Source organism: Scylla paramamosain, chromosome 9, assembly GCF_035594125.1.
Source record: "Scylla paramamosain isolate STU-SP2022 chromosome 9, ASM3559412v1, whole genome shotgun sequence".
NCBI lineage: Eukaryota > Metazoa > Arthropoda > Malacostraca > Decapoda > Portunidae > Scylla > Scylla paramamosain.
The window spans coordinates 17,025,815-17,314,172 of NC_087159.1; the positions used below are offsets into that span (position 1 = coordinate 17,025,815).

At 40.2% G+C, this 288,358-nt stretch overlaps 4 protein-coding genes and 2 long non-coding RNA genes across 22 annotated transcripts in view; 3 read left to right on the top strand and 3 right to left on the bottom strand.

Annotated features, from left to right (window-relative positions):
- The window catches only part of LOC135103699 (uncharacterized), a 114,108-nt gene extending 74,954 nt beyond the window's left edge, over positions 1–39,154 (top strand). For 14 of the 17 annotated variants that reach the window (XM_064010283.1, XM_064010289.1, XM_064010288.1 and 11 more), the window contains 2 exons: positions 3,472–3,588; positions 38,625–39,154. In XM_064010283.1, coding sequence (XP_063866353.1) covers positions 3,472–3,588; positions 38,625–38,855 — 348 coding nt within the window. In that variant the 3' untranslated portion in view covers positions 38,856–39,154. Of the gene's footprint in view, positions 1–3,471; positions 3,589–6,942; positions 7,048–20,072; positions 20,163–30,383; positions 30,676–38,624 lie in introns of those variants that run through there. The other 3 variants (XR_010270167.1, XR_010270168.1, XM_064010292.1) reach the window with 3 other exon arrangements.
- A 22,364-nt stretch (positions 39,155–61,518) lies between these two features.
- LOC135103702 (uncharacterized) lies at positions 61,519–64,512 on the top strand. Its single transcript, XR_010270170.1, has 2 exons — positions 61,519–63,461; positions 63,730–64,512. It is a non-coding gene; the product is annotated as an uncharacterized LOC135103702 (long non-coding RNA).
- A 19,802-nt stretch (positions 64,513–84,314) lies between these two features.
- LOC135103255 (uncharacterized) lies at positions 84,315–93,153 on the bottom strand. The gene is made up of 4 exons (XM_064009300.1): positions 93,058–93,153; positions 92,698–92,898; positions 90,783–90,852; positions 84,315–85,733 (listed from the first exon to the last, which is right to left on the bottom strand). The coding sequence occupies exons 1-4, from the start codon at positions 93,151–93,153 to the stop codon at positions 85,387–85,389; spliced, it is 714 nt and encodes a 237-aa protein (XP_063865370.1). The 3' UTR covers positions 84,315–85,386.
- A 10,603-nt stretch (positions 93,154–103,756) lies between these two features.
- On the bottom strand, positions 103,757–185,571 carry LOC135103703 (uncharacterized). Its single transcript, XM_064010301.1, has 5 exons — positions 185,351–185,571; positions 184,892–185,053; positions 176,834–176,940; positions 157,975–158,138; positions 103,757–104,080 (listed from the first exon to the last, which is right to left on the bottom strand). The coding sequence occupies exons 1-5, from the start codon at positions 185,510–185,512 to the stop codon at positions 104,010–104,012; spliced, it is 666 nt and encodes a 221-aa protein (XP_063866371.1). The 5' UTR covers positions 185,513–185,571; the 3' UTR covers positions 103,757–104,009.
- A 560-nt stretch (positions 185,572–186,131) lies between these two features.
- Positions 186,132–214,032, bottom strand: LOC135103256 (glutamate receptor ionotropic, kainate glr-3-like). The gene is made up of 7 exons (XM_064009301.1): positions 213,566–214,032; positions 212,929–213,032; positions 187,869–187,959; positions 187,137–187,295; positions 186,682–186,770; positions 186,285–186,376; positions 186,132–186,145 (listed from the first exon to the last, which is right to left on the bottom strand). Exons 1-7 carry the CDS (start codon positions 213,608–213,610, stop codon positions 186,132–186,134), a joined length of 594 nt encoding a protein of 197 aa, XP_063865371.1. The 5' UTR covers positions 213,611–214,032.
- A 55,675-nt stretch (positions 214,033–269,707) lies between these two features.
- Positions 269,708–272,026, top strand: LOC135103300 (uncharacterized). The gene is made up of 3 exons (XR_010269984.1): positions 269,708–270,148; positions 271,140–271,275; positions 271,899–272,026. It is a non-coding gene; the product is annotated as an uncharacterized LOC135103300 (long non-coding RNA).
- Positions 272,027–288,358: the final 16,332 nt, after the last annotated feature.

Below are 288,358 nucleotides of genomic sequence, written 5' to 3' on the forward strand. Positions count from 1 at the left end.
GGCATGAAGGAGGATACGAAAAGTGGAAAGAATAGGAAGAGTAAGGGGGTGAGAAAAGAAAGAAAAATAGGAGATAGGGATGATATTGGAGAGTGATGCTATGTGCTTAGGAAAAGAAAATAAGAATGCACAGGAAAAAAGCAACAAAGAAGAAGAAATGAGGGAAGAATGGAAGGTATAATGGAAGGAAGAATGAGAACATCAGAGATGGAAGCTAGGTAGAGGATCAACAGTGGGAGAAAAGGAAAGAAGTGAACACTGAATGACAGACAGAAAATCAGTGAAAGAGGAAGAAGGGAAAGGAGATGGAAGAAATAAGGAACCTTGTGTTTATGTGAAGAAAAAATATTGTTTGTATATTAGTGTTGGTTTTCCCATTTTATTTTCAAGAAATGTGGCTTAAGAATACTAGTCTCTCTGTGCTTTTCATGTTAAAGGGTGTGTTAATGAGGAAGATAAAGGGCTGGGAACTCTTTCTTTGGAATTTTTTATTTACTTATTTATCTGTTTATTTTATATACTTATTTATTTTCATATATATATATATATATATATATATATATATATATATATATATATATATATATATATATATATATATATATATATATATATATATATATATATATATATATATATATATATATATATATATATATATATATATTTTTTTTTTTTTATTATCTTTTTTTTTTTATGTTGCCAGCTGTGCTAAGCCTAAGCTCCTTGGGTATAGTATGGTGATCCACAAGACTATCCCTTTCTAGCAGCGGGTGACAAAGCTAAAAGTGTGAATGATGTGTTTGTGTGTGTGTGTGTGTGTGTGTGTGTGTGTGTGTGTGTGTGTGTGTTGCTTTGTCTGGGCCACCCAGTGAGATTGCCAGCCTGGTATATAGGTAGATATTTAGATAGATTTTATTCTTGTTTTCAATTAATTTTGTTACATTAGGAAACATTTTTGTCTATTGTCTCAATGTACAGTATTTCTAAAGTTATCTGTGTGATATTTTGAGGATAAAGTTAAATTAAACACTGGAGGATTTTCATGTGTCTATTGTACAATTATTGCTACAATGTATACACAATCAACAACACACAGTCAGCAAGGCATGTCAGTGTCTGACTACTTGCTGCCCTTTAGAATTATGATAATGAGAAAAGAACAAGTGGAACCCTACCAGCAAAGTGAAAGGCAGCTGCATTCACAATGGCGGCAATGAGTTTACCGCTCACTGCCCACACTCACCACACCAATCTGTCTGCCTCCACTGCTTCATGGTTGGGTAGAGTGGTCATCAAGCTGACATCTAACTAGAATAACATTGCTTGAAAGATATTTTTGTAGTTGAAGAGTTGATAATAATGTTACAGGTGTGTGAAAATTATAAGAGGCTTACTCTCAACCATCATTTTAAATACTACTCTTCATTCTAAGGAAATACTTAATACTAGAATAAGCTAACTAATGTCCCTCTTTGTTGGTACCAGCAAACATAAATACACAACAGATACCCAACATCTAACCTGCTTTTTGGAAGCAATGTTTTCATAAATTAAGTTATATATATGTACATTTTTTGTCTCAGATTTTATTTCTTAGTGTTTGATGGTGAATTACAAACAGAAAAATACCAGTGCACAACCACATCACTGCCATGCTATCACTACCACACTCTTCATCCTTTGTGTCACTTAACTATGCTCTAGTACAGAACCTACATTAGTTTCAAAAGCATTTACTTACTGTTCTCATTCTGTCTACAGGGTCTCCTGAAAAAAAAAAAAAAAAAGAATAATGGAGTACTTGTTTATCAAGCCAATTTGTAGCTCCTGCAGAATTATGCACCTTTCCATTGTCTTCCTTTACATTTTTTGGGGAACAATCTTGAAAATTCTGCAGTCAGAACTAGGCTCAGTTATATATTATGTGTCTTTCACACTTTACTGGAATTACTATACTACTTTTGACAGACCAGATACTTAGTACCCACAAAAAAAAGTATGCAGAAAAGAAAAAAAATAAAAAATAAAATAAATAAATAAATGAATAAATAAAAAAAATAAATAAATAAAAATTTCTTTTACTTCAATACTTTGTATGGCCACCACGAGCCATAAGAGTTGCTTTAATACATCTTCGGATAGGATTCAACAGTCTTTAGCAATATTCCACTTTGATATCATGCACCCAGATGTCTCTGAGTGTCTCAACCAGGTGAGGGAATGTTGAAGTGTTCCTTTCCTGGAGTTTCTGCTTCATGTTTACCCAGAATTCTTCAATAGGATTAAGGTCTGGTGAATTGCCAGACCATTCGAGGACATCCATCTTCTAATCCTCAAGTCACTTCATGACTTTCTTAGCCTTGTGGCAGGGTCTTGGATAAACAAATTGCAATCACCAATTTCATAAAAATTCAGTATGTGGCTTTGAAGGACTTCAATGTAGCAGTCTCCATTTATGATGGCATTCTTGAAAAGGGAGTAAATTCCTCCTTGCCCCATTTCATTACTAAAAGAACCCCAAATCATGATTGATGGTGGGTGTTTGACAGTCAAATACAGGTAACAGGGGTTGAGGGGACTTATGCTAAGGGCATGCCTTAGCTTGCCACACCTCACTGCATCACAATGAAATGGGGACTTGTTGCATGTATTTCTTTGCAAACTTGAGACAAGCAACACACATAAGTACAGGTTTGGAGGTTGGAGAGTGGAGATGCAGCCTCAGGTCTTTCTGATAGTGGTGTTGGATGGTACATTCCAGCCATATTATCAAGGATGGAATGGTAGGCTTGTTTGAGTTGTCTTGTTGTTATCTTGAGATTTTTCAGTACAACTCTAATGAACTTGTCTATAGTAGGTGAGGTCTTCCTGGGGCACTGTAATTGAATGATGAGGTGAAACTTCATTTCAAGGAAGTTTTTTGGCTCATGAAATGATGCTGTAGATAGCTGTTTTCCCTTCCTTTGTTCTCCTTCATTTTTTTTTTCACTGGCATATTTTCTTTGTGAAAGGCTAGAATATGTGCCTTTTCTTGATCAGTGAGCTTCTTGGGACCTATCTTAGGTGTGTGCATAGAAAAAAATCAGGGGAGAAGAAAAGGCAGGGGTTTCTTCTTTTGATAAACTTCAATCATCACCCTGTTGTAACAGTCTTATACCACACTGGCAGGAAACAGGACTGGGAGGGTTGCCAGACACTGGCTGTAGTTGTCTAGTACTATTGTAATGAGATTTAAATCTGCTACCTGCTTGGGCAAACTCTTATCTTGGAGGGTCACTTATAGGTCACAACCCATGCATTTTTCACATTCTTTTTGGGGATACTGTGATGTTAGTCATATTAAGTATCCATATGCTCAGTAATGAAGTGTTGTAGGAAATTATACCTCATAAAGGTGACAGTATATGTCTCCACTTCATCTTTACCATTGACTAAGCAGCACACATACGACACAGTGTTTTTTTCCAGATTCGAGGCATGCTGATGGCTCTTCTGGGGAGCAGCATGGAGAAGAGGCAGAATGGAAGCCAAAGTCGCCTCCTCTTTCTTAAGGATTCTGTTGTGCCCAAGCTTTTCAGACTAAAGGTAGGTTTGTATTTACCTAGTTGTAACATACAAGAGAGGAGCTAAGCTTGTAGTGTCCCATCTCCATAACTATTTTTATTCAACTTTTCCTTGAAATCATGAATATTCCTTGCAGAGACCACATCTCCCTCCAGGCCAGTCCATGCATCTATGCTTCTATGAGGGAAATTAAACTTCTTTATGTCCTGTCTGCAGGTAGTTGCTGCTTTTAGTTTTCTTCCATGTCCTCTTGTTTTTCTTTCATTCATTACAAATAGATCTTCCCTCTCCAATTTTTTTTATCACACTTCAGCATTCTCTATAGTGGGATGATGTTACCTCTCTCATTTCTTTTCCAAGGTTGGGAGTTGCATTCGAGTTAGTCTTTCTTCATAGGGTAAATCTCTCGATTCTGATATCATCTTGGTTGCTGCTTTCTGCGTGCTCTTTCCAACTTCCTTATGTATTTTTTTTTTCATATGACCAAACTACCACTGTATACTTTAGTCTTGGATGTATCATTGTGATAAGTATTTTCTCATCATTTCTTCATCCTGATACTCAAAGACCACTCTTAATAGGTTGAGAGTTTAACCTATTACCTTACTGATATGCTTTTCTGGTGATAGTTTCTCTGAAGATATCACTCTCAGGTCTTTTTTGCTGTTGTTTTGTCAATTGTTTTATTTCCCATCTTATTATATCTACACTTCCTATTACTTTTTCCAAGTTCAATCTTTTTACACTTCCCAGAGTTAAATTCCATTTGCCTTATGTTTTTCCACTCACACACTTTTTCTAAATCTCTTTGGTGTTCTTCATTCTTCTCAATAGTTTTGTGTCATCTGTGAAGAGAATTGCATAGGTGGTTACATTTTCTACCACATCATTTATATACATCACAAACATTACAGGTGTCGATACTGACCCTTTGGGAACCCCACTTAATACTGGGCACTACTTTGATGTCTGGTCCCTTATTACTATTCTCATCTCTATGTTCTTTAAGAAATCCTCCATCCACTTTAACAGCCCTTCATTTAAATTACCTATCTTTTCCAATTTCCATATAAGCCTTTTGTGTGGTACCTCGTCAAATGCCTTCCTTAAGATCGGATAAATGCAATCTGCTCAACTATCTCTCTTGTATTATATCAATTGCTTTTGAGTAATAACATGAGTTTGTAAAACAAGCTCTTAACTTTCTGAATCAAAATTGGCATTTTATAACGATCCTCTTCCCCAAATTTGGTCTATTTATGTTTTTATTCTTTCACATTTGCCACCACACTCGTCATTGAAACTGATCTGTAACTGAGTGGGTCTTGTTCGTCTCCTCCCTTGAATATGGGTACGATGTTTGCTTTCTTCCAATCCTGTGGAACTATTCCTTCAATAATTTTGAGGCAATGATGGTATATATAATTTATCCATTAGCTGTTTACTTCATTCTCTTAGTATCCATCCTGACACTCTGTCTGGTCCTGCTGCTTTCCTCACTCTAGGTTCTTCATGATCTCTCCAACTTCCTGTACTGTTAACTGAATTTCCATCATTATTCTATTTTCCTGTATGTCTGGTGGCCTGATGAATTCCTTTTACTATGGAAGAACTTTCTTGAAGCTCTTACTCATAATTTCCACCATCTCTATTGGATCTTCATATACAACTCCATCCACTCAGTTTCTCTATGCCCTATTTACTTTTCAGTTTGCCATTCACGTGCCTGTAGGAGAGTTTGGGCTCATGTTTATACCTGTCTATTACATCTTTTTAATATTGCCTTTGTTCTTCCCTTAAAATTTATATGTAGTTGTTTCTTGTCTGTTTGTATTTACATTGTTACCCCGCTATTTGTGGGGGTTACATTCCAAGGCCTCCTGTCAATAGTGAAAATCCACAGATCTGGGAAACCACCTCTACAAGACTCAGAAATATCTATGTTTATAGTTTAAACCAGAAAATATATGTCTCACTTGTTATATGCATTTAAAATTCACTTTAACACAATAAGAAACAATTATACGCATTGTACATAACATTTTAATGAAAAAAGGACAGTACACTATAAATTGAAAGGGGATATGTATAGTAAACCCTTGATATAACAAACCTCTGTTTACAGAATTTTGGGTATAATGACCCCTTTAAGGCTTTCAAACATTCGTTTTATTTTACATACTAACTGTTCGCAAATTATAGCATATTTCAAAATTATTGAATGCTTGCTATATTTTATGAACATCCCAGGTCTTAAAATGGGGGAAAGTTGACTGACGTGCAGTCAACAGCATATTTTTCAAAAGTGGTAAGGTTTTTCTCCTGTGGAGGCTAGCAGTACTCTCAGCAGTCACATCATGTGCATCTAACTCCTGATTGGCTGCTGCCTGCCTCCTCCCTTCTGAGTCCCACTCTCTCTCTCTCTCTCTCTCTCTCTCTCTCTCTCTCTCTCTCTCTCTCTCTCTCTCTCTCTCTCTCTCTCTCTCTCTCTCTCTCTCTCTCTCTCTCTCTCTCTCTCTCTCTCTCTCTCTCTCTCTCTCTCTCTCTCTCTCTCTCTCTCTCTCTCTCTCTCTCTCCCCAAATAAACTGTTATGATCATATGATCAAATGCAGCAACTGCCATAATCTATGATGCAAAAAGAGACTTTGTAAATACAGTAAACTCTTGATATAACAAACACATATAGGGGAAGGGTGGGTTGTTAAAGCAAAAAATTCGCTATATTTGAAGGTCATTAAGATACATCTAATGAACACTGTTATTTATGGCAAGTCATTTGGTCATATGCATCCTCTTATCTCTCCTGACTTCTGGTTGCATGTTATATTCATAGAAGTTAATAGCAGTTATTTATTTTGTGCAGTACAGTACTGTCCTCATTTAAATGTAAAGGAAAGGATGTGTACACTTCAAATTTCTCATGTGTGTATGTGTGTGTGTGTGTGTGTGTGTATTTACCTAGTTGTGAGATGCAGAAAAAGAGCCATACTTAGGCTCATGCTGTCCTGTCTGTGTTTCTTAGCATCTAACTTTGCCTTAAATTATGAATTGTTTTTGCACACACAATCTCTTCATTGAGTCCATTCCAAGCTGTTATACATCTGTGTGGAAACCTATATTTCTTGAGGTCTCTTCTGTATGTGCTTTTTTTTTCAGTTTCTTGCTGTGTCCTGTTCTATTGCTCACATCCCTGATCAGTAAATCTTCTCTATTAATCTTCTCCATTCCCTTTTGGATTCTGTATATTGCTATTAGGTCTCCTCTCTGCCTTCTTTCTTCCAATGTTGTTAGCCCTAATTCTTTTAGTCTTTTTTTGTATGGAGATTGTTCAGTCTTGCTGGTATTTTTGTTGCAGCTCTCTTTATTCTTTTCAGCTTTCTGATTGTTTTCTTAAGTCTTGGTGATCACACCAGTACTGCATATTCCAATCATGGTTGCATCATTGATGCTATCAGTTTCTTGATCATATCTTCATTCAGGTATGTAAAGGCTGTCCTTATATTTCTGATCAGGTTATACACTTCTCTAGTTATTTTATTTATGTGCTTCTCAGGTGATAACTAATCTGTCATAATTACTCCCAAGTCTTTTTCTTCTGTTGTTTTACTTGTTCTTTCATCAGCTAATGAATTATTCCCTTTAATTCTTCTACTACTTCTGAATTCTGTCAAGCTGCACTTCTTAATATTTAATTCCATTTGCCACTTATAAGCTCATTCATTTATCATATCAAGATCTTGTTGTAGGACAGCACAGTCTTCTTGATTTGTCACTTTCATTATCTTGGTGTCATATGCAAACATAGTTATGTAGCCCATTGCACCTTCTACTATATAATTTATGTACACTGCGAACATAATTGGTACTAGTACACATCCTTGTGGGACCCTGCTTATCACTTCCTTTCAGCTTGATATGGTATTTCAAATTACTGTCCTTATTTCTCTATTGAGTAAAAAACCTTCCATCATTTTAGTACTGATCCTCCAATTCCTGCTTCATGTTTCAGTTTCTATATATCCATTTGTGTGACACCTTATTAAATGCCTTTTCCAAGTCTAGGTATATACAGTCTATCCATCTTTCCCTTTCATCCACTATATCAATTACCCCGGAGTAGAAGCTCATTAAATTTGTGGTACATGACTGGTTTCCTCTGTATCCAAATTGTCTTTCTGTTAAGATGTTATTAGTCTCTAGGTGTTCCATCCATTTCTTTTTTACTATCCTTTCACATATCTTTGCTATTACACTTGTTAGCAAGATGGGTCTGTACTTCAGAGGGTCTTCTCTATTCCCATTTTTATATATTGGAACTGTGTCTGCCTGTTTCCAGTCCTTTGGCACTTTTCAGTGATCCATTGAGATGTTAATTAAGTTGCAAATCTTCTCAGACAATTGGTGACTACACTCCTGCAGAACCCAATTTGAAACATTATCTGGTCCTGTCACTTTCATCCTAACAAGTACATCCATCATTTTCTTGACTTCATGTGTTTTTGTCCTTATCTTTGTTAGTTTGTCTTGTCTTTCTGTTCTGATTATTTCATTGAAGACACTTTCTGTATTGAAAACGTACTTTTTTTGTAGGAGAGACACCGACCAAGGACAACAAATTCCACTAAAAAAAAAAAAAAAAAAAGGCCCACTGAGATGCTGGTCCTCAAATAGGGTCCAAAGCGGTAGTCAAAAATTGAAGGATAAATGTCTTGAAACCTCCCTTTTGAAAGAATTCAAGTCATAGGAAGGTGGAATACAGAAACAGGCAGGGAGTTCCAGAGTTTACCAGAGAAAGGGATGAATGATTGAGAGTATTAGTTAACTCTTGCATTAGAGAGGTATACAGAATAGGGGTGAGAGAAAGAAGAAAGTCTTGTGCAGCAAGGCTGTGGGAGGAGGGGAGGCATGCGGCCAGCAAGATTAGAAGAGTAGTTAGCATGAAAATAACGGTAGAAGTTAGCAAAAGATGCAACATTGTAGCAATGAGAAAGAAGCTGAAGACAGTCAATTAGAGGAGAGGAGCTGATGAGACAAAAAAGCTTTTGGTTCCACCCTGTCTAGAAGAGCAGTATGAGTGGAACCCCCCCAGACATGTGAAGCATAATCCATACATAGATAGATAAGGCCACTGTATAGAATCAGCAGCTGCAAGGATGAGAAAAACTGGTGGATATGTCTCAGATTGCCTAACTTCATAGAAGCTGTTTTAGCTAGATTTGAGATGTGAAGTTTCCAGTTTAGATTATAAGTAAAGGACAGACCGAGGATGTTCAGTGTAGAAGAGGGGGACAGTTGAGAGTCACTGAAGGAGAGGGGATAGTTGTATGGAAGGTTGTGTTGAGTTGATAAATGGAGGAATTGAGTTTTGAGGCATTTAACAGTACTAAGTTTGCTCTTCCCAATCAGAAATTTTAGAGAAATCAGAAGTCAGACATTCTGTGTTTTCCCTGTGTGAAATGTTTACTTCCTGAAGGGTTGGACATCTATGAAAAGACATGGAAAAGTGCAGGGTGGTATTATCAGGGTAGGAGTGGATAAGGCAAGAAGTTTGGTTTAGATCATTGATGAATAATAGGAAGAGAGTGGGTGACAGGACAGAACCCTGAGGAACACCACTGTTAATAGATTTAGGAGAAGAACATTGACCATCTACCACAGCAGCGATAGAACAGTCAGAAAGGAAAGTTGAGGTGAAGTTACAGAGAGAAGGATAGAAGCTGTAGGAGGATAGTTTGGAAATCAAAGCTTTGTGCCAGACTATATTAAAAGCTTTTGATATGTCCAAGGCAAAAGCAAAAGTTTCACCAAAATCCCTAAAAGAGAAAGCTAGATCACTAGTAGATCAGTCTTGACAGAACCCATACTGGTGATCAGATAGAAGGTTGTGAAGTAATAGATGTTTAAGAATCTTCCTGTTGAGGATAGATTCAAAACTTTAGATAGGCAGGAAATTAAAGCAATTGGACGGTAGTTTGAAGGATTAGAATGGTCACCTTTTTAGGAGCAAGCTGAATGTAGGCAAACTTCCAGCAAGAAGGAAAGGTAGATATTGACAGATAGAGTTGAAATAGTTTGACTAGGCAAGATGCAGGCATGAAGGTGCAGTTTTGGAGAACAGTAGGAGGGACCCCATCAGGTTCATAAGCCTTCTGAGGGTTTAGGTCAGTGAGGGCATGGAAAACATCATTGCGAAGAATTTTAATAGGTAGCATGAAGTAATCAGAGGTTGGGAGAGGCAGGAACATACCCTGAATCATCCAAGGTAGAGTTTTTAGCAAAGATTAGAATGAAGAGTTCAGCTTTAGAGATAGATGTGATAACAATGGTGCCATCTGGTTGAAATAAAGAAGGGGAAGAAGAAGCAAAGTTATTGGAGATGTTTTTGGTGCAGTGCCAGAAGTCATGAGGGGAGTTAGATTTTGAAAGATTTTGACATCTGTTAATGAAGGAGTTTTTGACTAGTTGGAAAACAGACTTGGCATGATTCCAGGTAGAAATATAAAACGCATAAGATTCTGGTGATGGAAGGCTCAAGTACCTTTTGTGGGCCACCTCTCTACCATGTATAGCATGAGAACAAGCTGTGTTAAACCAAGGTTTGGAAAGTTTAGGTTGAGAAAAAGAGTGAGTAACGTACACCTCCATACCAGACACTATCACCTCCATTATGCACTCGGTACACAGAAAGAGGTCTGTGACACGGAAGCAGTAGTCATCTCAAGGAAAATCAGTAAAATACCTCCTCAGGTATTTTACCCAATTAGCAGAGGCAAAATGCCAGAGGCACCTCTGCTTAGGGGATCCTAAGGAGGGATTGGAGTGTTAGGACAAGATACAGATGAGATTGTGATTGGAGGAGTCCAATGGAGAAGATAGGGCATAAGCAGGATTAGGGGCATAAGCAGAATTAGAGATTAGGAAAAGGTCAAGAATGTTGGGCATATCTCTAAGACTGTCAGGAATACGAGTAGGGTGTTGCACCAATTGCTCTAGGTCGTGGAGGATAGCAAAGTTAAAGGCTAGTTCACCAGGATGGTCAGTGAAGGGAGAGGAAAGCCAAAGCTGGTGGTGAACATTGAAGTCTCCAAGAATGGAGATCTCTGCAAAAGGGAAGAGAGTCAGAATGTGCTCCACTTTGGAAGTTAAATAGTCAAAGAATTTCTTATAGTCAGAGGAGTTAGTTGAGAGGTATACAGTACAGATAAATTTAGTTTGAGAGTAACTCTGTAGTCGTAGCCAGATGGTGGAAAACTTGGAAGATTCAAGAGAGGGAGGATGAGAGCAGGTTAAAATGTTGCGCACATAAACACAACATCCAGCTTTGGATTGAAAATGAGGATAGAGAAAGTAGGAGGGAACAGAAAAGGGGCTACTGTCAATTGCTTCAGACACCTGTGTTTCAGTGAGGAAAAGAAGATGAGGTTTAGTAGAGGAGAGGTGGAGTTGTACAGATTGAAAATTAGATCTAAGACTGTGAATGTTGTGGAAGTTAATGAAGAAGTTGAGGGGGGCGTCAAGACATTTAGGGTCAATACCAGAAGAGCAGTCTGACCTGGGGACATTTGTGGTCCACTCCCCAGATAGAGACTCTGAGGCTGGTGTAGGAGTTGCCATGATAATTCTGAATTTTGATGAAGAGACTCTGAGGCTGGTGTAGGAGTTGCCATGATAATTCTGAATTTTGATGAAGAGACTCTGAGGCTGGTGTAGGAGTTGCCATGATAATTCTGAATTTTGAGTGAATGGTGTGTGTGTGTGTGTGTGTGTGTGTGTGTGTGTGTGTGTGTGTGTGTGTGTGTGTGTGTGTAATTAGGTGCTTGTAGTTTTGTGTGAAGGAAGAGAGTTGTCTTTAGAGGGCAGGCTGTGACTGTTCCCTTTTGTTGTGAGACACAAAGGGAAACGTTCAGGGAGGTCACAGCTGGGTTTAATGATAGGTTCACAGCATCACCTGATCCAGCGCTTTAGACCTCACTGGGAGTAATTATCGTTTTGGCAGGTCATCACATCTACCAGTTCATTGATATATTCTATCATTTCATTACTGACTGTGAGTTTCTTAATATCATCTGTATTTTTCTAATTTGCCATTGATATATCTGTAGAATAATTTTGGTTCATGCTTGCACTTGTTAATAATATTCTTTTCATAATTCTTCTGTTCATTTCTTCTTGTTTTAACATATTGGTTTCATTTCCTTTTGTAAGCAGTTGACTTGTCTTGCCGCATGTTTTTTCTCCACTTGTTCCATGCTTTTTCTTTTTGTTGTCTGGCTTGTATACATTTCCAACGAAACCACTCTTCCCGTTTTTGTTGATCAGTTTTCTTTTTTGATATTTTTTTCTAGGAAGATGGCTCAATTCTTGTCAGTCATTTGTGTTGAAGAATAGGTTTCATTGTGCATCCTCAAAGTACGTCTTTAGTTGCTGGAAAGTCTTTTTTTGTGGTCTTCATTTTTTATTTTAATATCGCCTTCATTTAGCTGGGACTCTATTAGTGCACAGTCACTCTTACCAGTTGGGTTCTTCTACGTTATATTCTCTATTATGTTCACTTTCTTCGTAAAAATCAGATTGTGTTATGCAGAATTTTGTGTTTTTCTCAACCTACTGCGTGAGAAGGTTTTCCATGGGTAACTCAAAAACTTTATTTCCCCATGACACTTCACCACCTGCCGTTGACTAGTTTTCCCATGACACTTCCTCACAAGTAAAGTCTCCCATTATGAGTATGTCATCATTATCTTTGAGTAGACACTGAGTGATTCTTTGTGTCATTTAATTTTTTCTTGTAGTCTTGTTCTGTACAAGAATTTGTTTTTGGTGGAACATAAACAGTTATTAAATTCACATACTGGGCATGTAGAAGAGTGTTTGTATGTCTGTGAAAAAGTGTGTGTTTACGTGAAAGTGGGTCTGTTTGTTTGTGTGTACAGTACAGTATTCAGTCAGTACAGTACAACAGTAAAATTTTAAGCTAATTGATCAATAATTTAATATATGCAATAAATAAATAAATAAATAAGTGTATATATATATATATATATATATATATATATATATATATATATATATATATATATATATATATATATATATATATATATATATATATATATATATATATATATATATATATATATATTAGTTTTATTTACATTAGTATTAAATGTACTTACCTATATATGTTGGTTGTTATGCTGCTTGCCATGTGTACAGTACTTGGGTAACACGTTTATGGATCTTATTGGTATCTTCCTTGTATTTCTATTATTTTAACTCCCCCTGAAACAGTTAACATCAAGACAATTCATGTCAGCCAACAACCTCTCCCCTAAATTAGTCCATTAATGATATATATATATATATATATATATATATATATATATATATATATATATATATATATATATATATATATATATATATATATATATGACCCTAGCAACACAAAACAACATCATTGCAATCTACAATGTACATTGACTTATGGTGGCATCATATATACTGTGTGCAACAAGGGATTCCTAAGCATTTTAGGAATAGGTAGAGGAAGACTGAATTCAGCAAGAAGGCCCACAACCATGACAGGTACTACCCCACAAGACTGTAGAGGACATCAAGTGTCAGGAAACAAGATTCCTGATGGCACTCTGGCACTGGTGCATCAACACATTGACAGCTTCCCAACAGTGACGAGCCACTACACATGTGCAAAGTCACCAAATCTCTGTTACCTAGATACATATCTGAATATTGGTAAAATGTATCACCTTTATGTTCTGTGGATGAAGGACAACCATCATAATCAATAATGAGCAGGTTGTGAAGGAAAGTCTTTACAGGAAAGTCTTCCACACAAAAAAGTCTTTCCTTTAAGCCACCAAAGAGTGATACTTGCTCCAAATGTGACTCCCTTAAGACTGCAATCCAGCTTGCAAAGCACCAAAACACAGAGGATGACAAAGAATTACAGGTATGTACATCTTTGGCGAGATGGAATCAGCAGCTACTGAAGGACATAGGTATGAATGCTGATGACGACACTCATGTCATATGCCTTAACCTTCAACAAACACTGCCCATTCCACACCTGTCAACGAATGTTGCTTACTACAAACACAAGATCTGCATGTATAGTGTATATAAGCAACATGAAGATGGGCAAAAACACCCATGTGTGGGATGAGGTGAAAAGGAAATATGTGGTTCTATTGAGGCTGTGTCATGTCAGAAAAACTGGATCTCTGATGAATGTGAGAGGGCAGACTCTGGAAACCTTCTAGTCTTCAGTGATAATTGTGGCTGCTGAAACAAAAACACAAACATCATGTTGTCATGCTTTGAAGAACTTCACTGTAAGAGGCTGCATGAGGTGACCCGCTACTACCACATCCCTGGGCACAGCTACATGCCATGCGATAGAGCATTTGGTCACATTGAAAAAAATATTAGGAAATCAGCAGACATTTATGACTTTGAAGGGTACTGCAAGCTGATTGAGACTGCTGTACGTGCTGGTAACCTGGTTATTTGTGTGTAAAGGTCGGATTTCCTCATTTACAACATTCTGCAAGGCCACATAATACATCAGAAGCCCTGTAAGCTACCCTCATTTTCCAACTGCAGAAAGTTATGCTTCAAGATGCAGTTCAGAGAAGGTTACCAGTTATCTCAGGGATATGATGACCCCTTACAGTCAGTGAGACTGTTGCCAGGCTGTGCCAATTACAAGCACTCTTCTTTCAATCTTTCTAAGGTCATACTGACTCCTAAGTACCAGGTACCTATCATGCTCAACCTGAAGAAGGTCAGGGACATTGACTTTCTCCTCCAGTACATGCCCCCAAGCAATAAGGACTACTATGAAAAGATTTTTCCAAGTAGATGCCATGGAAAAATCTGGAGAAATGGAAGAGGAAGATGCAGACAATGACTTCCTGGATTAAGATGAGGTGTAACTTCTACTCCCTACACCTACATAATTTTGTGTAAGTACATCGTATTGCAGTTTCATGAAAGTAGAAAATTATGGAATATTTCCACCATTATTGTGCAATTCATACTGTACATCTATATTCTGTTATCATTCTATTAGTTTCTAATGTTTTATTCTTTTTATGTGTTTGCCATATCCAACAATGTTCTTTAGCATTATGTATGAATTTCATTGCATTACATAAAGTATTTGGTTTATTATTGATTTTTTAATGTGGTATGATAGTGAATGCAATCATACTCAAACTGGAGAAGGCCACATTTATTGTTTCATCATTTGAAATACTGATAAAATGTAGAATTTGTAGTAGGTCCACTCATGCATAATTCATCAAAATCATGTGGTTGGTTTCAAAGATATACCATTTTGAACACTAAAACTTTGAATGGCATTTTCTCAGTTTTTTATAGGTGACACTTATTGACTTCCTGAACTAAGTGCCTCATTTTTTAACTTTTAATTTTTGTATACATTTTTTTCGTCTGGTTTCTATTCTGCAGATGTATCTTTTCTTTACTTGCATTCCTGGGACTTTGCATAAAAAAAGTGTTTGCTTCTTTCTCTAACTTTTCAAATTTTTTTTCTTAGCCACAGTTACCAATTTTTCATGTTTACCCTGTCTTTCTTTATTAAGAATCTGCTTATATTTATATTTTTACATTCCCCATTTTCTTTTTAGTTTCCTAGTGTTTTTCAAAACTGTTTCCACCATGTTGGTGCTTTGCAGTACAACCTTGAACGGTTGGTCTATTTTTGGATCATACTTCCCAAGCCTTGAAAATTCCTCGACTGCCAATTCTTCTTCTCCAGTCACAGCATTTAAAATTTTAGATACCTTTACAGGCTCATGTTTATCTCTTTCAATCCTGTTTATAATTACTTCTTTTTGCCAAAGAACACAACAGATTTATTAATATCTACTGTGTCTGATACATTTGGGGCTATTTCCTATAAGATTTTTTTATTTCCTTCTTTATCTCTATTTTTCCTGCTTGTGTCTGCTTGATCTCTTTTTCTTTTAAAATCTTAGCATAGGTTTGAATTATGCCATCAATACATGCTGACACAATTTCACTAGCTTGTTCTATTTTCTTTGTCAAGATTTTTTTCTATGATATCACCTACGTTCTTCATCTCAACTTCCTGTTTTATTTTTCTTATATCCTGCTGATTTTGAAACACATGATCAATATCCCTGGAATTTGATTTTATATCATTCAACTCCAATGAAATCTTGTTAACTTCTTCCTCTTTTTTATTTATTTCACTCTAATTTTTCATTTCTTCTCAATATTTTCTCTAGCAAATCTTTTACTCCTGATAATTCGTTTTCCAGATGTTTGACTCTGGATACCAGTCTCATAAATTCATTATCTACTAAATCAAAGTAGATAACTTTTTTTTTTCTTAGATTCTCTTTTTGAAGCCATGGTGATGGTTTGTACTCTTGTTAGTCTGAGTCAATCATTCCTTCATTACCAAGCCTGTGAAACCAGCAGCTCCCAACACCATACCCAGCATTGAAGCACACTGCCAGATGTATGATTTGATTACTTTTTTTTATTTTTTTATCCTGTTTTCACTTTGTAATCACTTCACAATGTTGCTTAGACCTTTATTAATTTGGGACTTCTGACTCAATTCTAAGTATTACTACATAATTGGTACTTTCATGGAGAGCAGTAAAGAACATCCTCCCTCTCTGCACGTGTGTTGTGTGTTGTTGGGGAGCTGGGTGTGGTTTCCTGGTTTTCTTGGGCACCATGTATTTTATTGTATTTGAGTTATTGCTGTTTTGTGCCGTTAAATGTTGCTGGGATTTAGAGCTGTTTTGAGAGCTCTGGAGTCAAAGGATATAGAGATTCTCTGTTGAGCAGTGATTGTTTTCTTTCTTTCTGGGTTTTACAGTGTTTAGATGGTACCTTCCTGTCCTCTGGGAGACTGTAAATATACTACTGGCCAACAGGAGGATATAATAGTCTGTGGGTGTGGGTGGTCTGTCTAGTGGGAGGTAGCTCACAGATTATTATAAACATCTGTCATAGCTGTGCCTCCCCTAGCACATGGTATGCAACTCTTTCTTAGCAAGTAGAAGTTAGATGGCAGTTGTAATACTCCCTTACCTGTAGGTGGGTAAAACAGGTTGGTGATTTTATATATTTAATTGTTACAGGAGACCAGTGGAACTGTAAACTCATATGTGGGCCCCATGCTAAACTATGCAAGAGGTAGTTTAGGGAAGGTTACCTGAGTTAGTGGCAGATGTGAGAGGGGCTGAGTCTGGAGTTGCAACAATATATATATATATATATATATATATATATATATATATATATATATATATATATATATATATATATATATATATATATATATATATATATATATATATATATATATATATATATATATATATATATATATATACACACACACACACACACACACACACACACACACACACACTTTATACACTTTATTATGTTTGTCTGTAATACATATATAAGCTTAAGGTACAATTAATTGAAAGACAAACAGCCCATTATGAAGCACAAGCTTTTTGGGCACACTTAATATCTACTTAATACTGAAATGTAAAACAACACTAAACTAAAAATCTAATTGAAGAAAATGTAAAAAAAAAAAATTAATAGCAATAACAAAAGATTTAGGGATAAATGGCTTTGCAAGAACAGGAAGGAAAGGAGAAAAATCATAATTATACATGAGAAATAGAGAAAATTGAAGTGGAATCTGATTATAAACAAGCAAATATTAGTTTTGAGAATAATTAAACAAACAGAAATAAATATGTATATATACTAGAGGTTATAAACTATTTTAGTTACAGAGGATATGAACTATTTGGTTACAATACCAAGAAACAAAATAATTGATATTGATAAAAATTGATTGAAGTACAAGATGTGTCAGTATTGAGACAAATATTCTTTTAGTTTTCTCTTAAAGATATTTACGCTTAATGAATTTTTTATGTGTGACAGGGTGCTATTCCATATTTTGGGACCTTTATACATTTATACCTTTATACACACACACATACACACACACACACATACATACATACATACAGCAGAACCTCGGTTTTTTAACTTAATTTGTTCCTGAATGCTGTTCAAAATCCCAAACATTCAAAAACCAAAACTATTTTCACCGTAGGAATCAATGTAAAATAGATTAATTTGTTCTCAGATACCCATCCACTATTTCTTAGTGGATAATGATCGACATTGCTAAGATGGCTGCTCTGCACCATCTTCAGCTTGGAAATTTTTTATCCAGAAAAGATGTATTGAATGAACTTAGTAACACAAAACTCATCAAAAGATATTCTTTAGACAATTCAAGCATTCTCTTTGTCGTCAGTCAAGTGAGGAAAGCCTTACAGAGTGACACAGAGAGGACCCACCCACTCACCACCAAAATGAAGGACGAAAAATAAGGATACTGTAGGTCCATTAAAGGCAGCAGATGGGGAGCTGGTTAGTTCTGGGGAGGAGATTAGTAAACTTCTGAATGATTATTTTTTAACTGTCTTCACTCAGGAAAACATGCAGGATATGCCAGATAGTGAACAGGTGTTTAGAGCAGATGAGTATGAGAAGCTGACGGATATTTCCATAACTAGGGAGATAGTGGAGCAGGAGATAGATAGGCTAAAAAAGTTCAAGTCACCAGGACCTGATGAAATATATCCCAGAGTACTGAAGGAATGTAAAAAGATTATTAGTGAGCCGTTAGTTTCTGTCTTTAGGAAATCACTGGAGTCGGGTGAGGTACCAGAAATGTGGAGGCAGGCTAATGTAGTACCCATCTTTAAGAAAGGGGATAAAACTTTAGCGTCTAATTATAGACCGGTCAGCTTAACTTCAGTTGTAGGTAAAATGTTAGAGTCAATAATAGCCAGGAACATTAGGGAACATTTAGACAAACATAACTTGATAAATCAGTCACAGCATGGCTTCACGAAGGGGAAGTCTTGCCTGACAAACTTGTTAAGTTTTTACAGTAAGGTGTACGAGGCAGTAGATAATGGAGATAGTTATGATATCTTATATCTGGACTTTAGTAAAGCATTCGACAAGGTGCCCCATCAAAGGCTCCTGAGAAAGGTTAGGGCGCACGGGATAGATGGGAAGGTGTTAGGTTGGATAGGGTCATGGCTTGGTAACAGGCGACAGAGAGTGCTAATAAACGGCTCGAAATCCGAGTGGGGTCATGTCATTAGTGGGGTGCCACAGGGATCAGTATTAGGGCCATTATTATTTCTAATATATATCAATGACTTGGATAGTGGAATTAATAGCGATGTTAGTAAATTTGCGGATGACACAAAGATAGGTAGATTAATTAGGTCAGAAGCGGATGCCATCGCCTTGCAGACAGACTTAGATAGAATGAATGAATGGACGGATAGATGGCAAATGCAATTTAATATCAATAAATGCAAAGTGCTTAGCGTAGGTAGAGGAAACCCACACAATAGGTACACATTAAACACCCAAACTTTGGTAGGTACAGGGTACGAGAAAGATTTAGGAGTTATAGTTAGCTCTGAACTCCGTCTAGGGAAACAATGCATAGAAGCCAGAAACAAGGCAAATAGGGTACTAGGATTCATTTTTAGGAGTGTTAAAAGTAGAAGGCCGGAGGTAATATTAAAGTTATACTTGGCGCTGGTCAGACCTCATCTAGACTACGCTGTGCAGTTCTGGTCCCCACATTACAGGAAAGATATAGGTCTATTAGAATCAGTACAGAGGAGAATGACTAAAAGGATACAGGGGATGAGGAGTATTCCTTACGAAGCGAGGTTGAAGCGGTTAAATTTACATTCTCTAGAGAGACGTAGGTTAAGAGGGGACCTGATAGAGGTCTTTAAGTGGTATAAGGGTTATAACAAGGGAGATGTAAGCAAAATTCTTAGGATCAGCAACCAGGGTAGAACAAGAAATAACGGGTTCAAGCTTGAAAAATTTAGGTTTAGGAAGGAGATAGGAAAAAATTGGTTCTCGAATAGAGTGGTAGATGAGTGGAACGGACTCAGTAATCATGTAGTTAGTGCTAGGACACTAGAGAGCTTTAAGAGAAGATTAGACAAGTTTATGGATGGGGATGATAGGTGGAAATAGGTAGGAGTGTTTCATACAGGGACTGCCACGTGTAAGCCTGGTCGCTTCTTGCAGCTTCCCTTATTTCTTATGTTCTTATGTTCTTATAACACTTAAGACATCTTGCTGCTGAGAAAAACTACTGGGAAAATGCAGGTGTTCTGTGGTGATGGCATTGTGGGTCATGAGAGAGCCACATGAAGTTTGGGATTACTCCTGAGCACTGAACCGTGTTTGTTTACATTGAGGTTCTTCATCAGGATTGTATTTAACTTATTTCAAAGATTGAACTACTGTCTTATCCTCTGTATCTCCTCCAAATATACAAAAACAAAAATATTTATAGAAACTATAAATTAGTAATAATTACTTACAGAGTGACACAGAAAGGACCCACCTACTCACCACCAAAATGAAGGTGATTATAACACTTAAAACATTTTGCTGCTGAGAAAAACTACTGGGAAAATGCAGGTGTTCTGTGGTGATGGCATTGTGGGTCATAGAGAGAGCCACATGAAGTTTGGGATTACTCCTGAGCACTGAACCGTGTTTGTTTACATTGAGGTTCTTCATCAGGATTGCATTTAACTTATTTCAAAGATTGAATTACTGTGTTATCCTCTGTATCTCCTCCAAATATACAAAAAACAAAAATATTTATAGAAACTATAAATTAGTAATAATTGGTAGCTTTTGTTATGTCTTGTAGTATTTGAAATCAAGAAACTTTCTTTGAAAACTGAATTATGGTATGCCAACTGAAGCAATTGTGAGTTAAATTTTTTATTTGAAAACCAACTAATTCAGAAAGGGAGACATTTGGTAACTGAGGCTCCACTGATATATATATATATATATATATATATATATATATATATATATATATATATATATATATATATATATATATATATATATATATATATATATTTATTTATTTATTTATTTATTTATTTATTTTATATAGATAGATAGATAGATATAATAAGAAGAGACTAAATGAAGGAAAGATATTGGAACAATGATTCAAAGCATTGAAAGCAATTTTGAGTGACAGGCATGGACACATGGTAGATAAGGTGAATGTGTATGTATGTCTACACACACACTCACTCTCTCTCTCTCTCTCTCTCTCTCTCTCTCTCTCTCTCTCTCTCTCTCTCTCTCTCTCTCTCTCTCTCTCTCTCTCTCTCTCTCTCAGTACATTATTAGTGAATTGGTTTCTTACTGTCCCTTTCTGTTAGTGTACAGTAAGTAATACTGTAGTACATAATAAGATTAGAGTACAGTGCAATAATGAAATTTTGTTCTCACCTTGGAAAAAAATGTTTTTAATAGTGTGGTGTACATAGCAAAAGGAAGGAAGATGAAGCAATCACACTTTACACCGTACATCAGAGCGCACCGAATACACATCCTCATCACCATACTTGATGTAGCAACTTTTCATGCTATTTTTACAAACTGTCGATGTGTAAACACATAACAATACATAATATGCTGAGAGTTTAGACACGGTTCACATTGCGTGATGAATCGAGAAACTGACATGACAAGCAGACTGGGTGTTTTTTTTTTGAAAGGTGGTGCAATGTTTTCTCTCACAGAGGCTCTGCAATGACATCATGCAGGGCTGACCCATGATTGCCTGTTTTCTTGGAGGAGGCAGGCAGCAGCCAATCAGGAGTTAGTTGTGCATGACATCACTGCAGAGGGTGTGGCTAGCCTCTGTGGGAGAAAAACATTGCACCATCTTTTGAAAATATGCAGCTGACTGTGTGTCACCCAACTTTCTCACATTTTATAACCTAGTATGTTTGTAATATAAAGCAAGTGTTTGATAATTTTGAAAATGCCATAATTTGTGAAGTCTGCAAAATAAAATGAGGATTTGATAGCCTTAAAGGGGTTGTTGTATCCAAAATTCGTTATATCGAGGTTTGTTATATTGAGGGTTTATTGTACTATAATGCATAGGAAAGTGGCAATGAAGTCCAAGCTGATAATCTACCTCATTCATTTAAAATGGACTTTATCAAAATAAAACATATTAATGCTCAATCACTCCAAGGTAATTTTGATGAAGTGAAGTGCCTATTAAGTGAAAGAAAACCTGATGTGATATGTATAAGTGAAACTTGGTTATCTCCCCATACACCTGACTCTTATGTAGACATACCTAACTACACGATATATAGACGCGACAACGGGTACAGCTCAGGTGTTGGTATTTATGTTAAGGACTCTATAAACTCTGTTAGAATTGAAAATGACATAACATAACAGGCAGTTGTAGAAGATGAATGGTTAAAAATTCAGCTCAGAAAACTACAATTCTATCATGATTGGTTGCATGTACAGACATCCCAAGGCATACTGTGAATCATTCAGTTATACTGCAGACCTTTTGAAATATGTGCTTGCAAAAGAGAGCAATTTTTGTTGTTGGTGACCTAAATGATGATCTCCTCCTGAATAATGGCAAATTGTCTCGCATCATCAACAATAACAAATTAACTCGGATCATAAATAAACCCACAAGAACTACCCCTACTTATGCCACCCTTCTCGATGTAATTATCACTAACAATCCTCATCTAGTGCTCAAGTTGGATGTTATGCCTCATTCAGTGGTGGACCATGACCTCATAATCACCACATTAAATGTTACCAAACCCAAATTATCAGCCTTCACTAGAACTTTTTAGGATTTGTCACAATGACAAGAACACTTTCTGTTTTCAACTACTAAGCGAAATGAATAACTTAGATAAAGTATATATCATCAATAATGTAAATAAACAAGCCAACACGCTAACATCAGCCATCACTACAAGCACAGAATCCTGCATTTCAATAATCACTAAAGAATAATGCTGACCTCTTGCCCTGTGGATGACCAATGAAATCCATGAAGCCATGACGGATAAAAAAAAAAAAAAAAAAAAAAAAAAACAGGTTATCCTTAAAGCAGAAATGTTAAATATAACACTATATAACCATTACAAAGAATGGAAGAAACATGTCTAGAAACTACTGTGTAAATCAAGGAAAGAATATTACCATAATCAACTTAGAACCTCTAAAAATGACATCAATGCAATGTGGAAAATTGTAAAAGATGTAATTTCCTCCCGAAAAAGTAAGTCCAACATACACATCACAGAAAATGAACAAAGTAGATTAGATCTCAATACATTTTTTTGCTTAAGTGGGAAAAACACATTTGACAACACTCCGTGCTCTGTGCAAGCCAGTCAAAAGCTCAATGAAAGTGAAAATGACAGTGACAGGTACACTCAGTGGCTCTTCACTCTTTTGTTCCCAACCTGTTGACACAACAGGTTTCAATGATCAAACACCTCAAGGAATCAAAATCCTTCAGCTCAGATAACATTTCCCTCCATTTTATTAATGATTTTCTACCCATTATTGCAAACTACCTAACAGTAATTATAAACAAGTCAGTCATCACTGGCGTCAGTCCTACACCCTGGAAACATGCCATAGTCCTCCCTTTCATAGTCATCCATTTCAATTTTACATCTTTTACTACTGTTTTCATTTTTTTTCCCTTTAAGTAACTTTCCATCCATTTTTGTATTTTTCCACTTAATCCTCCTATATTTTCTAACTTCCATAGTAGCCTGTTGTGGGGAACTTTGTCAAAAGCTTTTTTTTAGATCTAAATACACAGTCTACCCATCCATCCCTCTCTTGTGGTATGTCAGTCACTCTTGAATAGAAGCTCATCAGATTTATTACTCATGATTGCTTTTGTCTAAAGCCATACTGTTTTCTGTCATATCATGTTTTCATAGAAATTTTGTCCACTGCTTCTTTATCACTTTTTCACAGATCTTACATATTATGCTGGTCTATAGTTTATTTGTTCTTCTTTCTTTCCACTTTTATAAATTGTGTGTGTGTGTGTGTGTGTGTGTGTGTGTGTGTGTGTGTGTGTGTGTGTGTGTGTGTGTGTGTGTGTGTATTTACCTAGTTGTATTGTACAGGGCATGAGCCAAAGCTCATTTTGTCCTGTCTCCATAACGATATTTATCCAGTTTCTCTTTAAAGATGTGTACACTGTTTGGCATAACAACCTCTTCCTTTAAATAATTCCAGATTTCAGTAGTTCGATACATGAAGCTTTATTTCTTGGTGTCGCTCAAAGATCCACTCTTCTTTATTTTCTTCCCATGCCCCCTCGTCCGTCTCTCTCCCTCCTCCATCCGTGGTACCAAGTCATTTCTGTCTCTTCTTTCTATATTGTTTACTAATTTGTATATTGTTATCAGGTTTCGTCTTTCTCTTCTCTCTTGTAGCGTTGGTAATACCATCTCTTCAAGTCTTTCTTCGTAGCTTACCTAAGTCTTTCAATTCTGGTACCATCTTTGTCACTATCTTCTGTATTCTTTCAAGTTTCCGTATATCTTTTTTTTCTGTGTGGAGCCCAAAGTACTGCTGTGTATTCCAATTTAGGTTGTATCATGCTTGTTATAATTTTCTTCATAATTTCTTTATCTAAATAGTTAAACATCACTCTAATGTTTGTTAACAAGCTGTATGTAGAGCTGAATATTCCGTTTATGTGCCTTTCAGGTGATAGTGTGTCTTGAATCATTACTTTTCTTTTTCTTCATTACTTTTCATTATTATTTCTCCTCCCATTTTTATACTTCCACGAAGGTCTCTTTTTACTTTTTCTTACTTCCAACACGTGGCATTTTCTGGTATTAAATTCTAGTTTCCATCCTTGGCTCCATGCATGTATCTTGTCAATATCCTATTGTAACTCCTTGCAGCCATTTTCATTCTTTTCTTATTTTCCTTATTTTTGCATCATCAGCAAAAAGATTTTTATAACTATTTAGATCCTCTGTCATATCATTTACATATATTTGAAACATAATAGGTGACAAAAAAATTCCTTTTGGTACCCCACTTGTCACTTCACATAAACTTGAATTATTGTCTCTGATTACTGTTCTCATTTCCCTCTCTTATAAATAATCTTTCATTCATCTCAATGTTGCTCCCTTTAGTCCTCCTTCATTTTCTAACTTCTACTTAAGACTTTTGTGGAAAACTTTATCAAATGCTTTCTTGAGATCCAGATATATTGCATCAACCCATCCTTCCATCTCTTGCACTTAATCTTTTACTCTTGTATAAAAGCTCTCTTTTCTGAATCCATATTGCCTTTATGTAATTATCTTTTCACCTTCTAAATATTGCACCCATCTGTCTTTAATTGCTATTTCACATAGCTTGCTTACAATACTTGTTAGCGATACTGGTCTGTAATTCAATGGTTCCATTTTATTTCCCCCTTTGTTTATTGGGACTACATTTGCTCTTTTTCATTTCCTTGGTACTTTTCCTTCTCTCAACAAGCTGTTAATTATATCCCATATGGGTTCCTCCATTTGTTCCCCACATTCTTTTAATATCTATCCATTTACTTGATCTGGTCCTATAGCTTTTCTAACATCCAGCTCTTCCAGCAGTTTCTTGATTTCTTGTGTCTTTACTTGTATCTCCTGTATTCCCTCATTCTGTGATACTACTTTTGGTGCCACAAAATTGGCTTTCTTTGTAAACACATTGAAAACTTTCATTCATTAGTTTGCTCATCTCCTCAGTAGTTTCATAAATTCTTCCTTCTCTTTTTAATTTGTTTATGTCATCCTTATGTTTCATTTTTCATTTACATATCTACCTTGCATTTTCTTACTTATGTCACATTCAAAATCTCTTTCTTCTCTTCCTCTTATTCTATATTCATTCCTTGCCTTTCTGTATTCTTCCTTAGTATTTGTGTTCAGTTTTCTCATAATTTTTCTCCATGCCCTGTCCTTTTTTTTTTTTTTTGCTTCTACACAACTGGCATTATATCATTCATGTTTCCCAGTTTTTATTTTTATAACTTGACAAACTGTTGCACCCCCTCTCTATACTTGCTCAAAAATATCTCATATTTTCTTGTACTACTTTACCTTCAAATAGCTCTTTCCAGTTAATTTTGCCATAAAATTTATTAAGCTCTGCAAAGTTTGTCTTAGTATAGTTCTGTCTCCCATTTCTAAATTGTTCATTCCTGTGCAACACTGTTTCCTCCTGTTGTATTATTTCTATTGTCACATGATCACTTCTTCCCTTTGGACTCAGACAATGTATACTTGGTCTACTTTCTGGGGTTTTTATAAACACTTAGTCCAACTGCATCTTGTAGGCTCATTCACCCATTGTCTCATTGTATTCACCATCATGGTATGCATAAGTTCTTTACTCCATGACCCGACATTTTTTTTCACTCCCATCTCCCAGTTAATTCCTTTAGTGCTGAAGTCACCTACTAAGAGCACATTGTTACTTATCCTTATCATTTCCTCTATGCTATTTCTTGTTTCTTGTTGTATAGTTTTATTTGGTCTCCCATGCATTAGTTTTTGGTGGTATGTACATCACAATAACTTTCCTTTTTTTTTTACTTCCTTTGATCTTAATCACTACACAGAAAGTTTTTGCCATTCCATCACCATATCCCACTTCCTCAACAACAATATCCTCTTTTACCAATATCATCACTCCTCTTCCCTTTCCTTTTCTGTCTCTACTCCATGTGCTATAACCTTCCTTTGCAAATCCCATCTTTATTTCCTCTTTTAGTTTGGTTTCTGTTAAACATACCGTCTGGTTTATTGTTCTTTAGGTAGTCTTAAGTTCCAATGGGCTCAACACCAAACCATCTATATTGGTATACATAATTTTTAAGCTTCTGCTTGGTGATCTTTCCTTGCATCTTTGTGCCACCATTTCCTCACTTTCATGTCCACAACTTTCCAAATGAATCTCTTCGGTTGTTCCCGTGCTCTCTCCTCATTTTTTGATTGGATCTCTACTCTCAACTCTCAGTTTATTTCTCTCTTCTTCGTTCATGTCTCTTTTTATCCATATTCCCCTCATTCCTTCCACTTTTGCCAATTTTCTTGTTCTTTGTAACACATGTTCCACTGCTGTTTGACTTGAATCTTATTTTTCATCGGTCTTCTTCCAATTTTTGTCATACTTTCCAATCCTCTAAATCTCTTCAATTTATTCAACTATCTTCTCTCCTTCCTCTTCCACTTGTGCTATAATTTCCTTAGCCCTTTTCACTTCTTTCTCTCTAGCTATTTTCATGGGTAGGTTCTTCTCCTTGATCCCAAATACCACCACACACATCTTTCTCTTTACTGTGTCTCTCACAAGATTACTTTTTTCCTTTATTATTTTAATCACTTGCTTTTCCATGTCTTTATTGTGTTCCTGTTGCTGTTGCCTTATTATCTCCTCCATATCCACCTTTTGTTGTAGTTCTCTCTCTCCTTTCCAACTTTTGACTTCCTCTGTCACTAATTCTTTTACTTTTCCAACCTTAATCTCTCCCTCTTGTAAAGCTTTCTTTAACTCCTAGTTCTCTTCCTCGAGTTTCTTGATTTCTTCACAGTACTTCTTGTTTAAGTCCACTATTTTTGTCATCTCTTCTCTGAATTCTTTGTATTCTTTTTCCATTTCCCTCTTCTTCATCCCTATAATATCACTCAATATCTTTTTTACATTGTCACCACACACCTCTCTTTCTCTTCCTTCCACGTCTTTATTTTTGATGCAAAGTTACGTATTTCTTCTTTTATTTTCCTACTTTCCTCATCAATTTTCCACATTAGTTTATTTGTATGAACTACACTGAAGTCCTCATCCTTGAATCCTTCAAAAACATTTGGGAAGGCCTGCACACAGGAAAGTCCCCACACACTTTGCACATGTACAAGCCAGTCTTGCCGTATGATTGATGTGAGAAGTCTCGCCTTGTGAATTACTGCCACCTTCTCATCAACTAACTTAACATAACCTAATCTAACCTAACCTTACCTAACCTATCTAACCTAACCAAATCAAACCTAACTAAACCTAACCTGACTAACCTTAACCTAACCTTACCTAACCTGGCCGAAATAATGTGTTATAATAAAATAAGAGACCATTATCCAGTAATTTGGTACAAGGTTGCTAGGTTAAGGTTAAAGTTAGGTTAGGTTACATTAGATTAATTAGGTTAGGGTTAGGTTAGCTGATTAGATGGTGGCCAATCACCTGGCGAGACTGCTCCCGCATGCACAGTGTGTGAGGACTCCTGAGTGCAGGCCCTCCTAAACATTTACTGTGCCGGCTGCCATCTTCCCTGTTGATATCACTGGCAATGTTTACCATTCAATATTCTCCTATTTCATCCTTTTGGCCACTTCCTGATTTACCTTTCACTTCCCCTGCACTCACACATCACACAATTCCCTATTATGGAGACAGGAGTCAAGCTTGCCCCCCTCCCCCCCCCAGTACAACCAAAACCTAGGTAGATCATTGGAGCTGCTGTGAATGCGTCTGATCAGCTGGGTGGTGTGCCCGTGGCCCCGCACGCGTGTGTGTGTTTGGTATCCGGACATTTCGCCACACTATGGAGTCATTTTGCCTACAGGTCATTTCACCCACACTGTGGAGTCATTTCGCCCACACCAAAATTTAATATTGTTATTGTTTCTTCTTGATTTAAGATGAGGAGGCTATGGTAGTGGTGATAATAAACATAAAGGTGTTGGTGTTCGAAAAAAAAAGAAAAAAAAAAAAATATATATATATATATATATATATATATATATATATATATATATATATATATATATATATATATATATATATATATATATATATATATATATATATATATATAGGCGTACTGTCTGTCTGGGTGTGTGTAGCCACGTTCTTCGCCCCAAGGCAATCAACCTTGGCAAATGAGGTACCAAACCGAAGCTCATAACCCGATGAATGTCTGTCATATTTTTTTTTTTTTTATCCGCAGAGAGAGAGAGAGAGAGAGAGAGTGTCGGGTGCGAATTTCGGTCACCACCGCCGAAAGAGGGAAAGAGTCTACCACTAGCCCCTCAGAGAGAGAGAGAGAGAGAGAGTGTGTGTGTGTTCATGGTTCATTGGTTCGGTTAATTTACCTGACTGGTTTGGTGGTTCATCACCTATGTTTTGTTATTGGCCATGATCATAGAATTAAAACAGTTCTTGGCAAGATGGTAGACTGCACAGACGAGTGTATTCAGTGCCTCGTACCTGTAAGGGCAAGGCAAGAAGGTCTACAGTGCCACATGTGTGGGAAGTAGTAACACAGGAAATATAATACTGGCATATCTCGTGCTGATTACTGGACAGCTGTGAAATCCGGTATTTCCACTGATTGGAATTGTAATACTTGCACTTACACTGACGAACCAATGTCCCATCCAGTGGACGACCCAGCCACCCCCTGCAGTGGAACACGAACCACACATCCGTGCAGTTGAACAAGAGTCTTCAATTGATGACTCACCTGACTTGCCAATGGAACTAGAGTAATCACTTGACGACCCAGCTATACAAAATAATGAACTGCAGCCAGAAAGTGAAATTACATTCCAGACATTTGAGAAGGGCACACAGCGTGGTAGAAACAAGCTCATTGACAGTCATGGGTACATTTACAACAAAAAAATGCAGCGATTGAATGTAACTTACGGGCAGTGTACAGTCTGTCCTAAAAGAAACCCATGCAAGGCGCTAGTAACAAAGAGAAATGGAAAATTTGTAAAGAACAACTTGTTGCACAACCATTCACCATCAACTGGCTCTGATATCGCCACCAAAGTAACATTACAGGTAAAGAAACTGGCAGCACAAGATCTATTTAAGCCAGCGTCTGCTATAGTGGATGATGTTCTGCTAAAAGAGATGAGAAATGCACCATGTCCTAGTTTGCCTAAGCCAGAGCACTTGGCAAGAATAGCAAACAAAGACAAATTTTAAGACCGACAGAGCCAAAGTAACATTACAGGTAAAGAAACAGGCAGCACAAGATCTATTTAAGCCAGCCTCTGCTATAGTGGATGATGTTATGCTAAAAGAGATGAGAAATGCACCATGTCCTAGTTTGCCTAAGCCAGAGCACTTGGCAAGAATAGCAAACAAAGACAAATTTTAAGACCGACAGAGCCAAAAAACCTGAAATTTGAACTAGATGTAAAATCACATTCCTGACAACTTTCTTATAGGTGACGTATCAGTTCGTGAAGGCCGCCATTTGACCTTCACAACAAGAAAACAAATAGAACATCTAACAAAGGCAAAGTCATGGTATATTGGTAGCACGTTTAAGCTATGCAGGCACCCTTTTACACAATTGACAGTCAACACTTTTGTGAGGACAGAGGACCATGCAAAACAAGTCCCCTTACTATTTGTCATTATGTCTGGGAGAAAATATAGTGACTACCGAAAAGTTTTCCACGAAGTTTTAACTAGACTATCAAATGAGCCTTCTGTTCAACACATAACAGTCGACTGTGAGAAAGCAATGTGGAAAGTCTTGCCTGAGGTTTTGCCTAATGCCAAGATCGAGGAATGCATATACCATTGGATGCAAGCTATATGGAGAAAGGTTAGTCAATTTAGCTAATAACCTACAGATTTTTTTTTTTTATATATATTCCAGTTGAATAGTAGTTTTTAAACAAATTGTATCACCATAATGTGACCAGATTTTTTTTCTTTTGTACACTACAATGTCTAATTTCTTTGTTTTAAAATACATATATAGGTTCAAGAGGTTGGTCTCCAGCATGCCCATACACATGATGACGGGACGTACAAATACTTGCGGAAAGCGATGGCCCTTCCATTTCTGCTTGAGGCAGATATAGATCCCATGTTTGAACGTCTCTCTCGCCAAGCTACCACAGCCCAGTTATGAACGATAATGCAGTATATTTCAAGAACATGGATCTACAACTCCTTATGGCCAACTTCTAGCTGGAGCATTTTCAATCAGTCTGTCCGTACCAATAATGACATTGAAGGCTGGCTTAATCGACTCAACAAATGTGCTGCAGGTAGATGTTACCTCCAGTTTTACCTCCTCGTAAGCCTTCTCCACAAAGAGGCTGAATTGACATCTATCTACATAAGGCTAGTATCCGAAAAAAAAAAAAGCTACGAAAGATACTACAGAAAAAATATAAAGACTTACTGGGTAAAATATTCACTCTTTGGGATGAGCACGTGAGGGGTGAGAGATCTGCATATCAGTTGCCGAAAGCGTGTGCTCATCTCAATGGCCCAATCCGCAGCTAAATCTTGCATGTACGTAGCTGTTTATTAAATCAAAGTTTTTTTTTTTTTTTTTTTTTAGATCTTTGTCAGTACTTTTTTAATCTTGCATATATGTAGCATATATGTTGCTGTTTTTTAATAATTATTATTTTTTTTTAATCATAGGTGGGCAAATTGACTCTTATATGTGGCGAATTGACTTGTGGTCGAATTGGTATGTGGGCAAATTGACTTGTGGGCGAATTGTTATGTGGGCGCGAAATGGCTGTAATTCTCCTTAACAACACAAACATACATGCAGACACCACCATCACAAGTTTTAAATTTTGCCACCGCAACACCAGTACCAGTCATTGTAGTGCTTCCATGTCAGAGACCTGTCTTTGTGTGCTGAGCGCATAACAGAGATGATAGTGTCTGGCATGAAGGCATACATTCCTCACTCATTTTCTCAACCTAAACCTTCCAAACCTTGGTTTAACACAGCTTGTTCTCGTGCTATACATGATAGAAAGGTGACCCACAAAAGGTACTTGAGTCTTCCATCGCCAGAATCTCATGCATTTTATATTTCTGCCTAGAACCATGCCAAGTCTGTTCTCCAACTAGCCAAAAACTCCTTCATTAACAGAAAGTGTCAAAACCTTTCAAGATCTAACTCTCCTCGTATCTTCTGGCATCTAGCCAAAAATATCTCCAATAACTTTGCTTCTTCTTTCCCTCCTTTATTTCAACCAGATGGCACCACTGCTATCATATCTATTTCTAAAGCTGAACTCTTCGCTCAAACCTTTGCTAAAAACTCTACCTTGGACGATTCTGGGCTTTTTCCTCCCTCTCCTCCACTCTTTGACTACTTCATGCTACCTAATAAAATTCTTTGCAATGATGTTTTCCATGCCCTTGCTGGCCTAAACCCTTGGAGGGCTTATGAATCTGATGGGGTCCCTCTTATTTTTCTCCAAAACTGCATCCATGCTTGCACCTTGCCTAGTCAAACTCTTTCAGCTCTGTCTGTCAACATTCACCTTTCCTTCTTGCTGGAAGTTTGCCTACATTCAACCTGTTTCTAAAAAGGGTTACCATTCTAATCCCTCAAACTACCGTCCTATTGCTTTAATTTCCTGCCTTTCTAAAGTTTTTGAATCTATCCTCAACAGGAAGATTCTTAAACATCTATCACTTCACAACCTTCTATCTGATCGCCAGTATGGGTTCTGTCAAAGCCACTCTACTGGTGATCTTCTGGCTTTCCTTACTGAGTCTTGGTCATCCTCTTTTAGAGATTTTGGTGAAACTTTTGCTATTGCCTTGGACATATCAAAAGCTTTTGATAGAGTCTGGCACAAAGCTTTGATTTCCAAACTGCCCTCCTATGGCTTCTATCCTTCTCTCTATAACCATCTCAAGTTTCCTTTCTGACCGTTCTATTGCTGCTGTGGTAGATGGTCACTGTTCTCCTAAATCTATTAACAGTGGTGTTCCACAGGGTTCTGTCCTGTCACCCACTCAATTCTTATTATTCATTAATGATCTTCTAAACCAAACTTCTTGTCCTATCCACTCCTATGCTGATGTTGCCACCCTGCACTTTTCCACATCTTTTCATAGACGTCCAACCCTTCAGGAGGTAAACATTTCATGCAGGGAAGCCACAGAATGCTTGACTTCTGATCTTTCTAAAATTTCTGATTGGGGCAGAGCAAACTTGGTATTGTTCAATGCCTCAAAAACTCAATTCCTCCATCTATCAACTCGACACAACCTTCCAGACAACTATCCCCTCTTCTTCAATGACACTCAACTTTCCCACTCTTTTACACTGAACATCCTTGGTCTGTTCTTTACTTATAATCTGAACTGGAAACTTCGCATCTCATCTCTAGCTAAAACAGCTTCTATGAAGTTAGGCGTTCTGAGACGTCTCCGCCAGTTTTTCTCACCCCCCCAGCTGCTAACTCTGTACAAGAGCCTTATCCGTCCATGTATGGAGTATGCTTCACATGTCTGGGGGTTCCACTCATACTGCTCTTCTAGCCAGGGTGGAATCAACAGCTTTTCGTCTCATCAACTCCTCTCCTCTTACTGACTGTCTTCAGCCTCTCTCTCACCGCTGCAATGTTGCATCTCTAGCTATCTTCTACCGCTATTTTCATGCTAACTGCTCTTCTGATCCTGTTAACTGCATGCCTCCCCTCCTCCCATGGCCTCGCTGCACAAGACTTTCTTCTTTCTCTCACTCCTATTCTGTCCACCACTCTAATGCAAGAGTTAACCAGTATTCTCAATCATTCATTCCTTTCTCTGGTAAACTCTGGAACTCCCTGCCTGCTTCTGTATTCCCACCTTCCTATGACTTGAATTCCTTCAATAGGGAGGTTTCAAGACACTTATCCATCAATTTTTGACTACTGCTTTGACCCTTTTATGGGATTGGCATTTCAGTGGGCATTTTTTTTTTATTGAATTTTTTTGCCCTTAGCCAGTGTCCCTCCTACATATAAAAAAAAAAGTGAGTTGTAGGTTTGCAATTATTAGGAGAAGGCAGTAGGCACCTACCGAAACGATAATTACTCCCAGTGAGGTCTAAAGCACTGGATCAGGGGTGCTGTGAACTTCTCATTAACCTCTTCCGTATGACAAGTCAAAACGCACGCCACACATCGTATCCGGGATTTCCATGCCCACGCCAAACTTTAAAACCCCACCACTGTCATTCACAAAACTAACCATAATCATAACATGCTATGTATCAGAATATCTGGAATGATTCCATTGTGCCTTGCACACAAATATTCAGTCTAAAATAAATTGCAATTTATATTTTACTCTCTAGTCTTCATCAGAGGGTCGTGGCAATGGAAGGTTGTAGTCTTCCTCCTCTGATTGATAAAGTATGTAACCATGTGTGAGAAATTACTGTACCAGCTGAGAGAGAGAGAGAGAGAGAGAGAGAGAGAGAGAGAGAGAGAGAGAGAGAGAGAGAGAGAGAGAGAGAGAGAGAGAGAGAGAGAGAGAGAGATGATGGCCACCTCGCATGTGTGTAGATATGGTCATCTGCTAAATTATACTATAATATTTTGGCAATAAGTGAAATAATAACAAGCAGAAATATGTACCAGTACTATAATAATAGAACAAAAGCAAAACAAGACTGCTGCCAAACATTTTGCTTTGTCACAGTTTTTTCCTCTATCCATCCCACCACTTTTCTTGTGAATGTTTGTGAGGAGGAAGGGAGCGAAAAGAGCAAGATATTGGATGACAGAGGATGAAGGGGAGATAACTGAGATATAGGGATGGACTGGTTGAGAAAGAGGTTTATAAATAATGTTCATCATAGCAAAACAGTTTCGTACAATGAAACATGTTTCAACATTTTCACAGATGATAGTTTCACATGAAACACACACACACACACTCTCTCTCTCTCTCTCTCTCTCTCTCTCTCTCTCTCTCTCTCTCTCTCTCTCTCTCTCTCTCTCTCTCTCTCTCTCTCTCTCTCTCTCTCTCTCTCTCTCTCTCTCTCTCTCTCTCTCTCTCTCTCTCTCTCTCTCTCTCTCTCTCTCATTTCAAGATAACAGAGAGAAGGAAAAATAAAAGCAGAAAGAGATGAGAGGAGTGGGGAAGGGAGGGGTGGGACGACATGATACATGAGCAAAGGTGCGAGTAAGTATGTACTGGCAACTTGATGGGTGAGAGGTTTCTACACTCACAAGTATTATATTTTCCCTCACTTTATTTGTGTTATTTCATGGTAGAAACCAAGGATATTTGACTAACAGTGATAGAAACTGTCTGCTAAGATCCACTATGAGTGTGTGAAATTCCCTCATATTCTGACATTAGAATGACATTGGGAGGAACGTGAAACACCATATCATCATTCATTCACTATATCATATTCATATTCATATCATAGAATTCTTAAACATCTATCACTTCACAACCTTCCATCTGATTGCCAGTATGGGTTCCTTCAAGGCTGCTCTACTGGTGATCTGGCTTTCCTTACTAAGTCTTGGTCATCCTCTTTTAGAGATTTTGGTGAAACTTTTGCTGTTGCCTTAGATTTATCAAAAGCTTTTGATAGAGTCTGGCACAAAGCTTTGATTTCCAAACTACCCACCTATGGCTTCCATCATTCTCTCTGTAACTTCAACTCAAGTTTCCTTTCTGACCATTCTATTGCTGCTGTGGTAGATAGTCACTGTTCTTCTCCTAAATCTATTAACATTGGTGTTCCTCAGTGTTCTGTCCTGTCACCCACTCTCTTCCTATTGTTCATCAATGATATTCTAAACTAAATCTATTAACATTGGTGTTCCTCAAGGTTCTGTCCTGTCACCCACTCTTCCTATTATTCATCAGTGATATTCTAAACCAAACTTCTTGTCCTATCCTCTCCTACGCTGATGATACCACCCTGCACTTTTCCACATCTTTTCATTGATGTCCAACCCTTCAGGAAGTAAGCAGTTCATGCAGGGAAGCCACAGAATGCTTGACTTCTGATCTCTCTCTCTAAAATTTCTGATTGGGGCAGAGCAAACTTGGCATTGTTCAATGCCTTAAAAACTCAATTCCTCCATCTATCAACTCAACATAACCTTCCAGACAACTATCCCTTCTTCTTCAATGACACTCAACTGTCCCCCTCTTTTGCACTGAACATCCTTGGTCAGTCCTTATCTTACAATCTAAACTGGAAACTTCGCTTCTCATCTCTAGCTAAAACAACTTCTATGAAGTTAGGCATTCTGAGACGTCTCCACCAGTTTTTCTCACTCTCACAGCTGCTAACTCTGTACAAGGGCCTTGTCTGTCCATTTACAGAGTATGCTTCATATGTCTGGGGGGATTCCACTCATACAGTTCTTTTAGACAGGTTGGAATCAAAAGCTTTTCGTTTCATCAACTCTCCTCTAACTGACTGTCCTCAGCCTCTTTTTCATCACCGCAATGTTGCATCTCTAGCTATCTTCTACCACTATTTTCATGCTAACTGCTCTTCTGATCTTGCTAACTGCATGCTTCCCCTCCTCCCATGGCCTCACTGCACAAGACTTTATTTTTTCTCTCACCTTTCTCTCTCTCTTTCCACCTTCCTATGACTTGAACTCCTTCAAGAGGGAGGTTTCAAGACACTTATCCATCAATTTTTGACTACCACTTTGGATCCTATTTGGGGACTGGCATCTCAGTGGGCTTTTTTTTTGTAATTAGATTTTTGTTGCCCTTGGCTGGTGTCCCTTCTGCATAAAAAAAAATAAATTAATAAAAAAAAAAAAAAAAAAATATATATATATATATATATATATATATATATATATATATATATATATATATATATATATATATATATATATATATATATATATATATATATATATATATATATATATATATATATATATATATATATATATATATATGTGTGTGTGTGTGTCTGTGTGTGTGTGTGTGTGTGTGTGTGTGTGTGTATTCAACTTGGTCTGAAAATCATTTTGTTGCATTTCTCACTCTTTCTCTCACCCTGAACCTTCTAAACCTTGGTTTACCTTAGCCTGTTCTTGCACTATACCTGATAGGGAGATGGCCTACAAAAATTACCTGAGCCTTTCATCTCTTTTAAACTCATCTGCCTTACATTTGTGGCCAGAATCATGCCAATACTATTCTTTTGCTAGCCAAAAACTCCATGATTAGAAAAGTCAAAACACACACTTACCCTTTTTTGTCAAGTTTTCCTTAACTTTAAGTACAGGTTGGAGCAGAAAAACTTGCTTATTTAGAAATTCAATTGAAACAAAAGTAATGCAGATATATATTTAATTCTTTGAATAGCATCAAGTAGAACATTTAAATTTTATGTTTTCCGAGTTTTAAAGATGATATCAGGCAGATGGCTTCCATTATTCTCAATACGCTGCGTTAATCGAATTTGGAAGTTTTGTTCAACTCTTTCCAGCATATCAACATGTATGTTGGTGATAGCTTGACGAATGTTGTTCTTCAGATGAACCAGGGTCCTAGGACGATCGTTGTAAACGAGTTATTTTAGATAGCCCCATAAAAAATATTCACAGGGTGCTAAATCAGATGACCGTGCTGGCCACTGCAGATCGCCCCTCAAGGAGATGAGGCGTCCTGGGAAGTGTTGTCGCAAAACAGTCATTGACACACGCGCTGTGTGCCGTGGCACTGTCCTGCTAGAACCATACATCTCCCACATCCATCTGTTTTGTGTGCACTATTGCGAGTTGGAATAATTGGTCCATGGTTTTTTTAAGAAAACGAACGGGGAGTTTCGGTGACTTCTGACTGTTATGTCCACATGATTCAGGAGTTTTTCCTGCCAACACTCAACCAGATGGATGTGGGAGATGTATGGTTGTTTACAATGATCGTCCTAGGACCCTGGCTCACCTGAAGAACAACATTTATCAAGCTGTCGCCAACATATGCATCGATATGCTGGAAAGTGTTGAACGAAACTTCCAAGTTCAATTAATGTAACGTAATGTATTGGGAATAATGGATGCCATCTGCCTGATATCATCTTTAAAACTCAGAAAACATAAAATTTAAATGTTGTACTTGATGCTGTTCAAAGAATTAAATACATATCTGCATTACTTTTGTTTTAATTGAATTTCTAAATAAGCAAGTTGCTCTGCCCCACCCTATACATTATTCACATTTATCTCATTTTCTTGATTTTCTTTCTCCTTCTCCATTAGTATTTCCTTGAAACTAGTCTTGTGCTTCTTTTCTTACCAAGTTGTGTTTGCTGTGGGAGACCAATACTTATTCATAGTTCAAGTCAACTGAAACTCCCCACATCAAACTGGACTTTGCCTATGGTGAATTGACATGAATGACTTGCTTTTCTAGTACTGTTTTCTTGTTACTGAAAAAGCAAACTCAATAATTTTCTTATGTAGTTTCTTATAAGTAAATGTTTTGGTAAGATTATAGAGTTAATATGTCACACATTTTAAAACAATATAGGAAAATGTTGACCAATCAGCAAGTGAGACCATTACCCAATGACATTGTTCATTTGGCCTCATATGAGATTGCTGCACCAGAGTCTGTGTTACTGAGTCTAGTTATGAATTTTCATTAATGAACCATGAAAAAATAACTCCAAGATGAACAGCGCAAACAAGAACATGCCTCAGTGAAAATTAGATTTGTTATAAATGTTTATTACTATATTACACTAAATGCACTGCTCACCCAGTAAACAACATTAAGAAATGTTGGATCTGGATAGTATTTGAATGGGTATCCACTAGTGAGCACCAGATGTTAACAGCTGTGTTTCTCCCTGTGGTAGGATGTACACTGCCAGGCCACACACTCCACATCTAGGTTGAAACAATAATTCCACTGTATTCCTTTTATATTGTAAAAAAAAAAAAAAAAATCTAAGGGAAAGCATTAAGGTTACTCTCCTGGTTACTCCTATCAAGGAAGATCTCAACCTGCAATACAGATAATAAATTTTCTCAAATAAGCCTGAACAAATCCATGATTAACTACAAAAGCAAGAACAGGCTGTAGATTAGACCAATGAACGATTTTCCTGAATTGACTTTGACAAGTTTAGGTAATCTCAGTGAGATCATTTAACTTTTGTATTGATTAATTTAGTACATGGAATATTGTGTATATAAATAATCCAGCAGTGTAAGGGTTAATACCAGAAACTTGATAACAGATGGGTGGTGACCGTCTGTCTGGACTGGGTGTGGCAGACCAGCTGATAGACGGGCAGCAGGTGGTGGAGTGGCTGTCACCTGTCATCCTTGAGCCAGAGGTATATAAGGTTTACTTTAGTGAGGCAGCAGCTGATCGACGGTACATGGCGGCTGCAGTGTTGGTGGCTGTGGCCTTCCGTGAGGTGGTGCTTAGTAAGAATAGTGCTGCACTGAGGATGCTGAGCCAGTAAATATATGAATTAGTGTTCATGTCTCATTTTTTTACTTCTACTAGTTGCTTCTCTTTTATCATCATTGTAATTTTTATTATCATTGTTATCATCATCATTTTTTGTCATTGTTATTGTTACTTTCTTCATTTTCTTTATTCATTCATCATGCCTATTCTTTTCTTCTGTCATCATCATCATTGTTCTTATCCACTTTATCTTTTATAGGTTATTACTTGTATTTTTCTTTCTCCTCTTTATCATCATTAACATTATCATCGCAATGTACAGTTGTGTAATAAAGTAATCATGGATCAGAACCTGTACTAGAGTTGTCATTAACCAAAAAAGAATGCTTGTGGAGGAACACATAATTGAGGTGCCTGGTAGAGCCATTTCAAGTTAGAGGCAGCAACTTGTTGTTCTGAGGTTTAAGTTTTGTGGCAATGTTGGCCAAGGGAAATATGAACCTCCTGGGTGTTTTACAAAGGTCTGAAGTTGTTTGTTTTGGTACGTGGAGTGGGTCAGACTAATCTGAGTCCTAGTGTAGCAAGGGGCTAAGTAGTGGCCAATAAGAACGGAGGATTTCGCCACGCCTCCCTGCTCGATCATTGAGAGTGCGTAATGGGTGTCGTTTTCCTGTTTTCACACACCACGTGAATCAGTCTCCCACGTGTACTTTAAACTGCAAGTGCGCGTTGATTTCCTCGGCATTTTTACCAGGATTTACCTTGGATTTATCATTGCCATGAGTACGAGTGACAGAGACATTGATGAACCAAGTGGACAGAGTAGTGGTGACGAGTTTAGGCCCAAAAAGCAGCTGTTGAAATGAAAGTAGGACCCCTCAGAGTGGAAACGTCATGGCAAAATCGAGTCGTGATAGTGGCCATGCATATGTGAGCTTTAAAATAAGGTGAGAAGTGGTGGCCGAAATCTGCGGGCCCCCCTGTGAATGTCCAAAGAGATGCTATGGTGTAGTTGGTGAAGAAAATACTCAGTTAAATTTTAATAACTACTTGAAATTAGGTAGTCATAATGCTCAAACCAGTTACATTATCCCTCTGGTGAAAAAGGATGTTAAGAGGCAGTCTATTGCTGAGCATGAGAGTAAGAGACAGTGTACATGTGAGTACTCTGTGTTAGTGAATGATAGGGCTATCACAGTGTGTTTCATGGCCTTTTGTAATATTTATGCGATATCTTGGAAACATGTGAGTAATGCTGTGAATAAAGCCCAGGGTGAGTGTTGTGGTAACCCTCCTCTTTACCTTTAAGGGGAGGCAGAGGCTACACAGGAACTGCACTAATTCTTCACATAACAAACACTACAAGGTTTAAATCCAGGTAACCGAGAGTTAAGGCCGGGGTCCTCACAGTGGGATAAGCCACAAACACAGTTCAGAAATGTTAACACTATTTATTAACCAGTAATCAACACATTCCAATGATACTCACAGGCAATGAAAGACCAGAATTCCACCACATATTAAAACATAGAATGACCTTTCAGTAAATCTTGATGTCACTATTCACTTTACTTTAGCAGGATTTTATCGACCAACTCAGATCATTCAGTAACATATAACACATTAACATGTAAGGACACACATAACATAATCACATAAAAGAATAATTAAATGTAACATTAAAATATTAGCACTACATGCGAAGTGCCACAAAAGATATTAAAATCACTCATCAAGATTCAGCATTATATCAACACATGGAAAATGACATACAGTAAAATCCCTCTTATCCGGCATCAACGGGACCGCCGACATGCTGGATACTTGAATAGAAGTGAAATTATGTCCACAATCACCACCCTACACTCACGCATCTTACCATAACAAAGATCAGCTGATCTTAATCAGCAGCTGATCTGATCAGCTGCTTAAGTGTAAGCACAACACGCTTCCTCTTTTCTACAACTTTAGGCATGATGAAGGCATCAGGCGATAAACAGTGCACATGCGGGACTGAGTCACTGAGTAAACACAGTGCAGTGGGCCATGGGTGGCGCGAAGCAGTGCGCTCTGGTGGTGAGGGGACAAAGTATGCCTTGCGCGGGAATTTTAATTGATTTTATGAGTACACATTGATTTTTTATTGACTTTAAGGCTCGGGGAAAAATGTGCCGGATACTCGAATGCCGGATGAGAGGGATTTTACTGTAAAATATATGGGGACCACAGTATACTGAAACAACATTTTAAATCGAGACACACAAGGCACTTAGGAAAAATCTTCTAAGTATTATTTATGACCAAGACGAGGCAGAGAACAACTAGGAGCTTCATGGTGCTGTCGAGTGGGAGCACCTTCCAAGAACTTGTAACACTCCACTCTTGGAGTCTAGTTAGGTCTGAGAGAATCGTTCGCTACTTCGCCTTATATTCCATTTTGACGACAGCAACGTTGACGTACGTACATTGCTATCTACTACTACATAAGGAGTTATCCTTAAGGTTCAAAATCTAACTAGTTAGTACACTCATCTCTTCCTTCACTCCACACGATCACCAGGATGCTTATACTTCACTGTAGGTGTGTAAGAAACATGTCTCGTAGGGAGTCTATGGTTAACCACCTTTAAACGCGAACATATGTTTTTTCTGTCCTTCTAGCTTGTGCATTACTGAAGTTAACAGTGGGTCATTGTTTTGTGTTTTGTGAGGTCAGTGACTGTAAGATAACTTGATCACAAGATTGATTGCGAATAGGCTAGGTCCATTAACTACACAGCCTTAGTCATCTTTACTTGGTGCTCGGGTGCCTCGGCATCAGGGCAGGCACTGTCCTGTTTGTGTGACCAGGGGTGCTGTAAGCCTCATGAGGGGTCATGGCGGTGACCAGTGACCTCTGGGGCAATGGGTGGCCAAGGCCTGGGTGCCTTGGTGACAACACACTCTCAGCTTGGCTACGACAGTGTTAATGTTCATAATGTATAATTTTATACATTATACATTATTATTATACATTATAATAACAATCAGTATTGCATTTTTTTTCCAGTCTCAAAAACAACCTATTTATTTTTTTCTATTTAAAAATTTCATAGTAAATCCAGAATTAGGCACAGCAGCATATTCTTTTTTACATTATACCTCTTTTTCCATACATTCTTTAAAGATGAACCTAAATTCATGACCTGGGAAAAAAATGGGGTAGGAGGAGGAGGAGGGATAAACAAAAAAAAATTTCTCTAAATAAAAAAAATAAATAAATAAAAAACCCAATGACATGAAAGATCTAGCCTAGACATTTAATTTGATGTATAATAGTAATACATTGTACCACTTTATTCATTAGTTATCACTAATTAACCTTAACTGTTAATTACTCAAAGGGTGGATGTGTTAGCTCCCTGCCGTACCAGGCGCCTCAGTTGTAGTGCCAATGTAACATTTTTAAGGGTGATAGGGTGGTGGCGATTTTCTGAAATCTTGGTTTTCGTCTCTGTGGTGGTGAAAGTAGCATTTGAAATTCTATATGGGGAATGGTTGGGGGACTGGTGTCATGGAACAAAATTGCAAATAGGATGGAATAAGAAAAAAAAAAAAAAAGATAACACCATCCAAATAATAATACTCCATGAAATAATTTTCTATAGCCTAAGGGGATGGTCATGAATATAAGAATATACTTTCTTCTTGGTTGTGTAAATTAAATTTTGTATATACTTTTGTAGTCAGTAAAACTTTAGAAAAAAAAAAAAATAAATAAATAAATAAATAAATAAAATAAAATTGTAAGTTAAAAGTGGTTAAATTAGATGTTAGTATTTGGAGATGAGGAAGGCATGCGGAGTAATATCCTTTGGTCTAGAAGGCAACTGTAAAACAACCACATTCCCGGTTTCTGCTGGGCTAGTCACATGAAAAGTCCCAATCACAAACATTGTAGATGAAGAGAAAATATGCCAGAACTGATAATATTATCTATTTTGTGAGAAATTCTTTGTTAATATTTAGATCCCAAAATTATTAATAGACAGTGTGAGAATCAGGGAGTATGTGGGACTATTAGCAAAAATGTTCCAGAAGAATATCTGAATGTGGAAGGGTGATAAACTATTAAAGATATTGCAAAATAAAGACGTATAGTTATGCAGAGGGCTAGTTCATGGGATGTATGCTGGCCACTATTTAAAACTGGGCACGAGATTTCGGCATCAAAGACTGATTGACATCGTTGTCCACCCTGGATTGTTTAAAGGCTTTGTTCATATGAAAATAACCATTTTTGCATATATATATATATATATATATATATATATATATATATATATATATATATATATATATATATATATATATATATATATATATATATATTGTTACGAGAGTTCGAGTTACGATCTTCGAGTGCCTACCCGACCTATCCGAAATCGCCAGAATTACACCCTCTCACTGTACCCTTTACCTTGATGCAGCACACCAGGAATCATCTCTAACACCAGATCAATGTTGGGGGGAGTAGAAAACATGATTATTCTATGTTACAACCATATATATTAATACTAATGATAATTCACAAACAACATGAGGTAGTACATGTTAATATATGACGTTCTCGTCACTTCACACAACACCAGAATCCATTTACATCTCCACCAGCCACCAAAATATTTCCCTCAGCTACAGGAATTTACTCAGATGCCATTACCACGTCCCCAAACAATAATTTCCATGTTTCCTCTCCTCACACCTCACAAGACATCATCATAATCACCAAAGATCATTTACAACATAACATCACCCCCAAAATCACCAATACACCACAACACCACAGCCTCCACTCACAAGGTGGCTGTCAGTTTGACCTTTGACCTCCTCAAACCAGCATTGCTGGCACAATTCACCAGCTGAATTTCAGCAGACAAGAGCTCTTGGTATCACAAAAGACTCACTAACCTGATCCTGGATATCAAGGTTATACCGCTAAATCACTACCTCCACACACTCACTCCATCACCAATCCACACCGAGATTCTTCCCTGAGAGACATCTTCCCTCCGTTCTACCTCACGACCTAAGGTGCTCTGCCTTCCCCTCCTAGGAAAGTTGGAATGTGTTTGTTGCCCACTCAAGCTCCCCTTGTTTCAACATATTTTCATCTCAATTATACTTCCTCCCTTATACATACAAAGATACAGAGAACTTAAATTATGAAGAGAATAATACTGCATAATATAAAATGAGTAAATAAGCCTTATACTAACTTATGACCAATAATAAGAATAATGTCCGAAAGGCAGGTCAACGGAACATGCGGGACACCAAGAAAACGTGTTCCTTTTCAAGGTAAACTCAGCCAATAATATGACTAAAAAAAATTATATATATATATATATATATATATATATATATATATATATATATATATATATATATATATATATATATATATATATATATATATATATATATATATATATATATATATTTGAGAGACTGACATTGTCATCCACAGAGAGAAGATTGTAAAATTCCCTTTGCCAGTTAGTTATTAATTTAGGATGTAAACAAATTAGGGGAAATTGTCTTTGATAAGGTAGTAGTCAAACACCAGTGATACACACACAATTGAATATAACACCTACATAATTAGGATGTTTTCTACCTAAAATTAAGGTAAACCCCTGAGGCACTAATTAATTGTTATAACTTATTCATTTGAATTTTATTATCATGAACTGATTAATTATCATTGTTTCCAGTATAGGAAGTCCCACAACTCCAAGGTAACAGAACTAATTTCTAGAAATATCTTTGTGAATAAGGAGAAAGAAAAATTATTTGGAAACTTTATTTGTTATCTAGAAGCTAACATCACTAAAATCAGTCTGGCTTCATGGAGTTTTACCAGTGCCTTATAGACCTCCAGCTGAAACACTACCATATAAAACAAGGTCAAAATTATTTGGCAGAAACCATGACTGGTGGCAGCTAGTTATATATATATATATATATATATATATATATATATATATATATATATATATATATATATATATATATATATATATATATATATATATATATATATATATATATATATATCAACAGCAACTTTCAATACCAACAATGAATTGAATACCCCAAAATTTGATTAAACTTTTAAATTAAAAACAGAAAAAAACCTTGTCCTCCCTACCCTGACACTGGTGGCTTAGCAGTGGGATAAATCTGTTATTCGGAGTGAGGCACCCTTAGCAGAGAGATGGAAAGAGTTAATTTTGTGGGTCAGTCAGTTGCCCCATGATTCAGATGTGCCAGTGGCTGAAGTAAGGATTTGTAGAGCACCAAGAGCCTCTCTCTTTATTCATGATAATAGGCTGTATGAGGTACTAAATTGGACCCAGGAATATGTGCATCACTGGTATTGTTAGAACCATTTGTCATCTGATGGTGTACATTTTACAGAAAAAGGGAAAAATATTAATTTGTGACAAAACTGTTTAATGCATGAGTGAATATTTTTTTGTCAATGAATCATAGTAAAAGAACAGTAGTGATGGCTATGTTATCTGACAACTTACTGCTGACAACATCACATTAATTAAAAGGAACTGAATCCTTGCTGGGAACTCACCCCTGACTATAGTCAATACCTAATTAAAACTAATCCCACAGTCAAAATTTAAAACTAAAGAAAACACCTCATCAAATGACTGCTTCAGGAGGATTGGGACAAAATAATAGGATTGTGTAGCATCATTATTCGCCAGAACATGGCAAATTATGTAACAAACTTTAGGAGCCCTAGAGCAGTAGGAAATAATAATGGTAAGGGAATTTACATCAGAAGATCAAGGAGTCTGCAGAAGGCAACAGACGGAGGTTCATTATACCACCCGCTAAGGGAATGCTATAGGGGAACAACAGCACAGAAACTGAACCAGAAGTTGAAGGACCAGAAAGAAGACTTCCAAGAAGATATATACAAGAAAAAGACCTCCAAGAGAAAAATATAAAAGTGCCACGTTTTGGACATGGAAAGTTAGGGTGAATCTCAGCAGACCAGTCTCTGTGAGAGAGAGAGAAATGACAAAAAGGAAGGAAAAGAAATTATTGTACTACGACAACAAAACGAAAGGGTCCTCCTATGGAGAAAAGTTTAGAGATCCTGTCTTTTACTGAGTAAAGCCAAAGGTGCAGGAGTGAGTGCATCTTCAGGAGGGGTGAACCACTTGGGCAAAATTCTGAGAGATTGCCTGTTTGGATTGATAGCTGAAAGGAAGAAGAGTGAATGGTTAACATTCACTCTTCAATGATTGATTTGTATTTATTTTTGTGTATGTCTGAATTTACTCATTATTTTATTTTTGGGATGTTAGGTTAGGGTTCTTACAGTCACATGTTCACTCTGAGAGAGCCAGTTTTCTTTCGATTGAGAGTTCCACGCTGCCTGTACTTGATGTAAAAAGAGGGATGATGAAAGACAGGTCACTGGATCTTGGGGAACATTTTCCAGCTGAACACAAGGCCCTCAGTTGAAGTATAAAATGAAGAGTATTTAAAAGAGAGAAAAGAAAATTTAAGAGTAAAAAAAAGGATGAGAGAGTAGATTGGATCACCAGACACCACAACATCCACTCTGAATTATATTTCCTATGTTTTTTTGACGTGTGTGATAACTGATTTGGGTGATATTTTTATATAGTTGTTATTTCTTTTGTACAATTTATATTTTGATACAGTAAAATCCCTCTCATCCGGCATTTGAGTATCCGGCAGCTTCAAGTATCCGGCACATTTTTCCCCGAGCCTTAAAATCAATAAAAAATCAATGTGTACTCATAAAATCGATTAAAATTACTGCACGAGGCATACTTTGTCCCCTCGCCACCAGAGCGCACTGCTTCACGCCACCCACGGCCCACTGCACTGTGTTTACTCAGTGACTCAGTCCCGCGTGTGCACTGTTTATTGCCTGATGCCTTCATCATGCCTAAAGTTGTAGAAAAGAGGAAGCGTGTTGTGCTTACACTTAAGCAGCTGATCAGATCAGCTGCTGATTAAGATCAGCTGATCTTTGTTATGGCAAGATGCATGAGTGTAGGGTGGTGATTGTGGACATAATTTCACTTTTATTCAAGTATCTGGCAATATTCAAGTATCTGGCATGTTGGCGGTCCCGTTGATGCTGGATAAGAGGGATTTTACTGTATGTATGTCATGTGATATGTTTAGATTAGGGTATATTTTGTGATTGTGATTTTTCAAAACCCCAAGGGTACAGCTGTGTCATGGGACAAAATTGCAAATAGAAAGGAATGAAAAAAAAAAAGGAAGATAACACCATCCAAATAATAATAATCCCATGAAATAATTTTTATAGCCTAAAGGAATGGCCATGAATACAAAAATCTACTTTCTCATTGGCTATGTAAATACATTTTTTTATATACTTTTGCAGTCAGTAAAACTTGAGAACAAAAAAAAAAGATAAATGAAATTGTAAGCTAAAACTGGATAAATTAGATGCTGATGTTTGGAGATGAGGAAGATGCATGGAGTAATATCCTTTGGTTTGTAAGGCAACTGGAAAATAACCACATTCCCGGTTTCTGCTGGGCCAGTCACATGAAAAGTCCCAATCACAAAACACTGTAGATGAAGAGGAAATATGCCAGAACTGATAATCGAGTCTCAGGTCAGGGTTCCTAGTAAGCGGACGTGTTTAGTGAGCAGTGACCTGATGCTAATATAGCTGGCTAGTGTAGACATGGCGCCTTGTGTTGCTGAGTCGTCTGGTTGTGTTAGTTCTCCTGTTCTCGAGGCCTTCGTTGCGAAGGTGTCAGAGGTGGAGGCTGAGTTCCATCGAAGGATCTCGGAGGTGCAGGCTGAGTTTCGTGAGAGGATCTCAGACCTGCAGGCTGAGTTCTATGAGAGGAGCTCAGCACCTGTGGGAGGGTCGTGCCCCACCGTCTCCTTACCTAGTAAGGCGACGGAGGATAAGTGGTCGGTTGTGTGCAGGGGAGCCAAGAGGGTGAAGGTCCTCAGGGCACCTTGTGTGGAGACGAAGAATCCCTTCAATATGCTGGAGGAAGGGAAGGAGAAGGAGGTGGACAGGGCGGGAGGAGGCAAGAAGGAGGGGGCAGATGCAGTTACCCTGCCCCAAGGTAGAGTGCTTGTGTTTGGTGATAGTCAGGTTAGGTACTTAGATAGTGCGTTCTGTGCTAGGGATAGGAAGTGTAGGTCGAGGGTGTGTTTGCCGGGGGCCAGGATAGGGAAGGTAGCGGATAGGCTAGACACGTGCTTGGAAAAAGATGGGACCAAGCCCATTGTTTTTCTCAGTGCGGGAGGGAATGACCTTGGTAAGGTCAGGAGTGAGGAGCTTATCAGGAGGTTTTGACAGGCTTTGGACAGGATTAGGGACAAGGGTGGGATCCCCGTGGTATGTGGTGTCTTGCCGAGGAGGGGAGTTGGTGCTGAGTGGCTGTCCAGGGCTATTACAGTGAATCACAGGCTCGTGAATCATTGTAGGAGTAATGGATGGACGTTCATCGACAACTGGGACCTTTTCTATGGCAGGGACACCTTGTACGCCAGGGATGGAGTGCATTTGTCACGCCAGGGTGTTCGTGTTTTGGCCGAAACACTCGAGCGGGAGGTAACTGCACTTTTTTCGTTAGTCGGGAGGGAAGAAGGGGTTGTGAGGAGAAGGCGAGGGGCAAATTAGTTAAATCTAGAAAGGTAGCTAGCTCAGGGAAGATGAGAAATAGCTTAAGTGTTTACTATACAAACTGTAGAAGTATTCTGAATAAAATAGACTTGCTTAGAGGAATAGCGAGTGTAGAGAAATTTGATATCATTGCTTTAACTGAAACTTGGTTAGATATGTCAGGAAAAGTATTTAATCCAGAGGTTAAGATAGATGGGTATACAATGTTCTATAAAGATAGGGAAAACAGGAGAGGAGGAGGCGTCGTGTTATACGTTAGGGACACATTGCAGTGTTGTATCAACAGTAGAATTAAAACAGATAACAAAGCAGAGTCGATATGGGTAGATATTAAAGAAGGATCGCAGCCAGTAGTACTAGGGGTAGTTTACAGACCACCGACCAGTACAGAGGAAATTAACACCTCACTGTGGCAAGAATTAAATAGAGCAGGCAGGTACAGTCAGGTATGTGTGGTAGGAGATTTTAATTTTAGGAATATCGACTGGAGTCTGATGGTGGGTAACAAGGAAGCAGAGGAATTTCTTAAGGTAATTCAGGATAATTTTTTAAAACAGGTAGTCGTAGAACCCACAAGGGGGAATAATATTCTAGATTTAATTCTTACTAGCAGGGAGGAAACAGTCACGCAGGTAGAGGTTGGAGGACAGCTAGGTAACAGTGACCATAGGGAAATTAGGTACAATTTAGAATGGGAAGAAACTGTTAGAAACAAAAACACTAGTAAAATACCTGACTTTAGGAGAGCAAATTTTGAAGAATTAAAAAGGTACCTCCAAGGAGTGGACTGGCAAAGGATGCAGGGTGAGGTCAGGTCAGGGACGGAGTTCAGAGAGATAAGGCAGGATGAGAGAGGTGAGGCGAGGCGTGAGGGTGTAGGACAAGAGGAGGGAAGATGTGTCCGGAAGGGAGGAGGAAAGAGGAAGGGGGGAGCTAGGTGTGAGTATGTTGGAATGTCAGGTCATGCTGAAATGAGAGAGGTGAGGTCGAGGCGAGTAGATGAGGGAGTGGAGAGGATGGTAGGGGACGAGATGAGGGGACTAGGTGAAGTAAATGTAGATGAATTGTATAAATATTTCGTAGATAAAGTTTATACAGGTCAGTTAGCAAATATCCCGTATAGAACAATAAGATCACAAAAAAATGACCCTAAATGGATGACTGCTAGGTTAAAGCATTATATAGGGCGTACGAGAAGTATATATAGGAGATTAAGGGCAGGTGAAGAAGTTTTAAGGACACAATATAATGAATTAGTTAGAACAGTCAGGAAGTTAACGAGGAAAGCTAAGGACAATTATGAATCAAAGGTAGCCAGCCAGGCGAAGACGGACCCCAAGGGATTTTATCAGGTATACAGGACGAAGAATAAGGATACTGTAGGTCCATTAAAGGCAGCAGATGGGGAGCTGGTTAGTTCTGGGGAGGAGATTAGTAAACTTCTGAATGATTATTTTTCAACTGTCTTCACCCAGGAAAACATGCAGGATATGCCAGATAGTGAACAGGTGTTTAGAGCAGATGAGAATGAGAAGCTGACAGTTATTTCCATAACTAGGGAGATAGTGGAACAAGAGATAGATAGGCTAAAAATGTTCAAGTCACCAGGACCTGATGAAATATACCCCAGAGTACTTAAGGAATGTAAAGAGATTATTAGTGAGCCGTTAGTTTCTGTCTTTAGGAAATCACTGGAGTCGGGTGAGGTACCAGTAATGTGGAGGCAGGCTAATGTAGTACCCATCTTTAAGAAAGGAGATAAAACTTTAGCGTCTAATTATAGACCTGTCAGCTTAACTTCAGTTGTAGGTAAAATGTTAGAGTCAATAATAGCGAGGAACATTAGGGAACATTTAGACAAACATAACTTGATAAATCAGTCACAGCATGGCTTCACGAAGGGGAAGTCTTGCCTGACAAACTTGTTAAGTTTTTACAGTAAGGTGTACGAGGCAGTAGATAATGGTGATAGTTATGATATCTTATATCTGGACTTTAGTAAGGCATTTGACAAGGTACCCCATCAAAGGCTCCTGAGAAAGGTTAGGGCACACGGGATAGATGGGAAGGTGTTAGGCTGGATAGGGTCATGGCTTAGTGACAGGCGACAGAGAGTGGTAATAAACAGCTCGAAATCCGAGTGGGGTCATGTAATTAGTGGGGTGCCACAGGGACCAGTATTAGGGCCATTGTTATTTCTAATGTATATCAATGACTTGGATAGTGGAATTAGTAGTGATGTTAGTAAATTTGCGGATGACACAAAGATAGGTAGATTAATTAGGTCAGAATCGGATGCCATCGCCTTGCAGGCAGACTTAGATAGAATGAATGAATGGACGGATAGATGGCAAATGCAATTCAATATCAATAAATGCAAAGTGCTTAGCGTAGGTAGAGGAAACCCACACAATAGGTACACATTAGACAACCAAACTCTGGTAGGTACAGGGTACGAGAAAGATTTAGGAGTTATAGTTAGCTCTGAACTCCGTCTAGGGAAACAATGCATAGAAGCCAGAAACAAGGCAAGTAGGGTACTAGGATTCATTTTTAGGAGTGTTAAAAGTAGAAGGCCGGGAGTAATATTAAAGTTATACTTGGCGCTGGTCAGACCTCATCTAGACTACGCGGTGCAGTTCTGGTCCCCACATTACAGGAAAGATATAGGTCTATTAGAATCAGTACAGAGGAGAAAGACTAAAAGGATACAGGGGATGAAGAGTATCCCTTACGAGGCGAGGTTGAAGCTGTTAAATTTACATTCATTAGAGAGACGTAGGTTAAGAGGGGACCTGATAGAAGTCTTTAAGTGGTATAAGGGTTATAACAAGGGAGATGTAAGCAAAATTCTTAGGATCAGCAACCAGGGTAGAACAAGAAATAATGGGTTCAAGCTTGAAAAATTTAGGTTTAGGAAGGAGATAGGAAAAAATTGGTTCTCAAATAGAGTGGTAGATGAGTGGAATGGACTCAGTAATCATGTAGTTAGTGCTAGGACACTAGAGAGCTTTAAGAGAAGATTAGACAAGTTTATGGATGGGGATAGCAGATGGAAATAGGTAGGTGTGTTTCATACAGGGACTGCCACGTGTAAGCCTGGTCGCTTCTTGCAGCTTCCCTTATTTCTTATGTTCTTATGTTCTTATGTATTTTGAGAGAAATTCTTTCTTAATATTTAGATCCAAAAATTGTTAATAGACAGTGTTAGAATCCAGAAGTATGTGGGACCATTAACAAAAATGTTCCAGAAGAATATGTGAATATGGAAGGGTGATGAACTATTAAGAATATTGCAAAATAATGTCTTATAATTAGGTAGAGGACTAATTTATGGGATGTATGCTGGCCACTATATAAGACTGGGCACAAGATTTTGACATCAGAGACTGATTGACATCATTGTCCACAGGTATGCTCATCAGGTCCTGGATTGCTTAAAGGCTTTGTTCATATGAAAATAACTATTTTTGTGCCTATATTTATTCATTATTTGAAAGTCTGGTTGACATCGTTGTCCACAGAGAGAAGAAGGATGTAAAATTTCCTTTTCCAGTTAGTTATTAATTTTTTTCTTAATGGAGTAGGAAACAAAATTTAGGGTGTAAACAGATTAGGGAAAATTATCTTTAATAAGGTAGTCACAATACACACACAATTGAATGTAACACCTACACAATTAGGATGTTTTCTACCAAAAATTAAGGTAAATCCCTGAGGCACTAATTAATTGTTATAACTTATTCATTTAAATCTTATTATCATGAACTGACTAGTTATCATTGTTTCCATTATAGGAGGTCCCACAACTCCAAGGTAATAAAACTAATTTCTAGAAATATCTTTGTGAATAAAAAGAAAAAAATAATTTGAAAACTTTATGTTATTTAGAAGCTAACATCAATAAAACTTAATCTGGTTGTCATGGAGTTTTTTTTCTAGTGTCTTATAGACCTTTGGCTATAATGCTACCATATAAAACAAGGTAAAAAATTATCATGCAGAAAACCATGGCTGGTTGCAGCTACTATATTAATTACTTTAATCTCAGCAACTAACAAGTAAACAAAACATAAATTACCATCCAACTTAATCAATCAAAATCAAAACTAAATTCAACTTTAATAAACTTAATCAAACCAAAAAAACTTTCAATAACAACTTTAAATCAATACCCCAAAATTTAACTAAACCGTTTAATTAAAACCGAAAAAAAAAAAAAACTTGCCCCCTATGACATTGGAAGTGTTCTTGATTTTCAGATGTTTGTAGATTTGTTCTATTTTATTAAATTAAATTAAATTAATTAATTAATTAATTATTTAATTAATGAATTAATTTATTTTTTAAACACTGACAATATTATAACAGTTAAGTGTAGTACCACATTCTATATCACCAATTCTTTGTAGTTTTAATGGACATGCAAACTTAATAGCATTGTCACCAACTCATGCTGTCACTAGCTAGTTAGCTTGCATATATCTATCTTGTTTTGAAGAATGCAGCAAACTAATGTATTCTATCATAACTTATAATTATTGGATTATCTAAACAAAAACAATGCAGTATTCTACTATTAAATTATGGTTTTAGTAGAAATACAATGCTGGTTTGCCACATCTTTTAGAACAAGATGGGAATATTTAGAATAGAGAGCAAATGAAAGCACCAGTCCATGTTGCCATGTTTGTGTCCTCAGCTGGCAAAATAGTGAAACAGAACATGATTCTGCATGATATTACTGCATTGTTTTTTGTAAGTATCTACATGAAAATATGAATAAATTATAGATAAACTCACCACTTCAAATAAAAACTTAAGGATTTTAGCATCCTAGATGAAAGATATTCTACTGTTACAGTAGTTTCCACTATGTAATCTACTCTATTGTTCTCTTTCTGTATTAGTTTTCAAAAATGCACTAGTAGATAGAAGTAAGATGGGTACTTATCATCAATTTTCTCAAAACTCTTCAGCTCATCCTATCAACTCAGAAGATACATTTTTTTTTTTCATGATGAATTTGAATCTTTATCTCAACTTTTTTTCTGTGCTGAATGTAAGTAACCTCCCCAAATTTTGCTTTGATGAATATGAATACTTTTCCAAATATATGTTTTGCTTTATATAAATACCATCCTCAACTTTTATTTTTCAGCTGAATGTGAATTTTTTTTTTTTTTGTGCTGAACATGAGTACATATGTTATCCCCAATTTTTACTCTGCTGAATATGAAAAAAACATCCCCAGTTTTTGTTGTGCTGGATATGAGTAACTGTATGAAAGGCTTAGTTTGAAGAAAACTATGAAAGATAAAAGTGGGAAGACTACCATATACAGCATAGTAAAAATTGTGGTAATTGTTCATATTCAGCTGAGCAAAAATTGTTAAGACTATTATGTATGCACAGCATTGCAAAAATCTATGAGACTATGCATTCAGCATTGCAAAAATTAAGATAATTTTTCATATTTAGTGAAAACAAAAACTGAGAGAATTATTCATATATAAGCTAGCAAAAATTTGTAGAATTATTCATATTTAGAGTGAAAATTGGGAAAATTTTTCATATGTATTAGAACAAATGTTGAGGGAATTTTTCATATCATGCAGAGTAAAAAATGTGAATATTCTTTTGATTTTTTTTTCCTGTGCTGAACATGAGTACATATGTTTGGAGAACTATTCATATTCCAGAGAGCAAAAATTGGGAGAAATACTTACAATTATTAGAGCATAAATTTGAAAAATTATCCATATTCAGCATAGCAAAAATTGAAAGATTTACTCATTCAACATGGCAAAAATTTATGGTGCTATTAATATCCTTCCTTTTTTTTTTTTTTGATTGTATATGGTAATCTTCCTAATTTTACTTCAGCAATCCACCGGTATTGCTGGAGAGGCTCCACATGAGATACACAAAGATCAAGGTACCGACAGTGACGCTTTGTTCTCGGTACAGGCAAGACGCGTTTGTCTTACTGCGGCGGTTTGCCATTTTGGCATTAGTTACCCGTTATCTGAATTTCAGAGCGGGTTGGCACTTATTTTACACCTTACTCACTTTGTTTTACCTTACTTTATTACCCCGTGATCCTGTTGAAGCGGGAAGAGTGCCTGGTGTTCCTTTCCTGTTATCCATGAGGAGCGGGAGGACACGGTGTTGAACAAGGTGAGGTTATGCACACGTGTTACCTGTTATTCAAACTTGGAGCAGGTTCTCATTTATTCATTGTCTATTGTTTTTTTATTAGTGTGTTGTGGGTGTTATACTGTGCCTTTGTCTCGGTGTTTTTCCCCATTATCTACATTTGGGAGCGGGTGAATGTAAACAAGCAGCCATGGCGCGATTATTTCTTTGTGATTGCTGGCCCGTGGTGCAGGTTTTAAGGTTCGATTTGATTATATCCCGTTATCTGTATTAAGAGCGGGCTGAACTAAGATTATTTTGTCTGTGTTTTTTCCCGTTATCTCTCAGGAGCGGGACAGGTGACAGAGTGTACTGTTGTGAAGGAGTTTGGTTCATCAATATGTCTTCCTCGGGGGATTCTACACCTCCAAGAAGCGGTTCTTCACATTCTTGTGGAAGCCGACTCTATTCGTCCGCTAGGCATAAAAAGAGGAAGAATATCCAACGGTCTGGGGCCTCTGCTATGGAGGATGAAGTTGCAAGTGATCGTGTGTCTAAGATGGACGCCCGACCACCAGCTAGCCAGTCTGGAGATGTTAACAATACTACGTTATCCAAGCTTTTGGAGGCTTGGGCTGCACTTCAGGAGGATGTGAATAAACTTAAGAGTGACAGAGGTGCCAGGGCAAGTGTTGGTTCTGAGCCTGGCACATCAGGCATCAGATCTGGGCCAGCACAGGACTTAGGGGGTACTCATGAGATTTCTGCCTCCCCTCCCCCTTCTTCCTCTGGTGCATTTTCTGGCTTTAGGTCACAAGAAATGAGTGCTGAAGAAGGTGAGATCGAAGATGAAGCTCCTTCGGGCAGTATTCTGTTACAAGCAGCTAAGGCCTATGTGCCTATGGATGACTGTTCTGAAGCTATTGAAGAACCGATTGCTGCAATGGTGAATCACTGGTTTTCTCATGGTCATCACTTTCCACATTTTTTCTGCTTGCTACACCCGCTTATTATCCAAGAACCATTACGGGCTGCTCCGGGTATGTCTCCGCCATAAGATCCATACAAGAACCAGTACATAGAAGGATGTGAAGGAAGAATAAGCCAGCAAAACAAGTCCCCTGCCTCCGCCGCTGGACTGTTCCAACAATATTTGCCAAACGTAAACAAACCCCGGCTCGTCGCAGATTCGCCCCTGTACCTGTTTACTCCATTATACCTGCACGTAGTCTACTACTTGGATTCTTGCAAGCTAAATGGTGCAGACAAGGAGTGCGGCAGGGTCTGACGTAGCAGCTGTGGTATCTACTCCAGTTGGACAGAAGCAGGGGACAGCTATAGCCGAGATGGTCAAGACACCAACTCAAGCCATGGGACAAGCACCCACAACAAACATCCTTGACTTCATCTCCAGTGACATTGCTCGTCTGTCCGAAGAAGGTAAAGTGATAGTGAACACAATAGTGAAAGCTCTGTCTATTCTTTCCAAGGAAAAAGATGAAAAAATTGAAAAGTTGCAGGACAAAGTGACCTCACTTGAGGATACAGTCAGCAAACTTGAAAATCAACTAGATGATGTAGAACAATATGAAAGAAGAGATACTATAATAATTAGTGGTCCTGCATTGCCCAGAGAACAAAACCATGAAAACTCAACTGACCTTGTTGTGAATTCAGTTAAAGATAATCTGCACATCAATTTAAGTCATGCTGACATCAATGTTGCTCACAGGTTAGGTTCAAAAAGTCAAAACAAAGAGAGACCAATAATTGTAAAGCTGCTAAATAGATCAAAGAAGGCAGAAATAATGGATGCCTGTGTAAAAGTTAAACCTAGCCTCTATATTAATGAAAGTCTCACTCCAAAACGACGCAATATCTTCAATACAGTTTGGGGTATCAGGAAAAAAAACAAGGAGCTTTTCCAACAGTGCTACACAAGGGATGGAAAGATCTTTGTTAAATTAAAAACATCTAGTCAAAAACACATGATAACCACTGAACAGTCTTTGAACATTTTCCTAGATAAATATCCTGTTCTGACCCAGTCTTAAATGTGCTCTCAACTCAACATGATGCAATATTTCCTACCAAACATTCTAGAAATCTTTATGTCTATTTAATTTATATATATAATGTATTCATTATCCTTTCCTGTGTATGTATTTTATATGTCATATCCTATGCATGTCTCCAACTTATTATTATTCATCTTAATTTTTTCTAGATTTCATCATATGAAACTTTCTTTTATCATCTACTACTTTGCCTATTTATCTATTACTTTGCCAATATCTTGGGTATGAAGCTTTATTCTATCATCTTTACTTTGCCAATATCTTGAACATTTATAGTTTTATCAACTTAATCCTTTTGATCACCAAATTCTGCAAACATTTTGCAATCTACCTTCCACCCTTCTTATGACATACCTGGTAAGCCTTCCAATTTCTTTTTATTTAATTTTTATTTTAATTTTTTATTATGTATTTCCTTATTCTTTGATTATTCTTCTCTATCTCTACTTATCATATCCTTCCTTTCCTCTCCCTTAAACTTTTCCAAATCCCTTCCACTCCCTCCTCCCTCTCTGCTACCCATACTTGCCCCCTTTTCTACTAGCCTTTCTTTAATTCCCCTTTCTATATCATGAACTTTACTAGTGAGAATCTCCTCAATACACTTTTCAACGACTTAGAAGACAACAATGAATCTGATAGCATCGGCATAGAAATAATAAATTCCATGTACTTATCTCTTGAGTTAGATGATATCTGTAATTATCATGACCTTACCTCATACATGAATGTTATACCAAGAAGTAGCGCTGACTATATCAATATTCTCCATATAAATGCCCGCTCACTAAACAAAAATTATGACCAAGTAATCTCTTTTATCAAATCTCTTCCCAAACTCCCTGATATCTTATGTATAAGTGAAACCTGGCTCAATGCAAATAATGTTCACCTTCACGAAATTGATGGCTATAAGTCATATCATGTTCACAGGCCTTTATACTCTCCAGGTGGGGGTGTTGCAATTTATGTAAATATTGACCTACAAAGTGAAATTATTAAGGATTTTTGCATGTGTGATGAAAATGCTGAACTATGTAGTGTGAAAATTATTCTACCTACTACCTCCTACTCTGTTTCTTGTATTTACAGACCAAATAGTAAACATGCTAAAGTAAATGAATTTAATGCATATATTGATAATCTTCTTTCAAATAACTTTTTCACAAACAACAGGAATATACTCATAGGTGACTTCAATATAAACCTTCTTGAACATGTGTCACACCCTCCTACTAACTCTTTCATTACAACTATGCAATCAAACAATTACTTCCCACATATATCTCGACCAACAAGATTTTCAGACATAAATACAACTGCAGCCCCATCTTTATTGGATCACGTCTGGACAAACTTCAATGAACCAGTCTCTTCTGGAATTTTCCACTTTCCTATCAGTGACCACCTTCCAGTGTTTATCAATATTCCAGTCTCTGATAAAGTGTGCAATATTCACCACAAAGTTGATTTTAGGCTACAAAATAGAGTAAATCAGTTGAAATTCACACAGACCCTATCAAATACAGACTGGAATCTTTACCTCACTAGCAGTGACACAAACACAAACTGCGACATATTTCTGGATAAATTATATAAAATATACTATTCCTGCTTCCCCAAAATAACCAAAACTATCACATCCAAAAGACTAAGTAAGCCTTGGTTAACACAGGGGTTAATAAATTCAACAAAACATAAATATCAGCTGTACAAACTATACAAACTAGGGTCAATTACAATGGACCACTACAAACATTACAGAAATTATCTAAATAACTTAATAAAATGCAAAAAATCTGAATATTACCTACAAAGGTTTGAAAATTTTAGACTTAACACAAAAAAAGTTTGGGAACTAATTACCGAAATAGAAAACATTAATAATAATAACAAGACGGTCTCCCACACACTACACTATAATGACACAGTCCTACACACTCCACATGAAATTTCAAATGCATTCAACACCTATTTTTCACAAATTGCACCTCAACTTAGCTCCCAGCTTCCTAGAGCTCAAAACTCACACATTTCTTATCTCAGAGGTAATTTCCTAAATTCCATGAATATTCCCATAGTGACAGGAAATGACATAGTCAGAGCTATTTCTGCCTTAAAAAATAAAAAATGCCCTACGGATGAAATACCTGTGAAAATAATCAAAGAGAACAAAAATCTTCTAGCAGAGCCACTCTCAAAATTATTCAATGATTCAATAAAAGATGGAGTTTTCCCTAATAGATTCAAGCTGGCAAAAATTATCCCTATCCATAAATCGGGAAGTAAAACTAATATCTCAAACTACCGACCAATCTCTATTTTACCAGTGTTCTCTAAAATATTTGAAATCATTATGAAGAACTTCCTCATGAACTACCTCAATTCACAAAAATTCTTAAATAATAGGCAATTTGGTTTCCGCCCCGGACTAAATACTTTTGACGCTATAAATGTGTTTACCTCTGACCTACATGATGCCTTGAATAAACATAAGTCTATAATATCCATTTTCATTGATTTCAGCAAAGCTTTTGACACAGTTGACCCAAACATTCTAATAGACAAATTACGTCACTATGGTATTCGCGGTTGTGTGGAAAATTGGTTCAAATCATATTTAACTGGCCGATCTCATTTTACATCCTACAATAACTCTAAATCAACCATCAAACCTATACATCTTGGCATGCCACAAGGTAGCATCTTAGGCCCTATTCTTTTCCTGATATATATCAACGATATCAGCAATGCCTCTACTGCTTTCAACACTATACAGTTTGCTGATGACTCCACCTTGTACATGATTGGTGATAATCCCACCGACCTAATCTACAGAGCCTTTTCTGAATGGTGTCTTGCAAATCGCCTAACAATTAACACAGCTAAAACTTTCTACATGTTATTTACAAATACCACCACCAAATACCAACCCTTACCTAGACTTACCATATTAGATAAAGATATCACGCAAGTTTCTAAGACAAAATTTCTTGGAGTCACATTTGACAATAATCTTACCTTTAAATATCACATATCAAACCTTTGCCTAAAATTATCTAGATCAATAGCTCTATTGCTGAAAATAAAAAACTTTGTTCCAGTGGAAATTATGAAAATCATGTATTATGCCCATATATACCCACACTTAACCTACTGTAATCCAATTTGGTCCACTACCTACCCATGTCATCTACAAAATCTAAACATCCTCCACAAGAAAATTATTAGAATCATGACTAATAGTGACTTCCTCCAACACACACCTCCACTCTTTAAATCTATGAAAATCCTTCAACTCTCTGACTTATCAAACTTATCTATTGCATCATACATGTTCAAATTGATAAATTCCAACAACAACAATACCCTGACCCTAACTCATAACCACTCCACACGCTACAGGCATTCTCTACAGATTCCCCATCATACCTTAACTCTCTACCAACACTCTCTAATGTATAAAGGTCCCAAAATATGGAATAGCACCCTGTCACACATAAAAAATTCATTAAGCGTAAATATCTTTAAGAGAAAACTAAAAGAATATTTATTGTCTCAATACTGACACATCTTGTACTTCAATCAATTTTTATCAATATCAATTATTTTGTTTCTTGGTATTGTAACCAAATAGTTCATATCCTCTGTAACTAAAATAGTTTATAACCTCTAGTATATATACATATTTATTTCTGTTTGTTTAATTATTCTCAAAACTAATATTTGCTTGTTTATAATCAGATTCCACTTCAATTTTCTCTATTTCTCATGTATAATTATGATTTTTCTCCTTTCCTTCCTGTTCTTGCAAAGCCATTTATCCCTAAATCTTTTGTTATTGCTATTAATTTTTTTTTTTTTTTTTTTTTTTTTTTTTTTTTTTTTTACATTTTCTTCAATTAGATTTTTAGTTTAGTGTTGTTTTACATTTCAGTATTAAGTAGATATTAAGTGTGCCCAAAAAGCTTGTGCTTCATAAGGGGCTGTTTGTCTTTCAATTAATTGTACCTTAAGCTTATATATGTATTACAGACAAACATAATAAAGTGTATAAAGTGTATAAAGTGTATAAAGAGGAAGACCATAAGGAGATTTTGGCAGATGAGGCTTCTAAACGTCCTAGAAACTGTAAGGCACTTATCCCAGTCGAGTGCAACTCACAAATGCTGGATGCCCTACCCACTGAGGCAAAGAAAGCTGATTTCCGACTGAAGGAAATTGGTAAGGATATAACTAAGGCTGCTACTATTATGGTTAAATTACTTACTGTTGTGGACAAGTTTGCCAATGAGGAGCAGAATCAGGTTATTGGTCATGAGGTGGCTATGCTTAATGGTGCCTTGGGGTTGTTAGGGCATGCAAACTTTAAACTGAATATGAATAGACGATTTTTCCTCAAACGAGAGATAAACCAAAAGTATGCGCACTTATGCACTGATAAGACTCCTGCGACTGGCTTACTGTTTGGGGATGATCTTACTCAAGCTACCAAACAGATTGAGGAGGCCGAAAGGCTGAAGAACAAGTTTACCCACAAGAAGACTTCCCATTTTGGAGCTCCAGGTCTTGGGAAGTTAAGTGGTGGTAAGCAACGTGGTTTCTTTGGGAAGCCAGCTTTCCGGAGTATGTCTACCCGGTTTAAACCTTACGGCTTACACAAACCTGCCACCAGAGGGGACGGCCGCCCTTCTTATCACAGAGGGAACTCCTCTTCAAAAAACCCAAGGGGCCGGGGACACTACAATCCCCGGCAGTAATTCAGGTAAGGAATGACTTTGAAGCGGGTCAGCTTCATAAGTTTATTGGTGAATGGTGCAAACTTACTAGTGATCCTTTCATTTTGGACATTGTTAAACATTGCCATCTTGAGATTGATGAACAGAACATTATTCATTTATTTTCTGAGGAAGTGGAATACAAATTTAGTGATGAGGAGAAAGTTATTATGACTAATGAAATAGATAAATTGTTGAGCCAGAAGGTTATCAAAGAGACTCACAGACAGGTGGGCCAGATTATTTCACCAGTTTTCTTGAGAGAGAAAAAAGAGGGTGGCTACAGGTTGGTGCTTAATTTGAAGAAACTCAACAAATTCATGAATTACATCCATTTCAAAATGGAAAATTTTGAGCAGGCAATTAGGCTAATCAGTTCAGGCGCTTTCATGGCTTCGGTGGATCTGAAGCATGCTTATTATTCAGTCAAAATTGCAGAGGAGCAGCAAAAATACCTTTGTTTTAAATGGGCAGGGAAGATATACCAATTCACTTGCCTTCCTAATGGTGCTTCTGCAGGTCCTCGTCTTTTCACTAAACTTTTGAAGCCGATTTTTTCTTTTTTGAGATTGAAAGGCTACACCATTACTTCCTTTATAGATGATACTCTTATGTGTAGCAAGTCAGTTGAGGATTGTGTTGCTTGTTTAAAGGATACTGTGGAAATTTTGCAAAATGTGGGGTTTTGTATTAATGTGGACAAGTCAGTTTTGGTGCCTACAAAACGCATAGAATATCTTGGCAACATCATCGATTCTGAAGCCATGACTGTCACACTCCCTGCTCGTAGAGTGAAGAAGATTGTGGAAAGTTGTTCATCCTTGGCCAGTAGAAATAAGGCAAAGATCAGAGAGGTAGCTCGGGTAGTTGGCATGTTGGTAGCTGCCATTCCGGCCGTTGAATTAGGTAAGCTCCATTACAGAATTTTAGAAAAGGCCAAAATTGTTGCATTAAAGGTAGGAAAGGGCAACTTTGACAAATTTATGACTATCTCAAAGGAAATGAAAATGGAGCTGAGTTGGTGGATCTCTGAAGTAGGTACGCAAGTTCGGAAAATTATTCGGACTGCTCCTTCTGTTGAAGTTTTTACTGATGCCTCAGATTTAGGTTGGGGTGGTTGTGTATTAAAGCATTCCACCAATGGTAAATGGACAACAGAAGAAAGTTGCCTACACATTAATGCAAGGGAACTCAAGGCCATCTTGTTTACCCTTCAATCTTTTGCTTACTTGCTTAAAGGCTGCCATGTTAAAGTTATGTGTGATAATACCACAGCCATTGCTTATGTTAATGAGATGGGTGGAACTAAATCACTAGTGTGTAACTCTATCTGCATTGATATCTGGAATTGGTGTATTTCCAATGACATCTGGATTACTTGTGCACACATACCAGGAAAGAAGAATGTGTTGGCGGATGAAGCCTCTCGTAATTTTAATGACAAACATGAATGGAAACTTAATCCAAAGATTTTTAAAGAGTTGTGTGTAGTTTCTGGAACTCCCTCCATTGACTTATTTGCTTCTCGCTTAAACAAGCAAATAGATTGTTTTTGCTCGTGGAGACCTGATCCTGAAGCAAAGCATGTGGATGCGTTCACATTAAATTGGGCCAGTTTCGATCTGATTTACCTTTTCCCACCATTTTCTCTCATTACTAGGTGTCTACAGAAAATGAGGGAGGAGAGAGCCAAGGGGTGGATGGTTGTTCCAATGTGGAATTCCCAACCTTGGATGGGCCCTCTTCTGCAAATGTTGATCAAGGCCCCCAGGCTCATCACTCAGAAAACAAATGTACTACGACATCCCTCATCAGCGGAAGAACACCCGATTATGACCCACACCCAATTGATGGCATGTCTTTTGTCAGGCAACAACTTAGAGGGAGAGGTGTATCGTCAGAAGGTACAGAGATTATCATGGCATCGTGGAGACCAGGTACGATGCGGCAATATAGACCACACATTAAAAGATGGTCATCATTTTGTGATAGATGGAATATCAATCCTTCTACTCCGTCTGTAATTAGTGTTTTGAATTTCCTTTCGGAGACATTTCATAGAGGGGTGGGGTATGAGTCTGTTAACACAGCAAGAGGTGCTCTCTCTGCTTTAGGCATTATGTTGGAAGGATGTAGAGCTGGGAATCATCCACTTATCAATAGGTTTATGCGTGGTGTGTTTAACTTGAGACCCTCTTGCCCTAGGTATGCTGAAACCTGGGATGTGCAGCCAGTATTGCAGAAGCTGAGGTCCATGAGCCCATTACAAGACCTATCTTTGAAATCTTTAACTTTGAAATTGGTGATGCTTATGGCATTGACTCAAGCTGCAAGAGTACAGACCTTACATTTATTATTGTATTCCAATGCTATTGTTGATAACAATTCTGTATCTCTTTTGTTAGGGGGCAACATTAAGCAGTGTCGTCCGAAGTTTAATGTGAGAATGCTTAAGTTTCATGCTTATTTACCTGATTCTAGAATGTGTGTTGTAAATACCTTGAAGGAATATATTAACAGAACGGAGAATCTGAGAAAGGAATTTGGGAAGGATAATGGGAAACTCCTCATCAGTGTGGTGAAGCCACATAAAAGTGTTTCCAAAGATACAGTGGCAAGGTGGATTAAAACTGTTCTTGTCGACTGTGGTATCAATACTAAGAAATTCACGGCTGGCAGTGTTCGACCAGCCTCTGCTTCCAAGGCCAAAGCCATGGATGTCCCAGTTAACATTATCTTATCTAAGGCAGGTTGGACTCAGGAGACAACCTTTGCTAAACACTATAATAAGGAGATCACTCAGGTTTCAGATTTTTTTCAAGAGGCCATACTGGATTCTGTATTGTAATGTTAACAGGTTTCTCTATTCATTTGCGTTGGATCTCAATTGACATATTTTGTTTGTTTTATACATGTACTATATGTTTTTGTAAGGGACATATCTGTTTAAGGAGGAGGATTTTTCATACAATGAAGTTGGGATACATATTTAGTTTGTTTAAATTTCAATCACTCACTTGGAGAACGTTAAGGATTGTGTAGTTTTGAGAGTACACCCACATGGCTTTAAAATCTCATGTGGAGCCTCTCCAGCAATAGCGGTGGATTGCTGAAGTAAAATTATAGAAGTACATGAGACTTACCATGGGTCAGTTGAAATGTGCTTCGGATTTTGCGAAGCAAGCCACCGCTGCTGGAGAGAGCTTTCACATGCCCACCACTCCCACCCTTCGGAAAGATGGGCTTTTGACTTTGTGTTTCTCTTTCCGACGGGCATTTTTCGGGAACTTGTGGCATGTGGGTGGCTCTCAGCTCTTTAAAGTCTGTCGGTACCTTGATCTTTGTGTATCTCATGTGAAAGCTCCCTCCAGCAGCGGTGGCTTGCTTCGCAAAATCCGAAGCACATTTCAACTGACCCATGGTAAGTCTCATGTACTTCTATAATTTTTCCTGATCATACATTTCTTCAAATTATTTTTAATCTTTTGTACTTGTTTTCTTGATTCTAACCCTGTGTAATTTACTTGTGAATAGTAGTAAGCATATTGTTAGTAATACACAATATTTAGCATTTAAGTACACATCTTACATGTGAATGTAAAACTTGAGTGAACAAATGAAGATACCATACTGTATGAGATGGAATTAAATGATTACTTAAGGGAGAGTAAACTGGATGTGACGGGAATCACAGAATAAAAAGCTAAGTGATAGCGCTGACATCAGCACTGGGGGAAGAAAGATACAATGTCTGGAAAACTAATTGGAAAGAAAAACAAGGTGGAGAAGTTATAATACTAGTGAAAAAAGACTTAGTTGCAGATGAGATGACCATTGAAGGAGGATTAGCAAAAGTGATAATAGTGAAGGTGGAGCAGAAAGGAGGCAATAGGGATTTTGCTGTGGTGTACATTCAACCAAAGACAAATTCTTGGAAGACAGAACACAATGAAAAGGTAGAGGATACAAAAAAAGCAGTGGAGTGTTTGATGAGTACCAGTTGTTAAGGATGGCTATGGATAACTTAATGACACAGTGGGTTGATGAAAATATTAGGTTAAGAGAAGATGACCCCTCACAGTTTGACCTAATATTTACAAAGAAATCAGAAGTGATGGTGAAAGTGGACTACAAGACTACAAGAGCCCAATAAGTAAAAGTGACCATATAGTGGTAGAGTATACAATGAAAGTGAAAGGAGTAAAAAAGATGATCATAGAGTCAGAATATATAGAAGGACAAATTTTGAGGTTTAAGAAACTACTTTGAATGTATGGACTGGTGTAAGTTTGATAGAGATGTGGGAGTGGAAGAAAAGTGGAGAGATTTGATAGGCATATGAACAATATGCATATGAGGGTATCAGAACAATAGGGGCTCAAGTGCCACCTCCCCAAATATGGAGTTACATGTATCAGAAGAATTGGCAACTCTTCCTCTGTCTAGCCATGATGTTTACAGCATTGTTTTCCAGCTTCCATATGGCTGAAGGTCCTGTAGTAACAAGTGGAGTCATGACTTACTGACTTGGGATCTATGTGTTGTGTGCGATGTTTGAGCCAAGGGGTGTGTTTCATTCAGGACCAGCTGGGTTCAAGTCCAGTGAGAGGGAGCCAGCCAGTGGGAGCATGTGATGCACAGCATATAACCATCTCTCGCCCAATCAATATTTTTCTCCATAAGGAATGCGTCACCCAGGGCCAATCAATGCACTGCTTACTAGCCTTCCTCATGCTTCCTCCCCCAGTCCTGCCCAAACCTCGTTTATACCCAATCTTTTCCTTTGACTAACCAGTGCCACCTGTTAATCCTTTGTCTTACCATCATTACTAACTCATTATTTTAATGACTTCCTCTAACATACCACTCATTCATCCTTCAATTTGTTGCTTTCTTTTAAGTAACTAATGTACTGTAGTACCAATACTAGTATTTTCTCCTATTTTTTTTCAATACTCTTGAGCCTATGATACTTTTCCTTCATGTAGTTTATTGTATTATTATTATTATTATTATTATTATTATTATCATTATTATTATTATTATTATTATTATTATTATTAGTAGTAGTAGTAGTAGTAGTAGTAGTAGTAGTAGTAGTAGTAGTAGTACTATGTTCTTTTTGCTGTTGTGATACCAGGAAGATGTTAAAAACTTAATTATTTACTTCAGGTAAAACATTTTATTGAGGTTGAAATCCCAGGTCATGTAAAAAAATGTACACAAACTTAAAGGAGGGTTACATTTTATGTGCTAGCATGCATATGCACCCTATGATTTTCTTTATTTTTAGTAAAAAATTCTGAAGAGCAGGGCTTTCGTCTGAAACTTAGTTGAAATCAATATCTTTTTTAGAAGTAGTGTTATTGTTGATAAACTTTGGATGCAGTTTTCTCAGTTTAAAAAAAATGGTGCTTGAGCCCCTATGGTCCTGATGCTCTCATATGAAAAAGGTGTGAGGAGATTTGTGCCAAAGAAAAAAGAAAGAGATGTTAGAAAGCAGGAGTGATTTAATAGATGTGAGGAGGCAAGAAAAGAAGAGAAATGAAATAAATGGGGAAAAAGAAAGATGCAAGAAAATTGGGAGATATACAAGGTGAGAAATTGATACTCAAGAGTACAGAGAAAAGAAATATGTAACCACAAAAGAGATATTATTAATAAGTGCAAAGATGATCCAAGGCTTTTCTATAGATATGCAAACAGAAAAATTTAAACTGGAGAACGAATGAGTATGGATGTGGAGGGAGAAGCAGAAATGGTTGAAGTGATGAATGAATGCTTCCAAAGTGTCTTCACCAGGGAAATTGTGTTTGTCAGACCAGAAGTAGCAAGCGAGAATGCAGATGGAATGAGTGAGATTGAGGTGACTGTGAGTGAGGTGAGGAAGATGATAGAAAACCTGGATGTAAGGAAAGCCCATGGGCCAGATGAAGTGTTGAGTTGGGTGATGAGGGAATGTAGCACCCAGTTAGCTAGCAAAGTGCCTGATGTCATTGTGTATTTGCTGAAATAAGGAGTAGTACCAAAGGACTGGAAAAGGGCTGACATTGCTCACTTATAAGACTGGCAAAAAGGAGCAGTCTTCTGACAATAGATCAGTGTCACTAACAAATGAGGTAGCAGAAATATGTGAAAAGTTGGTTAAAAAAGATGGACTCAGTATTTAGAAGAAAATAGGTTACTGACAGATAGACAGTTTGGTTTCAGAGAGGGGAAAAATGTTACTATTCTAGTGTTATAAATGTTGTCCAGAAGAGAGAGGGATGGGTTGATGATGTGCATTTGAATTTAAAGAAGGCATTTGATAAGTTGCCCCACAAGAGACTCTTGTGGAAACTGGAAAATATTAGAGGTTTAAAAGGAATGCCCTTGAAGTGGATAACCAGTTTAGTGATGGATAGAAAAATGAGAATAGTGGTTAAAGGCAGAAAGTCCTCTTGGAGAAAGGTAATTAGTGGAGTCCTGCAAAGATCACCTCTCTCTCTTCTCTCTTCTACAGTGAGGAGATTTAATTTCTTCAATCTCTCCTCATATTACATACTTGGCACTAGTGATGTTTGCAATCTATGTGAATGACATGATGGAGGGAGTGACCAGTTACATAAACCTGTTTGCTGATGATACAAAGTTAATGAGAAAGTTAGATAGGAAGAAGGATTGTGCCACTTTGCAAGAAGATCTGGATGTAATTTGGGAGTGGAGTCAAAGATGGGAAATGAAATTTAACACAAAATATGGAATACTAAAGTTTGGACAAAGTAGTAAAAGACCCGAGTATTGGTACACAATAGGAAAAGATTTTATTGGAGTGTGGAATGAGGAGAAAGATCTTGGAGTCACCATTACTGACAAACTGTCACTGGAGAAACATGTCAGCAGGATAACATGATGAAGAGATTGTGACTGTGCTAAGAGTACAATTGGAATATGCTGCAATATTCTGGTCTCCAAGTACTAAGAAATACAAGGGTAAGTTGGAACAAATACATAGAGCTCCAACCCCATATAGTATGTAATATGAGGAGAGATTGAAGAAATTAAATCTCCTCACTTTAGAAGAGAGAAGAGAGAGAGGTGATCTGATTGCTATGTACTTACAAGATCATGTCTAGAATAAAAAATTGGAGCACAGGGTGAGAGATTACAGAAGTGTAAGAGGACATGATCTGAAGGGGGAGTGTGCAGAAGGGATATGAAAAGATAAGCTTTTCACAATCAATTGTTGAAGTTTGGAGTGAGTTGGAAAGAAATGTAATACATGCTAGGACAATATATGATTTTAAAAAGAGATGGGATAATAGTAAATATCGAGACAGGACAGCATGGGTGTAGACTTCTCCTTCCATAAACCACAACTAGGTAATCTAACTAGGTAAATACACAAACACCCACACACACACACACACACACACACACACACACACACACAAAGCGTGATGGCGGCCGCCGCCGCGTCGCTGTCGCCCAGAGGCACACCAAAATTTGAAGGATTTAGTGAAAAAGATATACAGGTAGGCAGGTTAAATGCAAGATTATGGAAATTAGAAGAGAATGAAAAGATAAGAGAGGAAATAAGAGGATTAGTGACATTAGTCAGAGGATGGAAAGGAGATAAGGAGAGGGGACTTAAAGACACAAATGACATTGTTGAAGAGCTGGAAGAGTTGAAAGGGAGTTAAAAAGAGAAAGGGAAAACAAGAAACTGAGAGAGGAAGTGGAAAAGATAGTGGATTTAAATGTAAAGTACAGTGAAGAAATATAAGAACTCAAAAAAAGAAAATGGAAAGCTAAAGAGCATGGTGGAGAAGAAAGAAGTTAGGATAGATGAAGGCAAAATCCAGAGTGAAGTAAAAGGCTTAGTTGAAAAGGAAGTGAAAAGTTGGAAAGAAGAGAGAGAACAAGAGAAGATAGATATGACAGAAATAATAAGAAAACAGCAAGAAGAACATAAAGAGATGGCGAAAAAAAGTAGTGAAAATCATTAAGGAAAAAGATAACGTAGTAAGGGATACGGTACAAAAAAAGATGTGCCTGATGGTGTTTGGGGATAAAGAGAAGACCATATCAAATAAAGTTATAAGAGAAAGAGAAGAATTACAAAGAGCAAAAGAAATCATTGGGAAAATTGTAGAAGAAGGAGATGAAACGGATATACAAATAGAGGAAGTGTACAGGATTGGGAAATATTCAGAAGGGGGGAAACGTCCCATGAAAATAAGACTTAATATCCAAGCGGCAACCGAATACATCTTGAGAAGAACGAGTTTGTTAAGAAAGATAGAGGGTATGAAGGATATATATATAAGAAGAGAAATGAATGAGGAGGAAAGAAACAAGGTGAAAGAGTTAAAAGAGGAGGCCAAGACAAAAAACGAAGAGAGGACACAGGAACAGGCAGAAAGGTACATATGGAGGGTGATAGACATGAAAATGAGGAAATGGTGGTTAAAGAATGCGGGGCAAGAAGTAAGACAACAAAGAGAGAACACAAAAGAAATGGGTCCACAATAAATAAAATTAAAGTTATGTATACAAACATAGATGGATTAGTGTCCAGCCTAAGGGAACTAAGAGATTATTTACATGAAAAGAAACCAGAAGTGGCATGCATTACGGAAACAAAACTAACAAGGGAGATTAATGTTGAATTTGAAGAAGATGGAGAAGAGACAAAAAGAACAAGGGAGGAGGAGGAGTGATGATTCTAGTAAGAAAAAACATCTTGATAGAAACAGTGGAATATGGTGAAGGGAGGTCAGAAACATTGAGTGTGGAGATCAAGATTCAAGGACAAGAAAGCAGAAAAATTATTGTTGCGTACATGCCTCCAAAGACCAACACTTGGGGGTCTGATGATTATAAGCACATGCAAAGCGAGTTCATGAAAAGTATAGATGACATGCTAAAGATAAGAAACAAGGTGTTACTAGTAGGAGAGTTTAATAGCAAGGAGATAAACTGGGGGGAGATGGAGGTGACAGGGATTGCCAGTACATGGAGTGAAAAATTTTTACAGACTATGATGGTAAACACAATGGATCAATGGGTGAAAGAAAATACTAGGTACAGAGGGGAAGATGAACCATCACTACTAGACTTGTTTTTTACAAAAAAGCCAGAAAATGAACCAAGTATAGAATATTTGTGTCCAGTGGGAAAAAGTGATCATGTGAAGATGGAGATAGAGATCAAAGAAGAAGTGCCAAAATTCAATGAGGAATATAAAAATGAGAGAAAAAATTATGCTAAGGCAGACTTTACAGGGTTAAAGAAATTCTACGGAGAGCTTGATTGGAGTAATTTATTAAGAGATATGGAGGTGCAGAAAAAATATGAAGTGTTTTTAAGCAAGTTTAGAGAAGGTGTTGAAAGATATGTGCCAAGATATAAGGTAAAAGAAAATAAGAAAGTGTGGTTTAATGCAAAGTGTGCAGAGACAAAAAAGAAGAAGGAGAGGGCATGGAAAAAAATGAGGAAACAATGGAATGAGATAAATAGAGAAGAATACAGGACAGCTAGAAATGATTATGTTAAAATAAGAAGAGAAGAAGAAAGAAATTTTGAAAGAGATGTAGTTGGAAAGTGTAAAGAAGAACCCAAACTTTTCTATAGATATGTAAATGGAAAAATAAAACATAGAGATACCATTACAAAGCTGAAGAAAAATGGAGAAATTTATGAAACCACACAAGAGATGGCTGAGATACTGAATAAAAGCTTTAAGTCTGTATTTACAAGAGAAACTGTCTTTGCATCACTGGGAGATGAGGAACAACAGAAAGGAATAGAAAACATACAAGTGGAAAGAAAAGACATTAAAAGACTACTGGAAGAGCTAGATACTAGGAAGGCGATGGGACCAGACGAAGTAAATGGATGGATATTGAAAGAATGTAGAGAGGAATTGGAAGAACCAATATGGGAGATAATTAACAGTTCTTTGAAGGAGGGAAAAGTACCAAAGGAATGGAAGAGAGCAAATATAGTACTGTTATACAAAGGAGGTAATAAAATGGAACCACTGAATTAAAGACCAGTCTCACTCACAAGTATTGTAAGTAAACTCTGTGAAATAGTCATCAAAAACAGATGGGTGCAATATCTTGAACAAGAAAATATAATAACAGAAAAAACAATTAGGTTTCAGGAAAGAGAGATCTTGTGTAACAAACTTACTGAGCTTTTATACAAGAGTAATAGATAAACTACAAGAGAGAGATGGTTGGGTTGATGCCGTCTATTTAGATCTGAAAAAAGCTTTTGATACAGTTCCACATAAAAGTCTCATATGGAAACTGGAACATCGAGGATGGCTAAAAGGAAAAATACTTAAGTGGATGAAGGATTATCTCCAAGGTAGGGAAATGAGTACAGTAATCAGAGATGATAAATCAAGTTGGTGCAAAGTAACAAGCGGAGTACCACAAGGGTCTGTGTTGGCACCTATAATGTTTCAGGTCTATATAAATGATATGACGGTGGGTTTAAATAGCTACATTAACATGTTTACAGATGATGCAAAATTGATGAAAGTAATAAAGAACCAAGAGGATTGTGAGGAACTACAGAGGGATATTGTTAGAATTTATGAATGGAGTAAACGATGGAAATTAGAATTTAATATAAAGAAGTGCCATGTAATGGAGATGGGAAGAAGTAAAAGGAGACCTCCATGGGAGTATAAGATGGGAGGAATCACAATACCAAAGAGCAAAGAAGAAAAAGACTTGGGAGTAATAATTCAAGACACGCTATCACCAGAAAAACACATCAATGGAATATTTGGCTCTACATATAATTTGCTAGCAAATATCAGGGTGGCATTTAATTACCTAGACAAAGAAGTGATGAAGAAAATTATAACACACATGATACACCCCAAACTGGAATACGCAGCAGTGGTATGGTCTCCACACAAGAAGAAAGATATAAGGAAATTGGAAAGGATACAAAGAACAGCTATGAAAATGATACCTGAATTGGAAGACCTAAGTTACGAGGAAAGACTGGAAGAAATTGGATTACCAACACTGCATGAAAGAAGGGAAAGAGGAGACCTGATAACAATGTTCAAATTAATAAACAACATGGTGAAGATAGACAGAGATGACCTAGTTGTAAAAGTGAAGGAAGGAGATAGACGTACAAGGGGACATATGAAGAAATTAAAGAAGAGTCATTGTTTGGGAGATATTAAAAAATACAGCTTTCCGCATCGAACGGTTGAAATATGGAATAACTTAAAAGAAGAAGTGGTTGCGGCAAAGAGTGTGCACATGTTTAAAGAGAGATTAGATAAATTCGGGTATGGAGACAGGACTAATTGAGCTTTGGCTCGGACCCTGTACTATACAACTAGGTAACTAGGTAAATACATACAGGTTGATGAAAGTAGATACTGAGATGGGACACCACAGGCTTAGACTCATCCTCCCGTAAACCACAATTAGGTAAGTACAACTAGGTAAATATACACACACACACAAGCAATAAGTTGAAATGGAAACCAGTAATAAGTGGAGTTCTGCAAGGATTGGTACAAGCACCAGTTATGTTTGCAATATATATAAACAACATGACAAGCTACATGAGTCTCTTTGCTGATGATGCTAAAATTATGAGAAAAGTAACAAATAAAGAAGACTGCAAAGCTCTGAATCAAGATCTAATTAAGATAAATAAAGGGTCAATGAGGTGGAACATGGAGTTTAATGCCAAGAAATGTAGTACGGTGAAGTTTGGAAAAAGTGCAAAAACAAAAGGCACCTACTATTTGTGAAGAATCTGGGAGTAACCATTTCTAATAAACTGTTGTTTGCGAAGCATGTAAACAAGATCACTGGAGAAACGCATAATCGCTGAGAAATATCAAGATGGCGTTCTCCTACATTGATGAAGATATGATAAAAAAAAAACTGATAACAACAATGACTGAAGTATGCAGCATTACTGTGGTCACCAAGTTTGAAGGATATCAGAAAGCTAGAAAGAATTCAGAGCTGCAACTAAAATCCCTACAAGCCTAAGAGGATATAGTTATGAAGAGAGGTTGATGAGATTGGGCTTGGCTACACTGGAAAAAAGGAGGGAAAGAGGTGGATTGATAGCACTATAAAGAATATTGGAAGGGATGGAAAAGGTGGATAGCAATGATGTGATACCAAATATGAGAGGTATCAGAGGACATGGAAGGAAATTGATGAGGAGTGTTTGCAGAAGAGACAGCAAGAAACATAGCTTTCCTCACAGGAGCATAACAGTGTAGAATGAACTTAATAATGAGGCTGTGTGTGCCAAGACAGTCCATAAATTTAAAGAAAAATTTGGATAAAAGTTGATATGGAGACAGGACAGCACAAACCTTGTCCTGTATTTCACAACTAGGTAAATACAACTAGGTAAACACACACCAAAGGCAAGAGAGATCAGATATAATAGAAATAACAGACAACATGAACAACATTAAGTAATACTGATCTAGTTCTGTTTGGATAATGCAAATTGACTAAGGAAAGGAATGATCATTTTGTAAAAAGACCACAGGTGAGGTCATATTTGCAAAATGCCCTGATACTTTATAGTAATTTCAAAAGACCATATTTTTGGTCACTTTGCAAAATTACAATAGTTTTGGTCATTTTGTAAAATGACTGGGCATATATATATATATATATATATATATATATATATATATATATATATATATATATATATATATATATATATATATATATATATATATATATATATTGTTATGACCACAATTCCCAGCCCCTTCACCAAGCTGCCACACTTGGACTAACTTCACTGAGCCACCTCTTACATGGACTCAGTGCAGGGCTCACAGGGCACTAGAAAAAGGGTGTACAGGGTCCCTTGTGACTCCTGCACTCTATTCACAACAGTTGTACCTCCAGGTCACACTAAGTTGAGCTCGCCAGACTGTTTTACCGACTCACAGACAAGGGAAATACTCCAAGCAACACTTCATTCCCACAGCTGCAGAAGAACTGACAACCATGTCTAGGAAGAAACAGTTAACATATGGTAATATGTGTATGATCAAGGTATAATACCACATTGGGCTTCCATCCAACATGACAGTCCTCCCACTGCCCAACAGAGTGTTATAGCTTCAAGCCAAGTAGTGTCATTTACTGCCTCCTGGGAGACAGGCCTTGTCAGGACCTGAGGAGGGAGTAAAGTTTACTATGCAGCTAATTACTTAGGTCTTCTGTGACTGAACTACATCAGCCCACAGTAACATTTAAGACAAACAGGATCACTAACAAGAGACACCAGAAACTACAGCAAAAAGAGTGCCCACAAACATAGAGGGTCAATCACCACTCACTGCACCTGTACTGTCACACAGGTGAGGAGTCACTTCCCTGGGTATAGTGTGTAATTCACAACTACCCTTACTGGCACACTACTATGGAGACTCCTAGTCTATACAAGTAGGCTGGGGCATATGGCCAGTAATGACTTAATTATCCCCTTAAGGCAACTAACCTGGCTAACTAGTATCCCGTCTTAGTCTCCTTGAAATATTGGAGCACGTCTTAGTATGTCTGCTCCTTCCAACTGCTGGGTAGTGACTGTCTGAGAAAGCACTTCAACCACTTTCCTCCACTACTGCTAAAGAGAGGGGGTACAAGGAAATAGTGGGGGGGGGGAGATACACACACATACAGACACATGCCCACACCTGCTCCCTGTGCGGTCTTTAGTTGAATAAAACATTTTATTTTCAAAAACTCTACTGATTAAACAAAGGGGGTTAGATAAATACTGATTGTTTCTCTGTTAAGGGCAACTCTTCTGCTGTAAACTATGTGAGACTCAAACTGACTAAACAAAGAGAATAAGGTAAATTAATCAGGGAAGAAGAGTCTCTGGGTGCGGAAATCCTTATGGTAAGTTAATGGCAGCGAGCAGCCACTCTTAATTGTACATCTGGTGTATGTACCGTAATTTTCTCTCTCTCTCTCTCTCTCTCTCTCTCTCTCTCTCTCTCTCTCTCTCTCTCTCTCTCTCTCTCTCTCTCTCTCTCTCTCTCTCTCTCTCTCTCTCTCTCTCTCTCATCATTCTTTTCTCATGCATTCTTACTTTCTTCATTTTGCTTTATTTCTTCATGTTGTTTTATCTTGCTGTACATTACATATCACCTCATAAACAAAAAAATTTGGATGATATATAAAATCTTACAAAAATTTTAGAAATACACAAATTTACAATCAATATACAAATAATAGGGTGCAACATCAAACTCAAAGTGCATATACAAACTACAAAGTATCAAGCATGGCTACAGCACTGATATAATTGAATACTATGACAACAGAAAACAACAGGGCTCCCACTTGGCCCTCCAACTTGGACTGCTGCTTCTTCTTTCTCCTCCTCCTACTCCTCCTCCTAGACAACATCTCCTGTGACTCTTCTGTCTCCGTCATCTTATCTGTTCTCTGCCTTTTCTATTTCTCCACTGACTCACCTCTCCTCTCTTCACTACACTAGTCCATCTGTATCCTCTCCACATTGTACAAGCTTCAGGGTCACTCTGCAGACATACCTGCATCCTTTCACTACACAATGCACCCACCAGGGACTGTAGTCTCCTGTTGCAACATCACGGTGGGGCCAGGCAAAATACTTCCTGGCCAGACACTACTCTCACTTGGGCCTTTACTGCCCTCACCATTACTCCCACTTGCCTGCTCCTGGCTCTGTGGAGCCTCCATGCCGCACTCATAAAATTGATAAAACAAAAATGCCTCTTCCCTGCCAAAACTAAGAGGTGCCCTTGGGCCACTCTCAATAAAACAAAATACCTCTTCTCGGGTGTGACACCATCAAATCTGCTTCTGACTGTCAGGTACAGTGATACTATTACGCCTCATTCCTCCTGCCAGCCCCTCAATGACACAGGCATCACCACAGCGAGCTAACTGTTGTTCCTTTCCAGGACACAGCACATCCATCTCTGCACATGGAGCCAAACAAACACACGTGGCCATCACAAAACAAACCCTGGCTCCAACATGAACCCGGCCAGCATGCCATTGGGCCAACCCCACTGGTCCCAGCAACTGTTTCCATGTGCAAACCTCTCTCATCATCCACATTACCTTGTTGCTTCGAGGAAGCCAACATTCATCAACACACCAGGGAAAACAACACCGGCCATAACACAGCAGAGAGGGGCCCCAGACAAGAAGTCATCAGGCTTGCCAGCCTGATTTGCGCAGTTACAGCCAACCAAAACTGCAACAAATGCTCCTGAGCCAAGCCGACTCCAGAATGACTAAGCACCAGGCTTCATCAGAATGGAGCTCCAAACCTCTGTCTCCCTCTCTCTGCCGGCTATTCACAATAGTGTTGTTCTCAACACATGCTGCCCAACCCTCTGGTTCCTCACCATCCACTCCAGCCTTGGCAAGTAGTGGGGCAGCACACACATGAGGGACAGAACTCTCCTTAACTATACTGACAGCTGTTGCAGCAGTTGTATGCACAGGTGGCTCACCATGTGAGTAAACACCCACTGTGTCTGGTCCCAGCAGGGGAGCAGCTGGCTCCCTGCCTCCACAGGGGAGGAAACTCCCACCTCCCCAGCAGAGTCAGGAGTCTCTCTGCCCTCGGTAGTGACCCTCTGACACACCAGACACAACTAACTGTGTCACAGACTGAGTACCAATGCCCACAGCCTCAACACCAAGTGACAACTCTGCCTGAGTGCCACTTCCAAGAGGCTCTGCAGGGTGAGGCAAACCATCAAACCCAAACTATCAACCCAAACTCATCACTCCAACCTTGGCAACACTCTCCACAAAGTAAGGTGCTTTCTGTGGTGGTTCTGTGCTTCTGCAGTCAGCCCCAGCACAGTGACTTGAAGATGAGTCTGACTTTGGCTCATCAAAACCCTTGCCAGCAGTAGGACAGACCTCTGGACACTTTGCCCCCATTGCGGCATCAAGGCAAACACTGCGCTCCTTTTTTGGTGGCCCTGCCTTATTGCAATTGATCCCTGGAGTCACAGATCCTGCGGACACCCAACAGTGGGGTGCTTGCCTCACCTTAGGGTGAGCAACAACTGAGTCAGTACTTTTAGCAGCCTCCACTTCTGGATTGGCATCCACGGATGGGAGCTACATCAAGACTCTTCCACCTGCCAGGTCATTCCCCAGAAGGAAATCAACACCCAACACTAACAGGTCCTCTGCTAGTGCCTTCTTCACCTTTGCAGTCACTACTGGGTATGTCAGTCTAATCTCCACTGTGGCAAGGCTCTCTGAGGCACCAATTCTCTAGCACCACACAGGCTGACTGGAAACAACTTGCCTCCCAGTCACATTCCTGCACAGTGACTGCTGTGCCTCTCTCAAAACTATAACAGGGTACATAACCCCATCAATTTCAACAGTGCCCTCACATAAGAATGGATAGCACCAGTCCAACTCATACCTCACAGGGGATGGTGAGGTAAGAAGAGATGAGGGCATGGCCACACTGGCCATTCCACCTTTTAACTACAAGAGCAGTAGGGCAATTATACTTAAAATGCCCAGTGTTCTTGCGATAATGACACATGGGCTGCATACTGTACCTGGGAGTGCTGTATTGCATGCTCCCAGACTGTCTCTGGGCATGAGCTGGATGGAGACTTATTACCAACAAGACTAACATACCCAGACTTATTTCCAAAGCCGCTTCTGTAACATGGGCTTCCAGACAAACTGGTACCTTAGTCTCCTTCGAATATTAGAGCACGTCTCAATATGTCTGCTCCTTCCAACTGTTGGATAGTGACGGTGTGAGAAAGTGCTCCAACCACTTTCCCATGCTGCTGCTAAGGGGAGGGGGTACAAGGAAAAGGCAGGGGTTGTGACACACACACATACAGACATGCACCCACACCCACTCCCCGTGTGGTCTCTACTTGAATAAAAGATTTTACTTTCAAAAACTCTACTGACTAAACAAAGGGGGTTAGATGAATATTGATTGTTTATTTGTCAAGGGCAACTCTTCTGCTGTAAACTATGTGAGACTCAAACTGACTGAACAAAGGGAAATAAGGGAAATTAATCAGGGAAGGAGAGTTTCTGTGCATGGAAATTCTTATGGCAAGTTAATGGCAGCAAGTGGCCACTCTTAATCGTACATCTGGCATTCATATCCTAGTTCTCTCTCTCTCTTTCTCTCTGGTCTATTCTCTTGTATTCTTTCATATATATATATATATATATATATATATATATATATATATATATATATATATATATATATATATATATATATATATATATCTTTAGATACACCTAAAATGTAAATATAAGGTCAGGAAGAAGTGCCCCTGCCCTCCAGGGTCCCCACAGTTAGTTTAGTTAAGTAATGTCAGCACAAGATTCTGGCTGTGTTTTGCTTTGGGAAATTAAAAATAAAATTTAGTGCTATCTTTATATTCAGTCACTTAATTAAATTTTTTCTTTGTGTTAGGTGCCTGACAGATTTTCAGCCCTGTGCTCCGATTATTAATAAGTTTTTTTTTTATTATATGTATACTGTATGCATATCCAGTGTAGGGGTGGTATACATACTTGTTTGCTTGTTGGCAAGTATCTAGATTCACAATGCATAACAGTGCATAAATATTTGTAAGCCCCATGTTATATATGATAATAATACCATCCACTGCCAGACCACTTATCACAGTGACCACATACACCTAACTCCCCATGTATGCATCATATTAGTTGTATTATTGTTTTCCTTTATTTCATTATGTTACATATTAATTTGCTTCCCATTGTCATCAGAAGAAAACTTCGGCACAATACCATTTCATGAGTGCATTACTGAATCATAAACATTCTGAATTGGGATCATAATATTTCAGGCAATAGTGAGTCTCATGATCCGAGTGAGCTATTCCACAACCCCAACCTCTCGGCCCCTAACAAAAGTCAATAAAACATACATTTATTTCCAGCTACCACTGCTTTGCCTCAGTGTCCATGTGTGGACCCTGAACCTGCAGTGCAGCAGATAGCTCAACACATTTCAGGCAGAATTGTTCTGTAAGAAATCATCCAAAACTTCTACCAGCAATGAAAAGAGAAAGACAGGTATCACTTACATGTAATCACTTACATGTAATGAGTGAAATAATGGTTTTACATGTACCAATGCATACTAAATTAGAGAGATCACTGCACAGTTTTATTTAATCTATAAATGAAATAGCTTGCTGGTATTAGGTATGAATAATACAAAAATTATAGAAAAAAAGCAATAGTAGATTTTCATTTATCAAATAAAATAATCAGCAAGTACCAAAGCCTTTGGTAGCACATGTGAAAAAAGAAACATATATCCACATAAGCAAGTATAGCTGAGGAACTGTAAAGCTCAACTAAGTAAATAAACATATGCACAAAAATTCCCACCAGGTCACCACAAAAAAACTTCAAGCTTACTTACACAGATGGCAGTTACTTTGTACTTTTAAGTAATACTAAGGCATTGCAGATATCACAGTTAACTAACACTAACATGAATCACAACACGAAGGAATGGTGAAATGCTTTGGTATGATAATGGATTAATGTAAACAAGGTAAAGTAAAAAAAAATAAATAGCACTATATATTTTTGAATATTTTCAGCAATGTGTTAATGTTTAGTATTGGCCTTACAGCACTCAGTGGAATGAACCATAAACTGCCTGAATAAATCTACAAATTATCATTGCATTTGGGCAGATTGCTGCTGAGACTATAACACCTCCTTTTGTGCCTGACACCACCTTCCGTTGTGCCTACCACCATCTCCTGTTGTGTCTGCCACCAACTCTTGTTGCACCTACCACCAGCTCCCGTTGTGCCTGCCACCACCTCCTGTTGTGCCTACCACCACTTCCTGTTGTGCCTGCCACCACTTCCTGTTGTGCCTGCCACCATCTCCCACTGTACCTGCCACCACCTCCCACTGTGCCTGCCACCAGCTCTCGTTGTGCCTGCCACCACCTTCCATTGTGCCTGCCACCACCTCCCGTTATGCCAGCCACCATCTCCCATTGTGCATGCCACAAACTCTTGTTGTGCCCACCACTAGCTCCTGTTGTGCCTTCACTAGCCCATGCAGGAGGTCTCAGATCTCCTTTAGATTCACTATAAATTGTTGCACTTGCTCAAGTTCTGCCTGCAATAAATTTAAGATGAAAACATGACTTTTATTAACATATTTAAATAGCATATTAATGATAAGTAATAAAAACATACTGTTGAAAAATACAGCGGTGTTCACAGGTATATACTGGAAAACAAAATTTAATGCGTCAACATGAAACAAATGGCATAGTTATTCACTATTGTGGGACATCATCTGTATGATGAATAATTTAGAAAGTCAGGTCTTCATCCACTGTCAGTAGTGAGGGTGACTCTCCCATAGCAACACCCAGCAGACCCAGCAACACCAGCAGGTGAGGATCTGATGACTCCATCACCACTGCTAGTGGATTGCTGTGGTTCAGCAGAGGGCTGAACCACAGCCCTCTGCAAAGTTCTTAAATTACTAAAGGGAGGGAATAACTTGGTACTTTGTGATGGCTATTTTTATTGACATTTATTTTTAATGAGCAGTCAGCTTATTCATGTCTATTACATAGTTTTGCTGGTTTGATATTCAGGTTTGCATGTATCTAAATTGGGACACTAAGTGGTGGATCTGTTGCCTTGCAGCTGAAGTCCCCAACCTGTGTGGATATTAAAATTGCAATATATATATATATATATATATATATATATATATATATATATATATATATATATATATATATATATATATATATATATATATATATATATCATCAGCCAGTTAGAAACTCCTATGTTAACCTAAATCTACCTGGTGTAATACTTGAATGTATTAGAGCTTATCTTGAAAAGTTATTAAGCACTGCAGTGGTCACTGTCTTAGACATGACTGCCACAGGTACTGTACACAATCCTACTTGTAATCCAGTGCTTAGCAGGTTCTTAGTTATGGTTAACAACTAGCTTAGGGACCATCCCATACCCACAGTCATTAATCATGCACTCAAATTATGACACTAAGATTTATCCTTGATATATTCCTAATGTTGTTGTGATCATAACTTTGTAAACTGTGGCATGCAGTTATTTCACTATCTTAATTACATTAGATATTGGTAAACTTTACAACAGCACCACCGTCAGATTACCATATGTACACAAGAGCAAACTTTTGTTATATAACTGGATGGGTTTTAAGCATTGCCAACACCAGCCTAACTTAACCCAATATGGCTAACCTAACTTAATCTAACCTAAGCCTTTCACAATGTAAAACAAACATTTAAGAAATAAACCTGCTCCAGCAGTTTGGTCAAGGAATAAAATAATATCCATATCAAAACTACATGTAAGTCACTAATGTATGTTGCAAAGGGTGAGCAGAAAGAAATAATTTTTAATTTACTCAAAGCAATGTCCAAAACATTAACTAAATTCCATACAGAATTTGGTTAAGATGAAACAAAAGGGAAATACGTTACTGTATGCCCGGAACCATAAGCCATAACTTCACTACCTGCCACATCCTCCCAAGCTTTCTTCTTTTGTGGCATGCCTTTTGCTGTCCACCGCACACTGACTTTATACCTCCTCCACCAAGGTTAAGGTCTCGGTGTCGGTGAATTGTCTCCTTGTTTTCTTAGGAGGTTTACTAGCCATAATAAAAGCATTGTGAGAACAGTTAATTGTGATGAGTGGTGGCTGTGGATGCGTGATGCTGTATCAAAGTTTGTAAACAATGCCATATGACTTCCTCAGAGATAACACAAAGCCTTTTTGTGATTGGCTGCCTTTTGTGTGACGTCAAGTCAGTGACACCACCTCTGGCAGCCAATGAGCACTCTCAGGTGGGCTAGCAACCTCCACCCACCAACCACTGTTTCTTGGAGGTTGCTACACAGTTGCTGTGAGAGTGGGAGGTTGCTATTTGTGCCATTTGCAGGTTGTTAAGTAGCAACTTGCTTCGTGGATCTGGGCCCAGATAAGTTATGGCTGCTCTCTGGCACTGGTAACACCATGGATCTCACTTACAATCTCTGGCTCTAGCTGCTAACATGGATGAGTTATGAAGGTGAATACTAATTTTTTACAATCTCTGTTTTTGCAAAGGTCAGTAAAAAAAAGGCAGGAGACCTTGTAAAGGACTTAGATCAGTGGCTCATTGTGTGAGTGGCTGGCTGTGGTGTTGTGCCGTCATTTTTTGCCCTACTTTGAGGTGTTTTAAAATTATGTAGGTAGGAAAATCAATGTATGGGTTCGGTATTGAGTACACATGACAAACATGAATGACGTGTGTACATACAGTGTACTGAAGACAACAGGGAAGCAACAGTCACAGCTTATCAGTGCTGTCTGCATTATTACTTTCCTTGAGGCTTTTGTTGTTATTAATTCTCCTTATTACATTGATCCCAGACTTACAAGAAGAAAGTAACACTTAAATAGCCAGCAGGTGTGTGTGTGTGTGTGTGTGTGTGTGTTGGTGGGGCATGATGATACGAGGAACAAGCTGCAAGGTATAGTGGGAGGCAGGGGATATATGTATTTTTTGGGAAAACTGCACTCAGCTTAATTAATTAAAAGAAAAAAAATCTTGAATTAACCTTGACTTGTCAAGTCAAGGCAGGTAGGTGAGCAAGTGCCAGGAAGATGGAGGCAGGGTGATGGTAGTATGGTGGGGGACAGGAAGTGTGATAGTGTATGTGTTGTGTTGTTCATTATTTATTTAGAAATCTTTATAGGAGTAAGTGTTGTGGTAATGGTGAAGGTGTGTAGTGGGGGAGTAGGCTAGGTACTATGGCAGGTGTGGTGATGGTGTGTGGTGGGGGCAGCAAGTGCCAGAAATTTGTGTTTGGTGGTGGTGGTGGTGGCATGTGATTGCCACAAAAGAATTTTGTAATGATGTGGTAGGAGCATCAAGGGCTAGGCAGGTGAGGTAGTTGTAGTTAACTTGTATGAAGCCAGTGATTGAAAAGGAATAATTATAAGTTGAATACACTGATGGTTATGGACTGATTTAAGTTAAAAATGGTTTAATGACCAATATTACTAAAGGAGGGTTACTCCTGGTGAATACTATAGTTTTTTTACAACTTAATAAAGTTTTTACATCAAACACTGCATTTAATTTGCCATTAAGCATCATATATAACCTTTGAGCTTATTCCTTATAAACTTTACCATCAGCTGAAGCAAAAATGGAATAAGAATATTCTTGGTAATAAAACTTTTTAGCCTGGATGGAATTCCTGTAGGCCATAGAACACAACGGAATGTGCAGGGAAAGGGTCTTCAGAGATTGATTTGATTCACTGGATGCCTGTGCTACTATCATCTACCTCACCATGAAATCCTGCACCTTGTGACTCCTTGGTGAGTAAGCTTTCATTTGTTTCTGTGTTTTCATTTTCAGGTGAAATTTCAAAACTATTGTTTTTTAATCATCAAATTATATTACTAGTTTATTGTTAGTTGCAATACATTACATTATCTCACCTCAAAATTTAGTGCTAAAATTCTTTGGCAAGATTTTTAATAGTAACTGTCAACTTATCAGTCACCTATGAAGTACTTTTTTTTTTTTTTTTAATCATGTTTTTATGTTTGTATCCTGTAAATATATAAAAAAAAAAATATTAAGTAAGTGGACTTGAAAAGCTAAACTGTTTCTGTGTAGTATTAAGATTTTTCTTAGGAGGGGAAAGATCAATCTGTAAAAAAGATCAAAGTAAAATGAAGGTTAATTTCATGAACAAGAAATAATATTAGAATAATGTGATCATTAATTATTTATGAATAAGATTTTTTAAATTATTTTTTTGCCTGGACTAATCCTTTACTTGTGCTTCTATTATTGTAGGTGATCCTGGTTATCCTCTAGAGCCCTTTTTAAAGACTCCTGTGAGCTGGCTAAAAACTGCTAGTAAGCACGCCTACCACAGCCATACAAAGACACAGTAGACATATCGGATACTGGAATCCAGATTATGTTGTCTGTGTGAGTCAGGCCACAGTACCAGTACCACCCAGTTAAAATTGCTCATATAGTAGCTGCACGTATGCAGTTGCATAACATGTACATCCAAAAAAGAATCCCCCTGAATGAGTCACTACTTGATGAGGATGACCCTGAAGCTTAAAAATATAGAGGCATCCAAGCTGGACTGGCTTCCTGAAGTGCTCTCAATGAAAATTTGTTTTCATAGGCTCTCTCTGTCTCTGTCACTGTCTCTTGAACTCTCTTTTGATGTTTTATGCCTATTGAGGACAGCATCTAAGGAGGTGGCCTTGGCAGAAGAGGCTCCATGTCTTCTAATTCAGGTCTTCCTTCCTCACTTGTTCAAAGCCCTACACTAGCACCTCTTGTCTCACATGTACTACCTCAACCTATCTTGACATCTAAGTACTCTTCCAGTCTTTCACTATGCTCATGTACACTTAATTATTGTCAAAATAAAAGAAAGTTTAGTATACAGATTTACTTTTGCCCCAAAAAACTGAGCTTGATGTACTACATAATAAACAAAACTTGTAAAACAAATAAAATTATGAAAGTTTTAAAATCAACTGGTTAATAGCTTATTATCATATCTAAAACTAAACCAATAACATACATTATATACAAATAAAATGGTCTTGTAATACAGTAATCTTTCTTGCCGGCAATTTCTGCCAGGGAATTGGCTATGACTTCCAACATTGTAGTCATGACCTCCAAGCAGGTGCTGAAAGTAGAGTTCATTACTTCCAGTTGGTCACCCAACATATTCACTGAACCCCTTATGTTCCCTGTCTTCGTGAAGAACACATGTTAGATCTCCAACATCTGAGGAACTACTAGACCTTCTGCCATGCTTATGTGTCACCTGCTGGAACCAGCAGTAGGTGAGAAGGAGATGGTGATGGCAATGATGTTGAAGGCTGGACAGGGTGAGTACACAGTGATGTGGGCTGCACTGCTGACTGGGAATATTGACAGTGGCTTTGCTGGCTTGGTCCAGGCTGAGGTGAGGACAGGAGGGATGACTCAGCCACAGCAGCAAGTGCGGCTGAATGATGGGGCAAAACATACTGTTCCATGCTGCCCTCTTCACCTGCAGGACTGAAAGTAATTAACAATCAATATAATAATTATACATATTAATGGAAACAAGGAAGAATCCAACTAACACCCAATAAAATTCCAAACATTATTCATTTAAAAAACTTAAACTAAAGGTGACTATGAAGATGGTGACCATGAAGAATAAGTGTCATTTAGGTATACTTTGAGTTCTTGAAATTAGCTGTAGGGGAACTGCTAGATTATTTAGTGAATGATGAATAATGTTGATGCAATTGGGATAAAATTATATAAAATAAGGAAAGTAGTAAGAACGCATGAGAAAAGGATAATAAATGAGAAGAGGGAGAGAGCTAGAGTACAAGTGCCAGATGTGCGATTAAGAGTGGCTGCTCGCTGCCAGGCTGAGCTCTTGCACAGTGAGCAGTGACTGATCCTCCTGTGCGCTCATAGGCACTCTTTCATAGTAGTTTCTTGTGTCTCTTGTTAGTGACCATGTTATCTCTTAAATGCTACTGCGGGCTGATTCAGTTCAGCCGCAGAGGACCTAAGTACCATATTTGATGGCTCATAAGATGCACCTTTTCTAAAAAAAAAAAAAAAAAAAAAAAAAGTCGGGAAATGAGCCTGCATCCCATGAGGCCAAGGTTCAGCATTGAGGCAGTGTTTGGTGGTAAGTCTATGACAACAGAGACTCTAAAATCAAACTCCAGACATCTTCACACATGTAAACAAAGTGATGATTGGTACTACACCACAAAACAACTCTTCTTTCGAGATAATATATAATAGGTCATACTGGTAATTCATATAGAATGACACCAGTCAGGAAGAATTTTTTTTTTATGTAGGGGGACACTGGCCAAGGGCAACAAAAATCCAATAACAAAAAAAAAACCCCACTGAGATGCCAATCCCAGAAAAGGGTCTAAAGTGATAGTTAAAAATTGAAGGATGTCTTGAAACCCCTCCTGAAGGAATTTAAGTCATAGAAAGGTGGAAATATAGAAGCAGGCAGGGAGTTCCAGAGTTTACCAGAGAAAGAGATGAATGATTGAGAATATTGGTTAACTCTTGCATTAGAGAGGTGGACAGAATAGGGGTGAGAGAAAGAAGAAAGTCTTGTGCAGCGAGGCTGCGGGAGGAGGGGAGGCATCCAGTTAGCAAGATCAGAAGAGCAGTTAGCATGGAAATAGCAGAAGACAGCTAGAGATTCAACATTGCGGCGATGAGAGAGAGGCTGAAGACAGTCAGTTAGAGGAGTTGATGAAACGAAAAGCTTTTGATTCCACCCTGTCTAAAAGAGTGGTATGAGTGGAATCCCCCCCAGACATGTGAAGCATACTCCATACATGAACGGATAAGGCCCTTGTACAGAGTTAGCAGCTGGAGGGGGGGTGGGTGAGAAAAACTGGCGGAAACGTCTCAGAATGCCTAACTTCATAAACTGTTTTAGCTAGAGATGAGATGTGAAGTTTCCAGTTCAGATTATAAGTAAAGGTCAGACCCAGGATGTTCAGTGTAGAAGAGGGGGGCAGTTAAGTGTCATTGAAGAAGAGGGGATAGTTGTCTGGATGGTAGTGTCGAGTTGATAGATGGAAGAATTGAGTTTTTGAGGTAATGAACAATCTACCCCAATCAGAAATTTAGAAAGATCAGAAGTCAGGCGTTCTGTGGCTTCCTTGCGTGAAATGTCTACTTTCTGAAGGGTTGGACGTCTATGAAAATGTAGTGCCGGGACGTACTATTAAGCTAATATAAGTAATATTAGGTTAATATAAGTAGAATTAAGTTAGTATAAGAATTATTGGTAAAATTTAGTCGTTATTACATCATGCATACATCCCCGAGACATACAGACAGACAGACAACATGTTGGCGTCCGCGGGAAATGGTGACCGATTTTCTTTATGAATAAAGGCATTATTTTCATTCAAGGTATTAGCTTGTGGCTAAAATTTTTCACCTTGTTACTCAGAGGAACAAATACACCAGGTCATGATATGATTAAATTAACGTAAATGTTTATTATACTGTTGAACAAATCAATTGCGAATTACCTTAAGGAAGAATCTGAAAACTACGGAGGTTCGTAGCGTGGGGACGCTAGTCAGATTTCCCGCTTAAAGAGATCTTGGCTTGCTGAAACTACAGGCACCTTGCTCTAAGTTTGAAGTAATTGATATTCATATTTGTAAATATATTTTCGGTAAAACTGCAGGGTTGGACCTCCTCTCTATTCAATAAAAACACATTGCAACGTGATAGAGTACTCTAGAACATGTCTGTGATGTTTTCAATGTGGGGAAGGCTTTTGTAAGGCCGTAGTAATTAAATTAATAGCGCGCCGCCTCCAGAAACTAAGTCCACAATCATCCCAAGGATATGTTAGGTTAGGTTAGTAACCTTAGGGGGGTCCAGGTGGGGGCGCAGCCCCCCGGGTTAGGTTAGTAACCTAACAACCTTAACCTAACCTAACGGGGGGGCTGCGCCCCCCTGGACACCCCCCCTAAGGTTACTAACCTAACCTAACCTTAACCTAACCTAACCGGGGGGGGGGGCTGCGCCTCCCCTGGACCCCCCCTAAGGTTACTAACCTAACCTAACTTATATCCTTGGGATGATTGTGGACTTAGTTTCTGGAGGCGGCGCGCTATTAATTTAATTACTACGGCCTTACAAAAGCCTTCCCCACATTGAAAACATCACAGACATGTTCTATAGTAAGTACTCTATCACGTTGCAATGTGTTTTTAACGAGTAGAGAGGAGGTCCAACCCTGCAGTTTTACCATATTTTCTTATCAGTACATCACTCAGAGAGATCTTGGCTTGCTTACACTACAGGGAAGCCAGTGGAAGTAAAGGAAAAGTCTGTCTGTGTGTCCCTCGTGTGTGTGTTTGGTTAGGTATACTTAATAGTGTGAGAACGGAGTGTTTAATTCACAAATTATTAAGGTTGGGCAGTATTTCTCGTTATCATACGGGGGCGTAACCACCTGGCTCGGTCCTTGGAATGCTGATTAGGCTGTTATACCAGGGTTATAGGAAAATGTAATGAGATTACTTATTATGTAAGCACCAGTGAATTATTTTTCGAGTCACGTGCGTGAATAATACTACCCTCGCCAGATGAATGAGACTGTACACTCATGTAATATCCAAATACTAATGCCCATTATTGTTATTGGTGAATGTGTGAAGTATATCAAGTGTGAAGTATATCAAGTGAAGTATATCAAGTGTAATGAAATCTTCAGCGCTACTAAAAGGGTACTTTACGCTACCTGATGTGATATGAATGACGTGTGAATTAGTATTAACGCTACCACAAATGAAGGAAAAATAAAGACCATAAATCAGCGAGTGTAGATATTTCCTTACCAACTAGTTAGAAAAAAAAAAATAACCCCTGGCTTTCGAGGGAGGGGAGGGGCATTAAAAAAAAAAAGAAAAAAAAAAAAAGGAAAAGTGCAGGATGGTAACAGCGTAGTAGTGGATAGGACAAGAAGTTTGGTTTAGGTCATTGATGAATAATAAGAGAGTGGGTGACAGGACAGAACCCTGAGGAACACCACTGTTAATAGATTTAGGAGAACAGTGACCGTCTACCACAACAACAATAGAACGGTCAGAAAGGAAACTTCAGAGAAGGATAGAAGCCATAGGAGGGTAGTTTGAAAATCAAAGCTTTGTGCCAGACTGTATCAAAAGCTTTTGATATGTCCAAGGCAACGGCAAAAGTCTCACCAAAATCTCTAAAAGAGGATGACCAAGACTCAGTATGGAAAGCCATATCACCTTAGTGACCATGCACCACGCATTGCATGCACCAAAACAAACTGGTCGTTTACGCGCGGAACCTGGCGACACAGGCAAGCTTCACTGCGTTCTTTACAATGTGATGCTGTTACTCCTTGAAGTAAGACACACTTCCATACAATTAAAATTGCACCCATCTTTTAACATTCTTATGAACAAACTTTATTACCCCTGTAGTCTCTCACAGTCACTGCTGACGCCATATGCCAGGTACATGTTTACATTTCACAACAGGATTAGTAGGTAGGCAACTAGCAAATATTAAAGGTTTTAAATGCAAAATATTGGGATCCAATAATGATCTAAATGCATGTGAGAGTCTTCAAATGTCAGGCGAAATCCTTCACTTCATATTCAGAGCTTAAATCCGCTCACATATTTTTTTTTTTTCAACGTCTGTCAAAACTGGGTGCTTCTTATGAGTCTATGCGTCTTATGAGCTATCAAATACGGTAATTAGCTGTGTAGTGAACTTTACTTCCTCCTCAGGTCCTGACATGGCCTGCCGTCCAGGAGGCAGTAAACGATACTACTCGGCTTGAGGCTATAACATACTGCTGGGCAGTGGGAGGACTGTTGGGGAAGGCGGAAGTCCAACAGGGTATTATACCTCGACCATATACGTGTTATTGTATGTTAACTGTTTTTCCTAGATGTGGTTGTCTATTCTTCCGCAGCTGTAGGTGTTAAGTGTTATTTGAGTATTTCCCTTGTCTGTGGGTTGGTAAACAGGCTGGTGACCTCAAATTAATGTGACCTGGAGTTACGATTGTTGTGAAATGGGTGCGAGAGTCACAAGGGGCCCTGTACACCCGTTTTTGAGTTCTGCACTGAGTCTACACAAGAGGTGGCTCAGGGAAGCTAGTCCAGGTGTGTTAGCTTTATGAAGGGGCAGGGATTTGTGGTCGTACCACAAGGTACTACACCATTGATTCACAGCTGTGCCTTTACAGACTATATTATTTGGAAGAAGACAAAGGGATGCAGAACTTAAATAAGAAAGGCTATACAAAGCACATTATATTGGTAAGAATCAATTAACTTTGCTGGCTGATATACTAAACCACAAAACATTTGTGGGAGGGACAGCATTCTGATTTATTTAAAAATCAGAAAAAAAAAAAACTAGCTAAGTGTGCATATATCTAATTCAATACAGAGCCTGTTATTGCACAGGATATGTATAGAAGATATATTGACATAAGGTAAGATGCATCAATCATTTTTCTGTTACCACCTTTGCTTCTTAACTGCTTGACATGCTTACACCTTCTGTATCCTGCTGCCATGTCACTGCCTCCTCTGCACCTGTCAGCTTTGGCAGTGTGCTCGGCCTTCTACCTATGGGAAATTCAGAAAATTGTGAATAGAAAACATAAAACTTAAATTAATTAGCTAACAATACCTAAACAAAAATGTGCAGCCTCATCAAACATCTTCATATATTTGGTGGGGCATATATACATATATATATATATATATATATATATATATATATATATATATATATATATATATATATATATATATATATATATATATATATATATATATATATATATGCACGCCCCTTTTCCCGGCCTTCAGGCGCCTTCAGGTATGCACTTGCCACTGCAGCAGCCCTAGACGGTCAGCGCACACAACAGGAATCCACCACCGTTGTCGTGGTTGGGCCCGTTTGGCTAGTGGAGGCGAGGCACGTACACGCGGCACCTGTCTGGACTCAACAGACTGCTGAGAAGGGGGGAAGGGGCAAGAAAACACAGGCTCACTAACACTCCTGTCTTTATTGCTCACACAGAGCAGTACCACATGGCACAAGGCACATTACCACACTACAGCACAAGTCAGGGTCGCACCATCGGCTCTCACTCTGCAAAGCGTCTCTGTCGCTGGGTAGCGCGTCTCACCTCATAAAACAGATGCAGACGTACAGCACGCCCCGAGATCATAACTCGTACACAGCGTCGCTCAGCTTGCGTCAAGTACTCTTAGTCTGCCGGGGAACACTGGCGTCGATGTCTCTTTCTTGAGCATGTTTATGGAAACGGACACTGTTCTCCCCACAGCTTGAAGTTAGCCAAGTATTCAGTACAATATGATCGGTCGCTACCTGAATCTAAGACTATATTAATCAACCCTGTCTGACCCCTTGAGGGTTTTCTTACATTAACCTTCACTATAGGTAAGGCGCCTTTCTTGTGGCTTGATTGTCAGGCGGAACTGTTGTTCCCACTCCATTGATCATTGCTGGTGTGGCTCGTCTCTGCTTCTCTCGTCCACCTATATGGGTTTCCCTGTGCTATCATCGTCACAGTCCGTTAGTCACTTGCTTCCCCTTCCTTCACTCCTCTCCCATTTGACCGTGTGATGGTTACAATCGGGCTGACACTGCTTCTTTGTCGTTTGTTGCCATGCGGTTTGCTCTCTTGGCGATAATCTGGTTGGTCACTGGCCCTTTTTAACCCCCTTTCGTTGTTCCCCGAGGCGTTTGATAATGCTTCATCTTCCGTTGGCCTATTGGGGCCTAATGGGTTCCTCATAGGGAAATGTAGAAGGTCTGAGTGATAGCAAGTACATCCCACAACTCCACAGAGCTTGTGGCGTCTGCATTCCGTCATCTGGTGTCTTTTACCCAGGCATGCATAACATCGTTTCTCATCTCTCACTAGTAGTGTTCTAGCCTGTACAGACATGTCACTGAAAACATGGTAACTCTGGAAAGAGTGACTTCCCTGGCACACTGTACATAGTTGATCTCTTCTACCATGGTTTTCCTCCAATGACATCACCAGCCCCACTGATCTCTTCCATGATGGGGAAGCTCCTACAGATCTACTTTGCCATATGCTCGAATGTTGTTGGGCCCTAGCTAGTCATGCCTATTTTGCTTGCTCTAACGTTTCTTTGAGGAATACTTGAAGCCACTTGATGTGTGGGAACTCACCATCATGGCTTTTCCGCTATTCAAAGAGGCTAGTTTCATAACACTCTTGCAATCTTCTTCTAAATCGCTCAGCTGTCAGTCTCACCGATCCTTGTGTGTCTATTTCCCTCAGGTATCCCAGGTCTCGTATGCTCGTTACACAATTTATAAGGTTACGTACTAAGTCTTTCAGGCCTTGTATGTCATTCCAACTTATAGTTGCTCCATGCCAAACTTTGTTGACTAGTTTACTAACATATGTCTCTTTGTCTCCATACTCCTTGTCCAAGGTGGTGAATACTTGTTCATATTCCAATTTTGGGTCTTTAATTCGTATACTTCCTTGCAATGCCGCCATTATGGATCCAGTATAAGCTGATGAGAGCATTTTGTTAAGCTTCGTTCTGTACAGGATGTTCGTTGCCTCCACGTGGTCCTTGAAGGCCTGCCGAAATTCCTAATAGGCCCCACAAGAACCACTAAATGTAGGTAGCGGCATGTGAGCGAGTCTCATGGTGTCCATCATTTCTTTCATGCCTGGAGCCAACTGTCTTCCGTCTTCTCCCTTTAATACTTCCACTGCTGGGCCACCCCCTTGCTGGGCATCGTATCCTACCTTCTCTCTCTGTATCACATCCACGGATTGGCCACCTTCTTGTTGGGTGTCACACTCCGCCGTTGGTTGCGTCAGGAAAGGGGCGTCGTGTGTCATGTTGGTTTTCTTCCCTGCATTCTTCCCTTTCCCTGTCTGATCAGAGTGAACTTCCTTCCCCTGGTAACATATCTGGGCACATTCCTCGCTGGCACTAGGCAAGTAAGTCTCTTTCTCCCTCTGCTCTCTTTTCCCCTAATCGAGACGATCTTCCTCCCCCTGGTTTCGTACTGGGGTCTGTTCTTGGATGGCTTCACGAGAACGAGGCTCAGATGTAGCACAAATCAGTTGATCTTCCTCAGCTGTTGGCAATGCGGCGCCCTGTTGCTCTTGCGAATTTCTTCAGTTCTTCTTGCATTGTCTCCATCACTTCCTTCCTCTGGGTATGTTCTTCCATGACTACTTGCGTCAGTTACTGTATCATCTCTTTCATCTCCTTTATTTGTGTGGATGTTTGTGGATACTTCTTCGCTTCAAGAGTATTGTCATCCAGGTGAGCTTCATTCACTGACTCTTCATTTCGCGGTGTGCTTGGCCTTCCATCCATCGTGACTGGGAACTGGGAGTAGATATTTCATTAAAGGGGTGTTAGCTGAGGGGTTGGTAATTGAGTCCGCAGGACTGGTGTTACAGAAGGACTGCAGAAAGGGTGATATCACTGAAGGACTAACTGAAGGACAGACTGAAGGACTGGTGTCCCTTAAGGACTGACTGAAGGACTGACTGAAGGACTGGTGTCCCTTAAGGACTCGCTGAAGGACTGACTGAAGGACTGGTGTCCCTTAAGGACTCAATGAAGGACTGATATCACTGCTTCTGACGTCATGACAGATTCCTTGATCGTTGTCCACCATCTGATGTACACTCGTCACACTGCTTGTGGTGTTCACTATACTTACACACACACACACACACACACACACACACACACACACACACACACACACACACCCATATTCAAATTACCTCTCTCCCTTCCCGGCTGAGCCACATGTGCTGGACACCCCCAACCACCTGGAATGAGGGCACCGCGCCAGTCTCCGGGTAACACACACACAAACACACACTCACTGCCTGCCCTCGAGGCAGGACAGAGGTGCCCTATGCGCTGCTCACCCGCCCTCGGCAACACACACACACGAACGCACACTTGCTGCCTGCCCTTGAGGCAGGATGGATGGGCCTCGCCTGCTGCTCGCCCGTCCTCGGCACACAAACACACACACACACACACACACACTCGGTGATCTGACCCGGGGAGGATGCCCGCCCTGTGCGTCACTTGTGCTCCGTCCTCTGGGAGGACGAGGATGCCCGCCCCACATGTCACTTCTCTGTTCAGTCCTCTGGGAGGACGGACTGTGTTGGTCCCTTCTGGAGGCTTGCTGGCGTCTCCCCTCGGGTGGTGTTGCTTGCTGGACGTTCACAGAAGACCACACGTTTGACTGTAGCTGCCCAGAGGCAGCTAAAGGATTTTAAACTCACATGGTGATGCGAATCATTTATTGCATTCGGTCAAACCTGAAGACATACATAATAAACATAAGACGTGCGTAGCACTGCTAACCATTACATACTGTATCAACATAATGCATCACTAATCATGGATTATGCTAATTAGGCCAATCAACTCCTCATAATATAGATGTGTTTGGGGGTCTTAAGGAGGCCTGTCACCAAGCAACACCTGCGTCTGTATTGTAGTGGTCTGATCTCTCCTGGAGTAGTCATACCCTAACTTGGTGGCTGTACAAAGGTATCTGTCCCTCCGAGCTTCGTTCCTGCTGGCCCTCAGCACCCCATGCCTGCCCATCTTACCCTTAGGTCAGCAATACTTCCCAGGTGACTCATTCCTCTACGGAGATCCCTCCGTGTCTTATCTACCGTACGCGCCATGTCATCAAATTTACCACATAAACACGACCCTCACTACCTCTCTGCAGCTAAGCTTTCCACAGCTAGTTCCTCTCACACATCTTCACTACAGCAATTAACTACTATAATGAATTCAGTTTCCTTAATCTCTACTCTTAATTTAGTTTCCTTAGTGTTACCCATGCTTCATTTACTAGTTCACTTTAACTCTCATAACACAGATGATGTTATTTAGCATACGCTTGCTCAACAACTTCTTTCACCCGGTCGGCAGTAACAATATCAGTAACACGGTATAACCTGTACTATATCAGTTTTGTGTTTTGACTTCCTCTGCGATGTCTTGTTCGGATTGATTATGTATATGTTCATCCAGATTGAAGAACAATACTGTTCTCTTGGCTCTTAGCTCAGGTGGAAGTATGGGATTGAAAATTTTGGCCCTGAGCGCTTCTAAGCAGCCATTGTTGAATACTGGGACTACTTGATCGTCTTTTGTAATAACAACGAATCCATCTGGGGTTATTACTATTTTAGTTGCATATATATATAATATGCTCTGACAATATTTTCATTATAATATACTTATTTTCTCCTCCTGGATCTGGGTGTTTTATTTTTACTCTTGCCATCTTGTTGCTGATGACACAGAAACTGAATTTTGTGTGTGAAATTGTATGTGTGTGGGAGATGCTTAGTCTAAATGGTATGTGTGTGTTTGTTTATAATGGTTTGTACAGCAAAAGTGTAGGTATTCTAAATGTTTATTTGAGATTTACTCTCAGGGTAGGACTGGGGGATATTGGCTTTTGTAAGTCTGTAAAGCCGTGAGCATGTAGTGGTAGTTTGTGTAAAAAATGTGTTGAGTGTCAGTTTCTATGTTTGGGTCCAGGTTAGCACGCAGCCAAAGCTGCCCCTGACAAAGGTCGGTCGCCAGTTGACCTCCTGATGTATGGGGCAGCCGAACTGCATTACTATGCTGGTTCCCTTGTGGCCTAAGGACAAGACTGCTCAAAGAGCAGAACCACAGCTAAAAACCTAACAACCTAGGGAAGAGCTGCCTACAACTCCGCCTTCCCAAGGCTCCCGCCCACTAGTAGGCATCGGAGAGCAGGGCAAAGTTGCCCCCAAAAAAAGACTCTCCTATCCCTATTACCCCAGACTGGCTGCTTCCTATAACCACCCCTCTAGAGGGGCCCCCCTGAAGCAAGCCCAGGGGGTTCGGCTTTGTACCACGGCTGCTCCAGCTAGTGGGCGAGAGAAGTAAAAATGGAACCGAGTAGTGAAAGAAAGCCCTGCGAATATCCAGTGAGTGGAATGTATTACCAAGGGGACTCAGCTCGGAGGGCAGCTCCCACAAACGCTGTACAGGCCCCTGGTAAACAGGAGGAAGCCTATAACTATAGGCTATATTATCTAGAAATATATGCCTGTAAAACAGAACCCAGTGGTGGACACAAGCAGGAGTCCAATAATCTGCCACTCACGCATATTATTGGACGAGTGTTTGAATCAAGATGGAACTTCCCGAACTGTCTGGGCGCGGTTGAAGGCAAACATATATGGATCACACCACCACCAGATTCCAGATCATATTTTTGGAACTACAAAGGGTACAACAGCCTTGCTTTATTGGCAGCTGTTAATGTGAACTATGAATTCACCATGGCTGGCATAAGGATGAATGGCCATGTACCAGATGGAGGGGTTGTTGAAAATACAGAATTTGGAATACGGCTCTCAAATGGGACACTTAATCTTCCAGATGATGCTGCCCCCTGTTAATTCTGATTGTAATTTGCCTTATGTTTTTTGTAGGAGATGAAGCATTTGCACTAAGACCATATTCTATGAAACCATTTCCTCAAAAAGGATTTGAATGCAGAGAAAAGAATTTTTAACTATAGACTATCTAGAGCACGGAGAGTTGTTGAAAATGTTCTTGGAATAATGGCTTTAGATTTAGAATTTTTTATACATCATTAAATCTGAAATTATCAAGTATTGAAAAGATTGTCATGGCATGTGTTGTACTTCACAACACGACTTGCCTTTCAAAATATTCTGAGGAATGCTTCCATAGGGATGATATTTCAATAACAATAATTTTACCAGGGTTATCACTTGATCCTAATTCTGTTGCAGGTTTAGAAAATGGTCAAAGAACACGAAACTATTCCCAAGTTGCTAAAGAAGTAAGAGTTAAATTTAAGGAATACTTTGCTAATGAAGGTGCAGTACCATGGCAAAAAGACTGTAAATAAGGTAAGTGTACTGCTTTATGTTAAGAAATTTTACTACTTTGTGAAAATAAAGGTATTTTACTACTTTGTGAAGGTAAAGTAATTGTACTTCTTTGTGTAAATAAATTAATTGAACTACTTCGTGTAAATAAAGTATTATAAAATATGAGGTCATTATTACTTACCTCAACATCCAAGTTATTTATAATGTTCAGATTAGAGCGGCTCTCTTGTAGTAAGTCTTGATCTAAAACAAACATCATCTCATCAAAATACCAGAGAAGGCGTATATATTTCATCCAGTGAAGTCCTAGACTTCTTTGAGTTTTCAGTTTTCTTGTACTCTCTGCTGAAAGCAGTCCGGAGGCAGCTGATTTTTTTTTTTTTTTCATGGCATCCCGCGTGCAGTTTGACTCAAGTTCCTTCAATATGTCTCGAAGAGCAGATATTCCCTTGCTTCTAGCTATTTTATTAGAATATTCCTTTGATTTCACTTTCCATAAGGCTGGATGATCTCTGTAGGCATGTATGAATTTCAATAACACATCCCTCTTGTGCCTCCTTCCATTTGTGTCCTCCATATTTCATCTGTAAGGTATGATCCATCCACTCCTTGGTTTGAAGCGCTACTGAGGTTTGATGTTGCATGTTTTCACATGCTAATGGTTTGTGGATGAGTTAAACCCTGCCAACTAAAGTTAGGCTTGATCAGACTTTATTCAAATCGTTTGACCAACATGTTTGGCAACCAAATACCCTATTCACACATTCAAACATCACTTCAAACACATGTTTGTCAAGCTGGGTGTGACTGTGTAAAGGGGCCATCACTGAATTCAGTACTGCCAATGCCCATCTTCACTACCCGCGACACAGTGCTACCAGTGTCATTTCCCCATCGCAACAATATATATATATATATATATATATATATATATATATATATATATATATATATATATATATATATATATATATATATATATATATATATATATATATATATATATATATATATATATATATATATATATATATATATATATATATCAACATCTACCTTTCCTTCTTGCTGGAAGTTTGCCTACATTCAACCTGTTCCTAAAAAGGGTGACCGCTCTAATCCCTCAATCTACCGTCCTATTGCTTTAATTTCCTGCTTATCTAAAGTTTTTGAATCTATCCTCAACAGGAAGATTCTTAAACATCTATTACTTCACAACCTATCTGATCGCCAGTATGGGTTCTGTCAAGGCCGCTCTACTGGTGATCTTCTGGCTTTCCTTACTGAGTCTTGGTCATCCTCTTTTAGAGACTTTGGTGAAACTTTTGCTGTTGCCTTGGACATATCAAAAGCCTTTGATAGAGTCTGGCACAAAGCTTTGATTTCCAAACTACCCTCCTACGGTTTCTATCCTTCTCTCTGTAACTTCATCTCAAGTTTCCTTTCTGACCGTTCTATTGCTGCTGTGGTAGACGGTCACTGTTCTTCTCCTAAATCTATTAACAGTGGTGTTTCTCAGGGTTCTGTCCTGTCACCCACTCTGTTCTTATTATTCATTAATGATCTTCTAAACCAAACTTCTTGTCCTATCCACTCCTATGCTGATGATACCACCCTGCACTTTTCCACGTCTTTTCATAGACGTCCAACCCTTCAGGAGGTAAACATATCATGCAGGGAAGCCACAGAACGCCTGCCTTCTGATCTTTCTAAAATTTCTGATTGGGGCAGAGCAAACTTGGTATCGTTCAGTGCCTCAAAAACTCAATTCCTCCATCTATCAACTCGACACAACCTTCCAGACAACTATCCCCTCTTCTTCAATGACACTCAACTGTCCCCCTCTTCTACACTGAACATCCTCGGTCTGTCCTTTACTTATAATCTGAACTGGAAACTTCACATCTCATCTCTATCTAAAACAGCTTCTATGAAGTTAGGTGTTCTGAGACGTCTCCGCCAGTTTTTCTCACCCCCCCAGCTGCTAACTCTGTACAAGGGCCTTATCCGTCCATGTATGGAGTATGCTTCACATGTCTGGGGGGGTTCCACTCATACTGCTCTTCTAGACAGGGTGGAATCAAAAGCTTTTCGTCTCATCAACTCCTCTCCTCTAACTGACTGTCTTCAGCCCCTCTCTCACCGCCGCAATGTTGCATATCTAGCTGTCTTCTACCGCTATTTTCATGCCAACTGCTCTTCTGACCTTGCTAACTGCATGCCTCCCCTCCTTCCGCGGCCTCGCTGCACAAGACTTTTTTCTTTCTCTCACCCCTATTCTGTCCACCTCTCTAACGCAAGAGTTAACCAGTATTCTAAATCATTCATCCCTTTCTCTGGTAAACTCTGGAACTCCCTGCCTGCTTCTGTATTTCCACCTTCCTATGACTTGAATTCCTTTAAGAGGGAGGTTTCAAGACACTTATCCACCAATTTTTGACCACTGCTTTGACCCTTTTATGGGACTGGCATTTCAGTGGGCATTTTTTTTTATTAGATTTTTGTTGCCCTCGGCCAGTATCCTTCCTACATAAAAAAAAAAAAAAAAAAAAAAAAAAAAAAAAATATATATATATATATATATATATATATATATATATATATATATATATATATATATATATATATATATATATATATATATATATATATATATATATATATATATTTATGAGTAGTGAGAAGAATGTTAAGAGAGAGAGAGAGAGAGAGAGAGAGAGAGAGAGAGAGAGAGAGAGAGAGAGAGAGAGAGAGAGAGAGAGTCATGGTGACTCATTCTCTGCTCTTCGTGCTTAAAGTTATGTATAAGATGCCTCCTTCCCAGCCTGCCTTAGTCTCCTTAAATTTTCTCATGCTTCCTCTCATATCTGAGAGCTAAGCCTAATAAGTAATATAGTAGAAGAGTTGCTCTTCCCTATTAAAGAATGAAATTCACCCAGTCCCCTTTATAAGCACATGCTACTTTTTGTAATCTGTTCATTTTAGAGTGAAGTAATCGAGTGAGGTAAGAGATTGGGGCAAATGTCTTATCCCCCCTTTCTCCCCACTCCCCAGTCACATGAGCAAGTGCCTTGAGATGGGGTGGGCTGGGGCATTCCAGCGTTCAGTCAGTTGGAACCAAGATATCCTACGAGATGCACGTACTTGGAGAGCCAGACGGGTTAAGGGGATAATAGAAAGGCTTGTATAAGTGATTCCTGCAGGAGTTTTACTGGTGGTATGCCACCACTATAATAGTTTGTGTAGTCTCAGGAGGGGACTGTAGGTGTTTTGTCATTCTTATTAGCAGAGGCAATAAAATTCCTCGTTTTTACTCCACCCTTTATTGTGCGTCTCCTTAAATTTTGTGCCTGGAGAAGGTGAGAGGGCACAGGCCCATCCCTTTTCCAGTCTGTGTAGTCCTTTGTGTCTTAAATGTTTTGTATTCATCAAATGCAACTAGTCATGGCTAGCTGATAGCCTTGTTTGTTGAGGACCAGATTAAATAGAGTGATATAATATCCTGCTGAGCAATGGGTGGTGGTTTTTGTGGGAGGTAGCCCTCATGGTATTATATCTTCTTTATGTTATCTGTTCTGTCTGTCTCACCCTAAAACGTGGCTTGGCAAGTCCTTTCTCAACTGTTGTGAGAAGCTGGGATTGTATTTTGTATCAGGATGGCAACCCTTGGGGCTTGATAGCCACTTGTGACTAGCCAACTGCCTGGATCAGTATTGTATGCACTCTGCACTAGGAAGTAGCCTAAGGAGCTGACCCAAAGGAGTGGCTGCTGTTAGAGGGGTCTGGAACTGGTTGTAGCAATATATATATATATATATATATATATATATATATATATATATATATATATATATATATATATATATATATATATATATATATATATATTGTTGTGAATCAGGTACTGCCCCTTTCACAGCTGCCACTATCTCAGGTCGGCTTCCCTAACCTACCTTCTGCATAGTTTAGTGCAGGGCTGAAGTATATGTTTACAGGGTCCTTCTGGTCTCCTGTAACGATTAACGAAGATGAGGTCGCCTCCCCGTTTTTACATGAACGTGGAGAAAGGAATAAACAAACGCTCAACAGACGTGCTAGGGGGAGGGGCACGACTAAAACAAAGGACATATAAGTATGAAGTTTATAATATTCTGTGAGCTACCTCCAACTAGAAACGGAGCCATCCATGCTCACAAAATATTATATTCTCCTGTTGGCCAGCAGTACATTTACAGTCTCCTAGAGGAGAGGCCAGTAGCACCTAAACAAGGTAAAACCTCAGGAGAGAGGAAACTACCACTGCTCAACAGAAAATCTCTATATCTTCTCTACACAAATCGTCACTAGCTCGCTCTAGAAAGACGATTCTCTTGTGAAAATTATTGCAGGCCAGCTACAAGGGCTGGGTGAGATCTGATCATGTTATAGGCAAGGTCAATTCTTTTATTATAAAATATATCGGACTCGCCATGAGGGAGTAGGGGAAGGTGTTAAAATTCTTTGTGAAAAACACTTTAAATACTTTAAACACTTTATTATAGCCTTAGTTATAAAAATACGATTTCTGTACAAAAATATGTGCTAGCCTTTATAATAAGCAAAGCTTTTCAGGCAAGGATAGGATGTGAAGAAGACTAAGCAGACGTGTGAGATTTTTAAAGTAAACTGAGCGAGAGCAGGCATGCACTTATTGCACCTCAGGTATCTTCTATCTTTCTTTCACTCTCTTTATTAATTTCTTTCTCCTGCTTCTTTCTACTTCTTGCTATCATTATAATTCTATGGGCTGTATCCCTGATGCTGCCTGACAACTCTTAACTGCTCTGCCGCCAACCTTGGCTGTTCCACTGCCATTTCACACCCTCTCACACACAGACACACTCATACACCCAGGGGCACATTCGTATTATATGCATAAATAAATAAATAAACAAATAAATAAATAAATAACTAAATAAATTATATATATATGTATATATATATATATATATATATATATATATATATATATATATATATATATATATATATATATATATATATATATATATATATATATATATATATATATATATATATATTGTGCGCAGCGATGTAGAAAAAAGAATGAAGAATGAAGAATAGGAAGAAAAAAAAAAAAAAAAAAAAGGGTAGACAGGTTGGGGACGAGAATTTGACCTCTCTGATGCGTAGCCTATTTGCAGCACCTAATATAACACTTACACGCATAGAGTCACTCGTATTCCCCATGTAATTTTCCTTACTTCTCATTGTTTATTCAATTTGTATGTCACCCAGCATTTATTAGAAGAGCTGCCCTTGACGATAAAGTAATCGGTATTCATCCAGCCCCCACAATTAGCAGCCTACTGTGAGTGTGAGGCGAGGCGGCAGCGCGGGGTGAGGTGTGTCCCAGTTCCTCCTACTCCCCTCGAGCACGAGTCACTACCTGAGATGCAGCATCAAAAGCAGTCACTAGACAACGGTCTAGTGACTCTAGTCATAGTCCTGCTATGACGCGAGATAGGAGTACTGTTAGAAGGCAGACGCATGGAAGAGACTGGGTGAGGGTTTTACAGTTAGACAGGTCAGTTGCTTTAAGGGGATAAATGAGTTATTATGCGACGGACTATATGGGTAGTGTAGGAGTCTCCATAACAGCCCGCCTGAGAGTGTAGTTAAGTGGAGAGTGCTTGGCTGCAGAGGATTGTAAGTATATTGCTGGGTAGTGAAACTTTCCTCCCTCTGCAGATCCTGTCAAGAGCTGTCCTTGTTGTCTAGGAGGCAGTAAACAACAGCGAGATATATAACACTTTGTTGTACAGTGGGTGGATTTGTTACCGAGGGAGATTGTACAACGGGGGTTTTATACCTTGACCTTATATGTGGCTGTCACTTGTTGTAATTGTCTCTGTCTAGAACATGGCTGTCAATTCTTTTCCATCTGTTGAAATTAGTAGTTGATGGACTATTTCCTTTCCCTGTAAATGGGTAAAAACAAGCTGGCGACCTCATGTGTGAGTAATCTGGTGTTATGATCGTTTGGTAAGGGGTGAAAGAGTAAAAAAAAGGAACCTTGTAGCCCATATTAAGCCTTGCACCCTGTCACATTTTGGGGTGACGTGGTGGGAGCAAGTCCAGTTGAGGCAGCTGTTGGAAAGGCAGGGATTTGTGTTCATATATATATATATATATATATATATATATATATATATATATATATATATATATATATATATATATATATATATATATATATATATATATTATGCACACACACACACACACACTGTTTATTTGTTGATGTATCTTTGCATGTATGAGTGAATACTTCCTGGAATTAAGTGGCTTTAGGAAATATATCCATAAAGTCATATATTCAGTAGTTTTCACTGCATTTGTTCATAAGGAGTTCAAGTTTTCTTTTTTTTTTTTTTTTACTTATTTGCTTACTTATCTATTAACTTAAAAAAAAAATTATTATTATTATTTATTTATTTTTTTTTAAGGAGCTCCTTTAAGGGGAAGGAAAACGTAAGGATTAATCAGTATTAGGCTTTATCTCAGACATCCATTTCCAGCATAAATAATATAGAGGTATTTAGGTTAGCTCTATAACCAAATATCAGCGGAACCTGAACAATGTAATATATTCGTATCTTGTCATGCTTGAGTATTAATTTTTCCATTAGCCTCTTCGACTATCCAAAGGCGAAGTAAGACATCACTTTTCAGGTAGCAGTATAGATGAATGAACAAATGTGTGCCAGAGTCAACTTGCCAATGGCACGGTCTCATTCCTCCATATTACGCCGATGGCCGACCGTAACCTCCGCCAGGAAAACGAAGGCTGCCACGAAGATGCCTGCTGGTGCGAAGCACATGAAAAATATTAGCTTACTTGAATCTTTGCGAGAAAATTAGTGTCATGTGGAGAGTAAGTTTGTATTTGCTTGAATAATACTAGCCAATCAAGAAACAAAGCAAAAATTGATTTGCATATTACCCTCTTTTTCCTAGATTTTGAAAGCAAATCAAAACTGAAGACATTATATATATATATATATATATATATATATATATATATATATATATATATATATATATATATATATATATATATATATATATATATATATATATATATATATATATATATATATATATATATATATATATACAACATGCACTATATACAACATGCACAACATGCACTGAAGAAATAACTGATTTAGGGTAATATGTAGAATGGCAACATACTAACAAAAGAAAGCAGGACACAAAGGAAATGAGATTGCCAAATAAGAGAGATATTTCTACTGAAATAATTTAGAATAGATAAATAATAATTGTGAAGGCTTGAAGAAAAGTAGGGGATAACAAGAAACACATAAGGATGGTGGTGGATAGAGAAGGAGGTTATTACCTCATCTGACCTCAACAGAAATAGGATGCTGTATCAAGGTGGCGCCAAACTTGTTGGGTTCGCGGTATCACCAACGAAAACGGCCAACTTGTTGGGAGAAATTTCTGTGTGATGCTACCTTCAGGTGCAGCTGGATTGGTCCTCCACAACAACTGCAGATGGTGTCGTCATACTGACACATTGTGGTGATACATGGCAACAACAACAGACCCCACCACAGAGAAGAGAGTTTCAGAGAGAGAAGAGTTTTTCAGGTGTTCGGCCCCACGCTGTAAAGCCTTGCAGAGCTAGGGGAGACGATCTCTCGTCCACAAGCCATGGTAGGGACACAGCTTGCAACGTGGGGTTTAAGACTCCTCCAAAAGACCCTCCATCTCGCTTATGGTTCTATCTGATCGGCTGCTTGGTGTGGCATGACAGTATCTGTTAACACTTGGACATTATCTCCTTTTACACTCTTGATACCCCCAAAGGCATCAGAGATACGGGGTTTGCACCAGATACATACATTGTCTATAGCTGTGTTGTTTTCTCCAGGAAAGAGTCCTGTCATAGGGTCTTGCTAATCTGTTGTGACTGCCCTGCGATGTTCCCAGTTCTGCATTTACAATCTATATTTCATGCAAATTTATTTCTATCAGAGATCTATACTTGCCTATGAATCATTAGAATTAAAAAAAAAAATCTCGTCTGTCAGTCTGTCAAACTGCTCTCTCTCTCTCTCTCTCTCTCTCTCTCTCTCTCTCTCTCTTCTAGCTGTTGCCTTGCTCACGTTGGTGGCTTTTGCTGTTTGGGCAAAAGCTCTTGAGGGGTCAAGTAATGGCCTCCTATAAGCCTTTTCTTCCAAAAATTCTTATTTACAGAGTAAATAATTATTGGCTGTGGAGGTGACGAGAATGGGAGAGGTAGCTTCCATCCCGGCTGGCAGTGCGCGAGGAAGTCACATATGGATTAACATGGTCTGACCATGTGACCGCACTCGGTCACCCATGGAAAAGTGACGACGCTTGGAGGAAACGTTGTCAAGTATTGTGGTGTTTGCAAAAAAAAAAAAAAAAAAAAAAAAAAAAAAACAATGCAAGTATCATAAAAAAAAAAAAAAAAACATATATTACACTAACTTGCCTTTTTAGAGCATCACAATGTATTTATATTACAACACCATTTAATTTTGAGGTAGGGAGCACATGACATGAGGTGTGTTTTGGTGTAAAAGTGGCAGCGCTGTAGGCGGGTGAACCCCCAGAAAAAAACAACGCCCAAACGCCCAATTCAAAATGGTCAGACCATAGATGGGTAGCTTTTGTCCTGGCACAGGTGAATAAACACACACACACACACACACACACATATATATATATATATATATATATATATATATATATATATATATATATATATATATATATATATATATATATATATATATATATATATATATATATATACCTTTTGGATGTCACCCTCACCTGTTATTATCAAAGTGCCCTGTGCAATCTACACCCATGACTTCGAAGGGTCTACCTTACTCTTTCTTGAGGTAGATTTGGGGGTATCTTGCCTCATAACTTTGGTATATGTTGCATTCCTTCAGGGAGCTTTTTACCACTTGACGCCCTTGAAATATCCTGTAATTTTTCCTAACTTGAGCTAGAGTGTCCTCCATTCTCCCATGTAAAGTTATTTTATGGGCCTCCATTATGATTAGTTTGGGGAGGTGACTCCCTTTTGGTAGTAGGATAGGGTGCTTTGTCTCATATGGTAGTTCAGCATATTTTATTCTACCCTGGCACCTTATGATTCGTTGTTTGTTCAAGATTTTTTATTAGTTTTATTTTGCTTTTGGATCCTTCACCTAGTACCTTATGGTTGTCTACATAGAATTCATGTTGTTGTTTGATCCAAAATTTTAAGGCATCTGCCATTACTTTACCTGACTTCTGAGTGATGAATTGAATTACTCTTTTGGTTACATTAATTTATTTACTGAATGATGAGTATTTCTTTAGGTCAATTGCCTGATTAGGCTGATGGTTGGCCTGAGGTTGAGCTTTTACTACGTTAAATGCTACCTCATTATATGATTTTTGTATGGGCCAATTTTGTTTCTGGGTTAATCAGTTAGGCATGTGGAACCATCTGGTCTCCTTTAATAATTTGGGGAATGTTATACTCTGGGTTATGAGGTCTGCTGGGCTTACTTTAGTATTAATGTGGTGGTACTTAAAGTCCCCTTTTGTTGACTGTATTTTTTTTCCACCCTATTTTTCACATATTGAAAATATTTTATTAATCCAGTGAAGGCAGATTTCACTGTTAGTCCACTTTATAACTTGCCTAAAGAGTGGGTTTATCCTTTTTACTCCAAGGCTGATCCTTTGTGGTTGTTTCCACTAAATACTTTGGTAACCGAGTACTCATTTCTGTTGCTATTAATTCTAAATGGGGCAAAGTTCAGGTTTTCATTAGTGGATTTTGACATTATCAGCTCATTATGATTATTATCTGTGACTGAGAAGGCTGCTACACCACATGCCTTTGAAGATGCATCACAGAAGATGCAAAGTTGTGCAATGCCATTATGATTTAGATCAACTTGTCTGGCGATGGAAACCTCAGTATCTGTAGTGCAATCCTCCTTTATTCTATCCCATTCAGATGAATAATATTCCGGGAGGGAGGACAGAATTCCAACTAATTTTTTCCTTTCAAGTCTCTTGTATTAACATTTTTCCTCTTATTGTTCTGGGGTTTACTATACCCTGAGGATCAAATAAAAGAGATTTTGCTTAGTAAAGATCTTTCAGTTAGATTTTGTTCAGGGTATTGAGGCTGGTGTAGATTTATTCTATCACTTTTCACATCCCACTCCATACCCAATAAGTTTTGTCTTTTTGTCTCGCGGATAATTCTGAATTAAGTTGTTCCTTTAAAAAGTTTTACAAGATTATTGAGTTGCTATTCCAACTATGCAGAGGCATGTTAGTGGCTAAACATTCGTTTGTTGCCTTTTCATATAACGTAACCTCTTCTTTCTCTGTGTTCACTGTTATTTGTAAGTTATCCATATAAAGTCCACATAAAATTCACAACCTATTTCAGGACAACCAGCTTTGTCAAAATAATTATTTAAGGTAGAACATAAAAATGGACTGGAGCATGAGGCAAAGAGGACCGATTTAAATTTGTACACATCCAAAGGGCTATTTTCATTGTTTGGATCTCTTGGCTATAAGAATTTTGTAAAGTCTGTCTTACTCCTTTAAGCCTATCCTTAGGAATGCTTTTGAGATGTCAGCTACTAGGGCGTTGGGTTGGGATTTCACCAACATATCAAACAGGTTTTCAGTTAGGTTTAGTCCTTTATACAAATAGTCGTTCAGACTACTTGCTCCCTTGTTGCTCGTGAGCTGCAATTGAAAACCACTCTTATTGGGGTGGTGACAGTCTTTCTTTACCGTATGATGAGGGAGGTAATGGGCAATGTTATGATTTACTGGTTCCTCTACTCTCAGTATGAAGTTATTTGCTGTTGGATTTCTTAAAATATGATCATATTGTTCTATTATTGCCTTATTTTTCTTTAGTTTAGTCTACAAGTTATTTAATTAGCCTTTGGCATTGATATAATTGGTTGGTAAGGATGCTGAATTTATTTTCCAAGATAATCTGACCCAAAATTGGTTGTCATTGGTTGATAAGGATGGTGAATTTATTTTCCAAGGTAATTTATGTCCGGTAGTTATGTCATATAGCTCATTAGGGATACTTTGGACTACAATTCGGCCCACTAGTAGGGACTGGGTTGGTGTCACAAAGATGGGGTCGGCTCTGTGATTTGGTAGCACACCTTTAGCTGCTAGCAGTGGTCCTACCATAAGATTACCACCCAATGTTGTAAGCATTTGAACTCCATATTTCTTAAATGTTTTCCCTACAAATTTACCATAATAGTCTGAACCTATTATTAGCCGAATTGGACTCACTTCATCTGATATTATGTTTTGATCCGCTAATTTTATAGGTTTTGTTTTTAGAAAGTCAGCGGTCACCTTATTACCTTTGATGGTTAAATTGGTGTTCGTGTCTGGGATCACTAACGCTGTTATCTTTGTTTTAAATTTGCCTAATTTTGTGATGGGTTTTTACTAAGTCATAAGTTTGGGTATTATTATTAGTTAAGAAAACAGAGAATTTTAGTTGAGCTTGTCCTGTTATAGGTAGGTTTAAAGCTATTACGGTTTCCTTGCTTCTAAAGTTTTTCTGTGCTTCTATATCGAACAGAACCTTGGCCTTCGTTAGTCATCTTTGATTACTAATGTCTACTTCTGCTACTGGAACTGCTGCAGGAGAGATGAGCTGGTTATTATTGGTCATATCATGTGAGGGGGTTATTTTAGTTTCATATCCTATTACCTCACATAGAGCAACATGATGTACTACACCTTTGTTACATATAAGGCACATATGCAAGTTAGTTTTACAGTCCTTTATTTGGTGTGTTTCACTTGAACATAAAGTGCACCTTCCTAACTCTTCAAGCTTATTTATCCTCCTTTCTACCCCTTGATAATTTCCACAGTGTACTGAGTTATGTTCAGAGCAAAACGCACATTTCTTTATTGTTGGAGTTTTAGGTCTTGCTCCTGTCTTGTTATAGTTAGTACGGTGTAGTACCTCTCCTTTCTTATTTATTGTGGTGGAAAAGGTACCTATTGTTTGAATCTCCATAACTTGGTTTATTTTTACTTACTGGGCAATAGTTGGGTTTAGATTCACTTCTTTTCACCGTGTAAGGTTGAGTCTTATTCACTCATTCCTGGTAAATTTTATTAGAATCTGATTTATTTGATTTGGATGTCTCATCAATGCTCATATTTTTGCAAATTTCCAACAATGATTCATCTATTTCCTTACATGTAAAATGGCTCTTTCAGTTGTAAATCCTTATAATTATGGTTAGGGAATGGTAAATCTAGAAGCTTGTAGATCAGTTTAGTGGTTATTTGTTCCTTATCGTCATAATTCTCCCTGAGCAATTTGATAGCAATGTCATACTTGTAGTTTTCTTCAGTAATGGCTAATTCATAAATTATTAGGTAGGTAGTACCCTTCAATTGGCTTAACAGATAGAATTTGTTTAATTTGACAATATCTTGCCTTTGATGGATTAATCCCCTGTTCACTATATTATTTTTTGTTCATAGTCTGACATAAGTTGTTCATAGCCTTCATCATCTTCCTCAGTTGTTAACTTAGGTTCTATTTGATTAAAAGTAGCCTGGTAGCTGCTCCATTTTTCCTTTTATTAATTCTGTTACCGTTTGTAATGTAGCTAAAATTAATTGGTCACTGCCCATTAGCTCATTACCTTCTTTGGTAGTTCTTGTTAACCAACCTTGTTTTGTTGCCAAAAATTTCTTTAGGAATTCTGATAGACATATTTGTGAATCTAAATTTAAGTTGTTATTAGCTGGCTGTTTGAACAGTTGCCTGCTTGCCCACCTGTTTTTTTTTTTTTTTTTTTTTTTTTTATTGTAAACCCTGTTTCTGCTGAACTCAACAGGCTATTGACTGTTCCCAGGTTGGGCTTTGTCTCTTTAATAATTTGTGTAATATGCCTACATTGTCTCATCACCCATCTTCTGGCATATGAATTGTCTGAGATGGCAGCAAATGTGTCCCCTACCTATGAAATTCCAGTGTACCCCATCTCTTGCCAGATGTTTTTTATTTATTTATTTATTTATTTTTATTTATAATGGGGGGCACCGAAACTCAGAAACTGTTTTTTGAGGTCCCTTTTTAGTTCTCTGTTTATGGACAAGCTAATCTGGTTTTATACTATTTGGTTTACTTACCTGGCCTCGGTTCTGTTATGTTTCTTGGTTCTACCTGAACAACGACCACCTCTGTTTCACAACGGATTTCTGTTTTCCTTGCTAAAGGCTTTTCTGTCACATCCCTAGGATGTATCTCCTGGTTTTTATGTCATTACTTCCTAGGAAAAGGATGGTCAGTTGGTGAGGCCACTGTCACTTGATTCAGCTGGTGGTCTTGGTCAAAAGACCCAGGACTGTGGAACACCCTTATCTCACATCCTAATATTGGTGGGATTTCCCTGGAGGTATTACTGTGGCCCACTAATGCCATGTGAAATATTGGTTTGGAAGCTTCTAGGATCTGGTCAACAACAAAGCCTGTCTTCCTCACTTGGGGCATGAAAATGATAATGTGGGGACTTTTTGACCCTCACACTCACCCAATGATCTCCCAGCTAACACACAACTTAACACATTTCTTGCGGCTGGCAGCGCGGCAAACCCTCCCTCACTGCGGTTCACAGAAACCTTCGGCACGTCAGTGTGGCTCATGCCAGCGAAGTGAGAGGAGGTGAGTGAAGTCTGGCAGCATACCTAAACGCTCCCGCACCCTCAAAATGTTTGCCCACCGGTGGGTCGCATCGCATACTGTGAAAAATATATGATATTACTGCGATACGACCCACCGGTGGACAAACTTTTTTTTGTCAATTTTCACTGCATCTCTATATGTATTACAATATGCCTTCCATTCCTAACAATTTTCTATATATTTTTGTGCGTTTTGCAGATTTAGAAAATGCAGCCTGTACAATTTTATGGTGGACCTGGTTCCGCAGAAGAAAGGGAAGATAGCCCACAGGAAGAGTCTGATGATGAACTTTATGAAACAGAGTCATCTTGCTCATCTGATAGCCTATCAACTGATGCAATTTCTGAAAATGAAAACGTAACTGAAGAGGAAGAAGAGGAAGAAGATTCTGTAAATGATGTAGTTGCATCGTCTGTCTGTAGCTGGAAAGCTGTGGCTTCCACACAGCGTTCATTCCCATTTACAGTAAAGGAAGAACTCTGTGTGAGACCTTCATCATCAGTGGATGGGAAGATTTGGCCAGTTGATGCTTATTTACTGTTTTTGACTGATGACTTAGTAGATTTGATGGTTACTGAAACTAATCGCTATGCAGATCAGTTGATTGCTTCTAGAGTACTGACAAGGAAATCTAGGTTGAGAGCATGGGTTCCTACCACAAGTGCAGAAATAAAAAAGTTTTTAGGACTGATTCTCCATATGGGTGTAAATGTCTTGCCAGAAACTTCCCTTTATTGGTCAAAGAGTGTTCTTTATGAAAATAACTTAGTTCCATTGACTATGGAGAGAGACAGGTTCCAGCTTTTGCTTAGGATGTTCCACTTTGCAGATAACAGTCTGCCTCACACAGGAAGGTTTTACAAAGTGAAACCTCTCTTTGACAAGATAGTGCAAAGATTTCAGGAGGTCTATAAACCAGGTGAGGAGGTAGTTATAGATGAAAGCATGGTTCCATTTAGAGGAAGAATATTCTTCCGACAGTACATTCCTGGAAAAAGGCATAAATATGGATTGAAACTATATAAACTATGTACTACAGAGGCATACATTTTGAATTTAGAACTATATTGTGGTGTATCTGAAAAATATCAGTCCTTAGGAAAAACTGAATCAGTCGTTGCAAGATTGATGTTACCTTTGCTTGAGAAAGGAGTTACATTATACACAGACAATTTTTATACATCTAAACCACTTGCTGATTACCTTCTCTCACATAAAACATATCTGTGTGGCACAGTGCGTGCCTTCCGTAAAGGCCTTCCAAAGGAAGTGACTAAGGCCAAAATCAAGAAAGGTGAAGTAGCTTCTCTTGAAAATGATGAAGGCATCAAGGTCTTCAATTGGAAAGATAAGAGAAATGTATTTATTTTATCAACAGTTCCTGAGCATGATGACAAACTAATTGCAACAGGTAAACTTTCAAGAAATGGAGAAGAAATAAAAAAACCTAAGTGTGTAATGGATTACAATAAAGCAAAAAAAGGAGTTGATCTTTCAGATCAATTGTCATCATATTATACAGCACTGAGAAAAAACAGAAAATGGTATAAAAAAGTTGCACTTGAGTTAGTCACAGGATCTTGTGTAGTGAATGCTTTCATTATTTTCAACAAATATCTTTCAGACAAAAAATGGACCTTATTGCAATTCAAGGAGTCAATCATTCTTTCACTTCTAACTGATAGTCCATTTGAAAAAATAAGACCAGGCAGGAAACTATCATACAAAGTCAGTCCCTCAGGCCCACAGCATTTTCTGTCAGAAGCTGAAGGATCAAAGAGAGAGTCTCGAAAGAGATGTGTAGGGTGTTATGAAATGATATCCACAAACGAAGGAAGTAAAGTAGCATCAAAAAGAGCAAAGAAAATATCTACATTTTGCAGCTCATGTGATGGCAAGCCTTATCTCTGTCTGTCATGCTTTGAAACTAAGCATTCAAAGTGAAAAGATCAATAAAGAAGATAATTGAAGCTTCATAAGGAAAGTCCAATCTGTTTCAATTATTAATTTTGTCATATAAAGGATTTATGTTCTAAAGGGATTTCTTGCATTTATTAGAAGAACAATATGAAAAAAATATTATTTTCATTTAACAGAGAGAATTCATGCTCATCTGAAGGAGAAAAATGCATTTTATTCCATGTATTAGGAAAAAAAATACAAAAAAAAAATCATTTTTCGTTTACTTTTTTCATAACTGTAAAATTGAAATAAACTTCATATTACTTATCAATAAGTGTTTACTGTGCCATCCTACACATACTGTTTATTGCAGTTTTACTATATAATCCAATTTCTGTGATTAGTAAGATGGAAACATGACAACTATAAAAACTGCTGTACGACCCACCGGTGGGTCATATTGCAACAGTGGCCGAACGCTGGTGACCCACCGGTGGGTCGTATAGCAAGAATCGTGTCTATTTTGAATTGAGCGTTTAGGCGTTGTCCTTTCCGGGGATTCCCTGGCCTGTGGTTCTGCCACACTTACACCAAGACACACCTCATGTCTGGTACTTCCTACCTCAAAATGATATTGTAGTAAATATACACTGTGATGCTCTAAAAAGGCAAGTTAGTGTAATATATGTTTTTTTTTAATGATACTTGTATTGTTTTTTACAAACACCTGAATACTTGGCAACATTTCCTCCAGGTGGTCATGTCTCTATGGGTGACTGTGTTAATTCACGGTCACTTCCTCTCGTGCTGTAAGCCAGGATAGAAGTTACCTCTCCTGCTCGCTCTCGTCACCTCCACAGTCGTTAAAAAGACCTTTGCATGAAATGTAGATTGTTAATGCTGAGAGAGGGAGGTGTGTGGGGAGTGAGGTTATCAGCAACACAAGGGCTCTAATCTGATAATTGGCACAGTACAAGGTTTGGCGACACCGTAGATTGGGGAATCCCTAGAAAGGACAACGCCTAAATGCTCAATTCAAAATCGTCAGACCCTAGCTGTGGTTCCAGCCAACTGAGGTCGGTGGCAGTTGGTGTCACTGGGCGTTCCAAGCCAATGGCTGGCCGTATTTTCAGAACCAAGGCAGACTATTTGTTGCTGCACAGTTTTCTGAGCTTCTAAGTTCTTAGCAACTTAGTGAATATTGCAAGTGTGGACTGTAATGTGGCGGAGACACTGCTTCGTGAGTCAGGCAGTTCGCTTCTAATAGGTCCCTTGCCACATCAAAACAATAGCTACCCACAATCCGCATATCTCTAATTCCCAAATGGCCAAATACTCTGGATAAAATGGTCAGACCATAATACATAGTTTGTACTATATTAACCTTAATTACCCCTCAATTTAATTTTACAACTTATATACAAATCACACCATAAACCAAAAGTACTTTGATAAATACATGATACAAATGGAAATTTACACAATCATGTTCAACAAGAGTCATCCTCCCTGGGACACTAGTGAAGACCGAGGGGTATTTTCCCAAATGGTCTAACATCTCATACTGGCACTCTGGATCCACGTGACTCAGTTTTTTCTTCTATGAGGTGGACACTATTCTGCTCCCAATACTCTATGAGCAGAATAAGCTCGAGCCCAAAATTATCAGGTTCTTCTCCATCATTTCCCAAAAATAAAATTAAAGGCGCCTCTTCCACTGTTGAAACAAAAGGGATGGTTCGCTATTCTTACAGAAATAAGGCTTCAACATATCAATATGGCAGAGCTGAGTCTGCTTCCGCCGATCAAGAGTAGGAACCACATAATCCACTTTGCCCACTCGCCTCTCCACTCAGTAGGGACTGCTGTAGTGTGCAGCCAGTGGCTGTCTTTATACTGGCAGCAACACCAGCACCTCATCCACAGGAGCGAAATTCCGATACTTGGCCTTCCGGTCATAGTACACCTTCATGTTCCTCTGAGCCTGGTCCAGGTGCAACTGAGCCAACTCGAGGGCTTTCAGCAGATGCTCCTGGGTACATATCACCATTCCCAACAAGGATTCCATTGGGCCCGAACTGGCGCAACACCAGGTGTCCCAAACCACATCTAAGGGACCACACACATGGTGTCCGAAAACGAGCTGATTTGGCGAGAATCCCAATGACTTGGTAGGTGCCTTGCACAGCAAATATCACACATGGGATCGCCTCATCCCAAACCTTATTATGGTCTAAACAGAAGGCCCTCAACATGAGTTTCAAGGTTTGGTGATGCCTCTCCAAGGGCCGTTGTGACTGAGGGTGGTAAGCACTGGAGAGAACATGCCCAATTCCCCACTCAGTCATTGTTTGAGCAAATAATTTCGAGGTAAAATTGGCCCATCCGTCTGACAGTACCCCGGAGGGCAGTCCAAAATGGGTGAGAAAAAAAAAAAAAAAAAAAAAAAATTAACAAGGCTTTAAGCAACACTTTAAAATAGTTGTTTCTGAGAGGTGTGGCTCCAAGATGTCATGTCATGATATGCATCACAGTCAGAAGGTACTCATATCCTGCCCTAGAAGATGGAAGGGGACTCATTGTATCAATGAGAACCCTGAAGGGAGGGGCAACAGCCGGGATGGGGCAGAGAGGTGCCCCCAGTGGTATTTGATTCGGTTTGCCCACCACTTGACAGGTGTAGCGGCACCTAAGTACAGTAGCAACACTACCAGCCATGCTAGGCCACCAGAAATTTCTCTGCAGTCTCTCTACCGTCTTTCTAATTCCGAGGTGCTCTTCCATCGGGCACTCATGTGCCAATAGCACCAGTGTTTCTCCAAACTTAGAAGGCACTATAACTTTGTGTAACTCTCCTCTGTACTCCTCTCTCAACTGATGACACAAAATTCTATTCAACAATACAAACTCCTCCTTCCACCTCTTCACTATGTTCACCCACCTTGGCAAATATGGGGCCAATTCCCTGTCCCTCAGCTGCTCCTCAGTCAATTCATCAGGTTCGACCTCATTAAGGTCCTTTGGAACTACAGGGTCAGACGGCAGTGGCAAAGCCGATACCCTTGTCCCCATCCGGCGCCTACGGTGCAAACTGGAGCCACTCGCTTGTCTGGGGGAAACACTCTTCTCCCCACATATCTGACTAGCCGCCGATTCAGATGCTAACAAGGGTGGTCCATTGTATGGGCCATCGCTCATCGGGTCTAAACCCAGCAAGAGAACAGCCTCTGGTACACTCCGCAGGGGAGTAAACTCCCATCTCCCCCGTAGAGTTGGGAGCCTCCTGGCCCTCGGCAGTGACCCCCAACATACCTGACACACCAGGCTGGGGCTTGGACTAAATAATGGCACTCACAGCCTCCAAGCCAGTTGATCACTCTGCCTGAGTGCCACCTCCAGGGTGCTCTGCAGGATGAGGTAAACCAGCTAATAAACCATCCAAACCCAATTTTCCAGCCTCACCCTCAGTAACACCCCCAACTGAGTCTTGTGCTTTCTGTAGAGGCTCTGCTCTGTTACAGTCAGCCACAGCACTATGACTCAAGGAAAAGCCCAGCTCTTGCTTGGCCAAACCCTTGCCAGCAGGACAGGCCTCTGGGCACTCTGGCCCCACTGTGGCATCAACGCCAACTCTGCACTCCTTCTTTGATAGCCCTGCCTTCTTGCAATCGACCCCAGGAGTTACAGAGGGCTTTACCCGCTTTTGTCATGGAGCAGGTGATAACATTATCTGAGGTGGGCACCCCAGCAGCCTTCACATCTGGAACAGTGTCTGTGGATGGGGGTTGTACCCAAAATTCTCCCATCTGCCAGGTCATTCCCTAAGAAGAAATCTACATTTTTTTTTTTTTTTTTTTTTTATGTAGGAAGGATACTGGCCAAGGGCAACAAAAATCTAATAAAAAAAAAATGCCCACTGAAATGCCAGTCCCTTAAAAGGGTCAAAGCAGTGGTCAAAAATTGGTGGATAAGTGTCTTGAAACCTCCCTCTTGAAGGAATTCAAGTCATAGGAAGGTGGAAATACAGAAGAAGGCAAGGAGTTCCAGAGTTTACCAGAGAAAGGGATGAATGATTGAGAATACTGGTTAACTCTTGCGTTAGAGAGGTGGACAGAATAGGAGTGAGAGAAAGAAGAAAGTCTTGTGCAGCGAGGCCGCGGAAAGAGGGGAGGCATGCAGTTAGCAAGATCAGAAGAGCAGTTAGCATGAAAATAGCAGTAGAAGACAGCTAGAGATGCAACATTGCGGCGGTGAGAGAGAGGCTGAAGACAATCAGTTAGAGGAGAGGAGTTGATGAGACGAAAAGCTTTTGATTCCACCCTGTCTAGAACAGCAGTATGAGTGGAACCCCCCCAGACATGTGAAGCATACTCCATACATGGACGGATAAGGCCCTTGTACAGAGTTAGCAGCTGGGGGGGTGAGAAAAACTGGCGGAGACGTCTCAGAACACCTAACTTCATAGAAGCTGTTTTAGCTAGAGATGAGATGTGAAGTTTCCAGTTCAGATTATAAGTAAAGGACAGACCGAGGATGTTCAGTGTAGAAGAGGGGGACAGTTGAGTGTCATTGAAGAAGAGGGGATAGTTGTCTGGAAGATTGTGTCGAGTTGATAGATGGAGGAATTGAGTTTTTGAGGCATTGAACAATACCAAGTTTGCTCTGCCCCAATCAGAAATTTTAGAAAGATCAGAAGTCAGGCGTTCTGTGGCTTCCCTGCGTGATATGTTTACCTCCTGAAGGGTTGGACGTCTATGAAAAGACGTGGAAAAGTGCAGGGTGGTATCATCAGCATAAGAGTGGATAGGACAAGAAGTTTGGTTTAGAAGATCATTAATGAATAGTAAGAAGAGAGTGGGTGACAGGACAGAACCCTGAGGAACACCACTGTTAATAGACACTGGCAGGTCCTCCGTTAGTGTCACTTGAGCCTCTGTGGTCACTAATGGATAAATTAGCCTCACCTTAGTTGTGGCAAACTTGACAGCATTGGTGCACCTACACAACACTGCCTTCCCGGAGGCTACCTTCCTCCCAGTAGTATTCCTGCACAAGGATTGTTGAGCTGCTGTATCATGCAGCACAGTGACAGGGTACTCCACCTCAGCAATCTCCACAGTGCCCTGGCACAAAAAATCCAAACAAGATCTCATATAACCAGGTGGGGTGCTCATAGTGGAATCTCACCGCTCATCTACCCGGCTGGCCTATAGTCAGATCTGAAAGCTTCCTCTTTAGCCTGGTCAGGCCAGAACAGCAAAGTCACTGGTTTCTGGGGAGGCTTAGGGGCTGAAGCCATAACCAACTTTGGACAATTAAATTGGAAGTGTCCTGCTGCCCTGCAATGGTAACAGATGGGCTGGTAATTTAACCTAGGGGTAAAGTCACTCGCAAAAATGATGGACCCAGGGCATGTCTTTTTCCACTCAACCTTCCACCCCTTCTAATCTTTGGTGGATTAACCTATCGACAAGTAAAAGCTTCCATATGAAGGGAGGCAGTTGACTTTAAGGAATAAGATCAAGTAAAACAATTCACACCTGTCTTTGTGCTTTCCCCCTCCTTCATCTCTCTCTCTCTCTCTCTCTCTCTCTCTCTCTCTCTCTCTCCTTACTAGGCTGTTTGGGTAACTATTTCACTTTAACTATTAGTGGAAGAGACAGGATTAGACAGAAGAGAAGAGAAGCATGTTGTCAGGTGACACACACACACACACACACACACACACACACACACACACACACACACACACACACACACGGAAACCTTAGCTAATTATTTTACACACCCTCATTCGCTTAATGGGTGGTTCTCTCACCTGGACGGCTTCCCGGTACCAGGGATTGACAACTCAGGTGCCCAGCGGAAGCCGCATTCTGTTGAAGCACCAACCCGTCGATATCATATATGTGTTATGTTTTTTACGAATCTTTCACAATTAGCTGGATACTGCATCATGTGCAGCAGTAAAAAAAGAAAAAAGAAAAATAAATAAATAAATAAATAAATAAAAATAAATAAATAAAAAAGACGGTCGCCAAGATGTGCAGAAAGGGATGCCTTGAAACCAGATACTGTTTTGGCTGAAACAGCATTCTAGAGAAGAGTTCCAAAGTGTAATTCCTCGGACACTGAAGAACTGTTTGTGTATATCTAATTGTGTTCTCACTTGAGCAATCTTGTACTGATGACCTCTTGTGGTATTGTTTGGTTACAGAACGTCCTCGGGAACAATAGTGCAATGACCGTGAAATATTTGCCAATACTTTACCATGTCGTGGCGTAACAGTCGACCGTGAACCGAGTATAAATCCAAAGCTTTCAATCTTTGGAAGTAATCCAGGACTCCAGGTGTTCCATGTCTTGAATGTTCTTTGTCCATCGTCTTTGAACGGACTCCAGCAGCCTTAGATCTGTAATATATCCGAAATTCCACAGAGATGAGCAGTATTCCAGTAGGGGCCACAAGTGTGCTATATAAATAGAAATAAGAAAAGATGCCTCTTGATTAATAGTAGATTTAAGTCAGTTTTGAGCCATGCCATCTGCTTTCTGAACGATATTCGCTATATGCTGATGAAATTTAAGAGATGAGTCTATAGTTACTCCAAGGTCAATTGCTGAATTCTTAACTGGAATTTGGGTGTCATTCATATAGTATAAGCTAGAGACTGGTAAAACTGACCAATCCACAGGCCGTCTACTGAATCGTAATACTACACATTGTTATTCATGGACAATCCCCATGAGGATGCGACTTTATGAAGAAGAGTAATATCTGTTTGACATGTAGTCATATCTTGCACGAGAGAATGTGGTTTCTCTTAACTGTGATATGTAATTTAAGGTCATTAGCAAAAAAAATTGTACTTGATTTGATATCATTAGTGAAAAAAATTAATGTATGAAAGAAAAAGCAACGTACCAAGAACAAAGCGCTGTGGCACCCCACTCACTACATCACAAGGGTGACTCAATTTATGATCCACTACCACATTCCTGATTCTGTTGGTAAAAATTCCTCTGAACCAACCCAATACCCGGATTACTAAGTTTGTCTTGTGGCATACCGTGTTTAAAGCCTTGGAAAAGTCAAAGAATTATATCAACATTGCCACCTTGATCTAATGTGTAGGAGATATCATTGTACATTAATAAGAGTTGTTCCTCAGTAGATCTTCTTGGGCAAAAGCCAAACTGGTCATTACATATTGTCACTACTAGTATAATCATAAATAGTTTTGCACAAAATACGTTCAAGTGACTTTCCGCTGACTGACGTCAAAGATACAGGTCTGTGATTTAAAGGGTCGTGCCTACTCCCTATTTATAAATTGAACATAAGAACATAAGAACATAAGAAATAAGGGAAGCTGCAAGAAGCGACCAGGCTTACACGTGGCAGTCACTGTATGAAATATACCTACCTATTTCCACCTATCATCCCCATCCATCAACCCATCTAAACTTCTCTTAAAGCTCCCTAATGTCTTAGCACTAACAACATGATTACTGGGTTCGTTCCACTCATCTACCAGTCTATTTGAGAACCACTTTCTTCCTATCTCTTTCTTAAACCTAAATTTTTCAAGCCTGAACCTGTTCTTGTTCTATCCTGGTTGGTGATCCTAAGAATTTTGCTTACATCCCCCTTGTTATAACCCTTATACCACTTAAAGACTTCTATCAGGTCCCCTCTTAACCTACGTGTCTCTAAAGAATGTAAATTTAAGTTTCAATCTCGCCTCGTAAGGAATACTCTTCATCCTCCGTATCCTTTTAGTCATTCTCCTCTGTACTGATTCTAATAGACATATCTTTCCTGTAATGTGGGCCAAGTATAACTTTAATATTACTTCAGGCCTTCTACTTTTAACACTCCTAAAAATTAATCCCTATTTGCCCTGTTTCTGGCATCTATGCATTGTTTTCCTAGACGGAGTTCAGAGCTAAATATAATTCCTAAATCTTTGTCATACCCTGTACCTACCAGAGTTTCGTTGTTTATTGTGTATCTACTGTGTGGGTTTCCTCTACCTACGCGTACTTTACATTTGTTGATATTAAACTGCATCTGCCATCTATCCGTCCATTCATTCATCCTGTCTAAATCTGCCTGCAAACGATGGCATCCGATTCTGACCTAATCAATCTAGCTATCTTTGTCATCCGCAAATTTGCTAACATCACTACTAATTCCACTATCCAAGTCATTGATATATATTAAAAACAAACTGGCCCTAATACTGATCCCTGTGGCACCCAACTGATTACATGACCCCACTCGGATTTGGAGCCGTTCATTACAACTCTGTCGCCTGTCGCTTAACCATGACCTTATCCAGCCTAACACCTTCCCATCTATAACGTGTGCCCTAACCTTTCTCAGGAGCCACTGTTGGGGTACCTTGTCAAAAGCTTTACTAAAGTCCAGATATAAGATGTCATAACTATCACCATTATCTACTGCCTCGTACACTTTACTGTAAAAACTTAACAAGTTCGTTAGTCAAGACTTCCCCTTCGTGAAGCCATGCTGTGAGTGATTTATCAAGTTATGTTTGTCTAAATGCTCCCTAATGTTCCTCGCTATTATTGACTCCAATATTTTACCAACAACTGAAGTTAAGCTGAGAGGCCTATAATTAGACGCTAAAGTTTTATCACCTTTCTTAAAGATGGGTACTACATTAGCCTGCCTCCACATTACTGGTACCTCACCTGACTCAAGTGATTTCCTAAAGACAGAAACTAATGGCTCACTAATAACCTCTTGGCATTCCTTAAGTACTTTGGGATATATTTCATCTGGTCCTGATATCTTGAACTTTTTTTTAGCCTATCTATCTCCTGTTCCACTATCTCCTTAGTTATGGAAATAAGTCAGCTTCTCATTCTCATCTGCTCGAAACATCTGTTCACTATTTGGCATATCCTACATGTTTTCCTGGGTGAAGATAGTTAAAAAATATTCATTCAGAATTTTACTAATCTCCTCCCCAGAACTAACCAGCTCCCCATTTGCTACCTTTAATGGACCTATAGTATCCTTATTATTCATCCTGTATACCTGATAAAATCCTTTGTGGTCCGTATTCGCCTGGCTGGCTACCTTTAATTCATAATTGCCCTTAGTTTTCCTCGTTAACCTCCTGACTGTTCTAATTCATTATATTGTAGCCTTAAAACTTCACCTGCCCTTAATCTCTCATATATACTCTTCTGCCCTATATAATGTTTTAACCTAGCAGTCATCCATTTGGGGTAATTTTTGTGATCTTATTGCTCTATACGGGATGTTTGCTAACTGACCTGTATGCAATTTACGAAATATTTATACAACTCATCTACATTTACTTCACCTAATCCCCTCATCTCGGCCCCTTCTATCCTCTCCACTCCCTCATCAACTCGCCTCGACCTCACCTCTCCCATTTCAACATGACCTGACTCTCCAACATACTCACACCTATCTCCCCCCCTCTCTCTCCTCCACCCCTTCCGGACACATCTTCCCTCCTCTTGTCCTACACCTTCACACCTCACCTCACCTCTCTCATCCTCTCTCAACTCCGTCCTGGACCTGCCCTCACCCTGCATCCGTTGTCAGTCAACTCCTTGGAGGTACCTTTTTAATTCCTCAAAATCTGCTCTCCTAAAGTCAGGTATTTTACTAGTGTTCTAGTTTCTTCTCATTTTAATTTGTACCCACCTAATTTCCCAATGGTCACTGTTACCTAGTTGTCCTCCAACCTCTACCTGCGTGACTGCTTCCTCCCCGTTAGTAAGAATTAAATCTAGAATATTGTTCACCCTTGTGGGTTCTACGACAACCTGTTTAAAAAAAAATTATCCTGAATTACCTTAAGAAATTCCTCTGCTTCCTTGTTACCCACCATCAGGCTCCAGTCGATATTCCTAAAATTAAAATCTCCTACCACACATACATAACTGTACCTTCCTGCTCTATTTATTTCCTGCAACAGTGAGGTGTTAATTTACTTTGTACTGTTCGGTGGCCTGTACACTACTCCTAGTACTACTGACTGTGATCCTTCCTTAATATCTACCCATATAGACTCTGTTTTGCTATCTGTTTTAATTCTACTGTTAATACAAAACTGTAATGTGTCCTTAACATATAACGTGACGCCTCCTCCTCTCCTGTTTTCCCTGTCTTTATAGAACAGTATGTAACCATCTATCTATCTTAACCATTAATAGGAGGAGGCAGTAGACACCTGCCGAAACGATAATTACTCCCAGTGAGGTCTAAAGCACTGTTCAGGGGGTGCTGTGAACTTATCATTAAACCCAGCTGTGACCTCACTGAACGTTTCCCTTTGTGTCTCACAACACAGGGGGCAGTCACAGCCTGCCCTCTAAAGACAACTCTCTTCCTCCACACAAAACTACAAGCACCTAATAAAACACACACCCTTCACTCAAAAATTTTTTAAAATCATCATGGCGACTCCTACACCAGCCTCGGAGTCCCCATCTAGGGAGGGGACCATAAATGTCCCCAGGTCGGACTGCCTTTCTGTCGACGACCCTAAGTGTCTTGAAACCCCCCTCAACTTTTTCTTCATTAACTTCTGCAACATTCGCGGTCTAAGATCTAATTTTTAATCTGTAGAACACCACCTCTCCTCTTCTAAGCCTCATCTTCTTTTCCTCACTGAAACTCAGGTGTCTGAGGCAACTGACAGTAGCCCCTTTTCTGTTCCCTCCTACTTTCTCTATCCTCATTTTCGATCCAAAGCTGGATGCTGCGTTTATGTGCGCAATGACTTAACCTGCTCTCGTGCCCACGCTCTTGAATCTTCCGAGTTTTCCACCATCTGGCTACGACTACAGAGTCACTCTCATAATAAATTTATCTGTGCTGTATACCTCTCACCTAACTCCTCTGACTATAAGAAATTCTTTGACTACTTAACTTCCAAAGTGGAGCACATTCTGACCCTCTTCCCTTTTGCAGAGATCTCCATTCTTGGAGACTTCAATGTTCACCACCAGCTTTGGCTTTCCTCTCCCTTCACTGACCATCCTGGTGAACTAGCCTACAACTTTGCTATCCTCCATGACCTAGAGCAATTGGTGCAACACCCTACTCGTATTCCTGACCGTCTTGGAGATAAGCCCAACATTCTTGACCTTTTCCTGACCTCTAATCCTTCTGCTTATGCTGTCACCCTTTCTTCTCCGTTGGGCTCCTCCGATCACAATCTCATATCTTTATCTTGTCCTATCACTCCAATCCCTCCTCAGGATCCCCCTAAGCGAAGGTGCCTCTGGCGTTTTGCCTCTGCTAGTTGGGGGGACCTGAGGAGGTATTTTGCTGATTTTCCTTGGAATGACTACTGCTTCCGTGTCAGAGACCCGTCTTTGTGTGCTGAGCGCATAACAGAGGTGATAGTGTCTGGCATGGAGGCATACATTCCTCACTCTTTTTCTCGTCCTAAACCTTCTAAACCTTGGTTTAACACAGCTTGTTCTCGTGCTATACATGATAGAGAGGTGGCCCACAAAAGGTACTTAAGCCTTCCATCACCAGAATCTCATGCACTTTATATTTCTGGTCGGAACCATGCCAAGTCTGTTCTCCAACTAGCCAAAAACTCCTTCATTAACAGAAAATGTCAAGACCTTTTAAGATCTAACTCCCCTCGTGAATTCTGGCATCTAGCCAAAAATATCTCCAATAACTTTGCTTCTTCTTCTTTTCCTCCTCTATTTCAACCAGATGGCACCACTGCTATCACATCTATTTCTAAAGCTGAACTCTTTGCTCAAACCTTTTCTAAAAACTCTACGTTGGACGATTCTGGGCTTGTTCCTCCCTCTCCTCCACCCTCTGACTACTTCATGCCACCTATTAAAATTCTTCGCAATGATGTTTTCCATGCCTCGCTGGCCTAAACCCTCGGAAGGCTTATGGACCTGGTGGGGTCCCTCCTATTGTTCTCCGAAACTGTGCCTCCGTGCTTGCACCTTGCCTAGTCAAACTCTTTCAGCTCTGTCTGTCAACATCTACCTTTCCTTCTTGCTGGAAGTTTGCCTACATTCAACCTGTTCCTAAAAAGGGTGACCGTTCTAATCCCTCAAACTACCGTCCTATTGCTTTAATTTCCTGCCTATCTAAAGTTTTTGAATCTATCCTCAACAGGAAGATTCTTAAACATCTATCACTTCACAACCTTGTATCTGATCGCCAGTATGGGTTCCGTCAAGGCCGCTCTACTGGTGATCTTCTGGCTTTCCTTACTGAGTCTTGGTCATCCTCTTTTAGAGATTTTGATTAAACTTTTGCTGTTGCCTTGGACATATCAAAAGCTTTTGATAGAGTCTGGCACAAAGCTTTGATTTCCAAACTACCCTCCTACGGTTTCTATCCTTCTCTCTGTAACTTCATCTCAAGTTTCCTTTCTACCGTTCTATTGCTGCTGTGGTAGACGGTCACTGTTCTTCTCCTAAATCTATAAATAGTGTTGTTTCTCAGGGTTCTGTCCAGTCACCCACTCTCTTCTTATTATTCATTAATGATCTTCTAAACCAAACTTCTTGTCCTATCCACTCCTACGCTGATGATACCACCCTGCACTTTTCCACGTCTTTTCATAGAAGTCCAACCCTTCAGGGGGTAAACATCTCACGCAGGGAAGCCACAGAACGCTTGACTTCTGATCTTTCTAAAATTTCTGATTGGGGCAGAGCAAACTTGGTATTATTCAATGCCTCAAAAACTTAATTCCTCCATCTATCAACTCGACGCAACCTTCCAGACAACTATCCCCTCTTCTTCAATGACACTCAACTGTCCACCTCTTCTACACTGAACATCTTCGGTCTGTCCTTTACTTATAATTTGAACTGGAAACTTCATATCTCATCTCTAGCTAAAACAGCTTTTATGAAGTTAGGTGTTCTGAGACGTCTCCGCCTGTTTTTCTCACCCCGCCAGCTGCTAACTCTGTACAAGGGCCTTATCCGTCCATGTATGGAGTATGCTTCACATGTCTGGGGGGGTTCCACTCATACTGCTCTTCTTAAAGGTGAAATCAAAAGCTTTTCGTCTCATCAACTCCTCTCCTCTGACTGACTGTTTTCAGCCTCTCTCTCACTGCCGCAATGTTGCATCTCTAGCTGTCTTCTACCGCTATTTTCATGCTAACTGCTCTTCTGATCTTGCTAACTGCATGCCTGCCCTCCTCCCGCGGCCTTGCTGCACAAGAATTTCTTCTTTCACCCCTATTCTGTCCACCTCTCTAACGCAAGAGTTAACCAGTATTCTCAATCATTCATCTCTTTCTCTGGTAAACTCTGGAACTCCCTGCCTGCTTCTGTATTTCCACCTTCCTATGACTTGAATTCCTTCAAGAGAGAGGTGTCAAGACACTTATCCTTCAATTTTTGACTACCGCTTTGGACCCTTTTATGGGACTGGCATTTCAGTGGGCATTTTTTTTTTTATTGGATTTTTGTTGCCCTTGACCAGTGTCCCTCCTACATAAAAAAAAAAAAAAACCTACCTTCTTATGGCGTATAAATATGGATGGAATATTTTTGTTTTGAGTGAGACTATCAACTAGGGAAGCTTTATATTCTGCCTGTTTCTTAGTGACAAAATTTTTAACTGATGATTAATATCTAGATTGTCTCAATGCAACAGTAGCCTCATTAGAGATTTTTCCTAATTGAGAACGGGTTAACTTATATTGTGTCCATATAACTCTCGCCTCCCCCTCAGTGACCGTGGGGGTCGGACACTCCATTTAGAGGGTTTTGTATCTACTTTTATTTCAGTGCAGGGGACATATTTATCAATCAAAAGCAACAGGATATTATAAGACGAGAGAACATGTCAACCACGTTGAGGTGAAAAAAAAAAAAATCATAATCCCAGTCAACAGTAGACATGACTACTAATCTTATTGTACTTACCCTTATGCCAAAGTCTGTGCCTGGCGGATTCCCTAGAACCTAAAATTACCTGAGAGATGTAACAGCATAAAATTGGGCTATGTCCACAGTTAGGGAAATAGGGAAGTACCTGAACCTCCCCTACTCTATCACCTTCACTAGTCAATATAAGATCTAGTATATTGCCCGATGCCAGAAATGTTGGTTCAGTATCCCAATGTGTAAGTCCAAGAGTGCTAAAACAATCATAGAACTGACGGTCCCTAAGTGTTAACCTGTAAAGAGGCAAATCCCCACCCCAATGAATTGACGGTAAATTATAATCGCCCAGCAAAATAACATCCCAAACAAAAATTATAGAGAAAATTAATAAGTTGATCATCATTAAAATTAGAATTAGAAGGTGGACGGTATATTGTGACAATGTATGAGGGAGATGAGTTGCTACCACATTATGTAATTGTACACTTACCTCAGCATAACTGAGGTCTGATCTCGGGTACATGCACACCCTATGTTTAGGTACATTATCTAGGACATCATTCCTTAACATTACATAATTAGAAACATTCACAAATTAACTAGTAGAGGGAAACGACCAATATTCACTAATACCCAAGACTGAAATACTATAATCCTGTACAAAAGAATGCACATGATTAGTTTTATTAACAAGTGAATTAACATTAATATGAGCAATACAAAGAAGAAAAAACCACCAGTATCATCACCGCTGAGGGGCTTAACTGTTAAGTTAAGAAAAAAAATCAGTGCCAGACCGGGACACTCCTGTGGCTGATGTTACCTCAGTATTCTGGGAATCGCTTGGTCCCTCTCTCCTTTGGCAGCCTCCCGCCGTTCGCATAAATCTAGCCGTTGCCTGTATGTGAAGTCTCTGTGTAGGAAGACTGAAGTGAACCTGCCCGATTTCTTCAGTTTGGAGGATGAAGCCAAGGGGGCTTTTCTGTCACCATCATTAACTACCTTGCCCTATAAGTATCTTTCTTCCTACTAATGCAGACAGGTTCATTCAGACTTACCTCTTTGTTGATCAAATATTTGGAAGCTTTTTTGAAAACTGTCCAAACGGTATCAACATCAGAATTAGAAAGTCCACGAATAATGACTGAATTTCGTCTAATCTTGAGCTCCCTCACCTCACGAACCTTTTCACGTATCCTGATGTTCATCTGGTCATCAGTAGCAGTAAAACCAACTGGCTTTATCTGAGACTGAGCCTGGGACAAATTGCTCATCATAGTTCTAACTGCAGTACAAAGTGAAGTCACCATTTCATGTAATTGCTTTATAGCTGCCAATTGGTCAAAATCAGTGTCAGAGGAACGCTTGGAACTTGTGGGGGAAGAACGGTTGGTCCTGCATGACGAACAAATGAAAAGTATCCCTTTCCCTTCAAGGTCAACGATATCTTTAATATCCTTGTCCGGTAGTCTCATACACATGGTATACGGGTGAAACCACCCGTCACACCGATCATAACCTATGGCATCATCACCGACATTCAACTTGTATGTACCACAAGGGATCTGAGCACACGCTGCACCAGTCCCAACTGTTGTCTTAAACACATTACTCGAATAAGATGGGCAGGCATGATCAGCAGCTGTCGCGGCAAACGAGGATAAGCGCCGACGATCTACCAAAACGGAAGACCGAAGGGCGTCCCTTCCATGCACCTCAGGCTTACCACTTATCATCCCTAAGCCACGGTACTAACCACTAGATGATATCAAGCGTAGCAGAGTACAAGGAGTAATCCCGTGGCAATGTAAACAAGGGGCCCCGGCCCGGGGCGGCTGGTCCATAAGGGCTGTTAGGCTGCAGACCTCTCTGTCTCGGCTTTGCCACACAGATGAGTGATTCATTCATATAATTCATTTTATACAAATAAATAATATTATACTTTTCTGTTTCATTCAGTATTTTTTTTTTTTTCCATCATTTTCTAACATAAAATACTAGCAGATTTGATAAATTAATTACAGAGTAAAACACTTCTTCCAGGGTTGGCGCAGCGCCAGCCGGACTGTAGCAAGGCTGGAGCGCTGGAGTCAGTTCAACCCTGCGCGGCACCTTGAGTAGTGATTGTAATGTACCCTCTGTGCTAGTTAAACAAATAGTGCATTACGTCCGTGATTCGTGAATATTAGCCAGTTTTAGCACCCTACGTGATAACTGAAGCTTCGTTTCAGTCCCCTATTTACTTCAGTACTACATATTCTACTTAATAACTTGATAAATGTACCTCAGCTTTGGCAACGCATACATTTTAAATTATAAGCCTATGAGGTACAAAACGTAACGTTTCTGATTCAAATGAAACTACCGGTTAATCTGGATATCACGTCCGTGTTACCTACAAGCACGAAACTCACATGTCATGGAGAAGGGTTCGATGACCTTGCCGTAAATGTAAAAAAAATTGGGGGCATGTGTCTAGTATGGTTGTAATAGTACTCGCGAGTGTGGAGAAATTCGATATTTTCAAAGTCCAGCAAGCTCCGCAGCAGTCAAGAGTAAACATTGAAGGGATTTTCTTTTGTTTATAACCAATGGCGGCTCGTGACTGTTACTGATGGGGGGGCTGTCTCACATTCAGACAAATAAAATCTTAAATGGTTTTATTGTTACTGTTTAACATACCATTGATTAATAGATTATAAAGATAGATAGATAATTATTTAATTCTTTAGGTCTTATCCTAACAGTAAATGCTTGACTTCCTTAGTGCTGCCTTAGGCTATTTGAAAAGGAAGTCCATTCTCCTGTTCCTGTTTTGTGCAAACAGATCAATAACTTTTTCATTTAAACCTGGCATATTATTCATAGAAATCTTCTCTATTGAAATCATGCCAAGTGCATTTAGCCTCTCCTGCTTCATAGTGCTCCTTAAGAAAGTTTTGACCCTCTTCAGGGTTGAAAAAAAAAACGTTCAGGCTCTGCTGTAGTCATTGGAATTGTCAAAAGAATTTTTATAAGTTTTGCGACTGCGAATTGTTGTGGCTTACTCCTTCTTGCACAATTTTAATGTCCGGTAATGGGCGACCTGCTTGTTTAATTGCTACCTTCTCTTGAAGTGCTAACTGTGAAAAATTGAGTTATTACAATGCAGAAACCGTCTTTGCTTCTTGTGCCATTTTGCAAAATACTGCTAGGCCTACCTGGGAAAAGAAAAAAAATACTATTTTATACGATGTTTCTGTGATTTTACACCATCTATGATAATCAAGATTGAGCACAAGCCATCACTGATCAATAATATTTTAAAATCAACCCTGACAAATTGAAAAAAAAAAAAAAAACACGATCGAAAATAAGACCGACGCAAGAACACTCACCTAGCCATAACAACGGCCGAAACAAGACTGCGCTGGACGCAGTCCACACTCGCCATTCCACCCGGGAAGGCTCCCCCCCATTTCTCCCCGCTTTCGTATCATTAAATAGTAAATAATTTCCGTACTTCCTCATTGTTTTGCAGTATTTTTTTTTTTCATATAAACATATGAGAATTGGTGTTTTCATGTGAATGATAGTCAAACATAAATAAATTATCATTATTTTCGTGAATCCTAGAAATCCACCGGGGAGGGGGGCTGCAGTCTCGCAGTCCCTATTGATGAGCCGCCACTGTTTATAACAGGGATTTGTGGGTAGCGGCATATTAGGATTTCATGGTATAATATACAGCTGATCCCTCCAATCACGCGCTGCCACTCGTGAGGCCATTCCTGAGGCCACCAATTACGACTTTCCACGGTAGGTTCAGTTACACTTTTCATTGTTTTAGAGACGTGTCAGGCGTTCTGATAGTGGCTCACTGTCATTTGTTAATATGGAGGAAGGTAAAGAGAGTGTTTAGCAAGAAAAGTCACTATGCGAGATATTTAGCAATAGCAGTGGTTAAGATGCGATATACAGACATAAGGAAGAGGTTCCATGTGTTTAGTAAGGAAGCCACCAAACTTCATCACCTCCATCGCCCTGAGAATTTCCACACCACACCGATAAGGCATAACCGTATAATTTTTGAGATCCCTCGTTAGGTTAGGTTATACCAGGTTAGGTTAGGTTATGGTAGATGACACAACACCTTTCTCTCTCTCTCTCTCTCTCTGTTAGGAGGAATGGGAGTCACACCCATATTTTCAGTGTGGAGGATAAGGAGGAGGAGTGAGGAGGAGGAATGCAAAGTAATACAAAGGTATGCGCAATAGACACTGAGTTCAACATGAAGTGACAATTTTTAGAGAAGGCCAATAGAGGTTCTATCACTGCACCCTCCAGAGCATTAGCTCGGACATCCAAAACCACTAATGTGAGTTAGACGACAGTGCAACGAATCTGCTGTCCCCAATCGAGATAACGCGACACAATTACCATGAATAAATAGATCATAGAAAAATTATTCACACTATCATGCAATAATAACACACACACACACACACAGAGAGAGAGAGAGAGAGAGAGAGAGAGAGAGAGAGAGAGAGAGAGAGAGAGAGAGAGAGAGAGAGATTAAGTTTATCGCTTCAAATAGTAAAATTTCACAAAAGGTAGAAATAAATAATAATGGTGATATTTTATCACAAAACGGGAAAAATGTTTAAAATTTATCAATGAGTAGCAGGGAAGTGTGGGAATGGAGACAAAGCCGCATTTTCATAGGGAGAAAGAGGAGGAGTTATACAAAGTGAGGATTGCATCCTTAGATTTATATTAAAAGATATGTCGATGAAGCCAATTATTTTATTTGCTTTCTTTACGACTTCCGAACATTGCTGGCTAGATTTTAGGCTACTAGATATTGTTACTCCTAAATCAATTTCGCTGTCAACACTTTCAAGTTGGGGACCATTTAAAATATTGCTGTGAACGCTCCTTCCGGCGCCTTCAGGTACACACTTACCACTGCAGCAGCCCAAGGTGGTCACAGCACACACAACAGGAATCCACCACTGCTTTCGAGGTCGGGTTCGTTTGCCTAATGGGAGCGAAGCACGCACACACGGCGCCTGTCTGGACTCAACAGACAGAGGGGGGAAGGGCAACAAAATAGTCTCACTAGCACTTCTGTCTTTATTGCCCGCACAGAGCAGACGAGGCACACTAACACGCTACTTTACAAGTAAGGATCGCACCACCAGCCTCACTCAGCAAAGTGTCTATATCGCTGGGTAGCGCGTCCCACCTCACAGAACAGCAGCACTGTTTATAATAGCACACTACAGTCACAGCGTAGCACAGCTGTCTCCTCCGGTGGTCCATGTCGTAACAGAGCACGCAGGTGTCACACACACACACACACACACACACACACACACACACACACACACACACACCAGTGTCAAGTACTCACTGCCTTAGACTGCCAGGGCACACGATCCTCACAGCATGCCCTAGGGCCCAGTCACGTAGTGGCAGCGGCGGGCGACTAACGCTGTAGTGTAAGACATAGGTGGAATAGGTTGATACTCCGTTGAGCCTGATTAAACTCCTCTTGGCTTCACTTCTATCTGGCGTCGCAGTATGGCGTAGACGGGAAATAGGTGCTCTCTCTCCCCTGGGGGCCGACACAGCTCCTTATAGTTTGTCAATTCCTCCGTGATTGGCCAGCACGCTGCTGCTCTCTCGACCATTCACCTTCCATGCCACTTCCGGTCCCTCCAAGCTGTCTCCGCTAGCAGCTCATGCATCACAGCCAACGCCTATCTTCACTACCCGGTGGCAGTGCTATCAAAGTCACCCCCCGTCGCAACAATATACTTCGCTTTCTCGTTTCTATTCCCTATGTGTAGCACTTTGCACTTATCTGCATTAAAAATCATTTACTAGGTTTTCCCCCACTCTGACAATTTGTTTAGATTTTTTTGCATTTCTATTACTTGTTCGTTAGAGAATACAGAATTCGCTATTTTGGTGTCATCAGCAAACTTCGATATTATACTGGTAACACCCTAATCTATGTCGTCTATATAAATGAGGATGAGAACAAGTCCTAAGACTGATCCCTGAGGCACCCCGCTGGTTACATTAGTCGACTTGGATGCTTTTCCATTTATTATTACTCTTTGTTTACGGTTGTTTAGCCAGAGAGAGGAGTTGGGAGTATCGGAAGTGATAGGTTGATGTCCGAAAGGCGTGAAATATTTATTTAATCCCCATCCTTCCAGCACCACTTCCACTACCACAATGTTTGCAATTATTACCACTATTATTGTCAGTTTATTGCTTAAAGTTGTAAAACTTCACAAAACGTGTAAAAAAAAACAACAACAACGAAAAACAAACATTCACTGCCTTAAAAATTATTAGATTTTAACAATAAGTGGCAGGATAATGTGGGAGGAGTCACACCCATATTTTCAGTGTGGAGAAAGAGGAGGAGGAGGAAGAGGAGTAAGATCAATGCGGAGCAGAAATGAGCTAACTACTCACCTGCTCTCTGAACTCACCAAACTCCTCCCATCTACTGAGGGTTATTGTCATTTCACACACACACACACACACACACACACAGAGAGAGAGAGAGAGAGAGAGAGAGAGAGAGAGAGAGAGAGAGAGAGAGAGAGAGAGAGAGAGAGAGAGAGAGGGGGGGAGGAGAAGACGAAGACGACGAAAAAGTAGGAGGATGAAAAGAAAAATAAGGAGAGAGAGAGAGAGAGAGAGAGAGAGAGAGAGAGAGAGAGAGAGAGAGAGAGAGAGAGAGAGAGAGAGAGAGAGAGAGAGAGAGAGAGAGAGAGAAGAGGAGGAGGAGGTGGTGGAGACGAACTAGACGAAAAAGTAGATGGAGGAGGAAAAGAAAAAAAAAAAAAGAGAGATCCCATTCCTTTAAGTCAACCGCCGCCCTTCATATGGAAGCTTTTACCTGTCGATAAGTTAATCCACCAAAGATAAGAAGGTGTGGAAGGTTGAGTGGAGAAAAGACATGTCCTGGGTCCATCATTTTTGTGAGTGACTTTACTGTGCATCATATTCCCCATTGTCCTTCTTTTTGAATCTAGAGGAGGCCTGATGTTATATGAATTGCCTGACAGAGACTTGTTCCCAAACCCTATAATGTGACAGGGATTTCCGGTATTACCAACACTACTACTGCCTACTGACTATCTTCACCTCCTCCTCTCCACCTCCAGCTTAACTTAATACATGGTCATCAGCCCACGTAGCTGCATCCTTTAGGCTTTTGAATCTTTTATCTCGGAGCAGCGGTACCAGCTCCTTCTCGGCTACATTAACAAATTGCTCCATTACCATGAGGTCCTTTAACTCACGATAGGAAGTGGCCTGCTCGGAAGCAATCCATTTCTCAAAAGTCTCCTCGAGACAGTGAGCACACTCAAGGTAAAAGTCACTCGGCCTTTTCTTCCCTCCATGAAACTGTAGCTCGTAGGTTCTCAGAATGTCGGCCTTAAACTCCTCATGATCGTCTAGATCCTCCACTGACATTCTATCATAAACTTCAAGGCCCGTGCCTTTCAACATTATAGCAACAAGGCCAACCCATCTCTGTCTGAGGCCACTCAACTTCTGAAGCTTTCTTCTAAGATCTGAACCATTCCGTTACCTTCTTTTCTTCAAACTCAGGTATCGGTTTCACACTTCTCACCATCTGGCTCTCTACTGTATCTTCTTTCACTCTCCTTTCCTCAAGCCATGAAGTGACCTCTATTCGAGTCTTCTCCAACTCAAATATTCTATTCTTTTCAGCCTCCTCCCTCTCATATATTTTCGCCTCCTCTGCCTTAAGTAACCTCACCTTCTCCCTTTCGGCCTCAAGCTTCCTGGCTTCCCTCTCGGTCTCAAGTCTCCTGGCTTTCCTAGCCTCCTGAGCCTTCAATGTTCTTTCCTCTGCTTCAGCTTTCAACTCCATTTTCCTTATATCCAGCTTAAATCTCAACCTCTGAGACGTTCCTTCTGTCTGGGAAAACCCCCAATACTGTGGGTAGGACTTACACGTCCTTGGGCACTATTTGTGGGACCATGTGTCCTGACACCAAACTGTTAAATCTACACTGCCACTTAGCAGAGGCAGGGGAGTTCTGCTACCAGCCTTTTCTTCCATGGCATAAGCTGAGTATGGGCACACCAAACCACACCAAACAAGCGACAAGCAACTGTCTCCCCCATGTGGCTATGAAGCTTCTAGCAATCCTTGTGAGTCTGTTATGACACCAAGTTCAGCCCCTCTAACAGCTGCCACTAACTTGGGTCAGCTTCCCTAAGCTACCTCCTATGTAGCTCGGTTAAGGGCTCGAATACACATGTACAGGTTCTTCTGGTCTCCTGGGCCCATATAAATAAAAACCCCTACAAGACTTAAATTTACTTCCAGCTAAAAGTAAATGCTAAGAGTGTATACAAGAAACTATAGAAGCTTCCTTAAGTCACTTTTTAGCTAGGAGTAAACGTAAAATCTAAACTCGCTATACGTGCTGTGTTGAACGCTTAAGAAAGACCCTAATCATTGTTTTTGCACTTGAATGTCAAAGCAGTACTTAAAAGTATTTAATGTTAGTTTATACTTCCCTTTTTATAAAAAAAGAACCGGAGTATTGACCTATTTTATTACTTTAATTATATACATGAGGCGAGTTCCAACACTAACCTGCCCTGGGAATATCTACATAACAATGGTGGGGGGCAGCCTGGCCAAGCCAAGGAAAGAGAGGAGCAGGTCTGTCAGGCTAATTGGATGACATACTTGGTGCAAAATGATTTTCAAAATTCTGCTTTTCCCTGCAATTGTGGGGATGGTTGAGTTAGACTGAAGACAATTAGCTTTATTAAATTCCACTAACTCTCTACAAGCAGCTGAGAGATAACTTGGTTAGTTAAGTTGGGTTGAATTCAGAAGGATTTGTTAAATTGCACTTACTCACAGCAACGGACTATGGGGTATTTGGGTGAGGTTATTAAGTTGAATGCAGAAAGATAAGTTAAATTCCAATTACTTGGACAATGTGGTGACGGGTTAAGTTATTTTGACACACACACACACACACACACACACACACACACACACACACACACACTTGCCAAAACAATTTAAAATGGATTTTTGTTTCATGAGCTACAATTGCATTCCACAGTTAGCTTTATTTCATGTTTATTTACATATTCTGCCTCCTAATCTCTGGATGCAGTAATTCTTATGTATGAGTCTATATAACGTGTTTATCTCATAATATCCAATCAGAGAGAGAGAGAGAGAGAGAGAGAGAGAGAGAGAGAGAGAGAGAGAGAGAGAGAGAGAGAATAAATCTGAAGATGTCATGTAGTGCGTGAGCCAGAGGGGTTTTGGCTGTTGGTTGGTTGTTCTTTATCTAATCTTACTCCTTACCTCCTTACAGTGCGACTCCCTAGTGCATTCTTCACAAGTTCTATCACAAACAGAATGTCACAAAGGGCAGGCAGAACTCTCGATTTCTCAAAATCCAGACTAATTGTAATGTCACTGAACTTTTTCAGGCAGTATGTGAATTGCCTGGCTCACCCAGTCAATTTAGATAAGCTAAAAAATGCAGATAATTTACAGACTAAAATTCTGATAGATTTTCTTGGTTTATTGACTGAAATGAATCTTGGTATGGGTAATTGGCCAGTTTGCCTATTGGCAGTTTGCATGATGATGATGATGATGATGATGATGATAATGATGTGTGTGTGTGTGTGTGTGTGTGTGTGACAGGTACAGACGTATGGGGTCTGGGTAGCTAGCCAGTGCAGTTGTTGTGTGTTGGCCTTGTCCCTGGCATTGTCCTGTGAGATGTACTTCGTTTGTAGAATATATGGCGTGTTCTGAGGAAGCACTTTTTTTTTACGAGAAAGAGATGTTAAAAAAAACTCGGATTCAAAGTCATTACTTCTTCTTCTGCAGCTGCTCCCATGTTCATATGGGGTCGTTGTTCCTCACTAGTCTCCACAAGGCTCTGTTCCCAACCTCCTCTCTCTCTCAGGTCCTCTCCAATGCGATCATTCCACCTTTTCTTTGGTCTGCCACGTCGTCTTCTTCCCTCCACTTCCATATCCAATATCCTTCTGCCGACATACCCTTCTTCTCGCCTTTTGATATGACCGAACCATCGCATTCTCCTTTCTTGTACTTTCTTTGTCACCTCCGTTACTTTGGCTGTTCCTCTTATAAAATTGCTTCTCATCCCAAGCATCCACCTTAACATTCTCATCTCAGCAACCTCCAACTTATTATCCTGTGCTTTCTTTATTGGCCACGTCTCCGCACCATATAACAACGGGGGTCTAATCACCGATTTGAACACTTTCCTTTACTCTGGCACTAATTTTTCGGTCACAGAGCACTCCAGTTGTTCTTTTCCAATTCTTCCAACCCGATTGGATACGGTGAATGATCTCTCCATCCAGGCTGCCGTCCGCTGATATATGAGAGCACAAGTATCTGAACTCCTTGACACCCTTTAACTTCATATCTTGCATCCATACTTCGCTCTCCTGTCGACAATTAAAATTCAGATACTCCGTCTTCTCCCTGCTAATTCTCAAACCTCTCCCTTCCAATGCTCCTCGCCATCTCTTCAACTTTCTCTCTGCCCCATCTCTACTTTCATCCACCAAGACGATGTCATCCGCGAACATGTTCCACGGTGCCTCCTCCTTTATATTTTGAACACTATCATCCATGAGTAGGTTGAACAGATATGGGCTCAGAGAAGATCCCTGGTGCAGACCCACTCTCACACAGAACTCATCTGTTGTTCCCACACTGCTCCTTACCCTCGTCCTTGAGCCTTCGTACATGTCCTGGATCACTCTCACATACCTCTCTGATGCTCCTTTCCTTCTCATATTAGCCCAAACTCCCTGGCGTGGTGCTCTATCATAAACTTTTTCCAAATCAATAAAAATAAGGTGTAACTCTCTTTGCTTCTCCCCATACCTCTCCAGTAGTTGTTTTAGCGCAAAGATTGCATCGGTAGTACTTCTCCCCGGCATAAATCCAAATTGTTCGTCTCCCACCTGTGTTTCTCCCTTACTTTTCTCAATTATCCTTTCGTACAGTTTCATTGTATGCGACATTAATTTAATTCCTCTGTAATTTTTACAGTCCTGTATTTTTACAGTCCTTCCCATCGTTTATCCTCGGTGCTTGTTTGACTTCCTCCCTTGAAATTGCTGTTGTTCTCCTGTCATTTAGTTCCCCATCCTCCAACACTCCTCTTGGGTTTTCCTCATTCAAAAGTGCCTTGAAATATTCTTTCCATCGGTCTCTTATTTCATTGTCATCAATTAGAACTCTTCCTTCCTTATTTTTAACCTGCTTGATATGCGTAAAATCCTTTGTTGACTTCTCTCTCTCTGTCTTGCTAGTGCATATATCCTCTTCTCACCTTCCCTGGTTTCCAGTTTATCGTACATGTCTTCCCTTGCTCTAGCTTTCGCTTGTGTTACTGATCTCTTCGTTTCTTTATTTGCTTCTCTGTAGGCTCTTTCTGCTACATAAAATGGCGAAACATACACTATTCTGTAAGACCTACTCTGGCCTCAACACCGAAGAGTGCTTTGAAAAAAAGGTATGGGGATTGTTTGATTCCAGAATGGTAACTGGTGTTCTTTTCAAACTGCACAAACTTAAGACCTATGGGCCAGTCATTTGTATCATTATCACATAACCATGAAATTAGCGTGTCATTACTAATGACTAAGATTGAGCACTACAATCTGATAGAGGTATCCGTAAAAAAATAAATCAAATCGGCAGTATTACATCCTTGGTCTTTATGAAGTTCTTCAGTGTGGTGATGCTGAAAAGTTGATAAAAAAACGGAATGATAGAACTCAAGAACCTGTTTATTTCGTGCACATTGAAGATATGTTTGACACAATAAAACGTGCTCACATTGGTACGGGGCATGGCGGCAGAGACAAAATGGTCAAAACTTTGTCAAGATATGGAAACGTTACTAGAGGTACTGCAGAACTGTTCAAATCTTTGTGGTCACTGTCAAGAGAAACAGAAAAGATGAACGACCAAGGGTATTATTGTTAACTTAACCAAGGTCACCAAACGAAGTATTGCATATTGCGTCCATTAACTTCAAAAAGAGTTGCTGAGGTTGCATTCCAACTAATGGACATATCTTTAATGTTTGGAGCACCTCAAATTCTTCAAAATGATAATGGTAGTGAATTTACAGCATTAGTCATTTCATAACTCAAACTTCTTTGGCCAGACTTATTGATCGTTCATGGTAAACCAAAGCATCCGCAGAGTAAGGGATCAGTTGAATGCCTTAACTGTGAAAGAAAAGACATGCTAATTTCATGGTTATATGATAATGATACAAGTGACTGGCCCATGGGTCTTAAGTTTGTGCAGTTTGAAAAGAACACCAGTTACCATTCTGGAATCAAACAATCCCCATACCTTTTTCAAAGTACTCTTCGGTGTTGAGGCCAGAGTAGGTCTTACAGAATAGTGTATGTTTCGCCATTTTATGTAAGAGGCGGCGGCACGCGCATGTGCATGTATAGAGCCGTTGTTGGGAACTCGCCGTTTTTTTCGCACAGCCTCTACCTTATTGTGTGTGCCTGCTAGCTTGCGGAGAGGAAGCAAGTCACCTCTCACAGCCTTGCTCCTGTATCTCTTCTTTGTAATCTAAGGACCTACATTACGTTGTGCCCTTCCCCCACGCTGCAATACTTCTGGAGACAGGACATCCCACACACATGGCTCCGTGAGTCCAGCACATGGTGCAGTGAGTAATTATACAAGAGAGAAGGGGAGCCGGCAGTGCATTGTACAGTGTAGTGCGTCTACAGTGTCGTGTGCGGTGTCCAGTGAAGTATATGGCATTGCCCATTTTTCCCCTTTACATTACGGGCAAGGCCTCCGGGAGCGAGTGTGTCACATACCAACCCTCCTCGGAGTCTGGTTGGACATTGAGTGTTGCCACTTTTGTAAAAGTTAAATCCCACATATAAGTGATTTTTTTCTCACAGAATCCCACAAAGTATAAGGAAAATCCTATTAAAATTCCCATGAATTTTGAACAGCAAAGTATTTATTTTTTTGCAAAGTTCTACAAAAAAAAAAAAAAAAAAAAACTCAGAAGAGCGAAAATGCAGAGTGTGCACTTTATATTTATTAGCATAAGAAAACAAAGAATAATCTATATTCCATAATTTTCTTTCCCCCACAAAAGATTATATAAAAATAACAGCTCCTTCCTTTAGGACGGTGCATCAACTACAAATACCTTCTGTCCCTTTCATTTAAAACAACTAAAAAAACAATTATTTGATCTTCTTCCTCTACCCCTGAACTCTGCATTGAAATTTTTAAGCATGTCATCAGTAGGTTCAAAACTGACACATGACTGAAAGCAATGAGACAGTCCCCATCTAATTTGCAGTAATGCCTCAACTGATCTCACAAAGGTGATTTCTCAGTTTTGAGTGAACAACATTCATCTGTGAAAAGATTCTCTCCACTAAGACATATGAAAAAGAGAGAGATAATAATGCCAGTGCAAGGCCTGAAACATTTGGGAAACTTTTCTCTCCTGCAGTTTTTCCTTTCACTCACTTCGGCCCAAAAATCTATTGCATTATCCAGGCAACTTTTGGGCCATTGATGAAGTCCAAGGTTACTCCATTCATTTTCAAGATCATCCACATCCTCAAATGCAGACCTAAACCTAGCACCAATAGGGCAAGAGACTTCTTTGTCTGAGATATGGCAATAGATGAGTGAAAACATTTCAGCATGAGAAGAATGTCTACTGTCACACACGTGACTACTCTACCACGGAACCAGGTGCCTGCCTCTCAACTCGTGGCGCTGCCACGTGTATAGCTTGAGGCATACTGGATACGTGACCTCTAGCAGGCTACCAAGCCGATAACGAGGGGTGGAGTTCCATCGAGCTTCAGTCTCCTCCAAGGGTCGCTACAGCTCTGAGGTCGCCTTGGCATACGCTGGGAGCCTCATATACACTCGAGAGCGGTGGTAAGAGTTACACCAGTGTTACACACCCACATACACACACACACACACACACACACAAACACATTTATATTTATTTTCTATTATGTATATGTAAAGGTGTTTATTTTTGTAATTTGTATCTATATGCATTTACTAACTTGGCTTAAGTTATTAACTGAACCAGTCTTTTAAGTTATTCAGTCCAGTTCAGATTGCCACTCCTTGTTACTTACTTTTACTTACTTAAATAATCTTCAATTTTGTATTGTTACTTAATTTAAGGGTTAACTTTAAGATATTAAATAGCAGTTAAAATGTCTCCTTTTCTCTTTTCTTTTAACCCTTCCATTGTTAGTGTGAGCGACACCCCTTCATGGTCCATCCCCTAGAGTTCAGTGTATGCTCACACGTAACAATTGGGGGCCTGTCCGGGATATTACACATGTTTACACATACATATAACTACACTAGTTCCTTTCCTGCTCTCGAGTGTATATGAAGTTGTGCTTATTTCTTTGTTGGTGAATTTTTGCGTTTTTCCGCTTTAAAAGTACGCGAGGTACCGGCGTCTAGTCATAAAAGCGTTAAAAACCTAACAATTGATTTCCTCAGTGTTGCTTTAGTGTCGGTTCGATTCCCCTAGTAGTGACCTTCACCCCGAACTCCGAGACTCCTTAAAACTTGGGAACTTGCGTTCCACTCTTTGCTTGAAAGCAGCGAATACGGCAAGCCATTACAAGTGCTTAAGTGTTAGTTCTATGGTAGTCATTTTGGGGCAGTGATTATCGCTACACTTCTTCGATTCGTTGCCTCTTCAGAAGCACAGTTAAGGCGTTGCTAACCTTGACTCAACTAGACTCAAAAACGAGTCTCTGTCGATGCACGCGGGTCAACTCATTTCCCTCCGACTCGTGGTTTCGAACCTGTCGTTCACGCGGGTCCTTCCGACTCGTGGTGGCGAACCTAGGTCTTGGATCAGGTTTCAGTGTAGGGCTCAGACACACTTGATTTGGTTCAATTGACCTCACGCTCATTAATCATGTCGCATGAGTTAAACTTGGACGCATTTTGCAGTAATCCTTCTGTGGCGGAGCTACAAACTGCCAAAGTGACAAAGGATGATTTAAAGTACATCGCCCGACAGTTTGATCTCTCATATCCGTCTGACATTCGGAAGGAAGAACTCCGAACTCAAATCCTAGTTCACCTTGGAGGTGAAGCCACTAGTGCTGCTTCACAGCACGACGCCAGTTTAATGCTCGAACTCGAAAAGCTGAAACTAATGGCAGCAAGAGAAGAGAGAGAGGCAGCAAGAGAAAGAGAGAAAGAAGAGAGAGAGGCAGCAAGAGAAAGAGAGAAAGAAGAGAGAGAGGCAGCAAGAGAAAGAGAGAGGGAAGAGAGAGAGGGAGCAAGAGAGAGAGAAGAGAGAGAGGCAGCAAGAGAGAGAGAAGAGAGAGAGGCAGCAAGAGAGAGAGAAGAGAGAGAGGCAGCAAGAGAAAGAGAGAGAGAAGAGAGAGAACTAAGGCGAGAAGAACTAGCTTTTCAAAAAGAAAAAGCGGAAAGAGATCTGGCATATGTAAAAGAAAAGGAGGAAAAAGAAAGAGAGGAGAGAGAAAAAGAAAGAGAGGAGAGAGAAAAAGAAAGAATCCACGAGACCCAACTCACACAATTAAAATCTCGATCAACCACCACAGCTGACCTCAAACAAAAGTTAACTAAATATCTCTCACTACTCCCTCAGTTCTCTGACAAAGACCCCGAAACTTTCTTTGGACAGTTCGAGGACACAGCAGTACATTTTGAACTGCCCCGAGAAGACTGGCCTTGGCTTCTTAAACCCAAACTCAGCCAAAAGGCTTTAACTATTTTGAACGGCCTCGAAAACAACACGGATTACGACTGTGTAAAACAGGGCATCCTAGCGGCGTACTCCATTACCACAGAAGGATACCGTCAGTCTTTTAGAAAAATGTTCAAAACTCCGCAACAAACCTCAAAACTCCGCAACAAACCTATCTAGAGTTTGCCTCAGAGAAACTGAGGGCTCTCAAGCGTTGGCTTAAGTCAGCCGCGATAACCACGTACGACGAATTAGTAAATCTCTTAGCCTTAGAAGAGTTCATGCGTAAGCTCCCTTACTCAGTAATGTTACACATCACCAACAAAGAAGAAACAGATCTTCTCAAAGCCGCTCAGTTAGCGGACCTTTTCTCCCTGGTGAATCGCAAGGCAACCTCAGACAAGCTGACCGAGACTCCTAGTGGTAAGATAAACTCAGGTAACTCAGGGGTTGGTAAAATGACCGGCAGTAGTACTGGACCACCTCTATTTTGTGCTTTTTGTAAACAGCCGGGGCACCTCATAAAGAACTGTCCTAATCCCAAGTGCAAGGTAGCTCAAACATATCCTGCCAAGCCAGTTGCTTCCATACAAGCTCTTCCCTCCTTCCCTGTACCTAAAGACTTATTTGAGCCTTTCAGGTCTGTAGGCACCATCAGCATTGATAACAAGGATCACCCAGTTAAGATTGTCAGAGACACCTGTTCAGCTCAGTCCCTAGTGCTGAAGTCAGCAGTCCCTGGTATTGAACAGTGTTACACAGGTGAAAAGGTATATTTAAAAGACTTCCATGACCCCTTCCCCATTGCATTAGCTAAAGTACATCTTGATAGCCCACTAGTAAGAGGTGAAGTGATAATAGGAGTTAGTGAAGAACCAGCCTTACCCATCCCTAATGCTCAACTACTCCTCGCTAATGACCTAGCTGGCAGTAAGGTGACTCCCCCTTTGGTAATTAGTGACACAATGCTGATGGATAACCCCACTGTACAGTTAGAAGAGCAACAACCAGGCTTATTCCCTGTTTGTGTCACTACTCGTGCACAAGCAAGGAAATCTGATCAGTCTCTCACTTCCAAAGAAGAGCCCATCCCCACTTGAACTCAATCAAATATTTTCTGAAAAACTTCTCACTGAGGCTCAACAGGAAGACACTACTTTGACTCAATTTCATGACAAGGTTATCCCTCCAGATCAAATTACTCATTACCCTGCCTTTTACAAACAGGATGGAGTTCTCATGAGAGTGTTCCGGCCCTCTAAGGTCCCAGATGATGATGAGGTAGTGGAAAAGGTAGGAGATAACAACTACATCATAAACACTCCAGACCGCCGAAAGGCAACACAGTTAATACACGTTAATCTCCTAAAAATGTATAAATGTAGAACCCCTGTGACTGGCGCCCAACCAACCCCTAGAGTAGCTTCCTGTGGTATCATTGAACCCCAGGAGGCTGACTCAGAGTTAAAACCTGCCTCTGTGTGTTCATTGATGTATGATAAATGTATTACCACTGAGATTGACACAAACACCATACATCCCAAGGACACGCAAAACAACACCTACATTATCCAACACTTAGATGATCAGCTCCGTCATCTTTCATCCTCTCGAGCACTGGATATCTCAAGATTGATCTCTCAGTATGACGTGTTCGGTGACCATCCTAAAATCTGTAATGTCCTCCGCCATGATGTGAAGGTGCTTCCAGGGACCTTCCCTATCAAGCAGTCTCCCTACAGAGTCAACCCCCGGAAACGAGAACAGATGCAGAAGGAGGTCCAGTACTTATTAGAGCAGGGCTTGGCTATACCCAGCAGCTCCCCATGGGCATCACCCTGCCTCCTAGTACCCAAGGAGGACGGACAACTGCGATTCTGCACGGATTACCGACGGGTCAACGCCGTCACCATTCCTGACGCCTATCCTCTGCCTCGGGTAGACGACCTGATAGATGAAGTGGGTCAAGCCAAATTTGTTACTAAGCTGGACCTGTTAAAAGGGTATTATCAAATAGCCCTTACTGAAAGAGCTCAGATAGTCTCTGCCTTCATCACCCCTTTTGGGCTTTTCCAGTATGTAGTAGCCCCATTTGGCATGAGGAATTGCCCTGCTACTTTCCAGAGGGCAATGAACAAGGTAATGCAGGGATTAAAAGGAGTGCTGGTTTACTTAGATGATATTCTTATTTTTTCACATGACTGGGATGACCACCTGTACCAGATCCAGAATGTGCTCAGCCGTCTGCAGGAAGCGAACCTCACCGTGAAGCTGGCGAAGTCTACGTTCGGAGCTGCCACCGTCTCCTACCTAGGACATCAGATTGGACAAGGCTCCGTCCGGCCCAAGACCGCTAACGTCGACGCAGTACTGAAGTACCCAACTCCCACTACTCGACGCGAGCTCCGCCGTTTCCTGGGTATGGCGGGGTTCTACCGGCGTTTCTGTCCAAACTTCGCAGACGCAGCTGGGCCACTTACTAGACTAACTAGTGGGAATGTGGCGTACGAATGGACCCCTGTCTGCCAACATGCCTTCAATCAACTTAAGAACTTGCTTGCTCGGGAACCGGTTTTGCGTGCGGCCGACTTCAGTAAACCCTTCATCATACATACTGACGCCAGTGATCACGCTTCGGGTGCCGCCCTCCTGCAAGAATCTGACGGAATCTTTCACCCAGTCGCCTACCACTCCGAGAAGTTCAACATCCATCAGAAGAATTACAGCACTATCGAGAAAGAACTTTTAGCCATTATCTCTGCCATCAAGAAGTTTGAGTACTATCTTCAGTCCAACACCCAGCCACTCCAAATCTACACTGACCACAACCCTTTGACTTTTCTCAACAGGAACCGCTTCACTAACCAACGTCTGCAACGGTGGTCTCTACAGCTCCAGCCTTACCACATTGAAATGCACCATATTAAGGGACTGGACAACTGCCTTGCTGACACTTTGTCTCGCCTTCCCACTACGCCTCGCATCACTACCCGTCGCGACCCTGAGGACCCTAGGATCCTGTTGCCGGGGATGCAGTCGTGCCTTGTGAACCGGTCGATGGAGGCAGCCGAGGGCCGAGCACTGCCAGAAGAACCATCTACCGGGCCCCAGACTACACACGTTCTGGTGGAATCAACCTTCACGGGACAGGAACCACCTCACTTCTCTAATGACGCAGAGTCATTCCTTCTGCGTCATCCTAAGAAGGGGGGAATGTCACACACGTGACTACTCTACCACGGAACCAGGTGCCTGCCTCTCAACTCGTGGCGCTGCCACGTGTATAGCTTGAGGCATACTGGATACGTGACCTCTAGCAGGCTACCAAGCCGATAACGAGGGGTGGAGTTCCATCGAGCTTCAGTCTCCTCCAAGGGTCGCTACAGCTCTGAGGTCGCCTTGGCATACGCTGGGAGCCTCATATACACTCGAGAGCGGTGGTAAGAGTTACACCAGTGTTACACACCCACATACACACACACACACACACACACACACAAACACATTTATATTTATTTTCTATTATGTATATGTAAAGGTGTTTATTTTTGTAATTTGTATCTATATGCATTTACTAACTTGGCTTAAGTTATTAACTGAACCAGTCTTTTAAGTTATTCAGTCCAGTTCAGATTGCCACTCCTTGTTACTTACTTTTACTTACTTAAATAATCTTCAATTTTGTATTGTTACTTAATTTAAGGGTTAACTTTAAGATATTAAATAGCAGTTAAAATGTCTCCTTTTCTCTTTTCTTTTAACCCTTCCATTGTTAGTGTGAGCGACACCCCTTCATGGTCCATCCCCTAGAGTTCAGTGTATGCTCACACGTAACACTACATTTTCTGGTAACCTCATTTGAACTTGGTTTATGATTTCAAATACAGAAGTTTTGCACCCCTCTTTTATATACTTGATTTGATCTTCATCCACAGAACAAGCAGCTGTAAAGTTTGTGAACTCATAACCAAAGTTTATTGCATCACAAGGCAAAACATGGTCCAAAAATCTTAGTTTAGGCAGGTTTTCATTAGAATATTTTGACAAATGCTTTGGATTGACTACAATATCCATCAGCATCAGACTCCGATACATTGCAACAAGATCTGTACCTGTCCGAAGGCAGCTAAAGGATTTTAGACCTACATGGTGACGCGAATCGTTTATTGCATTCGGTCAAGCTTGAAGACATACATAATAAACATAAGACGTGCGTAGCACTACTAACCATCAAGTACTGTATCAACATTACGCATCGCTTATCATAGATACAGGTGTGGAACTCACGTGTTTGGGGTCTTAAGGAGGCCTGTGACCAGGCAACACCCGCGTCAATATTGTAGTGGTCCGATCTTTCCTGAAGTAGTCACACCCGGACGCGGTGGCGGTACAGAGGGATCAGTCCCTTCGGGCTTCGTCCCTGCTAGCATTCGGCGTCTCACGCCTGTCCATCTTACCCTTAGGTCATCAATGGTTTACCACTCCCATATGTCACTGTCCCTTCTTATCTCGCTTTACTGCTGTGTCCACGCTTTTCCCAGCAAACACGAGCCTCACTACCACAATGTAGCTACACCTTACATCTTCACCACTCATTCTCAGTTTCATTATATCCCTCATTTACTTAACTTTCATAGCACCAGAACTTAATATACTAGTTCACTTTACCTCTCATAACACAGAACATGTTATTTAGCATACATATTTGTTTTGACTTAACACCTATTTCTTTGATCGTTACTTCCATAACCGCCAGCACTGTTGGCGATAACAAGATCTTTTGTGATATCTGCATTTTGTGACTGTAAAATCCTATTGACTCCAAAAACTTCTTTAAGAATTTTTCTTACAAACAAAAGATACAGATTATTTCTCTCATCATGGAAGGCATCACTTCGAGTCCTAGTTGTGTGACAGCGTTCTTTGGAAGCAGTCATTCTGAAATGAAGCTTTAGAGCATCCTACTGATCACTGATAACACTTACTGCTTCCAACTTCGACAACCAACGTGTTGTGGCCAATGCAGGCACCTTTGGTACACCGTCTTCTAACACCCTGTTCATAGATTGATAAGCATTGATTCTTTTAGGGCTGTTAGAGAACCAAGAGTGAGTTTCTTTAACCAGAAAGTCTACAACTGTGGGAAGGCATTCACAAGCTTTACTAGCAGCAAGATGAAGAGAGTGACAGACACATCTAAATAGAATCAGTTCAGGATTGTTAGTTTTCAAAAATGTTGTGAGTGAATGAGTTCGACCAACCATCGAACTTAGCTCACTCAATTCCTATACCCACCATCTTCTTAATATCAAGCCCATCTTCTTCCAAGCAACTTTTAACTGTCTTATAGAGAGTGTCAGGTGATGCATTGTCTAACGCTACCAAACGATAAAATGCATTCACTACAGACCTTTTGCTAATACTATAAAAACGAATAGAGTGAGCTAAACATGACACATTTGCTTAATTGGTGCTCTCGTCCACAATCGAGCTGAAAAAAAAAAAAAACTTCACCAATTTCACTTTTTAACTTCGTAGCAAAGGATGGGGCAATGGCATACTTCTGCAGACTAGCACATTTTGTAACGTGCATTCTGAAATCCTTTGGAGTATGTGATTTGTTATCCAACTTTGGCAAAATTTCATCTAAATGGTCTACTGATAATGTTGAAGCATGATCAGCTATATAAGTTACCATTTTGAGTTCAACTACTTTGACAGGATCTTGGATAGACTGCTGGGCTTTATTCTCAGAAGATTTAGTGTGGTCCACATGCTTCCTGCTCAGAGAGTGACCAATGCATTTCTGCAAATCTTGCATCAAGCTTTACTTCCATCACCTGGGGCTGACTGCAACCAGCCTGGAGGAAAACCATAAATAAATACCACAAACATATGAAACCCACAAGCACCTAACTGACCCTCCTCCATAATAGCTGTAATCTACCTAAAATCCACAGGTCATCAGTATGACCGTTGGGTGGACCTGAAAAAAAAAGAAAAAAAAAAAAAAACACGCACACCAGCTGCGAGTCCGTATACGAGAGCTGAGTGGGGTAGCGTAACCCGTGGCCTCATGATAATCACAAAGAAAATAACAGGCAAAACAACGGCTTTCGCACATTACTACGCTGGTCATCACCATTACTACTGCGATTACCCCCACTCATACCATCACCACCACCACCACCACCACAACAACAACAACAACAACAAAAAAGCTACTACCAAAAATAAACAAATAAAAATAAATAAATAAAAATAAATAAATGAATATATAAAAAAAGATAAAATTCATAAAAAAAAAGATAATCACCGCTTCCACCAGCACCAACAAGACAATTATCATCACTATCACCTAAAACAACAATAGTAACAACACGATCACCATGAGTCCATGACACAAACACTCATTAGCATCACCACCATCATCAAAAAACAATACTAACAACACGATCACCATGAGTACGACACCAACACTCATTAGCATCACCACCACCACCATTACCATCATTTAAAACAACAGTAACAATACGGTTACCATGAATCAATGGCACAATCACCACCACTTCCATCACTCACTAACAGCATCGTCACCATCACCACCACCAAAAACAACAATAATCTTACCATCACCATCACCAACACCAACAACGAATGTAAAGTGTCTTACCTCTAAATCGTGGGTCATTTTCCCACACTGAACGATATCTTTGACTATATTTCTTCACTTTATCACTCATTTTTCCGCTCTCTGGTAAGGACAGTGGCAGTCTGGCTATTCAGGCTCCAATCATCCAATCGACTAATCACATAAATCACTGTTGATGGCAGGCCCCCGGCCTAGTGTGGCCTCCTCCATTTCCCCATTAGTTTAAATTCAGCCGATCTGTCTTTGTTGTGCAAGGGTATTACCTTTGCAACGGCATCCCTTATTTCGGTTCTTCTGGCTCCAGCCGCCGAGTCCGTTGGCAGCAGTGGCGCCAGCAGTTAGTTTCTCACAAATTTTGTAGATTCCACAGAATTTCCCACAAACTTTACGAATTCCCGCAAAAAAATTCCACAGATTAAGGCCGAATTTTCCCTCCCCATAAACAGTCCACATTAGACCGTTTGTCCCACAGATTTGGGGGAATTTCCAACAAAGTGCAAACACTGCACTTTGCAGTGTTTGCATTTGCAAACAAAGTGCATTCCAACACTGGAATGCAGGTACAATAGATTCAAGTGACCAGCTAGTTTCGAGTGACCAAGTGCGCGCGCAGCCCAAATTTTACTGCCAGACGTACGACGCATTCACTCCCACCCATGACAACGCACTGATGTCTTCAGTCGACACTGTTCGACAGCAGCAGTAGTAGGCATGTCGTGTAGGTTAGGTAATGTTAGGTTAGGTTAGGTATTGCTACACATTATTTAGGTTAGGTAATGCTAGGTTAGATTAGTATCCTATTATCTTAAAAACCGAAACATTCGTAGTACTGAATGGTTTGATAAGCTAAATAATTCATACCTAATACTTGAATTCCAACAAAAAGTATAAAAAAAAAAAAAAAACTGATATATTGAAGAGAAATTGTGTAATATGGCATAGCAGCTAACGGATATTGACCAACTCCCAAATGTTCTTCCGTGAAAAAAAAAAAAAAAGTCCTTGAGGGGGTATAGGGAGGTCTGTGCATTACCATGGCTGGGAGTAACTAGGCCATACGTCTGGCAGTGAAAGTAGGGCTGCGCGCGCACTTGGTCACTTGAAACTAGCTGGTCACTAAAACCTACGACACAGGCAGGTGCCCGTTGTCCATCCCTTCCGGTGCCAGACCGTGCTGCCATACTGCCCCACCGTCCACACCCACACACAACGCCTTCTGTACATTGTACTCTACTCTGTTGCACGCTAAGTACGACCTGTTGAGGGGCTGAGTATTTTGTAACACTTCGAGTATTGTACTGCTGTGAAGAAGGGCGGCAGGAAGACGCTGTCGTACCTGCATGCGGTGGCCGATGGTGGTCACAGTGTCACTCATCGCCTTCAACGTCGCCACACCCTCACAGCGATGTGCAGCCGCCCGCAGCTCCGATGGAAGTTAGTCCATCGGGGCCAAGTGTCCCATTCCCGGCACCCGCCACCAGCGCCGTTCCCAGCTGTAAGAAGCAATGACCGGACTACCAACTACTTCATGACAGTAGATGCTCTGAGTGGATACTGGCAGATTTGTCTGGCTGAAGAGGACCAGCAGTTAACAATATTTATCACTCTGTATGGCCGATTCCGTTACCTAAGAGGCCCCGTGGGCTTTGCTGCCACAGGAGATGCTTTTTGTTGACGAGGCGATGTGGCGCTCAAGGGAGTGATGCATTGCGTGAAGGTGGTGGACGACCTCCTTTGTACAACGTGGACTACTTTATGCACCTCTGCCTCGTCCTGGCAAGATGCAGAGCCCATGGCATCAATCTGAACGCTGAGAAGTTCGTTCTGGCTACACTAACAATCTTCTATGTCTACCAGCTCTCTCATGACGCCATTGCAGCAGATTTAGAAAAAGTACGTGCCATCACGGACCTTGTCACACCAGTCAACCCTGGCAGGCCTGCGGTTACTCATGGGCATTGTGAATCAATTTGCCGACTTTTCGCCTGACATCTGCCGCTGCTGGCTCACTTCGCTCGTTGATAAACCCGAAGAGAGCATTCTTGTGGACTCCAGACTACTATCAGGCTTTCAAACTTGATCGATCGAGTCTGATTCGAGCTTTCATTCCACCTGTTCTTGCAGCCTTCGATCCTGCCTTCCCGACTGTCCTACAGACAGATGCGTCACGCTTGTATAGCCTGGGGTACGCCCTCCTACAAGACAGTTCCGTCTCGTTCAGTACGGTTTCTGCTTCTTGATTGACACCGAGACCTGCTACTCCACAATTGAGCTAGAATTGTTGGTATTAGTGTGGGCAGTGAAGAAGTGCAAGTTTTATCTCACAAGCCTGCAGCACTTCGACCACGTCACCGACCATTATTCGCTAGTTCCCATCTTCAACATCTATTCACTGGACGCTATCGACATCTCATGCCTTCAGCGTTTGTAAGAGAAGATCGCAGCTTTAGCCTTCACAGCGATGTGGCTCCCAGGCAAGTTGTGCATCCCCGATGGCCTCACACTTTCCAGTGAGCAACCCGACTAGCGACGATGACGCCCTTAATGCTGAGAGCAGCTTTTCTGTCAGGAACATCGTCATCCTACGAGCTATTGAGTCCCTTGCTACCACAGATACCACCGGCGATCCAGAGATAGAACTCCGGCGTGCAGCCCGAGATGCTTCTGCCTGCGCTGAGCTCCTTCATTATGTCAGGTTCCCGAGCTACTCCCTGCCCAACATTCTACACCTGTATTGGAAGTATGCGACGGCCTCTGCTGTGAGGAGGACCTAGTCCTTTACAGGGCTAGAGTAGTCATTCCAGCTACTCTTTGCTACGCGTCCTCGCCCACCTGCACGACAACCATCGCATTGCCGCGGCCACGAAATGCCGTCCGCGACAGGCAGTGTACTGGTCTGGCATCGACGCAGATATCGTGAACACCGTCCGTGCCTGCGAGCCGTGTCAGACGATACAGCCGAGCCAGCAGCAAGAGCTCTGCCTTTACGACGACAACCCCACCAGGCCTTTCAAGTCAGTGTTGGCTGACTTCTCTACTGCGGGGAAGTCCTTCTTCATAGTCGCCGACTAAATGTCTGGCTGTGGTGCGGACACGACTTCTTACACGACCATCTGGGACTTCCGGCATCTTTTCCGTGACCTGGGTGTCCCGGTTCTCACTAATGGCGGCCCGCAAGTCGCCACCTTCCTTGAATTGAACGTTGCGGAGTCCGCCACAACAGTGGCGGACTCCCCGAAGTCAAACGACCACGCGGAGGCTGCTGTGAAATCAGTCAAGCAGCTCATCCAGAAACTTGTCCCCTCTGGCAATCTCGACTGCGAGGCGTTTGACAGGGGTCTCCTCGAGCTTCGCAACACCCTGAATCACACGAGCTATTCCGCAGCCCAGATTCTCTACAGCCGTCCTCTTCGCTCCTGTGTCCCTGCTCATGCCAAGCTTTCAAGGAGCAGTGGCAGGACAGAGGAGAGAGTTGTGATCGTCGGGCTGCTGCTTGCCTGAGACGATATGGCCTGGTACGATGCACACGCCCAACCTGTTACAACCGTTCAAGGTTGATGCCGTAGTCCGCATCCAGAACCCGAATACGAAGCGCTGGGACAAAGTCGGTACGGTCATGGGCCTTGGTAAGTCCCGTGACTACCTTGTTAAGATGCCTAGTGGGTGTGTCTGGTGGAAGAACCGCTGATTCCTCGGCCCTTCTACGTCTTCGTTAGAGGACCCGCCAACCAGGTGAAGAACCTCTCTGATCATTAAGCCTTGTCGCTCAGCAGGTCTCATGGACAGGAGTCCCGCTCATGACACGGCGTGTTATGAGCGTGAAGGGGAAGGTAAATGTGGGATAGTGTATGTTACGCTATTTTATGTAAGAGGCAGCGGCACGCGCATGTGCATGTATAGCCCTCGTTGGCAACTCTCATTTTTCTTACGTAGCCGTAGCCGGTACTTCAGTGTATGTGCCCGTTAGCTTGTGAAGAGGAAGAAAGTCACACCTCTCAGAGCCTGGTCCCTGTATCTCTTCTTGGCAATATAAGGACCTACGTTACGTTGTGTTCCTGCCTTCCCCCACACTACAATAATCCGTGAATGCAGCACAGGTCTATGCTCAACTTTACTTCCAGAGGAAGTTTTGAAGACAGTGGTCACTGAAGATGATTGAATTATCATTTTATCATTTTACTAGGAGCTTACACTTTCCCCCTCGGATTCTACTCGTCCAGACCATTCACCTGAGTGTTCTACTCGTCCAGAGGATTCACGTGAGTGCTCTGCTCGTTCAGGCGATTCACCTGAGTGCTCTAGCCATCCAGACGACTCACCTGAGTGCTTTACTCGTCTAGATGACTCACCTGAGGGTTCTACTCACCATGAAGACTTCGTTCAGTAGTAACTGAGGTAGGTAGTAACAAACGGAAAAAAAAAAAAAAACTATTAAAAAAGACAACTGATAACTGATGTAAGCTCATAATCACATACCAAGTCAGTCACCATTAATTAAATGCTTATTTATGTTATAAAACTAAAAATTTAGTTTTTTATTTTTAGTTCATGTTCTTTTAGATGGTTTATCCGATGGTTCTGCCTATCCAGACAGTCCACCCTCTGACAGAAGACTTCATATGCTCAAAGAAAATATAGCACTTCAACGGACCAACAGCTGTTGGTCAGTTAGCCCAAGCTGAAATCATGGCAAAGCGTAGTCGTTTAGATCATGTCCCAGGTAATCCCGCAGATAACGCGACAATTCCCATCCCGTTAGTTGATCGAGGTAAAGGTGATCCCCGAAATTTTATAGGTGTTATCTTAAATGGTAATGAAAATGACATGTATCGAAAAGCCTTGAAAGAAAGAATACTCAATGGACGCTACAATAGAGGTCAGTTTGATATTTGTACCCAGCAGTTGTATAGCCTTGGTGACGTGCGTGCAGACAAGAAAAAAGGACTTCGTGAGGCAGTACAACAGTCATCTAGGTTTGGTGGTCAAGGTTATGATTAAGTACAATTGTGAGTAAGAAACAAATGTCAAACAAATCGCTGTAAATGTTATAAAGAAGGTTACAAGTGTAACAGCAGGTGTCACTCTAGTTTGACATGCAAGAATGAAAACTGATTTAATGTTTTACTTTAATATCATATTTTATTTTTTTCATAGTTTTATTATCACTTTCTATCATCACGTATGTTTTAGGAAAGAAAATTTTACTTAAGAATACTATTTGTTTTCTGTCAGTACATTACTCCATATTAATCATTATGCCACAAAAATCTGGTAGAATTTTAGTCACCTTGTAAATTAACTGCAATTTTTAGCTGATTTCTAAACTGACTAGGTGAACCAGACATTTTGCATGAAAAGTTCAGTCACTTTACAAATTGTCTGGATTTAGATATTGACGTGTGTGTGTGTGTGTGTGTGTGTGTGTGTGTGTGTGTGTGTGTGTGTGTGTGTGTGTGTATATATATATATATATATATATATATATATATATATATATATATATATATATATATATATATATATATATATATATATATATATGTATATATGTATATATACTCGTATGTATATATGTATATATGTATATATATATATATATATATATATATATATATATATATATATATATATATATATATATATATATATATATATATATAAATCACGGTGTATCAAGACAGAAACAGTAATCTGGCTAACATTAGTAACAATGGATAGTAAATTAGTTGTAGGCTACTTTTGTACATATTTTACTACAAGTACATTCAAGGTTTATCAATACTCATAGTAACTAAATAAGATATATTTTAAACACCTGTAAAAAAATAATGATCGTGAACAAAAGCGGCCTCTTTCAACAAAATTATGTATATTACACTGAACATTCTGTATTTTGATATATTCTACTACTACTACTATTGAGTTCACTACAGTGGTATTAATGTTATGTATAAAGGCTAAAATAGTCTAATTTGTTGTTATTTCTTAGCAAAGAGGGTGACAAAATATCCACGACAAGCTGTTTAGCTCGAAGCCGATGAATACCAAGTCCCATTCTTGCCGATTTTCTGCTATTGCCATCCCTATAAAGAGTCACGACTTAAAAAGATGTAGCTATACTGGAGAGAGAGAGAGAGAGAGAGAGAGAGAGAGAGAGAGAGAGAGAGAGAGAGAGAGAGAGAGAGAGAGAGAGAGAAAAAAAAAAATATATATATATATATATATATATATATATATATATATATATATATATATATATATATATATATATATATATATATATAACGTAAAAGACTTACCGGTGTTTTGTTCATAGCTGTTCCCTTGTTTGTAGCTGTCCACTCTTTGTTTACAAACGAAGGTTTGACTGCTGTGAACACTTATAGGGTCTATTTCATCCCTATATTTGACTGATCTTTTAACAAGTCTTCTGCCATGTTGTGTTCTAGATGTCCTCTTGTATACGGGGACAGTTACGAAGTTACGAACACGATACCGGGTTAAGCGTCTTCTATTTACAACACTGATCAGCTCCAGATCATTGATTTGGATCTGGATCTGATCTGGATTCACTCGGGGTAAAATGAACGCTCGCGGCCATTACTGATCAAAACAGTAACAAGATAAGCATGTCGCTGCCCAACCGTCACAAGCGGCAGACTGTTGATGCTCTCCACTGTACTTTAAGGAAGTGTCAATGAGGACTACAGCCTATTGTACATTTCCTAAGGAAGTTGAGCCGAGATGGCCATCAGTGAGTCCCAGCCACATACTTACCTAGGCAGCACGTGTCTGGGTTCCGTGCTGTGATTGTTGTATAATAAAGTTTCACACAAAGCTCTCTTCACGCACAACACGCTGTGTTCCGTTCTATGAACGTTGTATAATATAGTTTCACACAAAGCTCTCTTCACGCACAACATGCTGAAAGTACTCGCTGTGGTGAAGTACAGAATGGTAAGATGAGAAAATATTTGGACCTAAGGTGATGGTAACCTGGTCTACGTGCTGACACTATTGACACAATTACTGAGGCACTTCCATAGTAGATGTATTATTTTCGACTGAACAAGTATCATCTTCCTTTGCCTCATCATGTAGACGTTGGTAGAGGCGGTAATAGCAACGTAATTATAATCAGAAGCCACCAAACCAAGGCTTGGTGTTGCTTGTAATATCTCCTTTGTTTCTGGCATCTGTTACCATCACTATTCACATTCTGTGCCCACAGCAACATTCTGCAACGATTCATTGCCACTCAATTTGTTCCTCAGGCATATGAGCCGTTTTCTTGTGTATTTCCCTAAATAAGCCCCCAGTAGAGGCTGCTCATCCGCTAATATGGCCGCCAACAGCAGCTTCAGAGAGTGTCGTCTGCTATAACCCACTTCCGGACCCAGATCACCCAGATCATGATTCAGATCAGTCAGATCAGGGTAGATCCATCAATATGTAAATAGAAAACGGCCGAGCTGCCATATCAGTGATATGAAATGGATCACGGTAAATAGAAGACGCCTCTAATACACAAATAACCTACTTCCCACAGTACACCTTCATTTTGGTAAGTTGTACGCTTATTTATCATTCACGAACCCACATTCTTGGCATAGCGTTAAGAACATAATTATATTCTTGTCCTAAACATATCCAGAATTCCACTTAACCAGGTCCAGTACCCATACACATGAATGGGATCAACTGTTCATTATAGTCATGACGCTAAATTAGGAACTTCTAACTTATTGTATTGAGCATTAGTAAAATTATAACCAATATTCCAAACAATACCATATATTGACCATATAAAAACTACGGTATAAGAAAGGTAATCAACAAAGATCACACAATCCTGCCGCAGCTGCTTTCCTCTCACGCGTGGCAGACGATCTCACTTATCATTACTTGACAGCAAAATACAAACGTTCAGACTATAATTTTGACTTCGGATTATAATTAAACAAGAACCATGCTATGTGTGTGGTAATCCTATATTAGATAGATATTAGTAGATGTCCGTTATCTTACAATTTTGGATTATTCTTGAGTAAAAATGTTTTTTAACAGTACTTAATGTTTTTTTTTAGTTAATCAGAGGTAGGGGCACCGGCCTGAAATTGAGGGTGGGAGTGGCATCTGGGGGACACAACCCGCCCGTGACCCCCCCCCAGGCCCGTCACTGCCTGTAGGTCTTTGCAGTGTGATGGCGAAAGACTCTACCGCCGGGTTCCTTGGCGGCGGGGTCTATTATGCTCATCTGTCACCACGGTGTGTCAGCGAGACGATACCATGTGCAGTTGCTGTTGTTGTGGAACAATATCCCAGCTGCACTTGATACAGCAGACTCACGATAGAGTGACTGATATTTTTAAGCATTACCTTTTTCCTTTTATCTTCTTCCTCAAGCCTTCTCAGTGATGATGATATTGAAGATAATGATGATAATGATGATGATGGTGATGATGTCATGAGAGAGAGAGAGAGAGAGAGAGAGAGAGAGAGAGAGAGAGAGAGAGAGAGAGAGAGAGAGAGAGAGAAAGAGAGAGAGAGAGAGAGTGTGTCAATTATATTACTTCATTTTATTCACAAATAAAAAAAAATAAGTAGACCATCACCAGCTGCTAAGAGGAAGAAGACTCCGAAGAGGTCTTCGAGGTGCAGTGGCCGGGTCTTGGAGGTGGTGATTGTGGCGTGGAAGGGTTTGAAGCAGTCAGTAGCGTTGGTCAGGGCATCCCCAAACTCCTTCTTGATAATCCCAAACTCCCGAAACCTAACGATACTAAAAAAAAAAAAAAAAAAAAAAAAAAAAAAAAAAAAAAAAAAAAAAAACTTTATGCTATACTTTATGCTATAATGAATGAGAACTTGAATTACAAATATTTTTTACCTACCTAATACTCGAATGGTTTCGAATGTTTTATTTACGAATGTGAATTAAAGTTGCTAGATCTGTCCATTCAAGGACAATTTAATCTATCTATCTATCTATCTATCTATCTATCTATCTATACAGAGAAAGGGCTACTGCCAGTTGCCTAAGACAGCTGTGTTTCGGTGAGATGATCAGATTTAAAAGAAGAGAGGCGGTGTTCTACACACGAGTATAGAGTCAGCAGTTGTGGAAGTGACATGAAACTGGCGGAGATGCCTCAGTAGTAGAAAGAGAGTGGGTGATGGGACAGGACCCTACCTTAGGAGAACAGTGACCATCTACTACAGTAGTAATAGAACGATCCTGAAAGGAAGATTGAGATGAAGTTACAAAGAGAGGATACATAGAGTTATAATATATCCACTGACATCTCATCATCATAGATTCAATTTGACCTCTTTTCGTCTTGAATAGTCAGATACTAAAGTGATACACACACACACACACACACAATAATATATATATATATATATATATATATATATATATATATATATATATATATATATATATATATATAGAACACCGCCTCTCTTCTTTTAAATCTGATCATCTCACCGAAACACAGCTGTCTTAGGCAACTGGCAGTAGCCCTTTCTCTGTTCCCTTCTACTTTCTCCGTCCTCATTTTCAGTTAAAAGCTGAATGTTGCGTCTATGTGCGCAATGAATTAACTTGCTCTCATGCCCACGCTTTTAAATCTTACGAATTATCCACAATCTAGCTACGACTACAGTCACTTTCAAACTAAATTTATCTGTACTACATACCTCTCACCTAATTCCTCTGCCTAAAAAAAAATGTTTTCACTACTTAAATTCTGAAGTGGAACACATCCTGACTTTCTTCCCTTTCGCAAAGATCTCCATTCCTGGAGACTTCAATGTTCACCACCAGCTTTGGCTTTACTCTCTATTCACTGACCATCTTGGTGAACTAGCCTTTGAATTTGCTATCTTCCACGACCTAGAGCAATTAATGCAACAGCCTACCCGTTTTCGTGACCGTCTGGGAGATAAGCTCAACATTTTTTACCTTTTCCCCACCTCTAATCCTTCTGCTTATGCTAACCTATCTTCTCTGTTGGGATCCTTCGATCACAACCTCATATCTGTATCTTGTCCTATCGCTCCAATCTCTCCTTAGGATCTCCCAAAGCGGAGGTAACTCCGGCGTCTTGCCTATGATAATTGGAGGGACTTGAGTTATTATGCAGGTTTTCCATGGAATGACTATTGCTTCCATGTCAGAGACCCATCTTTTTATGCTGCGCGCATAACAGAGATGATAGTGTTTGGAGGCGTACATTCCTCACTCTCTTTCGCCCTAAATCTTAAAAATCTTAGTTCTCGTGCTATACATGATAGAGAGGTGACCCACAAAAGGTACTTGAGCCTTCCAGTCTCATACACTTTATTCTTCTGGTTGGAATCATACCAAGTCTGTTCCCCAACTAGTCAAAAATTCCTTCATAAATAGAAAATGTCAAAATCTTTTAAGATTTAACTCCTCTCGCGATTTCTGGCACCTAGCCAAAAATATCTCCAGTAACTTTGCTTCTTTATCTTTTCCTCCTTTTTTTCAACATGATGGCACCATTGCCATCTCATCTATTTTTAAAGCTGAAATCTTTGCTCAGATCTTTGCTAAAAACTCTACCGTGGATGATTCGGGGCTTGTTCCTCCTCCTTCACCCTCCGACTACTTCATGCTACTTACTAAGATCCTTCAGAGATGTTTTCAATGCCCTTGTTGGCTATAACTCTTGGAGAGCTTATGGACCTGATGGGGTCCCTCCTATTGTTCTCCGATACTGTGCCGTGGATGATTCGGGGCTTGTTCCTCCTCCTTCACCCTCCGACTACTTCATGCTACTTACTATGATCTTTCAAAGATGTTTTCAATGCCCTCGTTGGCTATAACTCTTGGAGAGCTTATGGACCTGATGGGGTCCCTCCTATTGTTCTCCGATACTGTGCCTCCGTGCTTGCACCTTGCCTAGTAAAACTCTTCCAACTCTGTTTATCAACATCTACCTTTCCTTCTTGCTAGAAGTTTGCGTACATTCGGACTGTTCCTAAAAAGGGTGACCGCTCTAATCCCTCAAACTACCGTTTCATTGCTTTAATTTCCTGCCTCTACAAAGTTTTTGAATCGCTCATCAATAAGAAAATTCTTAAACATCTATCACTTCACAAGCTTCTATTTGATCGCCAGTTGAGGCTGCTTTTCTGGAAATCTTCTGGTCTTACTTAGACATGGTCATCCTCCTTTAGGGATTTTCGTGAAACTTTCGCTGTTGCTTTAGTTATATCAAAAGCTTTAGATAGAGTCTGACACAAAGCTTAGATTTCCAAACTACCCTCCAACATCTATACTTCTTGTAACTTTATCTCAAGTTTCCTCTCTGACTGTTTTATTGCTTCTGTGGTAGATGGTCACTGTTCTTCTAAGTCTATTAACAGTGGTATTCCTCAGGGTTCTGTCCTGTCACCCACTCTCTTCCTATTATTCATCAATGATCTTCTAAACCAAACTTCTTGTCCTATCCATTCCTATGCTGATGATACCACCCTGCACTTTTCCACGTCTTTTCGTAGACGATCAACCCTTCGGAAAGAATACAGCTCACGCAGGGAAGCCACAAAACCCCTGATTTCTGATTTGTCAAAAATTTCTAACTGGGACAGAAACAGCTTAGTAATATTCAATGCCGCAAAAACTCAATTCCTCCACTTATCATCTAAACACAACCTTCCAAATAACTATCCCCTATTTTTCAATGACACAACTGTCTCCCTCTCCTACACTGAACATCCTCGATCTGTCCTTTACTTATAATCTAAACTGGAAACTTCCCACCTAATCTCCAGCAAAAAAAAAAGCTTGTATGAGTTTAGGCGTTCTGAGTCGTCTTCACCGACTTTTCCCACTCCCCCAGCTGGTAACTGTATATGGGCCTTATCCGTCCACATGTAGAGTATGCTTTACAATGTAAAGCATACATACATAGTGGAACCCCAACCCCATTCATGTAAAGTTTACATGAATGGGGTTGGGGTTCCACTCATACCGCTATTTTAGGCAACGTGGAATAAAAAGCTTTTCGTCTTTTCAAGTCCTCTGCTCTAGCAGACTGTTTTCAGCCGCTTTCTCATCGCCGCAATGTTGCATCTCTTGCTATTTTTTTTTTATTTTTTATGGTGGAGAAGCACCAGTCATGGACAACCAAATTATATAAGAAAAAGACGACTGATGTGCCGGTCTTCCAACAGGGTAAAAAGCGGGTGTCAAATAAAAAAGAATAACTGCGTTGAAACCTCCTTCTTAAAAGAGCTCAAGTCGCAGGACGGAGGAAATATAGAAGCAGGCAGGGAGTTCCAGAGTTTACCAGAGAAAGGAATGAATCATTGAGAACATTGGTTTACTCTTACATTTGAGAGGAAGACAGAATAGGGGTGAGAGAAAGAATTAAGTCTTGTGCAGTAAGGCCGTAGGAGGAGGGGAGGCATGCAGGTAGCAAGATCAGAATAGCAGTTAGCATGAAAATAACGGTAGAGGATAGCAAGAGATGCAACGTTGCAGCGAGGAGAAAGATGCTGAAGACAGTCAGTCAGAATATAGGAGTTGGTAAGACGAAAAGCTTTTGATTCCACTCTGTCTAAAAGATCGCTATGATGTGCTAGGGCAAGGTAGTCCAACTTCTTTGACATCTTGGGCCACTTCGGGTCTAAACGGTTACATGGAGGGCCAAATATATATATATATATATATATATATATATATATATATATATATATATATATATATATATATATATATATATATATATATATATATATATATATATATATATATTGTGTGTGTGTGTGTGTGTGTGTGTGTGTGTGTGTATGTAATTTATTTTTAAGAATTGAGACCTTCGCACAAAAAAAAAAAAAAAAAAACCGATCTTAAGGTGCTAATTTCTATGCAGGGCCAGCACACACACACACACACACAAAAAAAAAAAAAATAAATAAATAAAAAAAATAAATGAATAAATAAAAAAATAAATAAATAATGGCTCTGCACAAATACAAAAGTGGTAGTTCTTACATGCTAATGAGAAGTTTGATTACGCTGCTTGTCTTTTATTAGGGCCTCCATATCAATTTCAATATTGGTAGTGGCAAGCCTAAGACAGGCATCCAGTGTTTCATTTTAGATTTTAGTTGCTTCATGGTTGAAAACGTGCATATATATGATGTTTTAAAGATGCACTCCAAACATGGAGTACATCTTTAAAGCAGTCTTTCAGCTTGGGGAATTTATCCTTGCAAACCAACTTCCAGAATCTCTCCTGATTTTCACTCTTTTTTTGCAAACAACACTGTGTCAGATTGTAGTCCACACAACTCAAGCTGAAGTTCTGGTGATTGTGCCTCCACATTAGCTTCCATTGGATTGTTAAATAACAGAAGACAGGGCTTCAGTTTTTCAGTCTCTGAATCTGTTTTCAAAATTCAAGAGATAAGCTTTCAATTTTGTTGACAAAACTTGAAAAGTCTGACTTTATATCATCTGCCATGAGTTCACGGCATGAAGGAAAGTGTGCAAGATCATTCTTTCTTAAACAAGCACTGAATAGCAACAACTTCTTGCGGAAAGCTTCAATGTACCCAAGCAGTTGAGAAATATTTTGTTGTTTGCCTCAGATTAAGCACATTCAAGTGGGCTGACATGTCTGTTTGAAATGCTAGGGAACAAATGAAGTCTCTATCTTGTAGCTAAGTTTGGTACAACTCTGTATTGCTCAGCCGTTCATTTTGAAGAAAGGAAAGGATATCTTTCCGTAGAGCAGAAGAATGCTGGAGCGTTTTACCAGCACCTTAGTAAGCCACCTGATACTAGAGTGCAGTGGTACGTCACTAAGTTCTGCATTCAGTTCTTTAAGAAAAGATATAAATTTTCTGTGTCGCTGTGACTTATTACCACCTCTGATTAAATTCAAAATCCTGACCACACTCTGCATGACATCACTCATCTGTAATACTTTGCCACATAATGCTTCTTCGTGGATAATGCAGTGTAGTGTGATGCAGTCAACTCCATTTTCCTTCATTCCCACATAACTACCAGTCATAGCTCTTGCACCATCTGTTACAATGCAAGAGCATTTTTCAGATCCTCCATATTCATTGGCTACTGACTCGAGTGCAGCATAAATATCTGAGCCTCTTGTGCCACCACTCAAGGACATCATCTTCACCAGCTCTTCATGTACCACGAATTCCTCGTCTACAGTGCGTGTGAATATGAGTTACTGGTTGGTGTCACTTATATTTGTAATCTCATCTAAAACCAATGAAAATTATTTGCAGTGCTTCATTATATCCTTCAGTTTCAAAGAAATATGCTCATTAAGATCAGTTACTCTTGCAACTGTTTGGTGGGATAATGACACACTTCAAATTTCCTGGCTACTTTTTCCTCCCCAACGGCTTGTATTATTTTCACTGCACACTGTTTTATCGGTTCTCCATCCCTAAATGATTTCCTGTTTTTCATAAGCATCATTGCAATCTCATATGATGCTGTAAGACTCGCTGTCTGAGTCTTTCCAAAGTTATAATAGCACCTTCTGTTTCTCATACTTGCTCTTTAGGTCTGTGAAAATATTGCTGCGGGATTTTTCCACATACTTGGCACACTGTGTGCTGTGCAGTGTTTCATAATTTCGCCTGATATTATATTCTTTCATCACAGCAACTGTTTGTTGACACACAAGACACAATGGTTTTCCATTATTTTGTATGAAAAAATATGCTTCCTCTCATTCCTCATTAAATAATCTGTTCACATAAAAAAAAAAAAAAACTTAATTTTCTTGGCCGTGTTCATTGTCATGGGTTGTCTGTGTTAAGGACGCAGTGTTACTCAACTTGTAGCCAGAGGCAGACTAATGTATGTGTCCTGCGGGGGCACGGTGGGGCTGGCCATAAGAGCGGAGAGACACGACGCGTATTGTACACGTCGCTACTCTATATTAATCATGGTTACGGAGCGGTGGGATGCTCACTGTACTGAAACACTGACTCATTCTGGTACTAGTTACTATAGTAACTATACTATTTCATATACAGACACAGGAACTCTGTGTTTTTTCGTGTGCAGTCACGGGCCACAGAAAATCAACCGGCGGCCCACTTGTGGCCCACGCGCCAGTAGTTGGACCACCCTGTGCTAGGGGATTGAGCTAGCACGTGGTAATGTCCAAATCCAGGGAAAACAGCAAACACTGCGTAAAATATCTCCCATCCTCTTTCGTCTTGTCACAAACCTCCCTTCCTGTTACCTCCCCTTCCCCTTATCTTTCAGAGAGAGAGAGAGAGAGAGAGAGAGAGAGAGAGAGAGAGAGAGAGGATGGATGGTGTGCTAGGGGATTGAGCTAGCACATTTGGTAATGTCCAAATCCATGGATAACAGCAAACACTGCGTAAAATATCTCCCAGTATAATAATAAACTGCCAAGGACAGAGTAAACCTAAACGGCCCAGAGGCCAACCGCTGAGTGCGGGGGCGCGCGTGACGCCACCTATGGAGTGATCAAAAACAAAAAGGGAACGAGAGACGTTGTACATGCAAATTATATATATATATATATATATATATATATATATATATATATATATATATATATATATATATATATATGATAAATAGTAGCAATAATGATAATAACGGCATAAAGAAAATGAACTAATAAACGTGGACATCCTATCATATAGCTCGGCCACACCTATGCTGCGACCCCTCAGCGAAAAAAAAAAAAAAAAGTCGCACAAGCACATCAAATAGAAAAAAAAAAAAAAAAGGATATATGAACATGGAGTGTGCTTATGTGTAAGGCACACAAAGTAATAAATGAAGGCAAGACAAATATGGAAATGCACACACACACAAAAAAAAAAAAAAAAAAAAATGCATAGAAAATAACATAAGGCACAAGAATAATAATAGGAAAATATGAAATATGTGTACATATACAGGGACAAATGTGTAAGAATAGAAGAAGACACACAAAAACAAAGACAATGACACAATAGCAAGAAAGTAGAACAAACGAAATTTCAGAGAATAACACTAAATGAAATAATAACAATGAAAAATACATGGATATGGATGTATAGTGGACTTATCTTTGCAAGACACACGAGTTGACACAATAAAAGGACATAATAATGATATAAACAAACAAAAATGTTATGAAAATATCCCTCCTACAGGATAAAAAGAAATATCACTGCAGGACAGCACAAAAACAGTAATCAATGTAATCCTAACAAAAGACATAAAAATAATAATCCCTCCCAGGAGCACAACAAAACAGAGAAACCCATGGGACAGCAAAAAGAGACGAAAAACAAAACAAAAACAAAGTACATGATAAATATAAAATGGGGTAAAAAAAAAAAAAAATACCGAGCCCTACTACGAAGATGAAAGGAATGTGTAGGGACAGGATGAACAAAAGTATGAGAGACAGGTGAAGATTGAGGCATTGGAGAAGCAGAAGAGGAGGTAGGGACCCGACCTTCTTCAACCTGTCAACATTGACAACTTCTGAAATGCTAAGATTTGGATAAAAAAAAAAACAAAAAAAAACAGAAAGGCTATCTGTAATGAGAAAAGGGGCTGAAAATTTAGGTTCTAATTTAGACTGACGCAGAGGTGAGACCTCAAGGACAGTATCACCAACACCAATACACAGACGTGGCTGTACTGTGCTGCCGACATATCTCCGTGCGTGAAGCTTGTAGTCTTTCTCGCACAGATGCATGGACAGTCTGAAAGGTGCAGATATGAGACTGAGCATAGTCATCAGCAGAATACAAAAGCACACGTGGGGTTACTAGTATGTCGTAAGGGAGACGCTTCTCTTCGCTGAACACAATATAGTGAGGAGTCTTTCCCTTAGACAAATTCACAGATCCATTAATCCAATCTTCTTATGACTCATGGAGTTTACCTACAACATGCCGAAGGATCTCCAAAATTTTTCTATTAGTCCTTTCCACAAATCCAATAGAAACTGGATGGTGCGCAGTAATAAAGCATTGAGAAATTCTGTACTGCTGGCAAATTGTATTAAGTACCTCATTCTTGAACTTTGACCCATTATCAGAAAGCAAAACTGAATGTGTAGTGAATGGACAAAAAAGGTGGAACACTAAAGCATGGGCCAGAGCTATAGCAGATTTGTTGGGCAAAGGTAAGAGAATAACAAAGCGACTGAAATGATCAACGCAGACTAGAACATAAGAAGATCCTTCGTGACTGCGAGGTAATTGCAGAACGTCCATAGCAACAGTATCAAAAGGACCAGCAGGAGTCGGATATTAAAGCATAGGAACTCTGTGAGTGATACCTTTAGTTTGTGCACAAGAAAGACTTTGTGCTACATGATTTGTGATGTCAAGGTTCATTGTAGGCCAGTAATAATGCTTACGAGCCATTGTTAAAGATTTGTCACGGCTTCGATGACCAGACTGGGGAGCGTCATGAATGAGCTGAAGCACAGATGAAACTAAAGAAGTGGGGATGACAAGTTGCGTCACTGTTTGCTCATAAACTGACACAGTACGGCATAATATAGCAAAAAGAAAACTGAGACAAAGGTACATGCAACTTGGGTAAAACAAACGCATCATCCGATTCTAAGGCATATACCACAGCAGACCATAAAGGGTCTTGACGCTGGGCAGCAAAAAGTTCTCGTGAGAAATTAGTAATTTCTGACACAGCAGCAACAGCAACATTTCGAGATGGAGCATGTGCAGTTACATTTGCTTTACCAGGCAAATATTTGATCGTCGGTTTAAATTGATCGACTATGACAAACTATCTAGGGAGACGACCTGATAATTTTATAACCTTGAAAAGGTGAAGCAAGGCAGTATGATCAGTATAAACAGTCAATTAGTACCCATAGATGATGTCATGAAAATGATGTAAAGCCCATACCAGTGCCAGAGCCTCTAGATGAGTAATTGAATAGTGAGACTCAGCACCATTCAGGGTACAGCTGGCATACGCAATCACCTGAGGTCAAGAATTCTCAGTCTGCTGCATAAGAACAGTGCCTACTCCTAAAGCACTTGCATCGGTGAAGAGTGTAAAAGGCAGACTATAATATGGAAAGGCAAGGACTGGAGCATGAGTGAATGCATGTTTGAGTCAGTCAAAGCTAGTTTGCTGGGCATCGTGCCATATGAAAGAGACATCCATTTTGAGAAGACGCGTAAGAGGCGACGCAATGGATGCAGTCTCTGATGAATGCATGGTAATAGCGCGCAAGACCGAGGAAAGAACGCACATGGTTTATTGACTTTGGGATAGGAAAATCATGAACTGCTCGAACTTTAGCATGAGTAATATGAATGTCATCCTTGTTAACTACATGACCTAAAAACTCAATGCGTGAGCGAAGGAATTTACGTTTAAGATCTGCATCTTGAAATTTTTGCAAAACAAGTTCGAGTTTGTCAAAGTGAGACTCAAGATCACGAGACACCAAGATCAAATCGTCAATCGCCAATGAGACCTTGAAAAAGACTATTAACAAGTTGCTGGCAAGTCAGGGGAGAGTTACGTAAATCCATTGGAGCACGGAGCCACTCATAATGACCTGATGGCATAGAAAAGGCAGTAATCTCACGGATACTAGAATCTAATGGAATTTGCCAAAAACCTGATTTGAGGTCAAGAGTAGTGAATACAGTTTTATCTTACCTGATGGACTTCAAAAGGTCACTTAAAATAGGAAGAGGATAATGATCAGGGATGGTCACAGAGTTAACTTTCCGAAAATCGACTCCAACACGAAAAGAACCGTCTTTTTTTGGAACAAAAAAACAGTGGTGACTTCCACGGAGAGTGTGATTCTTGGATGATACTGTCTTTCAGCATTCCGTCAACTAAATTCTGAACAACAGCACGCTGACTGTGAGGCAAACGACAGGAAGGCACAAAAGAAGGACGTGTATCAGGTTTTAACCAAATGCGATGCGCAATACGGTCTGTGACACCAAGAGGTTCGTTAGGCAAAGCAACAGCCGGTTTATGTTTGACTAGCATGCGAGGAGACGAGACTTTGCTATTGGGATATCCAACACCTTAACATGAGCTGAAAGCTGATAAATGAGATCAGCAGTATCATGAGAAATATCTGTATTAGGAGAAACAGAAGCAATAAGGTGTGGAGAGTCATCAAAGGACTTACTGTCGCAGACTTCAAAAGAACCAAGAAATACGCTGTTCTTGAGAGAAATCGGGGAACCAGTTAGATTAGTCACCAAGGCATCAGTTACATGATCTCAGGCACAGGAAAGAGTACTTTCAAGAGCCAACCTACGAACACGGACAGACTCTGGCAAAGATAAGACGCAGGAATCAACAGGTGCATTTGTCACGCGAACTGGAAGGCGAACAGCACTCATGGGGCCCACTCGCTGATCTCCAATCACAACAGCAGAACAGACATCCACAGCAGAGACTGAACGTTTCGACTCTGTGAAATGAGGCAATGACAAACCGTGATCTGTGGTGCATATAAACTTTAAAGTATGAACAGGAGGTTTAAAGGCTAAGAGTGGTGCCGGAGTGTCCATTGCAGAGATAACAATATCCTGATATGAAACAGCAATATGTTGAGGAAAAACATCAATACCGTGAGTCACAAGCGAATCAAGTCCTAATTGATCATCGCCTTTGAGAACAAAACCAGAAGTTACAAAAAATTTTGCTTCAAATGGTGCTGAATTTCTGGCAAGAGACAAGGGGAACAATGGGAAGTTTTCGGAACTAAACCGCTAGATGTCGTTGCTGCTCATCTAAGTGTAGGAAAGAGAGCTAAAATATTGTTGTAGTAAATCCCAGGTGCTAAAGATACATAGAACATTGATCATCATGATACTATTGAAAAGATGTATCGACTTTTCAATATCCGGTATGGATAATATTGAGAGAATGTGGTCAAATTATTTTTTTTTTTTGTGTGATTATCGAGTAAACTGCTAGCATATTACATAAAGCATATTACTAGTATAAAAACTATTGATTTGGACAGTGAAAAAAAAAAAAAAAATCACACAGTATATAGTATGACACAACCTACTGAGTAACGTGATATATAGCTCGTTTTTTTTTTTTTTTGTGGGGATTTTAGCATCCCTCTCACGAAGCGAGCGACAAGGAAAAGTAATCGAAAACCAAAACAAACATCTCTCAGGCGATCCTGCTGCTGCTGTAGTGTCCAGCTACCGTAATCCATTGCTTAGGGCGTAGTGGAGATGGGCACCGCAGCAACATTCAACTTCTTGTCCAACAACGTGTTTCTTAAGTTCAACCAGCGCGGTCGAGTCAGGTGTTTGTTTTGGTTAGAGATACAGCATTACTATCGCCAGGACACTCGAGTTGCCAATTTTTTTTTTTATTAAAATTGCCGTTTCCATAAACTAGGGAGATCTATGTAATTTGGACTTTTGACTGTCACAGACATGTTGCCTTTATGTTTACTGTCGTCCAGATTAAGACGTTTCCAATCAAGAGTGTATTCATTTGGAAATCTTAAGATGACCAAATAAATCTAAATGCCGATTCACTAGAAAATCAACTTATATGCATTTGTTCATGAAAAGAGTTTGATTTTACTTGTGTTACTACTTAGAAGGGATTACGTAGAAAAATATATTATATAAGCCCATTGCATCTTCATGTACTCGTAAATAGAATAACACTTGGTATATCTGATATTGCTTGTGAGAGAAGGGTTTGTGTCTGTGCTGCCACCTGGTGACAACCACTAGTTCTGAAAACTCCCCATTGTACCAAAGGCATGTAAGAAAAAATCATGTACCCTGAAAAGATTATTGTCAGCAACCTGTAATGGAAGGTTAAATAAGTCTTTAAATTTGGAATAAGCCTGGACACTCAAGAGATTACAAGAAACACCAGTGTCAACTCCCAAGGAAAGAGGAGTGTCATAAGAAAAGCACTATTAAACTTGCATACCTTGAAAAGCAGCAGTAACATTGGGAAGAGTGAGAGGGTCCTCCAGACAAGACGGCACTAATCTTTCGCGTGTTGAGTTTGACGGCTCTGAAAATTTGACGGAGAGGCCATTACAACTTGCTCTTGCTGCCATTCTAGAATTTTGAAACATTCCTCCGTCATGTGGTTATTTGGACCATGAACAAGACAGAATCTAGATGGACGCTCAGGAGACATCCGAGGTCTCCAGGCCGGAGATGGTGAGCGAGTATACCGTGTCTGAGCAGAGGAGTGAAAGCGGATAATTTGAGGAGTTTGAGGTTTAGGACGAGAGTGGCCTGAAAACTGCTTTGAAGCCACATACCTAGAACTTGTGTCATGCTCACGTGGAGGCGATAAGCGAGCAGACGAGTTTTTTTTTTTTTCTTAAGAAGGAAGCAATGTGAGTTGGTGTGACCATCTTTGTGGCAATAGGTGCATGAAAAAGCTGAACACCAGGACGAAGGCAACACTTGAGAGGAAATACGATAAACGGGAGACGTTTTAGGTGGTGAAGGTGCAGGAGATGGGTCACTTACAACAGTTGACAAGCTATGAACATGAGACAATTCCTGCAGTTTATTACTGATTTTCATGGCAAAATCAAAGAGTCAGTGGGTTTGATCTCAATGGTGGAAGTAACATGTCTTTCCCGAGGAGTAAGATAATTAAAATTACTTGCGAGCTCTAAGAAGACTTGTACTTTAGTATCTAGACTCATCTGACCATTTTGTATCCAGTTTCCAGACTTCAAAAATGCAATAACACCATGTGTGTACTTGGTAGTACGAACTTGACCGACCATGTGACCTACATTTCCGAGCTGCGTAGTAAGCAACTCAACATAACGAAAAGCCCAAAGAAAGGAATCGTGAGTCCGTGAAGCTCCAAAGGCACACAAGAAATTACTACGAAACTCAGTATAGTCATCTTGAAGCATACAAAGCTTAAAACAGAGAGTGGACATCATGGTAAAGGCAAGTGATCCTAGAATCAACTGCGACCTGACCTGATGAACGACATCTTGTCTGCCCCCGAGGTGATGTTACTGTTTGCCATCAAGTCCTCACATTCCTGTAAAAATGACAGTGCAGAATGGTTGGGGTCTTCACCCTCAAATTTTTTAACGGTAGGGTCCTGGTGCAGGAGTTTAATAGTGGGGACAGAAGGAGGAGCTACAGTGGCACCAGCAGAAGCAGAAGCAGTAGCAGTAGCAGTAGGTAGAGTGGAAGCAATGCTGGGATTAGACATTGCAGAATTGCCACTTCTTAAAAGCATTTACAAAAAAGGAAAAAAAAAAAAAAATAGACAAGAAAGATGCCCCCACCCAAAAAAAAAAAAAAAAGAAATACACAAGAGAAATGTACACAAAAGTAAACACAGACACAAAATATAAATGGAATAATATATCAGCAATAATGTAATAAGTGGAACAACAATGTGACTAATAGTAAAATGTAAAACAAGTGACAAAAAAAAAAAAAAATACCAAGCAACTGCTGGCAAAATATTACAAAATTTAAGCAAAGACTGGATTGCTATACAAAATTAACTTATATTTGTAAAGGCATACATACCCCAAAAAATCAGTACACAAGTACAAAAATATAAAATAGTAAAAACACAGTACCTGGAGTGAACACAAACATAAGTGAGTTAGGCTAACTCGGCCTCAATAAATAAATAAGTTGTAACACAACCCAACTGGATAAGGTGTAGGTTTGGGGCTGATGCAGCTTCAGCTAGGAGAGGCACAAGTAGGTAATGACTTACCACAGGGAGCTGTGGAGGCCAAGGGGTTGACAAAAACACAGGCTCCGGGAACATCAGAACACACACACAGCACACACACACCAGACAGGTAAAACTAGCACACGGTTAATGCAAAACGGTCCAAATTAAATAAAAATGCAAAGACAAAAATATATATGCCTAGGGAAATAAACTGTACAAATGCAAGAAAATGCGGTATATAAAAAAGTTAAACACAGGCAAAAGGACAGTAATTGTGGGTGTATGTGTTGAAGGATGCGTGTATAGCAGTGATTAATTGTGTAACACAGTAGAAAGACACAACACAATGAAAAAGCAATAAACACAAAAGCCTAAGAAAAAAGAAAAGTAGAGAACACAAAGTGGCAGCACGATTTGAAATAGACAATCAGAGACCGGGGTAAGGTGCCAAGGCCAATTAGAGATGAGAAAAATGTAAACAAAAACCAAGGACCAATGAGAGGAAGCAACACAAGCCAGGAAAGCAGTAGGGAGCCAATGAAAGAGTAGTTGGCAAAAATGAACGCCAAAATAGAGGAGGAAAGGGAAGGGGAGGCAAAAAATATTTAACAGACAAAAATAAGTTAACCACAGCAAGGCAAATAAACACCAAATATTTAGACAAAAACTGTAGAGCTATAGAAAGGGCGGCAGGCCGGGGACGCCGTTGGACGTGGAAAACAACCAGCAGGACCAGGACAAAGCTGGAAAACAGGAACAGACGTGATAAAAGATGAGGCCGGAGCACGTACTGTAGAGCTTGGGCACGTCAACAAAGGGAGTCCGCTCGGAGCAGAATATCCACCCAAAAAAAATGAAAAAAAAAAAAAGTAAATAAATAAATAAGAAAATAAATAAATAAAAAAAAAAAAAATCACAGGAGCACTGTGGGAGCACCGCTGCCATCAAATATATTCTAGGTGGTTGAGCTAGCACATATGGTAATGTCTAAATCCATGGATAACAGCAAACACTGCGTAAAATATCTCTCAGTATAATAACAAACTGCCAAGTACAGTGTAAACCTCAACGGCCCAGAGACCAGCCGCTGACTGAGTAGGGTAGGGGACGCGCATGACGCCACCTATGGAGTTACCAAAAACAAAAGGGGAACAAGAGGCGTTGTACATACAAATTATATATATATATATATATATATATATATATATATATATATATATATATATATATATATATATATATATATATATATATATATATATATATATATATATATATATATATATATATATATATATATATATATATATATAATATATATATATTAGTAATAATGATAATAATGGCATAAAGAAAATTAACTTAAAATATCCTATCATAATGAGAGGAACCCCATTCCCTCCCATATATGTGAAGCATACTCCGTACATGGATGGATAAGGCCTGTGTACAGAGTTAGCAGCTGGGGGGGGAGGTTAAGGAAAACTGCCGGAGACAACTCAGAATACCTAACTTCATAGAAGCTGTTTTAGCTAGAGAAGAGATGTGAAGTTTTCAGTTTAGATTATAAGTAAAAGACAAGCCGAGGATTTTCAGTGTAGAAGAGGGGGGCAGTTGAGTGTCATTGAAAAAAAAAGGGGATAGTTATCTGGAAGGTTGTGTCGAGTTGATAGATGGAGGAATTGAGTTTTTGAGGCATTGAGCAATAATAAGTAAGTTTGCTCTGTCCTAATAAAAAAAAAAAAAAAAATAGAGAGGTCAGAGGTCAGGCGTTCTGTGGTTTTGCTGTGTGAACTTTTTTTTTTGACGTGAGGGGTTTGAAGTCTATGAAAAGATGTGGAAAATGCAAGGTGGTATCATAAGCGTAGGAGTGGATAGGACATGAAGTTTGATTTGGAAGAACATTGATAAATAATTGACAGAGGCCTAAGGAACACCATTGTTTATAAATATAGGAAAATAACAGACTATCTGCCACAACAGAAATAGAACGGTTGGAAAGAAAATTAGAGATGAAGTTACACAGAGAAGGATAGAAGATGTAGGAGGGTAGTTTGGAAATCAAAGCTTTGTGCCAGACTCAAAAGTTTCACCAAAATCCATAAAAAGAGATGACCAAGACTCAGTAAGGAAAGACAGAAGATAACCAGTTGAGTGGCTTCGACAGAACCCATACCGGCGATCAGAATGAAGATTGTGAAGTGATTTATGTTTAAGAATCTTCCCGTTTAGGAAAGATTAAAAAAAAAAAAAACTTTAGAGAGACAGGAAATTAAGAGTGATAGGACAGTAATTTGAAGAGTTAGAGCAGTCATCCTTTTTAGAAACAGGTTAAATGTAGTCAAACTTATAGCAAGAAGGAAAGGTAGATGTTGATCGACAGAGTTAGAAGAGTTTGACTGGGCACTGAGGCACAGCTTCTGAGAACAATAGGAGGGACCCCATCAGGTCAATAAGCCTTCCCAGGGCTAAGGCGAGCAAGGGTATGGAAAACATCACAACGAATAGCATGAATCAGAAGGTGGAGGAGAGAAAGGAACAAGCCCTGAATCATCCAAGGTGGAGTTTTTAGCAAAGGTTTGAAAGAAGAGTTTAGCTTTAGAAAGTAGATGAAATGGCAATGATGCCATCATGTTGAAATAAAGAATAAATAAATTTTGTTGAAATAAAGGAGGGAAAGAAAGTAATGTTATGAAAGATGTATTTGGCTAGGTGCCAGAAATCATGAGGGAAGTTAGATCTTGAAAGATTTTGACACTTTCTATTAATGAAGGAATTTTTGCCTAGTTGGAGAACAGACTTGGCATGATTCCTTGCAGAAATATAAGTGGATGAAATTTTGGTAATGCTTAAGTACCTTTTGTGGGACACTTCATTATCATGTACAGCACGAGAACAGGCTGTCTTAAACCAAGATTTGGAAAGTTCATGGCTGAGAGAAAGAATAAGAAATGTACGTCTCCATGCCAGAAACTATCACTAGGTCATGGAGGATAGCAAAGTTAAAGGCTAGTTCACCAGGATGATCAGTGAAGGAAGAGTTTAGGGCTGAGAGAAAGAGAAGGAATGTACGCCTCCATGCCAGAAACTATCACCTCTGTTAGGTGCTCAGCACACAGAGAGGGGTCTCTGATGTGGAAGCAGTAGTTATTCTAAGGAAAATCAGAATAATACCTTCTCAGGTTCCCTCAATTATCAGAGGCAAAACGCCAGAGGCACCTCTGCTTTTGGGGATCCTGAGGAGGGATTGGAGCAACAGGACAAGATACAGATATGAGTGTGTGATCAGAGGAGCCCAATGGAGAAGATGGGGTGACAGCATAAGTGGAAAGATTATAGGTTAGGAAAATATCAAGAATATTAGGCGTATCTCCAAGATAGTCAAGAACACAAAGTACGGTGTTGCATCAGTTGCTCTACGTCATGGAGGACAGCAGTTAAAGGCTAGTTCTCCAGGATGATCAGTGAAGGGAGAGTTGGTGGTTGGTTGGTGGTGAACACTGAAGTCTCCAAGAATAGAAATCTCCACAAAAGAGAAGAAAGTTAGAATGTGCTCCACTTTGGAAATTAAGTAGTCAAATAATTTCTTATAGTCAGAGGAGTCAGGTAAGAGGTATACAACACAGATAAATTTAGTTTGAGAGTGACTCTTTAGTCGCAGCCAGATGCTGGAAAATTCTGAAGATTTAAAAGCGTGGGCACGAGAGCAGGTTAAGTCATTGCGCATATAGACATAGCATCCAGCTTTGGAGTGATAACAAGGATAGAGGAAGTAATAGAGAACAGAAAAGGGCTACTGTCAGTTGCTTCAGACACCTGTGTTTCAGTGACAAAAAGAAGATGAGGGTTAGTAGAGGAGAGGTGGTGTTCTACAGATTGAAAATTAGAACTAAGGCCGCGAACGTTTCGAAAGTTAATGAAAAATAAGTTGAGGGGGGGTGTCAAGACACTTAAGCTCGATACCAAAAGAGTAGCCCGACCTGGGGATATTTTTGGCTTCTGGTTTGACTGCTCTTCCGCTATTTTCAAGCTAACTGTTCTTCTGATCTTGGTAACTGCATGCCTCTCCTCATACCGCGGCCTCACTACACAAGACTTTTTCTTTCTCTCATCCCTATTCTGTGCACCTCTCTAATCCAAAAGTTAACCATAACCAGTATTATCAATCATTCATCCCTTTCTCTGGTAAATTCTGAAACTCCCTGCCTGCTTCTGTATTTCCTCCTTCATATAGCCTGAAGTCTTTCAAGAGGCAAGTTTCAAGACATTTTTTCCTGTATTTCTTTATTGTTCTATCTGACCCCTATGGGAACCATAAGTAAGTAGGGTTTTTTTTTTTATTAAAAATTTTGTTGTTCTTGGCCAGTGGCCCTCTTACACACACACACACACAGACACACACACACACACACACACACACACACACACACATATATATATATATATATATATATATATATATATATATATATATATATATATATATATATATATATATATATATATATATATATATTATATATATATATATATATATATATATATATATATATATATATATATATATATATATATATATATATATATATATATATATATATATATATATATATATATATATATACAGAAAGTGAGAGAAAGAGAGAGAGAGAGAGAGAGAGAGAGAGAGAGAGAGAGAGAGAGAGAGAGAGAGAGAGAGAGAGAGAGAGAGAGAGAGAGAGAGAGTTCTTGCTCACATGGAGTCGAATTGCTGTTTGAGCTGCGAGCCTTTGGGGAATGCGATGCTTAGGATGTTGGGCCCGAAGAAGCCGCGGGACATAATGTAAGCCCGACACACGCCAACCTATAAGTAAAGACTAAAAAAATGTTTGTCGCAGTCTCTGTACACTACTGTCCTCTGTCTACCATTCATCTAAGAATACGTGTATTTACCAGCAAGGCATTTTGAAATGTACTGATATTTTATTGGCTATTGTTACTCTTATCACTGTTGTTGTTGTTGTTGTTGTTGTTGTTGTTGTTGTTGTTGTTATTATCATTATTATTATTATTATTTATTTATTTATTTATTTATTTTTATTATTATTATTGCAGTCGTCGTCGTCGTCCTTTTTGTTGATGCAGTTGTTGTTGTTGTTGTTGTTGTTGTTGTTGTTGTTGTTGTTGTTGTTATTATTTGCTGTGTAAAAATAATAATGATAATAATAATAAACGGTTTATTATTTAGGCAGTTAACAAACTTAAAATGTACAGAGGGGTTGGGGAAATACTTAACATTAATCCTAAAGGTAAGTCTAATCTAGAAGGGACTATTGATTGATGGCTCGCACCATGGTGGGAATCGCACTGAGTCTGTACCGGTCCGTGCGCGGCGCCTTTAGGGGCGTTATCTTGTTGTAGTGTCTGGTGGCACGGACCGGGCGAGGCGCGTCAGGCGGCAGCATGTTTCTGAGACGTGGATGATGCAGTAGTCCCATTCCAAACTTCTCCAGAGCCTCTCGGTGCCTGGTGGATAGTCTGGACAGACTCAGGGTGGTCAGGGCTTCTTCATAGGTGGCGTAGGCAGGGCCAAGGATGATCCTGCACGCCCTTTTCTGCACACTCACTAGCTGTAGCTGTTGAGTGTCTGTGAGGGAGGAGGACCACGCTGGGGAGGCGTACATGAGTTTGGGGAGGATGAAGGTGAGGTACACCCCCCTTAACTCATCTGTCGGCGTCCCCAGCGACCTGAGTCTGCGCAGCATGTACAGCCTGTAGGTAGCTGATCTTACGGTGCTGGCGACATGCTGCTTTCAGGTCAGCTGGTCGTCCACCGTGACTCCGAGAAGCTTGGCAGATCGGACCACCTGGAGGGGGTGAGGGCCCAATGTGAGCTGGGGAGGGGGCACTGGTACAGAGGAGGTACAGAAATGCATCACCACAGTTTTGCTGTGGTTGATGGTCATCCTGCTCTCCTCCGTCCACGTCTGCAATCGCTCCAGAATTGCTTGCAGTGGCGAGTAGTCCGGGTTCTTAGTGGAAACTGGGACGCCCACGATGCAGTCGTCCACATACTTCCAGCGATGGGGGGTGTCAGTGAGGGCGTCGTTAATGAGGAGGAGGAAGCATAGAGGACCCATCTTGGTCCCCTGGGGGACCCCACATGTCAGCTGTTGAAAATTAGAGACAGAGCCCTGATAGCGAACGGCCTGACACCTCCCTGTGAGGAGGTCGGCTAGCCACGCTACCAGGTTAGGAGGAAGACCCAGACTTATTGCCTTGCTGATGACAACAGTGTGATCAACAAGATCACAGGCTTTTTTGAAGTTCACAAAAGCAACAGCTAGAGAGGTGTTTCGCTTGTCCAGGTGGCTGTGGATGAATTCAAGGAAGCTGGTCAGGTAATGGGAGGCTTTAATATTTCCAAATTGTCTGATATCCACGGTATTACAAATTTTGGTGTAGGCCCAGTCATACACAAAATCTTCACAAATAAGGCTAGGGATGGGGGTGATAGAGACTGGCCTGAAGTCATTGAGTGACTGTGGACTGGAAGTTTTGGGGATGGGGGTGACGTAAGATGTCTTCCAGTCCGCGGGGCAAGAGTGATGGGAGAGTGAGGCGTTTATTATGGAGCAAAGGGGTGTTGCTAGCTCTACAGCAAATTCCTTGTAAATTTTTATAGGAAGGTCAGTGGGTGTGGTGGATCTTGGTTTGAATTTGAGTATTCTCCTAAAAACATCCACCGCCTGGACAATGGGGGGAGGGGAGGGAGCGGGAAGATAGGCAGGAAGCGGAGTGGTGTGGAGGGGAGGAAAGGTTTGACAGACAGCAGCAAAGTGATCGTTCATCTCCTGAGCCGTGAGATTAGCAGGAAGGTGTGAGGTGCAAGGAAGAGATGAAGTGTGCTTTTGTAGGCCACACAAAGCTTTGATTTTAGCGTACCACTGTCTGTTGTTGGTCAGCTTGAGGTGGTGTACCTTGTCTGGGTAATAGCTTGCCTTTGCAGCCTTAATCTCCCTGATCACTCTGTTTCTTAGTTTCCTGTAAAGGACCGGGCAGGAGTGGGACGCCCAGGTCCGCTGACGCATGAGTCTTTTAATGCGGGGCGTCATCCAGGGGTCATCAGACGGGTGTGCTGTGACGCTCTTGGCTGGGAAGTAGCGGTGGAAGGCTTCTGTGGTGGTGGCGACGTATCTGCCTCCACACCGGCAGGAATATCGACAGGGAGGTGTGAGGGGCTGAGGGCAGAGCGGCAGAAAACGGCCACTTCCCCCCCTCCCTGCGTCCTGACCTGAGGTGATGGTAGAGCTGGTAGTCCTGCATCGTGTACACCTCAGAAACAATCTGCCACGCCTCAGTAACCGCCACAATGTCCGCACAAGTAGAACTCACCGTTACAATCAACTTGTCCATCTTGTTGGCCAGAGACATCGCATTAAATAAGAGGAGGGAGGGAAGACTATACCACACACGCGGCACTTCAAAGTGTTTGTATTCCCTCTTCTCCACCCTGCGGTCTTCTCTGGCACTGGAGGTCACTACCTTGATGGGACGCACCACACTTTTACCTCCTCTCGATCCGCGGTTCCGAAATAGTTTCAAGGTCTTAAGGCACTGTATCACGATGGGCGGCGGGTAACCGGATCCTCGCCTATGACGCAAGAGGTAGTTGCGTTCGTACTTTTGCACTGAAGCACACATTATTCTTTGTGTCGACACGCACTCGCTAAATGTGTTCACAAGTACAACAATCCCACCAGGGCGAGCCTAAAACTAAAAGCTAAAAGTTGAAAACAGAAAAAACTGAGATAACTATCACTAGGGAGTGGGGAAGGCCAACAAGCTGGCTGAGGCTGCTCGAGAGCGCCTAAGGTCAAACGTCCTGCCCGTGTGAGGTCAAGACGGTGTGTGTGTGTGTGTGTGTGTGTGTGTGTGTGTGTGTGTGTGTGTGTGTGTGTGTGTGTGTGTGTGTGTGTGTGTGGAATATGCAAATTTCGTTAAACATTGAAGGAACAGATACCAGAGGACATTTCTGTTATACACATAAGGAGGTTTTGATTGAACGTTGACATCTGCATTAAGTACAGTTTTGCTACAGAAACAATTAATACTAATAGCAATGATAGGAATAACAGGTCAATTATAACAAGAACATGAGAAATAAGGGAAGCTGCAAGAAACGACCAGGCTTACACGTGGCAGTCCCTGTATGAAATATACCCACCTATTTCCATCTATTATCCCCATCCATAAACTTGTCTAATCTTCTCTTAAAGCTCCTTAATGTCCTTGCACTAACAATATGATTACTGAGTCCGTTCCACTCATCTACCACCCTATTTAAGAACCAATTTCTTCCTATCTCCTTCCTAAACCTAGATTTTTCAAGCTTGAACCCGTTATTTCTTGTTCTACCCTGGTTGCTGATCCTAAGAATTTTGCTTACATCCCCTGTTATAACCCTTATACTACTTAAAGACTTCTATCAGGTCCCCTCTTAACCTACGTCTCTCTAAAGAATGTAAATTTTCAACAGTTTCAATCTCGCCTCGTAAGGAATACTCCTCATCCCCTGTGACCTTTTAGTCATTCTCCTCTGTACTGATTCTAATAGACCTATATCTTTCCTGTAATGTGGGAACCAGAACTGCACAGCGTAATCTAGATGAGGTCTGACCAGCGCTTAAGTATAACTTTAATATTACTTCCGGCCTTCTACTTTTAAGGCTCCTAAAAATTAATCCTAGTATCCTATTTGGCCTGTTCCTGGCCTCTACGAGTATGCATTGTCTTTCTAGACGGAGTTCAGTGCTAACTATAACTCCTAAATCTTTCTCGTATCCTGTACCTACCAGAGTTTCGTTGTTTAATATGTACCTACTGTGTGGGTTTCTTCTACCTACGCTAAGTACTTTGCATTTGTTGATATTAAATTGCATTTGCCATTTGTCCGTCCATTCATTCATCCTATCTAAATCTGCCTGCAAGGCGATGGCATCCGATTCTGACCTAATTAATCTACCTATCTTTGTGTCATCCGCAAATTTACTAACATCACTACTAATTCCACTATCCGAGTCAATGATATATATATTAGAAATAACAATGGACATAATACTGATCCCTGTGGCATCCCACTAATTACATGACCCCACTCGGATTTCGAGCCGTTTATTACAACTCTTTGTCGCCTGTCGCTAAAACATGACCCTATCCAGCCTAACACCTTCCCATCTATCCCGTGTGCCCTAACCTTTCTAATTATAATAATACTGAGATGTTTTTATAACATATATAAGCACTAACTCTTAGAAGATGCAAATGAAAGTAACAAACTTGTTTGCACTGCTCTTTTACTGGATATATATATATATATATATATATATATATATATATATATATATATATATATATATATATATATATATATATATATATATATATATATATATATATATATATATATATATATATATATATATATATATATATATATATATATATATATATATATATATATATATATATATATATATATATATATATATATATATATATATATATATATATATATATATATATATATATATATATATATATATATATATATATATATATATATATATATATATATATATATATATATATATATATATATATATATGGAATATTGCGTTAAAGCATACTACTCCTATTATCCTTTACCACATGTACACTCTGTAATGAACCCTTTTGCAATACTTTAGACCACTACTGTCTTCACTCTTCTGGTTGTTCGTGACATGCTTTCACAGAGGTAGTCACTCATAGATGTATGTAACTTTCTCCTCATCTACGAAAATTTAGGCACCATACTTGTTCGCCACCCGCAATTTGGTGGCTACATGATTAACTTGACTTGTGGTTTTGAACTCAGGTTCCTCATTGATGTGTTGTGTGTAAATATATGTGAAGGCATGTTCCAATACGAATGTCTATGATTGAATTCATAAATATATATGTATCAAATTGAAAAATGTTACATAATGTTAAAAAGTTTGACGCTTTTAAGCGCAATAAATTTATCAAAAATTCTCTCTCTCTCTCTCTCTCTCTCTCTCTCTCTCTCTCTCTCTGGAATATTGCGTTGAAGCATGGTGCTCTTATTACCAGAAAAACATAGATAAATTTGAACGAGTTCGGCGTAGAGTAACAAAAATGATACCAAATCATACAAAGAGGTTCTTAAATAATTAAATCTATTTCACGATAGATTTTTTCAAATTACAGGCAAAGAAATGGTTGCAAAATTGGTGGGAAGTCCGTCAACTCATAGATAAAAAAAAAATACTTTTTTTCATCGTGTAGTCAATCTAGACGTGATAGACTGCAACACCGTAGAGACTTCTAAACGCTTGCTCGATAAATAATTTGCCTCAAATCCACGTTTAAGAGTGTTTGTTTTAGAGATTAAACTTCTTGTCTCCAAGAAATTGGGGAACCTCACTTCATCTATTTTCATTCTTTCATATACATTTTCCTTTGAGTTTTTACTTCTTTAACTTCAAAATTACTTATTTCAGACCTGTTTCCTTTATGGTTTATTCCAGAGGGAATGGTGACTAATGCCAGTGTTTAATGTCATGAAAAGTATTGGTAACATGGACTGCAGTATCTCACGATCATTTTTTCAAATTACATGTAGAGTAACAAAAATGATACCAAGCCTAAGAAGCAAATCATATGAAGAGCGTCTTAAAGAATGAAATCTATTTCACGACAGATTTTTCAAATTACACGCGAGGAAACGGATGCAAAATTGTTGGGAAATCCTTCAACTCGTGAATCAAAAAATTACTTTTTTCATCATATCGTCAATCTAGATGTGATTGACTGCAACACCGTGAAGACTTTTAAACGTTGTCTTGATAAGTAATTTGCCTCAAATCTGCGGTTAACAGTGTTTGTTTTAGAGATTAAACTCCTTGTCTCCAAAAAAAAAAAAAAAAAAAAAAAAACTTGGGCACCTCATTTCATGTATTTTAATTCTTTCCTATAAAATTTCGTTTGGGTTTTTACTATTCCATCCCCATAAGATACTTATTTCAGACCTGTTTCTTTTATGGTTTATTCCGGAGAGAGTGGAGGGTGGAGGGGAGAGCCTTCTGCTTTGCTGTCCTTTTCTTCTACTATCATTTTAGTTACCTCGTGAGAACAGCAAGGTCTGTTGTGACCTGTGTATTTATGTAACTCTCTCTCTCTCTCTCTCTCTCTCTCTCTCTCTCTCTCTCTCTCTCTCTCTCTCTCTCTCTCTCTCTCTCTCTCTCTTTCTCTTCAAACCAAAGATAATAATAAAAAAAATTCTCCAAACTACAGAATTTTTAATCATGAAATGTAGAAGTAAAATATGTACTATATGGAAAGTTTATATCACTCAGTAAAATGTGATTTTTTCTTTGTAAACTTTGTTAATTAAAAAAAAGTGAAATATTTCTAAAATGAAATATTATTATCTTCACACCGCTCTATAAACACAAATCATACGTACAGTTTCTCCTTTAAGCAAGGAACATGCAGTTATTATCAGGTAAAAATCTTGAGATTTAATTTTCTTTTCCCTTTTTCAATTAGAAATTTCCTTCTAAACTGCAGATTTTTATATCATGACACGTAAAAGTAAAATATGTATATAGAAATTTGTCAACCAATAAAGTATTTTTTTTTTTATATTTCTAAACTTTCTATAAATGTGAAATATGGTTAAAATTACATTTTATTGTCTCCACATCACTCCTAATACAAAACATACGGACAATGTGTCTCCTTCAAGCAAGGAACATACCTCTATAACCAGGTAAAAATTTTGAAAATGAAAAAAAAAGTAAACCTGGAAAAGAATGCAAAAAAAAAAAAAAAATAAATAAATAAATAAAATAAATAAATAAAAACAAAATAAAATAAAATAAAATAAATAAATTAAATAAATAAAAAAAAATGGAATAAAAAATCTCTCAAAGCTACATAATTTTTAATGACGAAATGGAGAAGTAAAATATGTATCTAGAAACTTTAAATCAGTCAGTAAGTAAAGTATGGCTATTTTCCGTTCTAAATTTTGTTTACTAATAAAATATTTTTAAAGTTTAATATTTTTTTATTCACATCGCTCCTTTGAACACAAGACATACACACAATGTGTCTCCCTTAAGCAAGAAACATATCTCTTTTATCTCGTAAAAAAATTTTGAGATTGAAAATTTTGTCACTTTTTAGTAAGATCTTTCTGGAAAAAAAGAAAAAAAAATCAAATATTTTTGATATAAAAAAATGTCCTCTAATCTACAGATTTTTGAATCATGAAATATAGAAGTAAAATATGAATACAGAAAGTTTATATCAATAAAAGTGCTTTTGTAAACTTTCTTTAAACGTAAAATATAGTTAAAGTTACATTTTATTATCTTCACACCTTTTCTGTGAACACGAAGCATAAATAAGGAAGGAACATATATCTATCATCAGGTAAAAATTTTTGAAAAAAAAAAAAATTTGGTTTAAGTGTGAGGTGAAGTGAAAACCACAGCGGCCACCAGAGTCAAGGAGCTGTTGGCCACTTATGGAAGTTTGTGTTGTGCAGCCACGGGTGCATCTCGGTGATATAATGAATTATCTTATCATGATTTATACAAGTTATGGAGCATTACAGTGTCTTAAAACGATACTAGGTTAATTTTCCCTTCGTGATAACGTTATCTCAAACGACAATTGCACACACACACACACACACACACACACACACACACACACACACACACACACACACACACACACACCTTTGCAAAATCGTCATTCACTATGAAGTTGGCGACGGTTCTAGTCCTCATCCCCGCCAGGTGTCCCTCCATCACTTTCAGGTTGTAGAGTTTCGTATGCTTAGCAGGAACAGGTACCACCACATCCCGCAGCTGGCCCACGCTAGACGTGTTGGCCGCTAGCTGCGGTGAGTGAACGGTCGTCAGTGCTCATGCTCTGTCGATGTTCCTTTTATTTCTTTAATATGTTCCTACTGCAGGTGTATTATTTTTTTTTATAATAATAATGATAATAATAATAATATCATCATCATCATCATTATTACTATTATTATTATTATTATTATTATTATTATTATTATTATTATTACATTTATTATTACCATCATTTCCATGTAAAAACAGTCAGAAATCTCATAAAATCGTTATCATAGCATGGATACACCCAGTATTTCAGTCTGAAGGTATCTCTGGACACACCATTATCTCTACGTGGATACTGGTTCCTTCCCCGACAGCTACGTGGATTCCTGTCTGGACCAGCTGCTCGAGGTTGTCAAAAGGGAGGTGGACGCGGGGAAGAATTAGCATTGCTTTGAGCACACAACGATACACAATGGCCAAGATAAAGGAGAAGAGCATCCACTGACCCACCACTACTCGCACCAGCTGTCCCTCCGGCTGCTGAGGGACACCTGACAGAATGTTTCAATATACCACTCATAAACAAACGTGTAATACCAATAAAGATTAGTAATATATTTGGAAATTTGGTATACTCAAGAAATCCTGCAGTCCTAGCGTGTTGTAAAGATTCTCTCTCTCTCTCTCTCTCTCTCTCTCTCTCTCTCTCTCTCTCTCTCTCTCTCTCTCATCGGCGTCCATGAAGTCACTGCAGAACAAAGGCTTCACCACTTTTTTTCACTTATCTTTGTCGGGGAAGTGGCGTGGTATTGGCGTGCTCAGCAAATACCACGCCTCACTGGTTAAGAGTGTATTGGCGGAGGGAAAACATTCACCATAATTATTTATTCCTATTGCATTTTCCTAGTATGTGTAAACTCATCTAACTTATTCACTCTGATTATTTAGACTTACAATTCTTTTTTCTCCGCAATATGGTAGTACATATGCAGAAATACACACACGAGAGAGAGAGAGAGAGAGAGAGAGAGAGAGAGAGAGAGAGAGAGAGAGAGAGAGAGAGAGAGAGAGAGAGAGAGAGAGAGAGAGAGAGAGATGCGTTGTAACAAATTTCAGATTACAAATTATTGGCTACAGCAGATTATGATCCATACGTGTCACTGTAGATGCATAATGCATGACACTCCTATAAAGTGTGTGTGTGTGTGTGTGTGTGTGTGTGTGTGTGTGTGTGTGTGTGTGTGTGTTTGTGTCAGTACAAGACACTCACTCTGCCCTAAGAGACCACACCACGTCCACAGCCAGGATTCTTTCAAGTTTATTCGCCAGTCCGCCTTACCATGACGCCGTTGCTGCTCCTCTCTGTAATAATGATTATAATAATAATGATAATAATGATAATAATAATAATGAATAATAATAATAACAATAATAATAAAAACTTGTAGGTTCTTCAGTGTCACTGTTTTGACTCAATCTAACTCGCTGTTCATGAAAGTGTTGAAGGGAAGGATACTACTACTACTACTACTACTAATAATAATAATAATAATGATAATAATAATAATAGGTTACAGGATCTTCATTGTTACTGTTTTGACTCAGTTTAACTCACTATTCATGAAAATGTTGATGGGAAGGAAGCTCGAAGGTGTGGGTACACTCACCTTGGGGCGACGAGGCCCTGATGTCGCTGCACGACGATCAGAGTCACGGCGAAGGCGCTGATGAGACTCAGCAGCAGAAATAACCACGTCTATGAAAGTTAGCAGAGAAAACCCAGCAAGAATGGTTGTGCCTCGTAGTGAAGAAGGCTCCTCCTACTTGTGGCAAACTTATTGATTACATCATAACAGAGTGAAAAAATTAAAAGCACGAAAAAGCTGACTATTCCGAAAGATGTCATTAAATGTGTGGTCTGTGTCGGAAGGTATGCTTATTTTCAAGAATATGTAACCTATTTCAAAGGATCAAAATTATTGTGGTAATTTCTTGAAAGCGAATTCTATCCATTGCAGATGAGGATGCTGCCAGTCTCGGCGGGAGGTTGGGTTATGATGTAGGACACACACACACACACACACACACACACACACACACACACACACACACACACACACACCTGGTATGTGAAGGGCCGCACCAAGCCGGTTACATCAGAGGTGAGGGCTGGCCGGGAGTGCAAAGCTGTGAATTCGTCTATGTCCAAGTATTCGCTGAAGTCCACAACCTGTGTTCTGAGCCACGTGACAGAAAGTAGCGTCCCAGTCACATTGGCTTCCTGCACGTGAGTATCACATACACAGGAAAAGTAACGACACATATATCATAGAAACTATATAGCTTATGTATGTACAATATACTTGCGTTGAGATAAAGGATTGTATGTATGCATGAATTAGTGTGTGTGTGTGTGTGTGTGTGTGTGTGTGTGTGTGTGTGTGTGTGTGTGTGTGTGTGCGCGCGCGCACGTGTATGCATGTGAGTGCTAAAGGTTGAAACTATTAATAATTTGTTATATGAGAATGCTGATTTAAGTGAACTATATAATTTAGTTCTAAGCATTTTACGTACAATGAGAAATCGCCCCTACAAGACGTTAAGAGAATACTTATCATTTTGGACAAAATGCAGTTGTAGTTTTTGTTTTTGTTAAAGCCTTCTTTTGTCGAAAAGTTAACTAACTATTGTATATTATCTTAACTTGGAAAATACAATGCATTTTTCATATGGAGACAAACGTTATACTGTATGTATAACTGTATAAATGGGGTAGGGCAAAGGAATGTAAGACTTAGAAACAATGCATGTGCTGTTTGTGAGTACGTTCCCAACACATGCATAATACACTCACACGTCGTTGCAACATCCCCATCAGCCCCGTCCAGGAACCATTGGGTAGCGGCTCCCCGTACACCCTTTCCGGTGACGCCTCCATCTTGTAGCTACACAAAAGTTGTACACGTGTTAACATAGTGGCGAGCCGAGTAAATGATTAACAAATTTATATAAAGAGGTAAGCATGGATGAAGGGAATACAAAAGTTCTGTATTCAAATACAAACACTTCAGATTCCTATTAATACGAGTAGGAATGCACCGACGTGTTGTTAATTAGAATATGAATACGAATACTTCATGAAGGTATTCATGATTACTTTTTGTTGAAGGTAGTCTCTTGATATAGCTTGATGAGTTACTGATTATTTCAAAAGTGAACAATGGTCAAAACAGGGAGTTGTGATTGATGATAGTTATGGAAGAGGATGACAGAAAACCACATATTGCTGTATATGAGAGACCATCAATGCTGTCATATATATATATATATATATATATATATATCTGGTTAGGCAGAGAGGCAGAGGGAAGCCTGCTGTTGTGAGAAGACCTGTACTCTCGTCACTGGTACAGCGATGTGGAAAACGGACGGCAAAGTACCCAGTATTGTTCAATAGATCCCAAATACGGAAGTTGAAGACACAACATTGTTCTATAGGCTTCGATGTTGAGACACTATATACGTTGTGAACCGTAAGGAATGTAATTCTTGCTATACTTATAATCTGTGTATTGACCAATATATGTACTTACGATCCCGGAATCGTTCTTGTCAGGTTTGACCGTAACTGAATAAACTAACGAGTCAACGAAACGGGTCTTGTTCCTATCCACTTGTCGCATTGTGGCGCAAAAGTCAAACGTATACGGTCTGTGTGCACACCGTGCATGCCGAAAAAGACGGGAGTGGATTATTGTTCGGACGTTGGGTGGCCCGCGACAGTGAAGGAGACGCCCTGCTACCCGTCAACCCCGCAGCCCTCCAGAACCCTGGCTAACATCGAGACTGCATAAAGTCTACGGAAAGGCGTGCGCACCATCTTGTGGTTACATCGCTGACTTCTGTCACACTGCTGATCAAGTATGAGAGTGACTTTGCATGACTGTGAGAACAGCAATCAGTGATGAGTGCGGTGTAAACATTCTGGTCACAGCTACAAGAAAAGACGGATGCGCTGAGTGCGGTGTAAACATTCTGGACACAGCTACAAGAAAAAAAAAAAAAAAAAAAAAACGAGTGCGCTACGTGTACGATGTTTTCATGTCAGAACGAGATATCTAGTTACACGCATTTATAATTATTCTGGCAAAGTGACAAATGATTATTGGACAAAATTATTGTCAAGATTTACTAAGAAACAGAGTTGATGAGCTGACGAGGCTATTTGATTGGCGAGTTAATGAATCACCATTTAAGACCTAATGAATAAATAAATGAATAAATAAATAAATAAAGATGAATAAATAAATAAATAAATAATAAAACACCTGAATGCTAGTGCATATGTTGCACCATAAAACACCTGAATGCTGGTGCACATATTGCACAAAAAAACACCTGAATGCTGGTGCACATATTACACAATAAAACACCTGAATGCTGGTGCACATATTGCACAATAAAACACCTGAATACTGGTGCACATATTGCACAATAAAACACCTGAATGCTGGTGCACATATTGCACAATAAAACACCTGAATGCTGGTGCACATATTACACAATAAAACACCTGAATGCTGGTGCACATATTGCACAAAAAAACACCTGAATGCTGGTGCACATATTGCACAATAAAACACCTGAATACTGGTGCACATATTGCACAATAAAACACCTGAATACTGGTGCACATATTGCACAATAAAACACCTGAATACTGGTGCACATATTGCACAATAAAACACCTGAATGCTGGTGCACATATTGTACAATAAAACACCTGAATGCTGGTGCATATGTTGCACAATAAAAGCTAAAACACCCTGAACAGCACGGGTGTTATTTAGTAAGACGCCCTCAGTCTTGATGCACGAGTGGTACGCAAACCAAACACTCGTTACATATAACTCGCTGTTGACAACTTATATACAACAAAGGAATCAAGGTCAGATAGTGACGCCACGAATACAGATGTAGGTGACAGAGGCACCAGCGGAGAGCGACCTGCAAAACGCTTAGCTCATCTGCGATACATGACATCATATGAACACACGACATGCCTTCACAAGGGGGAGGAAGACTCACCCGAACCTCCCACGAATGATACAAAAAAGGGGCAAAATGGCAAAATGGCAAAATGGGCAAAATCGCCAGGGACATCCGATTCTGTGCATAAGACACTGATGTCTGGTGAGGTCGCAAACGTATGGACGAAGAGCCTGCAAAAAATAATAACTACCATCGAAAGACTCAAACTATCCATACCAACATTTACGGGTGAATCAGAGAGAATTTAGTCTGTTCATTAAGCAATTTTACCAGTATGTGAATAAAGCCACAGTGGATCCCTCAACTAAACTAAACATGATAATAAGTGCATGCATTACATGGCTTCTAAATCTGCTGGATGATTATGAAACGAAGATTAATAGAAATGCAGGACGCAGTCAAGTGAACAGTGAAGGAGGGAGAAAACACGTGACCTGACAGAGTAGAGGGGCGCTTTATCCCTCTGGTTAGGCCGAGAGGCAGAGGGAAGCCTGCTGTTGTGAGAAGACCTGTACTCTCGTCACTGGTACAGCGGTGTGGAAAACGGACGGCAAAGTACCCAGGATTGTTCAATAGACCCCAAATACGTTCGATGTTGACATACTATATACGTTGTGAACCGTAAGGAATGTAATTGTTGCTTTACTTATAATCTGTGTATTGACCAATATATGTACTTACGATCCCGGAATAGTTCTTGTCAGGTTCGTCCGTAACTGAATAAACTAACGAGTCAACGAAACGGGTCTAGTTCCTATCCACTTGTCGCATTGTGGCGGCAAAAAAAATAAAAATAAAAATAAAAATAAATAAATAAATAAATAAATAAATAAATAAATAATAAATAAAATAAATAAATAAATAAATAAATAAATAAATATATATATATATATATATATATATATATATATATATATATATATATATATATATATATATATATATATATATATATATATATATATATATATATATATATATATATATATATATATATATATATATATATATATATATATATATATATATATATATATATATATATATATATATATACATATATATGCACACACATATTGTTACGACCAAAGTTCAGACCCTTTCACAACTGCCACTACTCTTGGGTCACCTTTCCCTGTGCCAGCTCCTCCTAGTTTAATGTGGGCATAAACACAATGAATCCAGGCACTTGCTCGTCGTCCCAAGCTATCAAAACCGAGATCGCCTCTCGGTTTAACCCACCGAAGGGAATATAACAAACGCCAAAATAAGCTCATACTTACTGAGAAAGAATCGCAAACTATTTGCAAGGGGGGGCACAGCTAGGATAAAAGACACAGGTCAAAGGAAGCAATAGACACCAGCCAAACAATAATCATTCCCTGCGAGGTATGAAGCACTGGATCGGGGGTGCTGTGAACTTATCAATAACCCAGCTATAACTTCACTTATGTTTCCTTTGCGTCTCGCAACACTATGGGGCAGTTCTAGCCTGCCCTCTAAAGACAACCTTTTTCCTTCAGGAATAAAAAAAAAAAAAACTATATGCACGTAGATACACACACACACACACACCCTTCACTCAAAATCCTAAATTAGTATGGCGATTACTACAACAGCTTCGGAGTTCCCATCTGGGGAGACCACAAATGTCTCCAGGCTGGACTGCTCTTCTGGTATCGACCCTAAGTCTCTTTACATCCCCTCAACTTTTTCTTTTTTAACTTATGCAGCATTTTCATTCTGTAGAACACCACCTCTCCTCTTTTCCCCACTGGACTGACAGTAGCCCGTTCTCTGTTCCCTCCTACTTTCTCTATCCTCATTTTCAATCCAAAGCTGGATGTTGCATCTATGTGCACAACAACTTGCTCTCGTGACAATACTCTTGAATCTTCCGAATTTTCCACTATCTGGCTACGACTACAGAGTCAATCTCAAACTAAATCTATCTGTGCTATATACTTCTCACCTATCTCCTCTGAGTATCAAAACTTTTTGACTGCTTAACTTCCAAAGTGGAGCACATTCTGACTCTTCCCTTTCATGGAGATCTGTATTCTTGGAGACTTCAATGTTTACCACCAGTTTTGGCTTTCCTCTCCTTTCAATGACTATCCTGGTGAACTGGTCTTTATCTTTGCTATCCTCCATAACCTAGGGCAATTAATGCAACACCCTACTCATATTCCTTACCGTCTCAAAGCATTCAGAGCACCGTCTCAGAACACTCTTGACCTTTTCCTTACCTCTAATCCTTCTGCTCATGCTGTCACCCTGTCCTCTTCATTGGGCTTCTCCAGTCATAATCTCATATATGTATCTTATCCTATCGCTCCAACCTATCCTCAGGATCCCCAAAAGCGGAGATGTTTCTGACGTTTTACCTCGAATTGGGGAGACCTGAGGAGGTATTATGCTGATTTTCCATGGAATAACTACTGCTTCCATGTCAGAGACCCGTCTCTGGGTGCTGAGCACATAACAGAAGAGATAATGTCTGGCATGAAGGCGTATATTCCTCACTCTTTCTCTCGCCCTAAACCCTCCGAAACTTGGTTTAACATAACCTGTTCTCGTGTTATACATGATAGAAAGGTGGACCACAAAAGTTACTTGAGCTTTTTATCACTTGAATCTCATGCTCTTTATATTTCTGCAAGGAATGTCAAGTCTCTTCTCCAGCTAGCCAAAAACTCCTTCATTCTCAGTTTCAGGTCAGGGTTCCTAGTGAACGGACGTGTTTCGTGAGCAGTGATCTGACTCTAATATAGCTGGCTAGTGTAGACATGGCGCGTTGTATTGCTGATTCGTCTGGTTATGTTAGTTCTCCTGTTCTCGAGGCCTTCGTTGCGAAGGTCTCAGAGGTGGAGGCTGAGTCCCATCGAAGGATCTCGGAGGTGCAGGCTGAGTTTCTTGAGAGGATCTCGGACCTGCAGGCTGAGTTCTGTGAGAAGATCTCAGCACCTGTGGGAGGGTCGTGCCCCACCGTCACCTTACCTAGTAAGGCATCGGAGGAGCAGTGGTCGGTTGTGTGCAGGGGAGCCAAGAGGCTGAAGGTCCTCAGGGCGCCTTGTGTGGAGACAAAGAATCCCATCAGTGTGCTGGAGGAAGTGAAGGAGGAGGAGGTGGACATGGCGGGAGGAAAGAAGAAGTATGGGGGCAGACGCAATTGTGCTTAGTGATAGTCAGGTTAGGCACCTAAATAGTGTGTTTTGTGCCAGAGATAGGAAGCATAGGTCGAGGGTGTGTTTGCCGGGGGCTGGGATAGGGAAGGTAGCTGATAGGCTAGACACGTGCTTGGAAAATTATGGGATCAAGCCCATTGTTTTTCTCAGCGCAGGAGGGAATGTCCTTGGTAAGGTCAGGAGTGAAGAACTGTTCGGGAGGTTTCAACAGGCTTTGGACAGGATTAGGGACAAGGGAGGGATCCCTGTGGTATGTGGTGCCTTGCCGAGGAGGGGAGTTGGTGCTGAGGGGCTGTCCAGGGCTATGGCTCGCGAATCATTGTGAGAGTAATGGATGGTTGTTCATTGACAACTGGGACCTCTTCTATGGTAGGGACACCTTGTACGCCAGGGATGCAGTTATCACGCCAGGGTATTCAGATTTTGGCCGGAACACTCGAGCGGGAGGTAACTGCACTCCAGCACTTTTTTCGTTAGTCAGGAAGAAGGGGTTGTGGGATCAAAACGAGGGGCAAATCAGTTAAATCTAGAAAGGTAACTAGCTCAGGGAAGGTGAGAAATAGGTTGTGTTTACTACACAAATTGTTGAAATATTTTGAATAAAATAGACTTGCTCAGAGGAACAGCGTGTGTAGAGAGAGAACCTTGATATCATTGCTTTAACAGAAACTTGGTTAGTTATGTCAGAAAAGTATTTAATCCAGAGGTTATGATAGATGGTTATACACTATGCTAAAAAGACAGAGAAAACAGGAGAGGAGGAGGCGTCGCGTTATAAGTTAGGGACACATTACGGTGTTGTATTAACAGTAGAATTAAAACAGATAGCAAAGCAGAGTCGATATGGGTAGATATTAATGAAAGATCACAGTCAGTAGTACTGGGAGTAGTGTACAGGCCACCGAACAGTACAAAGAAAATTAACACCTCACTATGGCAGAAAATAAAAAGCGCAGGAAGGTACAGTCAGCAGTCAGGTATGTGTTGTAGTGGATTTTAATTTTAGGAATATCGACTGGAGCCTGATGGTGGGTAACAAGGAAGCAGAAGAATTTAAGGTACTTCAGGATAATATAATTATATATATATATATATATATATATATATATATATATATATATATATATATATATATATATATATATATATATATATATATATATATATATATATATTAAGGGTGTATATGGGCAGGAGTCTTTCTCTAATACATACGAGTATATCATTGAATGTGATAGCTAGTTGAGCATTTATTATTTTTCTTAAGATATTTTCCTTATATCTTATGATTGTCTTATATTCTTTTTTAATTGGCTGTATGACTTCGCCGAAGCTAGTCATTTTCGCTAGATCGCGATTTCGGGTCCTTGACTCTTCTGCAGTAGCAAAGGTCTTTCCGTATTGAGGGTGTCGGAGAGAATGGTTCAAGCTGATTGCGGGGGGGGGGGTGTATTTATACCGGTAGGCTTGTCACCCCGCTGCGCATCCTGGTCTCTGATTGGCTGACGGCTGTCGCGGGCTGTTCAGGGCTGCTGTCCAAGCTGGGTCTTCGCGCGCTTGGTAATGCTTGTAGGTCTTCGGATTGTTGATTTAATGTAGGGTTTGTCTCTTTTATATATAGTGCTTCTAAGATGGGGAGACGCCTGGTGTCTGGGCATGTAGTTAGGATCTCCGTTATATCTACTAGCATTCCTCTTGTGATGTTTATGTTATGCTTCTCCTTCAGATGTTTCTTGGGTGCTCCTGCTGCGAGGTGGAAAGTTAGTCGTTGGGAGAGTCTTGTTGTCGTCATGCCAACATAGGTGGAGGGAAGGACTTCACAGTTTCCTTGGTTACACGTAAACCTATATATGACATGTGACTTTTGAAGGCTCTCTTTCTCTTTTGAGGGGTTATTTTTCAGAAGATGGCTGTTCTTCTTGGTGTTGTAATAAATTATCAGTTTAACTTGTCTGTCAAGGTCGGAAGGCTTGGTGTTCCTCTTCACAATCTGCGTGATGGCCCTCTCATCTTCTTCGTAGGCGGTAGAGAAAGTTGCTTTATAGATGTTGATGTTCCCTTTCTTATCCTCTTGTTTTCTTTACTAAAGAAATTTTCAATTTTCTTTTCTAAAGAAAATTGTCGACAGCTGGCATAACAAGAAGCAACAAGAGGATAAGAAAGGGAAGCACTATATATAAAAGAGACAAACACTACATTAAATCAACAATCCGAAGACCTACAAGCATTACCAAGCGCGCGAAGACCCAGCTTGGATAGCAGCCCAGCACAGCCCGCAACAGCCGTCAGCCAATCAGAGACCAGGACGCGCAGCGGGGTGACAAGCCTACCGGTATAAATACACCCCCGCAATCAGCTTGAACCATTACAACAACAACAACAACAACAACAACAACAAACTCAACAAGAACCAGAGAGCCAACAACAAGATTTCGTTACACAAACCGAACAAGATATGCCTCCTCTTGAGAAAATATCTGGACAAGCAATAGGTCTGCAACTAATCACTAGGAAAAGTGAAGGCTGGTCTAAGCAAAAGATAATAGACCTGAAAGATTTGAAAGTGGGAATAGATACTGGTATGTATAAATACAGATACCGAAATCCAACTTACACTGATCAGGAAATTTTGCTATACATGATCAACAATGACATTGATCTCACAAACTGTTGGTGCACATGTGACAACTCGCAATTCACCAATATACGTAACGGGCTCCTCCAAGACCTCACTCCACCTCCCAGTAAAGCCCAAAAACAGAAACACTCATACAGACACAGATACTCCTCAAATTAAAACTCCTCTCAACAAACACTACAGCCCACAAACTACCACTAACAAACACAAACAAAACACATACACTAAACATGGACACACTTACAGTCATACAACACAATGTTCACACGTGGAGAACAAATAAATTTCTGCTCACTAACACATATTTACAATACAACCCTGATATTATTTTGCTTAATAGCACCGGAATAAAAGACACAGAACAAGTTAAAATATTTGGTTATAATACATACAGAATCAACAGTGAAAACACGTTACATGACGGATCTGCAATACTAATAAAGAACACTATAAGACACTTTATTACAGACGATTTCGACACAGACATTGTATTGCAAGTAACAATAAACACCAATACAGGTCCAGTTAACATAGCCACTACATATCTTCCACCGCGAAGACCATACCTTCCCTTTCCAGATTTCCACAGATTAGCCACACAAAACACATCTACATACATTATAGGGGATCTCAATGCTAGACATACTATATTAGATAACCATGACTGCAATACCGTAGGCAAAGCAATTAAAAAACTAATTGATAATGGAAAATTAATTTTCCAAGGACCACACTTTAAAACCTACTTCGGTAGTCGTCACACCTCCACACCTGATATAATACTTACTAATAACAAAACGTACCATAACATGCAAATACAACCGGGTCCTATCACATCTTCTGACCACATACCAATCATAATGACACTATCTACACAAGCCATAAAAACACCCATTAACCCAACACCAAACTTTAACCTGGCTAACTGGGAAATGTTTACTCACGACACAGAGGAAGCACACAAAAATATAGACACAAATCCTTACATGACCATACAACAACTGAATACATCTTTACAACAATGGACTAACACTATAAAAAATGCAATGAAGACACATATACCCTTAAAAAGAAAGAAAATACTGCAAAAACCATTAACTAATAACACTATAAAATATCTCACATATTGTGCAAAAAATATCACAGACGTATGCAATCACACAGGGTGGACTCCCCTAAAGTTTGCCACATTAAAAAGAATAAAATATGCAATAATAAAAGAGTGTACAAACATTAAAAACAGCCATTGGGAAAATAGAATATGTAAACTTATAGAAGCACATAAAGACTCAAAGAAATTTTGGTCACAAATAAAATTACTTAAGGGTAACACAAAAATCACAGAAAACTACATATTACACAACAACGAAAAAATATATGATTTAAAACAGCAAGAAGAAATATTTAGAAGTATATGGAGCAAAAACTTCCAGATAACACGTGAAGAAAACGAAGCATTCCACCTACACACAGACAATACAGTCAAGCAGTATATTACTAATAACACACAACAGTTTACACCTTTTCAACATGGAGACCCGGGCAGACTAGATGAAAATCACCCACTCCTTTACAAAGTAACAACAGACACACTAAAACACATGATTAAAGGGCTAAAAAATAATACTCCTGGAGAAACTCAAATAAATAAAACAATATTACAAAAACTACCCACAGAATCAATATCTACACTTACAAAATTATTCAATATATCTTTATCTATGGGGTATTTCCCTGATATATACAAACACGCCAAACTCAAATTAATCCCCAAGCCTAAAAAGCAACCAACAGACCCTAATAACTATAGACCAATCTCCCTGCTTGAAGTTCCAGGCAAATTATTTGAAAAGTTCATTAACAAAAGACTTCAAAATCATCTAGAAACACATAACCTCATCCCTACAACACAACATGGATTTAGACAAAAAAGATCGACTAACACAGCCATAGCAACACTCTCAGAAACACTCAGCAACGCTCTCACAACAAACAAAGTTACTACAGTTGTTACTCGGGATATATCTAAAGCTTTTGATAAAGTATGGCACAAAGGCCTCAAATATAAGTTAACATCTGTACCTGACATTTACATAAAACTATTAAGCAGCTTCCTAGACAAAAGGACGGCAAAAATAACAATAAAAACACACACAGGCCCCCCAATTCCTTTGCTAAGTGGAGTACCACAAGGAAGTAATATTTCGCCTACACTTTTCTCCATATACACTGCAGACCTCCCACAACCAGGCCCACACTGTACTCATATATCCTATGCTGACGATGTTACACAAATAATTTCACAACCAGGCAATAGCAGAAAATTCCTAGCACGTAAGGTGGAAAGAGAAATAATAAAAATAAACGAGTATGAACTTAAATGGAAAATAAAAACAAACATAAATAAATTTGCTATACTCCCAATCTCAATAACGAAAACAGATCCAATACATATAAACAATCAAATTTTACCTTATACAAAGCAAGCTAACATCCTAGGATTAACAATAAACAGCAAAGGATACACCCAACACGTTAATAGTAACATTAAAAAAGCAAAACATGTGCTTTATACTCTAAAAAGATTTCAACAGCTTACAACCAACATAAAATTACAATTAATTAAAGCTTGCATTATATCCATTTTAATATATCCAGACTATCCTCTAGTAACAATTTCAAATAATGCAATTCGTAAGCTTCAAAGAATACAAAACAGCTCATTAAGATTTGCATATAATGAGAAATATCCCTACACGAAAACCTGTGAGGAGCTACACATACTTAGCAATATAAAACCAATAAATATTTTACTTTACGAAAGAGCATCTAAAACAAAACACACATTACAGCATACATTACAAGACACAAATTACATACGCATAATAACAGACAATATAAATAACAACAATGAGCATACATGGTTCAGGAAAACATCTAAAGCACTGGAAACTATACAACCACATCCAATATACACATAGAAATTACTAAGCACGCGAAATTAATAATAACCATAACCGCAGCCTCCTTCTAATAAGTAATAATAAGTAATGGGAGCGAGGAACCGCAAATCATGATCTGAACCAGCAAGGCGTACAGCCCGCCACCTGTTATTCTCTCACTTTATTTCAATTTCACCAAGTCTATTCCCTCCAACTCTTAGTCTTTCCCCCCCCTAATTTCACCACCCTGTCTATCCCCCCCCATCTGCATCTGCATCTTGAACCATTCTCTCCGACACCCTCAATACGGAAAGACCTTCGCTACTGAAGAAGGGTCAAGGACCCGAAATCGCGATCTAGCGAAAATGACTAGCTTCGGCGAAGTCATACAGCCAATTAAAAAAGAATATAAGACAATCATAAGATATAAGGAAAATATCTTAAGAAAAATAATAAATGCTCAACTAGCTATCACATTCAATGATATATATATATATATATATATATATATATATATATATATATATATATATATATATATATATATATATATATATATATATATATATATATATATATATATGTATGTATATATATAATTTTTTTTAAACAGGTAGTCGAAGAATCCACAAGGGGGAACAGTATTCTAGATTTAATTCTTACTAACGGGGAGGAAGCAGTCACACGGGTAGAGGTTGGAGGACAGCTAGGTAACAATAACCAGTGGGAAAAGGTACAAATTAAAATGGGAAGAAACTTTTAGAAGTAAAAACACTAGTAAAATACCTGACTTTAGGTGAGCAGATTTTGAGGAATTAAAAAAAGGTACCTCCAAAGAGTTGACTGGCAACGGATGCAGGGTGAGGTCAGGTCTTGGATGGAGTTCAGAGAGATAAGGCAGGATGAGAGAGGTGAGGTGAGGTGTGAGGGAGTAGGACAAGAAGGAGCCAGTAGACACCTGCCGAAACGATGATTACTCCCAGTGAGGTCTAAAGCACTGTTCAGGGGGTGCTGTGAACTTATCATTAAACCCAGCTGTGATCTCACTGAACGTTTCCCTTTGTGTCTCACAACACAAGGGGGCAGTCACAGCCTGCCCTCTAAAGACAACTCTCTTCCTCCACACAAAATTACAAGCACCTAATAACACACACACCCTTCACTCAAAAATTTTAAAATCATGGCGACTCCTGCACCAGCCTCGGAGTCCCCATCTGGGAATGGGACCATAAATGTCCCCAGGTCGGACTGCCTTTCTGTCGACGACCCTAAGTGTCTTGACACCCCCCTCAACTTTTTCTTCATTAACTTCTGCAACATTCGCGGTCTAAGATCTAATTTTCAATCTGTAGAACACCACCTCTCCTCTTCTAAACCTCATCTTCTTTTCCTCACTGAAACTCAGGTGTCTAAGGCAACTGACAGTAGCCCCTTTTCTGTTCCCTCCTACTTTCTCTATCCTCATTTTCGATCCAAAGCTGGATGCTGCGTTTATGTGCGCAATGACTTAACCTGCTCTCGTGCCCACGCTCTTGAATCTTCCGAGTTTTCCACCATCTGGCTACGACTACAGAGTCATTCTCATACTAAATTTATCTGTGCTGTATACCTCTCTCCTAACTCCTCTGACTATAAGAAATTCTTTGACTACTTAACTTCCAAAGTGGAGCACATTCTGACTCTCTTCCCTTTTGCAGAGATCTCCATTCTTGGAGACTTCAATGTTCATCACCAGCTTTGGCTTTCCTCTCCCTTCACTGACCATCCTGGTGAACGAGCCTACAACTTTGCTATCCTCCATGACCTAGAGCAATTGGTGCAACACCCTACTCGTATTCCTGACCGTCTTGGAGATATGCCCAACATTCTTGACCTTTTCCTGACCTCTAATCCTTCTGCTTATGCTGTCACCCTTTCTTCTCCGTTGGGCTCCTCCGATCACAATCTCATATCTTTATCTTGTCCTATCACTCCAATCCCTCCTCAGGATCCCCCTAAGCGAAGGTGCCTCTGGCGTTTTGCCTCTGCTAGTTGGGGGGACCTGAGGAGGTATTTTGCTGATTTTCCTTGGAATGACTACTGCTTCCGTGTCAGAGACCCGTCTTTGTGTGCTGAGCGCATAACAGAGGTGATAGTGTCTGGCATGGAGGCGTACATTCCTCACTCATTTTCTCGTCCTAAACCTTCTAAACCTTGGTTTAACACATCTTGTTCTCGTGCTATACATGATAGAGAGGTGGCCCACAAAAGGTACTTAAGCCTTCCATCACCAGAATCTCATGCACTTTATATTTCTGCCCGGAACCATGCCAAGTCTGTTCTCCAACTAGCCAAAAACTCATTCATTAACAGAAAATGTCAAAACCTTTCAAGATCTAACTCCCCTCGTGATTTCTGGCATCTAGCCAAGAATATCTCCAATAACTTTGCTTCTTCTTCTTTTCCTCCTCTACTTCAACCAGATGGCACCACTGCTATCACATCTATTTCTAAAGCTGAACTCTTTGCTCAAACCTTTGCTAAAAACTCTACCTTGGACGATTCTGGGCTTGTTCCTCCCTCTCCTCCACCCTCTGACTACTTCATGCCACCTATTAAAATTCTTCGCAATGATGTTTTCCATGCCCTCGCTGGCCTAAACCCTCGGAAGGCTTATGGACTTGATGGGGTCCCTCCTATTGTTCTCCGAAACTGTGCCTCCGTGCTTGCACCTTGCCTAGTCAAACTCTTTCAGCTCTGTCTGTCAACATCTACCTTTCCTTCTTGCTGGAAGTTTGCCTACATTCAACCTGTTCCTAAAAAGGGTGACCGCTCTAATCCCTCAAACTACCGTCCTATTGCTTTAATTTCCTGCTTATCTAAAGTTTTTTAATCTATCCTCAACAGGAAGATTCTTAAACATCTATCACTTCACAACCTTCTATCTGATCGCCAGTAAGGGTTCCGTCAAGGCCGCTCTACTGGTGATCTTCTGGCTTTCCTTACTAAGTCTTGGTCATCCTCTTTTAGAGATTTTGGTGAAACTTTTGCTGTTGCCTTGAACATATCAAAAGCCTTTGATAGAGTCTGGCACAAAGCTTTGATTTCCAAACTACCCTCCTACGGTTTCTATTCTATTTCCTTTCTGACCGTTCTATTGCTGCTGTGGTAGACGGTCACTGTTCTTCTCCTAAATCTATTAACAGTGGTGTTCCTCAGGGTTCTGTCCTGTCACCCACTCTCTTCTTATTATTCATTAATGATCTTCTAAACCAAACTTCTTGTCCTATTCACTCCTACGCTGATGATACCACCCTGCACTTTTCCACATCTTTTCATAGACGTCCAACCCTTCAGGAGGTAAACATATCACGCAGGGAAGCCACAGACTTGGTATTGTTCAATGCCTCAAAAACTCAATTCCTCCACCTATCAACTCGACACAACCTTCCAGACAACTATCCCCTCTTCTTCAATGACACTCAACTGTCCCTCTCTTCTACACTGAACATCCTCGGTCTGTCCTTTTATAATTTGAACTGGAAACTTCACATCTCATCTCTAGCTAAAACAGCTTCTATGAAGTTAGGTGTTCTGAGACGTCTCCGCCAGTTTTTCTCACCCCCCCAGCTGCTAACTCTACAAGGGCCTTATCCGTCCATGTATGGAGTATGCTTCACATGTCTGGGGGGGTTCCACTCATACTGCTCTTCTAGACAGGGTGGAATCAAAAGCTTTTCGTCTCATCAACTCCTCTCCTCTGACTGTCTTCAGCCTCTCTTTCACCGCCGCAATGTTGCATATCTAGCTGTCTTCTACCGCTATTTTCATGCCAACTGCTCTTCTGATCTTGCTAACTGCATGCCTCCCCTCCTTCCGCGGCCTCGCTGCACAAGACTTTCTTCTTTCTCTCACCCCTATTCTGTCCACCTCTCTAACGCAAGAGTTAACCAGTATTCTCAATCATTCATCCCTTTCTCTGGTAAACTCTGGAACTCCCCGCCTGCTTCTGTATTTCCACCTTCCTATGACTTGAATTCCTTCAAGAGGGAGGTTTCAAGACACTTATCCACCAATTTTTGACCACTGCTTTGACCCTTTTATGGGACTGGCATTTCAGTGGGCATTTTTTTTTTATTAGAGTTTTGTTGCCCTTGGCCAGTATCCTTCCTACATAAAAAAAATAAAAAAAAAGAGGAGGGAAGAAGTGTCCAGAAGGGGCGGAGGAGGGAGAGAGGGGGAGATAGGTGTGAGTATGTTGGAGGATCAGGTTATGCTGAGATGGGAGAGGTGAGGTCGAGGCGAGTAGATGAGGGAGTGGAGAGGATGGAAGGGGCCGAGATGAGAGGATTATGTGAAGTAAATGTAGATGAGTTGCATAAATATTTCGTAGGTAAATTGCATATAGGACAGTTAGCAAATATCCCGTATTGAGCAATGAGATAACAGAAAAATGACCTAAATGGATGACTGTTCGGTTAAAACACTATATAGGGTGGAAGAGAAGTATGTATAAGAGATTAAGGGCAGGTGAAGTGGTTTTAAGGCCATAATATAATGAATTAGTTAGAACAGTCAGGAGGTTAACGAGGAAAGCTAAGGGCAATTATGAATTAAAAGGTAACCAGCCAGGCGAAGACGGACCCCAAGGGATTTTATCAGGTATACAGGACGAATAAAGGTAGCAGATGGGGAGATGGTTAGTTCTGGAAAGGAAATTAGTAAAATTCTGAATGAATATTTTTTAACTGTCTTCACCCAGGAAAACATACAGGATATGCCAAATAGTGAACAGATGTTTAGAGCAGATGAGAATGAGAAGCTGACAGATATTTCCATAACTAAGGAGATAGTGGAACAGGAGATAGATAGGCTAAAATGACACCAGGACCAGATTAAATATATCCCAGAGTACTTAAGGAATGCAAAGAAGTTATTAGTGAGCCGTTAGTTTCTGTCTTTAGGTGATGAGTCAGATGAGGTACCCGTAATATGGAGTCAGGCTAATGTAGTACCCATCTTTAAGAAAAGAGATAAAACTTTAGCGTCTTATTATAGACCTGTCAGTTTAATTTCAATTGTTGGTAAAATAATGGAGTCAATAATAGCGAGGAACATTAGGGGACATTTAGACAGACATAACTTGATAAATCAGTCACAACATGGCTTCACGAAGGCAAGTCTTGCCTGACGAACTTGTTAAGTTTTTACAGTAAACAACTGTACGAGGCAGGAGATAATGGGGATAGTTATGGCATCTTATATCTGGACTTAAGTAAAGCTTTTGACAAGGTACCCCATCAGAGGCTCCTGAAAAAGGTTAGGGCACACGGGATAGATGGGAAGGTGTTAGGCTGGATAAGGTCATGGGTAAGCGACAGGAAACAAAGAGTTGTAATAAACGGCTCTAAATCCAAGTGGGGTCATGTAATTAGTGGGGATATTATATTAGGGCCATTATTATTTTTAATATATATCAATGACTTGGATAGTGGAATTAGTAGTGATGTTAGTAAGTTTGCGGATGACACAAAGATAGGTAGATTAATTAAGTCAGAATCGGATGCTATCGCCTTGCAGGCAGATTTAGACAGGATGAACGAATGGATGACAGATGGCAAATGCAGTTTAATATTAACAAATGCAAAGTACTTAGCGTAGATAGAGGAAACCAACACAGTAGGTACACAATAAAAAAACGAAACTGGTAGGTTCTGGGTAAGAAAAAGATTTAGGAGCTATAGTTAGTTCTGAAAAACGTCTAGGAAAGCAATGCATAGAGGCCAGAAACAGGGCAAATAGGGTATTAGGATTAATTTTTAGGAGTGTTAAAAGTAGGAGGCTCGAAGTAATATTAAAGTTATATTTGGCGCTGGTCAGACCTCATCTAGACTACGCTGTGTAGTTCTGGTTCCCACATTACAGGAAATATATAGGTCTATTAGAATCAGTGCAAAGGAGAATGACTAAAAGGATACAGGGGATGAGGAGTATTCCTTACGAGGCGAGATTGAAACTTAAATTTACATCCTTTAGAAAGACGTAGGTTAAGAGGGGACCTGATAACAAGGGGGATGTAAACAAAATTCTTAGGATCAACAACCAGGATAAAACAAGAAATAACGGGTTCAAGCTTGAAAAAAATTTAGGTTTAAGAAAGAGATAGGAAGAAATTGGTTCTCAAATAGAGTGGTAGATGAGTGGAAAGGACTCAGTAATCAAGTTGTTAGTGCTAAGATATTAGGGAGCTTTAAGAGAAGATTAGACGGATTTATGGATGGAGATGATAGGTGGAAATAGGTAGGTATATTTCATACAGTGACTGCCACATGCAAGCCTGGTCACTTCTTGCAGCTTCCCTTGTTTCTTATGTTCTTAAAGCATCAAAATCTTTCAAGACCTAATTCCCCTCGTGATTTCTGGAACGTAGCCAAATACATCTCCAATAACTTTACTTCTTAATCTTTCCCTCCTTTATTTCAACCTGATGGCATCACGGCCATCTCATCTGTTTTCTAAAGCTGAACTCCTCGCTCAAAGTTTTGATGAAAATTCCATCTTGGATAATTCCTTGCTTGTTCCTCCCTCTTCTCCACCGTCTTATTACTTCATTCTATCCGTTATGATTATTTGCAGTGATGTTTTGCATGCCCTCGCTGGCCTTAGCTTCGGGAAGGCGTATTGACCTGATGGGGTACCTCCTATTTTTCTAAGAAACTGTGCCTCCGTGCTTGGACTTTGCCCAGGCAAACTATTCCAACTATAATTATCAACATCTACCTTTCCTTCTTGTTGGAAGTTTGCCTACATTAAGTCTGTTGCTGAAAACAGTAGTTCCTCAAACTACTGTCTTATTACTCTAATTTCCTGCCTCTCTAAAGTTTTTTAATCTATCCTCAACAAGAAGATTCTTAAACATCAATCTGATTACCAGTATGGTTTGCGTTAAGGCCGCTTTACTGGTGATCTTCTGGCTTTTCTTACTGAATCTTGGTCATACTCTTTTAAGGATTTTGATGAAACTTTTGGGGTTGCCTTAGATATATCAAAAGCTTTTGATAGAGTCCAGCACAAAGTTTTGATTTCCAAGCTACTTTCTATCCTTCTTTCTGTAACTTCATCCTCTCTGAGTTGCTCAGAGTTCTTTCCTGCCATACACTCTTTTCCTATTATTCATCCACGTCTTTTCATAGACGGCCAACCCTTCAGAAAGTAAACAGCTCATGCAGGGAAGTCACACAACGCCTGCCTTCTGATCTCTCTAAAATTTCTGATTGGGGCAGAGCAACTTCAGTAATGCTCAATGCATCAAAAAAACTCAATTCCTCCATCTATCTACTCAACACAACCTGGCAGATAATTATCCCCTCTTCTTCAGTGACACTTAACTCTCCCCTTCTTCTATGCCAAGCATCCTCGGTCTGTTCTTTACCTCTAATCTAAACTGGAAACTTCACATCCTATTTGCTTGCTTTCTCACACCCCTTCTCTGAGTTGTTAATTCTTTGCAGGGGCCTTATCCGTCCATGTATGGAGTATGCTTCACATGTATGGGGGATTCCACTCATACTGTGTTTTTAGACAGGGTGAAATCAAAAGCTCCTCTCCTCCAACTGACTGTCTTCAGCCTCTTTCTCATCGCTACAATGTTGCATATCTTGTTGTCTTCTACCGGTATTTTCACGCTAACTGCTCTTCTGATCTTGCTAACTGCATGCCTCCCCTCCTATAGTCTCACTGCACAAGACTTTTCTTTCATCCCTATTCTGTCTACCTCTCTAATGCAAGAGTTAACCAGTATTCTCAATGATTCATCCTTTTCTCTGGTAAACTCTGGAACTCCCTTCCTTCTTTTGTATTTGCTCTTTCCTATGACTTGAACTCTTTCAACAGGGAGGTTTCAAGACATTTATCCTCCATTATTTGATTTTTCTACTTGGCATTCTCTCCGGGAACTGGCATTAAGTGGGCCTTTTTTTTTTATACAATGTTTTGTTCCTCTTGATCAGTGGCTTTCTTGCATGAAAAAAAAAAAAAAATGTGAGGCTTATAGTATTCTGTGAGCTACCTCTCACCAGAAACAATCTACTTACACTCACAGAAAATTATATCATCCTACCTATGAGTGGTCTATATACAGTGCCCCTGGAGGACTACAGACAGCTACACAGAGCTCCCAGCGCAAACACCAGTCGCATTTAACTGCAAAAATACACTAATGGCAAAGTACACAACAACCGGAATGATCAGAGAACCATTCCCAGGCTCCCAACAAGACATGAAACAACTAGGACACAGTGACGGATATGGTAAGAATCCTTAGTCCACTACAGTTCACTGGCACAGCACTCACCCAAGCCCTTGACTGGTGCTTATCCTACTTAGTACAGCAAGGGCGTACTGCCATTAACCTTCAGGCAATAATTACTAGTAATGGCCCTCTAAATATTTCCCCGTGACTCCTCATGCCTGCGCTCCATCACTCCTGTAAGCAATGGATATCCTTTCCTAACGACCAACCTTGCCCGACTAAGCGTGGGAACGATAATGAGGACGCGGTCTCATCCTCCTACGAAAGGGTTTGGTGGGGGAGAGCGCAGAGTGGACGGTGAGGGGGTGAAGGCAGTCCGTTCAGCATCCCGCTCTCACTATCTTTACTACTAAAAGAATATTTCTTTATAAAAATTAATATGGGCGTATTAGAGAAGCTGGCTGAAAAGTGACTAGGTTATTATTGGGGATTATTATGTTATGTATTGAAATCAACTTGAGGGGGCAAAGGAAAGTTAGTAAAACTAATAGAGGATGAAGACTACATGTGAGTGTGGGTTTTAAAGTAAATCGGGGAGTGCAGGTAGGCATTTATCGCGCCTCAAGCATCTTCTGTCTCTCTCGCTTCCTCTCTATTTTTCTTTATTTTCTTTTTCTCTACTTCTTTTCTAAATGGTGCTACTCATAACAATATATATATATATATATATATATATATATATATATATATATATATATATATATATATATATATATATATATATATATATATATATATATATAGTAAAAGGTTAAATTAAGCGTTCTAACTTCAATGGGTGTCAACTTATCAAATCTAACTCATTTTTTTTTTCTTTTAAGTCAATGAAAAGTATGTGAGATTTTTAAGACAAAAGTAGAACAATGGTAAATGTATACTGCAGTAAAATTATTTATGGTTGTTGTCCATGATTTAGATTTTTTTTTTTTATAAGATTTATATGCCACCTAGAAGTCGCTGCTTGTCTCATTTAGAATTATGAACAACTTGTAGGTAAACTACACCACGGTTGTTCATTTGGAATTTTATAGTTAATATCATAAAACCGGAGGAAAAAAAAAAACACAACATAATGAAAATATTGTCCATGCACAGGTCAAACAATCATCTTTCCTCACAGTTAATATTTCGTCCGTTTTCTTTAAATACCGTAATGATGTAGTCCGTAATGCAAATAAAATTCAACTCTATACTTTCATCTATTCACTCATTTAAAAGTTCAAGGCTACCGTATGGGTGACAGAAGTAATTATACATTATAACTATTCTTTCGTAGAAACCTTAATCATTATAACAAATGTTGGAACAATAACCAGATTTTCAGTAGTGTACTACTCTAACTATCTGTGATAAAAATGCGCTTCACACTCTCAAAAGTCATAATCCGTAACGTGTTATTGCAGCGCCGTTTTGTTCATCGGGACTGTGGAAACTGATGGATATCATAACAACTGAGCGCTTACACCAATAATCCAATAAAAAAACAGAAAAGCCCACTGAGATACCAGTCCTTTAAAAGGTTCCAAAGCGGTAGTCAAAAACTGAAGGATAAGTGTCTTAAAACCTCCCTCTTGAAGGAATTCAAGTCATAGGAAGGTGGAAATACAGAAGCAGACAGGGAGTTCCAGAGTTTACCAGAGAAAGGGATGAATGATTGAGAATGCTAGTTAACTCTTGCATTAGAGAGGTGGACAGAATAGGGGTGAGAGAAAGAAGAAAGTCTTGTGCACCGAGGCCGCTGGAGAAGGGCAGGCATGCAGTTAGCAAGATCAGAAAAGCAGTTAGCATGAAAATAGCGGTAGAATACAGCTAGAGATGCAACATTGCGGCGGTGAGAGAGAGGCTGAAGACAGTCAGTTAGAGGAGAGGAGTTGATGAAACGAAAAGCTTTTGATTTCACCCTGTCTAGAAGAGCTGTATGAGACATGTGAAGCATACTCCATACATGGACGGTTAAGGCCCTTGTACAGAGTTAGCAGCTGGGGGTGGGGGGTGAGAAAAACTGGCGGAGACGTCTCAGAACGGCTAACTTCACAGAAGCTAGAGATGAGATGTGAAGTTTCCAGTTCAGATTATGAGTAAAGGCTAGGCCGAGGATGTTCAGTGTAGAAGAGGGGGACAGTTGAGTGTCACTGAAGAAGAGGGAATAGTTGTCTGGAAGGTTGTGTCGAGTTGATAGATGGAAGAATTGAATTTTTGAGGCATTGAAGAATACCAAGTTTGCTCTGCCCCAATCAGAAATTTTAGAAAGATCGGAAGTCAGGCGTTCTGTGGCTTCCCTGCGTGAAATGTTTACTTCCTGAAGGATTGGACGTCTATGAAAAGACGTGGAAAAGTGCGTAGGAGTGGATAGGATAAGAAGTTTGGTTTAGAAGGTCATTCATGAATAATAAGAGAGTGGGTGACAGGACAGAACCCTGAGGAACACCACTGTTAATAGATTTAGAAGAGCAGTGACCGTCTACCACAGCAGCGATAGAACGGTCAGAAAGGAAACTTGAGATGAAGTTACAGAGAGAAGGATAGAAGTCGTAGGAGGGTAGTTTGGAAATCAAAGCTTTGTGCCAGACTATATCAAAAGCTTTTGATATGTTCAAGGCAACAGCAAAAGTTTCACTAAAGTCTCTAAAAGAGGATGACCAAGACTCAGTAAGGAAATCCAGAAGATCACCAGTAGAGCGGTCTTGACGGAACCCATACTGGCGATCAGATATAAGGTTGTGAAGTGATAGATGTTTAAGAATCTTCCTGTTGAGGATAGATTCAAAAACATTAGATAGGCAGGAAATTAAAGCAATAGGACGGTAGTTTGGGGAATTAGAATGGTCACCCTTTTTAGGAACAGGCTGAATGTAGGCAAACGTCCAGCAAGAAGGAAAAGTAGATGTTGACAGACAGAGCTGAAAGAGTTTGACTAGGCAAGGTATAAGTACGGAGGCACAGTTTCGGAGAACAATAGGAGGGACCCCATCAGGTCCATAAGCCTTCCGAGGGTTTAGGCAAGCGAGGGCATGAAAACATCATTGCGAAGAATTTTATAGGTAGCATGAAGTAGTCAGACGGTGGAGGAAATGGAGGAACAAGCCCAAAATCGTCTTTAAGGTAGAGTTTCTAGCAAAGGTTTGAGCGAAGAGTTCAGCTTTAGAAAAGATGTGATAGCAGTGGTGCACTCTGGTTGAAATAAAGGAGGGAAAGAAGAAGAAGCAAAGTTATTGGAGATATTTTTGGCTAGATACCAAAAACACGACTGGAGTTAGATCTTGAAAGATTTTCACACTTTCTGTTAATGAAGGAGTTTTTGGTTGGTTGGAGAACAGACTTGGCTTGGTTCCGGGCAGAAATATAAAGTGCATGAGATTCTGGTGATGAAAGGCTTAAGTACCTTTTGTGGGCCACCTCTCTATCATGTATAGCACGAGAACAAGCTGTGTTAAACCAAGGTTTGGAAGGTTTAGGTCGAGAAAAAGTGTGAGAAATGTACGCCTCCATGCCAGACACTATCACCTCTGTTATGCGCTCAGTACACAAAGACGAGTCTCTGACACGGAAGCAGTATTCATTCCAAGGAAAGTCAGCAAAATACCTTCTCAGGTCTCCCCAACTAGCAGAATCAAAACGCCTGAGGCACCTTCGGTTAGGGGGATCCTTAGGAGGGATTGGAGCGATAGGACAAGATACAGATATGAGATTGTGATGGGAGGAGCCCAACGGAGAAGAGAGGGAGACAGCATAAGCAGAAGGATTAGAGGTCAGGAAAAGGTGAAGAATGTTGGGCGTATCTCTAAGACGGTCAGGAATACGAGTAGGATGTTGCACCAATTCCTCTAGGTCGTGGAGCATAGCAAAGTTGAAGCCTAGTTCACCAGGATGGTCAGTAAAGGGAGAGGAAAGCCAAAGCTGGTGGTGAACATTGAAATCTCTAAGAATGGAGATCTCTGCAAAAGGGAAGAAAGTCAGAATGTGCTCCACTTCGGAAGTTAAGTAGTCAAAGAATTTCTTATAGTCTGAGGAGTTAGGTGTGAGGTATACAGCACAAATAAATTTAGTTTGAGAGTGACTCTGTAGTCGTAGCCTGATGGCGGAAAACTCGGAAGATTCAGGAGCGTGGGCACAAGAGCAGGTTAAGTCGTTGCGCACATAAATGCAACATCCAGCTTTGGAACGAAAATGAGGATAGAGAAAGTAGGAGGGAACAGAAAAGGGACTACGTTAGTTGCCTCAGACACCTGAGTTTCAGTGAGGGAAAGAAGATGAGGTTTAGAAGAGGAGAGGTGGCGTTCTACAGATTGAAAATTAGATCTTAGACCAAGAATGTTGTAGAAGTTAATGAAGAAAAAGTTGAGGGGGGGGGGTGTCAAGACACTTAGGGTCGTCGTTAGAAGGGCAGTCCGACCTGGGGACATTTGTGGTCCCCTCCCCAGATGGGGACTCCGAGGCTGGTGTAGGAGTCGCCATGATAATTTTGAAATTTTGAGTGAAGGGTGTGTGTGTGTGTGTGTGTACAAGGCAACGGTGTACAAGGTGCTTGTAGTTTTGTGTGGAGGAAGAGGGTTGTCTTTAGAGGGCAGGCTGTGACTGCCCTCTTGTGTTGTGAGACACAAAGGGAAACGTTCAGTGAGATAACAGCTGAGTTTAATGATAGGTTCACAGCACCCCCTGCTTTAGACTTAACTAGGAGTAATGATCGTTTCGGCAGGTGCCTACTGCCTCCTCCTGTTTGTGGCAGTCGCTCAGCATGTCAGGGTAGTGGTATCAATAGCGTGTACAAAACATGTAAAGAAAGCTGAATTAATAGAAAAATGATTGTGGTGACTGACAAAATTATACTTTGCACGGGTGTAGGGATATAACATACTTATTACATAAGAAAATAAGGAAAGCTGCAAGAAACCATAAAACCTATATATATACTTGGCAGTTTCCGTATAAAATTCACCTACTATTCCCATCTGTTAGTATATTATATATACTATATTTCAACGTATTTCAATATGAATATCGAATACTGATATTCCATCTCTGGGTATAGGAAGGAAGAAGACTCACGACATTGTTTGGGAGTTTTTAAGAGACCAGAGATTGAGAAAAAGCAAGGTTCGGGAAAGAGTTCAAAATGTTTTAAAATTATTGGTTAGATAGTAAATAGAAAAATTAACATTCAGAAGGTATGTGAACGCAGAAGAGGAGTACTAAGGCAACGGGTTTACTTTATCTCACTGAGAAGGTATCATAATCAGTCTCTGCACATATGCTTTGTTCCCGTCAATGAGCAGCGAGTTGTTACAGAACTTCGTAGGGATTGTAATATATTTTCTGAGCGGGAATAGATCCTAAGGAAGATGAAAAGCAGATACATCACGCTTAATCTTTTCACCTTGGACACTCAACTTATGAGGTAGAAAGACCAAGATGAGAGTAAGACAGAAGGACGAAAACGAGAGTGAGGAGAAAGAACATAGAACACAAAAGAATAACAAACAGCAGCAGATATGTTGGTTCTTATGGGACTACTTAGATGCAATGTAACATACGGTGAGAAAAATAGGATACCATAGACAACGTTCCTTTTCCAATCACAAAATTCTTCAGCCGGGACTAGCCGGAAGAGCTACACGTGGCGTGGAAAACTTATAGATGTAATTTTTCTAAGAGGAGGAAGAGGAGAAATAAAGAAGAAAAAATTGAAAGAAAAAAAATATCAAGAGTATTTGATTAGAAAAAAAAAAAAAAAAAAAAAAAGCTATGTTGGGCAGGGATGGGGGGCAAGGGAAACGTAACAAGTAGCCGAGGGACTCACTACTCACCAGAAATAACCGAGGTGCTTTGCCATTGTGTCAAACAATCCAACCATGGGGCCACTGTAGGTGTAGTTAGGAGGCGACCCAGAGATAGAGAGTGGTCCGTAGAACTATAGTGGGAGACCAAACATGAGATGGAAGGAAAGAAGAGAGAGAGAGAGAGAGAGAGAGAGAGAGAGAGAGAGAGAGAGAGAGAGAGAGAGAGAGAGAGAGAGAGAGAGAGAGAGAGAGAGAGAGAAACGCAACACAACACTTCTTTAAATAAAAAGTGGAAAGTCTTCATACACAAAGCGACTTCAACCTTTTTTAAGCAGCACCGAAACAGCTATTTTCTTCAGCATCTTCCATGCTTTTTCCTTTTTTTTTTCTTTTTTTTTTTATGTAAGTGAGCCTCTTGACAAGAGCTACAAAAAAAAAAAAAAAAAGTAGAAAATAAGGCCCACTGAAGGTGTCAGTCCCCAAAGAGAAGAGCCAAAAGGATAATTCAGAATTAAAGAAGTGTCCTGAAACCTCTAGGACTAAGCATATAACTTAATTTGAGGTGAAATAAAATAAAACGTGCTGAGAAAGAAACGAATAAAGTTTAAAACCAATCGCACGAAGTTAATCATTACCACTCTTGGTGCTGATCTACGTAGAATACCTGTTCGTTGACCACCCTGAGACAGGAGGCGTTAGCGGCGTCCATGGTAAACGCCGAAAAAGAACGCGAGCACCAATTCAGTCTCTGCGGCCCTGTGACGGAGTAAAGGATTGATCTGTGTGAGCCAGCCTTATGTTGGGGCCTTTCCCTCCTTCACCATGACGAATAGACTTTGATTGGTGCCAGGATCTCAGAGACCAATCAATCGCGTTTGTTGCCACGGATGGATCTGATTATGCACAAATACCATTTCGTATTAGGCACACCTCATCATTCCATTGTCAACGCGTATTAATTTCTATCAGACGTCAAGCAACTGAGGACAAGATGATGACCGAAAAAAAAAGTTTATTGTTCCCTCTTCATACTAGAACGAATTAATCTTAGTGGATCACCCTTCCTTTATTTTGGTAGCTTTCCATTAGGATAATAATAAGGGAGATATAAGCAATGAAAGTTATGAAAAAGAAAATTCATATGTTCCTTTCGCACTTGGACGAATGCTGTATCACAGAAGATAATATATCTATATTATTATATCTATTCAGTAGCAATGATTGGAAGGAAAGGCAATTAACATGTCGCTTGGGGAAAAGTTATATTATATTGAAGTAAAGGTTTCTATATTCAATTCAAGAGGAAAATTAATATAGTGTATACATAAGTAGGTGCACAGAAATGTGTGTGTGTGTGTGTGTGTGTGTGTGTGTGTGTGTGTGTGTGTGTGTGTGTGTGTGTGTGTGTGTGTGTGTGTATATATATATACTCGTATATATATATATATATATATATATATATATATATATATATATATATATATATATATATATATATATATATATATATATATATATATATATATATATATATATATATATATACACACACACACACACACACACACACACACATTTATGTGAATCAAACGAACAGCAAAAAAAAAAAAAAAAAAAATATATATATATATATATATATATATATATATATATATATATATATATATATATATATATATATATATATATATATATATATATATATATAAGTAAATAGGTAAAATTCCCTGCATGTTTACTTTAATCTCTCGGGAATGAGTTCGTTTCTTGAAAGATCATTTGTTGTAAAATTAATCATCATTACGATTCATGGTAACAGAGGTTCCTGTAATCAAACCCCCAAGAAAGCTTCGAGGAAGTTAACTGTTGATTTTTTTACTGTTTCTTGCAAAGGTTGAATGGGGGGGGGGGGTGTAGTGGTGTTCCTTGCAGCTAACATGGCAACTTTACTTGACTGACTGTGACTATACTCGGCCGTCTCTTCCCCAATGAGCTATTTATGTATGTAGTATATCATCATAAGGTAAATCATTACAACACCTGGGGAAGGGGACAGTGAAGTAATAAAGAATGAACAGAATAATGGATCATGGATCCCGTGCAACCTTTTTCTCCTTTTCTTTCACTTTTTCTCCTCGTCTCTCTCGTCAAGTAGCCTTCGTAATAGCAATGCTGTTGTACCTCAAAAATTAAGTCCGATCTGCGAATTCACTTTAAATATTAGGGTTTTACATAATCAATGCATGTACGCGCTGTGTGTTTGTGTGTGTGTGTGTGTGTGTGTGCGCTTTCCACAGGCGTGTTCTCGCTTCATTTACCCATCTTTCTAGGGGGTGTCCATATTAAATGGCGAAGGTTAGTAGTGATCGATGGTGATGAATATAAAAATATAATTGCTAAGAATATAATTACATCTTTGAATAACTATCTTCCCATTTTACATTTCGCTGTGTTCCTCCATCCTAGAAGTATAGGCTACTACAACTCCACCTGCAATGCGCTCCTAAATGAAAATCAATTAATGCATGCATGTACATAGTATAATTCCATCTTCGAGTTCGCACCATCTGTTTAACATATATATATTCATTATATTGAATCTTAAAGTCAGCATGTCCGTAATCTTTCTACGTAACGGGTGTGATATGCCAAATAGTGCATATAATACGTGTTCTCTGTGGTTAACAAGAACATTTAAAGTGTTGTATGAAAATTATCTGGTCCTACCCCTACGAAGCTTGGAAGGGGACAATAAGTGAATAAGTGAATAAAAAGTGGAAAAGAGAATGAGCAAAATACATTCCCTTTTAATAACAGGGCAGTTCCACTTATTCAACATTTATATAATATTAATAATAATAATAATAAGAGTAATAAAATAGTAATAATGATAATAATAATAATAATAATAATAATAATAATAATAATAATAATAATAATAATAATAATAATAATAATAATCATAATAATTGTAATAATAATAATAATAAAATAGACGAAATACAGATCACTCATATCCAAGATCATATCAAGATAAAAATCATGTTCATACAGCATACAGAGCCAAGACAATAACGTGCCAGACTGCTATAAAAGCGTCCTTGAGTTGCAATTTACTGTGACAATCTACATAATTGGTCATAACTGGTCACTTCTCCGGAAGTTGTCTTGCTATATCTGGTGTCATGTCCGTGAGTGTCCGGCTGTCCTGCGAACTGCGCATGTTCAGAAGCGATTGTATATAAACAAAAAACTTGTTGATAAATAAACCTATCCTTATATATATATATATATATATATATATATATATATATATATATATATATATATATATATATATATATATATATATATATATATATATATATATATATATATATATATATATATATATATATATATATATATATATATATATATATATATTGGATCAGTTTCTTGTGAAGACTAAATTAGAATGTTATCTCACTTTTGTCATCATATTTCCATATTCTTGGTAAAAACGTGCCGCGTGCCTGAGGTATATGGTTGTCAGATTTAGAATTAGCACCCTTGAAATTATAATAAAAACAGACTGGTCAAAATTTCCCTCTCTCCCTTAAATTTGTTGTAGTGTTACTTGTGTTCTGAATCCTAAACAGTCGATTTATTCAGCACACTCATGCCCAAAAGTCTTCCAAAAGAAACAATGGAAATTTCGAGACAGAACTGTTGGGAGCAGGTCCGTATTCACGAAGCGGTTCTAGCGAGTCTTAGCTATGAAATGTGTTATAGCTTGAACAAAATGGTGCATTCTTGTATTTAACTGCACGCGTCTGTCATAAATCCACTCGGAATGCTAAGACTGGGTGCAACCCGTCTTAGTGGCTTATAACAGAGTCTCCTACTGCCAATATAGCCGTCTCACAATATCTCCGGCTATGGAAGTATTTACTCAGAAACAAAGTACTGAATGAACTTAGTGACACGGAGCTCATCAGAAGATACTGTTTAGATCATGCAGGTACTCTCTCACCGATCTAGTGAGAGAAGCCTCACAGAGTGACACAGAAATGAGCAACCTACTTAACCCCGAAATGAAGACGATCATAACATATCTTGCTGCTGGGAAAATGCAGTTAAGCAGTAGTGATGACCTTGGGGATCGTCAGGAGAGCCATCTTTGCCATCCCACCATTCGAAAACAATGTTTGCACCGAGGCGCACCGAGACGGGATCATGTTTACTTTATTTCAAAGATTGTATTACTACTTTATCCAAAGCGTTTCTTATCCAAATACATAAAAAAAAAAAAAAAAGAATATTTAAAGAAACTATAAATTAGTAACAAACGGCAGCTCTTGTTTCGTCTTATAGTATTTGAAATCAAGTAAGCGCTGCATGTAGCTCAAGAGAAACACTTGAGAATCCAGCTAATCATCTATGTGGCCTTGGAGAATTCTCGCAGTGAGAGAGCAGAAAACAATTTCTTCACTTCACCATATATAAGATACATTTTCTGTAGTCCTGCAAAGCAAAAGTATACTGTATAGTTGTATCATTCACACATTTTGTTTTTAATAAAAAGATGAAGGCTTAATGGATGATGTTCCAATTTTGTCTTACCTTGAAAAAATGATTGATCTTGAAAGATTTCTAGAGCACATCTTGAAATATTTTTCCTAAAGCGATGGCAGCACTGCATATGACTTATGATAGACGTTCTAAGTTATGATACGCATCAACCATAGGTATTCATAGGAATCCAGTTCTTCCATACTGGACTACAACTTCTCTTTTTTCTTAGATATTGATCTCAACATACTAAGTTTACTGGAAAGGGAGAAATTAACTCTGGAACTTCCTGCCTGCTTCTGTATTTCCTCCTTCCCATGACTTGAATTACTTCAAGAAGGAGGTCTCAAGACACTTATCCTTCAATTTTTTATTACCGCTTCGGACCCTGTTCGGGATTAGAACAGTCACCCTTTTAAGGAACAGGCTCATCAGGTCCATAAGCCTTCCGAGGGTTCAGGCCAGCGAGGGCATATGGAAAACATCATTGCGAAGAATTTTAATAGGTAGCATGAAGTAGTCAGAGGGTGGAGGTGAGGGAGGAACAAGCCCTGAATCGTCCAAGATAGAGTTTTTAGCAAATGTTTGAGCGAAGAGTTCAGCTTTAAAGATGGATATGATAGCAGTGGTGTCATCTGGTTGACATAAAGAGGGAAAAGAGGAAGCAAAGTTATTGGAGATATTTTTGGCTATATGCCAGAAGTCACGAGGGGAGTTAGATCTTGAAAGATTTTTGACACTTTCTACTAATGAAGAAGTTTTTGGGTAGTTGGCATGGTTCTGGGCAGAAATACTGGGTGTGGGTTTGATTGTTTTGTATAACAAATTTGCTTATCCTATCCTGTAATGTTTTCCCCATTTAATTTCGCCCTTTCCAGTAAGCTTAGTATGTTGAGATCAATATTTAAGAAAAAAGAGAAGTTGTAGTCCAGTATAGAAGAACTGGTTTCCTATGAATACCTGGCTGATGCGTATCATAACTTAGAATGTCTATCATAAGTCATATGCAGTGCTGCCATCGCTTTGGGAAAATTATTCCAAGATGTACTCTATAAATCTTTCAAGATCAATAATTTTTTTTCAAGGTAAGGTGTAGGAGGGTTGAGAGATACGAGTATACAGGTTGAAGCGTACATCCCTCTTCTAGGCCTTGAGGTAACTGCCTGCAGTGCCCAGGTAGAGGGATGCCTGCCTGGTGCCGGTATGGCCGGCCTAACATGTACATTTCTTACATCTCCCCCCCTCCCAAGATATACAGTGTACATCACACACACATGGACAATGTAGTATCTGAACATAGGAAAAAGAAAACAGAAAGCCGTATACACATACTCCTTCAGCACAAAAGCATACATGCACGCATACACACATCTATTGAGTGGGTGTGTCACTGATGTAGTCTGCCATCTACGCTGGCTGTCTAATTAAACACTCCTCTGTGGGGGACTCGGCGGATCTGGTTGTTTGGTGGGTCGAAGCTGCAGTGATGAGGGAGGAGGTGCCATGGCCTGGGGTTGCGTGGAGCATCTCACTGCCCGGAGATGCCTCCGAATGCGTTGTGTGAGGCGCCCACTACCCTCAAGCTTGATCGTATACTGACGGTATGGCAACACTTCAGTGACCACGCCACGCCTGTCCCACAATTTCGTTGCCCGGTCTTGTAGCCATACACGGGTGCCGAGCGTGAATGGAGTAAGGGTTCTGGGTGTTCCTTGCCTTTCAACTTAATCGTCCTGCTGCCGTGCTGCCTCACGCTCCCTCGCCCCGAGTGCTTGTCGCTAGTGAGTATCCACCTTGTAATGCTGCTTGTGAACTGGAACAATCCCGCGGCTGCCTGCCCATGGCCAGTTGTGCTGGTGACTTGTTCACCTCGCGCAGTGGCTTGTTCAAATACAGTAAAATCCCTCTTATCCGGCATCAACGGAACCGCCGACATGCCGGATACTTGACACTTGACTATTGCCAGATACTTGAATAGAAATTATGTCCACAATCACCACCCTACACTCACGCATCTTACCATAACAAAGATCAGCTGATCTGATCAGCTGCTTAAGTGTAAGCACAACACGCTTCCTCTTTTCTATAACTTTAGGCATGATGAAGGCGTCAGGCGATAAACAGTGCACACGCGGGACTGAGTCCCTGAGTAAACACAGTGTAGTGGGCCGCGGGTGGCGCGAAGCAGTGCGCTCTGGTGGCGAGGGGACAAAGTATGCCTCGCGCGGGAATTTTAATGGATTTTATGAGTACACATTGATTTTTTATTGATTTTAAGGCTCGGGGAAGAATATGCCGGGTACTTGAAGCTGCCGAATACTCGAATGAAGGACGAGAGGGATTTTACTGTACTCCAGTAATGCCACTGCTGCCCTGTCAATGTCAAGGCTGCCTCCGGCACTTGTGTTCGCGCGGAGCAGCCTCTTGGCACTCTTAACTGTTGCTTCTGCACGGCCAATATACTGTGGGAAGTGGGCGAACGCGATTCATTTCCTCACTGGTTAAGTTGGTCCCACAGTCTGTGGAGACTGACTCCGGCGCGTTCCAACGATGGAAATATTGACGAAGCACTGATGTCAGCTTGCTTGATGTAGCTCCGCTTGGAAAGTGTGCTATCTCCAGCCATCCCGTCAGCCTGTCAGCATACGCCAAATACACTTGTCTGTCGAGCTGGAATAAATCTGCCACTGTATGTTGAAAGGGGTATTAGGGTGGGGACGTCAGCTGCTTGCGAAGGTGAGTGGGTGTTGCAGATGACACAGGTGTCTCTGTGATGCTATAAATCACCTCCTATACCAGGCCAGTACACTGTTTGCCTCGCCCTCCTTAGCATCCCGTCTAGACCTTGGTGGCCTGCGTGGAAGTTTGCCACCACCCGTCGTCTGAGCACTGCGGGTATCATCAAGCGGACAGATCCTTGATCAAACGTATACGTCACCAGCCCTTGCGACACCCCCAGCCTGTCCCTGACTCTGTAGAATTGGCGCAGGCAGGTCGGCTCCTGGGCCCGGTGTGGGTGCCAATCTCCTGCTGTCACTTTAGCGATGGGTAGCTGATAGTCCTGATCCTCAGCATCTGCCTGCATCACTTATGTGCTATCCAGGACTATGTGATCACTGTCGAGCACGGCCACCGTTGCATCCACCACAGCCACCTCCACGTCGCTGGCCTGCTCCTCATCCATGACACCTGGTGGCGCACAGAGCGCTGGGTAGTGTGACAGGAAATCGGCTGCAGAGTTGCGTTTCCCTTCAAGATACTTGATCTGGTACTATACTGCAGTGTTTTCTCCTTCAGGGCAAACAGTCTTGGGTTTGCAACGTCTTTCAGCTCTCTGTCCCCCAAGAGCTTCACCAGCGGACGGTGGTCAGTGATGATAAGGAGGTTGGGGCATCCAAACAGGAAAAGGTGAGCTTTGCGGAGGTACCAAGCGACAGCCAGAGCTTCGCCCTCCACCGGCGCGTAGCCCGCCTGGGCGTGAGTTCACGGCTGCCACACAGCGCCAGGCGCCACCCACTGTTGCAACAGAGGGGAGCCTCTCCCAGGGGACAGGAGTAGTATTGCTGCAGGATTACAAACCCAATGGCCACTTTGCTCCAATCTGTCACCACCACAGTAGGTTTATCTTTGTCATAGAAGGTGAGGCCCTCCTTGGCTAGACTACCTCCTTGGCTTGTCGAAACTTTTTATGCAGGTTTTCATCACAATAGACCTTTTTCTCCTGTGGTTTCTGCAGTAGCTCCCGAAATGCCTCCATGACCGGTGCGGTGGCAAGGAGGGGCGCTAGCTGGTTGATAAATACATGCCAGAAGCGGATGTCGGTCAAGGATGGCTCGGCGGGTATGTCAAAGTTCCTGACGGCGGCCAACCTTTCTTCTGTAGGCTTGTAGGCATCCCAACCTACATGAAAGTCCACAAAGTCCACCTGCCTCCTACAAAACTTGAATTTTTCTAGCTTCAGAGCCTTTCGTGGCACACGTCTCCAGAAAATGATATATGTGCCAGAATGTGTCCTCCACACTGGCATCGAACAGCAGGGTGTCATCCACACACTTAAATTTTCTTGGGGTCCCTTCAATGGCGTCGTCGAATCTTCTAGTATAGGCATCTGGAGCAGAACAATGACCCATGGGGGTCCTACAGTACCTATACCTGTCCCAAGGTATAGGTACTGTCCCAAGATGAAGATCGTGAGTTTCCTGCTGGCTTCCTACAACTCTACCTGGTGGAAGCCCCAATGTGCATCTGCTGTAGTCTTGTAGGTGTGACGTGGAATGCTAGACACCATGTCAAATGGTGTGGGAGTGTGGTGGGTTTCTCTCCTGCAGGCAGCGTTGAGCTTCTGATAGTCACTGGTGTGTCTTGGCTGGCCGGACTTCTTTGCAACTACCACCATTCTTGCACACCATTCTGTTGCCTCTCCTACAAGTACTGGCTCTAGAATCCCCTTCCTCACATCCTCGTCTAGCTGTTTTTTTACTTTCGCCTCCCAAGTCTCTTGGCACTGAAGCCGGTGTATGGCAGGCGTAGGGCTTGGCGTCTGGGAGCACGTGGATGACATGCGGTTTGCCTACCATCACTAGTAGGGCTTCTATCAGTGTTGAACGTCGACCTGGAAAAGTGGCAGAGAAGCTAGTCCTCTAACTGTGGTATGTTTTCTTTCAGTGGGGGGAACGGGACGGTGGAAGGCCGCAGCAGCTCGCCGTCAGCTGACTCAAGGGCAGTGTCGCCAACATCGGTGACAGTAGATGCTACAACTGGGGTCTGGTGAGGGAAGTCAGCATGCATTAATCCCAGATCCTTGCAGGCCTGTAATGAAATGTAGCACCGATTGGCGGTCTTCATTATGAAGACCTCTTGCGTCGTGGATCTGTTACCATGCTGCTTGTGACAGGTGAATGCACCCATGGGCTTTAGGTTCACATTGGCCACGTCCCGCAGGCATCCTTGGCGCACCAACGATGTCGTCCTGATGCCGAATGCAGCCAGCAGCCCTGGCCCAGCCACACACACTTGGGCTCCTGTGTCCGGCACCACTTGCCAACGTCCTCCTCTGCCGTGCGTCGCTGACGGTCACCCAGATACGCGGCTGGCCCTAAGCTTTCCCTGCGGCGGCAGTCACTATTCCGGAGGCATCCACATTATCGGTCACAGCCGCTTTCTTACCTCTGCTCCTGTACACTTTGCGCAGATGTCCAATCTTGCCGCAGTTCTAGCACGTTTGCATCTCCGCAGGGCCCGAGCCTTTCCCAGGCTTGTGTCCAGCCCCGCAGTTGCCACAGTGAGGTTTATGGGGCGGTTGATAATCCTAGTGACTCTTACCTTGAGTGTGCTCGCTATCTCGAGGAGACTTTTGAGAAATGAATTGCTTGCCATCAGGCCACTTCCTATTGTGAGTTAAAAGAGTTCATGGTCTGTGAATGTGGCCAAGAAGGAGCTTGTACCACTACTCCAAGAAAAAAAAGATTTAAAAGCCTAAAGGAGGCAGTCACGTGGGCAGATGCCCCGTGTTGGCCCACAGACCTGTGCCTCGTTGGATTAGTGGGACGTCTGGCAGAGCCAGTGATAGACTGTCTGGAGGCTAGTAGTGGAACTGGGAAGAAATCTGGGCGAGTAAGCCTTGTTGGCAATACTCATGTCTCCACCCAGTCCTTGACGGAGAGACTGGGAGCATGCAGTATAGCACTCCCAAGTACAGCATGCAGCCAATGTGTCATTATTGCAAGAATACTGAGCACTTTGAAATTTAACTGTCCCAAGTAAGTGACAGCCACGGCTTCCAAGTCCCCCCAGAAGCTTTGGCTTTGATAATATCACACAACAAAGGTGCTGAGAGTAAAGAGATTCGGTCAGTGTTTGGTTGTAAAGGGAGGAAGGCAGGAAGTACTACCCCATCATCTATTGATGCTTCACTGGCCCCCTTGAAGTCTGATTTGGATTGGTGTCGCCCTTTCTTGTGTTGGGGCACCATTGAGATTGCTGGGGTTGAGTACCCCATTACAGTTGTGGGAGACAGCTACACAGCAATCGCTGCGCAGATATGTTACTGGAAGGCAAGTTGCCTCCAACAAGCCTGTGTGGTGCCGTGGAATTGGTACTGTGGGGACCTTCATTACAGCGGAGATGAGACTCGTGCCCGCTAGTGACTGCAGAAGCGCGGTTGGCACTCGCGAAAGACATGCCAATGTCGGGTGTTGATTTTCTTTTGGGGACTGACCTGGCAGGTGGGAGAGTTTGGGTGCAGCCCCAATCCACAGACCCCATCCCAGGTGTGGAGGCTGCTGAGGTTACCGACTCTGCTGATGTTGTTACTCGCTCTAAAGCGAGGCGACCAGCCTGGCATCGGACGCCCGCTATTTCTGTGACTACTGGAGCCGATTGCAATAAGGTAGGACTACCGCTAGAAGAGTGCAGAGTTAATGTTGATGCTGCAGTGGAGGCAGAGTGTCCAGAGGCCTGTCCCGTTGCTGGCAAGGGTTTGAGCATCTCAGGGTCGAACTCGTCCGTGAGTCATTGTGCTGGGGCTGACTGCATAACCGCAGAGCCACCGAGAGAAGCCTTCACAGGGCATTGTTGAGAGTGCTGCCGAGGGTGAGGCTGGAGTGTTGGGTCGAGATAGTTTGTTTGTTGGTTTGCCTTACCCTGAGAAGCACCTCGGAGATGGCGCTCAGGCGGAGTCGTCATCCGATTTGGAGACTGCGGGCGCTGGTATTCAGTTTGAGCCCCAGTCTGTTGGATCAGTACCGAGGACGGGGAGACTCCCAACTCTGCTGGGGAGGTGGGAGTTTCCTCCCCTGCGGAGTGTACCAGAGGAAGGGAGCACGCTGTTCCCTTGCTGGGACAAGACAGTTTGTGTCAGCTTACATAGTGAGCCACCCCTTATGCTAGCTAACAATACAGCTGCCAGCGTGCCCACGAAGGGTTCTGCCCCTCAGGGACATGTTGCCCCCACTACTTGCCAAGGCAGGAGTAGATGGCAAGAAAGTAAAGTCAAGTGGAGTTAGAAGTGGAGGATAACAATATTTTGTATAGCCGGAGGAGAGAAGAGGACAGAGGTTTGAAGCTCCAATTTGTTGCACCATCAGGAGTTAAGGAGGCACGTGTGCTAGTAGCTCGTAACAGTCCGGTGCCTGGCCGTTTTAGAGTCAGGATGACTAGGAAGTATTTTCCGCGGTTTTGATGGCCGGGTGTGGCCACGTTTCATGAGTGTAGTCGCATTGGTCAGGCGGGCAAGTCTGATTACCTATTGTCTGGCGCCCCTCTCTCTCGTGTTATGGTCAGTATTGTTTCCCCCCTGCTTGGGGATGATCAGAGATGTTCCTAGCCCGATCCTTTCTTACTGTGGGAATTATGATGATGTAGTTGACATGCGCGTTATGGCGCAGCGTCAAGAGGCAGTGCTGAGTGAGGCTGCACTTGTTGCTTGTCACTCGGGAAGCACCCACAGCGTTGTTGGAGGTTTCATTTTTACCAAGTTGCTGTAAATCTTCATGTGCTGGGTCCAAATAGAGAAGTATGTGATGATGGATGCCGTCCTCTTTGGAGTGACTAGGATTAGACTTGTTGAGAAGTGATTGCACATGGGAGCAGTTGCTGGGATCAAGGGAGCTGGGTTAGAGGCACGATGGCTGGGGTCATGTTGGAGCCAGGGTTTGTTATGTTTGGGTGGCCACGTGTATTAGTTTTGCTCCATGTGCGGGGAATGGGTGTGCTGCTCCATTAGCTTGATGAGGCGACTTCAGTGTCATTGGCTGGTCAGCAGGAGGAATGAAGAGTGATAGTATTACTGTGCCTGACAATGAGAGACAGGCTTGGCTGGGTTATACCCCAGAATTACCATCTTGTTTGATTAAGAGCGACCGGAAGGCTCCTCTTATTTTTGTCGAGAAAGTGGCACTTTTATTTTATTCGTTTTATGGGTGTGACAAGGCGGCTCTAAGGAGCCAGGAGCAGTAAGTTGGAGTGAAGATGTGGGCAGGGAAGGCCCGGAGATGAGAGTAGTGTGTTCTCCAGTGAGGAAAGTTGAAGGGGCCAGCGAGTTAGACTTGCTTGGCGGCCTGAAGGAAAGATTTATTTAGCCAGAAAGAGTATCACCTGGCAGTGCTGTGATCATGCACCAAGAGTCTACAAGCCCTGGTGGGCTCGTTGAGTGTGGCAAGAGGGCAGGATTGTCGCTGTTTGGTGACTTATATTCGTGCAGGGTGGAGGAGAAGGTACAGAAGAAGGAGTAGGCTGTGTAGTAGAGTGTAGAAGTGAGGGTAAGTGGAGAAGTGGTGAAACCAGAGGAAAGAAGAGACGACAGAGATGGAAAAGAAGAGACAAGAATCACAGGAGGAGCTGGAGCAGCCATAGCTGCTGGACGAGAAATGATTCAGATACGACTCCCTGCAGGAGTAAGCCCTTATCGCAACATTGTAGAGATCATAGATCGTGGGTGTACTATGGTCTGACCATTTTGAATTGGGCGTTTGGGCGTTGTCATTTTCGGGAATTCCCCGGCCTGCGACGATGCCATGCTTACACCAAGACACACCTCATGTCAGGTGCTTCCTACCTCAAAATTAAGTGATGTTGTAGTATATATACATTGTGATGCTCTAAAAAGGTAAGTTATTGTAATAAATGTTTTTTTAATGATACTTGCATTGTTTTTTTTTGCAAACACCATAATACTTGGCATCGTTTCCTCCAAGCGTTGTCACTTTTCCATGGGTGACCGAGTGAGGTGACGCGGTCAGACTGACCGTGTTAATCCATAGGTCACTTCCTCTCGTGCCGCCAGCCAGGATGGAAGCTACCTCTCCCGATCGTTCTCGTCACCACAGCCGAGAAAAGAGCTTATTTACTCTGTAAATAAGTATTTTTTGAAAGAAAAAGCTAATAGGGGACCATTACTTGACCCCCCAAAAGCTGTTGCCCGAACAGCGAAAACCACTAACGTGAGCGAGGTAACAGTTAGAAGAATTTGTTCATCTGCCAATGAAGCTCACATGACATCGAGGCCACTAGCACATCCTGTATTCTCCTCACCAACAAAGAACCGCCCTGTAGCCATAACCAACGTTGATGACTAACAAACGTATGGTGAGGACAGTTTTGGAATTTTATGCAGGGAAGGAGATCCCAACACTACACAAAGTAAAGGAAGAATTGAAGGAAAATATTTTCTTCAAAGGAGGCACTAAATCTCTATGGAAGATTCTCAGAGATTGGATTCAGATATGGAGAAAAAAAAAAAAAAGGTCCTAACTAAAAAAATAAAATATAACATCATAGTTTAAGGGAAATATCATACCCAAAAGGAAACCTATCACATTTACACGAAATCCACAATGGAGAGAGAGAGAGAGAGAGAGAGAGAGAGAGAGAGAGAGAGAGAGAGAGAGAGAGAGAGAGAGAGAGAGAGAGAGAGAGAGAGAGAGAGAGCAGCTTGATTGACTGACAGGCAGGAGATTTTTTTCTCAAATTATAATGATATATTTATTATAGATCTCTGATAGAAATGAATTTGCATGAAATGTAGACTGTATATGCAGAGAGAGAGAGAGAGAGAGAGAGAGAGAGAGAGAGAGAGAGAGAGAGAGAGAGAGAGAGAGAGAGAGAGAGAGAGAGAGAGAGAGAGAGGTAGTTTGAATGACAGGCACGAGATTGTTTTCTCAAATTCTAATGATTCATAAACAAATATAGATCTCTGATGAAAATAAATTTGTATGAAATGTAGATTGTATATGCCGAGAGAGAGAGAGAGAGAGAGAGAGAGAGAGAGAGAGAGAGAGAGAGAGAGAGAGAGAGAGAGAGAGAGAGAGTGGTGTGTGGGGAGCGAGGTTATCAGTGGCTCTAATCCGATAATTGGTCCAGTAAAATGTTTGGCAGAACCGCAGGTCGGAGAATCCCTGTAAACGGCAACGCCCAAACGCTCAATTCAAAATGGTCAAACAATAGTAATAGCTTTCTAGAGGGTGTTTGTGTAGGTAGTTATATGAAGATGCCCAGTATAAAGGTAAACATGATGTAACGCTGCTGCAGTATATTAATATAAAGAGACTGTACAAAGATAATTAGTGAAGCCGCCAGGAGCCGCTACGTCCAACCCCAAGGCTGGCTGGATGAAGGGTGAATGTGACCAGGGAAGCTGGCAGATGATGAGCACAGAGGCTCAGGTCAGGCTGGAGCCCAAGTGGTTGGACTGGGATGTCCAGAAGCGACGCGTCAGGTTACAGGCAGGTGGGCCAGGACTGTCAAAGGTTGGCTCAGGTCCCAGGGGAAGTCGTGCCACATGGAGGAATGGAATGCAGAGCAGGGACGCGGCATACCCACAACAGCACAGTGTTCGGCCACTACTGGTAGGCATGTCTTCATGCTCACAAAAAACATATGAAGTGATGCAAGTACACTGAAGCACATAATTCACATTCCATAGATGTGCTTATCTGTGTAAGACACGTAATATATGCACATAGCCAATCGCAACCTTCCAGACAACTATCCCCTCTTGTTCAGTGACACTCAACTGTTCCCTTCTTCTACACTGAACATCCTCGGGCTGTCCTTTACTTATAATCTGAACTGGAAACTTCACATCACATCTCTAGCTAAAACAGCTTCTATGAAGGAAGGTGTTCTGAGACGTCTCCGTCAGTTTTTCTCACCCCCCAGCTGCTAACTCTATACAAGGCCCTTATCCATCTATGTAATGAGTATGTTTCACATGTCTGGGGGGGTTCCACTCATACCGCTCTTCTAGACAGTGTGGAATCAAAAGCCCTTCGTCTCATCTACTCCTCTCCTCTAACTGACTGTTTTCAGCCTCTCTCTCATCGCCGCAATGTTGCATCTCTAGCTGTCTTCTACTGCTATTTTCATGCTAACTGCTCTTCTGATCTTGCTAACTGCATGCCTCCCCTCCTCCCATGGCCTCGCTGCACAAGACTTTCTTCTTTCTCTCATCCCTATTCTGTCCACCTCTCTAATGCAAGGGTTAACCAGTATTCTCAATCATTCATCCCTTTCACTGGTAAACTCTGGAACTTCCTGCCTACTTCTGTATTTCCATATTCTTATGACTTAAATTCCTTCAATAGGGAGGTTTCAAGACACTTATCCTTCAATTTTTAACTACCGCTTTGGAACCTTTCCTGGGACTGGCATCTCAGTGGGCTTTTTTTTTTTTTTTTTTTTTTTAGGATTTTTGTTGCCCTTGGCCGGTGTCCCTCCTACATGAAAAAAAAAAAAAAAGGTTCATGGAACAGTGACGCCAGAACAGAGAGCACACTGGCCAATCACAAAACTCACTCTAGCTGTGACATCATCACAGCGAATTACAGGCCAGGAAAAGCATTACGACATCACAGAATGCCTAAAATAAAAATATGGCGTTTCTATACCAAGTAAATAGCAAAAATATTATAACACTGCACTGATAACGCACATGATGGCGGTAAAATCTTCGTCGAATGTGGTGGGTCGTAACAGATTATGCAGGCTGGACGCCATGAGTGGGAAGACCACACGGACAGAAAACAGGAAACGTGGTGAACGATTAATGTGGACGGCGTGTCAGGCATAAGCCACACAGTGAGTAGAGACACCACAACTTGCAGTAGATGCGAAGGTTGATGGCTGAGATGCTGAGAAGATGTCTTGAAATGACGGAGCAACAGCTTAAATCAGTCAATGAGCAGCACTGAAGCGAAGTCTGACAGCGGAGAAGTCCAGTGTTGAAACTATGGGGCAGCAGCTTAAATCAGTCTCGGAGCACCATTGAAGCAAAGACTGATGGCTGAGATGTCTAGTCTTGAATCGACAGAGTAGTAGCTTAAATCAGTCGATGAACGAACGCAACTACCTCCTACGTCGCAGGCGAGGATCAGGTTACCCGCCGCCCAACGTGATAAAGTGCCTTAAGACCCTGAAACTATTTCGGAACCGCGGGTCGAGGGGAGGGAAACATGTGCGTCCCATCAAGGTTGTGACCTCAAGTGCCAGAGTTGACCGCAGGGTGGGGAAGAAGGAATACAGGCACATTGAAGAACCTCATATTTGGTACAGTCTCCCCTCCCTCCTCTTATTCAATGCAACATCTCTAGCCAACAAGATGGACGAGTTAATCGTGACGGTGAGTTCTACTTGTGCAGACATTCTGGCGGTTACTGAGGCGTGGCAGATTGTTCCTGAGGTGTGCACAATGCAGGACTACAAGCTCTACCATCACCTGAGGTCAGGACGCAGGGGGGGGGGGGAAGTGGCCGTTTTCTGCCGCTCTACCCTCAGCCCCTCACACCTCCCTGTCGATATTCCGGCCGGTGTAGAGGCCCTGTGGGTGAGAGTCACGCCCCCCTGCCATCCCAGCAACACGGCCTCCATCATCGTGTGCGTCGTGTACCACCTCCCATGAGCCACCACAGCACAGTTACTCACCGCTCACATCATCGACACTGCTGATGCCCTGAGGGTGAAGTTTCCTGCCGCCAAACTGGTCATCTGTGGGGACTTTAACAGATTAGATATCAACGATATCCTACACCAGCTGCACCTCACCCAGGTCGTGGACTTCCCCACCCACCAGCAAGCCATCCTCGACCTTATACTGACAGACCTGGGCCAACAATACTCGCCCCCCAAGCCGCTGCCTCCCATGGGACGGAGCACCCACCTCTCCGTACTGTGGACACCCACACCCACCACCTCGACCCCCCGGTCAGCTGTCACCGGGACCCACCGCCCCATGCCTGACTCAGCCATGAGGGAGTTTGGGCAGTGGGTGACACAACACCCGTGGACCGAGGTGCTGGATGTAGAGGACGTCCACTTAAAATGGCAAAATTACGTCGCCACCACCACAGAAGCCTTCCACCGCTACTTCCCAACCAAGAGCGTCACAACGCACCCGTCTGATGCTCCCTGGATGACACCACGCATTAAAAGACTCATGCGTCAGCGGACCTGGGCGTTCCACTCCTGTCCGGTCCTATACAGGAAACTAAGAAACAGAGTGATCAGGGAGATTAAGGCTGCAAAGGCAAACTATTACCCAGACAAGATACACCACCTCATGCTGACCAACAACAGACAGTGGTATGCTAAGATCAAAGCTTTGTGTGGCCTACAAAAGCACACTTCGTCTCTTCCTTGCACCTCACACCTTCCTGCTACTCTCGCGGCTCAGGAGATGAACGATCACTTTGCTGCTATCTGTCAAACCTTTCCTCACCTCCACACCACTCTGCTTCCTGCCTATCTTCCGGTTTCCTCTCATCCCCCCAGTGTCCAGGCGGTGGATGTTTTTAAGAGAATACTCAAATTCAAACCAAGATCCACCACTCCCACTGACCTCCCTATAAAAATTTACAAGGAATTTGCTGTAGAGCTAGCAACACCGCTATGCTCCATAATAAACGCTTCACTCTCCCAACACTCTTGCCCCGAGGACTGGAAGACATCTTACGTCACCCCCATCCCCAAAACCTCCAGTCCACAGTCACTCAATGACCTCAGGCCAGTCTCTATCACCCCCATCCCTAGCCTTATTTGTGAAGATTTTGTATATGACTGGGCCTACACCAAAATCTGTAATACCGTGGATATCAGACAGTTTGGAAATATTAAAGCCACCTCTACCTCCCATTACCTGACCAGCTTCCTTGAATTCATCCACAGCCACCTGGACAAGCGAAACACCTCTCTAGCTGTTGCTTTTGTGGACTTCAAAAAGGTTTTTGATCTTGTTGATCACACTGTTGTCATCAGCAAGGCAGTAAGTCTGGGTCTCCCTCCGAACCTGATAGCGTGGCTAGCCGACTTCCTCACAGGGAGGCGTCAGGCCGTTCGCTATCAGGGCTCTGTCTCTACTTTCCAACAGCTGACATGTGGGGTCCCCCAGGGGACCAAGATGGGTCCTCTATGCTTCCTCCTCCTCATTAACGACGCCCTCACTGACACCCCCATCGCTGGAAGTAAGTGGACGACTGCACCGTGGGCGTCCCAGTTTCCACCAAGAACCCGGACTACTCGCCACTGCAAGCGATTCTGGAGCAGCTGCAGACGTGGACGGAGGAGAGCAGGATGACCATCAACCACAGCAAAACTGTGGTGATGCATTTCTGTACCTCCTCTGTACCAGTGCCCCCTCCCCAGCTCTCAGTGGGCCCTCACCCCCTCCAGGTGGTCCGATGTGCCAAGCTCCTCGGAGTCACGGTGGACGACCAGCTGACCTGGAAGCAGCATGTCGCCAGCACCATAAGATCAGCTACCTACAGGCTGTACATGCTGCGCAGACTCAGGTCGCTGGGGACGCCGACAGATGAGTTAAGGGGGGTGTATCTTACCTTCATCCTCCCCAAACTCATGTACGCCTCCCCAGCGTGGTCCTCCTCCCTCACACAAACTCAACAGCTACTGTTGGAGTGTGTGCAGAAAAGGGCGTGCAGGATCATCCTTGGCCCTGCATACACCACCTATGAAGAAGCCCTGAATACCCTGAGCCTGTCCAGACTATCCACCAGGTACCGTGAGGCTCTGGAGAAGTTTGGAAGGGGACTTCTGCATCATCCACGTCTCAGAAGCATGCTGCCGCCTGACGCGCCTCGCCCGACCCGTGCCACCAGACACCACAACAAGATAACGCCCCTAAAGGAGCCGCGTACGGACCGGTACAGACTCAGTGCGATTCCCACCATGGTGCGAGCCATCAATCAATAGTCCCTTCTAGATTTGACTTACCTTTAGGATTAATGTCAAGTATTTCCCCACCCCCAATGTACATTTTCAGTTTGTTGACTGCCTAAAGAATAAACCGTTTATTATTATTATTATTTATTTTATTTTAAAACTTCAGAGAGACCCTGAAGCAGCTAAGGAAGGCACCTTAGACATGCTAGTGTAGCAAACCCAGAGGCGATGAAGCTTCTAGTAGCTGGCGAGCGAGTGGGGCACATGGGGCAGGAGGACTTGAGTAGTGGAGAGAAGTTGATTCCTGTCCACCGCGGCCACCATTTTGTACTAGTAATAGCTTTCTAGTAGTTGCTTGTGTAGATAGTTGTGTGTAGATGGTGCCCAAGATAAAGATAAATATGCTGTAAAGCTGCTGTGGTATACTGATATAAAGAAACTATATGAAAATACACGGAGCCACTACGTCCAACCCCGAGGCTGGCTGGACGAAGACTGGTTACCGGGGAGAACCGGGAGATGGAAGGTGATGAGCACAGCGGCTCAGGTCAGGCCGGGATGCCCAGAGCCGACGCATCAGGTCCCGGCCCTGGCGTTATAACATCATCACAGATATCAGAGATGGAAAGAGGTCTTGTGCATCCCTTCCATACTGTACAAAACAGCACATCATTTGCATCAAAGCTACAGGGTCTGTAGTCAGCATTTTTCTCCAGGAAATTATCAAACTCCAAGTAGGCTGACAAAACATGCGTATCCAGACCAAAATCTACCAGTTTTATTGAGCTATAGTGTTTAGAAAACTTGAATATGTTTAAATATGCTGTATACGTAATTTATTTTTGTATGTCTCAAATACACAAGTAATTTTCAATTGTATTTTTTTTTTAGAGATATGTAAATGCATACCTGATCGCGTCGCATAACACGTTATATATATATATATATATATATATATATATATATATATATATATATATATATATATATATATATATATATATATATATATATATATATATATATATATATATTTCTCAGACAAAAGTTTTATATTTTGAAGGGCACAGTGCTGCTAATTGTTAGTCCTTATTAAATTGTTTCATACCGATTACAGCTGCAGTAATTAATGCATTACGTATGTAAGCTTTTCGTCTTATCAACTCTTCTCGAACTGACTGTCTTCAGCCTCTCTCTCATCGCCGCAATGTTGCATCTCTTGCTATCTTCTACAGTTATTTTCATATTAATTGGTCTTCAGATCTTGCTAACTGCATGCTTTCCCTCCTCCCGCGGCCACGCTGCACAACGCTTTCGTCTTCCTCTCACCCCTATTATGTCTACCTTTCTAATGCAAGAATTAACCCGTATTCTCAATTATTCATCTATTTCTCTGGTAAACTCTGGAACTCCCTGCCTGCTTCCTATGACATGAACTCTTTCATGTCATAGCTTTCGACTGGACTGGCATGTCAACGGGCGTTTTTTTCTACAATTTTGTCGCCTTTGGCTGGTGCTCCTCATATATATATATATATATATATATATATATATATATATATATATATATATATATATATATATATATATGTATATATATATATATATATATATATATATATATATATATATATATATATATATATATATATATATATATATATATATATATATATATATATATTATTGTATGTATATCAGGGAACACAGCACTGCTTTTTTAACTGTGAAGACTTCAATATATATATATATATATATATATATATATATATATATATATATATATATATATATATATATATATATATATATATATATATATATATATATATATATATATATATATATATATATATATATATATACACACAATAATTCCACATAGGAAAATACTTAATCGCCCATGTGATAGTCTATTCCTTTTATACTTTCTCTCATTGTGATGAAATACTTTACTATACTTTACTTTCGGATGTATATATATATATATATATATATATATATATATATATATATATATATATATATATATATATATATATATATATATATATATATATATATATATATATATATATATATATATATATATATATATATATATATATATATATATATATATATACTCGTATATATATATATATATATATATATATATATATATATATATATATATATATATGTATATATTTTTTTATGTAGGAAGGACACTGGCCAAGGGCAACAAAAATCCAATAAAAAAATATGCCCACTGAAATGCCAGTCCCATAAAAGGGTCAAAGCAGTGGTCAAAAGTCGATGAATAAGTGTCTTGAAACCTCCCTCTTGAAGGAATTCAAGTCATAGGAAGGTGGAAATACAGAAGCAGGCAGGGGGTTCCAGAGTTTACCAGAGAAAGGGATGAATGATTGAGAATACTGGTTAACTCTTGCGTTAGAGAGGTGGACAGAATAGGGGTGAGAGAAAGATAAAAGTCTTGTGCAGCGAGGCCGCAGGAGGAGGGGAGGCATGCAGTTAGCAAGATCAGAAGAGCAGTTAGCATGAAAATAGCGGTAGAAGACAGGTAGATATGCAACATTGCGGCGGTGAGAGAGAGGCTGAAGACAGTCAGTTAGAGGAGAGGAGTTGATGAGACGAAAAGCTTTTGATTCTACCCTGTCTAGAAGAGCAGTATGAGTGGAATCCCCCCAGACATGTGAAGCATAATCCATACATGGACGAATAAGGCCAGGCTTTGTACAGAGTTAGCAGCTAGGGGGGTGAGAAAAACTGGCGGAGACGTCTCAGAACACCAAACTTCATAGAAGCTGTTTTAGCTAGAGATGAGATGTGAAGTTTCCAGTTCAGATTATAATTAAAGAACAGACCGAGGATGTTCAGTGTAGAAGAGGGGGACAGTTGAGTGTCATTGAAGAAGAGAGGATAGTTGTCTGGAAGGTTATGTCGAGTTGATAGATGGAGGAATTGAGTTTTTGAGGTATTGAACAATACCACGTTTGCTCTGCCCCAATCAGAAATTTTAGAAAGATCAGAAGTCAAGCGTTCTGTGGTTTCCCTGCGTGGAATGTTTACTTCCTGAAGGGTTGGACGTCTATGAAAAGACGTGGAAAAGTGCAGGGTGGTATCATCAGCGTAGGAGTGGATAGGACAAGAAGTTTGATTTAGAAGATCATTAATGAATAATAAGAAGAGAGTCGGTGACAGGGCAGAACCCTGAGGAACACCACTGTTATTAGATTTAGGAGAAGAACAGTGACCGTCTACCACAGCAGCAATAGAACGGTCAGAAAGGAAACTTGAGATGAAGTTACAGAGAGAAGGAGAGAAGCCGTAGGAGGGTAGTTTGGAAATCAAAGCTTTGTGCCAGACTCTATCAAATGCTTTTGATATGTCCAAGGCAACAGCAAAAGTTTCACCAAAATCTCTAAAAGAGGATGACCAAGAATCAGTAAGGAAAGCCAGAAGATCACCAGTAGTGCGGCCTTGACGGAATGCATACTGGCGATCAGATAGAAGGTTGTGAAACGATAGATGTTTAAGAATCTTTCTGTTTAGGATAGATTCAAAAACTTTAGATAGGCAGGAAATTAAAGCAATAGGACGGTAGTTTGAGGGATTAGAACGGTCACCCTTTTTAGGAACAGGTTGAATGTAGGTAAATTTCCAGCAAGAAGGAAAGGTAGATGTTGATAGACAGAGCTGAAAGAGTTTGACTAGGCAAGGTACAAGCACAGAGGCACAGTTTCGGAGAACAATAGGAGGGACCCCATCAGGTCCATAAGCTTTCCGAGGGTTTAGGCCAGCGAGGGCATGGAAAACATCATTGCGAAGAATTTTAATAGACAGCATGAAGTAGTCAGAGGGTGGAGGAGAGGGAGGAACAAGCCCAAAATCATCCAAGATAGAGTTTTTAGCAAAGGTTTGAGCAAAGAGTTCAGCTTTAGAAATAGATGTGATAGCAGTGGTGCCATCTGTTTGAAGTAGAGGAGGGAAAGAAGAAGAAGCAAAGTTATTGGAGATATTTTTGGCTAGATGCCAGAAATCACGAGGGGAGTTAGATCTTGAAAGGTTTTGCCATTTTCTGTTAATGAAGGTGCTCCTCATATATATATATATATATATATATATATATATATATATATATATATATATATATATATATATATATATATATATATATATATATATATATATATATGTGTTACGGCCATTTTGGAAAATTGGTCGTTTTACAAAATTGCCGGTCATTATGCAAAAAGACCAAATTCGTGGTCACATTGCAAAATGACCTAAATTTCTCAACATTTTGCAAAACGACCAAGATTTTGGTCAGTTTACAAAATAAACAGTATTTTTGTTGGTCCGTTTACAAAATCTCCATACAGTAAGCAGCCAGATGGAAAAAAAAGCGAGGGAATGATAAAACGTTACAGTTGCAGTACATAACCAATGAAGTCCTGGACGGTATGCAGACGGAGGAGCAGCTTGCAGAGGCACTAGGTGTTGTCAATGAGGTCACAGACACAGAGGAGGAAGAGACAGGTGTTGAAAAGCAAGAAGAAGCATCTGCTGTCATTAACTGCATCTCCTGTGGCAAAAGATATTTTGGTTTAAATGTGTGCAATGTGTGTGAGAACCCATGTCACTCTAATACTCCGTGTTCTATGAGGAATAACGATGCTGATGAGTCTGTGCTTTGTTCCATCTGCAGTCGGAGTCAGAGTATTCATACTGAACAAATGAAGTCCAACATAGAACAACAGAAACAAGCCCAAAAAATGATCGATAATTCTGTGAAGAGATTTCAACCAGCCAAGGTAGGGGAAACTGTGATGGTTCCTGTTCCATTAGTTGACCGCGGACGTGCAGAGTTTCCTAATGTGAAGGCAGTTGTTTTTCAGGCATTGGACAATGGCACATATAAGCTTGGTACAAAACACGGCCTGCTTAAACAAGTGTACACTCGCAACCAATTTACTCCATGTCTAGAAAAATTCCTTTCTCTTGATGATGTTGTACAGGAGCGGGAAGTAAGTCTGCGGGAAGTAGCAATTGCAGAATCAATGGGACAAGGTCAGGGATTCGCTAAATGCTCTTGCACTAAGTCATGTATGACCAGACGCTGCAAGTGTTTAAAAAACTCTGTATTATGCAACAGCAGATGCAAATGCAGTGCCTCTTGCTCCAACAAGGTCGACACACAATAAAATTAGTTATGTTCACTACGTTTTATCATTCCCTCGCTTTTTTTTTCATCTGCCTGCTTGCTGTATGGACATTTTGTAAACTGACCAACGATAATTTTGTAAACTGACCAAAATCTTGGTCGTTTTGCAAACTGACCAACGATAATTTTGTAAACTGACCAAAATCTTGGTCGTTTTGCAAAATGTTGAGAAATTTAGGTCATTTTGCAATGTGACCACGAATTTGGTCTTTTTGCATAATGACCGGCAATTTTGTAAAACGACCAATTTTCCAAAATGGCCGTAACATATATATATATATATATATATATATATATATATATATATATATATATATATATATATATATATATATATATATATATATATATATATATATATATATATATATATATATATATATATATATATATATATATATATATATATTTCATCCAGGCATCGGATGGAGGGAGATGACCAGGTGAGATCCAGAACAGAGGTTAGGGAAATAAAGCAAAGTGAGGGAGGGGAAGTGAGATGTGAGGGTTGATGACAGGAGCAGGTGGGAAATGACTGGATGAATAGGGTGAGAGAGAGGAGATATGCAGAGGTACGTGTATGGGGTTCGTGGATCAGGTCATGCTGAGTGGGCGTGGTATGGTTGAGGTGGATGGAAGATGGAGTGGAAACAATGGAGGGGGCTGAGATGGGAGAATTAAGGGTAGTAAATGTTAGTGAGGTGTATAAATATTTCGTTGATATATTATATACAGGCCAGTTAGCAAGCATTCCTCATAGTAAAATAAGATCAGAGAAGAATGACCCTAAGTGGATAACTAGTAAGCTAATCTAAACACTACATAGATCTGAAGAGAAGTATGTGTAAGAGATTAAAAACAGGGGAAGAGGATTTAAGGCCTCTATATAAGGAACTGGTTAAGATAATTAGAAAGTTAACGAAGAACGGTAAAAACAGTTACGAATTAGAGGTGGCTAGCCAGGCGAAAACCGACCCGAAGTGATTCTATCAGGTATATAGGAGGAAAAACAGAAAAATAATAGGTCCATATTTCCATAACTAACGATATAGTGGAACAAGAGATAGATAAGCTAAAAAAAAAAAAAAAAAAGTAAAAAAAGTAAATAAATTAATAAAATCACGAGGGTCAGACAAAATATATCCCAAAGTATTTAAGGAATGCAAAGAAGTTATTAATGAACCGCTAGTTACTGTATGTAGGAAACCACTAGACTCAGGAGAGGTAAGGGTAATGTGGAAGCAGGCGTATGTAGTACCCATCTTTATTTAATAAGAAAGGAGATAAAACGTCAATGTCTAATTATAGACCTGTTAACTTGATAAACCAGTCACAGCATGGCTTCGCGAAGGGGGAAGTCTTGCTTTATGAACTTGTTGAGTTTTTACAGTAATGTTTACGAGGCAGCAGATAATGGAGATAGTTATGACATCCTATACTTGGACTTCAGTAAAGCATTCTACAAGACACATATGATAGATGAAAAGGTGTTTGGCATTATAAGGTCGTGGTTAAGCGACAAGTGACAGAGTTGTAATAAACGACTCTAAATCCGAGTGGGGTCAAGCAATTAGTGGGATGGCAAAGTGATAATTTTTAGGATTATTGTTTATGAGCTTCACTTTATTAGTGGGAAGAACAAAGAGAAGGAAGAGGAGAAGCGCAAGAAAAAAAAGGCGATGACTCATGCCAGGATTTTCGCCTAATCATCATCGCCTAATTAGGAGTCGGGTGCAGGGCACGTTCAGTGTAGTATGCGATAGGTGATGCTTCCCTTCCCAAGAGGGGCAGGAGTCTGTAATGGAGATAGTAATACTCGAAATCAGTTACTGAGGGCTGTTCAGCTGGCCTAGTTGCATCTTGGCCAAGCTCAGGTCAAGGTCAAAGCTTATTATGATCGAAAGGCCAAGTATAGGAGTTTTGCTCTGGGTAATTAGGTGTTAGTGCTGCTCTTTGTTCAAAGGCGGCCGTTGGTAGCAAGAATGAAAGACAGATAAGGTTCAAGGATAGTTCAATGAAACGTCATTAAATCATGACGTCACGCTCTCTATGACGTCAAGGTGATGATGCACGCTGGAGACTCGCCAGCAAGAATCTCATTTAAAAATCCAAAAATCTTCTCTTCAATTTTTTTTCTAAGATTTACACATCATACGAAGTGTTGTATTTCCTTAAAGAGTTAATAGTTGTACTGTACATGTAGTTTTAATTTGATGTGATATTAATATTAAATAAGAATATATAATATTGTACTAGCATCACTTTTTTTCTATGTCTTAATCTGAAAAAAAAAAGAAAAAAAAAATCGTGGTTCTACGATGCTGTTTATAGATCTTTAGCTTATTAATATACTTACCAGGGCGTAGAATTACCCTGAAGATACCAGTATACTTGCCTTTTTACTTGTCCTTTTTGTCTTTGTTTTTACGAAGGTAATAAAACACAATAAAGAGTAATACTTTATTAAAATCATAAAAAATAAAATCATCGCCTGACACCTCCAATACCAACTGAGTGACTCCAACCTGAAAAGAAAATAATAATAATACATCAAAAAAATATAAGACATCTAGCTGCTGTGCTCGGCGGACACCTGAAAAAAAAAAGAACAATTGAATAAAATTAATCTAGCAGTGTGGTAAAGCCTACACACTTTCTACCTATTGCTGTCTTTCATCCCATTCTTTTCACCCCATATTTTTCTCTCTATATTGTTCTTTACTTCCCCCACTTTTTTCTTTCCGTTCCGTTCCGTTCCGCTTTCCTTTGCCGGTCGCAGGTCCTCGGGGGTGAACCTCGTGCCTGTCCTCACTGGTTTGATGAATCACCTCAGCCCCTACTTCACCACTGCCTTACGTGTCCAGTGACTGCTTCTCTTCACCGCCGCTGGGTTCCACCTCAGCCTCCCGACCCATTAACAGCCGCTGATGTCGTGAAGTCCACTCCTCTTCCTGCACTCCTTCAAACAGTCCTATAATTTCCCCCCCTCCACGTGGTAAATGCTAGTAAGCATTCTTTGACGGGCTGACGTTTTAGCCCGTGCTTCTCTCTTGGAGAAACGATAGAAAAAAAAAAAAAAAAAAAAAAAGCTTCGCGCTGAAGTGGGATGTAACACGCTGAAGTCTCCCGCCAAGGGTGAAACGTCCCTTGGTAGCGGCATGAAGAGACACAAGTACGCAAAACACTGTACACACAACACTAGGCACTGCACACACTGTCACAATAGTCACTGCCGCACTGTGGATCCTGGAGAAAGGCGTGAAGAGGCAGTACGCTGGCTGGTAATCCTGCTGGCTGTGGTGGGGTGGCGTGGGTGCCGGCGTCGGTAGAAGTTCCTCGGCTCAAAATATTCACTGCGCCATGTTATGTAAGGTAGCTGTCGGGACAGGACAGCCAGGAAGTTGTAGGTTCTTTATAGAAACACATACAGATTGTGGTTTCTATATTAAGGTCAGGAACAAACGAATAATAATAATATTTTTATAGAAGGTAAGTTGTTCGCTTTTAGAATTTTGTTGAGTTCTACCTTATTATTATTATTATTAAAGGTTTATTGAGCATTATAGTATTTTTAATATATACATATGGCACAAAATATACATGAATGTACATATAATACACAAAGCGGGCACCAGCCCGCAGGTCGGTGAGTTCTACCTCATATAAGCCTGGTCTCGCTATATTCATATAGTGGGCATGGATGACGCAGTTTATTTTGGCTTGATCCTGTGGGAAGGTCGTTGGGGGTGAGAAGGTTGGTGTTACGGTCTGGAGGGCATTTGAGTAGGTGTTTTTTGTTTCTTGCATTGCCTTACGTTTCTGTTTAAGGATTTCTTTCCGCTTTGGGTATCTCATAGCTAGAGCTCTATGGTCCCCATCACAGTTTAGGCACTTTTTAACTTCAGCCTTGCACTCACGCCAGATGTGTCCCAAGGAGCCACACTCGGAGCAGCCTTTGTACAGTTTTTCTTTTTTTTACAGTTCCAGATCGAGTGGTCTTCCAACTGATAGCAGCGCATACAGCATAGAATGGGGACGAATGTTTCCTGCTTGATGTCTGATGGAAGAATACTCAGGTTGAAGGCAAGTATCCGTTTCTCTGTACATTTTTAGGCGATGCTGGTTTGGTTGAAGGTCAGTTTGATGATGAAGGAGCTTGGAAATTTAAAGATATTTTCTAAATCCTTATTCATCCATGTATTTTTGTTCATTATTTCTTCTTTGATTTCTTCCTCTGTTCTCGAGTAGATGATGTCATCGAGTCTTGTGATGATGACACTCTTTTTAACTTTCATTTCTGCAGGCAAGAGGGGAAGAGGGGTAAATCCATTATTGTTCAGCTCAGTTTTCAGTTTCTTATCAAAAATCCTATCTGCATGCTCTTCATTTAATAAGATAACTGCATACCCATCCGGTGTTTCGTGTACTCTTGTAATCTGAATCTGCACAGTTGAAAGGATTGCTATCAGCTTGATCTTGTTCTTGGCCAGTGGATCCCTGCATTTAACCTTTATCCTCGCCATCCTCCAAGGTCATAACTTAATTTCCTACCCTTACAAATAAGATTGCTCCTAGGAGCAGGTTTACCTACAATCACTCCCTTCAACGGACCACTCCCCCAAAGGGAGTGGCAGTGGTAGGAGTGATTACCTCTCACGGGTCTTCTCTTCCCTAGGAAAGTTGCTGTTGCCAGCATGCATTCAACACAGACCAGTATGGAAGACTGGTTAAACAAAAAAAGTGTACACACACCTGGTCCCACCCGCAGAAAGAGGCAGAGCGATCAGTGCCCTTCTTTGGGTATTGCAGGCTGCCCTGCCGTAGGATAGATCCCACGGCAGCGCGAAGAAGGAAGAAATTAGTGATAGAGAACAGTAGGAGGCCAACCCCACTCCCACCGCCACCAGAGCCACACAAGCCACCGTAGCACCTGAGGGTTACTCTCAAGTACGTCCTGGGTTACAAGATAGGTGGTCTGATAGCGGGTGAAGTAGAGGACAAGGATAAGGAAGGTGAGGAAGTAAGCATCACAGGGGCAAGCTCTCACCGGACAGGGAGAGCTCCGGTACACAGGTGGGTTCCAAACAGATTGGAGTGGCAACAGTGCTCTCGAGGCTTCAGAGCAAGCCAGACTGCGCAGCCGTGGGGACAGGGCAATCAGGCAAGTAGAAGGCGTTGGTGCAGGAGAGAGCTGAGAAGTACGTCTTGCTGTTGCGGTGTACAGGGCGAAAGTCAAGGAAAGTGTTTTTTTTTTTTTTTTACTTAAAGGGGAAAGATAGCTAGCTAAAAAGAAAGTGGATGGGAAGAGAAGAGGTTAAAGAAAGTTAGAGAAAGGATAGGGTGTGGGCTCAACCACAGTGCTATTTTTTTTTTTTTCAAAATAAACAGACACTCGCCCGACATTCGTTCACTCATTCATGCTTACAACTCAGTAAGTTGCAACTGCACTGTGCGAGAGAGAGAGAGAGAGAGAGAGAGAGAGAGAGAGAGAGAGAGAGAGAGAGAGAGAGAGAGAGAGTAATTGTGTGCTTTTTTCCCTTGTGCTTATCTTCCTCCAAAGGAACACAGCTAAATCCTAATAATCATGACTGCTGGTGCTGCAACCCCGAGATTGCGGTATTTACATCTTCATATACATTGGGTGGTGTGATAAATGAAATAGTAACTTGAATAAAAATAATAAAGAATCTTCAAATCCAACATCCCACTTTCCGAGGATTAAGCGTTGTTCGTTATGAGTCTTCCTCACTGACCCCACTGACCCACACTTATAAAAAATGTGGCGTTGTTCGTTATGTGCCCAAGGCACTGACCCCACTGGCCCTAGAAAGACTAAAAAATAAATAAATAAATAAAATAATAAATAAGTAAATAATAACTAACTATATAAGGCGTTGTTCGTTATGTGCCCAAGACTCTGACCCCACTGACCCTAATCTTGGAAAGTAGAGATAGTTGATATTGGGTCACTTGTGTTACCATAAGGTCTTCATCTTGTTTGTACATTCATTGGTTTAGTAATTGGATAGTATTTGGTGTTGGTGTTGATTGTTATTGTTATTAGGTATAAGTTACTGATATTCCTATTAGTGGTTAGATTAGTTAGTTATTATGTTGGTTTAGAGGAAGGATGAGAAGTAAGGATCAGGATGTAGAACATAGTCTCTCTGTCCTCATCCTGGTCTGGCATTTCTGTGGAAAGACTGAACAAAATTAACGTTACCTGGTAATTATTGCCTCAGATGTATCTTGATGTATTATTTTACTTGTTTGAGGGAACCATGTATGTTCTCGATCGTAGTTTATCGTTAATTTCTTATAGTGTTCAAGTTCTGTTACTCTAACAGCTTCCCAAGTCTTTTAGCTCTTAGATCGATTGAGATATTTAATGGAGAAATGTTGTATTTTATATGTAGTTCTTCCACAGTCGCCTTATTGTCTTCGTTACAGTTTATAAATCTTAATGCTTTGTTTAATGCTGTCTGCATATTTCTTTTTTGCGTGAGGGATGTTGCACATATTGGGATGGATGGATATTCCAAGATTGGTATTAAGAATGTTTTTACTAATATAGTTTTAGTTTTAGGTGATAAATTTCGAAATCTTCTTGAATTAGTAAGGACTACGTATCCTTTGTTTTTAATGCTAGTACAGTGGCCGATCATTCCCGTGCTTTGCAATTTTTAATCCTAGAAATTTTCCTTGTTTACAAGTGTCGATTTCTTTTCCGTTTACTTTTATTTTTATAGTTTTAAATTAAGCAATGGGTATGATTTTAAATTTCCCTTCACTGGTTTGAATTTTCCATGTTCTTTCATATTTGTTTATTCTTTCAATTTCCCTTTCAATCTTTATTTTAATCATTGCTTTGGATTTACTAGGTGACGTAATGACTTGAGTGATGTCATCTGCAAATATCGTGTCTAAGCAGCCAGGCCCTGCTATTGGTATAAAGTGAATAGAGTGTAGGGGAGATAACACTCCCTTGTGGTACGCCACTTTTTAGTTCTATTTCATTGCTGTTATCTTTGTCAATTACAATTTTAGCTGTTCTATTACTAAAAAAAATTGCATAACGTCTTCTCTTAAATGGTGGGCATTTTTAATAGTAGTAACTTATATTTTAACCCATTGTGCCACACCTTAGCAACGTCTCTTAATATTACATAGACTTGGTGTTTGTTTGCAAGTGCATTTGCTATAGTTTCATAGGTTGTAGCTATAGCTGTGTGAGTTCCTTTATATGCTTTGAAACTATGTTGCCTTTCTTGTATTATATTATTCTCTGATATAAAAAAAAAATTTCCTTGTATTATTCGCTCAAACACTTTCCCTGGTACTTCCAATAGCGAAATTGGTCGGTAATTAATTGATTGTATTGGTGACTTGTCTTTTTTAGGAATGAATTTTATTATAGCTGATTTAAATGCTCGTGGAAAGTACCCCGCTGAATATTAAGCATTAAATCTATATTTTAGTTGATCTATGGCTTTATCTGGAATATTTTCTAGTATCAGTTTGTTGATTTTAGAGGAACCCGGTGCCTTATTTTTAAACCTCCGTATAGAGCTTTTTATTTCATCTTTATCAATTTCCCTTGTGTAATGGTTTTCGTTGCTTAGTCTACTAAGATTTGATGTAGGGAATGAAGAAACTCTTTCTAAATTTACATTTATATAAGCGTCTATATGGTCAGAATGGTTTTTGTCAAATTTGTCTTCTTCATCTTCAGTAATTCTAAAAATATCCCTCCAAGTTCTTTCCATTAATTCACATTTTTCTTTATCTATATAGTATTTGTTCCCCTGAGAGTCTTTCATGTAATTAGTCTGTATTACATTTTCACCTTTTAATATTTCAAATTTGTTCCAGAATTCCTTACTATTCTTACTGTAATTCATTAGGTCAGTAACTTTATCTTCCCAATTTTTATTATAATTCTCCTTACATCTTTCTCATAATTCATACTGTATTCTAATATACTCTCTATAGCAGTCATTCGTCCATCCATTAATTAGAGCATTTTGTTTTAGTGTTTTATATTGGTTTTCTAAATTTCTTATTTCTGGGATAACTTTTAATTGATAAATAAATTTATGATTATTTTTTGGAATTGCTTTGTCCATTGCCTGTTTAACTACTTCCATCCATTCTTTTATTACTTGTTCAATTTTTTTCTGTGCTACATTAATTTAAATCCTTTAGATTTATATTTTTACATAATGTTTCTTTAAAGAATTTCCAATTTGCTTTACTTGTCTTATATATTTGTGGTGCATCAGTTATGAATGGCTTTGTGGATAATCTTAGAATTATAGGAATATGATCGGATGTAGTTAATTCCCCAGGATCAGATATGCAATTTAGGTAATGATGTTTATTAGAAAATATTTTTTCAGGGGTTGTGGCAGAATTTTTACCTATAAATATTGAAAAATAAGGTCCAAGGTGCATAATTTTTCCTTGATTTATTAAATTTACCAAACTTTTCCCAACAGTATTATTGGCTTCATTTCCAATGTGTGTGTCTTCCATTGAAATCGCCAATTAAATATGTTGGAATTTTATTATTTAGAGGTCTATAAATGTCTGTGAATGGCAAACAGGGTCGTCTTGGCGGTGAATATGTTGTGGAAATAATTATAGGATCAAGGTTGGTTTCGATTTCTACAGCTAACACGTCAGTGTCATAATCGTCATAAAGTTTATATTGAATGTTATGTTTAACTGTTATTGCTGATCCGTCTGCAAGATTTTCGCTGTAATTAAGTTTATTAATTTTATATCCTGATATTTTAAGTGACACGGTGGATTTTAACCCATGACTATTTATTAGAATTAGATCTGGTGAAACTTTTAGGTAATTGTTAATTAGGAAATATTTATTAGTTTTCCAGTTCATGACGTTATGTTGGATTATTGTAAGGTTACTGATCATGGTGAGAATATTTCATTGCTCAAGGATCCCTAGCCACAAGGGGTAACCTTTCTTTCTTTAAACCTGATCTTATTTTGCGAAATTCATCAGCATGAACTATGTTCCAGCATCTTTTTAGAATAATTTTATTACTCAGAATCAAGTTGTAAATTTCTTCATCTTCTAGCCTATCATCTTCATAGGTAAACTTATATTTATTTTGCTGTAGATCTCTTACTAATTCTTTAAAAGTAAAGTTTCCAACCGGCCATCCTTTTTCTTTTGTTGTATATATTTACAGACCAATGTCTTTATCTTCTACAATTTCTTTCTCTCTTTCTTGTTTGTTTTGGTCAGTATCACTTAGGTCACTTCCATCTCTTTGTTTACTTTTTGAAGTCTTTCTTGGTGTACTCCTTGGCAAAATTTCAGGTCTCTCTGCTTGAGCCTGAGACTCCTGTTGTGAAATCAATATACAGGTATTAGGACAATCAGGGATTATTATATTTGGCAGGTTGTTTGCTGTTAGTATTTTATTTAACTCTTCACCATAGGTTACTGGTTTTTCTAAGTTTTTATAGTGGGCATGTGCCACGCAAATATTAATTTTTAAAGTTTCTTCCCTAATTAGCTGTGGTACAGAGTAAAATGGTGTTTTCATATAAGCAGGAATACTGGTTTGGACTCTAGTGATTTCTGAAAAACTTATTTTTTGTCTTTCTATCTCTTCCTTCCTTTTCTCCTTCAAAATAATTTTCCTCTCGGGCATTTCATTGCCAGAGTTGAGTGCTCTTCATTACAATTGAGGCATTTCTTGTTTCATTCTTTACATTCGTACCATACATGGCCTTCAGTACTACTTTCCGAACATACTTTATACTCTCGACTTTTAGGACACTCTCCGGTGTTAAGATCCTCAAGTTGGTAACAGCGCATGCAGCACTTAACAGGAATGTAAGTTTCCTGTCTGATCTCATGTGGTGACATACTTATACCGAAAGCACGCAATCCTGTTTCGGTACATTTTTTTTTTTAGCAACGGAGGTTTGTGAGAAAGTCAGTTTTATCGTGTTAGAGTTAGGAAATTTATATATAGAATAAAGTTCATCCTGCATCCAAATGTTTTTGCCCTCAGTTCCTCTCCAATTTCATCTTCGTTCTTTTCATATATCACTTCATCAACTCTGGTTAGGATGACACTTTTCTTTACCTTTAGCTCAGCAGGTATCAGTGGGTTAAACCCTTCCTCATCCAGGCTACTCTTGATTGGTCTAGTAAAGATTTTGTCACCATGTTCTTCATTTAAAGCTAACACAATGAAGCCGTCGTTAGCAATGAATACTCTTGTAACGTGAACTTCATTACTACACAAGATTTCCAATAATTTTAACTTCCTACTCCTGTCAGGGGATCCTCTACATTTTATTTTAATTCTAGTCATTATACATAGTACCTACAACAATCTTTCATAAAGGTTGTAAGACTGCTACCCGTGAGGTTCTTCTAAACCTGTCTATCAGTTTCCTATGGCCCAGCGCTTGCCTTCCTATAACCGTCCTGACTACAGGACCCCTTCATGGATTGCCCTGAACTGCAATCCTTCAGGGTATCGGCTTCGTACCGGTCAAGCACCTTCTAATTGGACAAAAAGTCAAGTCGTCGTCCTTGGGATCTAAAAAAAAAAAAAAATAAAGTCCAGAGTGGCGAAAACATTGTAAAAAAAAAAAAAAAAAATCTTCAATAGTCCCAGTCTCGCTGAGCGTGTGGCAGCGAAAAGAGACAGAGTCCACAAAGTGGCAAAACATGGAAAACTGAAAATCCTTCCTCTATAACAGAGACTAAGTACCCAAACTCACGTTGCAAGTGAAGAGTCAAGAGGAGCAGGAAAGGTATGTCCTGCTTCGGTGGCGGGGTCTGAATGATTTGGCTGTGAACAGATGTCTCTCCTTATATATAGTGTCTATGTGCTTTTCAAGGAAAGTGAATCGAATCGAATCGAATCGTTTATAGGAAAGAGGGGTGAAGGAAGAGTAGTATATGTATAAGAATAAAAGCTAGAAATAATGAAGGACAGTGGAAGATAAAAGATGGTGGGCTAACTACCTTGCTATTTTTTTTTTATTTGTTGTTATATCATTTGCGCACTCGTCGCATCTTCATCTTATAATTTCTTGTTTTTTTTTATTAATTATGCCTCATAATTATTCACGTAATGAATTTCTGTTATGTGTTTGTGAAGGGTATTGGTGTTCTGTGTGTTTGCTCCATGTTATGGCAAAGAAAGCGCATTTTTTTTTTCTTTTTAAGGGGGTGAAGAGAGGAAGATAGCTAGCTAAGAAAAAGTGGGTGGGAAGAGAAGGGGTGAAAGAAAGTTGGAGAAAGATAGGATGTGGGATTGACCACGTTACTGTTTTTATTTATAGATTTTTTTTTTTATCTATATTTATTTACATTATGATTTTATATATATCTGGTTGACACTCCAGATACAACAAAAACAAATCTTATTTTTAGTTTACAGTAAAAGTAACAAAGTGACAAAAGCAAATAAAATGACACAGGAGCCACAAATGCACTACCAGAAACACAACTTTCTCTATGACACAGACTTCTGAGGGAAGTGAATCTGTCCTAGTGCGAGAGAGAGAGAGAGAGAGAGAGAGAGAGAGAGAGAGAGAGAGAGAGAGAGAGAGAGAGAGAGAGAGAGAGAGAGAGAGATTGTGTGTGCTTTTTTTTTTTTTTTCCCCAGTGTGCAATTTCGTAGGACAGCAATCTCCAGAAGGAACACAACTTGCCCTAACAAATAAACTGAGTAGTGCTGCAGCCCCTAATGTCACTCTAATTACATTTATATTGTATTAATTTTTAACATTTATGATGATGTTGAACTTCGTCGTCCTCGCTGGTCCGGGCCGTCCTCGTCGCTCGTCCACTGCATAGACAATCTGTGGATACTAGAGAAAAACATTAATTTTGTCAAGGTGATGTTGCCTAAAGTGTTTCCCTGCTAAGTGTGTGCCTATCTTAGGAAACACGTGTGTGTTATTGTGTTTGTTACGATTCTTCGAATTATTTTCTTGCTCCATTTTATAGTTTCTTTTCCATTATAATTTTCATTTTGCGTTTGTTATAGAATTCTTTTTAAGTTATAATCGCTTCAGGTGGTTCCATTGTAATGATCTTACTACATTTAAGAAACCAGGAGTGCGTATGGTTATGTGGAGTTATTAAAGTATTGTACTGTTCATTCTAACTCATTTTTATAGTTTCCCAGGTATTTAGTACCCTCTGGTATTTGATTATATTTAGAGGAGTAATGCCATATTTAATATGTAATTCAACAGTATTTAGTTGTTCTTGTTCATTGCAATGAATGAATCTTAATGCTTTATTAAGTATTATTTGCATTTTTCCTTTTTTGAGACTTGGAGGCCATGCATAGCGGTATTCATGGATATGTGATTACTGGAATTAATAGGGTTTTTACTAACATTGTCTTTGTTTTAGGAGTTAAACTGCTAAATCTTAATTGAAAAAGAACTCCTTTACCCTTATTTATTGTATTTCTGATATGATTGACAAATCCATGTGTCGTTATATTTAAACCAAGAAGTTTCCCCTTTTTACTTGTCTCAATTTCTTTTCCATTTACTTTGATGTTATTTGTTTTAAGTTGCGCAATAGGTATTATTTTGAATTTTTCTTCACTAGTCTTTATTTTCCAAGTCCTTTCAAATTTTCTTATTCTCTCGATCTCACGTTCCACTTTCGCTTTCATCATAAGCTTAGACTTACTTGGAGAAGTAATTATTTGTGTTACATCATCCGCATACATAGTGTCAAGGCAACCAGCAGTTGGTGGGGAAAGATCATTGGTAAACAGAGCATATAAAATGGGAGACAATACGCTCCCTTGTGGAACACCACTTAAAAGATTTATTTCTTCACTGAATTTGTTGCCTATGTTTATTTTTGCTGTTCGATGTTCTAGAAAATTGCATAAATTTTTTTCAAGTATCTGGTAATCTCCTTCAAACTTTATCAAAAGCTTTGGCCACATCACGTAGTACCATGTAGACCTGTTTCTTTTCTGCCAAAGCGTTCGCAATTGTTTCATATGTGGTAGTAATAGCGGTATGAGTCCCTTTATAAGTCCGGAAACCGTGCTGTCTTTCTTTTAAAGTATTGTTTTCTACTAAAAAGTTATTTAATCTTGACTGAATTACTCGCTCAAAAATTTTTCCAGGTACCTCAAGTAATGATATTGGACGATAGTTTATGGGATTTGTGGGAGTTTTTTTTTTTTTTTGGAATAGATTTGATAAAGGCTTCTTTAAAACATTTAGGAAAATAACCAATTGATAGACATGCGTTGAATATATTTCGTAATTGTTCCAGAGTCTTTTCTGTACATTTTTCGAATATTATTTTGTTAATTTTGGTAGAGCCAGGAGTTTTCTTCTTTGATCTTTTAATAAACATTTTTATTTTCTCTAAAGTTATTTCTCTAGTTTGATAATTGTCATTATTTATTCTGTCAATGTTAACTGTCGGAAATGGATTAATTCTATTTTTGTATATATTTATATATTGGTCAATGTGATCGGAATGGATTTTATCAAAACTATTTTCTTCCTCCTCAGTAATTCTAAAAACATCTCCAAATTTTTTCAAATAAATTACATTTTTCTTGGTCAGAGTAGTATTTGTTTCCTTCGTTGTCCCTCAGATAGTTAACATTTGTTGTCTTTTTACCTTTCAGTATTTTTATTTTACTCCAAAAGTCTTTACTATTTTTACAGTTATCCGATATATAATTCATTTTTTCTTCCCAGTTCTTGTTATGTGCCTCCTTACATCGGTCTTGTAATTCGGTCTTAATTCTTTGGTATTCTCTGTAGGTTTGTAATGTCCAACCAAAATAGTTTGCAAATTCTGATAAAGTTTTATATTGATTTTCGAGTTCTTTAATTTCAGGTGTTGCTTTTAATTGGTATATATATTGGTAGCTAGACTTTGGTATCGATGCATCCATTGCGTTTTTAAGTGTTTTTAGCCAATTTAAAGTGGCATCTTCTAATTGTTCAGCAGTATTACCTTCTAGATTAGTAATATTTATTTGTGTGTCCAATTTATATTGAAAAAGATCCCAGTCAGCTTTGTTTGTTTTATATACTTTTGTTTTTTCTTTTAAAAATGGTTTTGTGGAAAGTTTTATAATTACAGATAGATGATCCGAAGTCGTTATTTCTCCGGGTTCACAGATAATGTTTAGATAATGATGTTTGTTAGCAAAAATTTTATCTGGATTTATTTGTGAATTATGAGAGAAAAAAGTTGGAAAATGTGGACCCAAATGAATCATTTTCCCTTGGTTAATAAGATTTAATAAACTTTTCCCAACAGTGTTATTTTCTTTGTTACCAAAACTTGTATGCCTACCATTAAAGTCACCTATTATATATGTTGGAATAGAGTTACTCAGAAGCTTATGCATATCGGTATACGGGAGGAAAGGACGTCTTGGAGGTAAGTAGTGGCTATTTTAATTGGACCAAGGCTGGTTTCAACTTCCAAGGCTAAGAAATCTGTATCAAAATCGTCATATAGTTTATGTTTAATGTTATACTTTACTGTAATGGCTGATCCATCAGAACTGCAATGGCTGATCCATCAGACATACTTTCAGTATAATTAATTTTATAGATTCTATATCCTGGTATTTTTAAATCTTCACTTGATTTTAAGCCATGACTATTTATTAATATAAGGTCAGGATTACTTGTAAGATAATTTGGTATTAATGAATGTTTGTTTGTTTTCCAGTTAAGGACATTATGTTGAATGATTTTGAGACTGTAATTAAATGTGAAGATATTTGGTAAGGCGCGTGTCTTTGTCTTTTGGTGATGAACGTACCAGTCCACTTCTGATCTTCCTGAAGGAATCATTATTAACCTTGAACGTACAATTAGAGTATATTATTATTTCTTCTTTACTAATTTTCTGCAGTATTTGTTCTTCTGTGTATTTTCCCTCCGTATATTTCCATTTATACTTTTTGTTTTTTATTCCAACTAGTAGGTCAGCCATAGATAGATCTTTCGGCCAATCTTTATCTTTTGTAGTGTATAGTTCTGATCCAATATCATCAGACTCAAGTTTTCCTGCAAGTGAATCTGAACTTTTTTGTCTAGTAAATTTAGGTTTGGTTGCTTGAATCCTGCGTGATGATTCACTTGTTCCTGTGTCAGTTGCTCCTACAATGTCCTGTATTTGAGAGGTATTACTCTTAGTAGAAGGCTCATCGTCAGGAAATTTAATAATTGGGAGCTTATTTGCTTTAAGTAGCTTATTTAATTCATATTTGTAAGTACCAGGATTCTTCAGGTTTGCATTTTCAGCATGGGCTACACAAGTGTAAATTTGTAAAACCTCTTCCTTAGATACAAGTGGTTTTTGGAAGTTAGTCATAGTAGTAGTAGTAAATGGAGAGTGCTGTGCAACATTTGCATAACTCATTTTTTGTTTGTTGGATATTTCATTCCTTTTCTCTTTTATTATTTCTTTCCTTTTTATACATTTCATAGCCATCGTACTATGGTCTTCCTTACAGTTCAGGCATTTCTTAGTTACAATTTGGCATTGATGCCAAACATGCCCTTCTTCACTACATTCAGAGCAAATTTTGTACTCTTTAGGCATAGAACACTCACTAGTAAAGTGATCTTCTAAGGCGTAACATCTTAGACAACACTTAATAGAGATGTATGTTTCTTGCTTAATTTCATGTGATGGAATGCTTATGTGAAATGCTTTAAGACCTTTCTGTATACATTTTAATGCCAAAGATGTTTGAGAAAAGGTTATTTTTAGTGTTGGAGACTTTGGAAATTTATAAATGTCTACTATATCCTCCCCTATCCAGGGGTTGCATTTTTGTAGTTCCTCCCCAATATCTACTATATGTTTTTCATATATTATTTCATCCACTCTGGGTAGAATAACACTTTTTAACCTTAAATTGAGGTGGCATAATAGGATTGAACCCATGTCTCTCAAGTTCTGTCTTGGTGTCAACATTGAATATGCAGTCAGCATGATGTTCATTAAGTGTCAGTGCAATAAAACCATCATTAATTGCAATGAATCCTGTAACCTCTATATCTCTTGAACTCAAAATTTCGAGTAATTTAAGTTTATTTTATCTGTTAGGTGGCCTACATTTTATTTTAATCTTTGCCATGGTGCATCATACTACCTACAGCAGTCCGGAGAAAAAACCTAACTCCGAGCTGCTGCCCCGTTCGGGTCTTCCACTTGTCTGACAGAGTCCCTTCTGGTCTTCCTATAACCGACCCTCTAAGGGTCCCCCTCAGGGAGCTGCCCTACGAGACAGTCCTTACGGGGTCAAAGGCTTCGTACCGACTCAGTCCGACACTAAACGGGCGAAAAAATTCAAAGTCGTAACCTGCAAGGGAAAAACAAAGTCCACAAAGTGGCCAGACAACGGCTAAGTCCACAGAGTGGCGGCCAGAAACAGAGTCCAGACACGGGAGCACAGCGAGAGTCCACAAAGTGGACAGCAAACACCACACCCAGCGGAGACAGTCTCGTATCACACAGTGTGGAGATAAGTCCACAAAGTAGAGAAGGAGCAGCTGAGGTGTGAAGCCCGGACAAAGCCGCAGCGTGTCTCCTGAGGAGCCATGGAGTTGAAAAAAAAAAAAAAAAAAAGAAAGCGCGATATAACATAACAAAGAGAGAAAAGATGGGGAGGGGGAAGTGGGGATAGTGGGAAGAATAGGGGGGTGATAAGAAGGGAACTGTAGTAGGAGAAACAGTCACTGGGGCTTAACCCAGGCGCAATTTGAATTAGGAAGGACATCTTTTTTTTTTTTTTTTTTTTTTTAACGTGTTATATTCATGCTAAGATGGCAAGCTATCTATCTATATTTATAGAAAAGATGGGTGAAGGAAGAATAATATGAGTATAAGAGGATAGTGGGAAATAATGAAAGAAGTATAAGATTAAAGATGGTGGGCTGTCCACCTTGCTATTTTACTTATTGATGTTATACTGTGTATTATGTGTTTGTGAGAATGTTTGTGTTCTGTGTGCTGACTTCATGTGATGGCACGGGCCGCGATTGTTCTCCCTGTTACACCGCAGGCGAGTCGAGAGAGACTCTACCACTACTCCCTCGCCGACACCACACAACTCTTACCCCCTATAGGTAGGTCCCCGGGTGTCGGCGACTCAGGATGAGGTGCAACCCCCTCCCCATCTACCGCTTGCTGGGGGCCAGCAAGCCCTACCAGTGGCCAGTACCCCTCGGCTGTGCACTACGGTGTGGTGAACACCGGCTTGGCATACCGCCTCACCGCCGACTCAGGGCGCGGAAAGATGGCAAGCTTTTTTTTTTTTTTTTTTTTTTTTTTGGGGGGGGGGATAGACAGGGTGGTGAAATTAGGGGGGGGGAAAGACTAAGAGTTGGAGGGAATAGACTTGGTGAAATTGAAATAAAGTGAGAGAATAACAGGTGGCGGGCTGTACGCCTTGCTGGTTCAGATCATGATTTGCGGTTCCTCGCTCCCATTACTTATTATTACTTATTAGAAGGAGGCTGCGGTTATGGTTATTATTAATTTCGCGTGCTTAGTAATTTCTATGTGTATATTGGATGTGGTTGTATAGTTTCCAGTGCTTTAGATGTTTTCCTGAACCATGTATGCTCATTGTTGTTATTTATATTGTCTGTTATTATGCGTATGTAATTTGTGTCTTGTAATGTATGCTGTAATGTGTGTTTTGTTTTAGATGCTCTTTCGTAAAGTAAAATATTTATTGGTTTTATATTGCTAAGTATGTGTAGCTCCTCACAGGTTTTCGTGTAGGGATATTTCTCATTATATGCAAATCTTAATGAGCTGTTTTGTATTCTTTGAAGCTTACGAATTGCATTATTTGAAATTGTTACTAGAGGATAGTCTGGATATATTAAAATGGATATAATGCAAGCTTTAATTAATTGTAATTTTATGTTGGTTGTAAGCTGTTGAAATCTTTTTAGAGTATAAAGCACATGTTTTGCTTTTTTAATGTTACTATTAACGTGTTGGGTGTATCCTTTGCTGTTTATTGTTAATCCTAGGATGTTAGCTTGCTTTGTATAAGGTAAAATTTGATTGTTTATATGTATTGGATCTGTTTTCGTTATTGAGATTGGGAGTATAGCAAATTTATTTATGTTTGTTTTTATTTTCCATTTAAGTTCATACTCGTTTATTTTTATTATTTCTCTTTCCACCTTACGTGCTAGGAATTTTCTGCTATTGCCTGGTTGTGAAATTATTTGTGTAACATCGTCAGCATAGGATATATGAGTACAGTGTGGGCCTGGTTGTGGGAGGTCTGCAGTGTATATGGAGAAAAGTGTAGGCGAAATATTACTTCCTTGTGGTACTCCACTTAGCAAAGGAATTGGGGGGCCTGTGTGTGTTTTTATTGTTATTTTTGCCGTCCTTTTGTCTAGGAAGCTGCTTAATAGTTTTATGTAAATGTCAGGTACAGATGTTAACTTATATTTGAGGCCTTTGTGCCATACTTTATCAAAAGCTTTAGATATATCCCGAGTAACAACTGTAGTAACTTTGTTTGTTGTGAGAGCGTTGCTGAGTGTTTCTGAGAGTGTTGCTATGGCTGTGTTAGTCGATCTTTTTTGTCTAAATCCATGTTGTGTTGTAGGGATGAGGTTATGTGTTTCTAGATGATTTTGAAGTCTTTTGTTAATGAACTTTTCAAATAATTTGCCTGGAACTTCAAGCAGGGAGATTGGTCTATAGTTATTAGGGTCTGTTGGTTGCTTTTTAGGCTTGGGGATTAATTTGAGTTTGGCGTGTTTGTATATATCAGGGAAATACCCCATAGATAAAGATATATTGAATAATTTTGTAAGTGTAGATATTGATTCTGTGGGTAGTTTTTGTAATATTGTTTTATTTATTTGAGTTTCTCCAGGAGTATTATTTTTTAGCCCTTTAATCATGTGTTTTAGTGTGTCTGTTGTTACTTTGTAAAGGAGTGGGTGATTTTCATCTAGTCTGCCCGGGTCTCCATGTTGAAAAGGTGTAAACTGTTGTGTGTTATTAGTAATATACTGCGTGACTGTATTGTCTGTGTGTAGGTGGAATGCTTCGTTTTCTTCACGTGTTATCTGGAAGTTTTTGCTCCATATACTTCTAAATATTTCTTCTTGCTGTTTTAAATCATATATTTTTTCGTTGTTGTGTAATATGTAGTTTTCTGTGATTTTTGTGTTACCCTTAAGTAATTTTATTTGTGACCAAAATTTCTTTGAGTCTTTATGTGCTTCTATAAGTTTACATATTCTATTTTCCCAATGGCTGTTTTTAATGTTTGTACACTCTTTTATTATTGCATATTTTATTCTTTTTAATGTGGCAAACTTTAGGGGAGTCCACCCTGTGTGATTGCATACGTCTGTGATATTTTTTGCACAATATGTGAGATATTTTATAGTGTTATTAGTTAATGGTTTTTGCAGTATTTTCTTTCTTTTTAAGGGTATATGTGTCTTCATTGCATTTTTTATAGTGTTAGTCCATTGTTGTAAAGATGTATTCAGTTGTTGTATGGTCATGTAAGGATTTGTGTCTATATTTTTGTGTGCTTCCTCTGTGTCGTGAGTAAACATTTCCCAGTTAGCCAGGTTAAAGTTTGGTGTTGGGTTAATGGGTGTTTTTATGGCTTGTGTAGATAGTGTCATTATGATTGGTATGTGGTCAGAAGATGTGATAGGACCCGGTTGTATTTGCATGTTATGGTACGTTTTGTTATTAGTAAGTATTATATCAGGTGTGGAGGTGTGACGACTACCGAAGTAGGTTTTAAAGTGTGGTCCTTGGAAAATTAATTTTCCATTATCAATTAGTTTTTTAATTGCTTTGCCTACGGTATTGCAGTCATGGTTATCTAATATAGTATGTCTAGCATTGAGATCCCCTATAATGTATGTAGATGTGTTTTGTGTGGCTAATCTGTGGAAATCTGGAAAGGGAAGGTATGGTCTTCGCGGTGGAAGATATGTAGTGGCTATGTTAACTGGACCTGTATTGGTGTTTATTGTTACTTGCAATACAATGTCTGTGTCGAAATCGTCTGTAATAAAGTGTCTTATAGTGTTCTTTATTAGTATTGCAGATCCGTCATGTAACGTGTTTTCACTGTTGATTCTGTATGTATTATAACCAAATATTTTAACTTGTTCTGTGTCTTTTATTCCGGTGCTATTAAGCAAAATAATATCAGGGTTGTATTGTAAATATGTGTTAGTGAGCAGAAATTTATTTGTTCTCCACGTGTGAACATTGTGTTGTATGACTGTAAGTGTGTCCATGTTTAGTGTATGTGTTTTGTTTGTGTTTGTTAGTGGTAGTTTGTGGGCTGTAGTGTTTGTTGAGAGGAGTTTTAATTTGAGGAGTATCTGTGTCTGTATGAGTGTTTCTGTTTTTGGGCTTTACTGGGAGGTGGAGTGAGGTCTTGGAGGAGCCCGTTACGTATTTTGGTGAATTGCGAGTTGTCACATGTGCACCAACAGTTTGTGAGATCAATGTCATTGTTAATCATGTATAGCAAAATTTCCTGATCAGTGTAAGTTGGATTTCGGTATCTGTATTTATACATACCAGTATCTATTCCCACTTTCAAATCTTTCAGGTCTATTGTCTTTTGCTTAGACCAGCCTTCACTTTTCCTAGTGATTAGTTGCAGACCTATTGCTTGTCCAGATATTTTCTCAAGAGGAGGCATATCTTGTTCGGTTTGTGTAACGAAATCTTGTTGTTGGCTCTCTGGTTCTTGTTGAGTTTGCTGTTGTTGTTGTTGTTGTTGTTGTTGTTGTTGTTGTTGTTGTTGTTGTAACAGTGAATCATTTGTATCAAGGTTGTTATTAGTAGTGATCATTGCTAGAATTTGTTTTGAGGGGGGATTTGTTGGTAGGTTTATTTTTGGAAGGTTGTTGAGGGCGAGAGCTCTGTTGAAGTCGTCATTATAACAGCCTGGGGTTACTGCATTAATCATGTGGGCGTGGAGCATGCAGGACATGATTTTAGCACTGGTGTCTTTGTCCATGAGTTGTTGTGTGTTGGTATTTTGTGTGGTGAGTGTTTGGCTGTATGTTTTGGTGTTTGTAGTTTGTGAGGTCTTCTTTTTTAGCTCTATTGCTTCTTTTCTTTTCTTGCATTTGTATGCAAGTGTTCTGTGTGGCTCCTGACAGTTTATGCATTTTTTATTTGTGTTTTTGCAGTCTTTCCAGGTATGTCCTAATTCAGCGCACTCTGAGCATATCTGGAAGTCCTTGGGTGTGCTGCATTTACTGGTGGGGTGATCTTCGATGGCATAACATCTCATGCACATCATGACCGGGATATATTCTTCTGTTTTGATGTTGTAGTGAGGGATGCTCATGTGAAATGCTAATAGGCCGTTGTCAGTGGCCTTCTTAGCAGCTGTGGAGCTACATAGAGTTACTTTCACGATTTTAGTTTTAGGGATTTTGTAGATGTTATCTATCCCTTCATTCAGGAAAGTGTTCTCAGTGATGAGTTCTTCTTCGATGTCTTTTTCTGTCTTGGAATATATGTGATCATCAAGATTCAGAAGTATTATTGTTCGTTTCGCCCTTATTTCAGGGGGCAAAACAGGGGTGAAGTGTTCGTCCTTGAGAGTGGTCAGTGTCTGGGCCGAGAATATAGAGTCAGTGTCAGCATCAGTTTTGGTGAGGACGATGTACGAATCAATAGTCTGGATGATCTTGGTGGCGTATATAAGGTTCTCAGACAGAATTCTCAGTAGGCGAATCTTGTTGTGACCCGTGGGGTCTGGGTGCTTGATCTTCACTCTCGGCATTTTCAGAAGATCGACATACAATAAATCCTAATTGGGGCCGAAGCCCGACACACAACACAACTAAAGACAGTAAATCAGAATGGAAGGAGCCTACCTGAGTGGAAATAGTTTAGCCACCCGGCTGCTAACAGCCGTCGGAGTGACCCTATCCCACGCCTAACCCTAACCAAGACTTTGCCTCCCGAGGGAGGTGAAAGGAAAATAATCAGGAGAAGAAGTAGAGGGAGAGCCTACCCCACAGCTTTAGCCACCAGAGCCACTAGAGCCACCATAACTCCTGAGGGTCACTCTCAGGAGCGTCCTGGGTCCGCGCTCTGTTTGTCTGATGGTAAAGAAGCAGGGAGCAGGGAGGATGGGGAAGGGGAAGGAGTGAAGGACACCACCCGGGCGAGCTCTCACCGGGAAGGGAGAGCTCCGGTACACAGGTGGAACCTCAAGCTGGTGCTGGCAGTGGTGCGTCAGTAGAGCAGCTCAGTAATGAGTCTCACGTCCGAGCAGCAAGGCGAGTTGAGTGAGTCTCTGTCCTCGTCTCTGGGAGGGGAAGTATCCTGCGTATGTCTGGTGAGATGGCAAGCGAAGCGGGTGACAGCTATATATACTGGCGCCGCTGGCCAAGCTGTCGCCAAGTGAGTTGCCAGATACTGCCACATACCACGCACACCCTCACACGCGCTGTCACACTATAATTTATTAAAACCCAGCTTCTCACGGGTTTTTCTTTTGCTTGTGGGGACACTTTCTGCCTGTTCACGGATCCTCATAGATTACCATGTCGGATCCGCGTCCTTCGTCCGAGTGCGGAGACACCGAACGACAGCATGGAGCCATTGAGTCATTAGACGACCACGGCAGTCCCCAGAGGACGCGGGGCGGCTCCCCTGTGGAGCCACCGCTACTCACCCCCCCCACCTGCTCCGCTCCTTCCTGCCTTACTCCCACCCACCTCCTCAAGCATCGCGGGATGACAGTGTTCTACATCTCATTAAGTACTTGGAGAAGTCTCGTCTGTTAGCTGACTTGCATAGAAGGCAAGAGGACGAAATCAGACGGAGAGAGAAGGACTTGCGACGACGACAGGAAGAGGAGGAAAGGCGACGAGCAGAGGAGTCGAGAAGGGAAGAGGAAGAGGAAGAGGAAGAGGAAACAGAAGAAGCGAGACGCAGGGAAGACAACGAGCGTTTCATGGCATTGCTACAGATGATGTCGACTCAGGCAATGCCCACTCAACTCCTGCCGTCTTCAACCTATTCACCTGATCCCTTGTCAACTCTCAGCCCTCTCGAACCAGCCTATCACCCTGCAGTCACTGGTCTCGCGGCGACTCCGCCCGCCGTGATAGCTGTTGCTACAGTCGCTACGACAGCTGTCACCGCAGCTGCCGTTACAGCGGCCGCTACAGTAGAAACTCTATCCACTGCCACAGCTGTTACTACAGTTTGAACTCCTGTGTTGCAAGCAGGTGGCCGGTGAGTCTTTTTCTGACTTCTATGTCCGCCTGAAGAACCTAGCTGAAGAGGTCGACATTTGCTCAGGCGATCCAGTGACTTGTGCTGAGACCCAACTGAAGATGGTTTTGCTCATGGGCATCAGAAAGGAGGAGCTAGTTCAACGCCTCATCTCTCTGGACACAGGAGCACCTCTCCAGGACGTGGATACCTGCTGCCGCTCATATGAAGCTGCCCGGAACACAGCATCCGCCATCCAGTCGTCGCCGAGTCAGCTGTACTCCATCTCAGCTTACAAGCAAGGGAAACGATGCGACAAGGCCGCATCCTCACTTCAGCAATCGCCTTCGGGACAGCGAGGGAAACCCCCAGCCGTTGAGGCGACCCAACCCTGCCAGTGTTGCTCCCGCTGGCACGTGTCCGGTCAACGCCCTGCCGCCGACGGCACCTGCAACAACTGCGGATGCAGGGGCCATTGGGCAAGGATTGTTAGGTGCCCTGCCAAGGAAGTCCAGTGTCGTTCATGCAAGAAGACTGGACATTGCGACAGGTGCTGCCGAGCGAAAAGGACGGATCACGACCAGAAGAGCTCACACTCTCTTGCATAGAAAACGAGTTCCTGCCGCCGTGTGACTCACAGTCCAGCGTCTAACGCCATGACTCCCAAGCCCATATGTATTTACCTGACGCATGGAGGATCCACTTCACACCTCCAGATGCTGCCAGATACCGGCGCGGACGTCACTGTTATCGGCCAGCGACACTTTCGAATGCTACATATCTCCAGGAGGAGCCTACAACCCAGTGGTTCTCAAATTATGGGTCGCGACCCAAAGTTGGGTCGCGAGATCAATTTTGATGGGTCGCAGGGACACAGGAGCATTATCATGCTTTCAGTGTTTCAGTATATTTCAGTTACTTAATTGAATTATTCTTCTTTAACCACAAATTACTTTTGTTATGTATGTTCATCTTCCCCCCACCTCCCTCCTCCTGTGCCCCACGTAATGGTGTCTCTGACTCCTGTACACAAGCTGTACACATTATATATTTTTTTCCCAAATAAAGTGTATATATCATTGTACATTTTCTTTCTCTTTACTTTACTCTGGGTCGCAAAGGAATGAAATGTTCCAAATAGGGTCGCTCATGAAAAAGTTTGAGAACCACTGTTACAACCTTTACCTCGCGCGCACACGTTGACGGCAGACGGTTCAGAGATGGCACCTGCCCTGGGATGCTTCCAAGCTACCTTACAGCTCGGGCAGAAGTCTTGTGTCGCCCAGATTCAAGTGCACGAAAACGTCCAGATCCCACTCCTCTCCTGTGGCCACTGCAAGGAACTGGCCATCGTCTCACCGGAGTTCCCGAAGCCAATTCACAAGGTCAAGCATGTTAACCAGTGCGACGACAACCCCTCCAGGCCCTTTGAGTCCGTCTCCGCAGACTTCTTCACACTCGCTAGGAAGTCCTTCCTCGTCATTGCGGACAGACTCCCGGGGTGGCCTGTGGTTGTCCTGTGTGGTGAGGACACCACCGCTTCTGCGCACCATCCAGATGTTCTGCCGCTACTTCCAGGAAGTGGGTGTTCCCCTCCGCCTACGTACTGATGGCAGTCCCCAGTTCGCCAGCGCCAACTTCCAGAACTTCATGGAGCGCTGGGGTGTCCACCACGTAGTGACCTCGCCGCACTATCCCCAGTCTAACGGCCACGCTGAGGTGGCTGTCAAGTCAGTGAAGCACCTGATCCTGAAAACAGCCCCCTCTGGCAACATTGACACAGAAGAGTTCTCCAGAGGTTTCCTGGAGCTACGCAACGCTCCCAACTTCACAGGACGATCTCGGGCGCAACACTTGTATGGCCGCCCTCTTGGCTTCTGCGTCCCTGCCCACCCGGAATCCTTCTCCGCGGACTGGCAGGCCAAGACGGAGGACTGCGACCGTCGCGATGCCGCCCGAGTTGCCCAGGTGCAGGCTCCCTATGACCAGCACACCCGACCCCTCCATAAGCTGAGCATCGGGGCCACAGTCCTTATCCAGGACCCGACGTCTCTCCGCTGGGACAAGGTTAGCGTTTTCATGGGCCATAGCAGGAACAGGAACTACGAGGTACGTCTCCCCAACGGACGTCTCTGGCGACGCAACCGCCGGTTCCTGCAACCAGTGACACCCTGCAGTGACGACCCCCTTCCCCATATCTCTGTGGTCCCTTGCTCGGACGAGAAAAGTATGTCCGGTATGTCGTTCACTGTCGCTCGAGACAGTGATGCAAGCGTGATGGGGGAGTGAGGTGTGGATATGTAATGTACTCCATGTTTCATATTGTACCTCCATTTATTGTACGCTTGGCAACCCTGTAGTTCTCAGTCTGGCTGGTGCTTCCGAGGCAGCCACGTGCTCAGGGTCTGCCATGGCATTATTCGTTTGTTCCTGGCCTTAATATAGAAACCACAGTCTGTACTTGTTTCTATAAAGAACCTACAACTTCCTGGCTGTCCTGTCCCTACAGCTACCTGACATAACAACACCAATCAGTAAAATGTGATATTTTTTTCATATGCTATAAAAAAGTAAAAAATAAAAGGAATCGCATGTTCATAAATTTGAGAACACAGAAGTAAACAATCATTAGTGATCCAATAATACAGAATCGCCATACACTAAGTATCTTTCTTGATTAATGTTCTGTATCTGTCTATCTATCTATGTATCTGACACCTGTTCCTTAAAACTCCTCCACAAGAAGATAACCGTGATAGTGTGTTTCAGAGGACAGCAGTTGATTACCTCACAAAAAAAAAAAATGCTGCTGAAAAATATATTGAGGCAGTTGTAAACAAAACTAGGCTAGATAACAAGGATTTATGACAGAATTAGTCCAGCAACAACTGCTGCTCATTGTCTGGCATGTGTGAAACAACTTAATGCCCCAGAACCAAAGCCAGCAGTGTTCATGCCAGCCACCACCTTCCACATCTACCCACATTCAAGCTCACATGTGTAGGATGTCTTCATGGTTCATTAAGCTAATCCTTCCTCACTAAAAGAATCCACATGACTTTGGAGCTTTGGAGACCTGGTGCTTATTTGTGGAGCATCCTGTAAGAATCACATACGTTATTCATTGTATAAAACTTACATCTTAAACTGTCTCAACAGAAAGTTCCCTGCGCTATATTAGTCTCATTCCTCCACAAGGTGTTTGCATTAAATATCAGTATATACTGTTGTGCACGCCCCTTCAGCCTTCGGGCGCCTTCAGGTACACACCACTGCAGCAGCCTAGGATGGTCAGCACACACAAAAGGGATCCACAACTGCTGTCGTTGTCGGGTTCGTTTGGCTAGTGGAGGCGAGGCACGCACACACGGCACCTGTCTGGATTCAACAGACTACTGAGAAAGGGAAGGGCAACAAAACACTGTCTCACTGGCACTCCTGGCTTTATTGCCCACACAGAGCAGCACTACACGAGGCACGAGGTACACTAACACGCTACAGTATAAGGATCGCACCACCGGGCCTCACTCAACAAAGCGTCTTATATTGCTGGGTAGAGCGTCCCACCTCACCGTACAGCAGCACAAAACAGTACACTAGAGTCACAGCTCGCTAACAGTGTCACACAGCTGTCTCCTCCTGTAGTCAACGCTTAAACTGACCACGCTGGTATCACACACAAACTTCAGTGTCAGGTATACTCACTGTCTCAGACTGCCAGAGCACACAATCCTAATTACAGCATACCTCTGGGTGCAGTCACGCAGTAGCAGCGCGGTTGCGCACGCGGAAAACGGACTCTCTCTTGGGAACGAACGAACGAACGAATTGGGGATAGGAAAGTTGGATGAAAGAAGAATTTGAGAGAGAGAAGTGTGTTAAAGTTGGAAGTGGAAGTACAGTTTGAGATGATAGATGACGGGCAGTCCGTCTTGCTACTTAGTTATCTGTCTCTCTTGGGAGGGCCGCCACAACTCCTTATATAATGTCAGTCCCTCCGTGATTGGCCAGCACACTGCTGCTCTCCCGACCAATCACCTTCCATGTCACTTCCCGTCTCTCTAGGCTGCCACAGCTCGCAGTTCATGCATCATTGCCAATGCCTAACCACTACCAGGCAGCACAGTGCTACCAACGTCCGCAGCTGCGTCAGCGTTGCCTCCCTGGCAGCCTCACCGCTGCCTGCCGTCCCCTCAGCAAACGTCAGGCTGCCCAGGTCCTCCGCTGCCTGGCCCTGTGGAGCGGTACCGAGCCTCCAGGGTCGCTCCTCCACGCTCCACCACTCGTCCCCGGCTGACGTCCGCCACTGTGCTAAGTCAGTCTCCCGGACAGCCTCACCACTGCCCGCCGCCGGATTCCGCCACCTGTGCGCACGTGCCGTGCGCCTGTTGCCTATCCTCGGCTCCCGGGGTCTCCTTCCACACTGCAGAGTGGGGGCGAGGGAACATGGGATCACATTTCAGCAAGGAGACTACGCATACGCCCCGCTCCGCCGTTGTCTCGGCGCCTCGCTGCGCTGCCATACGCTGCCGCCGCGCCGCCTCTTCCGGCGTCCTGCTGCCAGTCACAGGCTCCGGGGATTCCACCTCGCCTTCTCGGCAGACTTCGGCGGCTCCACTCTGCTGGCGCAGGGCTCCTCAGCAGACTTCAGCGGTTCCACACCGCCGCTGGCACAGGGCTCCTCATCCTCGGCCGACGTCCAGAACTGCTGCACACACAGCGCCTCCTGCTATACAGCAGGTCTAGTTTTTCTTGGCCTGTGATTCGCTGTGCTAATGTCACAGCTAGTGTGAGTTTTGTGTTTGGCTTCTGTGCTCTCTTTTCTGACGTCTTTGTTATGTAAGTTTTGTGATTCGCCGGTGTGTACTCACTTTTCTAACGTCTTTGTTCTGTGAGTCTTACGATTGGCTATAATGCATACATCACGTGTCTTACAGAGATAAGCGCATCGTTATTATGTGAATTATTGCTTCAATGTGCTTGCATCACTCCCTAGAAGGGTGGCCGAGCATCGTGCTGATGTGGGAACACGCCCACACACCCGCTACCTGCATTCCATTCTCTTGTCCCTTGGGGCCTGACGCCAACCTTGGCCAACCACGTGGTATGAGGTCAACCCTCACACCCTTTGTCTTCGTACGCCAGCTCTGGCTGTGACCTGACCCGACCAGCAACCACCCCTACGTCCTCCAGTCAGTGTCCGCCTTTCCTCAGTGGTGGACATGGAGTGTCGCATCCATCCAGGCCTCGGTGGTGGACGTACGACACGCGGGCAGCTACTTTATTATTTTGTATAGTATTATTTTATTAATATAACGCAGTAGTTTACTACCGTGTTTCTTTGGTCATCCACACAGTAGTACTAGAATCTTATATATATATATATATATATATATATATATATATATATATATATATATATATATATATATATATATATATATATATATATATATATATATATATATACTCGTATAGTACTAGTGTCATGTACTCACTGTCTCATACTGCCAAGGCGCACAATCCTCACAGCATGCCCTGGGGCAGAGTCGCGTAGTGGCAGCGGCGGGCGACTAGCTTCGTAGCGTAACACAAGGGGAACAGAACGTATTGCAGACCGTCGGCATAGATGTTGCGTAGGCGGAAAACGGGCTCTCTCTCTCTCTCTCTCTCTCTCTCTCTCTCTCTCTCTCTCTCTCTCTCTCTCTCTTTTGAGGGCCACCACAGCTCCTTATATAATGGCGGTCCCTCTGTGATTGGCCAGCACACTGCTGCTCATCCTCAATGCCACCCCGGTCTCTCTAGGCTGCCTCGGCTTGCAGCTCACGCATCATTGCCAATGCCTAATTTCACTACCCGGCGGTACAGTGCTACCAACCTCACCTCCCCCCCTGCTGCAACAATACATATACTAATACATCATTAGTTTTCACAGAAATTGAGAAGAATATAAATCATGAAGGAATTCATATATGGGGATATGAGAAGAAATCAAACATTTAGGAAGGATAGTCTATGAAAAATGTCATGAAGAACACAAACTATTTTGAATATACACTGAAAGATAAATATATATATATATATATATATATATATATATATATATATATATATATATATATATATATATATATATATATATATATATATATATATATATATATATATATATATATATATATATATATATATATATATATATATATAAGCCCTCAGAAGGAAATATCAAGACAGGACAGCTAAAAAAGTATTTATGAGTGAATTAGAATTTAGACTAACTGAAAGATGAAAAGAAACAGAAGGGAAAATGTATCAGCGATACTTAAAAGACATAGAAGAGCGAAATGTGACATTCCACTCATAGAATAATGTCCCCAAGCAATGACATTTGCAATAATTTTTGGAAATACACATCAAAATTAATAGAGTAATCAACTATTTTGGATACTGATAAAATCACAAGTAAAGTCTACCATTTATCTATACTATGCAGTGCCCGTTTGTCTATAGCAGTGGTTCCTAAACCTTTGCTCACAGTGAGGAAGTTAAAAAAAATCAATATGGAGAACTAAAGAATGACAGATAGAACATTTAGTTCTTTTGTAAACGCTTCAAGCTAAATCTTGTCTGTAAATACTAATATTGAATTCTTAGAAAATCACTCATAATTGCATGTAATGAGCATTTTCTTAAGAATGATGAAAATAAATATTTGTAATTATCATCAGGTATATACCAAAATCCCCTTGCAGACTCATCCAACTCACACATCTTTTAAGAATACCTTATGCCACTCTCCCAATAGGAAGGGAGTGAGCCATGAAAGATATGAAAAGAGGTTACTACACTTTCAGTAAATCTTATCTCCACCAATATGTCTATGTAACAAGAAGTCCTCCTCCAGACGAGAAATTGGGATGAGAACCCCAGTGTGTGGCTCTTGGTGGTGTCATCTTTAATATTGTTATAACATTAACAGGAAAAGTTAGATCTTTAATTTCACTCTGCAAATAACATTAAGCATTGTAAAACATGACTTGTTCCAGTGACTGGTGCCTGTAACTGACCAATATTATTTGCGGCAGTAATAAATAGTAACAAGTAGCAGACATATTCTTTTGAGAAATGCAGGCACTATCTAAAATCAGACATGACAACTCTGTGTTAAGTATGTTTACAGTCCTCTGGTCTTGCTACAATACAATGCATTATAGAAATTACTGTGACTGAGAGGCAGTAAGTTGAAATTAATTTTTTTTTTTCACTTCTGGAGCATCCATGACCTCAAGGCATTAGGCAGTAAGTTATGCATTTAATAATAATGAAAAGTATGTAATGGTGATATATATATATATATATATATATATATATATATATATATATATATATATATATATATATATATATATATATATATATATATATATATATATATATATATATATATATATATATATATATATATATATATATATATATATATATGTGTGTGTGTGTGTGTGTGTGTGTGTGTGTATACACGTATACCTAGAAAATTGTACAACATATGATCTATCCAGATTTATCTGGTTTCTTACAGCCGTCTGTAGAAAAGTAGCCTTTACAAAAAAAAAAATAAATAAATAAAATAAATAAATAAATAGATAATAATAATAATAATCAGAGAATGATAATCATCACAATTTCCACTATTATATAAATCATCTTGCTGTTACTTTTTTCCTTGACAGTATACATAAAGCATATTTTTATTTATTACTAGATGAACAGATATATTATCTGCAGCACTTATAACTGCATCACTGAGCAACCGCCCCTTGGCACCACAGTGGACCCTGCAGCGTGTTGAGTTCCTCTCAAGTAGTACTGAGAGCATGGAGCCATTTCACACTCCTGCAACAAAATGGCATTTTAGAAACATGACTAACTGATGATAAAGAAAGGCATGCTGAAGAGATTAAAGTTTCCAGCAAACTAATACATTAATTTTCTGTTCATTTTTGGTTAATGTGGAGTTACATCTAACAAAAACAAAACTGCTACAGCAATTTTGCAAAGAAACTAATGTTATACAAATGTAACAAATGAGTTTGTGCCTTGTTTTCTTATTCTACTGTTAACGGAAACTCCACATTGAGTTTTTTTTTTTTTTTTCAAGCCATGTAGTACCCAATTTTACACTCAGCCAGGTCATAAGAGGATGGAACAGAATAACAATCTTCAAGACATTAACTGGCACAGTAGTGTACCTGGCAGCAGTGCCACACATGCCAGAAGGGACTGTGGCCTCAACACTGAACACCACTGTTCTGCTCACACCAAGAGAACGTTAAGGTTAATATAAACTTGTTTAATCGCCTCAATGACCTCAACAAGGTTGCGCACATGCGGCCTCGTCAATGGCCTGGATATGTGCCAACACACTACTCAAGCCACACCAACAGAACGTTCAATATTAGCCTGTCCAGTCCCCACAGCTATCTAAATAACGTTTATCTATCGCTTAAGAACAATATATAAAACCTCAAGCATTTGGTAGCAATCACAAGGGACTAAAAATGAGAATGGAGAAGTCATCGGAGGTGACAATATTCCCTTTATTTACACCGCCTGTTATTTGAATTTGGATTATATTACCTTGGTCAACATGTCACCAGTCTTTCACACGGACCTTTTCGCATTAGAGGGCAATGCATAGTCTCACCGCCTGCAGAATACTTTTCTTTTTACCACAAATGCAGTAGCAACTCTTGTCTCTACAGGAAGCCATTTTTGAATATGGGTAACGCTTGCTCCTGTCCAGCCAAAGCCCTAGAGAAAGATCCACGAAACAGTTGCTACTTAACAAACTGCGATCATCGCCCATTAGCAGCCTCCGGCCGCCAAATGGTATCCACGAACACATAGGAGGTTGTTATTGTCATGGTAGCAAGGTTGTTAACTTACACTACCTCCCCAGGTGGTGTAAGTTAACACTACCTCGGCGAAAACTCCTATGTAAATGTCTGTGCACAAAATAACTTTTTTTTTTTTTTTTTTTTTCATTGTTTACAAGCTTTACCACCATTACATTATTTTGTGATGCATAAAGTGAAATCTAGCATGGAACACCGAAAATAAAGCAGGAAAAGGAGGCAAATTTGCCATACGTGCACACTTCCCATTCCGCCTCACAGCAAGAAGTGTGTAGTACTGTTGATTAAGTATTATTTTTAGCTGCTTCTCCTGTATGTAATGGAAATTATCTTTGCATACTTCCACATTCGTGCCTTGAGGCGAGAAAGGCACTTTTTGGGATCACCTTGACCTCTTGGCATTGAGTGATAATGAATTCATGCTCAAATATTGCTTCCCTCAGCAGAACAATCCTCTTATTTGAGGAGATCCAGCCTCAGCTGGAGAGGAGGACAAGGCATAGCCATGCATTACCAACTCAAACCCAGGTTTTGCTGCCCCTGAGATTTTTGCCAGCGAGTCTTTCCAAAACGTCACTGAAGACACTGCAGGTAAGATGATATTGGTGTTGCATGCTTCGGCACAGGGGCTGGCTGTTTTGGTAATTGTCAGGGAGCCCTCTCCATGTCCTTATTGCTGGTCTTACATTCTTTGCATATACCTTTAGTTACACATAAAAGGTAACTTTATGGTGAGAAAGAAGTGCCCCTGCCCTTCTGCAGGTCCAGGGGATGGGTGAAGGCCCCCAGAGGTTACCAGAGGTTAGGTTAGTCACCGTACACTTTTATGTGAATAACACAAATAGATACAAAAAAAGTACAGTAGATTTATTTAAAAAAAATAAATGACTATCAATTACCAAAGTCTTTACAAGAAAAAAAAAATATATATATATAAGGTCAGGAAGAAGTGCCCCTGCGCTCATAAAATTTAGTGCTATTTTTATATTCAGTTACTTAATTTTATTTTTTCTTTGAGTGTTAGGTGCCTGACATTTTCACCCCTGTGCTCCTGTTAAACATTAAATTTTTTTTTTATTGTATGTATACTGTCTGCATATCCAGTGTAGGGGTGGTATACATACTTGTTTGATATTTGGTGAGCATCTAGATTCATAATGCATAACAATGCATATATATATATATATATATATATATATATATATATATATATATATATATATATATATATATATATATATATATATATATATATAATAATAATAATACCACCCACTGCCAGACCACCTATTACAGTGACTACATACACCTTTCATATTGGTTGTAATATTGTTTTCCCTTACATTGTTATGTTACATATTAATTTGCTTCACATTCTCATCAGAAGAAAACTTTAGCACAATACCATTTCATGAGAGATAAGTTGCCCTACTGCATTACTAAATCATAAACATTCTGAATTGGGATCATAATATTGCAGGCCTTAGTGGGTACCCCCTTGACCCTTATCTTATGGTCCCAGTAAGCATCCCTAACCTCTCAGCCCCTCATAAAAGTCTATAAAACCTACATTTATTTTCAGCTACCACCTCTTCGCCTCAGCATCCATGGGTGGACCCTGAACCTGTAGTGCAGCAGATAGTTCAACACATTTTGTGCAGAATTGCTCTGCAAGAAATCATCCAAAACTTCTACCAGCAATAAAAGAAGAAAGACAGGTATCACTTACATGTGTCATTAAATCATGTACTGAGTGAAATAATGGTTTTTCATGTATCAATGCATATTAAATTAAAGAAATCACTGCAGCATTTTATTTAATCTAGAAATGAAATAGCTTGCTAGTATAAGGTATGAATGATACAAAAATAATAGAAAAACAGCAATAGTAGATATTCATGTATCAAAAAAAAAAAAAATTAGCAAGTAGCACATGTGAAAAAAAAAAAACACATATCCACATAAGTGAGTATAGCTCAGGGACTTTTAAACCTTGATTAGGTAAATAAACATATGTACAAAAATTCCCACCAGGTCATTACGAAAAACTTTAAGCTTACTAACACAGATGGCAGTTACTTTGTACTTCTAAGTAATATTAAGACACTATAGATATTGGTTAACTAACACTAACATGAATCACAGCACAAAGGAATGGTGAAATGCTTTGGTATAATAATGTATTAATATAAACAAGGTAACGTAAAAAAAATAAATAGCACTATATATTTTTAAATATTTTTAGCAATGTGTTAATGTTTAGTATTGGCCTTAAAGCACTCACTGGCATGAGCCATAAATTCTCTGAATAAATCTAAAAATTCTCCTTGTATTTTAGCAGATTGCTGCTGAGATTCCCACACTTCCTGTAGTGCCTGCCACCATCTCCCATTGTACCTGCCACCATCTCCCAATTTGCCTGCCATCAACTCTCGTTGTGCCTGCCACCAGCTCTCGTTGTACCTGCCACCAGCTCCCATTGTGCCTGCTACTAGCGCTTGTTGCACCAGCCACCCATTGTGCCTGCCACCAGTTCCCATTGTACCTTCACTAGTCCACGCAGGAACTCTCACATCTTCAGATTCACTATAAATTGTTGTACCTGCTCAAGTTATGCCTGCAACAAATTTAAGATGAAAACATATTCGTGGTTTATAATAAAAACATACTGTTGAAAAATACAGCACATAATAAATGTATGTACAGTGTTCACAGGTATATACTGAGAACAAAATTTAATGCATGTCAACATGAAACAAATGGCATAGGTATTCACTACTGGGGCACATCATCTGTATGATGGATGACTTGGAAAGTCAGGTCCTCATCCACTGTCAGTAATGAGGGTGGCTCTTCCATAGCAACACCAAGCAGACCCAGCAACACTAGCAGGTGAGGATAAGCTGTTCAGCAGAGGGCCAGACACTTCTGAAAAAAAATAAGCAAAGTTCTTAAATTATTACAATTATTACAACTTGGTATTTTGTGATGACTTTTTATTGACATTCATTTTTAATGAGCAGTCATCTTATTCATGTCTATTACATAGTTTTGATATTCAAATGTGCATGTATCAAAATTGGGAACCTGAGTGGTAGATCTGTTGCCCCTGCAACTGAAGTCCCCAACCTGCATGAATATTAAAAGTGATATATATATATATATATATATATATATATATATATATATATATATATATATATATATATATATATATATATATATATATATATCATCAGCCAGTTAGGAACTCCTATGTTAACTTGAATGTACCTGGTGTAATACTTGAATGTATTAGAGCTTATTTTGAAAAGTTATTAAACACTGCAGTGGTCACTGTCTTAGACCTGACTGCTACAGGTAATGTACACACTCCTATTTGTAATCCAATGGTTAGCAGGTTCTTGGTATGGTTATCAACTAGCCTGGGGACCCTCCCTTACCTCCAATAATTAATCATGCACTCACATTATAACACTAAGATTTATCCTTGATATATTCCTGATGTCGTTGTGATCATAACTCTATAAATGCAGTCATTTCACTATCTTAACCACAATAAATATTGGTAAACTTTACAACACCACCATCAACTTAGCATATGTACACAAGAGCAAACTTTTGTTATATAACTGGATGGATTTTAAACACTGCCAACACCAGCCTAACTAAACCCAACCCGGCTACCTAACTCACAAAGGGTGAGCAGAAAGAAACAATTTTTATTTTACTCAAAGCAATGTCCAAAACATTAACTAAATTCCATATAGAATTTGGTCAAGATGAAACAGTAAGTAAATATGTTACTGTGTGCCTGGAACCATAAGCCATAACTTCACTCACTTGCCACATCATCCCAAGCTTTCTTCTTTTGTGGTGCTCTGCTGTCCCTCGCACACTGACTCTCCACCTCCTCCACCAAGGTTAAGGTCTCGGTGTTGGTGAATCATTGTCTCCTTGTTTTCTTAGGGTGTTCACTAGCCATGATGAAAGCATTGTGAGGACAGTTGACTGTGGTGCGTGGTGGCTGTGGGAATGTGATGCTGTATCAGGGTTTGTAAACAATGCCATATGATTTCCTTAGCGATAACACAAAGCCTTCCTGTGATTGGGTGCTTTGCGTGTGGCATCGAATCAGTGGCGTATCACTCCTAGCAGCCAATCAGCACGCTTAGGCGGGTTAGCAACCTCCGCCCACCAACTGCCACAATTCTTTGTGGATACTGTTTCTCGGAGATTGCAACGCGATTGCTGTAAAAGCGGGAGTTTGCCATTTACCCGATTGCAGAATGTTAAGTAGCAACCTGTTTCGTGGATCTGTGGCCCCTTGCAGGCATCTCTAACCACATCCAATGGGCTCCACATCTGGTACCAGAACATGAGCTGGGTTGGCGAGAATCCCAACTCCGTGGGTGCCTCTCATACAGCAAACATTACATAAGGGTCTGCCTCATCCCAATCCTTGTCATGGTCCAAATAAAAAGTTCTCAACATGGTTTTGAATGTCTGATGGTGCCTCTTCAAGGCCTCTTATGACTGAGGGTGGTAGGCACTGGACAGGACATGCCTAATTCCCAACTCAGTCATGGTTTGAGCATACAATTTTGAAGTAAAGTTGGTCCCTTGGTCTGACTGAACCTCGGAAAGCAGTTCAAAATGAGTGAAAAAATTTAGTAAGGCCTTTAGCACAACCTTGGAATGGGTGCTCCTGATTGGTATAGTTTCTGTGTACCTTGTGGTGACATCTATTATAGTCAGTAGATATTTATAGCCTGTTCTAGAAGGGGGAAAGGACCCACTATATAAAAAAGAACACAGGTGAAGTGAGGAGCAACAGCTGGGATAGGATGAAGAGGTGCTAAGGGCAGCCCTTGATTTGGCTTGCCCACCATTTGACAGGTGTGGCAGCACTTTAGTATAGTAGCAACACTACCAGCCATACTGGGCCACCAAAAATTCCCCTATAGTCTCACCACGGTTTTTCTAATTCCAAAGTGACCTGCCATCTGGCCCTCATATGCCATCAACACCAGTGTTTCTCTCAATTTACAAGGCACCACAACTTTGAGTAATTCACTTCCATCTGCTTCTCTCCAGTGACGATACAAAATCTTCTTCCGTAGCACGAACTCTTCTTTACCATCCACCTCTTACTACCCTCACCTACCTTGGCAAAACATGAGACCAACTCTTCATTCCTGTGTTACTCATCAATCAGCTCATCAGGCTCAACCTCATTAAGGTCCTTTGGGACTACAGGGTCAAGCGGCAGAGGCAAAGCCAACACCCTAGTTCCAATTCAGCGCCTACAATGCGAGCTAGAGCTATTTGCTGATCTGGGGGAAACACTCTCCTCCCCAGATGTCTGACTAGCTGTGGGCCCAGCAACGAACAGGAGTGGTCCACTGTATGAGCCATCACCTGTTGGGTCTATACTCAGCAAGAGAACAGCCTGTTCCCTGCCCCGCCTATGGGGCACTCTGCAGGGGAGGAAACTCCCGTCTCCCCCACAGAGCTGGGAGCCTCCCCGTCCTCAGCAGTGACCCCCAGGATACTTGATGCACCAGGCTGAGGTTTGGACTGAATACTGACATCCACAGCCTCCAAGCCAAGTGATAACTCTGCCTGAGTGCCACCTCCGGGTTGCTCTGCCAGCAGATATACCTTCCGAACCCAACTCTTCAACTTAACCCTCAGTAACACCCCCAACCAGTTTATGTGCTTCCAGTGGTGGTTCTGCTCTGTTGCAATTAGCCCCAGCACCACGACTCAAGTACTGGTCCGTCCAAACAATTGCCATCAGTGGGACAGGCCTCTGGGCACTGCCGCCACTGCAGCTTGTACATCCCCTCTGCTCTCCTCTCTTGGTGGCCCTGCCTTATCACAGTTGACCCGAGGAGCTGCAGAGGATTTTGCCTGCCTTGCTATAGAGCGGGTGATAACATTAACTGAGTTTGGCACCTTAGCACTCTCCACATCGGGGTTGGCATCCGCGAATGGAGACTGCACCCAAACCCTTCTACCTCCTAGGTCATTCCCCAAGAGAAAGTCAACACCAGCCCTTGAGGCAGGTCTTCCACTAGTGCCACCCGCATATCTGCGGTCACTAGCGGGCATGGTAGCTAGCCTCACCTTTGTTGTGGCAAACTTTTTAACAGCGTTGATGCCCCGACACAACACTGCCTTCAAGGGAGACTACCTTCCTCCCCATGATATTCCAACACAGAATGTTTGGCAGCCGTGTCACGCAGCACGGTGACAGGATACACCACCACAGCATTCTTTACACTATCCTGACAAAAAGGGGTGACACCACTCCAACACAGGCCCCGCTCACTCAGATGGAGTACTGAGAGTCAACAAGGGAGCAACAACTTCTCTCCTCTCCAGCCTGGCTACATGGAGGATTCAAATGCTTCCTCCTTATCCTGGTTAGACCAGACCAGCAAAGCCACTGGTTTCGGGGGAAGCTTAGGGGTGTACTCATAGGCAGGTAACGATAGGTAAGGTAGGAATAGGTAGGATTTTTATTCATGAAGTGTAGGAAACTTTCATGGCTGAAATTTCCATTGTTTTGCATCTGTTGAGATGTCGCCACCTAGCACAGACTGATCACAAGGTGCTGACGGTATGTCTATGTCTACTGCTGTTGCCGGCGGCACCTTCCCGAGGTAGTTGGCAACCAGCTGGCTGTGCGACAGGAGTAGTGCTATCAAACAAAACTGCCGGTGTATATCCGCTGGACTCAGTGCTGCGAGTGTGTGCACAAATTCTAAACAAACTATAAAACTAAGTGAAGTAATGTCACTGTTTCATGATATAAAACACAGAGACGTATTGTTAGTCTCTCCAGTAATCAGAGACCTAACACCACCACGTTACTGCAATACTACAATATCCCGTAACGAATTAACTCTTGTTGGTGTAAATAAATTGTATATATTGGCTGAATTCAAACTTCCTTTCAAGCCTACTCATATCACGCTACCTTAAATCAAATATTCTTACCACTGGCGTGACAAACAGCCGAGTAGGGGAACATAAATGGTGTCGCAGCTTGGGATAAACCTGTGTGCGAAAACTGTACCTAAACACTCAGAAACTACGTGAACAATGTGGGTGAGTGAAAAACACTAAACATTGTGCAACGGAGTGAGTGAACGAAGCATTAGAGAAAGTGAGGAATGAATTGGTAGTTGAGAACCACGAGCAGCACTTTTTCGCTGTGGTTAGCACAACGTAGTCGAAACAGTGGCCTTGTTTACCGCTTGAGGGGTCCCACTCACACCACTCTCGCCTGACGAGATTAACCCTTATAAATTCTCTTTTTAAGTGCTTTTTTTCCTCCGACCCGCCGCCCACGGCACTCCACAACCGCACATACGGTGCCACACCCATCTCAACCTATAAACTCAGTTTTGTATGGAGTAATCTACTGCAAGAGGGTTGTGGTCCCTACCTACAAGAGGTGAGGACCTGGGAAGCTGTACGTATCTACAAGGGAGAACTAACTGTCCTGTCTGCCCCGCAGCGCACTGGGGTGCGGCTCTCACTCCCAGCGCCTGGACTTCCTCGCCCCGTGTCCAGCTCTCGCCATCCCTGCTTCATTATACCTTGTCCATCCCTATATAATTTTGTTTGCCATGTCATTGTGATATTATTAGCACCATACATAAAATCAGACATCTCATTCCTAAGATCTCATTCCTCATCCTCAGACCAGCTCAGTGAAGATTGAAGTGAGATATTTTAAGGCGCCTCACATTTCCTTCTGCTATTTCCTGCATATTTCCTTCTGCTATTTCCTGTTGCTTGTATCGCTTAGGTGCGTAGATCGGTCGGTGATATCGATCAATGTACGGGCTCTACCCTTAGTTCGTTTGTCAACAACGTGGACTACCCGGAGCCAAAACACTTGTTGCTGGAACTCCTGCGACGTTACAGGGACACGTGATTGCATTACCCGGGGAATCCTTGGGGAGCACTCACAACGCTCAACATTACATTAAACTCAAACCACTTACACAATGTCTATATTCCCGCGTATCGTCTTCCTCATAGTCAGTTGTGGACAAACAAATAAAAGAAATGCAAAAACAAGGGGTTATTCAGCATTCCCAGTCTCCTTGAAACAGCCCTCTCTTTTTGGTATCAAAAAGGATGGCACTTATCGATCTGGGATTGATTTTAGACAGGTAAATAAAGTCACTGAAGATAATCGTTATCCTCTTCCTGTCCTGAAGGATCTTCATATGTCTTTAGGAGGAGAGCGTTTTCAGTAGCTTAGACTTATTGAGTGGCTATTGGCAGGTATCCCTGGCACCTGAGTCCAGAGAAATAACTGCATTCAGCATACCTAAAGGACATTTTGAATGGATACGCATAGCTTGCAGATTACCAATTACCTTCCAGAGGCTAATGAACACCTTATTTGCATCCATGATTGGTGATAATGTTTATGCCTACCTGGGCGACCTGATAATCTTCAACAAAGATACTGACTCTCACTTCACCAGCTTAGAATCAGTCTTGCTAAGGTTAAGAGAAGCAGGACTCAAAAGCAATATTATCTAAGTATGATTTCCTGCGTAAATCCACCTCCTTTTTAGGGCATGTCGTTGATGCTGATGGTATTCACACTATGGATGATAAAATTAAAGCAATTAAAAACTTTCCAACCCCTAAAACTGTAGATAATGTCCGATCCTTCTTAGGGTTACGTGAATACTACATATAATTTTCAAAGGTTTTGCCAGAATGGCGTCGCTTTGTTAAAGAAGGATGTACCCTTCCATTGGAATGCTGCCCAGGAACAAAGTTTCCGTAGCTTCAAGTTTGCTCTCACCAACTCACCTATTCTTGCCTTCCCGGATTATACAGCTTCATTTATTCTGTACACGGACGCTAGTGCGTTGGGTCTTGGTGTAGTATTAATGCAAACAAACGAATGGGGTAAAAACAGAGTCATAGGCTACGCGAGTACAACATTAAATTTCGCTGAGTCTAATTACTCTGTGACTCATCAGGAAGCTCTCGCTATCGTTTGGTCTTAAAAAAAACTTTCAAAGATATAATATTTTGATATCCAATAACCATTTATACTGGTCATACATCCGTCACGAAACTTTTCGAGAGTAGAAAACTCTCTGGTATACTCGCTCATTGGGATATATCTATCCAAGAATTTAGCCCAACTATTAAGTACGTGTCAGGTCGAGCCAACATAATGGCTGATTCACTTTCTCGAAACATACCTGTAGGATCAGTAACACACCACACACCACCAGTCAAAAATTTTACAATACAGGGACTGACAACTGCTCAATGCCAACATGATGTATGGGGTAAAATTGTTCATCACCTTGAATCATGGGTTGAGGTCAGTCTTCCTACATTAAAAATACCTATATCACAGTTCTTACTTAGCAAGGATGGCCTCCTCTGCCGCTACTGGTAGGATAAGCGCTACATAGTAACACAAATGATAATTCCGGAGGAATTTGTATCTACCGTCTTACAACTAGTACATGATTCCTCTTTTGCCGGTCATCCGGGGAAGGATCGTGTTTTGATGACTTGTTGATATTTGATGCGATCATCACTTGTTCTAGATTTTATTTTACCTCTCCTCTTCTTCACTGTTTTGAGTTTAGATGAAGTACTTGCCCAGTTAATGATGCTTGCCACTGCTGGATCAGATGAGGAGCTTAGTGTGTTGGTAGCATGGAGGACGGGTAGTGAGCTTGGTATTACTGGTAGCTTGGAGATCGTGGTTATAAGTTGATATAGTTGGTGTGTGCAAGTAAGACACGTATGATGAGAGTTCTTGATTTAGTAATAAAGAATATACACAATACGAGACGAGATTGTAACGTGATGATTGATTTTTCTCTCTCTCTCTCTGAAGTGATATGAAATGATGACTGAGCAGCGTCTCTCAAGACTGACTATGATTGAACGGAACTGAGTGAGAGACCAAGACTGACTGCTCGTGACTGACTCTCGGATGGGACTGACTGAGTGACTGAGAGCTCTGACTGGGACTGATTGTACTCTTGAGCTGAACTGAGAGCTCTTCTTTCTTTCTTTTTAGAAAAGTGGGGTGAAGCGAAGTAAGAGTGGGAATAGAAGAAGGATATAGTGAGAAATATTGAAGTATAGTTAGAATTAACAGTGTGTGGGCAGTCCACGTTGCTATTGTTTATAGTGTAGGTAAAAATTTGTTCTTTCCTCGCTCTTAGACCCTTTGATATAGCTAGGTTTGAGTTTCCAACCTATAAGTTTGCAGCTGGATGTAAGTGTAGGTGTAATGAGTAACATGTTTGTGTGGTGACTAGCTATTTTTTTTTTTTTTTTTTAAGGCTCGTATGTACGTGTTTCTTGTGTGAGTGTTTTTTCGTATTGATGTTGATGTTCGTGTTCCAAGTTATGTGTGTGTGTGTGTGTTTGTGTGATGTGTGGTGTTGGTGAATGTAGATACTGAATGTAAGATAATGTTGGTTTTGTGTTTCAAGTTATGTGTGTGTGTTTGTGTGATGTGTGGCGTTGGTGAATGTAAATACATATATATATGATATAATTTTTATTTTTATTTTTTTTTTATTTTTTTTTTTTAAGGCAGAGACCAGCTAAACCATCACCATCCCTATCCAACAAGAATGCCTTATTACTTGTTTATTTGCATGTTTATTCATTTAATCATCTTTAAATTATTGTACGAGTATTTCTATATTTACTTATCTATTTTAGAGGTGAGTGGATGTTTTGTATGTGTAGATGTTTTGTATGTGTGCTTCATGTAATGGCACGGTCATGGCTGAGTCTCCCTGTTGCACCATAGGTTGAGCCCTGCTTGGACTCCACCCCTACTCCCTCGCCGACACCTCGCAACTCTTCACCCCCCCTAAGGTGTGGTCCCCGGGTGCCAGCGACTAAGGACGAGGTGCAACCTTCCACCCATCTCCATCAACTGGAGGTCTGCAAGCCCTGCCAGTGGCGTAGTCCCCTCGGCTGTGGTGGAGCTGGCAACTGCCCTGTCACACCAGCCTACCGCCGACTCAGGGCCAGGAGTGGATAGAGAGGAGCTCAGCCGACCCCGTGTGAAGCAATTATGTGTTTGTTGTGTAATGTACTAGTTTCTCATTGTGCTTTTTTTTTTTTTTTTTTTTCAGATTCTGCGTGTGTAATGTATGTTTTTCTACGCTCATAATAAGGTAAGTTAACAGGAACAATGTTGGTGAGTGGGCATAACTTTCCCTTTTCAGATTCACTGTGTTTGGATTGTATTTGTTTATGGTCATCCACAGGTAAGTTGGCAGAAATTGTGAAGGTGAGTGAGTGTATCTTGTATAGTAACTAGCACCTTTGTTTTCAGTATATTGGCATTGGGATATTATTACGGGCTTGTAGGCTGCTTTGGAAGTCACGATGAAATCTTTGTATGTTATTGTGTTGTTCTAGTAGTTCACTGTAGATGGGGATGTCAAGAGTTTCAATTCTGTCCCATATATCTTTTGCTCTGTTATGTAAACGTATATTTAGTGGTATAGAGTTTGTGTGTGTGTGAATTTGTTGTGTTGTCATCGTGTATGGGTACCGCTGATTTGTGGCAAATCTAAGAGCCTTATTTTGTATTTTTTGTAGTCTGATTTGGTTTTTACTCAATGTGTGTATGGGAATAGGGGGGAAGTCCAGTATGGGTAAAATTAGAGCTTTAACTAGGTGAGTTTTTATGTTTTCTGGCAAGATCCGTAGTTTATATAGTTTAGCTAAGGCTGTGTTTGCAGAGTTACATCGCTCGTCTATGTGTTTAAAATATCTTGAAGTAGTTAGTGTTAACCCTAAACATTTTCCTGTTTTTTTGAATTCTATTTCATTATCATTTATCTGTAGTGGAGTTGCTCTTTTTGCGCCAATATGTAGAGGCGTAAATTTGTTTAGGTTTGTTTTTATTTTCCATTTGTCCTCAAAGTTATTTATTGATGATATTGCTCTTTCTGTTTGTCTGTTTATCATGTTCTTAGATTTCCCTGGATAACCGATGATTTGGGTGATATCGTCAGCGTATAGTATGTTTAGGTATCGGTTTGAGTTTTCTATGTCGTTCGTGTATATTGTGTAAAGGGTAAGTGAGAGGACGCTCCCTTGGGGAACGCCACGGTTGAGGTCGAATGGTAGACCTGTGTGATTATCATCTTTAATGGATGCTGTTCTGTCTGAGAGGATGTCACTTAGGAATTTTTCTAATGAATTTGGGAATTGCAGGTGTTGTATTTTATATTTTAATCCTAAGTGCCATACTTGGTCAAATGCTTTTGTTACGTCCCTCATAATAACTTGGCATTGGCCTTTATCTGCTTTGTTCTGAGCAATTTTTTCTGTGATTATTGCTAGGGCGTGTGTGGTTCCTCTGCCTGTTCTGAATCCAAATTGGTTGTCATTGTATTTGTTGTTAAATTCGAGATATGATTTCAGTCTGTTGTTTATTACTCGTTCAAATATTTTACCTGGTACTTCCAGTAGGGATATTGGTCTATAGTTTTGCGGATGGTATGATGCTTTTCCTGCCTTTGGTATTAGCCTTATTATAGCATGTTTCCACTTATCAGGGAAGTAGCCTGCTGATAGTGAACTGTTATATATGTGGGTTAGTCTATTGATTGATATTTCTGGGAGTTGGGTTAGTAATGTTTTATTTATTCCGCTTTCTCCAGGGCTTGTATTTTTCAAGTTCTTTATGATGTTCTTTACTTCATCTTCTGTAATAGTTTCGTCGAGTATGCCTGTTCCTAGTCTAGTGATGTCTGCATTGTTGTAGGGTATTGATCTGTATAGGTTGTTTTGCATGTGCTTGTATATTATTTCTTTATCTTCATTTTGTTGTACTTCATCTTCCTTAAAGATATCTTTCCAATATTCCCTATGTACTTCCTCTTTTTCCTCATTTGTATAGACTTTTCTATTATCTTTGTTTTTTAGGTAGTGAGGTTCTGTGTTAGTATTATTGGTAATATGTTTTATTTTCTTCCAAAAGCATGCTGTGTCTTTTTATATGTTGGCCATATCATGTAGCAGCTTAGACCAGTGTTCATTATTCTCGGTGATTAAGGATTCTTGAAGAACTGACTGTAGATTGCGGTAATATCTGTAGCTTTGAATGTTCCAGCCATTTGTTTTACTGTATGTCTGAAGACTAGAAAAGAGTGTTATTATTAGTTTTGTGGTGTCACTATGTTGTGGTGAGGGTAATCTTTTGTATATTGTTAGTGGTATTGCATCTTGCGTTGCCCTGTCAATTGCTTGATGCCAGTTCTCTACTGCATAATCTATTGTTTCTAGGGTCGCGATGTTTAGGTTATTGTTGTGCAACGTTTCCATAATTCGTGCTTTAAATTTTTTCCAGTCGGCCTTCCTGTAGTTTGGTCTTGGGGTTACTGGTATGAGTATGGGTGTTATAGATATTGTTAGTATTACTGGTACGTGGTCACTGGTGGTGAGTGGTCCAGGGGTAATATAGGTGTTGTGATAGGTTCTGTGGTTGGTTAAAATTATGTCTGGGGTTGTTCCCCGCCTTTGTGTGTAAAAGGTTGGGAAGTCTGGGCCTATGTGTTGTATAAGTCTATTTTGTATGAGTGTGTTAATTTGTCTTCCTTTGATGTTCGTGTGATTGTAGCCTAAGGTGGGGTGGTTGGCATTAAGGTCAGCGATCATGTATACAGGGCAATTACGTCTGAATAGTTTTATAAAGTCAGGTATGGGAATGTAATTTCTGGCTGGTGGTTGGTATAGAGTTGCTATTATTATTTTGCCTGTAGAGGTAGTTATTTCTATTGCAAGCAGATCTGATATGAAGTCATCTATGAGTTTGTATTCAGTGTTCCTCTTGATTGCTATTGCGGTTCCATCTGACTTGTTGTTTAGGGAGTTCTTTTTATGTAAGTGATAGCCAGCTATTTTCATATATTTCTCATCTGTTAAGCAATGACTATTGATTAGAATAACGTCTGGGTCTAGCGTTCTGTAAGTGTTAGACAATGAAATCCTTCTGTTAGTCCATTGTAGTACATTATGCTGAATAATTTTGATGTTATTAAGGGCCATGTTATCTGTGTTAAGTTGGAGTTGTAAGTTTACTTGGGGTTTGTTTTGCTACGTTGGGTTTGTCTGACTGGCGGTGTCCTGTCCTTTCCTTGCCCGCTTCTTATCTTCCTAAATGCACTATCTTCAACAGTCCTGAGACAGTTTCCTAAGTTTATTTTGCCTCTTTTCATTAGGATTATGATTTCTTCTGGTTCTAAGGTGTCTTCATTGTAGGTAAATTTGTATTTTTCCTCTTCTACTCCTTCGGCTAGTTGTGTAATTGTTAAATCTTCAGGCCATCCACTACTCTCTTTTGTGTAGAACTCAAGCTGAATGTCCTCACTTCTGAGCTGTCTTTCTGTGTTTTCCACTTGGTCTTCCTCTTGTTGTTACCGCGGTTGTTGATTCCTATTTGGTGTCTCCATTTCTTCCATTTCTGTTTCTTGGTTCCTGTCTTTTTGTTCTGTTTGGGCTAAGGTTGCTAGTAGTTTGGATGAGTTTGGTGTTTTGGGAATCTTAATTGCAGGCAGGTTATTTTCTTTCAGGGTAGCATTAAGTTCTTTTTCAAAACTCCCAGGTTCTATTACATTCATGAGGTGTGCATGAATCATACAAGAGTATATTTTTAGGTGTTCTTCTTTGTTGACATGTGTTATGCCATTGTATCGGTTGTTTATTGTTGTGTTTGTTTTTGTCACTTGTGAGTATGTTGTTTTTTCTCTTTCTTCTAGTCTTTTCTTTTTAATAGCTTCCTTTCTTGCCGGACACTTCATGGATAGGGTTCGATGGTTGTCTCCACAGTTAATGCACATTTTTCGTTCATTGTTACATTGTCTCCATGTGTGGCCTGTTTCATTACACTCTGAACAAATTTTGTAATCTTGATTCTGGGGGCATTTTTTTGTTAGATGATTTCTATTTTATAGCATTTGAAGCAGGTCATGATGTTGTAAAATTTTTCTTGTTTTATTTGGTGGAAAGGTATTTTCATAGAAAAGAGTTTAAGACCTTTCTCTTGAGCTTTGGTGGCATATATAGCTTGAGTGAAGGTAATCTTTATGTTCTTTGAATTTGGAAATTTAAACACAGTATCTATGTTTTCTCCTATCCATTGGTTGTGAGCTATTATTTCCTCTTTCATCTCATCCTCATTGTTGTTATATATGTGGGAATTCAGGTTGAACGCTATTACTAACCTTTTGGCTTTTAGTTCTGGTGGGGTTATAGTGGTAAAATCTTGCTGGTTAAATTCTTCTCTGATTTTTTCTTGGAACAGTTTGTCTTGGTCGTCATCAGTGGTGATGATGACGTAGCCGTCTTGTATCTGTATAAGGTCGGTAGGGTAGATATCATACCTCGAGAGGATGTTCAGCAGTGAGTCTTTTTTGTTAGGGTCTTTGGGTTTATTTACTTTTATTTTTACCCTTGGCATTTTGCTGGTTGCGTAGGTGGGAGTTGTTCAAGTACTTTACATATCGTGTATAAATGTGTAGAATGTCAGTGTTAGGTGTTTGGTCCCGTGCAGCCGCGGACACTGCCCGCCGGAGAACAGGTTAGTCACTAAACGACCTCCTGCACCCAAGAGAGCCTGCCTCTACGGTCACCCGCAGCCCTTGTGCCTATCAACGAGACTGCTTCGGGGAGCAGGACCACAGCTAAGTTCCTAACACCTAGGGAAGACTACCTACAGCTGCACTACCTAAGGCTCCCGCCCACTAACAGGCGTCGAGAAGCACAGTGCAGCTGCCCCAAAGGGACTTCCTGATGCCCTATTGCCCCAGACTGGTCGCTTCCTATAAGCACCCCACTAGTGGGGCCCCCCAAGAGCAGGCCGAGGGGGTTCACCTTCGTACCACGTACCAGTCCAGCTAGTGGGCAGAGACTTTGAAGAATGAAATGGATAGTTTAAGAAAGCCCTGCAAAAATACTCAGTGAGTGGAGTGTGTTACCGAGGTGCCTCGGCTCGGAGGGCGGCTCCCGCGAACGCCGTGGGGCAACAGGTAACAACTCCCAGCCCTGAGCAGCAGGAGTGTCTATAAGGGAACAATCCCAGTGTGGGCGAAGGGCCCAGTATTCAGGTGTCCCAGTATGTAGTATGCAGAGGGGACGTGGCAGCAAAGACAGAGTCTCAACGCAGCGCTGGTGACCAAGTCGATCCGTAGCTCCAGAGACAGAGCCCAATGGGTGGCGCGGAGATAAGTCCACAGCGGTGACGCTTGTAGCGAAGGTGAAGTGCTACTTGGCCGCCCGGAAGTCGCTCAAGCGAGAAGTTTAGGCTCCCAACTATGCCTCTTGGTCATAGCAGTGTTTAGTCCTTTAAGGGTAACAGTTTCCAGTGTCACAACATTGTAGCTCTGGCAAAGGAAACTTAGCCTGGGTATTCTCTATTTATTCTTTTTTTTTTTTTTTTTTTTTTTTTTTTTTTTTTGGGTGGGATAGACAGGGTGGTGAAATTAGGGGGGGGGGAAAGACTAAGAGTTGGAGGGAATAGACTTGGTGAAATTGAAATAAAGTGAGAGAATAACAGGTGGCGGGCTGTACGCCTTGCTGGTTCAGATCATGATTTGCGGTTCCTCGCTCCCATTACTTATTATTACTTATTAGAAGGAGGCTGCGGTTATGGTTATTATTAATTTCGCGTGCTTAGTAATTTCTATGTGTATATTGGATGTGGTTGTATAGTTTCCAGTGCTTTAGATGTTTTCCTGAACCATGTATGCTCATTGATGTTATTTATATTGTCTGTTATTATGCGTATGTAATTTGTGTCTTGTAATGTATGCTGTAATGTGTGTTTTGTTTTAGATGCTCTTTCGTAAAGTAAAATATTTATTGGTTTTATATTGCTAAGTATGTGTAGCTCCTCACAGGTTTTCGTGTAGGGATATTTCTCATTATATGCAAATCTTAATGAGCTGTTTTGTATTCTTTGAAGCTTACGAATTGCATTATTTGAAATTGTTACTAGAGGATAGTCTGGATATATTAAAATGGGAATAATGCAAGCTTTAATTAATTGTAATTTTATGTTGGTTGTAAGCTGTTGAAATCTTTTTAGAGTATAAAGCACATGTTTTGCTTTTTTAATGTTACTATTAACGTGTTGGGTGTATCCTTTGCTGTTTATTGTTAATCCTAGGATGTTAGCTTGCTTTGTATAAGGTAAAATTTGATTGTTTATATGTATTCTATTTATTCAACAAAAATATGAACAATATATATAACAATTACTAAACATAACAAACGACACATACAAAATTATGGAAAAAGAGAGTGTATGTGTGTGTGTATGTCTGTGTGAAGAAAGGAGTAGTAAGATGTATTGAGAAGATGTGTAACACATGTGTCAAAGAGCGTGCACAGAATGTGACAAGTAAGAGAAGTGATGAAAAAGATATGAAAGACAAAAGCGTGTGCAGTAGAGAGAGTGAAAACGGAAGGGTGATAATGAAATAGAAAACGGAGTGCTAGGAGCGGTGACTTGTGTCCCGCTACAGTATTCCCCCCCGCAAAGTGACGAGGTAGGAGGAACGTAACTGTCTTCTTGTGGCGAGTGGTGTTGGAGGCGACGTTCTGGCCGATGGTGTTGATGACGGCCGGGTCACTGTGAAGGAGGTAGGCAGGCTTGACTCGGTCGATGGAGATGGTGTCAGCCTTACCATCCTTGTCCACAGTGACCGTCTTTCTCCTCCTGCTTAGGACTTTGAAGGGGCCTTGGTAGGGCTGCTGCAGGGGCTTCTTCACAGCGTCAACCCTGACGAACACGTGCGTGCAAGTGTCCAGATCCTGGCTGACAAAAGTCTTGGAGGGAGACATGCGAGGCTGGACAGGCTGCAGACGCTGCATGAAGTCAGAGAGGTTGGCAGCAAAGTCCTGAACGCTGCAAGGAGTAGAGCGAGGTGCAGGAGTTAGGAGTTCGCCAGGTAACCTGAGCTTGGTACCATAAACGAGCTCGGCGGAGGAGTGGTGTAGGTCTTCCTTTAATGATGTCCGTATGCCAAGGAGGACGAGAGGAAGTGCCTGGGACCAGTCTGCACGTGTGGCAGAGGCAGCTAAGGAAGACTTCAGCTGACGGTGGAATCTCTCAACGGTGCCGTTTGCCTGCGGGTGGTAACTGGCTGTCCTGAAGCGTTGGATGCCTAGTAGTGACATCACCTTGTACCACACACTGGACTCGAACTGGCTGCCACGGTCAGAAGTGAGGCTGAGAGGGACACCGAACCTGGAGATCCAAGTAGTGATGAAGGCACGTGCGACGGAGTCCGTTGTGATGTCAGCCAAAGGTGCAGCTTCCGGCCAGCGTGTGAAGCGGTCGACGCAGGTGAGAAGGTACCGGTAACCGTCAGAGTAGGGTAGTGGTCCAACGAGGTCGACATGCACGTGGTCGAACCGTGAAGAGACTGGAGTGAAGGCGGCCGCAGGAGAGCGTGTGTGTCGCCACACCTTGGAGGCTTGGCACTTGACACATGTGCGGGTCCACAGCCTGACGTCTTTGTTGATGCCAGACCAGATGAAGCGTGAGGTCATCATCTGCTGAGATGCTCGGATGCCAGGGTGGGAGAGGTCGTGCAGCTGACGAAAAACACGATACCGGTGGGTCTTCGGCAGGTAGGGCCGACAGGAATCGGTGGAAGTGTCAGCGTAAACGTGCACTGTGGTTCCTGGGAGTTGTATCTTCTTCATCTGTAGTGCGGGGTTGTCTTGGAGTTGCCGCAGCTCTTC

Coding starts and splice junctions, on each gene's coding strand:
- LOC135103255 (XM_064009300.1), bottom strand. CDS start 93,153: ATGACACACGACGCCCCTTTCCTGACGCAACCAACGGCGGAGTGTGAC. Junction 92,899..93,057: donor ATGTGATACAGAGAGAGAAG/GTAGGATACGAT, acceptor GGGGCCTATTAG/GAATTTCGGCAGGCCTTCAA. Junction 85,734..90,782: donor GGCAGCAGGATACAGAAGGT/GTAAGCATGTCA, acceptor AATTACTTTCAG/TCCTGCAGGTGAAGAGGGCA.
- LOC135103703 (XM_064010301.1), bottom strand. CDS start 185,512: ATGCTCTTCTCCTTTATCTTGGCCATTGTGTATCGTTGTGTGCTCAAA. Junction 185,054..185,350: donor GTATCCACGTAGAGATAATG/GTGTGTCCAGAG, acceptor CACTCACCGCAG/CTAGCGGCCAACACGTCTAG. Junction 158,139..176,833: donor AAACAGCAATTCGACTCCAT/GTGAGCAAGAAC, acceptor TTTTTTTTTTAG/TATCGTTAGGTTTCGGGAGT.
- LOC135103256 (XM_064009301.1), bottom strand. CDS start 213,610: ATGGACGCCGCTAACGCCTCCTGTCTCAGGGTGGTCAACGAACAG. Junction 187,960..212,928: donor AAGCACCTCGGTTATTTCTG/GTGAGTAGTGAG, acceptor ACTTTTGTGTAG/CTACAAGATGGAGGCGTCAC. Junction 187,296..187,868: donor TGGGGATGTTGCAACGACGT/GTGAGTGTATTA, acceptor ACTCACGTGCAG/GAAGCCAATGTGACTGGGAC.